This window comes from Calypte anna, chromosome 9, assembly GCF_003957555.1.
Source record: "Calypte anna isolate BGI_N300 chromosome 9, bCalAnn1_v1.p, whole genome shotgun sequence".
Classification (NCBI taxonomy): Eukaryota; Metazoa; Chordata; class Aves; order Apodiformes; family Trochilidae; genus Calypte; species Calypte anna.
Window position 1 is genome coordinate 21,344,256 of NC_044255.1, and position 229,777 is coordinate 21,574,032.

General features: G+C 42.3%; 2 protein-coding genes across 7 annotated transcripts in view; both read left to right on the forward strand.

Annotated features, from left to right (window-relative positions):
- Positions 1-48,570, forward strand: part of LOC103535465 (histone-lysine N-methyltransferase MECOM) — a 143,718-nt gene extending 95,148 nt beyond the window's left edge. Inside the window, exon 2 of the mRNA XM_030455802.1 lies at positions 48,056-48,570. Within this exon, the coding sequence (XP_030311662.1) occupies positions 48,056-48,570 (515 nt within the window). The remainder of the gene's footprint in view (positions 1-48,055) is intronic.
- A 44,112-nt stretch (positions 48,571-92,682) lies between these two features.
- MECOM (MDS1 and EVI1 complex locus) lies at positions 92,683-229,267 on the forward strand. Of its 6 annotated transcripts, none has more exons than XM_030456178.1 (16): positions 92,683-92,808; positions 185,413-185,547; positions 196,015-196,117; positions 198,104-198,320; positions 200,811-200,958; positions 202,031-202,187; positions 206,615-207,977; positions 209,969-210,056; positions 212,692-212,718; positions 219,644-219,810; positions 221,105-221,182; positions 222,897-223,066; positions 224,045-224,189; positions 226,913-227,149; positions 227,742-227,928; positions 228,865-229,267. In XM_030456178.1, exons 3-16 carry the CDS (start codon positions 196,069-196,071, stop codon positions 228,997-228,999), a joined length of 3,168 nt encoding a protein of 1,055 aa, XP_030312038.1. In that variant the 5' UTR covers positions 92,683-92,808; positions 185,413-185,547; positions 196,015-196,068; the 3' UTR covers positions 229,000-229,267. The 6 variants fall into 6 exon arrangements, with proteins under 6 accessions (XP_030312038.1, XP_030312037.1, XP_030312034.1 ...); XM_030456177.1 differs by lacking the exon at positions 92,683-92,808 and adding an exon at positions 183,503-183,709; XM_030456174.1 differs by lacking the exon at positions 92,683-92,808 and having other exon boundaries at positions 185,440-185,547; positions 202,034-202,187.
- The last annotated feature ends 510 nt before the right edge of the window (positions 229,268-229,777 follow it).

Sequence of the window (229,777 nt, forward strand, 5' to 3'; positions counted from 1 at the left end):
GCTCAATTATTCTGACTCAAATACTGTTCCATAACTGAAAAGCAGTTTGGGATGCCCTGTAAAATGTCCACAAATATTGGAAGATTATTTTTGTCAGGATGAGATTTTTAATGGCATGAACCAGGTTCCTATTAAATTAAATGGGAGCTGGGGGCTGACATCCTCCATGTCCCACTAGCCAGGCTGTTCTAAAGCCATTTGGCTTTTAAATACAGAAAACTCATAGCAGTGGAATACATATTGTTGGAGAAGAAATAGAGCATGATTGCTCTGACAGTTGGAAGCTCTTTGATTTCCAGCCTCTTGTACCCTACAGCCAGTCCTCACTGGGTTGTTTTGGTCTCAGCCTTGCTGTTTAGAATAAATAACTTCCTTTTCTCTTGCTTCTCCTCCCAGGCTGTTAGTAGGAGGGTAAATGTATCTCCTTTTAACCTCCAGTTTTGCTGAGCTGACTCTGGAAGGTTGTTTTACTCTCCCTTCCTTGGTTCTCACTTCTCTGGTAGCTCTGGCAGTCCTTCCTCATGCTCCAGCTTCAATTCCTGATTTTCTGAAAAATAATTACCAGAACTCTACCTTGATTTATTTGATAAATTTTTTACCAGTGCCAGGTGCAGTGAGGTGAATCCCCCATGTCCAGAAACATCATTCCTGAGACACCCAAGATGATAATAAAATCATTCATTTAATTTCTTAGGGTTGCTATGATCAACCAAAGGAGGAGAGCTGCCTCCTCTGGTAGTTCCAGCTCTGGAGCTTCAGGTTTTGGGCAGGTTTTCTTGGTTTCATACACAAGAACACATCATTTCATTGGAGTCCCACCACTCCATGCCTCCAAGTCACCAGATTCTCCTGGAATGTGACCCCGATCTTCTCTAAGGGTGATGATGCTCTTCTTTTTCTTATCAGCCATCTTCTTTTTCTTATCAGCTCATTCCTCCTTTTCCTGCCAAATTCTCTGCTGCCACCACCAGTGAGATCTTTGTCTTTTCATGGCCATCTCCTCCTTGCCAATGCTTTACCCACCCAAAAAATCTTTTTGCACCAATCTCCATCTTTATCATCCTAGCTAATAATTTCAGTGCATCTTTGCATCAACTTTTACTGAAATCTAGGTAGAATAGACCTATTTTTGCCTTGCCTTAGCTAGAAAAAATAATTGATTTCTCTCACGCTATTTAACCTCTTCATTCCAGGCTGCACTTCAGTCCTTTTTCTATTTTTTTCTTTAGCTTTGAGTTAGTAACACTCCAAAAAAGATTTTCTGCAGCATTATGTAGTGTTGATCAACATGTGGGTACATGAATAGTATATAAAAAAGAGTTATTTGGACAGATCTTTATTTATGCTGCTGCTTTTGCTACAAGCAAGTGCTGCTCTGATATATCTAAGTGAAATAAGACACACCATTTGGAAAACGGGGCCCAAACTTCTCTTTTGTCTTCAAAATCTACTAAAAATGTGGGGAGTTTTTCAGCAGTCTTGTGGGAAGAGAAGGCAAAGAAGAAGATTTTTTTCCCACAGAAGAGCATTGGTTGGAATTCAACATCTTTTAAAAATTCCTTTCATCTTCCAAATAAGAATATTATCTCTATGGTAAAAAGGATGTTTAATATTTCCCAGCTTTTCCTAGTTTTGTAGTTGCCCATTGGTTTTTCTCAAATTTTCAAATTTTATGCAGGTTTTCAGGCAGGAATAAAATTTTAAGCCAAGTTATAAACACTGAAAGAGAAAGATTGGTACAGCCTTCAGTATAGTAACAGTGCCTCTGTGCCCACTGTTTTGATATCTGTGCTATTAATTTGTATATTTTGAATACTGAGGTAAACATATGCAATAAAAAGTGAAGGAATTTTTCTAATTAAGAAACCATTGCATCCTCCTGGTTGAAAAAGCAGCAGCCACTGGTTTGTTTTATTGCTGAAATCCCAAGAAAAAGTGTTGGGGCTGCTGCTTTCCTCAGTTCCACTGATGTCAGCAGGAAAAAAACCTTCCTGAAGCTGATGGCAAAGGTGTGAGAGATTTAAAATAATCCCTCTTACATCCAGGAAACAAATAATGGGTCCCTCTGAAGACAAGAGGTGCTGTTTCAAGGAGACAAGATCCTGGTACTAAAAAGAAAGAGACACTTTTACAACTTTATTGGAATGACTTAAAAAATTGAGTTAATTATCTGCTCCTTTGAAGCAGCCAGAAGTGTCACTTGCAGTGACACCCAAAGCATTGATGTCAGCAGCTCTGACAGCTGAAGGAGGTGGAGGGCCCAGCACCACTCTCATTTGGATAAGAGGAACCTTCAATTCCTTGATTGGGGACCAATACTGTAATGGAGGGGACATTTCCCTGGGTGGGCACCAGGTAGCTGCCATCAGCTCAGGATGGGATGGGTCATGCTGGAGGGGGTTCCTTGGCAATCAGTGATTAACCTGATCACAGCCACCTGCAGAAGGGCAGAAGGTTTCAAAAATTATCTTGATGAAAGATAACCAGGTTCAGGCTGCATGTGTGTGTTTCTTTGGTCTTTGAACTCTGAAGTTTCTTTTTATTTTCTTTTTTTTTTTTTTTTTTTTGAGTACAGATGATGTTAATATAACATTTAATATAACATTTATATATCTCTGGTTTAAATACCTTGGCATTAAACTTTGGTGCAGCCCGGGCTGTACCCCAGCCTGGTGCATGAAGGCTCAGCCTGCTCGTTGCCATTAAGAGTTTGCAGGTGTTCACATTACAGAGTTCACCAGGTCCAGCTGTGAGAAACAGATATAAAATTGGTTCTTAGGAATTCTTGGCCAGTGTCTGTGTTGCTGGGTGGAGGTTAAAGTTCCTTCTCTGCTTCTCAACCAGGTAGGTTGTCCTGCTGATTTTATTTAGTCTAAATGCTTAAGCTCAGTTGTTGTGCCAAAGTTTTGAATTTCCTCTAAGCTGGGTTTGTGAAATTCTGTAACTTTAAGAGAGTAACAATCTTTCAGCTTCTCATACATTTTCAAAAAGTTCTTCCTCTTTTTCTCTTAAAATGGGAACTGGCCTCAGCCATGTGCTCTTTACTGGTTTTATGGTGCTGCTCTGAAACCAGTGCTCTAAACAAAACAGGAATTTTGATGGCAGTTTTTTCAGTAGTTCTTTGAACAAAATGCCTTCAAGTGTCTTCAAATTTAAATTTTTGTCTTTTTTTTAATATGAATTTTAAAGTGAATTTGATGCAAAATCTTAATCTGTGTGGCTCTGACTGTAGAGGGGGAAGCCTGTACTTGAACTGGGTATCTTGAGCTCACATGTGATGAATTTTCAAAAGAAGGATCCAGCAGGAGGCAAAACCCTCACAGTTCTGTGGGCATTACCCTTCTGTGTTCCCAGGATGGGGAAAACCCAATGACTTTGACTGTTATTGGAGTGGCACAGTTAATATGCTAAGTGGGATGAGTGGGAATGGTGCCTGGGTACCTGAGAACTGGGTTTTCTTAAGGTGACTTTCAATATCTTATTATATCAAAGCACCTAAAGTGCAAGTAATCAGCTCAAAAATTGTGTGCTTAAACATTGAATTTTTTCATCCATTCTGACTGCTTGGACTCTTCCTGTTCTCTGCAGACATCTAAGCCTTTATCATTTGATAGGACTGAGCAGTATCAAGCTACAGGATACTTGGTTAATATGCAGTTGCTTTGTATTTCCACTTTGTTCCCTCTAGTAGCACTGATTATAAGTTTAAATGGTGGAAAAATTGTTTAAGATGACAAAAAATAGTGCTGGACTGAAGGCCAGAGATACAGTTCTAGTCCTGTGAAATTTAATCCCTTGCTTTAGAATAATTGTTAAACATCCTGAGGCTACTGCAAAGGGAAACCTAAATTTCTCTGTCTTGACTTCTAAATTATCAATAACACTTAAAAAGTCAAAATTTACCTGGAGACACTTCAGACATCTCTGCCCTAGTGAGGAAGTGGTGACTTGTCCCCAAAGCAGCATCTGCAAGGATGATCTTTATACCTGTGGTGGAGAACCTGAAGGGAGCAGCTGGAATGAAATGAAACAGCTGCTCTGAGTTTCCCTGATTAGGTTCTGGTCATCCATCAAGATAAAATTCACCTGGAGTGAAATGCTTCTTCTATGTCCCTCCCCAAAACCATGCTCAGAATTTACACTTAGTGTAGGGCTCTGTGAAGGATATTTAGTTAAATACATAAGTTTTGGGTTAGCTGGAGAAAATGTCATCCTGGGGAATTAGGAGATATCTGCTCCCTAAAGAAAGGTGCTGGTGAATCAGAATGGAGCTTTGCTTCCTTCTTGGTATTTGCTTCAGCTGTAGCAGTGTGGTTGGTGCATGGAAAAGTCCCAACTGTCCTGTGGGAATTCCTGGTGGCATGGCTTAAGGAATATTTCCAGCTCTGAGCTGGTAATGAAGCAGTGGTGTGATGGCTGGGGGTTGTCCCTGAGGTACAACTGGGTCACATCTCTCATCTCTAACCACAAATACTTGTTCCTGACTTGTGCTTCAGCAAGAGTTTGGGTGTAGTCTCCATGCTTTGCAGCTTTAAATAAAGCTGTGGATGGGAGGGATGGGCTTGTGATAATAGTGTGGCACTGCTTTGGTTTTTTTAGTTTAGCTGTGAAACTGCTTGTGGTTTCTGAGAGCCCCTCTCTGGTCTGATAGAAATTTGGGACATTGTAGTTGTGTTTTCTCTGCACTTGAATGTGGTCATGTTGTGTCTGTGGGTTGACATGGATGTGTGACTTTTCAAATCTATTTCTAATGCTGATTGTGTTGTAAAGCAGCCAAAAGTTTTGAAATTGGCAGTAAATTCATTTCACTGAGAGGACAGGGTGGCATATTTGATTATTATATATGGTAACTTGACTTTTTAATGGCTTGTTAGGATAATTTCAAATTCAAGGTGGATAGAGTGGTTTCTTGGGAAGCAGGTACTGAGGTGAGATGTCTGTAAAAGCAAATTGCTGGGAAGCTGCTGGTTGCTGCCTGGGTGAAAAGCCAAATCCCACTGGTGTTTGTGTGGATGACTTCACTTCCAATGGAAGGTTCTCCTCAAGGTCCTGGAGAGCCTTTGCTGTTTGACAAAGTCTAATTCTGATAAAGATACAAATGTTGGAGGAGGTTATCTGGAGTTACTGGTAGCTTTTACATTTACCTGCATAGTCCAGTTGTTAATAAAATCTGTAGAAAAAAACAGCCTCTGAGTGTACCAGCTTCTCTCAGGGATCCTTTGGTAAGACAAAAGTCTTACTCACGTTGGAATAAAAATTATTTGGAGCACCTTGTGGGGCAGCACCATAAAATAGCTATAAAATGGAAAAGTTCAGATGCTTCATGCCCCCAGTGTAGAAGCCAGAGAGTGAGCTGGGCTCTGGGCATCCCATGGAGAACACTTCTACACCCCAGCACAAAGAGGGGAAGAGGTTGCTCCTATGCCAGTGAGAACCGCTCCTTTCTGGGCAAGGCTGTTCCTTAGTGTGTGTTGTAGTCCCCTATAAAAGAGCAGTTCTGCTTCCCTGGGTTCAAGTGAGGGACCCCTGTGTGCATGGCACAGAGCTGGGAAATGCTTCAGCTCGGGGATACTTCACAGCAATTTCTCCCCATGTTATGTACTTTCAACCCAGGGTGTCAAGACAGCTTCCACTGCCACACTGGGATGGGAAAGAGGGTGACTGGGCCAAGTTAGTAATCCAGCCCTGTGCCTACATATTAAAAAAAAATCTGGCCACAAAGGCCAGTGTGCTGGAGGGGGACTTTGGCTTGGAAAGGGAACACTTTTCTTCTGCTGGTGTTCCCACATGAGGGAACTTCACTATGTGAAGAGCTGGAGTGCTTTAGGGAGCAGGATAACATGTAATCCACTTCAGGTTTTTAGTGTATAGCCCACTTATTTAAAAAATTTTTATTAAAAAAATAAAATCTTCCCTAATAGATTATTGCTTCTTAATGAGTAGATTCCCTTGTTATAGGACAGCTTAGTGCTGCTAAGGTTTTTCTCTCTTTGGCTTTATTAGGTGCTATCTCCCATGGCTATCTGTAAAGCCAATTAGTGGAGAAAATAACAGCCATATTAATCTCCCAGAGCAGTGTAAGAAAAAGAGTCATAATATCATAGGGAAATTGTTGTAAGTGTGAAAAATTACCCACTTTGTCTATTTCATTTTTCTCAAACTCCAAAATTAATGACTTTCTGAAAAAAAAAGTATATTTATCTCTGTATAAAGGGAGAGATTTGATGAATGCTAAAGAGAAACCAATAGAGCTTTAATAAAAATGTATATGTCCATAATCCTATGAAATCCCACGAATCCCATTCCAGCATGTTAAACTGCTGATTTGTATCTCTGTGTCAAATGTAATTACAGGCAAACAAGAGCTGTGTTATAATATCTATTAATCAAAATTATAATTAGGATTTTAAGAAGCTGCTTGCTGGAGTTAGGAGCTGCTGAACCTTCAGTGTTCAGCACCCTTTGCAGCCTGAGCACAAACCTTAGGGCTTGCCCAGCATCCCATGGAGAGCAAAACCCTTCTGCTGAGAGGAGATGGAAAAGAGGTCACTTTGCAGCCATTCATGCTAAGTCAGCAATAAGTCTTGATTTTTTTGGGGGGGGGTGTTTCATACCATTTATGTGGGTTCCACTTGGTGGTGTTGGGTCTGCTTAAAGACTCCACTGAAGAGCTTTGTAGCTCAGGCTTTTCCAGCACAGAAGGCAGAGAATGATGCACCAGTTTTTATAAAAACAGTTTTGAGCCCTTCTGAGACTTCTGACCTCTGTAAGTGCCATACAAACAAAATAGGGATTGGAAAAGGGATGGGGTTGAAGGGCTTGTTGGCACAAGAGAAGGAACTGCTGAAGGTAAGCTCAGCACTATGTTCAGAAAGCCCAGACCACTGTTAAAAGAGTTGATGATTCAATATTTCAACACATTCAGGACATTTTGCCCTCAAAAGAGTGAGCTTAAATGATTTTTCTTCTCCTCTGACCCCTTTATTTTTTATTTTCTTTAAAAGGCTGCCTAATGCTCATGACTTTGGGAAATTTGGATCATTTGCTTTGTCTGCTTTCTCTCCCTTTTATTATTTTATTTTATTTTATTCTTGTTTGGTTCTCCAGGTGTATTTTCCTCAACCTCTACCAGGTCTAGTTATAACAAGCTGAACATAGCACGAATGTTCCCAGCCTCATTTTAACTAAATTAACTACACTTCCAACCTCGGTGTCAGGGCTCTGAACAATGATGCTGCCACCCAACACATGAAACAAAAATGAAATTAGCCAGTGGTAGGAAACTACAAAGAGCTGAGGCATTCAATTGTTTGCCATTTGAAGGATTAACTTCTAAATCATGTAGAGCTCCCTTGGTAGTACAGCTAGTTGGGCACTCGAGGGTATATAAAAACACACTTTAAAGTAAAAATGTGTTCCTTTACCTATATAAAAAAAAGATTTGCTGGCAGGTTTACTAATACTGGATTTTTCTACCATCATCCATAGTACTTAAACACACTTTCTTTTACTTTCTACATCTGTTTTTCTGTTGGGTTCTCAAGGAAAGACAGTGCAGATGAACTTGGTGTTGGGAGACAGGTGATGGTATTACTTAGAAATATATTTTGCCAGCTGAAGTTTGTAGAGACTTCCCACTGTGAGCAGTTCTTGTATGTGAACAGTTTCCTTCTATAGCTATTTATCCACTAGATATCTAAAATGCTCCTCTGGGGTTTAATATATGTAAGTGGTTTTCATTCTACTAATAATTATAAAGGCTTCTCTATATTCTCACTCTACTGGAAGCTAAGAAATGCCATTGAGTTGACATATCTTTTGTAAAAGTTGGTAAAAGATTTTTAATTCATAGCCAAAGTCACCAAGGGCTTAATCAGAACCACAAGAAAGGGAAGTCCACTTGTGATGGTCACACATTTATTTGAATTTAGCCTGAGGACACTGTCATGGACCTATGGAATTTCATAGCGGAAAAAGTCCCCAACCCTTTGCTTAATGTTTCCTTTGAACAAGACCCTGAAGTCTTCAGACAAGTGTTTATTCAATCAAACCCTTTCAGATTGCACAATTAAGATTGATGAATTTTGTAGGAGTCTTTTTTTTCTTTTTAAATGAATAGCACTAACCAGAGGTGACTTCCTCTCCTAGCCCAGGCTGATAATGAAGCCACTGAATTTACCCATAATATAAATATTTATTTGCCCAGAGATTCTTTTTGCAGTAGAAGTCCAAAGCAAGGAGCTCATTTGGAGGAAAAAAGAAATAACAGCAGCAAAAAACAACACCAAGCTGAAATAAAAGGGGAAAATGTAGAATCACAAAGAAAACCTAAACAAATAAAGTGCAAACAGAGAGTGACAAGTGCACTCAGCCCCTGGATTGGTTATGGATGAGACGACAAGTATATGATGAAATTAATGACCCCCTGTCAACTTTTTAGATCTCACTTTTAAAGAGAATGGACCAAAAATCAATAGCCCCCAAACCACTAGTACTCCAGTGAACCAGTTTATCATTTATCTTACTGCTGGCACTCATATAGAAAGTGCAACCAAGCACAGCACAGGACTTTCATTGGTAGTCATCATTACATACAATGTTTGAGCACTCCAGTTAAAGGTCAAAGGTGTGCAGCACAGCTCCTCTGAGAAGTACCTATTTGAAATTACCAATATCTGTGTATGGCTGATCCATGCTGTGCACCACTCTTTTTCCCTCTGTGCGTTTCCCCTTGCTGAGCTTTACCTGCTGGCTGTAGCCCTGCAGCAGGGGCTCTGCACCCAGGCCTGAGCTTTCTGTTCCCTTCTCCCATTCTCAGTGTTGCATCTTGGTTGTTTCTAGAGGCATCAAGAAGAAATCACTGACGTGAGTTAACACCTCTAAAGAAAAGTGCTCTCTGCTCTCTACCCTCATAAGTTTTAGGATCTTATTTAACATCTGGTTTTTAGATCTTTACTTTAAGAAGTTAAAGAAGACTCAGTTGGATTAAAGGTCTGTGTTGTAAATGATTTTTCTGGTAGTAATCCTTAACCTGGAAGGCTAGCAAGATGTTTTTAAAAAGAAGGAAAAAAGGCATGCAAGAGAGAGAGTGTAAAGATTACTTTTTTTTTTTATTTCTGGTATTCCTCTTATATGGGATGGCAGTGAGCTCAGGATGAGTTGTGCCACTTGCTCTGCACACGCAGTAGTCATTGACTTGAAATCTGCATGGTCTGAAGGGACAAACTGGGACAAAATAGGACAAAAAAATATATTCCCTCACACAGATGGGAAACTCAGGCATCAAGCAGATAAGAGGTGGTTTTCAGAAACACCTGAGTTAGAAACTGTTCCAGTGGGAAATCTAATGAAGTAGAGACATGAATGGAGGCTCCCCAATCTTTCTTCCAGTGCATTGGCCAAGGGTCCCTCTGGGCTGCTGCTGTGTTTGAATCCTGCTGGGGAGCACTCAAGGCAGGACCTTCCCAGGTGCTGTACTGGTGTCACACTGAGGCTGGGGGAGTAGCTCTGTGTTCTGTCCATGTAACTGGCCTGTCTGTGCTGGGGATACTGGGAGTTCAAACCAAAACCAAAATAATTCCTATTAAATAGGAAAATCTAAGGAGAGAACCAAAGTAATATGTAGTATGTAGGTGATCTGAAACTGAAGGCCAAAAGCATCCATGTGACAGCACTTCCAAAGGTTCTGTTTTGTCTTCAGTATTCCTTTGCTGATGGAAAGGGCTCCTGCTTTCTCAGGTTTTAGATGTGATTCCAGCAGTAAAGGGAAGCCACACATCGTTGGAGGGAAGAAGACTGGATTTCTCAAGTTGTGTGTGCATGCAGCTAAGTTTTTCCTGGGACATACTTCAGGTCTGCTGGGCACACATAGTGATATAGGATGCTCTAAGAGTGTCTGCATACACATCTCTGGGATTTTGTGCAACTTCCACTGACATCAATGGAAAAGCTCCCATAGCTGTGAAAGTGGGAGCTGGAGCTTCTGTGGGTCTGTCTTGGAGTTGCAAAGTCAGTAGATAACACCAGAACCACCATCAGTACCTATGAACAAGCAATTTATTCAATATTCAACATTTTTTGCCCTAACATTATAAACCCCATATTTTATCTGTAAGGGTGAATGGACACGATTCCTTGAGTCACACCTATCATATCCTGTTTGCTTGTACAGTAAGTGCCTGATACCAGACCAGTGAGCTCACATTGTGTGTTCCTTTCAAACAGAAAAGACAAGTTTCTTCAAGTAGAACAATTCACACACTAATTGAGACCATTTCAACTTCGCTCCTCCAGCTGGTTTCCCTGAATGAACATGGTAACCTGTTAAGACTTGTAATATGCTGAGATATTTAATACATTTAAAAAAGGTTTCCTTTTTAGTTTCTTTTTTGCTTTACAACTTGAGCAGAGACTTTTCAGTGGAAGAAAGTAGGGAAGTCTTGTTTACTTTAAAATCATGCTGTATGCAATGGGGCAATAACTTGACTCCAGGGATACTTGCTAAGACAGGGCGGTAGAAAGGGATGATCACTGTTACAATCCCATTTTTGGTACAAGTGCTTGAACCAGTTGGCTGCTGCATCCCTCCTTAGAGGGACAGGAACCAGAACACTTGTGGCCTGAGCCAGGTGCACCTCTATTTCAAAACTTTTATGATCCAGGCTTTCAGTTTTTGCCAGTTCACCCTCACTTGGTTGGGTAACAGAAGTGTCTTTTCCTTCCCTTCCTCTATCAGCAGTACCAACATCAAACTTGTGTTTCCCAGTTTCTTCTTTTATGATCTGTGTTTCCAATTCTGAATGTTAAAATTTGGATCAGGACAATGAAAACTCCCAAGCTGTTTTAACAACTGGAGCTTGGAGCTCCTTTTGGAGCAGATATTTTTTTCCTGGTCTGGGCAGCCTGTCCTGTGCTTCCATACCTTGCTCACTGGGGTGTTGTTTCCTGGTGTGGCTGGTGGGGACCATGTGTGTCCCTGCAAGAAGGGAGCACTTTGAGCTGTTGTCTGCCCCAGGGTTTCACAGGACTCAGTGGGTCAGTGGATGTTGATTTTCAGAAAAGGTTTCCCATAGGTCAACTCAGAAGGGTTGTGGCCACTTCTGTGCATATTAACCAGGAATCTTTGTCTTTAAAATCAAGTACCAGACATGTTGTGTGTGTTATAACTTAAAAGCTTCAGCGGAGCTGCATTTTTGAGAGTTGTATTCATTCTGGAACTGTACCACAATTCATCATGTTAAACTTCATTTGTTGGAAGCCTTGCACTGGAATATGGGCTCAGTCTCTAAGGAAGTGCTTCATTTCTGTATTCCTTACCAATAACAGCACAAGGCACTGTCTTTTTATTACTCTGTGGCTAGCACCATTCATATAGTGCATTTCTACATCAGGGCTGGAGAGACCCCCATCCTGCTGAAAAATTTAGATGGCTACAGCAGTAATCAGAAATACCAATAAAGTGTCCCTGGTTCTAGGTGGTGATGTGGGATGGAGGGAGAGAAAGATATAAAAATGAATCATGATGTGAGACAGCATTGCTCTGGCAACTGCTTCAAAACCTGAGTGCAGTGAGACCCTATAAAGGCTTGAGAATATTCCTGTGATCCTAAAGAGACCTGCAAAGACATTGCAAACTCATGAAGCAGCCAGGGCTGTGAGGAGGAGGAGAAATGTTGTTTGGAGTCATTCATTCCCAAACAACAGATGTGCCTTAACTGAGAAATAGGTAATATGGTTTCCCACTGAGGTGAGCTGCTTTGGATAAACTTTGTTAAAAAACAACCATACATTTAACACAGGAAGCTGTCGAAGGTGTAAAGAATTGCTAAGTAAGTGAGTGGGACACCATTAATCTTGGTTTGTTTCAGCACTACATCTCTAGCTGCTGAAGAAAAAAAAAACCCCTTGCTCCTAGCTCATAACCTGAGTGTTAAAACTGATGTCCTCCCCATTAGGGCCTGTAAGCTCATTAGCACATGGCAATTTATCCTCTTTTATTTCTTCTCAATTATCCTATCATCCATTGTATCTGGATCTGATTACCCTTTCCCAGAGTCAAACATTATCTTGTAAATCATTTGCTTTAAGTCTAAGCCTGCCATTGCATTGCCCAGGATTTGCTTAGGCAGGTAATAAATCAATTAGCATTAAACTTGGGGCATCATCAATTTTCTTTCCCTGTGACTGAAAAAAGGAGTACCTGAACTTTACAAAACCGTATCAAATTTCCTTATGCCATCCACACTGAGATTTCTCTCCTCTTCCCTTCTTTCCCCCCACATCTCTATTAATACACTTTGTACTGAACTGGAGGCAAAAGTGGTCAGGGGAACTGCTGCTGACCCAGCTGGAAAGCCCATGGAAAGAATCTTGTTGACTTGGGATCCCTTGGAGCAAGACCTCTGTACCTAAGGGAATTTTTGGTTCTGCTACTTGATAAACGTCAAAACCTGGATGGTGATGATTGCCTTGCATGACAAGCTGGCTACCTCAGGAATGTGGAAATAAGGTGATATTCCTGCCCTTCCAACCCTGAGTGGGATCTGCTGGTGGGGCTGTCTGCACTGGTGATCTCCAGCCCCTCTCTGGGGGGGATGTATGGCACAGGGCTTCTGGCCAAGCTCCTTCCCCAGGGCTGCTGTGGTCAAAGTGTCTCTGCCCAAGGTGCTGCTTTGACACAAATGCAATCCAGAACGGGTGTGGACAGGAGGAGCACAAGGGGCTTTCATCTGCTCCTAAATGCTCTGCTTCCAGATTTGCTCTCCTGACTTTTTGGCGGATCCCCAAGGTCTGATCTGACAGTTACTACAACATTTATTAGCTGTAGGCTGAGCAGATGATGCAAAGGGAAACATTTCTTACACTCTTTGCACATAACCTACCAGGGAAATTGCTGAATCAGCTTTCTTGTGTTGGGATTTTGATGTATGGAGCCCCTACAGCATTATGGCCTTTTTTCCACATAAAGCCTTCAAAATGGAAGATGTAAAATTTGAGTTGATTTGCCATGCTCTAACCACAAACTAACTGCATGTGAGACCTGTGCTGAGCCTTACTCAGTGGAATGCCTGAGATTAAATTTATCCATTTGTCTCACTCGAGACATGTATAAAAAGGTCTAAAGAAGTGACTTAACACATTTTAAAAAAAAGCAGGCTAGTTCAGACACAAACTTACATACTAAGGCTTGGAATGCTAACTCCTGTGGAATATGTATTGCTCCTTAACTGCTAATCCCCCCTGAATCTTCTCTATCTTCCTTAGAGGGAGTTGAGATGTGCCACTGCAGTGGGGGCATCCAGGACTCCTCTCTGGAGTCACACATCCCATCTTTTTGTATTGCTGCTGAACCCAGCTGCTGGAGAGGAGCTTTTTACAAGGAATGTAGGGAATAGGACAAGGGGTAACTGTTTCACATTGAGAGGAGATTTAGATGAGGTATGAGGGAGAAACTTTTCACTCTGAGGGTGGTGAGATGCTGGCCCAGCTGTGGCTGCCTCATTCCTGGGAGCCTGTAAGGCCAGGTTGGATGGGACTTGGAGCACGGGATATATCCCTGCATATTGCAGGGGGCTGGAACTTTAAGGTCCCTTCCAACCCAAACCATTGGATGACTTCTGTTGTTTGCAGTTGTCCTCTCTGAATAATGGAAACTTGTCTTTGCATTTAACCTTGTATCTATGGACTTGCACAGCTGCTGCAACTTCTTCAAATGTTTTATGCTTGGGATGCTTTCCTTAGCCATATGTTACACAATATTTGGTGATTCTGAAGGCAAACTAGCTCTTGCTTTGATCAGCTGCTCACAAGTAGAGGTGTCATAGTATCTGAGCTGCAGAGTGGAATTTCCTGGTGTATTCCTAAACAAATTTGTGGAAGATGTGTCAAAGATGGGCAATATTGTATTTTACAGCTAGTTTCTAACTAGAGAAACTGAGGCAATTGGCAATGAAATGGCAAGGTCATGCAAAAACTCTTTGGTAAAGATAAACCCCAAATCTCAGCTTTGTGGTGTAGCTCCCAAGGCTTGTTGTTTATCTCTCCCTTTCCCTTTGCATCCTCCACTTATAAAATATGCAAGAATAAAAGACAGCTATTCTCTTCTCAAGAGTTAGGATTCACAATGGGAACTTTTTGAAAATATTTTTTTACCCTATATAAGGCCTTTCCTGGGACTCTTAAAGGTCGTTTGTTGAACAGTTTCTTCTGAGCATATATGACAAATTACCCCCTTGGCACGATAAGCAGGATGCAAGCCCTTTAATTATAATACAGCACTCAATATCTTTAGACATTTCAACGTTTCCTATGTATCCTACACATTTCATTACAAGGAAAGGTTGGACAGAATTAAAATGGTGACGTTACCCAAAGATTGATAGTTTACCTGTCCATAAGGGAAAAGTCACAGAACAAGTGAGCACAAAGGAAAGACGGATCCAAAGCAAGTTTTGATGGCAGAGGAGACTGGGATAAAGGAGTTTTTATTATCCACTGCTTTTAGCCTTATTTACCATCAGGCTATCTTGCCACAAGCATGCTTTTTAGTTCTGACAGCTCTGAATTATGACCATTGTGGGATCCTATCTCATTAACTGAAATGGGAGAATAAAACATCAAACAATCATAAAAATAATTTGGCACTGTGAAACCACTTAGGAGCAGCTGTCAAACAGGTTGGAAGATAAAGTTCTAAATAAAAAGAATAGAGAGAGCTGCAATGTCCTGCCATATGCTTCCTCTGCATTATAGACTCCTTAATAATACGAAGTGCCTGTGTTTATGCAGAATAGGCCAGACACTCCATATATGATATTGATTATGCCTTAACCCCAATTTAGTAAAGACATACTCCTCCTTTTCCTAATCAGATATTGCAGAAGCAGTTTTCTGAAAATGTACCTAATGCCAAGACATATTTTATCTCCAAAGGCTGTGGCAGGAGATAGGGCTTTGTCTTGCCTGTTGTCATGGCATGCAGCCCAGTTTTAGGACAGCAAGGCCCCTGTGGGGCTCTTCTCCAGCAGTTTTCATCCAGCAATTCAAAAACATACATCTTTATCAAGCTGTTGTTGTCAGACAACATTAGATAATTAATAGGCCATTTGTCAGCCTGCACAAAACATGTTAAAATCCCAAACACAATCAGGATAAATATAGTTGCCTGTTCTCTGAAGGCTTTTTGTTCTGACATGCAGGCATTGCAGGCAGATATTTACTATTAAACAAGACTCATTATTAATCACATCTAATGTTAATGAATTAACCACCTCTGTGCATTGAGGGCTCTCTGTGACTTTCAATTGTTTTAAGGAGCTAATTGGTAACTTAGCAGTTTGCATGGAAGTTGTTTCTTGTTTGGTTCACATCAACTTTTCCAACTTAATCGTGTTCATTAAAAAATAGAAACAAAACAGGATTTAGCACTGGAAATGAATATTGAAAGGAGCCCACATCTGGGCATTCAGGGAAGGTGCAATGATTTGATTCAAACCATCAGCACTGCTGAGCTAGGGAAGGTGCAAGGGTGCAGAGCTCTGGGGGCTGAAAGCCCATTAGATGGGCTGCAGATGTGTCAGACAAAACCCTTCAGAGCCCAAACAGAGCTGTGCCCAGATGCTGCCCACCTGAAGACACCCCAGTAGCCTTATTGGGCCTGGAGGACCCAAAGACTGGGCTGCTGAGGAGGAGTAATGAGAAATGTTGTTGAAAACCATGCTGTCTTTACAGGTTGCTCTCAGTTCTCCTTGGCTCATCACTGAGCAGTGAAGAACAAGTGCCAGTCTTAAGAGTAAAATGTCACCAAGTCTGCTTTGCATTTTGATTGCTTGGGAAAAGGGGTTTCCCATTTCAAGATGTCCTTCTGAACCCTAATTATTTCTTATATAAGGGGAAAAGAGGCAGAACTTACCATCATAGGTGAGATCAGTGGTCTGTGTGGAAGCCAACAAGGCAATGCAACTCTTCAGGCTGCAGAATTCCTGCTTAACCAAGCTGGGGGCCAGGGGCTTACACACTCCATCATTTGGCCCAAGAGCTGCACCATGCTGTGGGTGCCACTTGATAGCACTGTAAACAAGTATCATTCTTTTCTCTTTGGTTTTTCTTAACTTGCCCATTATATTGTACACCCTGAATGTGCCTTGGATGCTGTGGTGGTTTGTTGTGCCAAATAAGCATGTGGCAACTAAGTATACATGTAAGAAGAATTAGCTTGTGTAACTGTAGGAATGAGAGGGGGAAGTATTGCTTCATTACCTGTTCCTAGAAAATTTTGCTCCTACAAAACTTCCATGGAAATCAGCAGGAGTCCTGCATAGAGAGCTCTCAGCATTAATCCCAAACATAACTTGGGAAAACTGCCTTCCCTTCGTGTTCCCATTGTATAACTTGGGGACATAAGTGTCTGGGCTACAAAAACAATAAATCTTTTAAAATAGTCACTGATTTCATCACCTACTAAATAAAGATGACATTTTTTGTGAATTATTTCATATTGAGACTGTCTGTCCAGCTATGCTCTTGCACTCTCTCCTCTCTGCTGTGTCAATATTTGCATTACCAACCCTGTTTTGGAGGGTTTCTAACTTGATCTTGCATTTATTTTGGCGAAGCAAATGGAACACAATTTCTTCCTCAGAGAATTTGTTTATAGAGATGATGATGGTGGCTTTTGACTTGGAGAGGGGCTGAAGACCCTGTGGAAAATTCAGCCCTCCTGGACCTGGGGGGAGGGATTTGGGTTAGGATTAAGGGGGCTGCCCTAGCCTGTCTGGGAGTGTTTACCTACAACTGACTGGAACCATGGTGGGAAAGATAGATCCATGTCTGAAGGTGCTCCCTCTGCTTCTCATGGGACTCATGTATAGGAATTGGTTTTTTTTGGCACCTTGTGGCTCTGTCAGTCTTGGGTACATGTCCTGTTAGTCTCACCTCCAGTGGGATGTGCAGGGCTTCCCTTGCAGGCAGAGCAACTCAGTCTCTATTGCTTGTTTCCTGAGGCTGTTTATAAGGCAGCCAACCAGCAACTGAGTCCTGCTACATTGCTGCCTCATTGCTCACATCTCAATATTTGAGGTTGATACTTGCATCATGGCTCAATTCTTTTGAGCTTCCAGCCAAAATTTCCCCACATAACTAGGGAAATTGACTTCTGGATGCAAATAAAGTTCCTGAGCAGTTTGACACTGCTGACATTTTGAATTCTAGCCCTTTATTTGCAGATGCATCAAAAAAATGTCAATGTCATGTTGCTGTAACAAAAAATATATTCCTGCACATATGTGTGTGCATAATTGCATACATGCAGGGATAGAGGTTTTACAGACTTATATTTGTTATGTGTGTGTGTGAAGGATTTCCTTGCCCAAAAAGCTCTCCTGCAGAGAAACTGAGGAGTCTGGAGCATTTTATTCCTGGTGAAATGCTCACACGAAATTGTGAGTAAGGAGGAGCTTAGTCCAGGGTGAAAAATGTCCTTTAACTAACAAAGCCTGGTGCTGGGATTAAACTGAAATCAGCGGTAGCATTACTGAAGAAGCCTCCTTGGCTAAACCTGAGTGCTGTCTGAAGCTGCAGAAGATTCTCATATGTCACAGGAATTTATCCTAAGAGGCTGAAGCTGTTGCTCTTGGGAAAGCTGAGTTTTCATTTGTAACTGTGGTTCCAAGTAGAGGGTCTTTGGGCACATTCCAACCCTGTCCCTTTTGGGTACATTTATCCAGGTTTGGCTGTTCAGGTGATGATGCTCAGGTTGTTTGTCACCCACCAGTGGCATTGGTCACGTTCGGTTGTGCACTGGGATTTTGGTGCCTGAGAAAATAAAGTGAGCTCTCCCAGCAGCCTCTTCATCCCATCACACACTGCCTGGTGCTGTGGGCTTGCTGCTGGGTTCCTGAGCTAGCCCATTTGTCTTGCCTGTAGCCCCTGAGGCTCCCAAAACCTTTGCCCACCTGGAGCTTGGCTGGCACAGCTCTGCCCCACATGGCAGCTGCGGTGTTGTCTCAGTGCTGTGTGTGTACAAAAATCTGACAAACTCTGAATTTCCAACACAGCCTTTAAAAGCTGCAGGATTAAGTGGTTTAATAGGTTTAGGCTAGTGTTTCAAGCAAGGCCCACACTTAAGAAATAATATTTGTATTGGCTCTGTGCTAGCAAATATACAATCAAGAGACAAACCAGAAACTTTCTCTCAAGCTGTAATGCTGTTAGGAGGAGGAGGTATTTCATTTCCCAGATAGAAGCAGCAGCTTCCCTCATCCAAACTGTGAGCTGGGATGCACTGTTTCAGGCAGATAAACACCCTAAAAATAAGAATTATTTTTAAAAAAATAACATTTAACTTTCCCTCTAATCTCAGATGAGCAAACTTTCAGGAAAGGAGATGAAAAGTGTGGCACTATCTATGGAGAACACAGGAGTTTGCCATCAGTTTGCATTTCCTCACCCCCTGTTATGGACTGAAGGTTTGCAGCTCTTTTCAGTCCAGGCTACATCTATGCCATCAAAAGCCCCAAAAGCAATTTTATTGAATCATGTATTGATTACCAAGGGGTATTTAAGGCTGACCAACACATTATAACCTAGATTTCCTTATGGACTTTTAAACAAACTTTCTTGGGGTTGGGTAACACACAATTTCAGGTTACCTCCATTCTAAAAATGCAAAGCCATTTCAAAGTAAGAAATAATTCTAAAAAATTTGTATATGCTTGATTGATTCTTATTTTAATCCATATTAAAGCTTTAAGTCTTTAGGTGTGGCTCTTTAGTTCTAACATCTCATAAATTATGGCTATAATGAAGCAGTCATTTATCCAGGGCTGATGATAAATGGCTTGCCCTAGGAGGAACTAAAGAATAGGCAAGTAGATCATTTTCATATTTGGTGAAAACAATATTAAGTACCCAGACCTCAGTGATTGCCCTAATAAATGAATAATCTGAGGTGAGGGGCTTGGCAGTCAGTGTAAAAAATAACCTGAGCTTTCTCTGTCATTTGTCAGGCTTTGCTATGACAGCATGCATTATGGGTAAATGAGCAATCAGCAAGAACTATGTTATGGCTGGGATGTTTTTGAGAAATTTATCATATGCATTGCTTGGTACCTTTAAGACCTTAAGGCTTAATGGCTATAGTGCATGACTGCAAGTGAACACAGTCCTTATTTACCATCCTATGCTTCATTTGCACTGGATCCCCTTTTTTCCATGTATTAGGGGAATGAGCCTCTGCCCTCTGCTAGGGTTGTTTCCCAGACTTATTCTCACTTGTACAGGATATTCCAGCCTGCTCCATATTAGCTGTAAGGCACCATGAGATTTAAGGGATTTTGAGGATACTCTGCCCAGTATGGGAGAGATGTCAATTTCTATTTAATGAGCTGAGGCAGTAACACGTGGATAGGATGTGTAGAAACAAAACCTGGGGGAAATGCAAGGAAACACAATAAAAGTGTTCCTCCAAACATCTGAAGTGCAAGGGGAAATCAGGTTCTGTTAATTAATTAACCATGCAACATTTGGGTAAAGAGTGGGGAGCCCAGTGAAGGGGGTTAGCAGGTGTCTTGGCATGATATAAGCCTATTTTTCCAGACTGCTCCCCAGTGGTGTTCTACATGGTGCAGTGCAGGATGGCTCCTGGGCTTGTGGCAGTCAGCATCCAACCTTCCTGCTCAAAGTGCCCACATTACTCCTTTCTGCTGCTGAGATTTAGCACTTCATCTGACAGCTGTTCTCCAGGTCACTTCACTCAGTGGAAGAGAAAACTCCAGTGGAAGTTGGTTTATATCTCTTGCATGATCTTTTAATGGAAATGGAAGAAAGCATCAAAGGCTGGAGCAGAGCTGGGGGCCCAGATGTGCTGAGGAGCAGCTGAGGCTGCACACGTGGAAGGGGAGTCCCAGGCAGTGTCCACTTCTGGAAATGTTGACACAAGTGATATTCTCAAGTGGGCACAGATGTTGAAATCCAGGGCCTGGATTTCGGTGAGACTTCTGAGTTGTGACTGAAATGGATAGGAATTTCTCTCCCTAAGCAAACACAGATTAGCAGGAAAAGCAGTTAGGTGAAAGAACAAGCAAAGAAATGGGCTCTTTTGCTGAGGCCTGGGGAACAAAGCTTGTCCTGGCATCACACCTACCCCTTCACAGGATGTTACCTCCCTTTGCTTGTCTCTTCATTAAGGTTTTTGGGTGCAAAAGTGATACAGGGACGCAGATAATTTTTTTTGCTATCTGGAAAGCAAATCTGTACACCCCAAGTCATTATGTTTCTCCTTGGCAGCAAAGACTCAAGATGAAACTTTCAGGGAATTTTTATCTACAGCTGTTTTCTGCTCCTAAGGCCTTACCCTATGAGCTGCTGAGGGCACTACCAGCAACAAGACTGTCTTTGCTTACTTTTAAGTTACAATTCTAATTTTAAGTAACTTTTTAACACCACAGGGCACTGTGGTGCTTTAGAAACAATAAAGTCAGATGAGCATTGTTCAGGGGGCTATGAAGTACAAAACTCCACAGCATACTCCAGAATGAAGCCCCCAGAGCTGCCTCTGCCACACTCAAAGTTTGCCCTTCTGGCACACTCAGAGATGTGCCATCCTCCCAGCAATCACAGCTTTGGACTTTATTGGCTTTGTAATGTTTTTACTGTCATAGAAGAAAGGAATGTTAGAAAATGCTCTGATCTGGCTTTTCTGAACATTTAAATGCCAGCCTGCTCCAGCTTTCAATATCTCTTTACCTGCTGCCACTTATACCTTTCACTTCTCATTAAGGAAATGAACCCAGAAGATTAAAGCCCTCCCAATTTAGCTTTCTAAATAGGAAGTGAAAGTTGAAAGCAGAGCAGCTGAGAATAAGCACCACTGAGAACTGCAGCTGATGCTATTAGAAATGAGCCCACTTCTTGCTTCTGATCTGTCATTTAAGGAAGGTTGTTTATGCAGAGGTCTGACACCAGATGAATATGTAGTGACCTTTCTCATCGAGATGAAAGTTTTCCTTTAGACTGATCAGATATCACATCACTAAATACTAAGAGTTTTATAAAAAACTATGGCAACAATCCTGACTAGAAACAAGTCCATCTTTGTGGAGCCCATGAATATCCCAAAGATCTGCCAGAGATTGGAGAGCGTGATTTCCAACCCTCTTGCATGAATTTTGGGAGACTTAATCTGCATTCTGATTTGAGAGCCCAGAGGGTGGAGGGCAAGGAGGGTAGGGGGAGGTAGAAGAGTCCTGATGTGCATCCTTAAAACTTCTGCTTGTTTTTAATATTTGGCTACTGGTTTCCCTATGTCTCTGTATCTGTTCAATGCTGACAAATAGGAACACTCCAGGAAATGTGGATCAGATCCTTAGGGACCATGACTTGGAAGCAGCAACAGAACACACTTAGGAGGAAGGAAATTGCTGCAGGATCACAGATGAGCACAGTAGAGGGTACCAGGAGCTCAGCTGCTCCAGCAGATCCCTTTGTAATGCTTACAGAGGGAGAAAAGAAAAGGTGGAATAAGATGCTCTGCTGGATCAGGGAGTTAAATGGGCTGAGCAAGGGATGGATCCAAGCACAGCAAGACCAGGAAAATTCTGAGCTGATGGGAAGGTACAGAGGGAGCAGCCATGTGCAGGACAGCAGTGAGTTCCTACAGGGCTTCAACCCAAATGTGTCTTTTGAGGTTGAGCTCAGCAGTCCAGGAACAAAGCATTTTTATGCTTTATATATATATATATTTGTCCCTTGATGTCAAGCCTGCTTGAAATGGTGCTGTGAAGGTGGTGGTGGTGGCAGTGTCTTGGACAGCAACATTTGCCAGAAAGAAGTGTTGTCCCTTTGCCTTAGGAACAGTGCTCTAATACTCAAAGAAGACAACTAAAAGTATAATACAAGGCAGCATTTCTAAAGAGACTTTCAGACTCTATTTTTAAGAATAGTTTTTGTACAGATATCTTACTGCAGATAAAAAAGAGAAGATTTTTTCAGACACAGCTCACTAAAGCAGTGCCAATAAGAATGTTTTGTAACTGAGAAAGTTCTAACCTTTCCAATAACCACTTGAGGCTATCTGTTGTATTAATATATTAGTTTTGGGATTTAAACTTTGTGTCTGAATGTCTGATTCATCTGAGCTGGTGTCACCAAATCAAAGACTTCATTTTTTCTGGAATTTATTAAATAGGATACAGTCTCAAAGAGAAAGCATAGAAACAGGGTTCACTGCCTGGTAGTCTCCAAGTGGGATGGGGATGTTGTATCTTTAACCTGAACTGTACTGTGCACTAAGTGATCTCTGTTTATACTGAGAGTATGTTACAAGTATCAGTTTACTCTAAATACAGGTCTTTTAAATAACTCCTGACAAAGAGAAGGAAGGTCTGAACAGAACATGTGTCTTTTGTAGCTTATTAATATAGATTGCTAATAACAATAGGAAAGCAGACTACAGAAAGCACCCTAGTAAAATCTAGGAGCTTGGGTATGGCAGAATTTCTCAGTTTGATGTGACTCCATCTTTGACAGTTCTCCTAAGGTAGGTTATTTTGGAGAAAACATATGTTTCCATTTTCTCTCCCTCGGCTTCCCTTTTAGTCCCCAGGCTCCACTAGGGTCACAGCAACATTAAGGCTTTTGTCACTGTGATTAATAGCTCTTTAGATCATCTTTAATTCACTCACTAATGACTGAGGGTCTTTCTGCTCTCCAAGTAATCGTGTGATGTATGAGCCAATAGTACACCTTGTGGCAGAGGTGAAAATCATTCAGGCAATGCAAATATTGTCACGGGGACAAATGTTTTCCCTGTTAATAAAAATTAATGAATTCTACCCAGGAGCTAGCTAAAGAAGCTCTGATGAGAGAGACCCAAACACAAACACGTTCTTGCTGCTTGGAACCATTAATTCAGTCTTTCTAGATATGCAAGGATAATTATTAGTAGTATTTCTGCATCTGGATAATAGATGAGACAGTGGCAGGTTGATTTAATTATAGAAATGCAGTGCACTGCAGGTAGATCTGTCTTTCAGTTATGCCCATGTGTTGGTCTTGACTTGAGAGTTATTTTGCTTTGCCATGGCCATCCTAAGGGTTTCAAAGCACTGAAGTCTCTGAACAAGTAAATTCCAGTCCCAGGGTGGTGCTTATTCCTGGCCAAGAATGCCTTGCTCAGGATATCAAAACTGTAAAACCACGCAGAATTTTGTGTTTTTCCCTTCCTGGTTACATATCATAAAAGGCTATAAATTAATCATCTGGAAGAATAGGAAATGTTTAATAATTTTACTTATTGCAGACATACAATTACCAACAAAAATGCTCCAACCAGGTCACCTTAAGGGGTGGTCAGTCCCGTTGTGATCCTTTTGCTCAGCTCCGGCACATGGAGTTGTGGGGAAGGTGTGTTCCTTATTTCCTGAGGGAGCTCAAGCCACCTTTAATGCTGTTTTTCTTTTTGTTGCATTTTGATAGTCACCAATTCTTTCTTCTGATGACAAAAAGCCATTGTCTCGGTGGAATAAATATTTCTGAATTACTTCCCAGTCCCAACCCTATCGTTTACATCTTAGAACAAGAAAACAGTAAACTTTTAAAAGACATAATTTTACCTCTTCACAGTGCTTATCTACAAAGGAACATATTACTGAGGGGGGGAAAGAGCTCTAGTTGTTACTATTATTTCTGGTAGACACCCAAGGAGAGTAGCTAATTTGTTCTTCATTAATGCCAAGGACAAATGAAAAAGCAAGGACTGAATTATGCATTTCTTTCCATTGTGCCTCTAACATGGGCTTCCACTCCCCATCATCCTCCAAAAGAATTCCCAAACCTTTGCTGTGCATTTCATGTGGTACCATAGGGTGCCATAATGTGGTTTTAAAAGAAGATGAATTCAGTGGTGAATCTTAATCGAAGGCAGAAAATTACATGTGGCCCCCCTGCTGCAAGGAGGATGGACAGTTGGCTGCAATCAGTGGTTTGTTTTTTTTTTGGTTTTTTTTTTTTTTGTGCTGTAGCTTGATAATAACCTTTTAGCATTAGTTTCATAGTGGCCTGTACATAAACCTTACAATTTGAGCATTTTTTTCAAACCTGGGTGTGATGGCAATTCTTTGAGTTGCACCATTCTGTAATGAGCTGAGCTGAGCTGGTCTTGGAGCTCAGCTTGAATTGTGGGTAACTGGAGATGAAATTCCCAACCTGTCCAGCCCCTTGCAAAATGAAAGTTATATGGAGCTGACCTTTCAATTATTAGCACATGAGTTTATGTACCCAGGTCCTCCTTTTGACAGCTAAATGCCACAGGGCCCAAGCTCAGTCTCTTGGGGTTGAAGGGCATTTTCAAGTGATTCACTGGGCTTTAGATGTGCCCCTTACAAAGGTTTTGCACTTGCATAAACCCCAAAGCACTTGGATTTGAAATTAATAGGTTTTTATGTAAAAATTTCTTTTTTGATTCACTGGAGAACATAGAAGTACTCAATGAAAAGGATTTTTAATTTTTCTCTTAGACAAAATGTTTGACCCTTGTCTCAAAATGCTGTGATATAATATATCGCCTTACCTGCATAATTAATAAAATATTAAAACAACAAATACAAGTCCCAACTAAGATATATAAAATGGCATTCAAAAATACATTGCCATGCTAGAGACAGAGCCAATTTTGTTCCAGCAGAATAACTCTGGAAAGCTAGGAATGATTATCCAGTGTGTTTCTGGAGATGTAACCAGGATGTATTTGGGGAAATAAAAGTCTGGATTTTGCAGCTTGAGTCTAACTTCAGAAAACCAGACTATATCGATTATTTTTTTTTTTTCTCAACAAAATTCAGAAAGATTTCTTACTGCTCACCAAAGATAAATTGCTGCAATGTTTTGCTTTATTATGACCCTGCTACTCCTCTATTACTCAGACCCAGTTAGGCATCTAAATAAGATCCAGATTTGCCAAAGTGCTCAGGAATCAGGAGTTTCCACTGGGACACTTCTTCCTGAACTTCCAGAAGAATTAGGTAATGGAGACAGACTGTTCAGGGTTGCAGGGGGAACCAGTCTTTTTGGCAGCCTTGACCTAAAAGATTTCAGTGCTGTGGGGACGATGCTTCTGCAGTTTCAAACATGTCTGCAGAACACGGTGCAGCTTCTTCTGTGTCTGCTGCTGGAGAGCTCCAGCTTCTGGTGGTGGTTGGGGTGAGAGGGGGCAAAGTGCCTTCAGAAAGCTGCTCCCTATTAAAACACCTGAACTTTGGGTGTTGCTTCACCCATCCCTTTGGGTGGTTGAATGTCAACCACTCTCCTTGACACTGAAATCAGAAGCAGGTAGAGCAGCCACAACTAGAACAATGCTAAAGCTTTGCTGGAGCATAATCTGCTCTCAGAGTAATTTTAATCTTGTTCTGCTGGAAAATTCTAACTCTGTCAAAGCTTGGGCATTACCACATAAAGAAATATGCACATTCTAAAGATCTGCAAGGGAAGAAAATTGCATTAGGACAGCACTTTGTCCAGCCATGGGGTGTTATTTCCCTGTGAAGAACCAAGGCACCCTCTCTCTGTTCCCCCTTCAGGCTTGGTGAGCTGAAGCCCCAAGGTCACTTGTGCCATGGCTTTTGGTGGCTAAAAGCCATCTCATCACCAAGAGAGAAGCTGTCTCTCCATATTCAGGTCAATAGGTAGTGAAGGGGTACAAAAGAGAGAGGGCTTAGAGTTTCATTAAAGCAATGTAAAAAAGAAATAAAAGCAATTGCATCAGAAACTGAAGGGTAAACATTGTATGGGGTGTGAAGGATTTATATCAGATGGTTGTCTAATCTTCCATGTAAGAAATTCTTTGGCCTTGTTTTGAACCTGAAGTAGTAAAGAAGGAAATGAAAGTAAAGGTAAACTTAAAGTATTGTTTTACTCTAAATGCTTTCAGTAAAGGGCCTTGTTATCTAATGATTGGTACGAGCTGGCTGGTATAAATCCTGGTGTTTGTTCCCTGCACTCCTGGTGAAGGGAGGCAGAGGCAAAGGGAAATCAATTGGAACTAGCAGGTAACAAATGACCAGTCTTAGGCAAGCATAGCAGATGGGGAAAATAGAATTGTGGGCATACATTATTAGGAAATGCAGTGGTGACTTTTCCCTGTTATTTAGGAAATGCAGCAAATCAGGAATATTTTTGATGGAGGGGGCAGTTGAAACAATTCAGAATGTGCAGTGTTTCAATATTGAGTCATATTGCCAGTGATTTCTTAGAAGGGATTTTTGCCCTTAAAATTGAATTATCAGTATCAAAAGGGAGAACCAGAAGGTGTGATGGCAGCTCTTGTGGAGACAGGCAAGGCCCATGCTCCCCAGGGAGACTCCTGATGGAACCAGCCTGGCAGCTCCGGAGTTGCCCAGGATATTGTGAAAGAATTTGGCAACTTTTTGCCAGGCTGAACCCTGCAGAGTGGCCACAATATTGTTTGGTCTGCATTCAGATGAGGAGTTCAAGATAAGTTCCAAACTTTCTATTTGGGGATCTCTCTCTTTACTGATACACCTTTATAGTTGTTCAGAAGTTTCATTTCTGTGAAGTACAAAACCACATGAAAATTAGTCAAGAACCAGTTCTGCTACAGGGGCAGAATGGGTGTGGGGTTTTTTTTGTTTGTTTGGGTTTGTTTTTTTTTTTAAGGAGCAGCAGCTCTTTTTACAAGGCTCTAGTGGGCACCTTGACATTGAGGACCAGGGCTGGATCATCCAGAGCATGGACAGCAGTGATTTTTTTATTTTTCTTTTTAAATCTCCTTTGTTTGTCATCTTCCCCAGAAATACCAGTTTTGCATCCCTGGTGCAAGGAAAATTTTGGAAACTGCAGCCTGGTGTAGGAAAACAGTGTCCCATTGTAAGCAGGCACTGGAACCCAGTGAGCTGGGTTAACTCTATTCTGCTTGGCTTTGAAGCTCATCCAGACATTGCCTTGGACTCAGTTTGCACTGTCTGGGGTTGATGCTCAAGTTTTCTTCTGGTCAGCCTGGTCCTGGGTTTTGCCCTCCCTCTGTGCTTGCTGGGCTTCTTTGGGAACCTGAAGATGGGTCTATTAATCTTTCATGAATGTGTAGGTAATGGGGAAAACTTTCCTCTTTTAAATCCTTTTTTTAAATTTCTAAAAAATTTCTCTCAAAGCATCTGACCAATTATATTCTGGATGTTGCCACAGTGTATTAGTTCTGCAAGCAAATCCAAAAGTGCTGCAGAGGGGACACCCTAACACCTTGAAAAGTATCAGAGAAAACTGCTGAGAGCATAAAAATAAATGAATGACAGGGTGAGAAGTAGCATAACAAGTAAATAGGTAGGACATAAAACACCTCAGGAATCTGTGGGATATTTGCAGGTACAAGGGGGTTTCTAAGCCATGGTTCATTTACAATGTCTGGTTCCACTCTCCAGGAAGGATTTCTAATAGATTCATAGAGACTCCAGGATTTTAGTAGGTCTTGGGAGAAGAAAGGCAGCTCTGTAAGGGAGAGAGGTTTGGTTTGTTTATGGAGAAAACACACCAGGCACGTTTCATATTGTGTCCCAGTCAGAAGAACAGCCAAAGGCTTTCACACTGAGGAGGAGATTGGAGTTTCCCTCCCAAAGCAGTGGCTACAAATGGAAATGCCATCTCCTCCATGGTGTGAAAGCCCACCCGGAGATGGGCTGCAGCCTCCTAGGAAGCCCCTGCTCCATCAGGAAAACATTTGTGTTCTACAATTAGATGCTGGGTGGGTTTTTTTGTATTTTTTTTAACTGCCCAGGATCTGTTCCAGCTCGTGGCTGCAGCAGTATCTGAATGGTGGAGTTTTGCCAAAAGTGAACAGCATCGAATACTTTGTTTTACCATAACAAGTGCAGAGGTGAATGAGTGCTGTCAAGAAAGCACCATGAATACTCTTTTCTGTTATTAACTGAATTTATGATTTTGCTGGTAAAAGCAGCAGAAGGTAAATGTTAATTTCACATCTGCATCAACTTGGGCTGGAAATGTTTTAGGGCTCATCAGGTCACTGGGTAGGAGCAAGCTTTGACTGCTCATTGCTAAACAAAACAGCTAAAATCTCAAATATTTCCACTCAGCCATGACTTTAAAAATATCCAGAAATATATTTGAATAGGAGACACATAAAAGAATATTATCTGCTCAAGTTATTATATGAAACAGAAACATGCTGAATAAATTATTACCTCTATTTATTCACCCAGCTCCTGCTGGCCTGACACCATGGGCTTGGTGACACTGATGGTGTAAAACAAGATGGCTGTCCTCAACCAGTTGCACATCAGCCCCAGCAGTAGCCAAGGGGATGGATGAATGGCATTGGTTTTATTTATACTATATCAACAGTTCTGAGAACCTTGCTTGGTTCATAACAGCCAAACATTGAGAAGTTATAGTTGTTGTTTCACTGCTTCAGTTTTGGGTTTTTTTCAGTCAAATCAAAAGTTTAAGAAAATCACTACCCTGCCATGGCTTTCTATACAAAAGAATATTTAATTCACTTTTCTCATAAAGAAGAAAAACAAGTTTTCATCCTGGGAGGATTCAGAGTTGATATTCTCCTGGAAGGGTGGAAGAAGATAAAACCATCCCATTCATCTATTCAAACATCCAAACTTTGAGAGTTAGAAGGGTTTGAAGGAGTTCTTCAGCAGTTCAGAAATTAACCAACCCCAGCTTTGACACAGCTTTAGGACAGGCTCTGCATGAGTCCTCACCCTCCCTAGAAAATTGCCATGGGGTTCTTTGAGTGTTCTGAACCCATCCCTGGCTGTATCAGATAACCCTGGGGTGGTTTGGGCAGGGAGCTGCTAAAAACAAACTGACCCAATATATGATGAAAGGCAAAAAGGGCAGACATGATTATTTCATTAAAATATCTAAGGCAGGATTATTAGTACTAGGAAATAACTTTTGTGGGATGAGAGGTTTGACATGACTGTGTCTTCTCGGCTCTGGCTCATCCTTTTTGGGATGATATTGCCTGGGGAATGTTCAGCAGCCAGAGGTGTTTTTTCTTTATGGAGAAACAGGTTTGCAGTGCTGATTATCTTAATTTATGGGCTGAGTTTTCCTAATGTGGAAAACCATTCATTGAGGATGTGTTTTGGTTTTTTGTTTTTTAATTACAAAAGCAAATAGAAATATTCAAATCAGATCCCACTAATTAGTGAAACTAATTATGTTTTCCCAGCCATCTCTCTTCTTACCTACTTTGCAATGAAAAATCATTTGCTCGTGATGTAAAACAGGAGAAAGGAGATTGCCATGACAATTACCAGTAATTAATGAGAAGCTTTGAATTACTTAGTGTTAACCTCAATATCTATTAGCAGGCAGGGCTTGGATTTGCCTGCTGAGGGGTGCAGGATGCTCAAAGCCCTTCCCTCCCAGAGGGGAGCAGAGAGATGTGGGAATATGACAACAAATTAAGAAGGTTTTACCTACTTTTTAGTGAGTTTTGGAAACAGCTGCACCTGCTGCAGATTCAAATCTGTCATCAGAGATGCCACAGGTAGAATGACAGGGATAAGTGTTTTAATTAAAAGGAATTTTTAACTCTTCAGGACATGTTTAGCTTGGCTTGAATAAAAGCAAAATCACTGCAGCTGCCTGTAAGATGTTACTTATTTTCTACAGAAGCCTGTTATGTTTCACAATTTATTTTTATTTCACACTGGAATGAAAATAAATATTCAGAAAGCTTTTATGAAAGGGAACTCTATCAAAATTAGCATTTTTTTATGTCAGTAAGATAAAATTTCATCAAAGAATGGTCCTGGCAAAGGGAGGTTCCTCTCTGCTCTGATATATAAGTACACAGAAGTATATTTATATGATGGAGTCCACCTGTATTCAGAACTAAACCAAATATTTTGGCTGCAAAGATCTTCAGCAATGATGCATTTCCAAAGATGGTCCCATTTAGGTTAAATAGAAATGATTGAGAGCACTGGGTCAGGCTCATACAACTGCATTTTACAGCTTCTCCCCACACTGCTTCTCACCCCCATCCATGGCACAAGTGAAATTTGTATGACAGAGCCTGAAAATAGTGGCAGGAGAGAGCACAGATGACATCTTGCCCCATGTCATCAATCAGTAGTTTGCCTTTAATGACAGAGAGATCAGGAATCAGGATCAGATTGATATAATTTGGATTGGTCTGTAAAATGCTCCAAAATCTTTTGCACAATTTGAGATCCTGTGTGGCTGATAGGTAAGAGCCACATTTTGGGCTATTTTCCTTTGGAAATATTTAGATAAGAAGTTGTGAGCCACATGGCCAGCTCCTTCCTTAAAAGTGACATGTGAAAGAGCTGAGAAACAGATCCATCTTCTGCACTGCTGCTTCCCTGTAATTGCTTCCTGAGAGCAGCTTGTCCTGGCTGGGATTTCTGCAGCAACAAGGGAGGAAGTCACATTTAACCCACTGAAAGGGGAGATGCTGCTTTCAGTGCTCCTCTTGCCCCTCTTTTCTGATTTAAGGATTAATTGCACACTTGCTCTTGCCACGATGTTGTGTTGTCTCTGTGATGGTGGCTGGGATGATGTCTCCTGTTCTGAGGTTCCTTGGTGTTAGAGTTGCACCATCTCTAATTGAACAGCTGATGATTGATAATTGAATTAAAAAAGAGGGAAAAAATCTTGGCTGGTTTATCTGTGGGAAATAAAGGCTGATGGAGGTCGTGACTGATACTGAAGGTGATAAACACACCCAGCAAACCCTTTCAGCTAAAGGACAGTGCTGGAACAGATACAAATTGGCAATAAAGAATCCATGAATATTCTGAGGCTGGGAATGAGCTTTCTAGCAATAAGAAGGTTAAAAGAGAAGACCAGGTCCTCCATAGGAACAAAGGAGCAAAGACTCCAAGCTAGAGCTATGGGAAAGGTGCCTCCAAACACACATTGTCCTGGTGTAGAACTGAATCCTGTTATGGACCAAACTGCCAGGAGATCCATGTGCTTTTGGTGGATAGCAGGCACAGATCCCCAGGGATGTTTGTAGCAGGGTTTTTTTTGGGTTTGTTTTTTTTTTTTGGGGGGGGGGGGAAAGGAGGAAGGGGGCTGTTGGGTTTTTTTCTGTTTTGATGTGCTTGGAAGGGAACATTCTAAAGGATGAGAAGCTCCCAAGGCAAAAGACAGTAAAGAAACTCAATTTATCATCATTCTGTCACTGCTGGACTTTGTGGATCCCAGGTAGAAAGTGGAAAACTGAGGGGTAGGAAGCTGACCCATTGTAAGATTGAGATATTTGACACAGAGCTGCTGGGGTAGAATAAATGTGGAGAGCCTTTGTCTTAAGGACTTGAATTCCTGAGCATGGCTTTGGTTTACTCCTGTGATGTCTGACTTATTTTGCTACCTTCTCTGCTGAGCTGGGGAAATAATCTGAGACAGGTGCTTTGTGTGAAGATCTGTCATTTTGTCTGAAGCTGGGATGCTGGAGTTTTGGGCTTAATGGTGCTCAGTCCTCAGAGTAATAACTTTGCTTTCAAGAACTGGAGTTTTCAAAAACATTTGTTAGCCTCATTTTTCTTCCACTGACCTGAGCAGCAAACCCCAAAAGCAGAGTTAGCTGAGGAGCTTTGCTTTTGAGAAGCCTTTTTCATGCCCAAGTCCTCTGACTTGCTTTGTGTCAAAAAATGAGTGTTCCTGGAGTTTGAAAGTGCTCCACAGTATTTAATCTAATCAGTGAAAACTTCCTCATCCCATTATTTGGGCAATTTTGGGGGAGGAGTGGTTGTTTTCATTTGGGTTTTATGATTTACAGTTTATTTTTATGACATGTTTGTTCAGGAGGAGGATTTTTCATTACTTTCCTTTGTAGTGATTGTTTGGTACATTCTTGGGACAAAATCAGCTCTTTTGAAGGTTCCCATGCTTACGTGCAAAATATTGGCAGATCTCTGAGGCTGAGGAATGTGGTGGAAACTGTAGTGCATCCTGTGCTTTGATTCCTGCAGATCCCTCTCTGTTGCTCATGGTTATGAAGCAGTTTCTTGCTCCTGGCTCCTCTCAGTCTTAGCTTCTGGGGTCTTTTTCATATCAAGCTTATCAATACCCACTATAAACTGATTCAGTTCTACTCCAGACTGGGTCAAACCAGCCCTGAATCAAGGCTGTAAATGTTGTTGTAAGCAACCCTAGTGGCAATTCCTAATGAAACCAGGAAAACCTCAAGTTTTGTGGTTTGGTTGTCTGCTTTGAGGCAGCTCCATGATTTTTTGGACTCCTACCTTAGGCAGATCATGGCTAGAAAATGAAATAAAAGCTTTCCTCATCCATGTAATATATCCTGGATTTATTTCCTTCAGTAAACAGTAGGACAAGAGTATTTTTGGTGGTTATGTGCCCTGTTTGTCTCTTTGCTCTGGTGTGTTTAACTCACTAAGAATAAAATTGTTTTACTCACATGACTAAAATTGGATTTAAGTGACAAAAAACTCCTCAGCAAGGAGGAAGAATTTATGGTCTGATCCTTGGTTTTCCTGGCAGAACTGAAATATTCTATCAGTGATAATCTGTATCACCCTCCTTGGTGCCTTTAGCAGAGCTGATGCTGCAGCTTGGAAATCTGGGACTCATATTTTATGTGTAGCTTGGAGGCTGGGATCAGAAAGAGAGGACAAGAATACTCAGGAGCTGCATGGGTACCATCTAAGCTGGTTTGCATCTCCAGGTTTACAATTTGAAAACATGCATACTTATAAAATCAAGGAAAATTTACCAAACCCTCTTTTTTAATTATTATTTTTCTGAGAGAGATAATTCAGTGGCAGCATTGGGTTTGTTTTGTTGTTTGGGTTCTCTGGGTTAATTTATCTAAGCTCCTTTCCCTATTTATTTTTATGCTTGCTTTTTCTTTTCTGAGTGTTAATTTCTAAGATTACATCTTGTTTAAATTTCCCCATTGTACAGGCATCTTTAGCTTGTTTTTCTGCCTGTTATTTTTGGGCGAAGTGGAAGGGGAAAAAACAACCCTGCATCACTGAAAATAACACAAACTTTAAGTGTTGTGATGTCTGCTTTGTGTCATCAGGTGGCTTTTTTGCACGGGGAGAATCACAGCATTTGAAGAAAATTAATATCCAGTAGGAACTCTTCCTGGGGTTAATACTTCCCATTTTGCTCTATTTCATCCCTCCTTTCCCTTGGTTTTCTTGCCCAGTGATACATCAGCTTGCAAATTCTGGCAAAGGCACAAGTTTGCACTGGAAACTTATAAATTAAACTCCTCCCCACCCCAAATGGAAACTTTTTAAGGGAATCCCATGGTATTCAACAGTTTTGTGTGCAGCCAACCCATCTCAGTGGGCTGGTGAAGCTGTGTCTGAGTGTCTCTGTCACTGGGGGGGAGGACACTGGGGTTGCTGCATTCAGACATAGGCAGCTTGGTCTCCTCTTCTGTACAAGAAGCCAGAAAAAGACATTTCTCTCTTCCTGCTGCACACTATAGCTGCTTTCTGCTTTCTCAGGCAGTCTCCAGGTTGAACGTTAGCTCCTTTGGGCTGTCAGACTGCTCACACCCCACATTTTTGTGGATTTGTTTTGCTCCAGGAAATAAGTTATGACAACTCTGTAAGCTCCTATTCTTTCCATCACCATCACACATCACTCTGATTGTTTGTGTAAACACCACTCCTTGGGATGCACCAGCATCACAGGCCTACTAATTTGTTGCACTTGGTTTTTTTTAGTAAATATTCTCTTTGTGGATATTAAATAGTAAGCAGATGTCCATCAGAAAATGTGCTTTATAGGCACTCTTGTTTGACAGAGCTTTGAAGAGCGGGTACATATTGCCTCATAGCTTTTATTTTTTTTTAATCTATTCATTTTAACAGATCAGAAATAAAATAATTAAACAGTAAACTTTCCCCAAAATTCTAACTTATATTGAAAGTCATTCTATTAGCCAGTTTTTCTCAGTCCATTATTTAGCTCAGAGTTTAATGCAGTTTCACTATGACCCCCTAAACACACAGATGTACCTGCAGAGCTGTGTGTACAAATGGTGAGTGAGTAGCACATGTGCCTTTGGGCCCTAAAACAATAATTCTAAATAAAATCTGGCTTTAGACACCCAATGGGCTTTTGTCCCCTGATTGCAGTGGGTATGAACCCCATCCTTTTCTGGCTCAAACTCTCTTGATTCTGCTGAGAGCAGGAAGAGTTGCCATTGCCTGAACTGAAGTCTCTTTCACATAACCATCTGATTTTGCCTGGAATTTTTGGTATATATTAATGATCTCTAAATCTGCCAAATGGATTCCTAATCCTCAAAATTACTTTTGCCTCTTTTACTGTTATTTACTAATATTGCAGGATTGCTGCTCTAAAGCTGGGTAGAATTGCAGAGGGAAAACTCTTATCAATGCATTTCTGCAGCAAAAGCTTTATGTGGCACCTCTGGAACCTATAGGGGATTTGTCATTGATTTCAGGAGGAAAACCTCACTTGAAGTATCAGGCAGATCCCCTCCTCTCCATATATTTGACAGATGGCACAGGATGCACAGTTCTCTCCCACGTTTCCCAAGTTTGTAATTTGTGTTTCACCTTAGTGCCACTTTGTGAATTTATTGGCAGCCAGAAGCACTTCATCAAGATTATAGAGTTTTTGCCTACCTTTTGGTAGTTATAACATTTTTTAAAGGAGCTTTTTAGTTATTTTTCACTAAAGTGCCACATGGCTGCCAAGTACCAGCCTGCCACAGGAGCTAAGTCATATTTTTAAGAGCCTAGGAGGATGCATCAAAACTCAGCTAGCACTTCCATGGATGGGGGGATATTTGGTTAAATAGATGTTTATCTGGGAAAGTCATCATCTGGCTAGCAGCACACTGAATGTTTCTAAGCAGCTAACTTATGTATACTAAACAAATTTGGTTTGGCTGCAGCTAGAGCTGCCCTGTGGAAATTCTCAACATACATTTGTTTGATTGAGCTGTCATTTTCAGTTGATCTGCTGATGATCTGTGTCACTTTGTTTAAATGTCCTGGTGAGGTTTTTTTTTTATATACAGTGCAAAGCCAGTCCTCTTTCTGTGATGGATTAAATTGAGGTGAAATTTGAGAGTTACTCCTGTTTTCGATTTCTGTGCTCTGAGACAGGTGGGCTGGAATGACAAAGAACTTCACACACAAACACATTAAAACCAAAATGGAGTGGATGCCCTTATGATTTAAAACATCCGTAGATGTGTCAACTACCAAATGCTCCTGTTCAAAGAAGTTGCTGGGATTTGCACTTTAAACAACAAGTGGTATTTATTTGGTCTATCCCATTCAGCTAAAATACCTGGGAAAAAATGATGCTGAGCTCTTTCTTCTACAAAATTCCCTCTGGATGCTTCAATGCTTGGGGTTTGGCCTCTGGTGAAAGAACATAAGGCTGTCCCAAAATGAAGTCCCTGATGAGCAGCAGGGAATAGAAATGGACTCTCCTGCATAGTGGGAGTCCTCCAAACCAGTCTGGGAGCTGGGCAGCATCTCTGGTGGTCTCAGCCCAGGAGCTTTTCACAGGCACTTTCTAATAGGCCAAAATTCCCTTTGGACTACAGCTCCTGGCTGAGGTTTTCTGGGCTTTGGGAAGGACTTCTCAAGCTTTGAGCTTTCACTTCTTAGTTGGGAGAAGAAACCAACACCCACATTGGTACAACCTCCTTTCAGGAAGTTGTAGAGAGTGAGGTCTCCCCTCAGCCTCCTTTTCTCCAGGCTGAACATCCCCAGTTCCCTCAACTGCTCCTCATGATATTTGCTTTTTATTTCCTCTGCTAAGCTTGGAGTTCTGTGTGGTTCTTACCCATCTTGCTGAATTAAGAGGCACAGGAGTGTGGAGAAGGTCACTGAAGGTGTTAGTTTGATGCCTGAGCTCTATGAAGAGCTGCTTTTATTTGACTTCAGCTCTTAATGAATTAATGAGGGACAGTTAAAAATGCAATTTGTTGCTCTCACTTTGTCTCTGAGAGTAGCAAGCTCAGCCCATGCTGCTCCCGCTCTGCTCTCCTGGCACAGACACTGATGCTCTAGGGAAGGCTTTGGGACAAAAGATTTCCTTCTGGGACCACTCTGGCTCTGCAGTCTGGCTTGAAAGTTTCTGAGCATTTTTGACTACGTTTTGGGAAGAAAGGAAATGAAGTCATTCTCAGAACAACGTCAGGAAAAGACACACTGTTTTCCTCACACACAAATGTGTACTCCTCAAGCTATTTTTAATCAAAGACTCCATCACTTCCATGATTTGGAATGTGTCTCTGGGTGTGTATATATATAATATTATATTACATCCCCATTTTGTATATATACATTCCTGTCATTATAAACAGTGCTTAAATCCATGTCCATAAACATAAATAGATATAGTTAAGTACTCTTTATAACAAAAGATTAGGCTGTAGTGACATAATAAGTAGAATTAAAGTATATAACAACCTCATGTTTGTTTGAGCTTGCAGGGTCCTCTGTGAGTCCTTGGGATGGAGAGCCCTGGGCCAGGGTCTCTGTGGCATGGCATCCTATTACACTGAGCCTGACTTTGCTCCATTAACTTCTATGGTTTTATTTAAGCTGTTGTACAGCAGCCTGCACATGAAAACAATAGAACTCATGAGGGTTGCCAATTTGAGGAGGGGAAAAAAAAAGAAAAGATTATTTTTCAAATTTGTTTCCAAGTTACTGGGATGTTGGGATGAACCAGAAGCTTTCAGAGTGCTGATTTATTGCTCTCCACTAACAGCTCACCAGGAATCCTCTGCTTTTCCAAGATCAACAGTTTCATAGAAAGCGATACAAGGTGTACAGAACAAAGAGTGGAATAAATTGCATTAGCAGTTAACTTTCTTTACAGTTAATATATATCAATAAATATCTACAAAACATCTGAGGCTTTGACCAGGAATCCATGCAAAATAAACTGAAGTCCTACTCTTTTTCTTTCCTTTTTTTTAAAGTCAAAATAGATCTAACTGATGTTAACTGTTTCACAGCAGGGGACTCGTTCTGGTTTCACACTGGTGTCACTGTTGATTTTGGAGGGGGGATGTGATCAGAATAAGGACTGTCACTCCTCCTGCCTTACAACAGGCTACTGGTGCTACAAGAGCACTTGGCATTTCCATACTGTCCTGTTCTGCATCTTCAAAGCACCGGGGAGAGATGAGCTGTGTGCCAAGGGGCTCATCTGAGGCAAATGAGATAATATGATCCCGTGGAAGAAATGGGAAACCCAAGAGGGAATGGGAGAATTCATTGACTGGATGTGTTTGCAAAAGCAACTGCATGTGCAGTTCCTCATTCACTGCAAGCCAAAGCTCTATGGTTTGTGAGAACCCAGGTCTGTCTTCTTAGTCCTGTGTGTGCTGAAATAACTTTTCAATCTTTTTTTAACTAGCTGGTCTTGAAAAATTTGGGTCTTTGTTGCTCAAAACCTCCCCAGTGGTTTCTGTGTCTGTAATATCTCTGTCAAGCTTTGGCTTCAGTGGAAATCTCCAAACATGAGAGAAGAGAACCCTTGGCAGTGGGGCTTCTGGTCCTGAGAGCTGCAGGGGAAAGGTTTTCCCTGCAGATGGATGTAACATATTTTACTCATTTTCCTCCAAAGAATGAGGAAAGGAGGTGAACAGAGCGAGGTGTTACTCTGACCAAATGAAGGGTGTAGCATAGGGTGTTTTTTGGCTGAGGCTGCAAATACTTAAAGAGGGAGCAGGCACCTCCTGGTGTCGGGGTTGGACCACCAGCAAGTGAGAGAAGCAAGAGTGGAAAACTCTTAGATAGTGTTGAAAACCTCAAAGCAGTCACCTTGTAGAGAGCTTACACTTCAGAGACGTGCTGGGTGAAAATACAGCCAGACAAACACCCTCAGCAAAGCTTCTAAATTGCTCGAGGAACAGTTTTATAGGAAAGAGGTGACAACATCCTGGATTTGCCTAATTTCTGCAAACACTTCTCTTTTTAAAAAGAGTCTCCTTATTGCTCAGCAAAAGTCTCAGAGCTGTAATATTTTGATTTTATTATTTTTTTTTTACAGCTCAATATTTTCCTTTTCCATGATTTTTCGGTAACAACGTGGAAAAGAAAATGAAGCAGCTCTGAGAAAAGTGAGAGGAGAAAGAAATGGGAAAGAGTGGAGAGAAAAGAAAAGGTTTTCAAGGGAAAAGCCAACCTCTGTTTCTCAAACACCTTCTTGTGGCAGAGGGTGTAGGCAGGGCATGGGGAGGGAGCTGTGTTTGCTGGCAGTGCAGCATCCCTGGAGTGCACAAAGCCCTCTGGTGATGGAAGGGCTGGGACCTCGTTTTATGTGGGTGGTGTGGTTGCAAAAAGCTCAGCCTATTCCCCTTAAAAAAAGGCCAAGAAAAATAAGTGCTACAAATCCTTGTAGCTCATCACACTCGTGTGCTCTGATTTTTAGGAAAAAATAAACTTAGAATGGCAATGGAGAATTATGTGTGTACTTAACGGGTGTAGTTTTCTTTTGTCTCAATCCTTGCTGTAAGTCCTACTGCCATGAGATACCCCTTAAATTCCAACTTTGTGATAGACCCACCTTTTGAAACGTGTCAAGAGAAACAAATGGATACTATGGAGCATGAGTCTTCTGTGGATATTATTGGGTACTTTTAAAAATGTACAGTGGGACAGGTAGAATATGGTTTGTCAGAACAAACTGGAAGTTTTAACAGAAATGGGCAGTGTCTGGAGCAAAGGGGAACTGGGATCAGTGAGGATAATGTAGATCAGTTCAGAGTGCTTTTTTTTTTCTGGACAAATGAAACAAGATTCTTTTTAAAACCATTTATGTGTTGTGTTGATGAAGATACAGGTTAGAAGGATTTGTCAAAGCTATGTGTGCTAGTCAAGGACCTAGGTTTCACAGAGACAAATGGGAACAAATTGTCATCCATGTCTTGGAAAAAATGCTGTCATGCAGGAGTGTTCTTTCATGTGATGATATAAAACTGTCCCCAAAGGGTTTTTTTTGTAAAAAAAAAATAATTCTGACTTTACTGATCCAAAGAGGTTGTATATAAACAGAGACTAATGCCCTACAGAATGATACAGAATATGCTTGCAAGTGTGACATAAAATATAAGTTGCTCAGAAGATTCATGATTTTCCAATCAGCTAAGTACATCTTGCTTGTTACTGGGTGACCTTGTGGAGATCTCACTACAGCACATGCTGCTGAGAAGTCACTTGCAGGAAAAATTGTGGCCTTGTATCTCCTCAGAAACAAATGCTGGAAACCAGTCCTGCCAGACCTTGAGTTTTTGAAGTGGACAGTGTTGTAGGATTAATGGCTGGATACTTTTCCTGATTAGTGTACTTGTTACATGTACTTCTGTTAGCATCTCAAGGACTTAACTACACTGCATCACAGTGTGGCTCAAATAGAATTAAGACTCTCTCACTTTAATTGCATAATTAAAAAGCTGTCTGGCTGCTGATACAAACCCTTCCAACTCCTCTCTATGGCAGCTCAATTTTCCAGAGGCAACTCTCTGAAACTCAAGCACTCCCTGAAATACTTGGGGACATCCCTGGTGCTCTGCCACCTCCACTGGGCTTCTCCAAGAACCCCTCAGCTCTTGCTCTTTCATTCCCAGCTGCCTTCCTCTTACTGATCTGTGTCCTGGGCTCTTCCCAAATGGGGTCTGGGTAGGGCATCCCTGTGGGGTTCAGGCAGGGCAGGTTCCCTCCCTGATGATTTCCCCAGGACCTTTTTTTCATGACTGGTCATGGATGGGGTGGCTTAACCTTCATAAATTTTCCTTTTTTGTTTTTTTAATTTGTCCTTGCTTAACGAAAGAATTGCTCAGCTTCCCAATGGGATATTTGTAGGCCAGGGCTGAAGTGGCTGCTGACAGGAATGGGTTAAATTCCTTTTTATTTGTAATGTGCTTTTGAAACGGAACTTCATGACCTGGCTTTTTCCCTTCTATTTTTTTTTTTCAACTGATTGCACTTTGCTGCATTATAAGGGAGCAAATGCATTTGTGTCTCAGGACCGTACTCTACCAGATACTGACATGTTCAACATCTCCTGTGGCTTACCAAACACATCAGGGATGTAGACCTCCCTCTGTTTTCTCATTATGCCAAATAATGAAATGTGGAAATAACTCTAATCCTTTCTTCTGGTTGTGCTGTACCTCTGAAAATACGATAAACTCAATCCAATTAAAAGTCATTACCTCTACAAGGCTCAGTCTCTATCTATAACCTTTATTTTATAATTCACTCTGTTATCTGTCTTCATTATAATTTGGTAGAATAGTCATCTTTTATTAGTGCTTTCTTTCAGAAAGAAGCATATGATTTCCACTGCTAATTTGTGACACTTCTTAGTTTAAAACAGTAAAGGTCTACTAATGAGTAAAAAGTTCAGTTACGCTGATTTATTACATTCAGATAAAGTTTCATTTGTGTTGATTATAAGACTGCAGGTTTTAGTAATTGTTTTCATTTTAAAGTGGTTTTTTGCAGCAATAGTTTTTTACAGTGTCAGGGGCTGTTAATGTGTTACCTTTTCTGTCTTACATTTTGTTCCCAGTCAGTATTTTCTATCTAGAAGTGGCTGATCTCACTAATTCACATTTAACCTTCCTGTCCTTAGGTTTCTCCTAAACACACTCACTGGCTTCTCATGCCATGGCACTGTTAGAATATATGTCATGTTTACCACTATGGCAATCAAACAATGAACAAAACCTGGTCCCTCTAATCCATTTTCCTCCCTTAGCAGTGACCAGTGCTCAGGGCTCAAAATTTCAAGGCCAATTCCCCCTCCCTTTCCTTGCATCTACTCCACATAGTCACAAAGAGCATTAGTCAGTAGGTGTTAGCTCCTGCAGCTCTGCTTGGTTGAAATATTTTACTAAGATACAAATTTAAGCTCCGAGTTAGAATTTCAGCATATTTTGGGCTGCCTCCCAGCTTATGTGGATCTCTAGAGGCTCCTTGCTAGCTTCAGATCTGGCCTTCAGTACATCAAACCCTACCCCTGGCATTTCCTTCTCCTCTTACCCCCCTGCTCTGTGTAACCCAGAAAAGATTTCTGAAAGTCAATTATATATATATTCCATTGAGGAAACTTTATCAACCAGCACCAAAGTTTATTGGCACTAGCCAGTGATATAATGGGTAGTTTAAACCCTGCTAACTGCGAATAATTTTTCAGTGGTGTTTATGATTGCTGTAGATTTGAACAGACCAAGAGTACAGATAACATAAATATTTCCACAGGAGATGATTGTACTGGAACTATAAATAAAATTAGCCTCAACTTGTAAATAAATTCAGTGCGTGCCAGCCAACATTTATAATTTTTTTGTTGCTGCATATAATACAATTATTTGTATGGAAAGTGCAAGGGAACGTGAGCAGCCAAATTTTCTTTCCAGCTATGCAGGTGCAACTTCCCCTGACATCAAGGAGAGCAGCTCCTGTGCAAATGAAAGTACAGTTTGACCCCAAGTCTCTGAGTGCTGGACCCTAATTAAAAGCCAGGGTCTGGTCCACATCAGATGCTTTTGACTGTGTTACTCAATTAGACATGAATGACACTAGACAGAGCACCAAATGCTACCAGTTATTGTAGGGGCTGATAGTGAGAATTGCCAGAGATGACAGGCAGGTCCCTATGCAGTTGCTATACCACAACTTTGCTGGTCCAGTACCACCACCTGGCAATGCTGGAATTATCCTCTCTGGAAGTCTTGGTGTTCTTGAGTGTCTGCAACGTGGCTTCTCACTCGCCTGGATGGATTTTTCCCAAGCAGTTGGTGCTCATGCAGCCATGAGGAGCTTCCTCCTGCTCCCACTGTGAGCCTCTTGTTTCAGGGTCACTTTTTACAAAAGGTAATTTCAGAAGAAAACGTTGCTTCTCATGCAAGGCAGGTTTCAAATTTTTCTTGTGAGAGTGGTCTGTGCTGTTACTGATCTCACCATCAGGCACAGACAGAAGCTCCCAGCAGCCCTTTGCAGTTGATCAAAGCAATGATCCCAGCAGCTCAGCTTCTCGTGGATGTCGCAGCACCATGAGGAGTTGGTGTCCTCGGTACTCCAGCCTCATAGCGGGCTGTGCTCAGCCTCTCCCGGGCTGCCTTTTCCTCCTGCCTTTGTCTGCGCAGCTTTTCCTACAACTCCCTCTTCTGCCAGCACAGCAGAAGGGTTCGCTCCGTGCCGGGAGGCTCCTGGGAACACGCGGTGCCAATGCGACCTGCAGCATCACCAGCACCCAGGGGAAGCTGCAATCCTGTTTTTCCCCCTCTCGTTTTGTTCCATTAGCATCAATCCAAAGAAATTCCAGCGATTTTGGCTAACTCCAGGACAGACGCTGCCCTCGTTTATGCTGTGGTGAAAGTCTAAAGTAATTAATGTGGATTTAGCAGTTGTGCAAGAGAAATCAGAATCTGGCTTTGAGGGTGCTTTGGGGCTCTTTGCTCTCATTGCCTGCTCCATGCACGTGGTGGTCCAGGTTGGACCTTTTAGGTGGGTTCAGGGCAGCTTTGGTTTTCTCACACCTGTGCAAGTGCCAAGTAACAGAAGGATGTAAAATACTTGTGCATTTGAAGGCTGATATTTGTGAAACTATTTTTCCTTGGTAATTGAACTTTGTCTCTAAACTCAGGTGTGGAACCAAACTGTCTATTTCTAAGAGTGCTTTTTCTCTCTCCTCTGAGTTTTATGATTTTTACCTAACTGGGAATTACTGGTTCTATTCTGTTTAGAATCTAATCTCACTTATTAGATCTATCTGATGCTTTTCACAATGGGGTCCTGCCTGCCCCCCCACAATACCAATAGTGATAAATGAGCAGCATTAGGACCAGCTCCACACAACAGTTCTGTGACCAGGGAGCAGTACAAACCAGTTTCAGGTATGTTAACTGATAAAATGTGCAAGTAGAGTAATGTAGCTCTTGGCTAGAGTCCCTTCTGAGGCTGGAGATACTAACCCAACCTTTTGTGTTTCTAAAGCCTAAGGATCCTTCTTTTTTTCTCCTCCAGAGGAGGTAAAAGTGCCCCCCTTTGAGTCAGGGTTACCTGGCATGGGACTCTTAGGTGGCTCCCATTTTTCATTCACCACTGGCTAAATGTTCCTTTGGAAGCTCATGGGCTTTCTTTTGATATTCTGCTTTTCCTGACCTCCCATGTTCTAGACTGATGTGGATATATGTTGCAATCAATCAGTCCCTGCCTGTAACAGTTTTTCTTTAATACTCGTTCAAACAGAGATTCAGATAAAGGTGTCCCCTTTGTATGCAGCAGGAAATGCCTGCCTCCTTTGCAGATATCTCTGCAAATACTCCATGCCAGTTTCCTCAGCACTGAATAGAAATGCTAGGTCAAACAAATAGAAACAAATGTTCTCTGGTCTCTCTCAAGGCTCCAGACGAGGGTTTTGTGGTGATCCACCCTTGCTGTACACAGGAGGAGGGTCCAATTCACACTGTCCTGTTGTGCTACCCCAAAGCCCTCACTGATGCATCCTAGCCAAAAGCTCCATATCAGGCATGATCCCCAGAGGTAATGGAGCTCAGAGCTCCTGACATGTGATGGACTTCTCCCAGTTAACAGTGCCAGGTCCTTCCAATGTCTAATCTTTGGATCTTGGGCTCATCTTTCTCACCTTTGGGAAGCTGCAGGCATCAACTTGTGTGAATATTCTTTTGCAAAGAACCACTTCCATATTTATCTCAGCTTTATCTTGCTTGAAGATGGTGACATTAGAAATACTGTTGAAGTAGGCTCTCTGGATGCTTTTGCTTCCAGCCTTGCTCCTCCATCCAGAGCACTTAGCCACTCAGCTTATGTCACTGGTGTCCACGTGCATGACTGCAAGTGCAGAGAACTTTATTCATGTGCTAGAGGGTTTATCAGTCAATAGCTGCTTTGGGAATGTGTCTCCTCAGACACAAATTACCTGAAGAAAGGGAGGATGCAAAGTCTGCATGGATGGATTTGTTTTTTAGGGGTGGCTTTGGGTCTGGAGAGCTGGGTGAAACCTTGATTTTCAGAGGACTTTCAGGAACTTTGAGTTGAAGAACACTCTGAAATGCTGATAAATATATATATATATAATATGCACAACAGGCCAGCACATCCCCTCGTGGTGAGATGCTGTCATGTGGTATTTTGGCTGCAGAAAGACATTGTCACTGAAGGTGTGGCCCAGTGTGTTTCTGAAAAGAGCACCTCCATGTATTTCCAACTGGAAAGTGGTTTGGGTTACGTCCAGCAACCTCTGCCTCTCTTGGTCCTTAGTGCCTCCTAAAGAATTCCTCTTGGAGAGGAAGAGCGTGCTGAACTGCTAAGAAACATGGAAACATGGACATGGAAGGAAGTTCTCTCCTCCTCCCAGCCATGCCCAGGAGACCTCTTGGTCTCCAAAGTGACCCCACGCCCTGGAGTCCTGGTGACAGCTCTGGCACATGGCTTGGGCTCGCCCCTCCTCACCGGGCACGTCCCCAGCAGGCAGCCACGTGGCCTCTTTCCTGCTGGCGTGCAAGGTTGTGTCAAAAGTGCAAATGCAGGTGTCCACCCTGGTCATTTAGTAGCAATTAACCTTTCCTCCTGGGTTTCCTTTGAAGCTTGCTCATGTTTTTATTATAAAATAACAGTGAAGAATTTTATGGAGGTTAGTATCTCAGCTCCCACATTACCTAATCTCATCTGGTCCTTTATCAGGGGGCTCAGTTTTATTTCATCTCATTTTGAGCTGGGATAATTACTGGAGTTTAAAGAAGCCATCTTGAATTTCAAAACTGCAGTGCTGTCTGAATGATTTGCAGTTCACTGGGAAAGTGATGCTTACCAGCACAGTCCTTGGGTCTAATTCTAACCTCCCAAAGATTTTCTATCAGTCAATACCCCACAGTTCTGTTAGAAGTCCCTCTGATCCATGAGGGTGTAAATTTTAAGGAGAATAGTCCCACACTCCTTGAAAATGAAGACTGACTCCTGGTTCATACACATTGATTTTTAATATCTCTTTTCATCACTAATTTCACAAATATATCTTCATGGTCTTCCTGCCTCTTGGTTATTCAGCTTCTTTTTCCTTTTGAGGTTTTAACATATATTTTTTTCTAGAACACATCACTGTTTCAGGCAGAACAGTATTTCTCTTTTACCCACACTCTTAGGGCTTTGGGCCACCATAGGCATATTCCATTTTTCCAGAGCTTTTAAACTGAAATCCCATGTTTAACGACGGCATTGGGTGTGGCTGCTGGAAATCAAAGGAGGCACAATAGACCCAGCAAAAGGACTTGTCTCCCTGCCAGCCTTCCAGAGGCCAATTTATCAGCTGCAGGTTTGACCCTATATGGCTAAAACCGAGCGCAGCCAGAATGACTGAGATAAGTATAACCCAGGCCTCTGAGGCTGCAAGAGAGAAATTAAACTGGACTGTCCCTGGGGGAGAAGAAACATCTGCAAGGCCATGCTTCTGTTAAATCTTTGAGGCTCAGCTTGTGCCTGCTCGTGGGCAATCACTGCTGGAGAGGGGGGTTAAGGAAGGGGTCCTGTGGGAGAAAGGCTCAGAGCAGGTCACTGCTTGCTGTGACTTAGGTGGTTTGTCTGGGGCTGCCCTGTGGAGGAGAGTGAATTGTGGTTAAGGGACACAGGGAGAGCCTTGGCTTTATGGGGCACTGCTTGATGGGGTGGGGACAATGGCAGTGCCTGTGTGAGATGGGCTTTTAAAGGAGGTTGTGTCATGCACTCAGCTGTCATGGAAAATCAGTAGGATTTCAATGCCTGAAGTTTTTAAGCCTCCCCCACCTCCCCTTCCAGTGAGCCATGTGCTTATCATCATCCAGATCACTTTCCTTGTGTGATTTCTCTTCCTGCACCCCATCTGTATACGTGGGTTTGGGTTGGGTTTTTTTTCCTGTTTCAAAACCAGTCCTTTAGACAGCCCTGCAAGCTAAACAGTTGGGGGAAGACATCTGATGGGAAGAGGGCCTTCCATGGCTGGATGCAGCATCCCTGCTGACCTCTGAAGTCAGTGGAGCCACTGGAGCTACTGGGATGCTTGGGAGGCACAGCCCATCCTCTGCCACCACACTGGAGCAGAGCCATGGTTGAGGGCAGCAGCAATGCCCCAGCAGGACAGAGATGGCTGATAACTTGGGTGTTTCAGTGAGATGAAGGGTGGCATCCAGGTGGAGCTGTGTCTCTACTCTTTTCATGACTTCTTTCCTGTCTCTTGGAGTCCAGGTTGAGTTTTGCCATGGGTAGAAAAGTGCAGGCATGGGCTCAGAGGTGCTACACACAGAGCAAGCTCTCTGCACTGGTGCTTTTCACAAGCTCTTGAGCATCTTGGCCAAACTCAGTACCCACTGAGCTATGACAGGCAGGATTTCTAAAGCTTAAGTGATGGAAAATTCCTCTGCATGTCCTTCTCTGCTAACTGGCAGAGTCAGTCGAGAATTTTGACTGCTCAAAGAGCCAGGTATTAGAAAAGTGACAAACTAATCGATATTGGGTCCAGTTGTGAAAGTGCAGGGAGAGTCTGCCAACCCAGAGGCCGAGGCAAAGAGTAGCTGAACTTTCTTGTGACATGTATGAGGTCATAGCCAGTGCCACATAAAAGAAAGAAAAACAGTTCATGGCTGTGAATAAATTGCTCACAGATGAAGAATCCAGTTTGCCAGTCATGTGATGGGAGCAATCTATTCGAATGATTTGTTATGTCCCAGTGTTTGTCTTAGGCAGTACCAGAAGCATGAAAGTACAGATATAAAACTGTGAGATAATATGTAACAAAGATGTGAGAGATAATGGGCTATGACCAGTTTCTAGTGGAAAAGGCATACGGTGCTAATCTACCATGGATAGTTTCTTAAATGAGCAAGAAATTGAAAGAATATTTTAAAGTTTCCTGTTTCTTCACTGAAACGGAGTCATTCTGGGTGCCAAGCTCAGCGTAACACTTTAATTTCTGAGCCAACCATATTATGCAAATATCCTTATGCTCAGATGTTAAATACCTGATCTCAACCTTATTCCTTAGAGAACAGTATTGCACCTCTTATTTAGGTTAGCATGCAGAGGGACAAATGCTGGTGTTTAGGAAAAGTATGGTAACATTAATGAAGTGAAATGAATGTAAACAATTCAGAAGGGTTTGGGGTAGTTTGGCTTTTTGCTTCTTTTGCCTGCATTAATGGGTTGAGTGCTGCATTGCCTGTGCAGCTGAAGCCCCTGCTGAAGTCACTCAGTTGTTTTTTTAACTAAAAGGAATGCACAATCAGCCTTACGTTTTGAGCTGTCAGAAATAGTAAGATTTTTTCTTTTTTTTCTTTTCTTTTTTGTCTGCTGGCTAGGCCCCAGAGATGAAGGAATTTTTTTTTTTTTAATGGGTTTTGGATCTGCCCCAGGTCTTTTGCAACTGTAAAAGGAGAAGGTTCATGCTCTCTTTAAGGTGCTGTTTGGATCCTGAACTTATTTTAGACCATTGAGTTTCTCAGAGGTCAGTGGTAAGACACTGATTTACATCAGCTGAAGCTCTTGCCAAGAGTTGTGTGGTAGGCTGGATCCTTTCTTCCAAAGACTAATTGGAGGCCATCAAACTTAATTTTGGCTACTTTAAGTTCAATCTGTCTCTCTGAAAGACTGGTAAAGCTTTTCTGCTTTTCACTTCACTTAGATTTCAGTTGTAAGGTATAATGCTGCCTTTCAATTTTAATTTCAAAGAGTCTGTGATGCAAAGCGCTACATCCGGACCAGATTGGACAATGGGCTGTGCCCGCCCGGACATCTGTATGCAATTCCCTTGCTTGTGCTCAGTGATGGAAACCACTTTTGATGTCAGGAATATTGAGAAGTTCTGTGTACCCCCAGGCCTATGATAGGAAAGAGGCTCAGCTCCTTCCAGGCTGAGGCTCTGCTGCTGGACTAGTGATTGATGAAGGTTCTGCCCTCCTACCAAACTGTCCTCTCCATTTCGTGGGTGGGCCGAAAGGGCTTCATGTGCAAAAGCTGTCAAGATGTCTCAAATCCTGCTGTTTGGCTTTGTTTTCCAGGTGATGAATGTTTGTATGAAAGTTTTCCTGAACTTCCTTTGGAGGAAGCACCAGAAGCTGATGGAGAGGCTGCAAACATCCAGTGCCCAACCTCCATTGGCATTCAAGAGCCATCTTCTCCAGCAACCTCCAGTGAAGCTTTCACACCAAAGGAGAGCTCTCCTTACAAGGCTCCAATATACATTCCTGATGACATTCCCATTCCTTCTGAGTTTGAACTCCGAGAATCCAACATTCCAGGAGCAGGATTAGGAATATGGACCAAAAGGAAGATCGAAGCAGGGGAAAAGTTTGGCCCTTTTGTAGGAGAGCAGCGACCACACCTTAAAGATCCCAGTTACGGTTGGGAGGTAAGGCACTTCACATTCTTTTGGTCTGTTGAACTCTCTTGTATGTCTATAAACACAGAAATATTTGCAGAATTCGAGCCTTATCCTGCAGCAGCCAGGGGATATTTTTGTGCACTGAGACTGCTTCGTGGCCTTTCGGGTTTTTCTGGCTGGCAAGAAGTGTAGACGAAAAGAAGGGCAGGAATTATTGTTGTGTTTTGTTCATGAAATATGGGTGGATGCTTACAGGTGATGCCTCTTTTGCAGAAGGAAAGAGGAATTTGCATTGATGGAACAGTTCTGTACCATTTTCTCTTGTGAAATCCTGCAGTATGTCTGGGGGTGAGGGATTTGCAAGTGACACTGTGGTCCCCATTTGAAAATGAAATGGATGTTGCCTTCAGGGCTGTGCATTGCCACTTTCCAACAGCAATGGTTAGAGCAGTGCTCAGATCTACTCTTGTTTGGCTAGAATTGCTAGTGCAGAACCTTGTCCTACTTAGGGATTTCAAAAGCTGAGGATTTCATCCTGCTTCCATTTAACTTCATGGAAATTTTGCCATCTATTCAGTGAAAGTACATTTGGATGCTGGGGTCGAGCCTGGGGCACACGGGGATGATATTTTTGTAGGTACTCTCAGAACAGCTGCTTTTCTTGAAGGAGCCCAAGGCCTCCTTTTGTGAGTCCCAGAAGTTGCCTCTTCCTTTCCCTGCCTTTGAGGGCAAAGTGTTTTCCTCACTGCTGTGGCACCATGGAGCTGGCTGAGTTTCAAGTCCATGGTCAGGTCAGGGCTTTAGATCCCAAGCACTGCACATTGCCAGTGGTGTCGTGGTCTAACAAACCTTTCATGGCTTTATTCATAGTTTTAACAATGTGCTGGAGGAGCAGAGTGCAATCTCAGCTTTCCATCTGTGCATTTCCTTTGGTTCCTGATAAGGGAGAAGTGCAGATTTTATATGGCTCTCCAGGGGCATGACTGACCTCTGGAGAGTTGGGAGGTTCATTTTCCCAGGAAAATTGGAGTTTTGCTGCGGAGCAGAGCCTTGCAGATATGGTGGAAAATAGAGATTTGATTTACTCTTAACTGTCCATAAATACTCTGTGAATTCATTCCAAACTTTCCAGTTCTTTAAACTCTGAGACCTGTGACAATATGACCAAATAGTGTCAGGAGAAATTACAGACTTGGCAGCCATTCTATCAAGTTAATAGGCCCTGATGTGATATAATTGCTGGTGAGAAATCTTTATTATTTGAAAAAGGTACCAGGAAGCCATAAAATCTGACTTTTAACCACACCACAATTAGGCTTCGATATTGATAACAGAAATCAGAGCAAAACTGCCCAGACATGTCTGTACTTTCAGGCTTGACATGTACCAAAATTAATGTATTTTATGCTGGTTTCTCAGGTGGTGTAGTGCATGGTAACCCCAATAAATCAAGGGAAAACTCATCTTGATTCTTGCACCCTTAGTTACTGATAATATTTTATGATACTTGAAACCAGTTTTCCTGGTTTGAATACTAAAGAGTTTGGGGTCTAAAAAATCCAGACAAGAAACGCAGGCCTTGAATAGTGCTGGAGGCCCAGCTGGCAGATTGAATCCCTTCAGAGGTGCAGGATTTGTGCCATTTGAACAGTGTGATGTGTTTAGGACAGCTGGGGAGAAGCTCTTGAAAAGAGTTGGAGCAAAATCACACAAAATCAACAGTTGAGTCCCTCTGCAATTTGCCCACTCATCTAGAAGTACTCTGCAGTGCTCAGGGGAGCTTGACACAGAATATTTTCCCAACAAGTGGCTTAAGTACATTTATTGCAATTAAAGGGAGACAAAGAAATTCTGGTTCCCAGAGTTTACACCATGAGTAACATGGCATGTAGTGAAGGTTAAGGGTTAGGATGTGGGGGACCTGGTAGTACTGGAAAAGACCTTCCCAGTACCCATCCCAGCCCAAATGCTCACCATGAAACTACTCTAGAAACCAGCACTACCTTGGCCTTGTGCTTTGGGATAAAAGAGGGAGAAAGATGATGTTAGCAGTGTGTGGGCTGGGGCAGTGGCAAAGGCACCAGGGAAAGGTGAGGGCAAGGGGTTATTTATTGAGGGGTAGGTACAGACTTGAAGATGATCTGTCCTGCTGTCAGTGCCAACAAGTCAGTTGGCAGACAAACATGGGCAGCTGGGTCTGCACTGAGAGCAAGGTGAAAATTCAGTATTGTATTTGGAATGAACTAAAGCTTTTGTATGGTATTGTCTGAATTTAAGTGACTTTAGAGTATAAAGAGGTTTTAAAAACTTTTTTTTTTCCACAATGACACTTGCATGCTGAGTGAACTGCACTGATGTAGTTACTGTCTTTATATTCTTTTATATTGGATTATAGGTATTTTCTAGAATAGTTTGTATTCTGCAGAGGTCAGCTGTGTCTGCTGGCTTCAAAAGGTGAGATCCCTCAACCTGCTGGAACCACTCACTGGTGCCACAGGCCAAAGACAACATTTTCTGTGTCCTGGTTTACACATTTCTTCCCATGTGCATCTCCAGAGAAACACAGAGTGGGGTTGCTGCATTGTTCATGGTTGTGTTCCCATTTAATTCTCTTGAATGGGCTCCATTGCAGCCACAGTGAGGATGATTAAGTGATTGATTTTCCAATCTTTCTCTTTTATCTGCATTTTTTTGAGTTTAAAGTGAAACAGTGAACATACAATGCTGTTTAACTTTTGAAGATGATGATATAAGCATCTCTTTTCAAGTGAATAATTAGAATGAAGCTAGTAAAATACTTCTGGAAGGAAATAATATATCTGGAAAATTAAAATACTTCTGAGCATCTTCCTTGTCTTTTTTCTGATGCTGCCTATATTGGTAATTTTTGCTATGAAATATTAGCTCTTTTTGTGCAATTATTTAGTACTGCTGGGTACCCTAGAGTCTCAAACTGGAAAATTTCAGTAAGAAACCCTATGTGTGAGTTGCAGGAAAGAGTTTATAGCTGCACCCAAATTTGGATGGGACTTTGTTTTTGGGAAGGGCATTTATACAACACCTGCAAATGTTTGCATAGCATTGGGTATTTCCAGCTGTGTGATGCTTCTGATTTCCAACTCTTGTGTCTGATGTCCATCTGAGCTGATACCAGGATTAACCTGAAGTGGTGAGCAGGAAGCTGGAGCAGACACCGCTTTTAATTGTGCAGCCAGGCACTTGATGATGCAGAAAAATTTTCTGGAGAAGGCTGAGGACTTTTATGGGTCCTGTTCCTCCATTTCCCTATAGCAAGACTCCCCAGTGCATTAATGCAGAGTGTTGTCAGAATGAGAACAACAAACCCCAGTCTGTTGTCTCCATTTATATGCTTCAGCCATAAACCACACTCAGGGAAAAAGAGAATTTGTTGTGATATGGTTGTGCTTGGGTTGTGATTAGAGCACTTTAGACTGGTTTAAATGAAAAGCCATAAATTTGAATTTTACCTCATTTTGTGGGTCTAGAGCCCAGCATTATCCAATCAGGTATTGGTTAGCTGGAGTACAAATTGAACAGGGGGTCACTGGACAAGGGGAAAGGTTGAGCTTTTTTGCAGTTTTTCACCAAGGTTTTAGTATTCTCTGGCAGTGGGAATATTTGAGGGGTTGGGAGGCTGTGGCTCAGGGGTTGTTTGCAAAGAGAAAATGGAGTGCTGCTTAATCAACAAAGAAAACAAGCTTTTAGGGGAGGGCAGAAATTTTTTTTTTTTTTTTTTTTAAACAAAAGCAAGAGAACACAAATTTAGCCATTTCATCATGGTTCATGCTCTGCTATGAAAAACAAGTGGGAGAATATTTCAAAGAAAAGCTTGGAATAGGTCAAAGCACATGCACCTATCTTGGCCCAGCTTCTTCTGGAGTGTGTCAGATATTCCAGCTCAGGACTTTTGCTGCTATAACAAACTCGGTGTCATTTGAAGGTGCAATTTCTTTGCAGCTTCTTTTTTACTAAAATTTTATTTCTTTGCTAGGAAGGTAAAACCAGGAGCGATAAACTCTAATAAATCAAACTTGTCACAGAAGTAAAAATATTTTAGAGCTTTATAAAGCAGCATATAATCTGTTTATAGAGCAGAATATATTTTCCTGTCATGACAGTGAGGTTGCAAAACATCTCAGATTTGGTGAAGTATGCTTGAGTTGATGTTATTACGTCTAAATGGAAATTAGGAGGCTGTTTGCCTATTTGTTTCCCTCTCCTCTCATGTTTTTGATGTGGATCTTTGGGGAAGGTTGGACAATTTCTTAAAAATTGTTTTGGAGTAAAAGCTTCTCACTGATCTTTAGGGACTGCAATACCTGGAATTTTAGGTTTCAATACTTTGGCTTTCTTTTGGCATTTTTATAATTTAGGTTTAATTGAGGTTCTAGAGCTGCCACCTATCTTTATGAAGATTGAACAATAACTTAGAAAATGTAAAGGTGTAGGGTTTAGAGCTGGAATCAAATGTATATGCTCCCAAATCCAGTTTGTCACTCCTAAAATGAGAGCTTGGTTTTCTTGCTCCTAGCATCCAAAAACTTCCATTATAAGCAAAGGGAGTTCCTGGCTCTGGGCATCAGTATTATCCCCCACTTATTGGGCCTCCTCTTGGGAAGCCTTTGTCAGAATGTTGAAGGCAGCATCTCTCTCTTTCTAAAACCAGAACAAAAATAACATCTTTTAATAACTGGGCACAGGATTCACACATCTTAAAACTCATGTTAACCTATTTTAAACAAACAGTGATGGTGCTGAGGGAAATATCCCCTTTGTCAGTGAATTCATACTGGGATAGAGCAGTAGATTGTCTTTTGCAAACAGGAAAAATGAAAGGAACAAAGAATTAATCTCTTCTGAAGAGATTTCTTTGGGATTTTCAGTTTTACCCTAATGTTATATAACAAAAAAAACCCCAAACATTAATTTTCTGCTGTTTGACACTTTTCCCACTGCACTGATCTACAGACCAAATCTTGACCCTTATCTTGAATCCCCTTTAAGACCATCAGCATACAAAGCAATTCCACACTGCACCAGGTGGCTGGGAAGTGGGGAGATTCCTTGCCTAGATTTTTTCCTCATGTATGGATTTGAGCTGTATAAGGACTCGAGGAACCTTTGCAAATTTCCTATTGAAGCCAAACCAGGAACAGGAATGTGGATTATTCTGTTACTTCAAATAAAAAAGGAGCAATATAATTTATACTCGGGGGTGGGGGAGAGGAAGTTTTTTGATCAATACAAGACCCAACCCAGTTTTTCAGATTCCAACAGACCATCCAGTTCTTGCAGCTGCAGGTGGGGGGACATCCAGTTTTTCTTTTTCATCCTTACCTTTTCTGCAGTACAGACGTGAGGTTTTATCTCACTTGGAGCTCAGCTTTGCAAGGCATGGAGCACTCTGGCTGAGATCCAATAAAGCACTTAGGCACAGGCTTATCATCAACAGGATTACCCAGGTGTTGGAGTTAAGCATGTGCTTAGCTGCTGTGTTAAGCTCTCTGCTAGGGACATAGTGTTCAGTGCCACATGGGCTGGAGTTCATACCTTGGCTCTCACCTGGGCTCAGGAAGCATGAGGGGGCTCAAGACATCCCCTGGAAAGCTGTGTACGGAAATGGCATTGCTAATGCTACCTGTCTGAATTCCTCTGTTGTCTGCATCTGTGTCTTGTGGTGGGGCTGGGACTGAGATGCTACAGCAGCAACTAAAGTCCTGTAGCAAGGTCAATTGATGCTTCCTGAGGTGTTCCTGGGATTTCAAGGTTGGATGGGACTTGGAGCAACCTAGTCTAGAAGGAGGTGTCCCTGGCCATGGCAGAGGGGTGGAACTAAATGAGCTTTAAGGTGCCTTCCAACCCAAACCAATCTGGGATTCTATGAGCAAAGGGTCACTCCCAAGAAGCCACATCAGTTGTACATCCTAGCCAGCTACCTGGCAGTTAATGCCAGAGTTCTCCCTGCTCAGATGACAGCCAGTTTAATAATAATTACAAATGAGCAAACAACAGGTCCTCAAATAAGATACAAACTGGTGGGCTTATCATCCAGTTTGAACTAAATATATTTGGCAGCAGAAGTGTTCTGTTGGTCCCTTGGGTTGTTTCATGTGCATGGAGGAGTGTTAGGATATGGAGACAACACACCCAGTAGTTCATTGTTGTCTTTCTCTGTTGTTCCTTAATTCTATTCTTTGATTTTCCTAATTCTCTGACTGACACAATCAGTCAGCCTCACACTGTGAGGTCAGTGGGATGTGATGCCCTCTTTCTTGGACAAAGACTCCAAACTTCCTCAGCTTAGGCAAAGCTGGGGAGGGGGGTGAGGAACAAGATCTCCAAAGCTCTGTATTGTAGCTCAGAGGCTTTAGAGATGCCAGGAGGGAGGTCCCACTCACCCCTGTCCTGAGCTGGCTCTGCCACTGGGGCTGTTGCTCCTGAGAAGCCACTGAGCCAATCCAAAGCCAATGGAGCAACAGCATCAGGAAGAGGTCTTTGGCTGGCACAGAAGGTTGAGGGGGTGCTGGGGTGGCACAGCTGTGAAATCTCACATAAAAACAAGGGCAAGGCAGCACCTTTGTCTCAATGCAACCTGAAATGGGTTGTGTAGATGTGTTTCTGGATGCTCCTCTGTGTCCTTGACCTTGAGGGCAGGAAGTCCCTCATTTCATGGCATGGTCAAAAGCCCCAGAAACCTCTCTGTAGATCTGTGGATGTATTCCCCACAAAGCCACTGAGGTTTTAGCTTAATCAGGAGGAGCATTAACTCCTTGAGGGAGGCAGAGTGAAACCATAAGGGTCAAGTGGACTTGGAAGTTGGAGGGGATGAAGGAAATTTTGCTGCCTTCTTCAGAACATAACTGGGGGATGTTTCAGGAGTTTGTATTCCTACACAACTCAAACATGACCCAGGAAGATCTTATTTGAGTTCAGCAGCACTTTGTGCAAGGAGGTAATAACACCAAATAAACAGAGAGAAAAGCTGATACTGGAATAGATCTGTGATATTAGGGAAATATGAAGAAAAATCATTTTGGGATATACCAGATGTCCCTTTGAAAGACAAAAGCTGTAAATTGAATTTAGGCATTAAGAAAGACAACATCAGAAAGAAGAAAGACAGAACTGAAGAGAATAATAATTGCATCTAATAGAACTGACAAACAATCATAATTCTTCCCATTAAATGAATAAGTTATAAAAAATTTATTATGAAATGCCACATTATGCAAGCCAGGATTCAAAGATGAGTTCTTTGCATTAAGTACAGTAGATGCCATTAAGGAAAACAGTCAATATGTCACTAAGCCACAGCCTGTAAAATTAAATTGATTTGGTAAATGTAAGTAAGATAGATCTGTTTGCTTTCATCATCAATTTTGAGTGGGTGAACAGGTGATGTCACCAACCTGGGAGCGATAAAGATGCAGGACCATCTGGAAAGCTTTGTGATGGATGGGCAACTGCTTTTGGATAGTGACAGTGCTGTGGTACTTTGTCACTTGGGATGCAGTACTTAATAACTTTTCAATACCATCATAATAAATTTCACTGCCTTATTAATATAGAAATGGTGAGTTATTACTGTGATGGCTATTGTAAATAACAAGAGATGCAGCTGTCAGAAGCTGATTGTTTGGGCATGTTTCTTTAAGCAACACAGTTGACTTGGGATAATCAACGTATGTCTGTACCAGCAGAGTTTATTGCTCTTGTCAAAAGAAAAAGCTGCATTATTCAAAAATTATATGAAGTCCGTAATAAACAAGTTTAATATATTATCAGACTTTTCCTATAAGTTTTCTAACACAGAACAATAAATCACTTTTAATAATGCTTTTCCTTGTACAATAATATCCTTATGCTGTAATAACGTCCTTTCCTAACTATTCACCAAACAGAGAACTTCTGAAAACCAGAAAGGTATCTCTCACTCATCAGAACACTTACAAAATTAAATCCCTCTATTTCATTAAAAGGCTACTTTTGATATAAAGCTGGTGGACTCTTGCTGTGTCTCTTTTTTATTTTAATTGAACAGATGTAGTTAAAAGTAATCTATGACAAAGAAATACAGACAAAATTATAACCATGTGTCCCTAAATGCTGGCAGGAAAGAGCATCTGTGGGTGTTTTATGAAAGCACAGGACTGCTCCGTGACATTGCTGCTAATGTCATGGGTCTAGAGGGCTGGAGAGAAACAAAATGCAAAGATAGTTGTTAGCAGAAGATGAATTACCAGATCAATCATTTAGCACCATTCAGAGCATTATACCATTGTTCCCTAGGAAGATAATTAAATCAATTACGTCTTTCTTATTTGTGCAAAGAGGCACAAACTTGTAAAGAATATCCAAGGCTCCTCAAACCATATTATTTCTGGAGATTTATTTATTTAGTTAGTTTTAACCCTCCCGACTTTGTCTTTCAGGCTCCAGCTTTGTCCCTCTTTTCAATTATATGTCTCTCCACCATTTCTATGACTGCTGAAAAGAGAGCCAGCAGTCTATTAACAGGCAATAAAGTTCAGGAAGCCTAAGACTAGTTTCTTGGGTCAGAGGTGAAAATTGCATGCTAAATGAAACAAAGGTGTGTCTTGATGGCTCAAGAAGCAGTGGGGAGAGGAGCAGACGTGTGCAGGAGGAGATGGTCACCATTAAACAGAAGCAAATGAGGACAGGGGTTGGTGTACAGCAGAATGCTTATTAACCCAAATGAACACAGGCACTTCAGAGGATATAGCACCCAGGGCTGGCATTTAAACCACACATGATTTAATGGTACCATTGAAATCTGGGCTTTTGGCCTAATAAAGACATCACTAAACTTTCAAAGGAAAGCAACAAAAAAAAAATCCAACCCAAGTCTTGCTACAGCCTGCAGATTGGGATGTATTAGAATGCTACAAATAGACCCATTTGGAAGGGAAGGGTAGAGAACAATAATTAGCTACAAGGGTATTTCCAGCCCAGAGAATATTAATAGAAGGTTTGATTGATGTGCCAGCCCTCTCATTTCCTGGCTGAACGGCAGGTGGCACACACAGGAGTGAAGACATCAGTTGTCATAATCCAGCCTGATTTTGTCATCGTGTGAACTTTGGTGCACAGAATACATGTTCATTTGGAAAAATAAATAAAAAAAATGTTAAGTAGCCCTTCCTTTAAAGTGTAGTCCTAGCACTGAGTGTTAAAAGATGAGAAAGATTCCACAAAAGGCATAACATTTCATCAGGTCAATCCTATGGCATAAAGGGGCTCTGGTGTATAGTGGGTTTCCCAAAATGTTGTTCTCAGTCTCAGCTTGATGAAGTATTGGCAACATGTGAGGAGTGGGCTCGTGTTCTCCTTCAGTGGGTTTCCCCATGTGTTGGAGACCTGGGATGGAGCTGCTCAGGAGTTCTGAGGGCAACTTTCAGTGCTTCCTATATTCCTGAAATGGCCTCAAGTGATAAATGGTGTAACTAATGGTATAATCTAACAGTGTAGCTGTGACTGCATATGTGTTTTGTTCAAGGTTAAATCTGAATATTCATCTTTTCTAAGAGATTTGCAGTTGTGGTATTTCTGTCCTTCTCTGCACCTTATATTCTCCCTTACCTTCTGCATTTTCAGCAGATCACTGATATTCATCTCTGTCACTGACCACATAGGCACTCTGCTAACCAGGCTCTGGTCACTTTTAAGAGCCTGCATATATTTTAATTTTCTGCTGCATCCTTTGCTGTACTTTTCAGTGTCTCTTGGTCCACCCACCAGGCTTGGTGCTTCACCTCTCTCGGGGTCACACCCTTCCCCTACCTACCTCCACACTTCCCTCTTCTTGAAGCATCACCACCATCACCCTTGGCAAAGCAGCTCAACCCATACCAGTACAGGGCCCCACTATTTCACTTCAGAAGTTTATTATCTAAATCATCTCCCAGATTTCATGGTAGTGGTGTGAAAAAGGCAACATCTCAACTTGTGTCCTGAAATCCTGTTCCCTCCCACTGATGTAAGGAGAGCTGAACAAAGTTTTGAGGCATAACTAAGGGTGCCCTCTTTTCACACTAGTTTAAAAAATTTATTTGAAAATTACAACTTGAAGAGAAGCTGCTGCCTACCTAAAGAAACCCTTGTGGCAGGGCTTCAGCTCAGCCCTTGTGACTTGTTTGGCATTTGCATTCAAATACTTTTGTACTTCTGGAATATTTTTAAGACCTGACTGTCTGCTCCCACCACCCATGACAACAATGCACAAGCAGAAGATGAAAATTCTGCTTTTCAGCCCCAGCATTCCTGAATAAAATGTAGCTGATTGTAACAGGATCAATTCAGGTGTGATTTTTTTTTTTTTTTTCCTTTTTCTTTTCTTTTTTTTTTTTTTTTTCAGTGGGTTTGGGTTTGGAATAGGTGCTTGAGCTGCTTTTGTCCCCATGCTAATGTCCCTGGAGCAGTGGGAGTCAGGAGGAGTGAAATGATGACCTGAAATAGCAGACGGCTCCAAACAGAGCTGGATTAATGGGAAATGGGGCCCTGGCCCAGCCAGCCAGGAAAGCTCCAACCAGCCCAGGGGCACCCATACAGTACCCCATCGAAGATTCCCCCAAAGCCACTGAGCCCCTGTCCCTTCTGCAGCAAAAAAATTCCTCCAAGTAGCTCTCGAGCAGACTTGCCAGGACTTTGCCCAATTCCCTGGATTCTGATGAGCTTTGTATAATTTTTCTGTGCACCAGAGGCATTTAATGTGTTTGGAAAATCCAGCAGTAGCATTCCCCCTCCTGTGATGTTGCCAGGCTTGCTCTGTAATGCTGAAGAAGAAAAAAAAAAAAGCCTTAGTGTTGGGAATTATAAATAATTTGATGCAACAGGTTTAAGTTACCATTTTTGTGGTGAAAAGAAAAGCTTAGCATGATCCAGATTTTCCTTGGTTTCCTCCCATTCTGCTGAGAAGCAGAGGTATTCACATCTCTTTGTCTAACAGTTTTATAATGTCTTAAGAGATTAACAGTGAGCATGAATGAGGGGCTGAGGATTAGACGACAAAAAGCCCGGGCTGGCCACTACCTTGTTTGCACATTTTACATTTTTCAGCATTGCCGAGCGAGTATAGAAACTAAGGAAAGATAATAAGGACCAGAGTCCCAAAAGTGTTTAGTGATTCAAAAAAATTCAGATGCCATGTCAGAACTGACAGAATGATGGAGCATTATGTGGCAGGACCCACTTTTTTGTCTTAGGGTAAGCTCTTGCCCTGAGTGAATGCAGATGTTATCGCAGGATCCCAGACAGACAGTCAGTGAAATGTGACAAGCTGTCAGCAAAGTTACACTACGTTGAGTTTGCTAAAATATCCCAAAGCTTTATACATGGTCCTTTTTTTTTTTTTTTTTTTTGTTATATATAGAAAACTCTTTGCTCGATCAATCAGGAATGGGGGAAAAAAAAAACAAAACCCAAAAAGATGGTTACAGTAACTTTTCCAGTCAGGAATCCTTTGAATGGTTCAGACGTGACTGTAAAAGTAGAGGAAAAATTATCATCTGAAGTATTTTGAAGGTTACATTGGTGCTGGTAAAATTTCTGAAAGCAAAGTGTGTGCATGGTAAGGCTGTTAACCACATGTCACCCCACGTCAGTCCCTTCCAAATGATTTGGGTATTTACCCCTCTGAAATGCTTAGTCAAAGGGGTAATAGCAGCCAGCAGAAGTGGATCTTACCAGTACTCAGCTTTCTCTCTTGCAGCTTCAAAAAAAAGGGTTTATAAGCAATCCCTTCACTGATTTTTTTTAATTTTTTTTACTTTTTAACCTCAGAAATAGATGCAAACGAGCTGGGAAAACTGCAAACTGAAGGGCAAAAAAAAAAAGCCCAAAACAAGATGCAAAGTGAAGTGGTTAAAACACACTCAGAAAAATCAAAATATGTTTGGATAAATCGATGCAAATGAGCTGAATTCAGATACTCTGAAGTCATAGTGAATTTCAGAAAATGACTTTTATTTTGAATTTTGGATCTGCAAGAGAGATTTGGTTTGTAAATATTGTAACAAGATACATGCTTTGTAAATCTTGAGTAGAAAAATAAGGATCCCCGTTCTGCATAATCTGAAATGTTGAACTCAAGGAATCTGCAGTGCAGTGATGTTTTTTATGTGCCATCACACTCCCAGGACAGAACTCCACTCAGTGTTTTCTTGTTTTAATAGTTTATTACTTAGAAAATATAAATTTATACCGGGAAACTGGAATATTTTTACACATGCAACTGATTTTCACTTTTGAATTAGGACTGTCAGAAGCAAGCTTTTACATAATTAGAGAACAGGGAGCCTAAAATGCTGATGGTTTCAATTTATCCCCCAGATTTATTTTAAAGGTGTATTTCCTTGTACAGGCAAGTAGATTTTGATTTGAAAATGCCAAAGTAAATTGCATGTCTGTTTTGCAAGTAATTATGTAAATCATTTACAGGAACCCCTTTAATAATTTGTATTCTTGTCTTATTACTGTTAGCTTAAGCCTAAATTTAATGAGAAAGCTGTTTAGAGTGGCACAAACTAATATATTTTGCTAGAATATGAGTTGCTGCACGTTCATTCTCCTTGAAGCAGAGCAGAATAATGCATGTGATTTATAATCAATTTAGGTTTCCTTTTGAATAAGATGATCTTGTATTATTTGTTTCCATACATTGAAAATATTAATTTACTTCTGGGAGCAGGGGAGAAAGGGAAACACATCCAGCCACAATTTAGTGTAATTTGTGCTGTAAAATTACCAAACACAACAATCCCATTCTGAAAAATGGGATTCAAAGAGGCTTAGGAGATAACATCTCATACAACGTTTTGGTTTTTTTTTAAAAAAAAAAAGCAGAACCCCAAACACCCTGAAGTAAACAATCCAACTAAATTATGCATATGGAGGAAATGATTGAGAATCTGTTTAGTGGGTAATCACACTCATGCTGAAGTTTTAAATTTCATCTGTCTGCTCAGATCCATTGTGATCCATTAAGTGGCTTCCTTTTTTTCCGACAAATTGAATGCTGCAACTGCAAGGAGCTCTTTTGTTCTTTTAATTCAGTCAGCATGGAAATGATTTTCTCATTTCAGGCCCTTTTCTGTCCTCTCTTCATTGTGTCAATAAAATAGAGTTGTGCAGAGCTGCTCTAATCAGCTTAGAGTGCTAATTCATTGCACTGGGATGCTATCTGGGTCTGGCTACAGGTGGGCACTATAAGGGGTCAGTCTCCAGGGGAGTCTAATTGTGTCTCTCTTGGGTCTTGTTTGCGGAATAACTGAAATCTCAAACCCTGGCTTAAGAAAGGAAGGGAAATGGCACAAACACAGGAGCCAGCAGGGTCTCAGGGTGCACCACATGGTCTCAAAGTTGTTTCCATTTTGACACCAGGGAAGGGAATGCTTCACTACAAAGACAAAAGATTAAGAAACTCTGTAGATAAATTTTTAAATTTAAAGGACATGAACATTTTGACCTGCAGGTGTGCAAGAAGGGTCATGGCTGCTGTGGTGCTGGTTTGAGAGGTCTGGGGGTAGGCTGGCCTTTAGATTTTGGAGGCTTTCAAAAGACTAATGGTAAACAAAAAAATGTGTTGTTTAGATAACAAATCCTCTCTGCGTGTGCCAGAGGGGGTCTGTGGCCTTTTCACCAGGACAGCAGAGTGTGTTGAGTGCCAGGGAGTCAACCCAGTGTCCCGGATAATCTTGAGCAAAGGAGGCAGAGAGCCAGGGCTGCCCTGGTCTCCCCCTGGTCCCACCTTGGGCTGGAGGGGCTGTGCTAACACAGGAGCTGATACGTTCTCCTGGAGATTCTGGGTCTCATCCTGGCATATCTCAGAAAATTGCTTGAGAAAGATCAAGAGAGGAGGAGTATGAGGGAAACAGAAACCTCATGTTTATCTTCTGCCCCAATATTGTGTGGTTTGGACACAAAACTCTCCCTTACACAGGACAAGCAGGTACAGGCTTTGTGGTTTGCTTTTGCTGTTGGGTTGGTTTTTTGTTTGTTTTTAAATAGGTAAACTTTTTGGTATCACCAACCCCCCCCCCAAAAAAAAAAAAAAGTGGTGATGATGGGGAGATAGGGGACTCCTGGTGATGTCTCTTGACACCTTGTCTCAGGGTGGGGGGTTTTGGAGCATCTGCCCTGGGATGCTTCTGCCAGACATCATCCCCGGGCACTTGGCACCTCTTCCATCAGAGACTGAGCAGCAGAGCCCAAATTTCTCAGACAGACATTGCCAAACTTCTTGCTGATGTAGAGCCAGCACCCCATGGCAGTGCAGCACTTGCTGTGCAAGCCAAGAGAGATGGGCATGGATGTAGTAATTATGGGGCTCCTACCAAAAATCTCAGCACCTTAAAGCTGGCAGAGCATCCCTGGCACAGCTCCTCTCTGGGGAGGAAGGGCATGGCTTGCTGCAGAGCAGCTGGTGGCTCTGGAGAAAGAAAAATGGAGTAAAATTGGTAAAGAAAACTGGGCAAATCCTAAAATTCCTTAACAGTGCAGCAAAACATAAAAGAAAATTTATTGAATAGCTTTTGGTTTAAGTTAATGTGAAGGTCCCACAGAATGTATTTTCTGTGCCTTTCATGCAAACATTTGGCACTCTTTGGAATTACTTTTAAAATCCCAGTCCTGAAAAAAAAACTTTGGGTCCTTCCCAGCCTCTTTGACTCCTGTGTAACTGGTGTTATTGTTTTCTTACATGTAGGAAAAATGGAGTGTAGCCATGGCACACAGCCCTGGGACAGAGGCAGCTCCTCTCCTGGAGCACGGGAGGTTTGGGTAATTGGGGACAAAATCTCCCAAAAGCCCATGTAATTTTTGCAGAGAGGCCAGTGCTGCCTTCAGGAAGGATTTCAAGGCAGTGTGGGCTCTGCAGGGCATCAAAGCCTCATCCTTAGCTGCTTCCGTGGCTGTGGTCCTCCTTCAAATGAACCTGATTGAATTTGGGCAGGACTGTTCCCCATTGGTGGCTTTTCCATAGGAAAGATAAGCTTGTCAGTCAGCTGCCACCATGAAAATTAATTAACATACCTGAAGACACCCCTGAGCAGGAAATCAGAGTGTTGCTCTGTGATTCAGGGGTGAATAGGATCCCTCCATTATCAAAAAGTCCATCAGGGAAGAGGAAATGAAGTTCCTAATTAGACAGTGTCCAAAGGAAGAAGTGAGGCATTGAAGAGATGAAGAAAATTGAGAGGTAGCTGATGCACGTATCGGGCTAATGATAGAAAAGGAAATAGTAGAGCTTGAAAGGTCACTGACCTTATTAGACTGGGAGAAAAGTAGTAGATCTTCAAAAGCTTTCACCTATGATAGGTTGACAATGTGTGAAGTTCTCTAGATGGTCAGAGAGGAAAGACAGCCCAGAAAGAGCATGGGAACAAATTAGGTAGATTACAGTGAACTGCATAAATGCAGCATGAAAAGAGAGGAATTCAGTGTAGAAATAGCCAGAAATAGTTTGTTATTTGATGAGATCTCTTTTCACTACAAGTAGAGGATTTTCTTTCCCACTTAGTCATTTTATTTTTTTTGCTATCAATTAAACTCAATAGTGATCCCTTGCTGGGTATAACGTTTCCCTCATGAAGTATTTACTTTCTTCCAAACTGAAATATTTCAGTGGTAGCCAATTCTGAATATTAACTTCAGTGAGAAGAAGACAGGGCTGCTAATAATAGCTTCAACATTAGGTTTGGAGCATAAGAACCACGTTCTGCATCACTTAGTGAAAGCATTGCAGGTTCCTTAGTGCTAAGAGCCTTTTCCCCTGGAATACCAAACCTGGCCAGCTGCAAGACTTTTAAAGGCTGTTAGAGGCTATTTTCTCAGTAGGTAAAAAGTCCCTGGCTCTTAAAATGAGATATTACAAGAAACAAGTCTATAGAAAGTCAAATGAAATACCCCTAAAGCCTGCCTCTCCCAGCCTCTCTTCCTGCAGCAGTTTTGTGCCTTCCGTGGGTGATTTCTCTGAGCCAGCAAGGACTGATTAAAATCCTCCCTGCTGGTTCCTACACAAGCATGGGGCTGAGTTTAGAGGTAAAGTTGTTTCTCTGTCTTTCTGGTAAATGCTCAAGTTTTCTTGTTCTGACTGTTGGTAGGAAAGGGGGAGAAGGAAGGCAAAGTAGAGGAAATTAAAAATAAAACACTGTATATTTTTTTTGTGCAACCAGAGCAGTCCATTTACAGTGTAACATCACAGCAGTATTGCAATCAAACCGAGTGAGGACAAATTCTCTGCTGGTAAAACAGGATGTAACACCATGACTTTCCTTTAACACAAGCAGAGCATGTTCCACTTCACCTATATAAACCTAATGTAAAGGCAGACCAGAAAACAGCCTGGGTTTTTTTGTTTGTTTGTTTTGGGGTGTTTTTTTGTTTGTTTGTTTTGCAATGAGAAAGTGTAGTGGGTTTTTCTTTTTTTTTCTTTTTTTTTTTTTTTTTCCCCCTAATGCTCTGAATAACAAGGCTGTCTTTAAATAAATATTGTTATATTCTGAAATGGAATAACTCTTTGTGAACAAACACTGCCATCTAACATTTCACCAACAAGGCAAAAGATGCTTCCTGAATCTACCTAGAGGAGCTATGAGCTCTCCCATCAATTGGAAAGGAAACCATGGTGTGCTTAATACACTTTCCTGGTGCTTGTGGACCCATCCTGAAGCAGACCCATGTTGTAGGACCCCAGCATGGAGGTCAGAAGTGGTGCTGAGCCCATGGGCAGATGAGCTGCCCATACCCTCATCCCTGGAAGGGCTCAGCAGAAAGGCTCTGTGGGTACTGACATTGCTGGGAAGGAGCAGGGCTGCCATCCCCCATTAGATGGGGTCTGTAACGGTATCATCCTGTTTTCACTCATCAAGGTAGAACCCCTCTGCTAGGCAAACAAGGCAGAGGGTAATGAGAAACATGCCAGGTTTAGGGGAAAGAGGAGCCAAACCTCCATCCAGGAAACAAATGTGATCAATTACCCCAAGTGTAGAGCTCACAGATACCTTATCTCAAGGCTCCTTAAAATAAGAACTTGATTGTTTCCAAATGCACCTAAGAAGCTCGTGATAGAAATGCATTAATATGAGAGACACGTGAAATTTTATTACCTCCAAAACCTGTCATTATTACCTGCTTCTGAAGATATGGAAGAATCAACACAACTGTCTAACACATGATCATGGCAATAAATCTGTGACTACCTGTGTGCAAGCTGGGCAAGCAGAGGTTTAGCATTACAGACATCCAAACAGTATTTTAAAAAGCCACCACTACTTATCACAGTATAAGTTTATTTTTATTTCACTGGGCTTTTTTGTTATCATTGGACAGGATTTTTTTCTTTGAAACAAGTATTTTAAAGCCATTTTCCTGGTGATTATTCCCCTTGTAGATAGCTACTGAACTGAGGTTGACACTGGAAATGGAGATTGTTAGCTGGAATTTCTGACAAACTGTGTGCTTTCTGAGGATGCATTAGGAGCAGGGAGAAATGTGGAACAGCAAACTCATACTAAGGTATGGCCTTGACCTCAAGTTATGTGCCTGCCAGATTTTTAGTGTAAATCTGCTATGTTTAGGACAGGAATATTTTCCTTTTCATTCAATTGCTACTGTCTGTGGGGATGTCTCCCATGGATGAATTAGCAGGAGAAGGGAAGGCAGTGGGGAAAATTTAACACGCTCTTCCCATGCATCCAAGTCCCTTGGGCATCATCAGGAGTTGTCCATGAGGTCTGGTGGGGATATGGGACCCAAAAGCTCTCAGCTGCAGAAATTGCTGGAGATGTGTGTGGCACAGGGCTGGCACAGGCTGGGACTGTGGCTCTGAAGCCAGGCAGACAGTGGCCACCAGTTTTATCAGGAGTAACACCAGGCTCTTGTGCTCCTCCATGTTTTTGTATTCCCCAGGAAAGCAATTTATCAGCTGGGCACTCAGGACTGATGTATCCATAGATGGAATCAAAATCCAATGTTGGTGGGTTTTGTCAGTGAAGAGTCCAGAGTGGATTTCAAAGCAGTCTGGTCACTCTGTAAACTCACCCCTGAGCCACCTTTGCATAATGAGGACTGAAATGATGCCTGAGACATTTAAATTTTGCTAGACATCTCCTGACATAGGTTTGCTTTACAGAGGGGGTTGTTGCTTCACTCTGCAGTGACACAGTGACAGGCTTGTTTTCTTTAAAACGGGCTTGCCTCTCTCCTAAGGTGACACGTTCAGCAGCATCCTTAATGTGTTATTTTATTTTGAATGATTGCTTTACGTTTGAGATTGCAACTAAGTTGTTTTAATGCCCTTTCACTAATTCCAAAGGCTAAGGTGCTTATTACAAACAGCTATTTAAGTGAAGCCTAAATTCTTCAGATGTGTTTGCTGTAGTGATGCATCGTGTGGTCATTTCAGCAGGCAACACTAAAATGTTTTTAAAAATTAAGTTTCAGGCATTTAGCTGGAATTACATTCAATACTGACCTGTTATGGTTTATTAAAGTTCTGCACTTTAGCCTGGAGACATTTGCCAGTGCAAAAGTAATGGCTGCTTTAACATCCATGTACAAAAGTGGAATTTAAGAGATTAACTTGCATTTGACCTGCTTCAGCTCTACTGGTAATGAGGGGTGCAGGGGCACAGAATTAATTTCTCTCAATTTGTGGCTCTCAGGGGTGCTGCTAAGTTTGAGAGTGCTTGAATTTTAAGAGTCTCCTGGTGTGCTGAGAAGGTTTTGTTGCTGCGTGGAGCTCTGTTAGCAGCAGGGACTGAAGTGCCAGTTTTATCTATTTGATTAATAGCCTGATTGAGTTCTAGTGTATCTTTGAAAGAAAAAAACATGTTTTCTCTCCCACTCGAACAGCATTTTTTCCCACATAGCTGAATCCTCCTCTCCCACCCAGCAACAGCAACTCAGAAGAGCCCATGGACTGGGAAATGTCTGCTGGGCCTAACTTTAAGGCTGCATCTCTTAATTTGGGTTTTACATCTCAGATCCATCTCACCCTCACAGCAATCTGGGATTTATTTGGGATCTGCTGTGTGTGATAGTAATGCTGGTTCTAGCAGGGTATAACTCAGAGTGGTATCATTTGGGCTGCTGAGATTTGAAAAGCCTGCAAAGGGCTGTGCAATTATTCCTCCAGTTCTGTGTCTTTACCACAGTATTAATGCATCTAAAGAGATTTTTAGCAAAGCAAGTTCTACTCTCATGAAACTGTAACTACTGAATGTACCAACACTTCTTTTTTTTCCAACAGTATAAAAGGTCTGGTTTAGTGTTCCTTACTGATACACGTCATCTCTTCTCTTCCTTTTGAAATAACTGCTGCTTGGTGGAAGATTCCTTTGTGCAGAACCAGGAGTGACATGACATGATTTATTCCAAGCTCGCTGCAGTTTATCAAAGAAATAAACAGAGGAAGCAATAATGCATGGAAATACCATCCTGTGTCTAATATCCGTATTGGGCAATAAGATGAGAAAGCTAAAAGATTTCTAAAGTTTTGTAAATAATTTTTTATTGATTCCTCACTTTATCACATAGGAATATTGGCATGTGGGGTTTATCTTTTCTAGAAAATCTCTAAAAGCTCCCTCTGCTTCTTTCAGATACCCAGGTAAACCACAGCATGGAAGAGTGTGGAGCCTGCATGTATATTTATGTTACTATTTACACAATATTTAACATCTTCCATCTTATGGAAAACCACAAATTAACTGTAACAAACCATTATTTTTGTATTTCATGACATGTAAGAAAAAAACAATTGTGCCAGAATCCACATCAACATGTGCAGTGCAGCTCTACAGGAATTCAACTGAATTCAACATAATTGTGGAACATTAACCTATCAAATGAATAGAGACAAATTGTCTTGAGATTCTTTCTGGGACTTCACAATGCCTTTGCCAGGTTTCATTGTCAGCTCCTCCTTTCAAAAACCTGTGATTCCAGGAAAACATAGCTTCCCTTTGGATCTATCATCTCTCAACAGAATGATACTAGCTGCTTATTTTCAGCAGGCCTGGGCTGACCAGTTACCTTAAGGAAATGGAAGATCTTTTTGTTTTCAGGTTAAGGAAGTTAAAACATTTTTTAAAAAGGGAGGTGTTCTATAAAGAGCTCTTCTACAGGGCTTTCTGTAACAGGATGCACACAGGCATCCTTGATGCAGTTTCTGGCATGTAACTGCTGTCACAAAGACCTTAAGGATTTTCCTGGGTTTTAGGAAAAAATTTTAAAAATATTGACTTTTTTTTTTTTTTTTTGCTTGGCTGTTAAAATGCAAAAACATTCCTATGATGCATTCATAAAAATAGTATCAAGGCTGCCCAGTTCAGCTCTGGAGAAAGCAAATCATGCTCTCATAAGTTTTCTTGATTTTTGTGGAAATTTTAAAATATTTCATATTAAGGAAAACTTGAAAACCTTTTATTGTAAATGTTGCTTACTCTTCTTTCATCTGGTGGAAGGCTTTAGTCATTACCAAATATGCTTCAGTGAAAAGCAGCAGCACCCGACCCACTGTACAGAGTTTATATCCCACAATTTTTCCCTGCTCCTGAGAGTCAGAGGCATTTCCAGCTCCACTTTTCCTAGCAGCTGCCAACGTTGTCAGCACTGATCTGTCAGAAAGGATTTTTCCTGGCAAAACTTTGAAGCTCCTTTCTGACATCCCCAACAAACTAATTGTTGTCTCCTGCCTCCGAGAGCCCTCTGAAGTCCCAACGAGTTAGTGTCTTCTCAGGAGATGAGAAAGGGGACTCACAAAATCAATTTATCAGGCTATTACGCATTGTCATCAGCCAAAACAAAAACCTGCTAAAGACAGGAGAAAAAGTAGAAGAAATGGGTCTCTGAGAAAAGGTTACAGAACATCCATCTTCTCTCCTCTTCTGATTGTTTCCTTTCTTTCCCCATTTTCATACCCATTTCCCTCTGCTAAAAGACACTTTATGACAAGCATTGTAATCTCTTTAAACCAGGGGGGAACCTCTTCTTTAGGGCCGAATCTTTGCAAGGAGTGAGTGACAGCGGGAAGGGGTCCAATTGCCACCAAAGACACGAGGCAATAAATCATCCACCCTGGCATCAAGTGCCTGGACTAGTCCCCACTTCCTGATGGCCACCAGTGCCTGGCGGTGACAAAACAGCTATTGTCAACACCCAGCAGCCACATTCCCTCTTCCTCCCTGCAGAGGTTTTAAGTTTACCTAAGGCATAAGAAGCACAGATTATGGCACGAGGAAAAAAAATAATAAAAAAGGCAAGGAAAAAAAAAGAGGGGGGGGGGGAAGTCCACTGTAGGTATAAGGGATGTGGGAGAATGATGCTATCATCACATACTTTTCTCAGTCCAAACAATAGCAGGGCCTGGAGAAGTGCCACTGGGTTTTTAGTGGTAATTACCAAAATATCTTTTGAAATGCTCAGGTCCAGACAGTGATTTTGTTTGCGTGTTTTTAAGGCTTTCCATTTCCAGGTGACCCCTGGTGCTGTGGTTACTCTTTAACCCAGGCAAGGCAGTGCAAGGAGGTGTGCACTGTTAGGAGCACAACAGCTCTTCACCCAACAGAACAATCTTAAGGAGGAAATACTGGATGGAAAAATAAGTGCTTGTCAGCCAGATACAAAGATTGGAGCGTGTTTTGGATTCTTTCGGGCCGAACCCAGAGATCTTTGCATTGTCAAGTTATCACACTAAATACCATCATGAATGTTTTATCATTCAGAACTAAGTTGCCATAAAGGAAGCTTAAAAAAAAATGTATGGGGTTTGTTCCAGCAAGAGGCTTGTGAGCTGCTACTGCATAAAAGACGTTTATAGATAAGTTGTAATCAGCTTGGAGTTACATATTAACTGAGGAATAAAAGACTGTAGTGGGATGAGTCTTTAAATCTGAACCCCTCAGGTCATCAAAGGATAAGAGTAGCAGAATATTTATCACTGCTGCATTTTTATCCTTATTGATTTTCCCTTCAGTGTCACCAGGGTGTTTCCTTTAGACAAACGAGCCAGGGAACAGTAACCATTTATTAATTATTGTTGATGCTGAGAAAAATGACCTGTTCCTCCCTTAACTTTAGTGCACTTGCTAAATGCAGTGCAAGTGAGGAACTTAACTGGAAATTTAAATAGTGAATTAGTTAACGTGCCATTGACTCCTCTGTTCTCTTGTAGTAAATGGAAACCCATGTGCATTTGTTTCCCTGTGTGCTGTGATTCTGGATGTCCACTGCCCCACTTCTCAATTATAAGATCCATTTTGGGGGTATGAGAATGTAATAGGTATTAAAAAAAAAGAAATGTCTGGAGCTCTGTAGTGTCAGGCAGACATGCCTTTCATTATCTTAAGAAATATAGAGATTATATCATCCTTCCAAATATCGACTAGCCCAGGAGTGAATAGTTTTTGTTTGAGTAAAACATCATTAGTTTTTCATGATCACCATGGGAAAAGCTGACAAGTAGATTTTTCTGTTGGCTGGTGTATTTTCCTGACAATTTTGTAAGGCTGTGTTATACAGTTCAGCAAATAATGAAACTCCTTCAGAGTTTAGTAACAAGGAAAAATATTCTTCCCTTTCTTTTTAACTGTAAATTGATCAGGCTGTACTGAACTTGGAAAAGTAACCAGGACTCTGCTTTAACATTCTGAATTATTCAATGAAAAGCCTTTAAGGTCTTTGGATTCCCAATCAAATTGTTACAGAGAGTAAATGAGATGAAGGTTTTTCTAGGCTGTGTGACAGTTCTATCCCATTTCATCATCTTAACTAAAAAATAATCCTATCTAACTTGAAATCCACAGCTGCTGTAAGTAGAAAATAAATCCAACCCGCAGCTCAGACTTGTAACCTAACAGCTATCATAAATAATCAGAACCTATTTGAAGGTGGAAGATGGGACATTAGAAGCTATTTACACTACTAGAGTGATGCCATTGATCAGTAACAGCAACCCGTAGATAAGACTCATATGATGTCATGGTTATTTATGATGGGAATTGACAGTAAAGCTACCAGAGAACTTTCTTCCCGACAGCTTCATTCATTTCTGTTTGTGATGCATTTTGCTGTTAAAGAAGCAATCAATAGCAAAATTGTGGTGATAAAAGTTATTACTGGCTAAATATATGAAAAATGTGCCTCTGTGTGTATACATATATAATGCCAATGATGAGAACATTAAAAAATTAGGTCAGCAGAATTTATTTAATATTTTTTCTTACCAATGTACACTAAAACCATTTTATGCTCTTTGATGGTGAACGTGTACTACATTCCCATTTATTTCTTGATCTCATCAAACTTATTGTGACCATGAGAAATGCAGCGTGGCAAAGGTTTAATATAATGTTAGAGGTTTTCTGCACTAAGCCTACAGCTCACAAGGCATTGGTGCAGGTCAAAGAAGGGGAAAAAACTATTCCCTGGAGAATCTGTTGTGCAGGACAGGTGTGTCCAGCATTAGAGGTTTCCATCCAGAAATTAGGAGGATTTTAGCAACCAGCAAAGACTGATGAAATGTAGAAGAACATGTCCAGTAGATGCAACCAAATGCAAATTTTGTGGACTGTTTAACAAAAAAAAAAAGAGATGAAGGTACAATGAAGGTGAGATCATGGCCAGCCCCATGGCATGAGGTCTTGTTGGTGCCTCTAGTGCCACGGGGTGTCCTGGTGGAGTTGGTGTTTTCCTCCTTGGGCACATGGCAGGAGTCAGATAAAGGGATTGAGGAGAGGTCTTCTAGAAGGACAGAGGTGATTCAGCCAGGGCTGGGTGACACCACACTGCCTGTGGCTTGGTCCATCTGCAGAGCACGTGGGAATTGATGTTTCTATTCTTCCTTCTGTTCTTTCTTCTTCTTCCATGGTTCTACAAATGAAGTTAGAATTAGTTGCTAATTTTATGCAAGCTTTTTATAGCATTTTAATACAAGATATTGGTTAACTGGCTAGCAGAAAAAACCTGTAGAAGAAATAAGAATTGATTGTGTCCTCATTATATGAAGGATCACATGAGCTTCCTTGCTTCCTTAAGTTATCCAAATTTTTAGTGTTTACTTTTTATTAGTTTATACCCTAAATTTATGTTTCATTCATTAATTTTTGCCACAGAAGATTTGCACAAAACTTTGGGCAGGTTCATCACCTGAAAAAGATGTGAAGATGGATCCCTGCTTAAAAATGTCATGGGCCCTGTAATAGTCAACTTGAGTAACCATGGGCACTACAGAAACCACCTCTGTGCACTGAAAACTGAAACTAATACTATGCAAAACCTACAAAAAGTCATGAGAATCACAAAAATACCAAAATTGGCATGAGAGAAGAGAGAATGATTGAAATATTTTTTTTCTTTAGTGTCCCCATAGACTCTAAGCTTATTATTAAAAATGCACTGATGATTTTTAGGGCAGCATTAGCCTAATGCTCTGTTTATTGACAAAATCAGGGTGATCACCAGGCTGACACCCTTCTTTATTCCTTAAGCCAATTTTTTCTGCTAAAACCTGTCAGAATATAAACGTAGCATCATAATTATCCTAATGCTGACTAATTTATAGAATTCTTTACTATGTTTGTCTGTATTTAATCTTCCTTGCTATCAGTCCCATCCTCTAAGGAACTGTCTTTTTCTTTCAAACAATCCAGGCTGTTTGGTGTAGTTGCTTTCTGTGTGATTGTATGTACAGAGCAGGTCAAAGGCAATGCTGCCCAAGACCATTGTTGGCCTGGAACAATAAATATTAGACTTAATTTAAATAGGTCAGAGTTCATTCTCATCCACTGCCCATCCCCATGGCAAAACTGCCTGGTCAGTCAGTTAGTTAAGACAGGAATTGTCAATGTCAACGAGCTGCTAAGGAAAAAATGTGTGTTTGATGGAGCTGCTTCTACGTCATGACAAATCAATGACAAACCTGTATCTGTGTCAGGAAAGAGGAGATTTTTGTTTGTTTGTTATGTATTTTTTGTTTGTTTTGGGGTTTTTTGAGGTTTACACTTTGTACCTAGGACTGTGGTTACCCAGTTAAACAGTGCTGTACCTTTTGGTGGGATTTTTGGTTTTCTTTTTTATGTGATTAAGAATTATTGCCCTCATTAATATTTCACACAAATTTATCAGTAATTTTACCTTGATGACTTCACACTGTTCTTCTCAAGTGGTCCCCAGGTTGGGAAATGCTATTATAAGACTTTCTGTTGGGTTTTTTTGGGTAAGGATGGGTTCTGAAGGGTGATTGCATGGAACTTTCAGCTCCCCTTCCAAGGAGGACAGACAGCTGCTCCCTTGGAGATGTGAATTGTCATCCACTGAGAAACAGCAAACTGCAAAAATAATGTAGGACAACTGGGTGGGCCAGAAACATTATGTAGGGAACAAGGCAAACCTTCACTTTTTGGTAGCTTATAGCTGGCATTGTGTTAAAACCATCCCAGAGAAAACCAGTTCAGGATGGCACAACATGTTTGCCAGAGGCAATTTGCCTAAAATGTCGTGGCTGGGCAAATTGCCTAGAATTTGGAATTTTCTCCTTGGAAAATGCTTTGCTCTTTTCCAGCATCTTCCAGCTGACATTTCCAAGGCTCTTTATGCATATTGGATTTCCTAAGATAAAAAAGTCTTGCATTAGCATTTGCTGGATTTAACTTCATAAATAAGATGGTCTTTTACAGGAAAAGAAAATAGAAGCATAGAGAGATGAAAATGACCATGTTCAACCCCACTACCTAAGGGTTAGGGTTATAAACTCTATTTTTCTGTGTCTAAGCAAGCAGCCCAGTTCTCAGTGCCACTCAGCAGCCTCCATTGACTGCAGAAATTATGGGGTGGATAAGTTGGCTTCTTTTGTTTTCAGTGCTTCAGAATGTGCTCGACTCCAGCTGTGTTAGGTATTTTTTGGGTTATTTATGCCCAACGACAGTCATATGTTAATGACCCATCTGTCCTTTGAAACTGACGTGTCTCTGAGTTGAACTGGATGAAGAAAGAGGCTGCTTGTTGTGATTTGGGATTTTATCATGTTAAATGTTCAGTGATCATGTTAGAAAGAAGCACAGGGATGCTCCTTCATCCAGAGGCTGCTGCTGTTCCTGTGGGTCACAGCCCCTTTGGGGAGGAGCATCCACAGGGCCCTCTTGTCCAAGGACATGGCCAAGCCAAACACCAGATATTTCTAATCCCAAAAACCTTATTCTGACATCCAAGATGTGCTACTTATTATTATTTAATTGCTAGTTTGATTTTCCTGGTCACTAACATGGCAGTCCTGTTGGATGCAACCAAAATCAGTAGATGATGACTCTAGTTATGTGAGGTCAAGTGGATTGTCATAGAGAGGAGCTACCTAAATGTTAAAGGAAAACCAACAACCTGAAGCCCAAAAGTTTATTTGGATTTGTACCAACATTGTGCATAGTTTATGCAAACTCATCCTTATTAGATGAACACTGAACTCCTTCATCCAGATAATCACACCCAAATGAGCTGCTCTTGTGAAGTTGGTTATAAATTGATTTTACAACAGTTTTTAAGAGTAAAACACCCTATTCCCTGGCTCCTTTGCATGTTATTGAATAAGTCCCTTGAGCTCAAGTTTTCAGAAGTTGCCACCAAGTTTTTCCATGTAATCTGTTTTGTAGCACAGCTGAGCTCCTGACTCCTGCAGGGATGTAACTGAGAACTGTTGGGCTCAGGTCTCTGGAAAGGCAGCTCTTGCTGACTAGGGGCAGAAAGCCCTCAAAGGAAGGAAGGTTCCTCTAAAAGTGTGACTCTTGAACTGGTGTTTTTTCATCTGTAATCAAGGGATACATTGCATGCTTGGGCTGTTGGTGTGATTGACTGAACTAATTATGTAGAAATTGATTGGAATGGAAATGTTTAGAGAAAACATGCAATGTAAGAATGGAGATTATTTTTTCCCCTTTGAAGACAAATGTCCCTGAGATTGCTTCAGTTTAAACGAATGCCTTTTTCATCATTTGGTAGGCCCCAGATTTCCAGCAAAGGTGAGCTTGGGAGCTGCTGCATTCAGGACACAGCATCAAGGGGCTCTGGATCCTGCCAGGCATTAAGTATTCTCCTCCATTCATAAAAAAACATCACCTTTGAAAGACAGCAAAACTCTAAAACTCCCAGCATGGGAAAAAGTTGCCCTTTGCCACCATTTATTAGTAGACCATATCTTCTGTTTTATTGTAGTGTGTAGGTTGTGGCTTCTGTTGAGCTCACATCCATCTTTATTCTTGAGTAGGGTTTCTCTAAATTAACATCTCTCTAAATTACTTAGCTGCACTCTGAGCTAAGGGACTCCATGGGATCCTTCCTCCTTTTTTATTCACTTTGGTTTCCCTTCAGCTTTCCTCTCTTGTTTTCCTAACTACATGGATCTTTGATTAGGAGAAATCCATACAGGACACAGATAAACTGAGAACAAAGACTTCTACAGCTTGGGGTATTTGACCCAGAAGCTTTATGTATCTGTGGACATGTCTGTTCATATCTACCTCTCCTACAGTCAGGAATTTGCCCTGGTAAATTGGTGCTAACAAAAGCAGTTGCCCAGGGTGCCCCTTTCACACACACATATGCATTTATCCAGATGTTTGAAACACATTTTTCTTTTAACAGCACATCAGTGAATTATTGAGATGTGTTTTGACATTCTGGGAAAGGGGAATTGTTTCGTCTGTGAAACAATTGGGAGGTAAAAAAAAACCCAAAACAAACCACCTGCTGCCTTCAGGATTCTTTGTCAGCCAGCTACTGCTGGACTTGAGTTTGGGGTTGTTCCATTTATTTCTTGGGACCCACTGCAGAAATGAGTGTGTGTATTTTCTCTGGGCTTCTGGATGTACTTTTCCTTATACCATTCCTTTTTCCTGCCTCAGACTGCCATAACTTCTTATATTTTAGGAGTTCCTCACTTCCAAGATTGATTTTTTTTTTTTCTCATCTTCCCTTCCCCATTTTTCCTAAAAGACAGAAATCTAGAGAGTGGGAAGAATGCAGAAGTCTTCCTATGGAAGAGAAAACTGTAATAAAAATATGGGTTAACTTGGAGTCCTACCAACCTTGGTTGTGTCCTTTTTAGATGCATTTTAAGCCATTCCTAGAGATTGTGTGTATTACACACACAATATGGGCATGCAAATACATTAAATACTCTTTCATAGGTTTGCCTGTCATATCATAAAAGCACCAATAAAATACTGAGAGTATATTATACTTATTAATGTACATTTATAATATGCAATCATTAATCACAAAGTACTAATAACAGGTTTTTTTATAGTGTTGAGGCAAAACTTGCCAGCTTTGACTGTTCTGGCTGACTTTACAGCTACCTGCCTGTCAGCTTTAAACATGGTGGTGGGAATATTTCATGGGGAAAATGCAAGGTCCCTAAAACATCTGGTTATAAACCTGCAGTAGGGTCTGAAGCAACAATAAAGCTTGTGATGGATGTGAAGATGCCTTCACCAAAAAGCTGTTGCATTTTGGGTTTATTCTTCTCTAACTATAGACGTGCAGGACCTGGACAATTGCTGGAGCTTTCCTCTTCTCCTGTGAATGGCAGTGCTGGGCAGTGCTCTGTTATGGGGCATAGGAGATGTCCTGCTTTCCCAGCCCCATGAACAAACAGATGTCCACAGCCCCATGCTCAGTCTATGATCCCTCTCAGCACTGGCAGAGACTCAGACTCCTGCAGGAGCAAAAAGTCCTCCTCCAGCTCCTCCCTCCCTTCCCACCCATGTGGAAAGGGGACCCAAACCTGCCCTACAACTTGGTGGCTGCTGCCCTTGCAAAACATTTTGCATCCTTTTCATTCTTAAGGATGACCGCAGTGCTGGAAGGTGGATGAGGGTTTTCTCTCAGCTGCCACCAAGGCTCTGCTGGCTCTGGGGGGAACAGTCCCCAGGGTTTTGGACTTTGGGTTTGCCTCTGGGATGGTGTAGCTAAACTGCTGATGGGCTACCTTATTAACTCAGATACCACTTCCCTCTGATTTGCCTTTCATTTGTAGGGCATTTTATCCATTTGAGATAATCTTTGAGGTCATAACCATTTGAGATTTGAGCATCAGATTCTGTGACAACAGCTCAAGGAACCCATTTACAGCCAAGTGGAGAGTTTTCCCATAGCCATATGTTTCCTATGTAAATGTATGTGGTGACCTTGGAGCCATCTAAATCCCTGTGCACATCTCACTTGCTCACTGCCACTTTTTTCTTTTTTTTTTTTTTTTTTTTTGGTGAATCAGAAGTAAAATCAAAAGCCTCTTTGAGGATTACTGAAAAGGAATTCCACATGTGTTAGTGTGTGCACACAGGCCATTTATTTTAGAACACAAGCTCACTAAAATCACATGAATATAATCTGAACATGCTTTTAAAAGATTAAAACTCAAAAAGATGAAACTGGAAAGCCTTTTGAGTTTTTATAGGAGACAAATAATTTATCTGGTCCATCACGGGCATTTTCAGACCAGTCTTGTTAGAGCAGATTTTCAGCATCATAGAACTGGGGTTTCAACGTGGACTGTAAACCTCACCAGGCTATTGCAGTCCAAACACTTTTAAAAATGTCTGTTCTCGGTGCCATCCTTCTAGAAGAAAAACAACCCCTTCTTCCCAAAGTCATCTGTCAACAGCCTTTTAACCTTTCATCCTCTTTCTGGGAAGGTGCACATCATCTCTGTGCTCTGACTGCAGCCTGGAGGCTCAGTTCCAGCAGCCTCTCCTCAAAAGAGATGTTTTGGCCTCAAAACTCCGTAAGAGTTTCAGAATGATTTTGCAGGTGAAAGTTCTGCCTAGCTCTCCTGTACAATATGACAGAGAGTACAGATGGAAAAACCCTTTTTTTATTAGAAGAAAAGGTCCTGCCTTTCATCATGGTCTCTGGCTTTATCTTAATACGTCCCCAGGAAATTTAGAAATTGAGGAAAATGGTGACTGTAAAGACTGAGCCCTCTCCTCAGAACAGATATAAATCAAGGTCATGCTCTTCCTCTTGTGCTCTTCCAAAGGTACTTAGTTTGGTTTCCTCTTGTTTGCTTTGAATTGTATCTCCTCTAAGACAAGATAGTCTCCTTCCAGTGCGAATATGCTCCTGAGGTGGATTAAATGGGGCTGACACAGAAAATTAGCAGCATTTCACCCAAAGAGAACATCCAGAATTTTCCATACAAAGCACAAATTCAGGTGCTTTTCAACTTTTCAAAGCACAAATTGCAGAAATTAAAGCTCATGATTTTAGAATCTGCTATATGTAATTCATATGTCATGCCTCTTTCTTTTAGGACAAGGGAAATATTAATGTTATGTAGCTCTCTGTGTCCAGTGGTTTTTATATCTTAAGATCTTAACAGGGGGAACACTAAAAAGCTACGAGCTGTCACACAGCAGATACAGCACCCGCTGCATCCCAAAGCCTGCAACTATGTCTTCCTTTGGGGTTGATTTTATGTTCCCATGCATCCTCTGAGACATAGGTGGTAAATATTTCACAAACTTGTTTGTGTGTGTCTGGAAGTGCTCTTGTTTGTGCCCCTGGATTTCCTCATCTTCCTATGGTTTGGAGCCTGGGCTCTGCAGAGTGGCAGCATCCTAACAGCCTTACTTTTGGTATTACTTTTGGTATTACTTTTGGAAGAGACCTTTAGGATCATTTCCAGGCTCTGTACTTCTGTTTTGGAGGCTCATTAGCTTTCATGGCTTGATTTCAGTGGTGTGTCTAAATGACATTTATTTGCTTTATGAATTGAGGTTTTAATTCACTTATTTTGCTTTTAGCGAGTGAGTGGATCCATGCTGTAAAGTTTTAAGACTTGCTCTTGAAACATTATCTTCTTGGCTAATAAACTGAGATGATGACAAGATCTGTAGTGAATATTCAAATAAATGTGATTACTTCATTTCATGTCAACAGAGGAGGTGAAAAGTGCAGCTCAACTGGCTTGGTAAGATTGGAAGGAGGGGCTGAGAAAAAGCAAGAGACAACAAAGAGATAGTTTGTAAGATTTAGTGGCTTTTTTTCAGCAGGGGTGTTGAGAAGTCAGTGTTGCAAAGTGCAGCAGGGTCAAACTAAGTGCAGAAACTTCCTTGTATTCATTAAGAAAAGCCTGATGCACACTTCCAAAATTCAAATTATAGTAAAATGAATGGACAGATAATGTGCTAGTTTTACCTAGTCTAAACAGGCTGAAGTTAGCACTGAGCATATATTATCCTTTTTATATCAGAAAGCAGAAAGCCTACTGTCTCTCACAAACTACAGCTGTGATAAGACACTCTTCCAGGAAATCATAAAAGACCATTACAGAAGTGGTGGTGTTTCCTGGCTTGAAGATGGACTGACCCAGAAAGACACACTTATCAAAATGAACTTTTCAACCTGCATGGTTGTTAATACTAAAAGAATAATTTTCAAAGGCAGATGGGACAAAACTTTGGGTTATTTGAACTCAGGCAATCAGCTGGACAGTGGTCACATTGAATTTGCTCCTCTGGCACAGCAAATGCAGAGTCACCCCCAGGCAGGTGATGTTCCTGGGCAAGGTAGGCCAATATTTGGTTTATCTGTAGACAGTACACAGTGTTTTCCAACTGAAGTGGTGATGCTGTTAGTGTGGAGCAATCAGACAGTGTTTACACAGAGAAAACCTTTGTCTCAGATGAAAGTGGTAATGTGGGTCTGTTCCATTAACCTTTGCTTTGACTCTGGGGCGTCCTTGGGAGAGTCTCTGTGCAGGTTTCCATATGCTGACTTGTCCTGGGTCATAACCTTGCTTCAATACTTAGCCCAATAAAATCTCTGCAAGCAGCAGTGTTTGTAGTGTCCTGATCTACATGGTTCTGTCCCAGCAACATGGGGTTTTCTGGGTACAGTAATTTCACAGCATTGCTTAGGGATATGGGTTCTCTACTCTGCAAAACAGCTGAGTTGTCACCACTCATTTTTGCCCTTGAAAATCTGCAGTTTGACATCAAGGTGGTTAAAGAGGTGTTTAAAGTGCATTAGAGATTTTGTCCCAGCAAAGATGCCTTGCTCCTGATGCAGTTGGTGGAAATAGTTATGATACCAAAAGTACATCTAGCTGTGGGAAGAAACTACTTTCATTATCAAAAAAGAACATGATATCTATAGATCAGTACTGACACATACAGTTGAAAAGTGCTACTGATCAATACAGTTCAATAGATCAATACTGGTATTAGATCATTACATGGTTTCCCACCAGTAATTTTGGATAATGCAGTTTAACTGAATTAGGGACACTCCTGGAGTTAGAGCACATTAAAATGTGGAAAAAACATTTTGAAATACAATTTTTATCACACCCATTTTTTTCCCATTTGGGGTCTTTCATGTCTTGATTCCTTGGACCACAGACTGCCCATCTGGATGGGTCCTTGCAAAGTCACTCATGCTGGACCTTATGCTGTGGATGTTGTTTTCCAGCCTGCCCTCTGAATTCGTAAAAATTGGGATGGGTGGGATTCATCATGATGAACTTGAAAGGGCTTCTGAGGATAGAAAAGGAGGCTGATTCAAGGACTAATTTCCCTCCTTCCTGCAGGTTCCTGCACTGGTTGGATTTTCAGTGCATCCTAAGGATAATAAATCTTACTGGATGCTGCACTACTAAAATCATTCATGTCTCCACAGAGCTCTGAAATCTTCATTTTCACTGTCCCACTCATGTGCAAAATCTTAATTTTTCTGCTCTCCCACTGAATGAATGTACACAGCCTCACCTTCTAAATCTCCAGCTTAGATCATTTCTTCCAGACACATGATGTAAAGGGTTTTTAAAATACTTGTCCAACCTGCAAATCAGTTGATGAAATTTGTTATCAAATTTATTTGGAAAAATATTTCTCTGGCTTCAGGCTACACATGGAAGGTGTTATCCTGGAAAGAGGCATTGTCAGGAAAGTCATAAGCAAGGGGATATAGAAGCCTGCTGTCAATAAAAGCTGTCATGAAATGCTGGCTGGAGTGGTTGATGGCCAACATAATAAACTCCCCTCTTCTTCCTCACCCAGGGAAAAGCTAATTTGTGGTATGAGAGCTGATGGGATGTGGTGTAATTCTCTCGGAAGCTGCGATGGCCCTGGAGAGGGACACAGCACAGAGGCAGGGAGGCAGCATTTAGGCATTAAACAGCTATAGTTTATGTATAATCTGCTCTGATGGCAGGTGAGAGAGGACTTATCCTTAAAAGACTTTTTATACCATGGTAATTCTGCTTCAGACTTGCCAAGTGGATTTGGAAATGGGTTGATATTAAGTGGGCTGAGAAAAGAGAGCAAGAAAACCTCCTAATCCAGAAACCAGAGAGCTGCCTTGAGTAGAAAAAAAAAAACTTGTAATGTCAAACAAGAGCTTCAAGGGGAAATAAAACTGATGTTTGCTTTACAAAACCTTCCAAGCAACACTGAAGATTCAGGGTAACCATTTTTTTTTCCAGTCTGCTAATTCCACTTCAGAAAGGAGAGACATTGACTAAAAAGGCACTGAACACCAGAGAGGGATTTGCATCACTTCATTTTTTTTCCTTAAAGCAACTAATACCTTTTAATTTACCAAAAAAATTTACTTCAGCATGTGTTAAGATGAGAAGCAGATAATCTGTTATTTAATATATACTTTAATTTAAGACTGGAAGAAACCAGTTTATATTTTTATCTCCACTTGAGAAATTTATTCTTGATTTTTATTATAGTTTTATGTAATTATTTTTTTTTTCTTTTTTGAGGAAAAAGATTTTCTCAAGATCCTTATGGTTTGATTGGAGTGCATCTGTTTCCTCCATATTCTCAATTCTGAAGTCTCTCCCAGGACTTTTATGACTGAGAAACTTGTCTAGGTGATGAATAAGCTTCAAGATTTAGTTTGAGTTTTATTCTGTCAGATCACTAAGAGTATGATTGCCTATCCTGAAACAACATACTGAATCTGTGAGATTACACTGTAAATTGAGTAATGTAGAGAAAGAATTTAATAAATTAATTTGCAACTGAGTCTCTTCTAAGGAATAAGACAATTTTCCCTTTTCTTCTCCTAGTATTTCAGGATTTCTTGGTACCTGTGTGTTAGGTCTCTGATCAGCACTAATATTGAAATAAAAGAAGACGCATAACAGACTTTCTCTTGGGGTTTTTGTACTTCCTGGCCCTATTAGAGCTATTTATACAATTATTTTATAGCATTTGGCACTTTCTGACCAAATCCAAGCTTGAGCTGGAGGTACAAAGCTCCAAGGTTCATGGTCACAGCAGAGGGTTTCTCAGCTGAGGCACTTTATCTGGGACCTGGCACAGCCTGGCCAGGGTGACTCTTTCTGTGCTTTTGCAGAATTTTGCTGAACCTGGATTTTGAGTAGATTCATCCACACCACTTCCAGCATCCAGCCAGAGAGGATGCAAACAGTTCAAATTCAGAACATCAGATGATTTCACTCAAGTGTCTGTGAGAGATCTATGGACCTCAGAGTAGACTGCAGAAAATATCTGTGAGGAAATCCTGAATAACAGAGATGCCTGAATAGGTTTCAGTTTTCTTTGAAGGCTTTAAAGAAGAGGGTGCAGGATGGCCTCCAGCCTCTGCTGGAGCTCTCACCTTTGCAGGTGGCTCCCAAGCTGCTCCTAAAAGGTTGTGTGAGGGCTGTTTGTGCCCAGTAAAAAGTTTGGTTGAATTATTAATATTCCAGAGCTATAACACAATAGCCATAATGCTACTCTAATCCTAGCAGGGAGAAGTCAGCTGAGCAGGTCACTTCATTTTGTCCTCTGACAGATAGCAGCTACTACAGGACCAGCTCTAAAATTCTGCTTTTCACTTACAATTACCACCCTGACTTGGTTCTATTTTAGGAGCCCAGCACAGTGTTGAATCTCACAGCTCTGCATGTTTAGGCTGCTTGAACATCATTCCTTTTGCTTTTGAGTTTGAAAAATCAAAAGGGAAGTTTTTAAATGTTGTGCCTGGCTCCAAGACAGTGATTACTGGGAATTTTTATTGTGGCTATGTACAGAATAAATGCTTTTAAAGCATGGTCTTGTTCTTCCCATTTACAGACAAGCAAAACGAATGATTGTTTTACCAGTATTGAGTAATTCTAAACACATGAGGTGATTATTCCTGCAGTTTATTTTTTCACCACATGGATGTTAAGGGTTAACAGTTCCCCAGCATATAACTGACAGTGGTAATATTCTCCTTAGTCCAAAGCGGAAGAAGAGGGGAGTTGCTTGTTGTTATAAAAGCAGGGAATTTCTGGATCTTAGTAAAATAAACCAGGACTTTGTTTCTTGAAGTAATTATTCTCTGGAGAGAGAATAGGAAAGATGGAGGCAATTAGGAGTGACCTTGCATCACTGACTTGTTGAGAACTTCTGGATCAGTGGCTGATATTTTCATAACTCCATTTAAGCAAAGCTTTTTTAAGCTGTTCTTGCCACCACTAGAGGAAACAGCATTTAATGGCTGGTCCAAAGCCTGCTGATGTTATGGGTCTCACCATGTGTTTGTTCCTGGGTGGGATGAAGCAGGGGGAGAGGAGGAACATGAGGAGGTTGAGATGAGCACAGGAATGGCTCCCAAGGCATGGGGGACACAGGGAGGGGGAGTCTGAGCCCTAGCCCTGGTCCTAGCCCATGTGGACCATGTGGTTTTGGGTGCTTATCCCACCCTGGACTTGCTAAGGTGAAACCATCCAGGTCATTACATCCCTCAGGTGGCCAGGGTCACTACCTTTATTGGAACAGTGAGGAGGAACAAACTTGGGAACACTTTTCTGTAACCTCCATCTAACCCCTTTTAAGCATTCTGGTGGTTTTTTTCTTCTGAAAACTGTCTTTTGAGTGTTATCATTTAGAAAGCGTGTTTAACTTTTATGTGTGAAGTTGGCAATGAATTACTATAAAGCAAATAAAACTGTCCTAGCAGCCTGAGAGTGGTGATATAGCAGATAGCATTCACACCCTCATCTTTGTATTCCCTTCCTTCAAGGATATCAGTAGGCAAACAAGGCTGAGTCTCTAATATGTTTAATGAAGGAGCAATTTCTTAAGTTTCCTGACCCAGCTGTGGGAAAGGTGACACTCGGCCCTGTGCTCTGCTCCAGACTCAGCATGGCCCCTGGGTATGGCAGGATGCAACAGCTCTTGGCTCAAGGTCCCTGAAAGCCAATTTTTGGCTCAGATCTTCTCTCTGGACCACTCATTTGGAAGCTCTCTCCTTTCTCCGGGGCCTGATGAATAAAGACTCCAAAACAATAAGCTCAGTGGTTTGAGCAGCCTCAGCAATAGAGATGTACTTTTCTCCAACGTGTTTCTCAACTACTGTCACTTTTGTAATCTGATATGATCAGAGGCCAGCAGAGTCACATGAAAACTCTCTCCCTGGATGGCATATGCATGTAAGGACCTATCTCCATGTGGCATAGCACTGCAGAGGAGGTTACTCTGAAAAAAAGGCATGCAAATTTTTTTCATAGCTTTCGTGTTGTTTGGTTTGTTTGATGTTCTTCTAGTTCTGGCAGACTGCGTGAAGTTGTTTTCTCTCACAGAGGCCATCACCTTCTGAATGATAGAAAGGAGTTGCTCTGTTCTTCTGAGTTGTTTTTCTGCTATATATTTACTTAACAATTTCATTTGCTGAGTAGTTGTTGAAAGAACAGGAGTTTGTAAATTATACAACACTAAGCAGTGGATACTGTCCATGGCTCTAAGCCCAGACACTGTCAAAAGCTTCTCCAGGTTCTGGCTGGGTTGAGAAAAACATTGTGAATTACAGAAGTATTAACATTTTTTTTTTTTTTAATATTTTGTTTCTTTGCTTTTCCTTAGTATATTCTTACTTGCCTCCATAGCTGGCAACCAGTTTTCAGAAAGGGTTGGAACTGGGTTGTTGCACATATGGAACTGAACATCTGCGGTCTCAATTATTGAAAAATTAGAAAGTTCACAAAATAAAAGTAAAATGAATGTTAGTTCTTCAAACCTCACTCTCTCGCTATTTGTTTTCTTTGTGCATTAGAAGTAAAAATGCCTTCTGTCATAATAATAATTCTCTGGACTATTACCCCGGGATCTCAAATTACTGGATACCCATTAAAGTGTTATGTTTTCTAACATGCTTGCAACGTCTTATCCCCCCTTCCCATTTTCCAGATGGGAACAGTGCTACAGCAATGAACCCACTTAATGCCATACAGACCTTTCCAGAGAAACTGGAAAGAAAACCACTGCCCTCCACTCCTCCCAGTTAACCACAGGACACGGTTTCATCCCTCCCAGCCCCACAACTGGGGACAGGGAGCCCTGGGGAGCACAGGGTCAGGGCTGTGTGGCTCTGGTGTGAAGCTGGGGGACAGGCTCCAGCCCCAGCATGGGATGTGCTGGCAGAAGGATGGCTCTGGGGTTCCTGTGCCACGTTTCCCTCCTGTGGTTCTCCCCCCTTGGACAGCCCCAGCGGCGCAGTCCCCGCGTGTGCCATCTGGAGCATCTTCTAAAATCACTTTGGACATCTCGTTATGAATCAGACCTATATCCTATTACTGCAAACAGAAATCACAAACGTGGGGATTAGGCTGGGTTTTTGTTCTTAGAGCTGGGCTCAGAAAGAGCAGGAACTGGCCCAAGCTGCTTGTGCAGTTCTGTCTGGCCAGCAGAGCTCTGCAACCACGTGCTTTTGACATCCAGCAGATTTGTCCTGGATTATCAGTCTGTGCATCTCTGCATTGTCATTCATGAGAATTAATGGTGTTTCTTTCTGTTTAGGTAAACAGTTTATCCATCGAAGATGGAAGGTTTCTCAGCTTTCCAGTTGGTTTACATATATATAACTTAAGAGTTCCATTATTGAGCTTGTTGCTGCAGACTCTTTTGAACTGAAGCCATTGTATACATATCCTGAGCTCTTCTTTCATTGTATAATGTTATAAACATCCATCATTTGCCTGACAAAGATTTTTTTTTTTTTTACTTTCCTGGGGTAAAGCTGGAAAACTTGCTTGCACTAACTGGCAGTGCTGACCATAATGTCCCTCTGACAAAGCTTGCTGGTGCACATCTCTGTCTATAACCATGTTGTCCTGTAATGATCCTTTCCACCCAACCATTCCAAACCAAGAGCATTAGTAATACACATAACAGTGACAATCATCATTGATAAAGAGATTTTTATATTTTTTTCCTTTAGAATAAATTATGTGTATTTGTAGTTGTGACTTCTACAGATCATAAATTAGTTCACACGTTGACAGAAAAAACATTCTGATCAGTCAGGTGCTTGTTATAACTGTGTTCCACTCAAACAGGAAACTTTTAGCCTTACTCTGAGGAAACTTTTGAGTATGTTCCTTGAAAACCTGCCCTAGTCATAGAGATCAGCACCGAGCCCAGGCTCACCCTCAATGGTCCCATTGACCTGCACTGTTGCCACAGGTACAGTGTTCCTCCAAACTACCAGGCTTCCCTCCAGAAAAATAAATATTTCTAAAGTCCCTTCCTTTAGGACCATGCTGGATGCTGAGCCAGCTGGATGGTCACTCTGGGACAGTGACACCAGTCTCATCTCCCTCCTCCACAGCAGTGCTGTCCACACCCCTGGAAACTGCTGGCCCTGAAAAATAAACCCTTCATTTTTCCCCAGAAAATGTCCCCCAACAGGCACGTCTCCTCTTGATGCACACTGGGAACCCACCTAATACATGTGGGTGGGATAGGGAGGAGGAGCCCCTGGCCCAGGACTGGGGAGAAATGGGGGAAAGTGCAGAGCTCTGACTAACACCCAGGGCTGGGACCTGATTTATGTGCCCCTGATTAATGACACCTCGAGTGTGCCCCAGTCAGGCAGCTCAGCTCTGTCTCCTCTCCTGGCTTGTGGTGCTGAGGAGAACCACCTGCCCTCTTGAGCAACTCCCTAATCACCAGGCCTGGGAGAACTGGCTCAGAGATCCTCAGGAGGAAGCAATCTCACAGATGGGAAGTGTCTTTACTGGTAGCAATAAAACCCTTTTATCATTTCCTCGTGCCAAGTTTGAGACAGGCAGAGCACAAAGTCACACTGGTGTTTTTCTAAGGACTATTGTGGTACAATTTATAACAGCCTCATAAAGATATTCTTCCCCATCCCCACTGCAGTACTTTGCAGAGTAATCATAACCATGCTTGCAGCCCATCCCACTTCACTATCAGGCAGTGGCACAGTAACCTTCAGACTCACTTTCAGTGCTGATGTGATCACAGGTAGCAACACAGCTCATGTTTCACTGCATTTTTCACCAACACAGAAGTTAAGCTCAGGTTTCACTGCATTTTCCAGCCCACACCTAAAATTCTGCAGATCCAATACCCTTTCTCCTTCACCCAAAACATCCTTGGTTCTGGATTTGGGAGGGCAGTGAGGAGATGGTGTAATTTGGTTTAAACCTTATGTGGAATCTTGTTTAGTCCAACAATTTTTGTCTTGCATGCTTGCAGAGCAGAGTTTCAAGGGGATAGCTTCTGTACCTGCTGTTACGAAAGTCAGCAGAAAAATATTGTTCTTGGCTACTGTCCTGATTAACCCAGACATTTTAATGGGTGTTATGATAGGTCATTTGATGGATGGTCCCCTGCACCCTGGGATCAGCTCTGACATGGCCACTGGGGCTAAACTTTAGCAGCTAGGTGTCATATTTTCCCATCTTTTCCTTGATTAATGTTTCCTTTTGTGATCTAAAGGGAAAGTGTCTTTCTGCATCTACCAGCCAGCCTGGATTAGTGGGAAGGGATTGCAGGAGCTGCTCAGTAAAAAAACATAACATGTGAACACTAAAACAGGGGCATTCTTTGGGTGTTGATGTGTTTCCTCCTGGCCTGTAGGCAGTAAACTTTGCCTAGCTGGTGTGCTTGGAACAGCTCTAGTGTGTTCCTTGGCTTTCTATGCACATCCAGATAAAAGCTCCTGTGAATTAAATACCAGATGGTGATGCCATGATACTGTCTGTTTGGAAAAGGGGCTTTGAGTGATCCTCTGGGATTTGAGACCAATTAAATATCTATGCAAAAGTTACATAGAAAGGATATTTCTTGTCTTTTATGTTGCCCTGTATTATTTTCTATAATTTTAGGAGCTCCAAGCATTTTTTCTGGCCCTCTGTTAGGTAACTCCTTCCTGATTTCATTGCTATTGGCTTGTAGAGAACTTTTCCATTCACTTAGGTCAGCACCTGGGGAAGTAATGCAATGTCCTTGGGACACTTTGTTTTAGACCAGGGGACACTGATGCCAACACCTTCAGCAGCACATATTCCTTGCAACATCTTACCTTTAATATTTTCTTAATTTGCACCTGGTAGTAAAAACTACTAATATTTACAAGGTCTCACTGATCACCACATAACAGCACACAACTGAACATCTCTGCAATAAAAGTTATTTTTCAGTTACATGCACAGGGCAGAGTCTTTTGGAACTGCTCCTGCTGCTCTCAGCAGGTGTTTGGGTATCCAGGTAAAAGCCAAACCCTCAAATGCAAATCTTTGATCTCGGGTTAGGAGTTGAAGTTTTCATCCATGTGCACCAGGGATAAAACAAGTCAGATAATGTGGACCAGGAACATCAGGGGTATAAAAAAAAAAAGCCACCCCGAGCATAAATTATGAATGCAAGTTCATTGAGCTTGGCTGGAGGCTTTGAATTTAGATGCCTGAGATAGAGTTAAAAACCAGAGTTGGGTCATTAAAATGAGAAAAAAAAGGAAAAAAATCCCTCTTGTAACAGGTGAGCTGAAACAAGAACAAAAGGTCTATAAAAAGAGCCAGGTGAAGCACTGGAGAGATAAGGAACAATCTTCCTGGGCACTTACTGCCATAACTGAAAGGATAGCTTATAGCTATTTTTTTTTTTTTTTATTCCAATGGGTAGGGCAAGAAATTACACTAAACCCTTTTCCACAAGTGCAGTGCTAAGTATTTGTTCCTGACCCTGGGAGAATCATCTGCTGCTCAGTAGGTTTGGCTTGGGACAAATACTCTTGTAAACCCTTTTAGTTTGTTCATGAGTTTATAGGTCTGTCATAAACATTGCTCCCGAGCTGCTCTTCACCCAGCAAGGTCCTTTCCAATATTGTTTAAGAAGCTGCTGGTATTTTCTAACATCATAAGGATTTGAGGGGTTTTTTTAACCTGTTTCCATTGTGGAGTTGCTGCATGGAGCTGAAGCTCACCCTGCTCTCTGCTCCTCATGTGGATCTGATGCCTTTAGCCCTGGTTGCACAACTCCAGTTGGCTTTCCAGAACAGAGGTGTTCAGCTCTGCAGGTAAGAAAGGTCTTGGTTTTAATTAGAAAAAACACACTCTTTTTGGGTAGAAATACTTGGAAGAGTGTGTGGGAAAAGGCCCTTCCAAAGGCCATTTTCATAGACTGCAGAAAAGCTACAGTTTGATCTCTAGGAGAGTTTTTATTTCCAATTAGTTCCCAGCTTTGGAGATTCAGGTCCCACCAGTGGTGTGGATCTTGTGGGCACACAGCAATGAGGGGTCTGACTGTAGCAGCCAGGGGGAAGCAAGGAAGAAATTCAGGGAGATGGTTACTGGGAGGAGAGTCAGGACTGAAAAACTGATGAAGTTTTATTGGTAGTGAAGCAGAGTTGGTTAGGAAGGGGGATGAAAGAATTCCTGTGATTCATAGGACTTGAATCCAATTGTCTATTCATCTGGTTGCATTATCTGTGCCTTCATCTGGCCATGGGAAGAGGTGTGCTGCAGGGACAGGCTATGTGCCACTGTCCTTGGGCTTTCTCATATCCTCTTGGGTGAGATCTTGTGACAGTTCATGTTACCCTGAGTCATTGTTTCTCTAAACTCATTACTGGCCGGGGCTCACAGTGAGAAATCAAAGCAATGGTTTGATATCTGTGCTTCAGAGAGCCATTAATGTGTGTCACCACTGGTGTGGCATCCAGCAGAAATGTGATTCTGGAGTTTGGGTATGTTCATCCTTTGTGTCCAGCCAGGCTGAAACTCAGCACTGTCAAGTGATGTCTTGGCTTCTCATGTCAGTATTAAAAGGTTTTGGTTTCACTCTAATTTAGGTGTATAATCATGGCAGGAAGGGGAGGGGAAGGAAGGATAGAGGAATGTTCCACAGAAATCAGGTCACATGAGCACCAAATCTTTTCTCACCTGAATCCACCACAGTCATCTCTGTTCTCTTCTTTTTTTTTTCACTTTTATTTCACAGTTCTGGATTACTGGGAAATTAGCATGGATGTCACAAAGCCCAGAACTTCACAGCCCCCCCTTCCTTGCTGGGGATGTTGGGAGCAGAGCTCTGTCAGTGTGGCACTGTCACATGGATGTGGTTAAAAAGGCTCCTCAGCCCTAGCAGGACTGCTGGCTGTCTTTGAGCAGATTACTGACTTTTGCTTCATTTTCTCCTTCCAGCACCTCCTGGCACCCAGTCACTATATAACAAATTACTCATGGGTTATTGTGTTACAATTCTCTGCCTGAATTGGGATTTTCTTAGGCTCCATCCATCAAGCATTTGATTCCTCTGGAGTATAGGCAGAATAAAATTAGTCTGGCATTGCAGAAGAGGGAGTGACTTGCACATTTCTCCTCCAAACATGGTACTTTTTGTAAACTCACACACCTCCATCCCTCCTGTGGCACTGGAGGGATGGGAGCTGCTCAGAATCACCTTGGCACAAGGGTTTGATCAAAGTGAGGTGCAGAGCTGGGCAGCTGCAGGTTGGTTGGGAAAGTTGCAGAGTTGTTGCCTCTTTTTGATGAACTGTAAACTATTTTCACACCTCTGCCTAAGCTTCTTTCACCTTTCTGCCTATGGATTTCTCTGCCTTTTAGCATTATTTATGTCACATGCCTCTGAAAACATCTTGGTCTTCTTGTAATTCTAGAACATTGATAGTTATCATAATATTTATTTTTTTGCAGTCTTTGAATCCCGAGCCAATTTTTTTGTCTTTTCTCTTTTTTAAAGTACTTTTTTTGTTGTGTTTTTGTTTTTTTTTTAAAGTGTGCTGTATGCCTAAAGACAAAGTTCTCCCTGTATTTGCTATCAGAAGAGATAATTCTGGCATAGACTGCCTTTTCCATATTTGCAAAACAGTGTTAAAGATAGAGTAGATAACACATTCATACAGCAGTAACCTTTGCATTTTTGCCTTTATCCTCAACTTATATTTTTTCCATTTGTTGTAGGCATTTTACCTTTTAAAGGAATTAAGGGTGGGAAAACATAATAAGCCTTTTTGGTCACAGTAATGTGATATTTTTCTAGCAGAAACGGGGGGCCTTTTGCTAAACCCTTCAGGTGATTGTTCTGGTGGATTTAGAGGTTTCCTTGGTTTCAGATGGAGTGAGGATATCCAAGTGCTGTTTACAATAACTTCCTTGTTCTGTAATTTTCCTTTGGCATCTGGTTGATACCAGCAAGCTTGTGCATTCCCATCAGCTCTCTGTTGGTTTTATGCAAATCTCTCTCATCCCTCTACAAGTCCTTTCAAGTTAAAATAATGTTTCCTCATGCTCTCTTGTATTACTTGTAATTCCTGCACAGTGACCTGTTAGCCACCCATATATTGGGCACAAAAGACAGAATCTGTGTGAATCAGATATCTCTTATCTCATCCCTGTTTGTGTTCTACCTTTCCCCAAGGCTCATCCCTTCAATGCCCAAATACCTGAGGTCTCTCATGTCTGGCCAACATGCCCTTTCCATTACTCATGGCAAACTGATGAGCTGAGAGATAAAAAGGTAGGTGGTGTGTAGAGTAGTGGCACAGCCAGAAGACAGAACAGGCTCTTTGAGCCCTGTCTTTGTGGTTTTCACTGGGGTTTAGCAGCCAAACTCTCCTTTTCAAGGAGGTTAGACAATGGCAGTGGTTTGTTTAGTGGTATGAGTTTACCATGGCCATAAATTTGCAGTGGTTTAAGATGAAACAACTTTCATGGTATGTGAAACTCTCCCAGCAGGCATAAGGGTGCCTGGAGCCCTCAGAAGGTGGTTTCATATCCCTGCTACACTTGTACATGGGTATGAAACTGAGGTCAGACAAGCTTTACAAAACCAGGACAGGAAGAGCAATGCTTTGGGGAGTCACTGTCACCAGGCTGAAGGAAGAGATGGGAGACAGAAGCAATGGCTCTGTAATAACTGTGCTGTGTTACAGTTACTTCAGCCTTGAAAAAGCTGCTGTCTCCTGGTGTGGTGGGGAACATCCATTCCTCAGAAGAAGAATCTTCCCTGCATCAGCTGTATTCTGAATATAAACCCAGCCCCCCACTGGCAGTGGGAGCTGCTGAACACTTTTCTGTATGAATTTCTACTTTTTACCTCGTGCAAGTTTCCTCAAGGAGATTATTTTCTGGTAAGAATATCTCCTGAGACTTGATTTAGATTTCAATAGTATAATGCTGGTTTGCCTTGAAAAAGTTTAGATGGCCTTGAATGATTGTGTTAAAAATGGTGGCATTCTGGTCTGCACAGACTCTGGAGGCACCAAGGGGAGCAGGGTTTGCTGTTGGATTTATTTACTGAATGTTGGTGTTGGTCTCAGTTCTGCAAACTTTATTCTGTTACTAGGCTCAACGAGCAAGGGTGAAATACCAAAGGTAAAAATAGCTTATTTTTAGTGTAAAACTATTGTTAATTTTATCACTTGATTTTATTAGTTACAAGGTATGAGAATTTAATCAGTGGCATAAAACATGAATAATGCAAATACCTGCAACATATTAAATCAATATTTTTTCTACTTAGATTTCAGAGAAGTATACTTGATATGTTTTGTTACTTTTCTTTTTTTGGATGTTTTTATAAATGTGATTCCTTCAGAGATCATTACTGCTGATGTCAGAAGAAAAGCCATAGGCAGCCCAGGTTGGGTATCAACCCTCCTGGTGCTTAAATTACCAGAAAAAGGAAAAGATAGAAATTTATTTAACTACTGTAGTGCAAAACAAAAGGCAGTCTGCTACTGTGGCAAGTATGCTGTGTGCTCCTCAGTGCCCTGGCTGATCATAAATACAGTTTTAGGCTTCAAAGAGAGGAGAGTTGAAAATACACAACTTTCCATAGGCTTGCTTTCAGAATTTCATTTTGACTTTTGCTAATTGTCAAGAGATCTGGATGTATGCAGGAGCTTATTTCAGGCATCCTTCATGGGTATGGTGCCTCTGAAGTGAATGGCTCTGATTCTTTCTCTTATGATGGTGTAAATTCAAAATACTAAACAGAAATGCAAAAACTGCATTATGCTAATAATAATAATGTCAGGTGAAATTATTATATTGGTCCCTTCTGGTCCTTGCATTGAAGATTCCAACACTGCAATATAAGAGTAAGGAAAGGATGAGAATGATTTAATTTTATTTTCTGTAGCAAGGTTTCAGAATTGCCCTCACTTCTCAGCTATCTCTGTGTTCATGGAGCCATCAGTAAATATGCTCAAGATATATGGACTGCAATTAAAACAGCCTGTAAGAATGTAAGAGCCTAATGGTCTAATTTTTCAGTTATGTCAGAGGCTTTGGGAATTGAGGTTGTGCTTATTATCTTCCAGAAGGCACCTTTCAGACAGCTTGGCCTGAGTCAGACAGGAGTCTGGGTTTGCAAGGAGCAGACTCAACCCCAGAGCCACAGTCAGACACCAGCATCCTAATGTGAGCACTTCCCTGGGGTTGTGCTTTGTCCCACAGTGAAGGGTGACATGGATCATGCACCCAGCACAGGAAAAATCCAGGCTAATCTGCACGCAGAAAATGCACAGATGCATCCCAGTGGTCAGCCCTGAGGTTGGAAGCTCTTGGCCCTTCCCAAAAGGAGATAGCATCCATATTAACCAGGCTAAATTTGTGAGACTCCATGTAGGTGTAAAAAGAGGAGGGTGTTTCAGACACAGAATAAGGCATGGATAGACTGGCCATAAGCCATGTTCAACGGGGTCCCTACCACTTTGCTTCTTACAAGACTCATGGTGCTGGTCAGGTCCCTCTCCATCTCTGTCCTGTGTGTCTCCTCCTAGGGCTTCAGCATCCACTAAGAACATGGAAAGCAGCCCAATGCAGGCTTTGGACAGGGCACACAGCATGGTGTTCTTGTGTTACACGTGGCTGTTATACATCTCCAAGGGGCAGAAGAGCATAGAGAGAGAAGCATTCATCTTGTCCTCATATAGCCTGACTTTTCCAAGACTGTTTCCACTAAAGCTGGTCCCACAGGATTAATGTCAAAGGGGTGTTCAGATGTTCTGGGCTGATAAAAAGTGGTGTGCCAGCATTCAGAGCCCTCAAGTCCGTGTTCAAATTAAAAATAATAATAAAAAAAGAGAGAGCAGCAACATTAAAATAGTTGAGGTTCAAAAAGCAAAAGGAAAAACCTCCTCAGTTCTCTATGATAACACCATTGTTTCCATTTTTTATTATCTTGCTTGTTACACGCCAATGAAAAACAACACAGATCGTCAATAAGGGTTTTAATTGCAAAGATTTCCTGTGACGTGAGTGTTAATGAATGTCAAGGCAATAACACAAAAGACATTACTTGTTTAATGATTGATAGAACAAGAAAAGCACGAGGTCTTTTGCAGGATAAATGACTACTGTTCTGTGTTCCTTTACATTAGCAGTATCAACACTTAGATCACATGGCAGGAGATAATGGTCCAGGAGATAAAGTACAGAATCACAGTCTGTTATACAATAACATAGTAATGATAATTAATGTGCATTTCTTTGGCCATTCTCATGCTTGTCAGCACTGAGCCATGGGGACCATGGCTGTTGACTTAAACATGGAGAGGACAGGACAGGGCACTGGGCTGGTCCAGGAGTCTGACTTGTGTTCTACTGCCAAGATATCAGACCTTAAAAGCTTGCCTTGTCAACTGGTTTAAGTGGACATTCATGTATGCAGATTTTCTGTGTTGTAGTAGCAATATACCTCAGCTGCTCAGAGTAATTTGGCTGAAAAAAGGAAGACTTTTAAACCTATAGTTTGATGGCACACTTCAAAACAAGCCCTTGGGTTTTGGCCAGGAAGGATCAACATCATGACACCCACTTAAAGGCTCATCATCTTTTCAGTAATACAGATGTAATAACTGGGAGCTTCCTCAAAACAAAAAGACCCAAAAGGTAAATTTCCTGGAGAAGAAGTTTGGTCAAAATCTACAGTGTGTAAATACTTTCCGTAGCTGCAAGCTGTCTGAGGAATGCTTCATGGTGTGGGCAACAGCCCCAAACCACCCCCTCACATGGCTTTGGGTATTAAGACCTTGGAAAAGTTGTCCAGTTTGGTTTGGTTTAAATGGGTTTGGACTCACCAGGTTTCACTGAACGATGTGCACTTGGCAACTTTTGACCAGTTTATGCCCTGAGGTTTCAAGTGCCCCTGGAACTCTGCAACAGCCTCCAAAAATGTGCTAAATATGAGAAAGTTTTCATGGTGAAAATTAGTTCATGGTTTGGCAATCTTTGGGGAGTCAGAAAAAAATGTTTGGATGGTTTAATTATTGGCCTTGAACCACAAATTAATGGAGCTGCACACAGCCTTTGGTTTCAAAGTGTAGCACTGGATAGTGTTTCCTCATTTTGGAAAGGTTGGTTTGCAGCTATCTGCCTTGGCATGGGATTGCTGCCTGAAAGCTGTACTGGTAAAATTATAGGTGTTTCCTCTAGAGTAAGTATTTTATTCAAATTAATAATACAATTTTAAATATCTAAAATTAATTTTTTTTAACTAGAGCATCTCTGCTTACTCCAGGCTAAAAAATTCAGAAGTTTTACAAATGCCTTTGTAGCAATTTCAAGTTCCTGGAGGTGTTTGTTAGCTTTGCATTAAATCGTTCAAATATTTTTTTGTCTTCTGAAAGCTCACCAAAGCTGGTTTTGAGCTTTACTTGAATAAAATATGCACAGAATTGTGCCATTTCTCTTCCTTTATAAAAAGCAGCTTTTAAAGAACTGCCAAGAGCCAGTTTGACCAATAAACATGTGTCTTGAGGTGTACCTGGGATGGCAGTCAGAGGCTCTTGGACATCCTGGAGAGGACATGGGGGGTCTTGAATAGGCTGGTTTCAGATTTTGGTCCTGTGGGGTGAGTGTGCATGGTGTGCAAGACCTACTGAGCCTTCCCTCCTCCTCTTGCTAAGCTGGGTTTGGGCAGTGCAGGTGTGCTCCTGTTTTACAGCATTTCACCTTTCCCAGTCCTGGCTGTGCATCCTCCTCCCCATCCCCTGAGTTTTGTATATTCAGAGCTCAGCCCAACTTCAGAGGTGACTAAAGTCTGGCAGGAGCTCGGTGTTGAAGGCAGCAAGCAGAGCAACAATCTAAAGAGGTGTTGAGTGCTTTTTTAATGTTAAATTTCTTCAGTAGTGGTGCCAGGGAGGAGAGGACAGCACAGCACAGCACAGGATGCATGAGCAGGGCCTGAGCAGTGCTCTGCTGCCAGTGTCCTCACCCAGGCATCCTCATCCCTGTGCTGATCCTCTGGGGCAACCACTGAGAGGGTTCCTGTAGCAAATTAGCCTTTAAAGTGTGTTTAATTTAAACATGTTAGTAGTCACTTAAAAAAATTTCCTAGCTCTGTGGTGTGCAACAGCAAGTGCTTACCTGGGACACTTGTGTTCAGCAGAAAAAATCCACAAAAAGGAAAATGTAAAAGAAAGAACTGGGAAAAAAATTGGCTTTCAAGTATTCCATCAAGAATACTTGGATTTAGGCTTTATTTTGGCTCTTGTCTTATGAAGTATTGCAGAGGTAACCCCAAATTGCCTCGTATTCAATCCAACCCCAACCTGCTTTAATCTCCATTCTGCAGACCAAGTGGTTTTGTGGCTCTGTTTCACTCCCAGCCTCAGGACAGGCGGTCAGGGGGTAAGGGAACTTCTACCTGTCATTTCCAATTTTAGGATCAGGACCTAGGCTTGGGAAATCACTTAAGCATGTGCCTGAAGTAAAGCTTTTCTTGTGCAGTGGTGCCCTCCTCCAAAGAGATGTTCTCAAGTATTTAATGCTGGAAACTGGGCTGACCTAGGGAGGTTGCTTTTTTTCCCTGGCACCGTGAAGGACCAAACCCCTGAGTTCCCAAAGACTCAATCCCATTGACCTCCTTGCTGCCCTTCCTAAGGAAAAAAGGTTGGGAGAGCAAGAGCAGCCTCCTGGCATTTCTGTGACTCCCTCAGCAGAACACAGCCCTCCACTCTCCTCGGGGGAGCATGTTAAGACATTAATGAAATTCACAAAGCAAAGAGGCTCATCCATATAAATGGGTGATTTAAATAATGAGGAAGGAGGAAGGATGTGGTTCAGTGTCAGTACTGATTAATTAGGGCATAAAATAAATAACCCTCCTAACAACATTGGCTGCTTCCACTCTAACTTACTCTATTAGCAGGTGATGGAGTTAATACAAGTGACAGTGTAATTACAGGTTAGTTAACCAGCTCATTATGACGTTTGCTTCGTTTCAGGGGATGGACCTATTTACACACCCACATTTTCCTACTGTAAAGAACCTAATGGCAAAGGATTGATAAAAATTGGTTGCTAATCCTGTGGTTTCACCACTTGTCAGGCACAGGTTTTCTGCTCCCCCCTACCCCCTTTGGGAAAGTCAACCACCCCGATGCCAAAAAGCCTGGAATAATTCCCCCATGTGCTTGTTTGATGTCAGAGCTGAGGTCATGGGTAGGTATTGTGCTCTTATGAGTAAGCACGTTTATCTAATGTGTGGCCACACAAAGAAATGATGAACAGATGTTAACAGTGAGGGTTTTTTCACATCTTAGCTCTTTTGTATGGAAGTTTCATTGAAATGTTTTGCCTGTTAACTCTATGAGTGTCAGGCAAAAGAGAGAAAACATATACCTGGATTTATAGGGTTTTTAGAGTGGATTTTTAAAAACACACAGCAAAGAACTGCTGATGCAACAAGCTCTTTACATTTAATACTTCAGTGGCTGCTGGCCAATAGCTCCTGCAGCTTGTGGTCTGGATCACAAATTTCTCATAGAAAGAGAAGAAATGCAGAATCAGTTCTCCTGGATTATAATGCATTGCTACCCAAACTTCACATCACCATCAAACATGACATCAAATCCTCAGTTTGTTTCATGGCTCCATGGAAGTGCTGAAGCTCTTCTGAAATCTTTTTAGCTGTTGGTCAATGGGTTTTATTTTTTTTCCCTGTAGAATGGGAAGAAGGTTGGGAGGAGGAAATCAGACAATTTTCCTACATTGGGGTTTTGTGACAGTGATATTGATACCATATTCCTGAGGTCTCCTTAGGTCACTACAGCTAAAAATAGGATCTGTAAGTGAGAGTTTGCACAACTTTGAGTACAGGTGATTATTGTACAGGGCTTGTTTAAGGTTTATTACTTACTATTCCTTCCCAGAGTTAGTGTATATGTTTTTCTAAGTAATCTGAAACATATTGCAAACTCTCAGTGCCTCAGTTTCTCTACTTCTTATCTACAGGAGATAGAACTTGATTTTGAATTATACAATGCCTTTGAAATATTTTAGAATTTTTGAGTAAAACATCCAAATACTATGAATTGTTACTAAAAGAGCAACAAGATTTGATTCTTTAGAATTCCAGATAAATATCCATATTTCTGTTTCAGTGTAAATTATAACATTATCCTTTTTTGTAGTAAGTCACTTTTTTATATGCTATAGAAAGTCACTTTGAATTCAAATATAAAATGAGGCCATCCATCATGTTAGCAATTTAATTACCTCGGTATATATTTTTTCAGCAAAAAAAAAAAAAAAAATCCCAAACACAGCAAAGCACCTCTGTTATTTGTTGTGTGTGTATATCTTATTACAGATTCATTGCCCGAGGACAGGCAGGGCTGTCAGCAGGGCAGTTCTTGTGGTTAGAAATGCTGAGATGGGGAGCAGATAAGACATGAAGTCCTTGTGCCTTCTGTTCGAGTCCACTCCGCGCCGTGTTTGCTCGGGGCCTTACCTGTTAGATTCCCTGTAATCTTTGTTGCAAGAGTGAAATGGTGCCTTGTAAAGCAATGAAGTGTGACAGGGATATTGAAAGGGTCGAATGAGGTAGAAATGTGATATTTTCTGTCTTCTCTGGGCCCAGGAAATAAGGGTCTGGCTGCTGAACTGGGATTTGGCATTCACCATCACGTTCGTGACAAGAAAGTTGTGAGATTTATTGGTTAGCACTTGCAGAAGAGGCAAAGTAAGCAATGCTCACCATTTATCTAATTGTTTCACCATCTGGTTTCACAGCAACTGAAGATTAAGCATTGAGGAAACTGGGAAACTACAGACAGCAAGGCAGGGCAGGCAGAAGGGCTCTTATTCATTCAAGTTTTGCTAGTAAAATTCACAAAATACTTAGGTATCCTTCAGACATCGAGATAAATGTCATGGTTTCCAATATTCATTTTGAAGGGTTAGATAATTTAATGGCCACTAAAACATGTAGCAATAAACGCTGAGATAATGAGCAGTGTAATGAAATAACTTGGTTTAGGGAATGAGCAGATTCAAGAGGTGGGGTGGAAAAGGAGATCTCTTTCCTGCCCCTATCATGGCACCCAAACCATGTTCTGGTACAAGAAGAGACTAATTGACTGATTTTCCAATATAGCTCTTGAAGCAAACAAGGCAAATCATCTTTGGGGCTTGAAAGAAGCAGGAAAAAGCATGTGGGTGAAATGGTATAAGTGGAAGAGATATGAGGATAATATTTAAGAGGAACACAGCTCAATCTTTTTTATTCTCTTGGATCGAAATCTGTGGAATAAAGGAGACCAGATACTCTTTCATTCCCTCTCTTTTCCTACATCTGTTTTCTTTATGAATTTTGCCCTATTAGGGCCCAAAAATCTCATACCTTTGACTAGTTTCATTTGGACTTCAGTACCAAGCTTGAAAAGCAGTTATTTTGTCTGCACATGTTATTTTTCCATAAGCACATCCTACAAATAAAGTCTTCGGGGAGGTTTAAAATTGGTCTGCAAGAGCAAGAAGAGAGAAACAAGCTGGCTTGTTTTACATAAAAGGCTGTGCAGGTATCGACCCCAGAAAATTTGTCAAGTCAACACCTCATGATGGCTTAGCTGCTGGGCTTGGCCATACAATATTTAAATCAGGCTCTGGTTTTTTACGCCTTGGTTTTTAACATATGGAACCTGAGTGAGTGAGGAGAAACAGAAGCCCCATGTGAGTATTTCTTCTCAGGAGCTGAAGCAGCTCTGCTGAAGTTTGGCCATAAAGTCTTTAAACTCCCCCTTCTCTGGGGAAGGGTTGGGCAAACTTCTCCACATCTGCCAGTGGTTGTGTTTCAAACCAATTCTCCAGAAGCTTGTAAAGCAGCACAGGTGAAGCATCTTTCCAGTAAGGGGATACTGGCTGCATGCAGAAGAGCCTGGGGAACATGGGCAGAGAGGTCCCAGCCATGGGATGGTTGATCTCAGCCTGGGATACTGGGAGAAGCTGCTAAATAGCTGGTTCTGAAGCTGGAGGATCAGGGCTCAGCATGAAACCAGTGCCCAGCCTGGAGCTGTTGGTGATTCCCCTGCTTGGAAAAAAAAATTGATTTATTAGAAAAAACCCAAAAAACCAGATCCATTAAAATCCAAGAGGGTTTCCTGAGAGTTTTCCCCCTGCGTTAAGGCTTCCCTTGGGAAATATTTCTCAGGGTTGGGTCTGGTGGCAAGGGGCACAGAAAATGTCTGCAGAGTGCCAAACCCCAGCCAGGCTGGGCCCAAGAGCAAATGAGTCAATTCAGCCTGGTTGGGTGTCTGACCCAGAGCCCGGTGCTACAGCTGGCTCTTGTCCCAAGGCACATCCTGACCACCACCATCTGAAGATGCTGAGTGTCTGCTTGGGTGTTGGTCTGTTATCTGGAAAAGAAAGAAGGAATAATAAGAAAATATCCAAAATGAAGGATAACCAAGTAAATGAGCAAAGCAGCTTTTCCTTTGCAGCATGTGGCTTCACAGCCACCTTCTGTCACTAGAGATGTGAGGAGCCAAGGTAGTTTCACCCACATGGCAGGTCTTTTAGGTCCTGAGAAACAAAATATCTAGCAGTGTACTGTTTATCTGTCATCTTCTGAAAGAAGGTGAATACCCAGATACCAGGGAACATCTGGCATCTTCATCCATATGAATTCTGAGATATATTGTTTAGCTGTAGGGGAAATGATTGAATGGTCTTCCTTCCACCCGAGCCTCAGTGTTTTGGGGGGAGAGTGTCTATATTTACATACTTTTAATGGAAAAAGTTGAAATAATTTATTTAAAATTTATCATTTGTTTTCAGCTTTCCCATTTTGTTTCTCTAGTGTCAGCTTTTTTCTTGCTTTGAGAGATTTATGTGGCTGAATCGTGTTTCTATTGAATACAACTTTGTAATAAAACACATTTTTTTCTTAACATTTTTAGACTTTAAAAAAAAATAATCTAAGCAAGTTGAAATATAAATGAAATCCTGACTTATGTGTCTAAGTGACTGAATTCAGGATTTTTCCTGAGTGCTTGATTCAAGAGTAGCGTTGACCTTTTAGGTTCCAGTTCTGATTTAGTTGGGTTTTTTTTTTTCCCACACTGATATTTCAGAATTCCCTGAATATTTCAGGTTTCTATGGATCCCTAGCAATTCTATAAACCAGGATTTTCAGGGTATAGAGGAGATGCTGTGGTATAGTTAAAAACTAAATCTAAACTTATCTTAATCTGAATCTGGTGACCTCAACAGAGGGATTTTATTATTTCTTCTCTTTGTGATCAAAGATAGTGCCAAGAGCTGGATGAAAGCTTTTACTGAGTGCAAGAATAGATGCTCAAGCACACTGAAAAGTGTAACTAATGTTGCTTTAATAAAACATAAATTCTGAGTCCTGCTCCCTGCCAGCTTGACGCGGGTGGACTCTATTAAGGCTTTTTCGGCCGCGCTTGCAGGCTGGGAGGTTGGGATGGGAAACCCGTGCTGCCTGGATACAGTCCAGGGAGGAACTCCACACAGAGTACAGCCAACACTGGAGAACTTCTTCTTCCAGGTCCTTTAAAGTCAGAGCAGGGAAATATTCAGCTGAGCTAGAGGGGAAAAGTGAAGACACGGCGAGACAGATTTTGAGGAGCTGCTTGGTGGGCACTTAGGGGGCTTTGGGTGCAGGGAAACATCTGCAGAGGTTCATGCTAAATGAAGGTGATGGACCACTACAGCTAACCCAGTAGGTAATGGGAATGTTCATCATCATTTTAGGGGGTGCTTTTGAGCCAAATTCAGGCTCTTGGGGGTGTCTGGGTAAAATGCAGTAACCTGAGTTATGTAGACAGGAGAGCTGCTGCTGCCCTTTGGGGAATGTAAGAATAAATCTGATTTTATGTAAGTGATTTCAGTTACATATTTGGGTATCCAGTAGCAGATTTTAAGCTGGGCTGGTTGTCAACATCTCTGCCTGATGGGAATGCCCCCCTGGATTAAAATTTGGCAATTGTGATAGTTGGGCAAAATGTGTGGGTGCAATTACAAACACTATTATTTTTTTAATGATAGCCCTTTGAAATGGCATGGGAAGGGAGGATCTATCAGTTGGTTTTCTTTTGGATAATGGCAAAGAGAAACTGCTTTAAGTTGATAACTCACAGGTTTAACATTTGAATCAGACAAATTTCTTTAATATATGTTTTAAATCAAGAAAGTAGGTGGCACCCTAAACCCATTTGGGTAGTGCTCCAAACCCAAATATAGGTTTTTTTCTAGCCAAAAATGAAGACAGGATTTTCCAGCTTGCACTTATCACTGTGTTTCAGATTTGGTTTCAGACAAATGTACCATCCTATTAGTTTGTACAAATTTCAAACCAAAAACAAACAAAAAAGAAAAACTAGTGAATGAGAATGTGAGAATGTAGCGTGGCCTCTCGTGTCCTTTGTGCTTGTAGAGAGCAGAGACAGCCACTGCCTAACTCATCCCTCAGCAGAAACACCACCAGGTACCCCTGTTAGCAAAACGAAGCAGATTTGATATTTGAGTTTAATAACAACTACTTTTAAAAAGACTTTGGGTTCAAAGCAGGAAGTTCACTAATAGGTTTGAAGCAAACGTGTTCCTGATTACACCCCATTAAGAAAGTGGAATGCAGAGAGCAGAGCTTCCCCCGAGGAAGCCCCAGCCCGCATGGGACTTGAGGTCTGCAGCCAGCCCAGAGCTGATGCCAGACCTGCTGACCCTGTGAATTTTGCAGTGTGTTTTCCAAGATAATGTGTCTTTTGGGCTTCAGTGGGAAAGAGGGGAAGAGATACTTCACTTCATGGATTTCGAAAGGGTCTGGAATAAGCTCAGTTTGTTGTGAGTTTTGTTCTCGTACGTGTTTGCTCATCTCTCATAACAGAGGGAAAACACAAAAGTGTCTTCAGCTTTGCTATATTTTGGCACAGTCGCTTGTTCCATGGCTGGCCTGTGTGCATCCAAAGCAATGATGCCTGTTCCAAGTGGTTTCTGGTGAGGCAGAGCTGTACATTGCATTTGAATCATAACATGAGTCTGGTATGAGTCTTGTCATGATGTGTTCTTGTCTGTGGAATATAAAAAATTTCTTTAATATTTTTCATCAGAAAAACCCATGGAAAAAACAAAAAAAGTAGACATGGTGAAACCTTAGAGGATACAATATTCCAGGGACTTTGTACATGCAGGGCCTGCTGGACTGGTCTCTATGCCCAGGGATAGAAATGCTTCAGTGGCTTCTTTGTGATCAAGCATCACTGGAGATGGTTGGGAAACCTGCAAGTGGTGATCAGGAGGTGGAACAAAGTGAAGGAAGGCTCAGGGATCTGATCAGAAATCACAGCACTAATGTCAGCAGTGTTTCTTGGAAGGGCTACATTATAACTCAACTTTATAACTGGGAATTTGTGCATATGCCAGCTATCCCAGACGAGGCAGTTTTAAATGCACACACATTTCATTCTGTGTGACAACACCTTGAAAACGTAGGGTAGTTAAGACAAACCACCGTCAATTAGGTTTATTGGATGATGTCAGTGATGTAGGTGATATATATGTAATCATGGAGTTAGAAAAAGGCCCCCTCTTCTCTGGATCTGCAAACAGTTTGTCAATATGGGGACAAAATTTACAGTGACAGTTGGTGTGATTTTGCAATATGCAAAATGGACTTAATTAGCAGCATGAGAAACCACTGCATCACGTGTAAGGGTTTTGATTTGTGCTTCTGCTGTTTCTTTCAAAAACATTGCAAAGCAAATGGCAGAATTATTTTCAGTCTGTTTCTCTGGATTTACTGGAAAGAGCCCCAACTACTGTCCTTCAGCTGAAGCTGACATGATCCCTAGCAAGGTGCACAGAGAAGCAGCAGTGCCTGCCCTAAGGGACTTTTATCATCAAAGATCAGTGGGTTTCATTTTCCCTGGTGCTCTTTTTGCCACTTGTGATGATAACATTGCTAACAACTGACACTGACTGTTCACACCCTCTTAATTTAATTAGTTGGAAGCTAGGAGTAGTGACAACTAATAGTAAAGGAACAAAACCTTCAGAAATTATCCCTTAATTATGTGTATATAATCAATCCCACAAGATGGGTTTCAAATCCAACATTAATGCATTTTTTTCCCCTCAGGACCATAGGTTGGTTGGTGATTCCTAGGAGCTACTCTTGTAAAGGCTTAACCCACTGTTTGCTTATACAGAGTAAACACTTAAAATAACAGCTTCAGTATATTCTAAATCCCTTCTTACTTTGTTCATACAAACTGAGCACTACCCCACTCTCCTGCAGGCTGATCTCACTGTCCTGGTTGAACATGGAACCTATTTTTGCATTAGATTTTTAAGCCCTGTCCATGTTGCTGGTAAGCCTGACCACCTTTCTGCACTGTGCTACAATTCCTTTACTATTTGTTTTAATGTCCCCTTCCTCAGCTTGATTTACTCAAGTCTGTGATTGGAACTGGCTAATGTAAAATTGATCCAAATGAAATTAAATGGAACAAACCCCATTGCTTCTGAAGAAGGAGCTGTGTAAGTTCAGGTTCTCAAATCCTTGGTTTTTCTTACAATCATCTCCATTACTTAATAATTTTATGAGCTTTTATTTTTTTTTCCCCCCCAATTTTTTTCTTCTTACCTATTGTTCAAACTACATCCTTTTTTCATAGGGCAAAGGTGGTTAATATTACATGTACAATGCTCTTCTTCCATTGGGGCAATTCTAATCTGTGCTGATAACGTCTATTTTTGCACAAAATAATTTTTATTCTTTCACAGACTTTTTTTTTTAAATACTGACAAAGAAAGGAGCTTCTTCAGCTTCTCAGATATGTGTTTTGACATTTGTTTTCTTATGAAGTGATCTGTGTTTCAGAAATAGGTTATACTTGTGGGTCAAGAGCTGTTGCTTTAACTAGTGTTCATGCCTTGTATTCACGAAAGGCTGTAATTGATTCCTGTCTCTTTTATGGAATAGTCCTATTTTCCTGCTGAATAGATGCTTCTGGTTCTTTTAAAGGCAGCATTCATCTCAATCAGCTCACAGTTCCTTTTTCTTTACTGTCACCCAGAAGAAGCCCCCTCAGCCTTCTCCCTTCAAATCATAGCTTTCAAATCACTAATTTTTCCCTCTGATTTGATCTTGAGATTCATCAGAGAGCTTCACCTCAACAACAAGCAACTGGTTTGAGATTTAAGATAAAATACCAAAAGTTGGTAATTCTGCTTGCATGTGTCTTTGTTATAGGTGTAATTCTGGGGGGGAGGAAGTTGCAGCTGAGCTGAGGGGTTTCCAGAGGCTGTTCCTAATAGTAGGGGCTTGTGCAGCCTCAGAGCTTTACATTGTAAAAGTGCAGAATCAAAAGGCAAGGAGAAAAAAGTGCAAATTGGGTACAAATAAGGTGTCAGAGCCCACAGGGGGGGTGCAGCACTGTTACATCTCACAAAGTGAGCACAGCTCCCCAGAGGTGGGGGCCAAACCAAATATCACATCCCACAGTGTGGGTATGGGCAGAATGCCCCATAGTAGGGGTTAACCCAGGGAGATGGAAACTGGACCCCCTTGCTTTTTAAACTCCTTCAGAGAGGAGCCTGGGTGTGGCTGGGCCCAATTTTACTCCTTTAATTAATCTCTTTTAACAAACCCTTTGGTGAGATGAAGTTTGGGAATTCCCCACTACTCTAGGACTAAGATTATTACCCAGGAGGTTTGTATAAAAACACAATTCTACTTAAAGCCAAGTAAGACTTTAAAGCATGCCAGATTACAACCAGCAGAATTAGAAATGATGGTACTTTCAAGCAATGGATTACAAACAGCAGAAATGAAGCAAATTGTCAAACCAACAGGTTACAACCAGCAAAATTTAACAAAGAAACAGGGAGTAAAACTTAAAGTTGGAAACCACGTTACCCTTATGTGCTGAGATAAGGTTAGAAACAGAGACACAGAAGGAGAGAGAGATAAAGAAGAGATAGGAAAGATATCACCACCCTTGGATCCAGCAATGATCTTGGTAGGAAGTTGTGGTCCTTGGATGGTGGGCACACATCCAGTACTTTTAAGTGTGCTCTTTCTTGGCACCTGAGCCCACCTTTTTGGGGGAAGGCTTTGGCATAGCTTGTCCAGCCAGGTGTTCACTTGGGCCCCTCTAGATGGGATGAGTGGGCAATGATCCTTCTTTCTGCACAGAGCTTTACCCAGGGCACACACAGGATGGCACTCTGCTTCTGCAGGGCACAGCTTGCCTGTCCCTGTCCCTTATCAAGCAGGGACAGTGTCCTGCCTGGCAGGGTGGCCATCAGACAGATGCAAGGCCAGTGTTCAGCTTATCAGGATGGCCACTGCAGGAGGGGCTGCTCTGTGACAATAGGGCCCCATTTATCAGGGTGGTTTCCCAAATGAGGGTCTCTCCTTGAGAGGAGATTGTCCAGGTGGCTTATCAAATGAAGTCTCCACCCCAGCACAGTGTCCATTTTGGCAAAGTGGCTGTTTTGAGACAAATATTCTGTTTGGGATTTGACATATAGGAAGATCAGTGTTTGTAACCTGGTGTAAAGAAGGCACTCAGTCTCTCCAAGCTCCTGGTGCATTTTGAAAATGCAGTTATCCAAGCTTTATTCCCACAGAATCCCTAAGTAAATAAAATACGTGGGAAACAAAAACTCCCAGTTCATGCCTAGAAGGTGTGGACTCTCCCTCGATGCAGCACATCCAAGTATTGCAAAAAAGTAATACCTTGGGACTGCTTATTTTTTGTGCATAATATGTTTCAGTTTTGACTGTTTTCTACCAAAGAAAAAATTAAATGTTCCTTTGGCCACCTTTCTCTCCAGTCACCTACTTTGCAGGCCCCTTCTTTGAAGCTTATGGGATAATTTATTGCAATTTATTCAATGAGAAGAGGTGTGGCACAGTATGACATTAAAAAGTCTTTTAGAAAGACAATTGAAAGAGAGAGACAATGTCTCAAGGATTTGTTTTGTCTCATCAGGACATGAAAGACCATGATGGAGAAAGCCAGGACTAAAAGGAATGAGAAGCCAGAGCCCTGCAAAATATTTGCCATGAAACCCAAAGTCCTATGAGAAACCCAAAGTCCAAGCTGCTTGTTGAAGGCAACTGGCTAGGCTTAGGCTTGCAAACTTTTTGTACAAATCTAGGGTCAGTTTCCAGGGTCCTGATTTATCATTTTAATTCAAAGCCAGGTGGGACTGAATGTGGTTTCAGGTGAGATCTGTTGGCCTCCCAAGGGTTTCATTCCCTGAGCAGAAGCAAACTCTGTGATTCAATGCTGGGTTTTTTTCCATAAGTTCCTGCAAATTGACACAGTTTATACAAGGACAAGGTTTTGGAGTGGCTGGAGGGCAAATTTCAGTAGAGCAATGTTGTGTGACAGCAGACTTGATGTTCTCCCACGATGTGGGACCTTAGCTCCAAAACCAGTGTGATAGCCAAGGGCTTGTGTGGTATCCTGGGCAGATAGAATCTGTGCAAGGGCTGCCCAGCAATTAAACACTAACAGTTTTTAAACAGTGTGGATGCCACAGCCCTGTTGCACTTCTTTATTAGCAGGATTATTCACATGGTGTACGTACAGCAGGAAATTAATGCTTTAATGGATTTTTCTTTTTTCCCTTCATATTGTCCTTATGGAGGAATATGTGACTAAAAGTAGTCCAAAATTTATTTGGTATTTCCCAGTTAATTAAGGGGCTGCTCTCAAAGAGCTGCAGCAGGAATGCTGAATCCTCAGGCTCTCACCTGGTCCCTTCCTAAGCTTCTCACTTTCATTAGAGTTTGGCTGGAAGTTTGGACACTGGTGGCCCTGAGTTCTGTCTCTGAGATATTTTTCAAAGTTTTTAGGGCATCTTGTAGCCCCGGTTTTAGTGCAGAGACAAACCAGTGAGCCCTATACTTCTGTATTAAAACAAATTGTCCTGTAGCATGCTATTTGATTTCTCATCAGGGCAGAAAAGTGAAGAGGTGGCACCTGGTTTTTACCTGGTTAGGGAAGAGAGAGAAAATTCAAGTGAGTTGAATTTGTAAAGAGCAAAAATAATTCCCCTACCTGATGGCACAATTTCATCTTCAGATTAGAGTAATTCCCAAGGGACTCAATTCTACCTTCATTTTGCTTACAAGTCTCACCAATGTCATTAAAACATACATTCCAAGGGACAGCTAGGATATATGGGCCAGGCTTTAAAAATCCATAAGGATCATTAAAGAGAGAGGTTAAAATATTCATTTGCCCATGAATGGCACACAAAGACATTAAGCCTTTGATGGCTTTAGGCTTCTCAATAGAGAAACAGGGATTAAAATAGATTTCATAAATAAACATATAAATATTCTCAGTAATGTCTCCACACCAACGTGTCCAGACTCAATTAAATTGGTCTCCATTAGGAACACATATCCTGAAAGAGGCTGATGCTCCAGCAGAAGCTGAATCAGAGTAAACACTTTTTTCAAAGTTTAAATTTTGTCAAAGGAGGAGCATAAGAAATAAATGCTAAACTAAAGCACAATGACTTTATCTTTCCTGTGGTGGGCCACCTCCTGTGGGTGTCCAACCCCGTGGCTCCTGGCAGTGGGAAGCAGCCTGAGCTTCCCTGGGTGCCCATGGTTTTATAGAGCTGATTGCTGCAAAGCTTCCAAGCTCTTCTAAAGACAGAGCTTTACCTTGGTACTGCCCCAGAGGAGGACTGCAAGCTACCTTTAGAAAGCTGATGCTGTTTTTGATTCACTATCTTAGAGTTCCTCTGACATAATTCAGAGACAGGTAATTGTTTTATGGGTTACTTTGCAAATCCAGCTATATTTATTTAGTAAAAATACACCGATAAGTGAGTACTGCTGAGAAGGTAGTGGTGTTCTGGGCATGTCCTCTGCTTGGTGCTTTACTACATAACCTTTGGTATGCTTAAGAAGGATCTCTGACATCATACTGTCTGTTTAAACCAGCACCATGCATCAGTCATTGAATTTCTTAAAAGAATAAGCAGGGTTCAGTTAAGAATTTTAATGAAGATCCTTGAAATTCTAATAATTCAGTAAATAACACTAAATGATGGGATGGGAAACAGCTGCTCAGTTGAGAGAGGATCTGTGTCTGCTCTTGGCATTTGCTTGCTGTAGGTAATGCCTGAAAACTGGATGTACCTTTTCTAGATTTTGATAATACATAAATCTGGTGAGCAAGGTAAGTTCTGACATTAAGCTTTAATCTTTTAGAAGCTGTTGGCTGAAATCTATTTACTTTACCTGCCTTGTTCACCGATAATGTGAGATTTTTAAATTTCCTTTTGTGCATTCCTTAGCTAAAGAAAAACACAGCTGTGTGTGAGACAAATTCTATTTATTTTCTCATTAAGAAAAGTACAAGAAGATAGCATCATTGGAAAACTACTAATAAAGAACTACTAAAGAACCCCCTTCATCTGTTTGCTCTGCCACTTTATGAAGGCTTTCCAAACAATCTTTTCAGATGTATTAGTAAGGAAAGATATCTTAAAAGTCAAAGGAAGACAAAGTTAATGCATTTATAGAAGTACCATTTCAGATAACATTTTCCCTGAGTGTTTAGATTAGTTAAATATTAGAAAGGTAGAGATAATAGCATTGTTTGTATTCATAACTGTGGAAAGTTGCATTTTCAGGGCAGTGAAGTGTAAGGCATAGCAAGGTTTTATCATCCTGGTATGCACAGGGAGCTGGGTGCCCATCTGCAGGGAGGCTGCAAGGTGCTCCCTGAACCCAGACCCAGCCAAGACCACGGGTGCTTTGACTTTTGTTTCTAAAACCCTTTCTCCCCAGTTTTCTATCCATAGATAAATAGATGGAATTAGGACATTTAGTTTGGATCATTCAGGGAATTGCCTGGGCCCTAGGAAACTGCACAAGGACTGGAGCTCTTGTTTGAGGGAGATCCACTGATGCATCAGGGAAAATGAGACTTGTGTCTAGTTTGCTCATTTTTAGGCCCTTTTCTGAATGCCATTTATAGGATAAAACCTTCTCTCCTGTAAAGAATAACAGTACCATTCCTAAAGCACCCTAGAGCCTGGGAAAGGCTCAGCAGGCTCTTCACTAGGTATGGGCAGTCACATTATGTGTCCAGGCATGATCCTGATCATCCAACTATACATGAGATGGAAAAGGCATAGCCAGCACCTGCCTGCTTCCATATGTGCACACAAATGAAGTTGTACACATCTGGCATTCCCATCTTCTCTCTGCTCAGCCCAGACCTGAGAATGAGCCTGCAGACAGACCCAAAAACTCACCTGCAGAAACAGCCAAAGTACAAACCTCTTGCAGAGGGGTGCAGCAACCCTGCCAGCAACCCCAGCCCAGAGTTTCAGTCTCGTTGCCATCCTTGCAGTCAAATTTTCAAAGAGATGTGTAGAAATGAGCTGACAATAATGGCCCTGGTTAAAATATTATGTTGTTTTGACTGAGTGTGGTTTCAGCTGCCATCTGCTGGCTTGTACTTTTCAGGGCCAATATTAAAATGATGTTCCCTCTTACAGTAACCCTCGTTCATATGAAAATCAAGCAGGCTGAGCAATACCTTTCCTTCTGAAATGTGCAGCCAAAAATTGCACCACAGAATACAAGTGTGGCTAAGTGCAAAGGTAAATCCCAGGGCTTTAATGCAGATGCCTCAGGGATGTTTGTGTTCCGTTTACACCTTGAAAAGTTTAGTTGCAAATGCATTTGTGGAGCTTCCCCTGAGGTGAGAGGAGCACACACATGGCAAGCTTTTTTGTGCTTATGAAGGTGGCTTCCTAGAATATTACCCAGGATTTCTGACAGAGCAAGGACCAAATATGGCCCAGCTTGTTCTGTTTAAAGTTACTTAAAAATAATTAAGATTTCATTTTCCTTTCCCAAACTGTGAGAAGAAACTCCCAACTATTTGACTCAAAAATTGGCAGTTTCTTGAGGAGGACACTGGAATACCAGTAGCTGCTTTGAATTGTTTTCCCATTAGTTTTCTTTTAAAGCCTTTGAAATATCAGGGTGTCACTTTTACTCAGAGGCATTGGCAGGGTCCCTGGAGGACATGACTGGTGACAGTGACGTGCAGGGCTGTGTCATGAGCTCCTGCTGCTTGGTCCTAGCAGGAAGGGGACAGGATGCTCAGCTGGAGGGTGGAAGAACTCAGTGACAAGGAACATTGCTCCTTTGTGTCTCTCTGCTCTCCATAAATGGGAAAAAAATTGCTAAGCAGAAAAAGGAAAGGGAAAAAAAATCTTGTATTCATCTTGTTACCACCAGCAAAACTTTCCTCTGCAGTTTTAGGAAAAATTGTGTATTATGAGAAATAGTGAGGGGAGGGATGAGCCAGCATGGGTCAGGTCTGCAAAAAACACTTAGCATCTTATTTGCAGAGTCTTCCACCAAGGCCATGAATATCTCAAAGACCTTGAGACATTTATTTGCAGTGGCACAGTGAAGTCTCAGTGTGGTGGGCCAGCAGAGCTGCACCAGCATCCCCCAGCCTGGTTAATGTTTGTCCCTGGCTGCCATCAGCAAGTGCAAGGTTGTCCCACAGCCCTGACATCCCATACATACCACATGGGCACCTCTGAGGAGCTCAGGCCATGGGGAACCCTCTCCAGGTCCAGCACCACTGGCTTCTCACTTCTTGGTTGACACAAGCTAAGCAAGCCAAGAGGGGATTATAAACCACCTCTCATCTGGGGGATCTCAAGGTGCTGTGCAAATATTAAGTCACTAATTCCCCCTTTGAAGCTGTCAGATATCTTGGGGGAGCAGAAGGGAGAGCGACAGTGTCTGTGTGGTGGTCATGGCAGAGGAAGACAGTGATGACAGTGATGACTTTGGTGACATGGCTAATTTATTCAGCCACCTGAGTTTAGCATGGTAATGAGGATGTATTTGCCATCATCCCATCGTTCATCAGATTTATGAGGCTCTCTCAGCAATGAGCTCTGCTATGACTAAGTTTAGTTTGATGTGTTCAATTAATTCCTCTAAATCATTTTGGACTGAAGAAAACCTCATAAGAATTTTTGGCAGGTCAGAGGAACCCCAGGGTTATAAAACTCTTATGCTTGTCTGCCTGGGTGCATCTATTCTACCTACAGAGAGACCCATGGTGAGGGGTGTCTATGGCTGTGATGTGCATTGAGATTTTATTTTTTACTTTAAATCAATTTACCATCTTTATTTCTCGCTTTTGGCACCAGAAGTGCTGGTGTAGAACATCTAATGTAGACTTTTTCAAGTCAAGGTAGCAGGAAGGTAGAAGGTGGTAGATGGAGGCAGACCTGTGCCTCTTGCTTTGCTGGGCACTGAGGTCATGACCCAGTGTGGTCATAGAAAACAAGGAAAGCTGTGGAGGGTGGATGATGTGGAACATGCTCTTCCTGCTGATCCCTTCATCCTGATGCCTTTTTCCATCCTTTCTTCATTTGTGGTCTCAGGGACAACTAATGCATTAGAGAACATTGATTTCCCAGTGTGACCACAGCCCCCAACAGCCCTTTCCTTCAGCTCTGAGTGTACACTTGGGTATAAGATGATATTGAAGCCAATGGATTGTGAAAATATGTTGGTGTTCAAAGGCTGAATGCACACACACATTTGCTTCTGATATTTAGCCATTTGGACTTCTCAACTGTGTTCAGGACCAGTTTTTCTCTTCTCCCCACCCTCTTTTATTTGCCATTCCCTGGCATTTTTCAGCTCAACATATCCCTGAATACAAAATCTGGTGTTCAGGAGCATTATGGGAACTTAAAACAAGCTTCCAGTGTTGTGATACCCACAACCAATGAGCAGATGGTGCCAAACCATGAATGTCATTTTATTTCAGCTGTAACTAAGAGTACTAATATTGCTCCTTTGTCTCTAGGGTTTTAGGATACTGCCTGGGAAAGAGCAGGGCTTGGTTGTAGGTGTTCCAGGCAGGTGCCAGCACCAGCAGAGTCCAGGTTTGTGTCAGTGCTGGTGGCTGTTGTAATCTGCAGATCCCCAGATCCCCAACCAAAATGAAGGCTCAGCTTGCCAGACACTGTACAGAATCATAGAATCAGACAATGGTTTGGGCTTGAAATGGCCTTAAAGACCATCTGGTTTGATCCTCCCTTCCATGAGCGGGGACACCTTCCACTAGACCTGTTTGGTAATCCCCAGCTGTGCAGTCACCCAGCAGAGACACAGAGCTGGTTTTGTTGGCAAATTTGTTTACAGAGATTCAGGGGAACCCAAAAAAAACCCTGATTCTGGTCAGGGCTCTCCCCACTGCAGCTCAGTGTGGGTTCAACAGCAAATTTCTGCCCTGCTTGTAGCCTTCAGCTGAGGAGGCAGATGGAGCCTGATGAAGAAATCAAATCTCCAAGCCACGCAGGGTGCTCCAGCAGGCAGCCAGCGGTGAGGAGAGAAGGTATAATTTTCACAGATTTAACCAAGAACAACAACACTATTTGCAACCAAGGGGCACAGCCAAAAATTATTTGCCGGAGCGCCAGCACACGTTCCCGAGCGGGTAATTGGAAAATGAGAACAACCTGTCAAAGATTAGTCCAATTTCTAAAGCAAGCACAAGACAGTCTGATTTTGTTTATGAAAAAGGGGCATCTAATTAAAAGACAGCTTTGGGTTTCAAAGTTAGTTATTTAGAGCTTTTGACTTGTGTGTACACACTCATTATGGGTGCGGGGTTGCAGGTCCAGGCGGGGTGGGTTAACCCTGCAACAGCCAAGGGCAGCATCTCCTGGGCTGGTGGCTTCCCCTCCCAAACTGCAACCCTGGCTTCACAGAAAGCAGCTGCTAATGCTCCTAGGTTTGAGGGCTACGGTAAAACCGGTTTTCATTACCATGTTTATTTTATGAGATACATAGTATACTCTGATGAAGGCTTCTGGTAGTAAATCTTAAGGTTTTTGGCTTGGCTCTTCATGTGCTGTGATAAGACTCGGGGAGAAAGTGTGTCCCTGAAGCTTGTGAAGGGATGGGGAAAGAGGAGACAGCCAAGGGAGGGGCTTGGCCCTCCACAGCTTTTGCAATCCAAATCTGTTCTCTCCCAGAGATGTTAACATGGATTTACATCCATAAACCCATGTTGGCAGTGGAATCGTGTGGTTAGGAGCCAAGGAAAAAGGTGATCCTGCCCTGGAAAACCCCTTTTCACCCACTGTTGAGAATGGAGTGTGTCTCTGGAGTGAACTTGCTGTCCTGTGCATCACCTGCCATCACATCAGTTTTGGTGGCTGATGGCAGTATACCTCATGGTGGATCAGCAGAGAAGGATGATGCCTTTGTGCCTCAGAGAATGAAAATACATTATTTTTGTGCTCTCTGATACTCCCTTGGGCATTCAGGATTACAGTGGCTGAACGGTGAGTGTCCCTTGTGTATCTGAAGGGGAACACACCTATTTACACATGATACACCTTTTTTTATCAGAGGCTTGTCAGCACGGAGCTGCATGGAAGATCTGCTCACAAATGCCACTTTACAAGTCACTTTTACCATTTTCTTCACAAACCCTTGTTAAAAGTTAAACAGGTTGATGAAATGGCAGTGAGGAACATCTCTCTTGCCATAGATGTGCTTCTCAGCAGGGTGATGGCAGAAGTCCTCCCTAGTGGTCCAAGTCCTCCCAGGCTCTAAAATTGTTGAGTGAAAAGGAGCTTTTCCTGCAGAACATTTCAACTTCCTCTGCATTTCAGTACAGGGGGCTCAAGAACCCTCAGCAATTGGAGGTGCTGAGTGGGTACTGTCTCTCACCAGCTCTGGGGCAGTAAATAAATCATATCACATGCTTAAAAAATGTTGTGAATAGAAACTGGGTGACCTTAGGTTGGCAGAAGAGTCTCAAACAAGAGAAAGGAGGTTTAGAAATTGATTCTCTTATGGGAACTGATCTAACAGGGAGAAAGAAATGTGTCTCATTTCCATTGAAATTGGAGACCCCATTCAAAAAAGAAAACTGGTGGAGGGATCTTCTTCTATTGTCTAAACCTCAGGTTTCTCCTGATCTTTATACATGGTCCAAATGCCTTACAGTGATTGTAAGTGTAGCAATGATTAAATTGAATTATTTTCTTGGGTGAGGGATGTGAGGGAATGCAAGCTCTGTAAGGGCAGCACTGCTGGAGCCCCGGGAAGGTGGTGACTTGTGACCATAGGAAGCTTGTCCCCAACACTGGAGCTGGCTGTGCCTATGACCATGTTGAACTGTCTGGAAAAAGGGTGAAATATTAGAGGGGAAGAGCTGAATACAAATTCCTCCTCCAGAGCAGCCATTTTTTCCTGCTCCCCCAGCATGTTTTCTGCATGTGGGAGGGGATCCAATGGCTCATGCCCCCATCTGGGGCTGGGTGGGAGATGCCTGTGCCAGCATCCCTGTGCTCAGCTGAGCCAGCACAGCAGACAGGCTGCTCTCTGCAAAGCTAAACCTATTGCCTTGATGAAACATCTCCTCCTGCCAAAGCCAGCACTGCCACTTTGGATCTATGCACTTGTCAGCAGTGTTTTTGTGCCTAACAACAGGATCTGTTGCATCTGCATTACAAGAAACATAAAAAAGCCCTGGCACACATTGCACATTCACTGCATGTAAGTATTTCCAAAAATTCAGTGACTGAAGCCTCCAATCGTATCACAGTGCAGTCTTGTTTACTCCATAACATTATTTTTACTGGGGGATGACTTATTCGTAACCTTGAATTTCAAGTTCAGTAGGACAGACAAAGTATTTGTTTAGAGGGCAGGACAATTAAAAGCATTTTTTTCCCTGTTTGAATTGAATAAAATTGTAATATATCCTTTACATCACAGTAGCACCCAAGTGGTTATCAGATTGCATTAGTTACACGAGTTTTCAGTGAACATTATACAGTATATACTACTTTCAGTAAATAGACCAGTCATGCTTATAGTTACATGGAAAACTCCAGGAAATTTGTGATGACATTCCCTGCAGGTTAGTAACTCTACCCATTATTTATATTGTTTTGATTTGAGCTTTAAAATAATCTAGTGAAATTAGATAAGGCTCAACATTCTGTAAAAACTTTATTTCATACAACTCTAGAAACACTTCAGGCTGAATATTTGGGATTTACCCAATTTTAGCATCAGGAGTTTTCTCCTTATATCTTACACACAACAGATTAAAAAAGAAATAACCACCAAAAAACCTCTTTGTGCAACATATAACTGCTGATTCTTTTTTACATCTTTGTGCATCATTAAAAATAATCTGACTAACTTTAGAGCAAAATCTGTTTTCCAAGTGGGCTGGAAGGCTTGGTTCTTCTCTGGTACCAAATCCCTGCTAATCTTGCACCACGTGCTCTCTTCATCAGCATCACCAGCATAACATGCAGCAACATTTGTGCTGCAGCCCATCCTTAGCAAGCAACCACCTGCTCCAAGTAACCATTACAAATGGTATTAAATAACCACCTCTGCAGCATGACCAGAGACCACCCAGCAGCTTCTCAGCTTCAGATGTTATGGCCCAGGCAGTGGCTGCAAGCATCTCCCAGGGCACCCGTCTGCCTCTGCCCATGGCTATGAGCTGAATTCTGCCCTACTCAGAGCTGGTGCCCAGGCCATGGGCACTTTCCACTGTTCTCTATATTCACCAGAGGTTTTACACAAGGCAACAGTTAAACACCACTGTGCACTTAACACATGTCTGAGCATGTCCATCCTGATTTTGCAGAGCTCTTAAGTATCTGCTTAAATTGATGCATATGCTTAAGCTTATCCCTGTAGAGTTAAGCATGAAAAGCATGTATTTAACCTTAAACATATGCTTAAATGCTTTAGTGAATGGAGACCATAAGGCCTAATCCAGTGATCATTTAAACCAATATCACATTATTTCAGTGGCTGCTGTGTGTGTCCATTCATCCTATGAGTCCTGTACGTAGATGAAAAAAGGAGCAGCTGCATCAGTGCCTGTTGACACAGAGCCTTTCTGTGCAAAGCCCTTTAAATTTTAAGTATTCTGTTAAAGCCATTTTAAATGGACAGGCAGTGTCAAAATATTTTTGCCTATAGTGGTAATATCCTAGTCTCTTTTTTTTCTGTTTTTCTGCTCTCTTCTTACTGCCCGTGTTCCTACACACAGTGTCTGAGCTCCTGATCTGCTCTGTTTAATAAAAAACCTGTCTTGCTGGGGAAGAAACTATTTGTTAGCCCTGTGAATGTCTCATGGTGTGTGCTTTACTGACAACTCTGGCTGAAGCAGGTGACTTTCCAATTGGGAAAAAAAAGAAAAAAAAGAAAAAAAAAAAAAAAAAAAAAGCCTGATGGCCACCTTTGCCTTCTACCTGCCTGGGGGCTGCAGTGGGGCACATGTGGGGATTTCAGTGGGCCAAGGCAGTACCTGTATAAAGACACAAGAAAAAAACTCAGCTCCTGTCCAGCTAAATCCCCACCCATTCCCATATCTCAGGTGACAGCAGTTGCAGAGGAAAATGACTTAGGGATAAGGTGAGGCTGGAGTCACCCCTCCTTTGAGAGACTATTTTGATTCTCAGTGACCCAGGACAGGGTTGATATCTTTCATTTCAGCCCTAGGTTGGACTTTGTGTCTATTAAGTGATCTAATTGTGCCTCTTTACTGATCTCCACTGAAACTGCAGGTTGTGTCCCCCTGTGCCCCAGAGCTGCAAATGCTCATCCTGATTTATTTGCTGCCAGAGGTGCCAGGTCCATCACGGTGCCAGAGCATCAGCAGCTGGGGCAGTGATGCTTATCCCCTCCTTCCAAACCTTCTGTCTTACAGAGTAGAGGGTGAAGCAGCTTCAAGTGGACCTCAGTCTTTTCAGAAAATGTATCTATACCCCTTTCTCAAGCGTTTTTGGACTTGGGGATGAAAGGAGGTTACTGTTTGTTATTGGTTGTTTATTGAACTGATCAGTCAATATTTGGCTACCAACACCCTGTGATTCATGGAACTTGGCTGAAACAAGCAGATGGTTTTAAAAAAAGACCTGAGGGAGGTTGGCAAGATTTCCCATGATCCTCTTGTTAGTGTATGTTTATAATATAAATTTTTAAATTATATATTTCTTCAACAATTTGTAACATGTATGAAGGCTTTAGATAACCAGACAAGAACATACAGTTCTGTATAAGCAGAAGCTCCTGCTAATTTTGCAAATCTCCCAGGATCTTTCCTTTTTTAGGAGATGATAACCCACGTTTTGTTAGTTTGCCAAAGTCACTCCCAGACTGGGAAGATGTATGCCAGCTTCTGCTCTGAAGTGGCTTTTTGTGGCTGACTTGTCCTTTAAAAAGGATTGCAATGGAAATACTGACAAACTGGAGAGTGGCACTATAACATTTTGCAACTTTCTAGGAAGTTTGTAGATAGAGGGGTAGGCTGGCTGGAAATAGGCTTTCAGCAATGCTGGTTCTCATTTCCCTTCAGCTCACTGCAGGTTCAAAGGTAGGAGCAGGAGCTGTGGGGCTGGCCCTGTCCCCAGCCTGCTGCAATCCTCCATGGGGTGACTGCTGCTGGCTGGAACCAGCACCTCTCAGCTGTGCCACTGCTTTGGCTCTTTCCCCTGACCTACAAAATCAGGTTAATATTTCTGTGTCTCTCCCTGGAAAAGCTTAGCAGGGCTCCTATATTCTAGTTTTCCCACCAGATGCCTAAAACTTTCTGATTGTGTTGTTTTCTTTATGAGGTTTCCTTCTATGGCAAAATGCATCTTCATGCTTGATTCCTTCTTCTTCTCTGTTGGATGTATTTTAGCCTGTCTGATACATGTTAACTGTTTTGTGTATGAATTCCCACTTTGGTTTAGAAACCAAAATAAGAGTGTTTAGGTGAGAGCTGGGGCTAATCTACCCAGCCACATAACTAAATACTTTGAGGAGAGGACACCAAGCTGTACAACATGGATATTGCTGGTTAGGGCATGTGCAGCAGGATGCTTTTGCTCTCAGGCACAATCAAGAGCAGGTCTCATGGGTTCCAGTGGAAACAGAGATGAATTTTTAAAATGCCCCATTAAGAGCCCAATCCTGTCCCCTTTGCTCACATGAGAAATCCCATTGGTATCAGGGCCTCTATTTGCCTGATTAAGGACTAATTCTGTGAATAAGGATTTGCAGGAAATGGCCTTATCTCTTCTGCATACCACAGATCCTGCTCTCTAAAATGTGTTTGCTGTAAGTGCTTATCGTTTATGTAAGTGCCCTTCAATGGACATTTATATAATGGGGTAAATATTTAAAAAGTTGTGCAGAGCTTTAGCTATGCAGGGGCGAAAGGACGGGAATGCTCCTGGCTGGAGCATCTGGCACCTTTTCCCCAGGAGGCAGGAGTTATAAAAGGGAAATCAAGGTTTGGGAAAGTCCATGCCATGCAAGAGGGAGCTAGATATTTGCATTTTTAAGTGGTGTTCATTAGGGAATAAATACACCTCTGCTGAAAATGCAATGAAAACCAGCTCAGAAATAATGGAGGTGCTCAATAATAAAGGTTTGCTTCAACTTCACTTTCTGGGGAGCTGTCAAGTGAAACTTCGGTCTTATAAATAATGGTGTTTTGAAAGGATATCGAGAGGGAAAATGTTTGGAGGAGATGGCAATCTCCTGAATAAAAAATCTTTCCCCAGAATATAGAGACACCATTATTTATGAACACTGCCAGAAAAACACGTGCAGTGACCAAGAGGAGTTGAGTGTTGTTTGGTTGTTTAATTCCAATAAACTCTTCTGCATTGTTTGTTAATCAGCAGCACACATTAGAGTTAGGAAATTAATGAAAACCAAGTGATGGTTTTGAAGAATTTTTAAATGAACCTTAACAGCTGCCTATGGCTACTTGCTCAAAGTGGGAAAAAAAAAATTAAATAAATAAAAAAAATTAAGGTGAACTAGCCACTGTTACTAAGAGTCAATTGACAGAAGGCATGGGTCATTAATTTTGTGTCCTTTGTTTTGTCAGTTTGTTTTTGTGAGGGCCTGGTAGAGAAAGTAAAACCAGTCAAGCTGAAAATTGTCTGCTCTGTAGCTGATTTCCCCTCCCAGCACGCCCTGACCCAGGGGAGCGGCTGCGGGGCCACGGCCCTCCTGCCCCTCTGCACACTCCTGGGGATGCATCCCCCACAACAGATCTGGGGTTGCAAGAGGAATGGGTAATTCTGGCCCTGCTCAGCTTTAATCATGTGCAGGTTGTGTATCTGGTGGCAGGAATGAAATGTCTGCCCACGTGCCATAATTTTAGAGAGGGTAAAAACTCCTGCTGTGCTTTTGGCCATAAAGTCAAGTCTGACCAAAAATAAATAAAATAAAAAAAACCCAGAAAAATTGGCCAAAGGGAAAAATAAACACATTGGTAATTTTCAAGCATCCTCACGATTATTCTTGGGCTTTTTTTTCTCCTGTGCATCTTCTCCACCCTCCTTCCTGAGGTGACAGCATGGACCAGACTGAGATCTCAGTCCCCAGTCACTGATCCCCAGCACCTCGGGTGGCATTGCTTCTCCCACCAAAACCCCAGTAAACACCAGTGAGGTTGGACTCTTCATTATTTACATACATCCTGACTCTCTCCACTGAAACAATCATAGCTGGGCCAGGTTTATGCAGGTAGGAGTGTTTTAACCCCCGAATGCAGTGGGATTGGAGGCCCCATAAGGTGGCACAGAGCATGTCTCTACATGGTCCGTGCATGGAGCTATGCACCCTTCTGCTGATAACTTTCTCCTTAAAACACAAAAACAGTCAGTGGGATTCAAAGAAAGCAAATATTACACACTTGCAACCAAATCCCTTAAAATTAGCAATGAAAACACTTTTCTTTCTGTACTAGAGATATGGTAGGTGATAGGCAGACATCAGATACACCAGGGAGATGCTCTTCGGTTTACTTTTCCATACCAACTGCAACCACTCGAGACCCAGATGCCCTCCAACGTGACCACTCATTTCCGTGGCCTCCGAGCTGAACCCACTGAGGCTCTCCCAGAGATTTAAAAGATAAATGTGAACCCTTAGTACAACATTATACCAAACTGACTTGCTCCTCTGAGCCTGTAAAAGTTAGGTGGATCATTGAATTCCTTTTCATTTTTGGTTTGAAATAATCTTTTTCATCATTAGGCTGGTTGCCAGAAGTGGGTGTTTGTGGCCGGGTGTTCCTGCTAGGGCTGAGGGCCAGTGGCTCATAAACAGAGAAGTGACATAATGTCTTTGGTATAATGAGACAGCTTAATGCAAAGCACCACAGGAATTAAGGGACAGGCTTCAAGAATGGCAATAAAGTGTATGGAAAATGTGTGTTTAGTGCTCTGCTAAAAAGACACTAGGAAAAAAACCCTACCTGTTTTGATTAAATGCTCTTGGAATGCGGGTGTGTTACAAAAAATGATTGCTTAACCTCCATTCTCTTAACTGGCATCAGAAATAAATTGGAATTAATTGAGTAGCCTTTGAACCAATAGTTAAAATTGATTTTGACACATGCCAAAACATCACTGTTGGCATTGTCTTTCAGATGCTGGATGTTAGTGGGAATGTGCTAAAGAGGTTTCTCTTCCTGTTGAGAGATCACTAACATTTTTTTGTTGTATAATTTAGTATTGAGGTTGCTTGATATTTGTTTTTAAGGGGCCAAAACAATTTGCTGAATCACTTTCATGGTTCATTAAAGCAAAAGCTGCAGCTTCTGTTCTGACTGCCTAGATAACGTTTTCAGATAAACACAATTTCCTGGAGTTTGTGCTTTTTTTTGGTGCTTTTTTTGTTTTGTTTTCTCCTAGGTCAAGCCCAGAACCTTTACCTTATGAAAGAGATCACGCTTTCAAAAATATTGTATGTTATGTGTGTGTTGTTGCTTGTTATCTATAAATCAGATGCTGAGTCTTAATGCCCAAGAATGTTCTGTTAACTTGAAGGAGAAGTGTTTGGTTTTATATAGGAAAAAACTCTTGGCAGACAAGTTGGAAGTACCAGATGGAATAGGTTGTGCCACATGGATTATAAGATTTACCCCCCTTCTCCCTTCTTATTGATGTCTTAAATTGAACATGTTCCATCTGTCTGCTCTCAATAATGAATAGTTACTTTTTTTTTTTTTTTTTAATGGTAAAGGTAACAAATTCCATATAGAATAAATTAATTCAAGCATGTAATGAAATGTGCTAGGAGGGTGAGTGTGTGGGTTGGAATTATGTGTAAAAATCTAATATAGTTTGTGAAGGCAGCAGGTAAGGCTGGTGGCAGGATTGACAGCCACTCAGGGAAGGGTGGCTAAAATTTGCTATTAAAAGGATGCTGGGAGAAATTTGCAGCAAGAACTCGGGGATCTCATAGGAAAAGAAATTCAGTCATGCCACAAGTGTTTATTCTATTTAATAGTACTTGGATGTAGGGCTTTCAGTCTTGTCAGGTCCCCTTCCAGCATGAAGGGGCTGTAAGTAGGTAGAAATGTGGTTTTTACCTATATCAAGGCCTCTTCATGCTGCTGGAAGGAAACAGACCATAATGTCCATTAGGCTCCAGTTCCCTCTGAATCTTCTGAAGAGGATGAACATCATGCTGTTAGAACAAAAGCATTTTTAATTTTTTTCTTACCTGGAATAATTCCAAAGGATATAAACTTTAAGCAAACTCAAGTGCTTCATACACTGAAGCAAAAACAATGTAACCTTTTAATGCAGTGATGAGCTGCTGGGTTTTAGAGACTGATATGTTTGGGTTGAGATAATTCCCTGCTCCTGCTCCAGAGTGCATTTTACTTTCTTTTCTTTACTCCATAGTGGCTTGAGATAAAGGCATCGTGCCTTTTCTGCACATGTTGCTATAAATAGAGAATTAAACATAGAGGTTTAAATGCTAAAACAGGCAGGATTTGCTGTTAAAAGTTGATTTTATTGTCAAATGAACACAAAAATATATGTATTTTTGTTCTCGTATCGATGGATTTGAAAAGGCTGTCTCTTTAAAGGTTTGGGAACAGTTGGTTTTGATTTTGGATGTAATAATCTCCTCTTTCTGTGACAAGGGTTTTTATCTGGAATTGGAAATTACTCTTTCTTTACTTACAGATAATTGATGCAGACCGAACTTGTTAAAGTCAAAACAAACAACTCGGTTCTTTATTACATGCTTATGTGCTTAGTCACTGACTTTATATTAGATTCTGCAACTGGTACAATTTATGCAGTGACATGTCAGAGAGTTAATGTTGTAATTTTCCTGTTCCTAATGGAGAATTAAGAACCTAGAGAAGCTCGGAGGTTCACATGCGCGGAATCCCTACTGCTCGGGTGCAGAGGTCTCGCAAAAATTTAGTAAGTGAGAAGGAGAACAAAGATCCTTAGTTGGGGAAAAAAAATTGGATAGCCTGTGGCTGAGAAGCTGATTGGGACAGGTAGGCACAGTGGGGCGCGGGCTAATGAGGCACATGGCAAATGTGATGCACAGATGTGAAGCCAACTGTAGCTCTGGTTCCAGGAGCCGCGCATGCCACAGCCCTGAGCCTCGGGGCTATGTCTACACCAGAACATTTGGAGCAGTAAACGACGGGCAACATTAGGTTCAAATTAATCTATTACTCCAGAGCTGTGAAATGTTGGTTGCTTGTTGCGGAATTACATTGCCTCTGGGTGAAATGTTTTAGGGAGATTTTAATGCATGCTCATGGCTCGCAGAGCAGATTAAGAGGAGAAAGGGAAATTAGAAGGGTTAGGAGGGCTGGTGAGGTGCACATTTCTGGTTAAAGTATATGAAAAGGGTATTACATATTTCACAAACAGGCCTCCTCTCCTGTTGCCCACCTGCTGGGACTGAAATATCCTAGGCCATAATGGAGGCAGGTTTGCAGAAACCTTGTAAATAGTTTAGAAAGCAGATAGAGGCAACGTTGGCCTTTCCAGAAAATTTGGGAGCATTTCTTCTGTCCTGCTCCAGGCTCCCTAAAGCCTCATCGAGACAAAGCCAAACTTTGACTCTCAGATATTTACCTCTTCAATTTTGACCATGCTGCTAAATGACAGGTAGTCTCCTAAAGTTTCACAACACGTTATTAGGATTAAGTAACCACATCCAAACTGTTTTCCCCTGGTACCGAAGTGGTCCTGGCAGACCCTGTTAAATAGACCCTGGTCCAAATGGATGTGCATCCCAAGCTGTAAGTAAGATATTCTAAATCCTCATCAATTAATTAAACTTTATTTGATCAGCACAAACTGTTTGGAACTATCTATAAAGAATATATTTCTTTTACTATATTGTTGCTTTTCTTATAAAAAACACTTAATTGAAATGCCTAAGAGCAGCCCAGCACAAAAGTCAATAAAAAGCCTAGAATAGAGTTTATAGGGGTTGTCTATGTACATAATTAAATCCTTCAGGCACATTAAAACTCGGCAAAATAAATGGTTATGCAAGAATGGCCTGCTGAGAGAAGAAATGCTTGTATCAGCTTCAAGCAGCTGCTCTCTGCTCGGTGTTTCTGGGCTGGAATGAGAGAGCTATTTGAAGAGGGGACGACTGCAAACCCTGTACAAATCATCTTTGTTACTGACACTTTGGGGAGTGCTTTACGGTGGCTGTCAAGCCCAGTACAGAACCTGGGCTCTGCCTGCAAAAAGTCAACCGGAGTTATTTAAAAAGGAGAAGGTTGTGACAAAGCCAACATCTATGCCCAAATAATGTTAGGGGCTGGGGTGGAGGGAGTGAGGTGGGAGTTTGGAGGGAGCTGAGGTGGGAGTTTGGAGGGAGCTGAGGTGGGAGTCACTATGGGCTCCGGTGAGGCAGTGCCAGGCGAGCGTGGGGCTGAGGCCTGGGTCTGATGGAATAACAGAGGTTAATTGCTTGCAATGCTCTATTGCTGTAATAGGAGTTAAAGGGGAGGACTGTACTTAGATTTGATTTCACTGTCCTTTAGGGAATACAGATCGAGGAGGTGGGATTGTTATTAGGGGCAAAGGAAGTAGTGCTAAAAAAAGAAGAGTTTAATGAATGTAGCCAATAGAAAAATTGTAGGTTTGTTTCTCCCTCTGGCCCTCAAAGTTATGATAAATGATAGCACAAGGAAAAGATAACCTACCATGAGAGTAGGATCACCAAGGCCAAATACTAAAACTCCCAGCTGACTGCCCCATACACTGCAGCCTCTGTTCGTGTTTATTTTTTCTGCTCACTCTTGGTTTCGTCAATCAGTATGATAGACGATAACTCCTGACTAGAGCAGCCTGTGTCCTGCTCTCTCACGGTGGGTAGCATGTTGTGGTTGGCGCCGTGCAGTCGGAGGATCACCCGCATCAGAAGCATCAGGGGATGAGGTAGGGAGCCGTCTTCCAGCAGCCCAGCTCCTGGGAGAATAGCAGGCAGCGGTGTTATCAGCACGCAGCCCTGCTGCCAAGAAAATGACCACACATTAGTAGCTTTGTTTGGGTAGAGTCTAAGGGGGGGGAGGGACGTCGCTGGCAAAAATTAAAAAAAAAAAATGAAAAAAAATTGAGACGCTCTCGTTCTGTTCAACCGTCCCGGTCGCGAGTGTTAAAAGATAGTTTGTTCAAAAAGAAACCATACGCTGCTGCTTGCCCCAGGCCAGGCTGTGACAAGGCTGGAAGCAGCCAGGAATTTGTCATGCTTTATGTCTCGAGAGGCAGACACACGGCCCTCTGTCTGGGGGCAGCAACAGGTTTGCCGCTCACTTCTGCGCCCAACCGTCTTCTGCCCTGCCCCGGGGCAGCCTTAGCCCGCTTTTCCTTTGCCACTGCCTTTGCCTTTCCTCCTGCCCTTCCAGGAACTCTGTAAAAGAGAAAATCAGCTTTTTGCTGGCCGCTGACATGTGAAAAGCTGCTCATTAAGCCAACAGCTCATCAGATGGTTGGAATTTCCTGCGCTCTATCTGCGGATCGCCAGCGTTGCTTATCTCCTCTCTCAGGGCTGATGCTCATCGTGTGCATTGTGGAGGAAGGTTTTGCTCCTCTTTCGTAAATTAAGGAAAATAGAAAGTGTGTTTACTGTTGCTGAAACCTCAGCTTTTTTCGAAAGGCTTGGTAGGGCCTCTGGGGCTATTTTATTTTTGAGCCGAGCCCACCCTGCCTCCCCCAGCAAAGGAAGTAGCCAATGTGAAATTCTTTTGATATCTTGTGATGTAGCAGTGGTCAAACATTTCCTGTTCAACATTTTTTTCCAATGTATTTGTGGTTCTTTTCCAAGGAACAAATGTTTCAGGATTTTGGGGGACTGGGCTTCAGCAGGCACTTCAGGCAATAAGCTGATAAACCCATCCACCTCCAAGCAGGGCAGCTGATGCGACCGCACTCGCTCTCGGCATCCAAATAGGTTTTTTAGGAAATAGCCCCACGTGTGCTTTCCCCCTCAGTGTAAATTTCTGAAATGAAACACATCTTTCCTCATTCTCACTGGTCTCTCCTTAATAACTGCTGCTCTGTGTTGAGGTGAAATTTAACACTAGAATATTAGTTTTATTCCAGCTAATTATGTTACTGCTCATGAACTCTTGGATTTAGGGCTGGTCTGTTTCTAGTTATCCTGCCAAGTTTTTTACTTGACGGAGGGGGTCTGTTTCATACTACTTGGCCTCCCAACCTTTGTAACCCCTGGTTTCCTCTCTCTTCTGAATCACAAGTTTATGTTCTCCCCTTCTGTGAAAAGATTGAAAGCTTGCTCAAGTACAAACTGACCCAAAAGCAGTAGTAATTTTTAGTAGATCTTTTTTTAGCAAAACATTTTTGCTGAAAAATAAGGTAAACGCAGTCATGACTGCTGATAGAAAGGAATCCAACCATTAATAAAAAGCAGAGAGGGGTTTTGAAACAGGGCTGCCACTGTTACAATGGAGACACTTTCTATTGCTTTATTTAGTGTAACACCTGTGGCTGCTCACATTGCTCGTGGCTGAAATAGTCCAGGTCTACACAGAAAAAAATACTGTGGTTTCATTAACTTATTTGTACTTTATGTCGGTGCTACAGCGAGGGTTGGGCTCATGGAGAGCAGTCTTGAGGGAGGTGGGGTGGAGGGGGAAACAGGAGCAGAGCTGGCATGTGATGGATGGAACCTGGGGAATGGAGACCCATGCTGGGACTGGTTGGAGGATCTGCAGAAGACCCCAAATCCCACATGCCCTGAGCGAGTGATTGCTTGTGGGACCTACACACCATGAGAGGATCCACATGGGTGCTCACTCTGGGCATCCTGATTGGGCCCCCATGGTGGGTGCTTCACTGCATGGGCATACTCAGGACTTGGCTGCCTCCTGGAGCCCTGATGTCCCAGGAAATATCCTCGAATGATTAAACTTCCCTGGCTGAATCATTTTGTGTTCCTGCTTTCAATGAAAGAGATGCTTAGTGTTTTCCAAGTCAGATATTGCTGCTTAAATTGAAGTGAGATGTTATCTGAGTTTTGGCTGCTCCCTCTGTCTGCCTTCTTCCTCAGGACAGCCACAGTACCTCAGCAGGGTGTAAGCAAAAGGATGCATGTGCTAAATATCAGGGTTACTTTCTGCCAACCAACATTCCCATTATATTCTAGTCTCTGGTTTCCCCATGAACATTCATCCAGCCTGCGGCTTTGTCTACTGTGCCTAAAAGCTTTGATTCTCCGTTCTACATGAAGTGCTGCTGAAGAGGATGTAACATCTTCATAGCTGGGAATGGGAGCATTTATGCACCAAGAACTATTCCTTTCTTTTAAATACTGGAAACAAGAGGAATTCAAATGTGTATCATAGCTGGTGGATTCGAATTGTTCTAAGTTTAGGAGGCCCAGCCAGTGGTGCTTTATTTGGGTTTGGATGAGAGTAGATTTTGAGCATATTCAGGAAGTTTTAAAAAGGCAAACATGACTCAGGTACTTGCAGGCTTGAAATGGCCTCCTTGGACTCTCCTCTTGGTTTCCATAAAACTTAACTCCTGAGATTTATCTTGGAAATAGAAGGCTGTGTCTAACAAAATAGCTGACTTTTTGCTTGATAAATATACAGGCACTAAACCATTGCTAAGCTGGTCATTGAAATGAGGGGCAGGAAATGGAATTCCAGAGTTCAGACACCAAAATGAAGGAGCTTCTGAATCCAAAGTGTGGGAAAATGTTGTTTCAGGTCTGTATTACTCTGCTTCAATAGGCAAGGTGATTTTTAGCAAACAGGTTCAACCACATGAAAACAACATGGACTTACTCAAGCTAAATAAAAGCATGTTTTAAAATAATATATATCCAGCACTTAAACGCCATTCATTGTCTTGACCAACATAATTCAGTGATATGCACTTAGCTCATATTTCAATATGAGTTTTATTGGCCTGTTACAGCCCTGTTCAATTCAAACCAGAACGTGCTGGGGCTTTCCCAGCCTTGACTCCTCTGGGTCCAATTCTATTTTTCTTCTTCAAGATCTGATTCTGCTCCCATTGTGTTCTAGGACAAAACCTCTAGTAATATCAGGAAACCAACAGCCTTCATTCCCACTGAGGCTGGTGGGAAGCAGAGCTGGGTAAGAATTGCCAGGTTCTTCTGTTTTCTTAAACTAAACAATCCAGAGTCCTTTGGTTCACTCTCACAGACTGTCTGTCCAAGTAACCCTGTTATGAACCTGTTCCAGTCTGAATTTTATTCAATGTGGGTGACTCAGTTTTGTGTAGTGCCCCTGAGCTCCCAGCCATGGGTTGTGTAACAGAGTGAATAATTCTTGGCTTAATTCACCCAAGGTACACTTTGGCCCTTATCAAGGTGTGCCTCATTGATACCATGTACTCATCCCTAATCACCACTCCACGAGCCTTTCAAGATCCTAAAGGGTGAAGGACAAGTTTCAGGGTTGCAACAGATAACTTGTTATATGTGTTATTAAATGTCAAACCATTTCCACCCTTTTTGCTTACACACCCCTACTTTCTTTGATAAAATTACTAATGAAAGCATTTAACAAGCCTGATGGGAAGACTGCCCTATAGGAAAGTCCAGTAATAGTCTTTTTTTAAACCATCCCACTTACCTTTTCCTTCCAATAACAACTTCTTGACACTTCCAGAAAAGCTGGAAGTGAACTGAAAACCCTGTAAGAGAAGACTTGGAACAAATAAAGATGTTACTTAGTCTTTAGCATTGATTTTCAGAGCCAAGTGTGCAGTAAGCTTATACTGCAAGATTTTATAAGTGAGAAAAGCTCCACCGGACCTGACAGTCTTCCCAAACAAACAAAAAAGCCTCAAGGTTTCCCTGAAGAGGCTAATGAAAAGCCTGCATTGCTGGAAGTGCATCATATACACTTTATTACTTTGCAAAGGGGGTTTATATTAGAAAGTCCTACAAAAAGTCTTCACCTACACACAAGTAGCACTTCTTCGTGCAACAAGACCTTTGTTCCATATAACATGCAGAGTTTCACTTTAAACTTTGAAATTATTTATTATAAGTGAAGGAACACAAAGATTTGACCATCCTCTCTGTCCAGTGGCTTCCTCTGCATAGTCCTTCTTCCCATGAATTTAAAAGAGTTTGCTCCTAAAATGTAAAATCTCAGTGAATGTTAGTGAAGTGACAGCATGCACTGGTTCATTACATTATGTGTCAGAGTAAATCAGTGGTCCCCCAGGTCCTTTTCATTAGAGATCTCCTCAGCAATGGCTTGGTAGACTGGCACCACTTCTGTCCATCTCCCATGTCCCCATGTCACCTTGCTTCCTGCTCATGTACAATTACACTCTACACAAGAGCTGCTTTTCCCACTTGCTCTGGTTTAGGTCCCCCAATACCAAAGAGAAGCTACTTTGCTTTCGAGCCACCAGCTATGGAGGTGTCCTTGAGTCTCATTTACAGTTTTCTTCTGATCACTGTTGTTTCCTCTGCTAAAAAAAAAGAGAGAATGCATCATTTGGGGTTTGCTCTGGGTTAGCATTTTCAGGCTCTGTGCATACAGTGTCTGCATGTTTCATCTGGAGACTGCTGAAAAGCATTAGGAGTGTAAGACAAAACAAATGCCTAGACTACTAAAATATCTGCACACTTTTGGGTTACTTATGCCTGAAGATGGATGTGTGGGAAGTTTCTTTTAAGACCTTACCCACATGTAGAACCATCTAGCTGTGAGATCTCACCTTTGAGTATTTGAGTATTTCTTGTATGAAATTCATTTGTTTGCAAGAATTTGTTAACTCCCTTTGGCTGTGATCTTTGCCACTCTTTCTCCCTTTCAATGTGCAAACCCCACCATGGATTCATTAAAGACAGACCTCTTCACAGCCAAGAACTTTATCTCCCCCAGCTGACTTACCAGAGTTTCCTTATCACTTGCTGTCACGCTGCATTGGAGGCCGAACATTGCTCTGTGCTTGAGACCTTCAGGATTAGCATTGACAAGGAGAAGGGAAAAGGGTTCAGGAGAGGATTGATTCCTCTTGTCATGAGGATCCAATGGCAATAAGCTTCTACTAATTTCAGTGATCTGATTTGATAAAACCCTCCCAGGACTTTTGAGGTCATGGTTTAGTTGCACACCTGTGTGGATGAGGATTTGCTGAGCTGTGTTTTTCCTTCAACGCAAAGGTGGAGGCTGTGGATCCCTTCCCATTGCCACAACACGAGGCAGCAGCACTGATGTATGGTTGTGGCAGAGCACAATGAGCTTCATGCTGATTAGACTTCATTCCTGGCTGGAACAAAGGGATGTGTCCATGGGGTGAGGAGGGATGCCAGGACTGGGCTCCTGCTCCCTGGCCCCTTGGGCTTCATTCAGCAGCAGCGTCTCGCAGCCGCTTTGTTTATTTGTTCCGCGATTACGTGTATGAGCTTCCAGAATTTATGAGATCAGAGGTCAAGTGAAAGGTCACAGTTCAGAGGTCAAGTGAGAGGCTAAAATTTGTGAAACCAAGGAAATGACAGGACAGTGCCAAGTGAAAGGTCAAAAGTCAAGTGAAAGGTTCAGAGTGGATGAAAGTGAGCAGCCTGCGCGCTGGCCAGACCACACACCCAAGAGGGCCCAACCAGTATCCTCAGCATCAAAATGCAGCTGGAATTTCATTCCCTGGCATAGACCTGGGAGAGGAGATGGGCTGAGCAAGCACCACTCAGATCAGGCTCCAGCACTGGCTGTGCTCGTGGAGTTTGAAGTTAATTGGGGTTGATTCAGCCTTGGGATGGAATAAGAATTGAAAGTGATGATTTCTGAGCTTTTCTCACAAAATTTCCATCAGGCTGTGATGAGTCAGAGTCAGATCCTCTCTTCTTACCAATAGTTCTAGTTTTATTTCTCTAGTGAGACTCAGTGTCAGTTTGTCCTGCTCACCTCTTCCACTACCATATTTACATGCAAACCCATTCTTGTACACATGTAGACCAGATCAATCAAGATGAATCTTCTGCATTAGAAACCTGTTGCATCAGAGAACAGTAATTTCCATTTAATTCTCATTTCAGTGTGTTTTCCTAACAGCAACTTGAGCCAGCGGGGTACATGATCACTTTAGGCTCCTGGCTTGTCCTTTGGGGATCTGTAACTGTATGTGCAAGGTTTTCTATCTGTTTTTGTTTGGTTTTCTTTTAATAAATAAAAAACAGAACATAACTCGATGTTGGTCAAGACATTAATTGATCTAAAATAGCTACTTTTAGCCTTGGTGCTGGTTTGAGGTGACTTTCGTCCTGTTTGTGTTTCAAAGAGTTAAGAAATTTGCAGTTTTCTCATGAGCTGAGAGAAAGAAAAAATACAAGGAAAAGTTATGTCACCCTTCCTTTCCTCCAGAAAGACTTCAAACAGAGCAATGAAGTCCAGTTTTTAATGCAGGATACTAACAAATTAGCAGACACAAATTAGTGCTGGGACACCTTGTAATTGTGTAAAAGACACAGTAATTAAGCTCCAAAAAAGAGAAGCCTTCCTTCCCTTCCTAAACTGCTTCCTTGCTCTCCTGGTAAGCCACAGAATCTGGTGTCACGACTCCTGGAATTTGACTCCCAGTTGTTTTCTTTTGTGTCCCTGAACAGGGGACTCATCTCCTGGTCAGAAAAGGCAAGGAAAAACCATCTGCTAAATATGACAGCAGAGGAATCAGTGCTTTAGCTCCTAGAGTTGGTAGTTCTCAATGTTTTATCTTGCCTGCCCTATTGCATCCTTTCTAGACTGAACTTCAGCCTCCCAGTTTCTCTCCAGCTTTCCAGCCCCTCTCAGAAAAAATGTGACATTGTGTGCTTCATCAGAGAGACTGAGACCTTGATGTCAACCCATGTCTACTCACAGTCCTCCTGGAAAATTGCTGATTAAGAGTAAAAAGAGATTCAAAACTGCAAGAGGCCACCAATTGGTCTTTGATTTAAACTCAAGTCCACAGAAGGATTTAGGTGCTGCAGCACTGAGGTCTTTGACATCTAATCATTAAGCATCTGGGTCCAACAACATCTTTTCTGCAGCTATGTAGGAGTAACCTCCCCCAGAGTCTCCCAGGCACCCCAAGTTGGGGTTGGCAAAGCCAATATGTTGTACCCATCTACATTTTACCATCAGGGACTGTATCAACATGTTTGACATCTTAAACCCCTTTCCTTTGCCTCCCAGAACGGCCAGGTTCAAGATGAGAGTGATTTAAAACAATTTCATTTTATTAATTCATGTTTGTTCCATAGAGAACAGAGTCATCTGCTGGCTGGTATTCTTCCCACTCCAAATCACATGGAGTGTTATTTATTCTTTGGAGTGATTGTCTTGTAAAGAATTACAGGGAATCCCATCCCTCTTCTCATTTGCTGCACATTTGTTGTCTGCTTTCCCTGGTTCCCAACAGCATGGGGACAGTTTGTTGAGAAGCATGTTAATACCATTTATTTTTTTAAGCCTAACTAGGGATATAAAATTCTAGTCCAAATTCTGTCACATTCTCTGAGCACTGGTAAATGAGTATCTCCTTACAACTGTTTTCTTTCTAGCAGAAAAGTAGGACTTGGTGTATACACGTGTGGGTATTCAGTGTTCTCTGGAAATGAGACTGACAAAAAAAACCTCTGAAGTCATCTAAGGCCAAATTCCTTCCACAGAAATCTGTATGTATGGGACCCACTGAACTTGCACATGTATATCTGAGGGCAGATTTTGACCCTAGGTAAGGCAAACAGCTACGACCAAAGAATTGTTACTTTCCTAAGTTTTTGCCTTTCCTGGTATTCATATTACTCTCATAAATTTTGTTGAGCTACACTTTCAAAAGTTAAGACTCCAGGCCCCAGAGGATGAATACAGCAGCCCATTACACACAGCCAGAGTCAGGCTCTAGAAGACAGGAGTTTTTGAAAGACATGAACAATATTTAGAGAGCTGGTTAATATTAATTCCTTTGGGAACTATAAGTCTGGTCATTAATAGGCTTAGAGTGATAAAAATGGCAATATGGTGTGCACGCATAGATGGTATTGTCAAAAGAAGCAATTAGTAGCACAGAAAGCATATGCACATATGGTGAGCAGGTTGAAAGGAGAGCTACTGCCAGCACTGTGATAACAGAGTTCACAGCAGAAGAAGAATGAAACAGTAGCACAATCTGTTCCTCACCTAAACAGAGCAAATTTTTTTCATCCAAACAGATTGCTTTCTTATTCTTGTAATAGTAATTCTGCTATTGCTAAGGTCCTGAGTCAGGACATCAGACAAATGCTTCTTGTCTACCTTCCTACATGTGTTTCACTGAGGCTAGAGAATGGATTAATTAGCAGAGGATCTCTCAGAAACTGGGATTGAAAGCCACAGTGAGTCTCTCTGGCATCAGTAGACATAGTGGAAAGTGCATCCCAACCTGAGATGTTGCCCCTTGCCTGGGTCTAACTTGTCAGGTTTGAAATTAGTCAAGTATTATGTTCATGATCAAGTCTTCTAATCTTGGAAGAGAAATATTAAAGTCCAGATTTGCAGACCCAAGTGGCTCTAGGATCATGTTTCAGTGTTGTCTCAAGTAGGTACAAAAGACTGAAGGAGATGCTCAGAGGCTGCATAGGGCCTGTTCTGATGTTGCAGCTAATTGACTGAGTTATCTCCCAAGCCTGTTTAATGCTTTCATCTTTAATCTTATTATGCTCTTTAGGTTAAAAACTTCAAGTTTGCATGGCAGCTAAAATACTTCCATATCCTTGGTTAAAAAAAAAAAAAAAAAGTTATGATAAGCACAGCCTGACAGCCTTTGAGCTGAGCAGGAGTATTTTACATTTTGGCTTTGGCAAGGTATACACCTGTCAGTCTAAAATGGAGCAGATGGGTTACAATCTTATCTGCTCACCCCTAGATTTGTTGTCAGAAGGAAGTGAGGTAAGGCCAAGCAGCAAACCCAGTGCAGTTTATCTGAGCTTTGGGCAATGCTTTTCTCTCAGTGCACTGACTGCAGCAATTGGTGAATGGGAACATTTTGACTTCCCCTGAACGATTGTGTTCCCAGTTCTTATCTTACATTGTTGAACAAATAATTGATATTATAGGAACAAAAGCCTCTGAAAACAAACTGGCCTGTCTTACAGTTTCTTGTAAGCTGAAAAGCTATTTTGATTACTTTTCATGTTCTCACTAGAATGTTTTGGCTTGTTCACTATGCTGACTGCTAGTGAAAAGCCCCAGCATTTGTTAAATAATTCAGCAAGCTTGCTGTCTAATTCTCTTCCTGCTGCTATTCTCTTCTTTTGGATGTATTTCCTGAGAAAAACCCATACAACCTGTGTTATTGCTGTGAATAATGACTTTTTATTGGTATTGAATGTTGCTCTGTCTGATTGCATTACTCTTTCTTTCCTTATTAATGATGTAGAGGTTATTGCACAGACAGTAGCAACTGAATAATATACATATAATATAAGGGAACCTCTACAGCAGATATCTGCTCTGGCTGCTTTTTGCCTCTGGAATTATCTGACTGTGTGTACGGTGTGTGAAAACTTCTTGTGTTTTCCTTCAGATTTTGTCTTCTAAAAATGGCACATGACTTTAGAGATCCAGGTCTGATTATAGGGTCAGCAAAGGAAAGGGTAATCACTCAAGCTTCAGTGGGCCTAATCACTCCCTGTGGAGGGATAATTATTGTCCTTCAGCATGTTTAGACTGCCAGCAGTGTCTGCTCTGTCACATAGCTTTACTTGCTTCCTGCCCTCTATTAGGATATTAAATCCTCCAACTGGCAAACCATTTGGACTCTCTAGAATAGAAAACCATCAAAAAAGATACTGTCCAATGAAGCAGAACACTGAGATTCACACAATAACAGGCAACACCTTATATATCATGTACTGAGGGAAGCAGCAGGAAAGGTTCCAGCGTGAAAAGTACTAAAAGCCATGTCAAATATGGGCATTTATCATTTTGAATTTAGAAAACAGGAAATTATTTGGCCCATCTCATCCGGACTGGAATGTGGAAGACAAATCTGGGACAGCAAAGTGCAATTACTTGCAACTCAGAATATTAAAATCTGCACACCCCTACTGAAAGCAGGCCAGGAAATAGCTAGAATATCAAAATGATCTGAAAAGGAACAAGAGGTGCCAAAAGATTGAGAGCTTGTTAAAAAGTGACGTGTGCTTAAGGGCTTCATAGAAAATCTAGGAAGGATTGGGGTAAATTGGGGGAAGTCAGAGGAAAACATAAAGCCATTTCCTAGTTTGCAGGTTGGAAAAGACTTTAGTAAGCTGGATTTTGTAGTTTTTATCTACTGGAAATATTAGATATCTCTTTGGTGTGTTTATTTTCTAATTTCAGCATGGTAAGAATGGCAGTAGTCTCCTACAAGCTGGGAATGCCAGCATCCTGGAGGTGATGCTGCTCATACCCAAGAATATGCCATCTCTTAGTTTATGGGGCTAATGTAAGGGCCACTGGAGTCAACACGAGTCTTCTAGTGGCATTTGGGTCTAACTCTGCAATTTTGTCTTTACATAACTATAAAACTCCTGTGTTGGGAGCAGTTCAGTTATGGGAGAGCACAAGCCAAGGTTTTCATAAATCCTTTCTCCTGCCTATTAACAGAAGATACTTCTCCTTCCAGTTCTACTTCAAGTGTTTTGCTTCATCCTACAATGTTTAAGTTGTCTGATATCTTCAGGTCATGCAGAATCAGTCTCCCAGCTGCTAGAATTGGCTCCCAAGAAAATGCTTGTTGTGGTTTGCCCATAGCATGCTTTGGAAAGAACTCACAGCAGACTTGAGGACTGCAGCTGCTGTGTTACAAAAATATCAATTACACTTTCCAAAGTTCTTACAGCCATAAAACTGTCCTGTCACGGCACCACAGCAGAAGTGCTTGCTAGGATGCAGATCTGGTTGCTGATACGAAATGCTGGAGTAATCCTGGGGATTTCCATGCCTGAGGCAGGAACTGAAAATTTATGAAAAGGCTCAGGCTGGGCTTCACTCTGGGAAAAAAAGCAACAAGAACTGTAAGGAGATGCACCCAAATTTTACAAATGGATTCCTAAAATTAGTTTCCCACACCTATACTTTGCCTTGTGACTAAGTATGGTCTGATATACAACAAATGCTTACACTGGGGCTCAACATGGCCAGTTACCAACCCTTCCCACTATATTTTAATGAAAAAGTAAAATTTAGAAACTAGCTGATGTCTTCCCAAAGAAGCATCTGTAAGAGAAGGACTCAGCAAGGCAACAGCTCGAGCTGCAAACTGACCTTAGGAATTCACAGACTTACAAGTAAATATTTATTGCCATTAAATGGTTGGCCCCAAAAGCAAGCATTCATATTCTGGCTAACCATGTGGAAACTGAGTTCCTGCACATGTTGTCAGCCCCAGGCCCTGCATCACATCATTAATCTGTGATAAGTATTTGGGAGGAAGAGGCTGGGTGTGGGGAGGCTGAGCACTCGGGCCTGGGGTGCGAAGGGGAAGATTGGGCAGTAACAGAAAAACAGAGTGGGTGTCACAAAAACCAAGCCCCTTACCTCCAGCAGCAGTGAAATTTATAGGAAAGTCTCTCTTCTTTTTCTGCCCTGCTTAAAAGGAATGCTGCAATGAAGAGAAATATGAAGTTTTGTACAAATATCTGCTTTCATGGCACCCACTTTACCACTTTAATTAGGATGGCATCCTCTGAAGGAGCAGAACTGCATCTGCTAAAACTTCATTTATTTCCTCACCTCCTTTTTCATTCACATACTTATGAGGTATTCTTTTAGTTCTGTCATTAATTGAGAAGCTTCATGTAGGTTTTATCGTAGATGTCTTTAAAAGTGTAATTGAGTTTTTGAAGTCATTTCACCCAGCTGTGAGGCTGTTGATTGCCACCTTTTCATGAACAGCTGGATGAGCCAACACCAATGGCAAAAGCAGTGAGTGCAGATTTAAAGAAAAAAAAAAAAAAAGACAAACCCAAAACACTGAGAGAATTGTATTAAAATCACCTTGAACTTCAGGAGTTTCTTTGTAATTTTTAGAAATTTGACTCCAGATCGATTAAATCAGAGGGAACAGTTGTGCAGAAACCAAAAATATATCCCCAAAGTGCTGAATTACCTTTGTTCTGAGTTAAAGCAATTTATTATGTTATCCAGAAAAAAAAAAAAAACAACAACATACCATTTTGGCAGGAGCCTATACAGAGTATGCATTTATTGTTTAAGGGATTTTGATGATGGTGACTGTGGGCTGCAGTCTGAAGAAAATGCAAGAGGACAGTTTTGTATTTCCCTACATGTATCAATACTAAAGTATTTAGGGATTGCAACTTCTGTTGTGTTGGGAGTGTTACAGCTGAAGCCAAGCCAAGGAGTTCATTAAGAATCAAGAGCTGTGCAGAGAAGCAGCTTCCCTGTATGCTGGCCAAAGCTCTTTGGTATTTATGGTAGACTCAGCTGGGTGAATGAGGGATAAATATTAAATTTAAAGTTGATTTTTCCTGCACTGCTATTACTTCTCCTTTTCTGGTTATTAGTGTCAATACTAATTTCCGTGGGTATCTGTTCTCTATCATTAGGAAGTATTTTTGCTGGTTTAAAACCCATTTTCCATGAATTCCTCATCATAATGAGTATTTTAAAATGGATATTTTTTTTTGACCAAAAATCATCATTATTATTTGCTCATAAAAAACCTATTGAGGGATTCCTTAAATGACAGGCTGTTGCTATGAAAAGAAGGTTTTTTCTGAGCTACCCAGCAGAAGTATTTGCACAGTTGTTAATAATCTATTGCTGTGTAGTCTGCCACTTGCAGAGGCTTTTTCTTCCATGTGCCTAAGTTATTAACACTTCTTGTTGGCCAAGGCAAACACTCTTCCAAACACCTCTGGAGTCTAATTCAGGCTTTTCTCATGGCTCTGTTTTGGTTTAGAATTCTAAGTGGTTCAGTCGAACACAAAATAAAAGCTGTGGAAGGGCTTTATTGACAACTAACCCCATACAATAATTATTTCCTAGTTTTCCTAACAAGGGCCTTGCAGATTGCCTCCCATGATCAATACTTTCTACAAAGAATGAGTTCAGGGATGGAAAGTTGCAACATGAGACAATTTGTCGCCGTTGTGATTGGTTGGGGATAAAAGCTTATGGAATACAAAACCCTTCTGAGTCTTAGCTACAATGCTGAACACTGTAATTATTTAAAAAAATACATATCCTGGCTCTGCTTAGAAGCCTGTTTGCTATAATTCACCCCTGTGTTAATAGCCTCCTAACATATATGAATGTATGCTAAAATGGGTTTTAAACTACTAGATTTATGGCTTGGCAGACTGGTAAACGCACAATTATAGTTCATAATAGGTAGGTATCTGCTGTCCATTGATTTTCCTCTTGTTCTACTTCCTTCCAGAGTGATGTCATTAGACATTAAGCAGATGACTAAGAGTCCTAAGGAATGACATTCACGTGCCAGAATGCCACATGGTGGTGTTCCCCTAAGGACTCTGGCACTGGCTGCCCTGCCATGGCAAAGACACCCAATGCATTTCTGCTACAGCAGTTCCTCAGCCTCGCCAAAACTGTGGCAGATCAGCAGCAATTCAGCTAGGGAGAAAAAAAAATAGAAGATGAAACCACAAAAGCTATTTAGGAGCTCTGAATATTTTCTAATCAGATTGCAGGGAGTACGTTTGGACTTGTATCTATTCATTCTGCGGTGACGGAAGTCAAGGAACTATCCAGTGAGCTATCTGGTTTTCCCAGAATTGTTTGTACTGCTGACCTTTATATCTACTCATTTATCCTAATTGTTTTGAGCTGTTTGAGGAAGAATCTCAGATGAGAAAAGCAACCCAATACGTATCAGAGATCCTATCTCCTACAACTTTTGTTTTAATTTAAAGCAGACCCAGCATCGTTTTGTGCGTCAGCTGCGTAGTACCGAAGGCAGGAATTGGTTGTGGGATTTTTTAATAAACTCGTAGGCCCAGGCAGAGATCCCTGGATGTGGGGAGTGTGATCTGGGGGTGGGGTTGCCTTAGACGCCTCTTGTCCAAATGCATTTCCTGACGTTCTCTGGCTGGGGCAGCTTTTGATGTGGTGCTTTCTTGTGGGAGAGTGGGGAGCACCAGTTTAGGGAGGTGGCCAAACTGGCTCCGTCAGCTTTGTCTGAGTCCAAGATAGGAGAAATCCACTGCCAGAGTGTTATAGTGGGAATTCTGACTCTTGACTTCCATAAAACTCCCTCTCCAAGTGGAATTTCCCAGATTAAATGGGAATATTGAGTTTTCTCAGTATCCCTTTTTTGAAATTGGAGTTGAGAAGGCTTCGCTTCTTCCAGGCGATGTATTAGATCTATAATAGTCGTGTTTTTCTTCCTCCTTCCATCAAATTCCAGTCTCTTGGAAGGGAGTGGTTTGTGACATATACAAAGTGTTTGCTGATGGTTAATAGAAAAGAATCTGGGTTATCCAATAAACATGCCCCAAACTTTCGACTCCTAAGGAGCTCAGGTTCAAACAGTAGCTCTGACTACTGCAAAGCAGTTGTGGAGTAAAATAGCAAAGTGATATGCAAAAGCTCACACTGAGTATATCACTTCACTTCAGAATTCCTGCATTTACTGCTAATGCAAGAAATAGCCTTTGAACTCTAATCTGGTGTCTCCGGAGCAGTTCATAACCAAAGGCACTTCTTTCATCGTAACAGGGTGACAGTGATCCAGCCTTGCAGAGCGTTTGGTACAGTCCCAAAGCAAGATAATAAACAAGATAATGCTGTAGGCTTTGCATTTCTGAGCACACCAGCCTTTTACAAAGACCTTTCAGGGATCCTGCCTCACAAGAGCTGTGGATTTAAAGGAGTTTTACTGTCATTGTCTTGCATGAGGAAGCAGGAATATCACTGTCTGGCATACAAGGGCACGTTGCATTTTTGTGACTTTCCCTTGGTTTGTGCACTGAGCTGCCTGCAGAGCTACTTCTTCAGCATTTTTGGAGAGTGCAAGACCAGAGAGCAAAGAGTATATTCCTACACTGCTGCAAAGCATCATCTGCAGAGAATATTTTACCTGTTTAGACTACCAAGTGGCTATTGTCACCAGGAGTGGTCATGAAGTAAGATATTTGTCTTTACCACCTCAGATTTAGAAGAGCTGGATATTACCAATACTTAGTTGAATTTGCCTTGAAGTATCATAAAGTATTATGACACAATTTGGTTTTTCTTTCCATAACAAATACATTTCATCTTCACTTGTAAACTGTTTTTTGCTTCTTTGGGTAGCAGAGATCTCATTTTGCCCCTGGCAATGGTTGGACTCTTTTCTGGATGGTCATGATGGTCACCAGGGTACAGGTTCTGCTACTGCTGTGCATCTGTGCTCAGCTCCACCCTGGCATAACCCTGGTCAATCTGGGAAAAATATTGAGATTTTAAACAAGACCTCAGATTGGTTTTATACAAGACTAGCTGTCTTTTTCTGGACCTTCTAAAGGGGAAATCACCCTTTCTGCTTTCATTTACCAAGTGTTGCAATCTCACTGGTTAGTTGGGTAAGACACAGTTCCTCCATAATAGTATTAATTTTTTATTCAGTTTTTATGTGTCCTCAACTTGATTACGAAGACAATAATTTAATTTGAAAAAATGTCCTTTTTTTTTTTGAGCTTCAGCAGTATTACTAGATGTGGGTATAGATAAATGACCACATGAAAACTTCACAAAATTAGTGTTTACACATAATCTGGCAATGAGCTATAATTCGATTGGTAAAAAAATCATTTTGTGTACCTCTGCCCCTATTGTGCTGGATAATGAAAATTTATATCTATGTTTCAGACATCTGGGGAGGATGTGACAGCTTTGGGGCTGAATGAAAGATTATGTCACAGTGACCCCTGTCAGCATTTCCTCACGGACTGGTTACCCGAAACCCAGGAGCCGTTAGGCTACTTCTTTTTCTTTTTTCCTCTTTCTCTTTCTTTTTCTTTTTCTTTTTTCTTTTTCTTTTCTTTCCTTTTTCTCTTTTCTTTTTCCTCATTTCTTTTTCTTTTTTCTTTTTTTTTTTTCTTTTTCTTTTTTTCTTTCTCTTTCTTCCCCTTCTCTCTTTTCTCTCCCTCTTTTTCCCTTTTATTTATCTCTTTTTCTTCCTACCAGAGCAGGCTCTCATTTTATTTTGGAAGGTTAATGACACTGTAAATCTAATAGGCCATTTTAGTGCCATCATGTGGGTATTAAAGTCACATGACTGGTCAGAATCCCATATGGAGTGTTTTGGGGTTGTCGAGTAGGTATGTCAAGGCTCATGGATGGCTGTAAGAGCTGGGAATGTTTTCAATTACTCTCTAGGACAGAGCTGTTTTGAAATTAATTTAAAATCTTTGCCTATGGTTGTGTTTGCCACCTCTCTCATATTTTCCTTAGTAAATGCTTGTGTATCAAATTCACCTTTGATTCTCTCTAGAGATAATCTGTGCTGTTAAATTTATTTATGCCTCAGGACTATGAACAAAAAGTGTCTTTGTGCTCAAGGCGCAGAAATGGATCAGAAATAGAGGATTTTCCCAAAGACAGTGTATTTCCCTGTCTGTCCCAGTACTGAGGTTTCCCAGTCTCCTTGTGGTCTCTTTTCTGCCTCCCAGACCAGTGTACATCCCATGTACTGCTATGACAACAATCCTAAAAACCTTGATATTTCCCAGTTGAGCTGGAAGAAATGTTGGAGGTCTTCTGAATGGACACAAGCTCTGAAAGCAAGGACAAAATGGACAGCTAGGTGGAAACAAAATATAAAGATGGCATCAGAGGTACTGAGAGCATCCCAAGGAGGGAGAGGAGGTCAGGAGATATCGTAAAGAGTGGAGGTCTGAAAACCCTGCTGGGAACATGCAAACAAGTCCTGGCTTTGGTGCAGGCATAACGCAGACCCAGATTCACTCTCACAGGCATGGTTCAGTTGCATTAAAATACATCCAGATGTTTTCAAAAATGGGATGGGTTTAAATGAGGATTGGGTGCCAAGGGCTTCACTTCAAACATGACGTTTCTCTCCCACCAATGACAAGATATTGAGACCATGGACATTTTTAAATGTGTTATGTCACTTGGTTGATGTGGGTCTGTTCCAAAGTGTAGGTTTTCTTCCCAAATGCTCATTTTTTAAAGATCACTTCGTCTGCCACAAAAGATTTCACTGAGCCCCACCAAAAGTGTTTTACTTTGGGGAAGAGTCTCCTGGAAGCAGAAGGATGATAGAGAAGTTCAAGAATGCGAAGGTGTGTCGTAAAGAGAGAACTCCCTCATGCGTTGTATGTTTGGGATATTTCAAAGCCACTGACTGTATCATTTCCCATGGACACAGCTCCAGGAATGAATAATGTTAAGGAGCAGTCAGAGATGAGCCTACAAGATTCACCCACTTTTTTTTGCTCCTTCCCTTCCCATCCTCTCCCTCCACTTTGTATGTCTTCTCTGAAATATGGGTTTCCATGGGATGATAAAATCATCTGAGGACTGGGAGGCTGGGGAGTAGGATGGTGTCTGAGCCCTTTGAGCACTCCCCCTTCTACTTCACTTTCTGTTGTTTCTATCTGTGGTGGGTTCACAACTTCTGTACTGCAGGTCCAAAGGAGTGCTGGCTGCAGAGCTCAGGCACTCCTCACCCAGGAGTCCCCAAGAAATGTGCCATTTGGTGGATTTAGCAACCATAATGCTTGGAAGAGGGCAATTGATTTTTTTTTTTTTTTTTTTAACTTGCCAAATCTTCACTTGGTCACTTGCAATCTTTTGTGTCCCAAACTGGAGAAAAGGCCCAGGTCTGTTCCAACAGCACATGCTGGGTGCTGCTGGTGAAGCCAGAATAGATGCTTGCTGCTCATGCAACTTGAACTGGCTCAACTTTCAGCTACCAGCAGTGAATGACAAATTCCCTGTCCGTGGTTATCAGGTCTCCAGTGAGGGTGGCCCATGGGCTCCCAGGGGCCCATGAAACCGGATTCCTTTCCAGAAAAAACAAAGGAATGGAGACATGCAACACATCCTGTGTCTTCCCTGATATACTGCAGGAATGACCCACATGGGACATAGCCAGATAGACCCTCAGCAAATGCACACACTCCAAAATAAGAGACCTGAGGGTTCTCTCTGTTGTCATGGAAGAATGGCAACACTCCTGGCTCTACCTCAAGAAGGTTCAAGAGTTCCAGGGGCATGCTGCAATGAACATTCCTATGGAGGTCTAGGTTGTGCTCTTTTCCTTTGATTCTATTCCCTACTATCCTGATTCTGCCAGAACTGGTCCTGAATGACCTGTACTGTGTGCTGTGCTGGGTCTGCACTGCAAGTGCTGCCAACCCTCTCTTTGCTCTGTACCTTGTGGTGTGCGATGCTTCAGTGCTGATCTGTGAGCATGCTCATCCCAGCCTTACTGAACTCAGTCAGAACTTTGACAGTATTTCTGCTGGAAATCTTTGAAATTATTTTGGTTATCCTGTAGGTGATGCTTTACTTCTCCAGTTAGCGTAGAGCATGATCTCTCTTCATTTAGGGGACTTCCTGAAATCTTTTAATGACATAAGCTTTCAGGAGAAAGGAACAAGCAGTGGCAGGAATGGCTGCCTCCCCACAACCACAGTTTTAACCAGAAAAAATTAACATATTTGGTCCTAAAACTGCTGTGTTTGAAATGGCTATTTGTCGTTTCTTTTTAAGCTTTATTCTGTGGACCTCTTTCAGAATTAAATCCTTCACTTTCACAATATCTGCACTATCAGCATTATATCCAGTTTTGGTTTTTTTTTTTTTTTTTAGATACCCAAGTATAAACCATAAAAAGTAGGATTTGTAATGAAAATTCTGATAGCATCTCAACTGTCACTGGCACTGCTATAAACAAGGTTCTGTTTATGTGCATGAGAGCAAACTTGCTGCACTGGGCTTTACCCAGCTTTGGGGACCAGCAGCACACACTTGTGCAACTTATTTGTTTTTCATTGAAAAGATATCTGATTGCAATACTGCATGGCAATCTGGTGATCATTACCTACCTCTCGTGCTGGGGGGGCAAGTGGCTCACTGGATGTCTAAATTGGCAAGTCAATTTGGAAAGCTGTGGATGTTGATTTAATTGCTCTCTTAAACTGCAGAACAATTAATTGTCTGTAAGCAGTGATCTATTCCTCATTTTAATTTCTCAATCAGCTCTGGTGATGGATTTTGCACCAGGAACCTGGCATACTAGGCAGTACTTAGTGTTTTACAAGGCCTGTAAATTTAAATCTGTCATTTTGAACCACTCTGATTGCTAATTGCATGATTGGGGAGAGAGTTTAGAGAGTTGGTGTTCCTCTGTTAAGTTGGTGAGCCTAAGAAATCCTGGGTGCTCCGAAGGTACTTGAAGTCAGCCCCTGCCAAGATCCATAAACATTCCTCAGCTTGTGAGGGAAATTCCATCCACTCCCTGGCAAGAATCCCCCTCCTGCTCAGCAGAAGATGGGGTTATGATGGGCTGAGAGCTAATGTGATGTTCATTCCAGTTTCTCCAGCTGTGCTGGAGCTCTGGGGAATGTTTCCAGAGCAGCCAGTACCATCTCCTGGATGCATATTTTGGGGCAAATACCTCCTGTGGGGAAAGACAAGTGTTGTGTTTGGGTGGCAGCCTAGCCTGAAATGCCAAACCATTTACCAAAAGAGGTCATTGTCACCTAGATCAAATATTAGCAAGAAATTCTTCACTTTGAGGGTGCTGAGCCCCTGGCCCAGGTTGCCCAGGGAAGCTGTGGCTGCCCCGTCCCTGGCAGTTGTCTCAGCCCAGGTTGGATGGGGCTTGGAGCAACTGGGCTGTGGGAGGGTGTCCCTGACCATGCAGGGAGGTTGGGACTGGGTGATCTTTAAGGTCCCTTCCAACCCAAGCCAGTCTGGGATTCCATTGCTTTGTCAGAACTGGCAGGAGGAGGGAGAAATTTTATGGAATCAAATAACCACAGAGACAAAAGGTTTTATTTAACACCCACAAACTGCATGGGGCAACTGAGTCATTCTGCATTCACATCCACTCTGCAGCAATGCTCCGTAATAACAATTTTTTAATTATTCTTATTATTTTTAGCTCTTTAAGTTTTGTTTATGAGAAAGTATGAAACATAAATCACATGGAGCTACTCCTGGCCTTCAGCCTTCAGGATGCATTTGTTTGAAATCAAGAGCCAAATTCCCTGGATCAGAGTAAACTCTTAGGTGCCAACTGGGGCGAAATGCCAGCCTTTGAACTCCTGCACATTATGGCTGATGTGATCCATATGCAAGACTCACATCGTCCTCCAAAGTGGTTTCTTTTAATTGATTTAGCAAATTAACAATATTAGGCCTTCTGTAGGATAGAAGGTACATTACTCACCATGCCCTATATTACCCTGAAAGGAATCTATTGTTCTTTTGTAATGAAATGGTATCACAAGGAAAAAAAAAAAAGTAGTAGTAGCAGGTAAAAGGAATCACATTCAGCTGTCAAGCATGTTTAATGAGGAATTTTAATTATGAGGCTGGAAATCAATGAGCATAACTTTAGCAATGAAGTCTTAAAGGGAAACTAAATTGCTTTCTATCTTGCAAAGTTTACTGAAGCAGTTTGAGTGGCTGCCAACCATCATTGTTCTGAGGAAAGGAACTTGAGGAAATTGCAAGTCACACTGTAGCATTTATTGTAGGCATATTTAACAACAAAAAGGGAGGATTTCCATGGATTCATGTTTAATGGGTTCTTCCTAACTGATTCATCTCTGCCTTATGGTTTGTAACAACCTTTGGTTTCACACACAGTGTAAAATCTGTTCTTGGGGAAGCGTGGATGAAAGGTGATTAGTTGTTCTGAAAACTGAGAGTTTATGAATCATAGGGGATAAATATTATCTTATTCATTTCTGGTGCTTTGAGAACCTGGGCTAAGGAACAGCATGGAATGAATATTCAGTGCAGTGAGAATCTAAACCTCTGAAACCAGAACTAGTCTGAACAAATGATATTCAGGTCTCTGTAACATGTGGCTGTTACCTGACCATCAGCTGTAGCTTCAGAATATGAAGTCACATTGGTGTTTCCAGTGGATTGAAACTTTTGTGGACTTGTAACTGTGCCATAATGGTTCGGTTTTTTGGGTTTTGTTTTGCTTTTCCTTGTAGGTGGTGGTTGGACTCCGAGGTCTTTTCCAACTGTGACGACTCTATGATTATCTAAGTTATAGCACTCCGTGTAAGGCCAAATCCAATGGCTACTTGAAAATGGATATATTACATATTGAGGCCTCAAGCAACCTTATCTAGATGAGAGGCATCCCTGCTCATGGCAGGCAGGTTGGAGTAGATGATCTCTAAAGTCCTTTCCAGCCTAAGCCATCCTATGATACATCTCAGCAGCACCAAGGCTCAGCTGTCCCAGCACAACCCCCAGCTCAACCTTTTCTCTCCCTCTTGCTGGAGAAACTACAAGGCCAGAATTAAGCCAAAATGCTCTGCAGTACCAACAGATGTGCCCATCACAAGAAGTAGTTTTAGAAAGCTGTTTCCATCCCTGTTTTAGGCAGAGCTTGGTTTCTCGTGAAGCTATGAGAGCTGCAGTTTCAGTGAGTTATTGCTCCCACAGCTGGGTGGTGGTGGTGGTGTTTTGGGGTGCTGCCTTGCTCCCCAGTGTTTAAATCAAGTCCCATCACTGCTTCACTCAGTGTCCTTCAGCCCCCTGGCACCACCTGAGCATCCAACTCCCCAGGTGCCCATTCTTGGGGATGGATGCTCTGAATTAGCATCTGGACACAGCAGCAAAGGGTGTGGAACAAACCCAGAATGCAGGCAGGGGAGAAGTAGTTTGGAAACGAAAGGAGCTGCTGTTCCATAGGAAATCCAAGTCATAGATCAGGGTTATTGGACTGTTCAAAGTGGCAGAGCCTGTTAAAGGCTGGCTATTCCCTGGAATATTGAGGTGTTTGAAGCAGCAGTGGAGAGGTATTGGCAGAGGAGCAGAAGCTCTGAGCTCACCTGCCAAGCTCTGCCTTGCTTCTCTGCTATCAGTCCCTCACTTTCATGAGTCTGAAATTCATGCAGCCCCAAAAGAAAGATAAATAAGAACAAGTCAGTTTTTACCCTCCAGACACAGGCCGAGGAAATGATTTGAAATAAAATATATCATCTCAAGCAGGGGCAGGTGAAATAGTTTTCTACTGAAGTTGTTCTCCCCAGTTGACAGAACAAATTATTGAATTTCCTCCACTGGATATGTTAAGTACCTTTTCTAAAATCATAATTACATTCACCTCTTTGGCAAAGATACTTAATTCTGTGTTTGTGGTAATCTGTTTAGCTACGTCTGAAAATTTTTATGGTGAAAGATAAAGGTGGCTTGTGATCTGGCTGCCTTTAAATACTGTGAATCAGATCTTTACCAGATACCTCACTGATTTAATAATGATCTCCATGGCCTCAGTGGAGCTATAGTTGCTGATAGAGGATGAGGCTTCATCAGTGCAGCAAAACCCCTGTGAGCTCAGTGGGAGCAGACCCAAGCCCGCTTTACTACCATCCACTTTATTAAATAAGAAGCAATTTTAAAAGTCCTCTGTAGAATCTATTCCAGAATTGTTCCAAACTGGTTTAAATAATTTCAGGGGAAGAAAGCTCCTATATCTATGCTCCACAAACTTTACAGGTAGCAGCCAACCTGGGATTAAATCATGATGAAGGGAAACTATAAAAGAGCAAAAATGCATTACAATACTTTTGCAAAATTTGAAGATATTCTCTAAAATCAAGTCTACTAAACAGAAAATGTGAGCAGTCTTGTGCAGAGTGGAAAAGCTTTAAGTTTTGTAACTCATGGCTGCTGAGCTTTCCTCTGTCCCTTTTACTTGAAGGCATTTTAGGGTCATGTGTTTATGGTGCACATATCTGGCTCTGTCTCATATGGGAACCACTCACCCTGACTGTCAGTAGATTTTTGATAAAATTGAGGTAGAGATGAAGCAGCCTATATTCTCACCCACTGTATCTATAAATTCTCTCTCTCATCTCCTGTAAGTGTTGAATGAGCCTTCAGGTGTCCAGCACTATTTCTCTTATGGTGCTCCAAGAGCCCACAGGAGATTGAGTGGGGGCTGCAAAGCCCAGGAAATTTTACTATGGTGAAAAATAAAGAAAATCCTGCTTGCCTCTCCCATGCCTTCACCTTTCAAAGGCAAGTGAGTGTTCTCATCAGTGCTGCATTTTTATACTCCTGTATTTATAGTGAATAATAGAAATTCGTGTCACTTCAAAGAAAAGATTTTTCCTTTGAAAAGGCTGACATCAGTTGTTTTCAAGCACATTAATTTTTTTTGGTCATATTGGGCAGGCAAACCACACATCCAAGCAAAATCCAAACCCTTACATGTGGAGGAGCTAGGGACCAAACAAGGAAAGGAAAAGTGAGCTCCTGAGGGTGCTGTAACAGTGGAGATGTATTTTTAAAATATTTTTTTAATTGCTGAAGGGGAATTTGTTGCTAAATATTCACATGCTGAGTGATGTGTAAGTCTGTATGAAGCTCATTTGAAACTCAGCTGTGAGGTCTGTTCCTACATCTTGGCTGGGTCCTTCCATCCTTTGGTGTCATCTGCAGCTGGGGGCTGCTGTGGAAATCTGGTGGTCAGCATGGTGCACTTAAGCAGCCAAATACTAAATCATTGGCTTAAGGACTTGTTATTCTAAAGATTTAGTAACTTTGCTATCTTTACAGAGTTTTTCTGAACCTCATTTTTGCTTGTTTTCTCATAGAAATATGACCATTCTTCCTCAGTGTATTCACTTGCTGACCATCCTGTTCTGTGGCTCTTCTGCCCTTCTTGGCAATTGTGCTGAAATACACAGGATTCCTTCCAGCCCATGCTATTGCTTGAGATTCTCATCAATTTTTCAGTGAATTTCTGATGCTATCAGAGGGTTAATATATGAGATGATCCCAGTGTTGTGTCAGAAGGAAACCTTTTGAGCAGGGGATGGATGTACAGTACAGCACGAGGTATAAATCATTTTCAAATTAGTATTCTGTACATCTGGAGAAGAGTACATTTGTGTGCCTGCATAAATTGCCTGTGAACACATTTCAAAACCCCACGCTTAATCTTAGCAATGAACATTTCAAAAAGTAAATTAATATCTTCAAGGAGAAGAAATACAGTATATTAAGCAGAAGCCCACTGGAAACTGTATAGTTAAGAATCTGTCAGCCTTTCCATTATAAGCCCTGCTTTTTTTTTTTTTTTTTTTGAGGAGTTTATAACTCAGTTATAAAATTTCACACTAGGCTAAAGGTTGGCACGTAGCTTCTCAGTTTGGCAGGGTGACATTTTATTAGCTCTGAAGGAGTTTTGGATCCCATGTCAATGGGATATTATTTTAAACCACAGAAATGAAGTTTAAAGAACTTGGGCTATGACTTAGCTGTAGGAAAGTGAGATGAACAGGACTGAAGGGATGCTGTGGACTTGTGGTAGGGGTTGAGGTCAGGATCTTGCCTCAGCCCCAACACCAAATTTCTTTGCTTTTGTCTACCTCCCTTAATGTTACTTTAATTCACATCTTTATGGCCAAATGTATCTTGTGCTGGGGTTACAGGTCTAGTTGGGGTTTATAAATAAGGTGAATTAACATTACAGTAGTACTCGGTGAGGGTGGAAGTGTGTTTGGGGGTGGATGTGTGTGCTTGCTCCATAGAAGCAGAAACAGGATTAAAGTGTCCGAGGGAATTGCAAATTTATTGTGTAAATAGCTTTATGATTTGTTGTGTGTTTGGATTAATGCAATATATATCCCTTTTAAACATTGATCTTTAAGTGAGTAATGTAATAAATCTGAATATTCCTTCAAATTACTGTTTACACTGGCCATGCTATAGATTAAAAGAGACAGTTGCCTTTATAAATTTCCTTGTAGGATACACGGGTGTGTATAAATACTTCTGCTTCCAGATACACCAAACAAGGATGATAAACTGTTGTGAGTTCCCTGGACAATTGTGCACAACTTGAGTCACATGGAGGGATGGTGCAGGGCAGTGACTGATGGGCACATGGCATGGGGGGATGGAGGGCTATTGTTTGGGCCAGGAAACATCTAAATAGGCACCTAGAATAAAAATTCTATAAATGCATCAAAACAAAGATATAGTTCCTTCCCAGCTGCAATGCTTCTAAAGGGGGAATTGTGTAAACTCATCAAAATGTGGAAATGTGATTGATTGTTTTGTGTCTACAGTAGTTTTAATGGGTTGCAGTAACACGTTCATGAAAATGTATCTGTATGTACTTCTTGGCACTGGGCTGCTTTTGGTTTTCCATATCCCTTCCAGAGCTGCTGATGGTGCTGGTTTTCATGGTCTGTATTATTAAATGGGTTTGATTTGATAGTTGGGATACTGTGTTATCATTGTGACCCCTTAAAAATGAATTTGTGTCAAATACGGTGGCTTTAAGCAGGGAGTGATGACGTGCCAAAGTTCATAGCCAGGGAAATGCACTTAAGGAGATAAATACATGGGCTTAGTTTTAGGATTTCTCTTTAAAAACTGAAACTGGCCACCAAAAGCCCTGTGAATATCTGACCAGCTGCAGCCTTACTGGCCATGGGATGCAATGCCAGTGGCCAAAGTGGCCCATGCTTGTGAAGCAAGTCTCTTCCCAGGAAGGTTTCTTCCCTCCTTGGTTCACTGCACAGCCATTCCTCAGCTGAAGGACATGTCCTCCTGGAGTGTCCTGGTTTGGAGCAGTATGTTTGGAGTGGTACAACTGAGGATGCTGCTTGGTCTTCATGTAGATGTTCTATGGTGATGTCTTAGCACACAGGGTAAGTCAGCTTCCAAACAATGCACCAAAAGAACTAATCCCCTAAAATGTTCCTTCAACAGGCATGGTGAGAACCTGGTTTGTGGCTTTTATAAGGGAAAAAAAAAAAAAAAAAAAAAATTGGCTTTCAGGGGAGTTTACATCTGTCCTCAGTTCAGGAAATGCATGGTTGTGTTGGGCTCTTACACTGAATCTGTCCCTGTGCAAAGAGCTGTCCCCAGTATGATAGGTTGAACTGGTGAGAGCTGGCCAGACTTTAAATTAATTAAATCACATAGTCTTAAAACTCAGGAAGGAGAGATCACAACTGGGCCTTCTTGCTTCTTTTGCCCTCTTTGTTATCCCTCCTTTCAGATGTATTCCTAAGAGCAAGAAAAAACAGTGATTATGATAAATTATAGGAAGCTGGCAGCAGCAGTAATTAACAGGTAATTATCAATAAACAATTTAACCACAAGAACTTGGATCCCACCGACCACTTGTCAACAATAAAGTCATGGAGGCTCCACAGGCTGCTGGACAAACAGTCCACGGGGAGTGTGGCTGGGGCTGCCAGTGCAAATAAACAGCCCTGAGCTGAGAGGCCAAACAAGAGCCCAGCCCAGTGACCGTGGGGAAGCAAAAGCTCCCTCAGCAGGAAAAAAAACTCAACACAAAAAACCCAAGTTACAGCTTGAAGACCCAGCCTCAAACCACTTGCAGTTTATTGCACCCCCAAGTAAGTGTCCCATAAACAGCAGTCAAAGCCCAGCACTTGGTGTCTTAAAAAAAAAAAAATAATTAAAAAAAAAAAAAATTCTCTTTGGAAGAGGAAAAGGGGGAGATAAGGGGGAGTGAGAGAAAACACTGCTACATCAACTGGCGGACTGTAGCAAATGCCTAATCGTGCCATGCCCAATCTGAAATCTCTGATTTGGTGATGCTGTGGCAAAAGGAGATGCTTGTGGCAACCACATGTGCACTCAAAGGTCCCTCAGATGTGTGCCTTGATGTGCTTGGCCAAGCATCCTCCCATCATTGGGAATGAGGAGAGCTTTACTGGTGACTTCCCCTTCTTACCCATGCAAATGGGGTTACTTTTCACTCCCTTTTTTTTCATAAATATGACCTTAATGACCTTGGAGGAGTGACAGCCCTTGTTAATGCTGCTGTACTTCCTAATGATCTTCATCTTGCATTCCTACATTGGGATGAAGGCCAATTTTCTGTGCAAGGGAGTCAGATAAGGACAGAAGAACAAAATAAAAATATGCTGAACACAGAATTAGCTTTTTGTCAGTGATTATATCATTGCAAACTAATGTAGTGAAATTAAAGCCCTTGGATTTGGGCTTCTTAGGAATTACTATCAGAATCTTCTGAAAAAAAAAAAAAAAAGAGTTACATACAGGTTAACTTTTGTGTTTAAGAGTTGATGTGGCTCTTCAGATTTGCACTTTATAAGCCATATGCTGGTATCCTCTTGGAATTTAAATACTTAAAGGGAGTGATGATAGATTCAGTTGAGGTCTTTGTAGTCTGCCAGTCAAAGGAAGCCCCCAGCATGTTTGTCACGACTTAACATCTCATCTGTGATGCCAAGCTTCCTATCAGCTCTACTGCACCTCCCCTAAAGATCTGCTTCCCAGCCATTTCTGAGCCTGCATTAGATGCTGCAATGTCTCTGCCTGCTTTTTCCTTTATATTGTCCATAGCCTGCTGTTTTTTCCTGAGGTTCTTTAGTCACTGCTGCATTTTCTGAGATTTTCTTAATTCCAATTTTTTTTTGGAGAATCCTAGATCTTCTAAGAAACCCTCATGCTGTGTCCCCCAGTACCTTAAAAGTAATTAAGCAAAAAGTAACGATTTTCGACATCTATCATTTAATTTGAAATTACATATGGATTTAATGGAGGGGGAGGAAATAGTGCTTTGAGAGATTAGTTCTTAAATTTTGATTTAAGAACTGAGTTATTAGCTGAAATAATATGAAGCTGGGGCCGCTTTTTTGACCTTTCTAAAGTCTAACCTAGTCAATTATTACAGCAGAGCAGGGAACCAGAGAACAGCTTTGAATCAGTCAGACCCAAACTGATTTAAGTTTGCATGGGGTCGAATAAGACATTAGTTAAAAATAACTAATGTATTCTTTGACCTCTGTAATGAGAAAGGACATTTACAGGTTTTGCACTATACATCTGATCCTGTTTATTTCATTTTGTGATTTTAAGATGGACTGGGTGTTCTCATAGAGGTCTAGATAATATATACATTTAATTTTTTTTTTTAAGTTTTCTGCATTTAACTACCCTTTTACTTCTGCATTTTGCCCATCAGTTTATATCATGACTGTATTTTGAGGCAAGATCTAATAAGAAAAAGACAACCATGGATCCCAGTGTTGGAAGGATCAAGCTCACTAGAGCTCCCACCTCCCTGCAACCTGCTTTAAGAGCAGAAGCCAGTTAAGTGCTGATAAACCTGATTTATCACTGCTTTCCAGGCAGAATTTGGCAGGAACTATGTCTGGAAGAATCTTTCCTCCTGAGATCTTCATTGTCTTGCCATTCTCCTCTGCCTGAGCACTCCTGCATTGAGGTGGGAGAAAAAACGAGCCCGCCACACAGTGAGCTGAGAGACAGCAGCTAAAAGCAGATTAGTTCCATAGGAAGAGAAATGTCTGCAAAATATTGGCTAAAGAGAGAGAAAATAAAGCAGAAAATCAAAGGAGTGTTGGAGACAAATGTGGGAAAAGGAGAAGGAACTGAGAGGAAAAGGAAAAGAACACTGATGGCAAAGCAGACCCAACACTACAGAAAGCTTTATGTTAGTCAAAAAGGTCCCAGCTTTGGCTAGTTCTTCAGGCCCCAGCTCTTCCTAAGGACAAGGCAAGAAAATAGAAGTTGTTTCAGTTTCTTTTCTTCTATCTTTCATTTCTGAACCCAGTTCATTGTCATCATGCTGCCAGCATATGCTCCCCTGGTTTGGTCCTTTGGTGTACAAAGGCTTGGCAGCCCCGATTTCTGCCTCAATGTTTTTCCATCATATAAACTGAGAAGATGCCTTTATAACTATATAATCAGTGCTGTAAAGAAAACATTAGTCTGTCAAGTTTGCAGGGACTTTAAAAGAGGCCAGCTGGCTCCTCAGAGTGTGCAGCTTGAAATGGTCACTTCCATTTTCAACCGAGCAGCGCTGCCGTCAGGAGGAGCCCTGATTAAATTGACCACAGAGAGTTGGGAGAGAGCATAACATGAAATGACTTCTCCCTGGAGCAAGCAGAAGATACATACACATACATACATAGACATACACAGGGATAGAACGTGATCTTTCTCCCCTGTCCTGTATTGCAGTGTTTATTTTAAATACTGTTTCCTTAATAGGATCTACAGAAAGAAGTGTTTGTTTTTACCTTGAGCTTTGTTCTACCATTCAGGTTACATTTCGTTGCTTCACAGATAAATGTTCACAGCAAATGTCCAGTCCATGTTCTCTTAAGCATTCTTGTGCTTTCAGGAATAAAGGCTGCTCACATGAGTAAGGTTTTATAAGATTAACAATTTTCAATCTCTCTCCTGTGAAATAAATTCCTTTCCTGCTTGTTTCTGTTTAAGCAAATAGCTTCCGTGATTTTTATTTTCCTCATCTTCAGTGAATCTTTTCATAGGGGTCTATCCTGGTCAATAAGGACTGTGAAAGAATAGAGGATTTATTTTCAGGTTCTGTTGCTTCCATTGCCTCTGTGAAGCTCCATCGCCTCCATGGCCCCATGCACCAAGGTGTGAGACCTTTCCAGTCCCATGTAAAATTCCTAGGGAATAAAGGGGGTTTGCCACACTAAAAAAAAAACAAAAAACCAAAACAAACCAAAACCATATTAGAAAGGTGTCATCAAGAAAGAAATATTGTAAGTAAGTGTAACAATACACAAGGATTGGGGGAACTCTGTGAGGTAAATGCACTTCAGTGGGCTTCAGGAGCATCCACAGGAATAGAGGACACCCATCAAAAGGAGGAACCATCTGAGGAGCTTTCCTCTTGGTGGTAAAATATTAACACGAGTCACAGAGCTTCCTCCAGCTCTTCAGCAGAGCAAAACTGCTGAGTGAGAAAAGATAGTGGCATCCCAGGTTAGGGAGCATGTCTTCACATTTCCCACTCAATTTGCACCTCAAATAATAGCTCATACTTCCACTTGTCCCCCAGATCCAAGTAATCCATTGTGTTTCTTCCCTTTTAATAGTTTTTTCATTTTGTTTAGTTACATTTGCAAAGCTGTCTTGCAGAAAGAAACCAACTGGCTGGTTTGGAAGCAAAACCCTTAGTACTTTTTGGAGATGCAGCAGTAATCTTTTGTAATCAAAAAGAGGTATAATTGTGTGTCTCTGGCAAGGGAGCTTAAGTGTCAAAGGATTAAGCCACATCCTGATCAATGGAAGTGACTTCCTAGAAAACAGGCAGGGAAAGATTTCCTGTAGTTAACAGCAACAAGGTAGAGGAACTTTAAAAACAACTCTCTATTTGGTAACTACAGAAATCTAGCTAAGTCTCAGGGATTTAGCCAGGGAACATATTGGTTCCAGCAGACTATGGTAAAGTTAATTAAGGATGATTAATGGAGCATTTTCCTTCCAATGATATCTGTGACAGAACAAAGCTGTCTGAGGCTTGTCAAGCAGAATTTGAGTTGAATGAGTATTTATGTGATCAAATCTGAAGGGCTGCCTCTTGACAGAGCAAGGATTCATCAATCAATTGCGCGGGCTTGCGGTGGTGGGAAATTGGTCTATCAGCATAGCTCTGCTCCCATCCCCCATTTTTTCATTCAATCATCCCTGAGGCTACAATGCATCTTTAGCTTTTACCTCTGACCACCTTAAGGGCTATCAGGGAAAAGTAAAAGCAAGAGCTAAAACATCTATTATAGTGGTTATTTCTCAGCTGTACTCATACAATTGATTTCTTTTAAGCAGAGGCCCGGGCACTGTAAAGCGATACAAGCCTGTTCAATGAATTAATTGGTTTTAATACAAGTTTAGCTTTGAGCCTGAAGAATACCTAGTGCTCTCTGGCTAGAAAGTCTCCTATTAGGAAAACCACCTGCACAAAAGGCCCCGATCCTCTCTTAATCCCACTGGCCTCATCATAATCACTTCATTTAAAAAAAGGTGAGATCCTTAATTTAAAGGGAAGGGGCACCAAGTGTGCTTCAGTTTCTGTGGGCATCATCACGTGTCAGTTCCTGGGAGGGGGATATTGGCTGCATGCACTTGGCTCTGGGTTGCCCCTTGCAGCCCTTTGATCACTGGGACACGAGTTGTGCCAGGATTTGGGTAGATGCAGGTGTGAATACACCAATATCTTTGTTTCACCAGTGCCTCGGTTGCTTTCACTTCAGTTGGGATTCAGTGGAACTAAACAAGAATTATGTAAAATGATAGAAAACTCAGAAAACAATTCTTGGCCCTACTCTGAATAAAGTCTGAACACGTATCCTTTTTATTTCAGGAGGTACATCTTTAGCTTCATTCTCTAACCCAGTACACAAATGATTTTTGGTTGAACTGCTTAGTGTTCAAGTTTTGCTCTTCTTGCTCCTCACTGAGCAAAATACACAAGTGGTATTTATATTTGAAACATCAAGGTAGTCATTAAACATCTCCATCTTTAGCCACCCACATAAAATGCCATCCTTAGACACCCAGCCTACATCAGCCATCAATTGTTCAGCCATTTAAACTGATCATCAATTTTAAAAGAGAGGCATCTCTTGGGGGCAATCCACCCATTTTCCTATAAACATCTAGGTGAGGGTGATGAGAGTTGCATTCAGTAAGTCTGATGTCCCTCTAAGGGGAGCTTGGACTCAGTACCTGCCTTCAAAATGTGTAAAGCTTCCAGTAAAAATAAAAGCTGCAAGGAGTGGATTCCTTTCTTTGGTGCAGAAGTAGCTGGGTTGCGTGTCTCCCTCACCGGATTTGCACACTAATCTTCCTTCTTAAGTTACTGGTAGAAATCAGGTTTCTAGGACTTTTGTGAATTGGAAAATTGAAGTTCTGCCTGGTAATAATTTTGAGGTTTGGTACCTACCTCAGCTAGGCCAGCTATAAATTAGGAAGGATAAAGTCAAGGCTTCACTTTTTCCCCCGACTTGTATACTTTACACAAAGAAGTACAGAGGAGAAAACAAGAGGGCTCCAGTGTGCCCTGACCTAAAGGGGGAATAGCTCACTCACAGGTTGTCCTTATATTTTAATGCAGGTTTCCATACTGGACTATTCCCCTGGGAGCAAGTAGCTTCCCTGTGTACATAAATTACATATAAATGCAAATAAGTCCCATGGACATTGTTGGCCCAATATGATTATTGTGGAGAACATTTCTTTCCATCAGTAGAGAATACTATTTCATATGTGCAAGCAAGCTTAGAAACCAAATGTCTAAATATTTAACCAATGTTATTTTAAAGAATTTCATTATTTATCTTCTTTATGATTTATATTATCACATTCTCTGTCTGTAGTTGTGGCTTATCATAAGCAACCCATCTGCTGTAACAGCCAAATTGGAACATTCATATAAGATGCGTTCCGATATCATAAACATGACAAAAGATAGATTACATTTAGTCTTTCTCCATGTTTAACCAGTTTAATTTGTTTCCTATGCAGAAGAGGCTCTAAATTTACTTAATATATGTTAGCACTTAGGAACATGGTTAGGAACATGACTAGGGTCTTAACCTATTCGTAAATAAATGGGAAGCTTCCTGTCTGAGTAAAAGAAAGAGAGAGAATTTATGTCAAACAATCAGGAATTTAATACATGGTGCTCTATTAGGATGTCCAGTTTGTGTACATACTCTTAAGGCATGATTACGAATAACTTCACTTCTTATAAACAATGTGACTGAAGAAATTACTCACAGATACAACAAAAAGGGAAAAAAAGGTAGGAAGTTTTAGCTGCAGCCAATAAAGGAATTACTTTCCCTGAAAAGGTTAAAAACTCACACATTTATTTTTGGTGCCATAATATTTGTCTTTGCAGGTTTAGCTTTCTTAAGAATCCCAAAGAAGATGCTGCGTTGGGAAAGATTTTAGTGACCTGGGTTCAAAGTCATATCATAGATCCAACATTTTCTCCGACAGCTTTGGTTTTAAAGTAACCCTAATGCTGGGCTAAATCTGTGAAGTGACTGTCCATATTTATATCACTCTAGAGAGGGCTTTTAGTGATTACAAGCTTGAGCCAGCAAGCTGTTGAATGCCTTCAACTTCTGTCAGCTCTGGTGGAAGCCCAGAGTTCTCAGTGCATGGCCAGGAGTGCTCAGCACCCTCAGGACCAGGCCCCGTGTGGTTTTTCACATTGAAAGGTCAAGTAGAGGGCTTTTCATTTCAAGCTAAAGAGTCATTCATTTTTCTCTCTTAAGGTAAAAGTCACATGATTAGAGAGTATGTGATTAACTGTTAAGGAAACAATGTCCATAATGATATATAAAGGTGTTGCTTTCAAAAGTTACGGTTGGATTTCTTCGGAGGTGTTAAATATATGGTGGTCTAATACCATGCAATTCATGAATACTAAAAATAAATATAAGCTTATTTCTGTGATGGTGATTTACTACTAAGCAATTTTGAGCAAATATATTCACATTATAGGATATGAATACAAATCAAACATAACTGAGCTGGCCTTTATGAGAATGAAGTGTCAGTACATTTGAAAATATGTGTAACGTCAAACTTTAATCATTTTACCAGCATGTTAATATTGCAATTGATTATTCCCTGCTCCTGAATGTTTAAGGTTTTGCTATTGATTTGTCTGCTACAAGGGCTGAACACCTTCCAGGGCTATCTGGCACTCGGTCGTGTCCAGGCTGGGATATCACTGGTCTGATACAGTTTGATAAAAGAGCTTATCCTGTTGCAAAGACCTTGACACTGAAGAGCATTTACACACCAGGAGTACAGAGAAAGGGAAAAATAATGCTGGAACTAACGAGTTACATGTGTGCCTCGACCAGCATCAGACTGGGTTTCTTTGCACCTCTTCTCTGCTCATGTCATTTTCTCGGAATGCAGTTCCTGAGGTGGAGACTTCATCCTCATGTCTGTACATGGAGTATTTCATACACTGTCGGCACCAGGAAAAGTAATGGATAACACTCTGGGGTCCTTGTTACAACAGCATTACACTTGCTCAGATAGGATGGTGGCACCAGGCCCACTCATGTTAGCTGAGATCATAATCCTCCTATGTGTGCAAATGGTTAATGAAGTCTTTCTTTTCAGTCTCAAAATTATTTGTGGGCTTCACCACAGCAGGACCCAGGAGACCTGTGCAATGGGTAGGGAATAAAGGGCACAGAGATGGTTCTTTAGGACCTTACAGTCAATGAGAGCTTTAATGAAGACATATAAGAGGGGAGGAAACCAAGCCTTGTCATCTTCACAGCAGCTGTAGCATTCCATGAGATTAATCCTTATGAATTCCAAGAGGAATTTGAAGGAGAGTTGGGAGGAGCACAGTAAAATAGCTTTGGGGGCGTTTGCAGGGAAACCCTTCTCCTCCTGGAGGACAGGACTGGGGAACACTCAGCATTTCCCAAGTTGCCTCTGCAGTCTATTACTGGAAAGAGGAGTTGACATTGTGTTTCACCATGATGATGGCTCACTTCATGGGGGGCTAAAGTACAAAGTGCCCTGAAAAAGTGACAATGGCAGTTTGTGTTTGAGGGGATGTGCCGAGGAGAGGCAATGGAAGTTTCAGAGATGCCACAGGGCAAAAAGAAAAGAGCATCAATATTCATCTCTGGTCTTGGGTAGGTTACCTTGCAGTCTGGCTGTAATATAACTTATTAGATTTTTTTTTAAATACTGCATAGCTAAAAAAAAGTTGTGTTGGTCATTAAAATGATAAAGGCAGCACTAAAACCAGTTCCTTCCTATAGGACCTTTTAAAATATAGATGGATTGAAACAAAGTGAGAAGAAAGGAGGAACTATCTAGAGAGGCAGGAGTAAATTGTGACCACAAACCCTTGGCTATCTAGTGCTGTTTATCCCAGCCTTGCTCTGCTTCCCTCACTGATAACACAGCTTAGCATACACCCGGGCATTGTTCTGACACTGAAAGATGAAGAAGCTTTTTACGAGCTGTACCTCTTGGCCATGCTTTCCCTCCCAATACTGAGTGGCTCCCTCTTGTCCCTTGATCCCATTTTTCTTCCCTGAAAACCACTGTGTTTATTGGGAGCAGTGCAATGGAAATTCCACTTACTGTTTATATCTGAGGTTTCTCTTCCCTTCCTATATTTCCCTGGGAATTGGGGCAGTACAGATTCTTGCTCCACACCCATGGCTTTGTCTTGGGCTTTTTTTCTGAATTATTTTCCCCGACTGCATTTCCATGGAGCAGCTGTTTGTGTTTAAAAACCACCTGCACAAGTAGTTCTGTTTGCAGTGAAGGAAAATGTCACTTGTAAAAGGAAAAAGCCCTGAGGTGTTGGAGGTTGCTGGGAGTTTTAATTCGATGCGTATTTTTTCCTACTGATTGATGAATGTTCGAAGCTCAACTTCAGCCCTTGATAACCAATGAAACTGGGTGGTATTAACACTCACCGTCTGGCATGGTGATGTGTAGTTAAACTGACTCCTGGTGAGGAAGGAGATTGGGTTTTGACCCAGCAGGAAAATCCCAGATTCCCTGAGTTCAGCAGAGGAAACAGTAAGAGGCAGAGAAAAAGAGATATATCTCCGTAGGGAGTGAGACTGTGGGGCAAAATGTTGGGTTCTTGCGTGGCTGGGCAAGGATTAAGAAGATGTGACATTTGCAGGACATAAGATTTTCTTTGGAAAGGAGAAGGGACACCAGGGGAAAGCCTCACCCTCATTTAAAGCCTGTGGGAATTTTGGGGACTTTTCCTGAAGGGCTCCTGAAGTGCAGTGGGGAGCGATAACATTATTTCCCAGCCATTGCTAATCTCAAGGAGTTGAGGTTTATATTGCACTCGTGTATTGCTCTGGGGTGTTTGTGAAGCCATCAAGGGTAGCCAGGAGTGGCCCCAACCCTCTCCCAGCTCTGGGGAAACCCTGTTTGATCTCTCCAAGTAGCCCCTTGGCCTTTCTCATGCTGCTCCCAGGGGCCTCTCACCTCCTACTCCTCTTGCATTGACCCCCATGTGGCCCCCCCCCATTGTTTCAATTTAAGTTTTTTCCAAATGGATATTAATTCTTTTATTTTCAAAGAACCATGCAATGAGCACCCAGATCCCCTCCACTCTCCCAGGAAGCCTTGGTGTGCTAGATGTTGCTGTATGGGATGCTCATGGGACAAAAGACCACATCAGACCAATAGTAAATGGCAGCAAATTCCATCTTTCAGCCCCTGTTGAGGCCATTAGATGATGACTTCTTGTTGCAAAGCTGGCATTGAACCTCCTTGGCCCACCAGTGCAGCAGAAGGTCATTTATGACGACACCAGTTGCAGTGAGAGCAGTAGCAAGCTTGGAACTAAATTGTAAATTTTGTAGGCATGTACACCATTATCTATAGATAGACAATTTTTTATTTTTTGGGTGTATTTAGGAATTAATGAGTGTGTGTGTTCATTCTGCCATCAACCCCACCCAAACAGTCTGAAGCAACAGTCAGTAGATCACAACCTGCCTCAGCAGGAGTCAGTGTGTCTCTCCCTGTCCATAGCTTTGTTGCACGGATGGAGGTGGCTGTGTCCTCTGGGTGGGATGGCTGAGCTCCTTCTTTCTCTATGCCAGCTAGACTCAGTTGCAGTAAATTGGAAATCAGAGAGGTCTTGGCATACCATGGCTTGTAAAGGTCTTGTAAATGGCTTGTACAAAAATTTTCCAAATGGAAACAGCACTGTGCCCTGAGTTTAAAGTAGCTTTGATAGGAAAGGGAGGTAAATATATGCATTTCTAACCCTTCGGGTGTCTTGTAAATGCCAGGCAATGGAAAACCAGTAAAGAAAAAGAAAGAAAAAACTTTTGAAAGCAAAGAAAGCACTTGGGATGTTAGACTTGCTTGCCTCTTGCTTTATATTTTGCAGGCTTCTCAGCCACAACTGGGTTTAGCATAAGGGCCACTGCTGGGTGTTGTTTGGGAAACCATTTGATGTTGGGCTCTGGTGGAAGCTCCTCTCACCCAACAAACCCCAGTGCAGTCCCCAGGCACTGGCAGATATCTTCTCTGCCAGCTGAGAAGAGCTTAGTAAAGACAAAATGCTCTCTTCCATTAGGAGTCCGTCTTCCCTGTCTGTAGAAACCAGTGAAGAGTTTGGTGGAAAGCAGCATGACAGTGTCCTGGTCATTGAGAGTCCGGAAAAGTCCCCAAATGGTTTAGGGAAGAGGGGGCCAGGTGTGTCTGGGATGTGTGAGAGGGAAGGGAAAAGGTGGCTGAAGATGAGCTACATTGTGGCAGCAGTGTGATCAGAGAGCAATGCAAGGACCACATCAATTGGGAGAGTTTTTCTCACTCAGCTGCAAAGGCAGTTTTCCCCAGGCCAAGTAAGGTTTGGAACTAGAAACTCCTGTGAGCAGCCTTGGGAGCCCTGCAAGGAGATAGCAAAGTGGGCAGCTGTACCCTGTGGCCAGATGAGTGAGATGAGTGCATGGGGGGTCCACAAGGGCATGTGTTGCCATGTTCCTCCCCCATTCCCCAGGCACAGCTTGTCCTTGCTAGATCAGGCAGAGGAACTCCTGAAAATCAAACTTTAAGTCAATAGTTTCCTGCCAAATTAGCTTCCTGTCCTGGCTTCCCAGAGCTGGAGATAAGCAGTGAGCTGGGCTCATGGAGAGGCTGGGAGTGGGTGGCAGGAACAGAGGTTGGGAGTTGGCCCATGCTGTGGGGCCAGGATGCCACAGACATCTGGGACCTCACACCACACACCTCCTGCCTGACCTCCCAGAGGGCCCAAACAGGTCCCAGGTGATCCCCAGAAGGTGTTGTATCTGCAGGTAAGGAAGAAAAGCAATGTAAACAGGGAAAGCTTCTCTTATCTGGGTGGGGTAGGGTTATATATACTCCGAGTAACCTGGAGAAGAATAAAAACCCAACAATAAAACCAAAAATCCTGAGACCTGGTGGCAGAGCAGCAGAGGGATTCCTAGCTCCAGCTGTGACCATGGAGGGAGGTGGCACTGGTCTTCAAGACTGATGAGGACACTGTTGTCATATTTATACAAAAACACTCAGCTGTAAAACCGGAGCTAAATGTTTGCAGGGTAAAGAAGTGACTTCACTGGGAGGGTGTTGTCCTGGTTTGGACCAGGATAAAGGTGATTTTCTGTCTTGTACTTTTGCTTTTAGCTAAGTTTCTTGTAAGTAGTTGCACTTGCTGAAATTAACAGCAAGTTTCTCAGACAGTGTGTGTTTCTAGGATTGATAACACTTGATGTTTAGAGTTACTGCTAGAGCCTGGTGTGCAGAGCCAAGGACACTGCTCAGCTCTGAGGAAAACATTTTACCGTCCAGAAGGAGTAAAGAGGTCCCACCTGCAGCCTCCTTTGGGGAGGAACAGACAAGATAGATACCAGAATTGACCAAACAGAGTATTCCATCCCATATACGTCACACTCAGTATAATTTGAGGCATCACGAGGGCCGAGCCAGATCTTTTCCTGATTTCCTGCTTCCCTTCCTTCACCCGGCATCCTGGAAGGATCCTGTCCATTCGTCTGCCTGTGGTCCTGATCCGTGCCAGCCCATATCTGTGTGTTCCTGCCTCCAGTTCCCAACTGCTGCCGACTCCAGGAGTCCAGCCTGGACTTTCCCAGGGCTGCCCTACAGCCTCGGTGGTGACCTGAGAGTTATTGGGGGAAAGGGGGAGGAATGTGGTTTCCATTTTCCTGTATATTTGTATAGATTTAGTAATTTTTCCTTTTTATCATTACTGTTTCATTAAAGTTGTGTAGTTTAGTTTCCAACCCATAAGTCTCTCTCCCTTATTCTCTCTCCTTTCCCTATCAAGGAGAGAGAGATTAATAGAGAGCGCCTGTTATTCGGTTTAATCGCCGGGCCAGTGTTAAACCGTGACAGGTGTCCTGAGCAAAGCTGCAAGGAGAGTCAGCAAATCCATCAGTGCTTTTCCTACTTAGCCTTCGTGTGGGTTATCTTTCTTCCAGTACTCTGCTAATCTCCAAGTATCAGAGCTTTGTTTGGATAGATGTTGGTGCTTAAAAAGGCCTGAATACAACTTCAAGGATGATATTAATTTAGAAATGTCACCACTCACAATCATGTAGCAAAGGGAAGTGTTCAGCAAAACCTGCACGACTCAAAGTTAAACAAGTTGGAAGCAGACACAGTGCTGTGGGTTGATTTGCTAAAGGATAGTTATTTGCTGAAGAAATCACCAAGTAATGTTTAATAACAACAAGGGACAGTCTGGTTGCAAACGTATCAAGGAAACAATAGAGAAAGTGCCGCAGACAAGGTTTTTGTTGCTATTTTGGAGCATAAATTCAGCCTGAGACTGCCTGCAAAATTTCTGTTGTCATCTGCTCATGCAGAACTTATCTGCAACACCTCCCCAGGCAGGTGCTCTAAGTGTATATATAAATTCATCTTCGTAGAGGCCACTGGTGCCACAACAAATGTCATTCCAAACAAACTCTGTGCTACAGGCTGTGTTGGAACCCCTCATTTAACACATCATTTAGAGTACATCAGAGTGCATCTCACACAACGAGACCATAATGATTCCCTACTGAAATTATCTTTTTTTTTTTTTTTTAATCCTTTTGGCATTAAGATTAGAACCAAAGTTCCTTAAACATGTGGGTGTTTTGGTTTGGTGCCTAGAATTGGAAAAGGAGGGTTTATAGGACAATGTTTAATTATTATTTTTCATAGGAATTTCACAAAGAAAATCACACGTTATCTGATACTGATACTGCTACTTCTGGAGGCGAGCAGAAATTACATGGACAACCTGTTCATTTGGGCCCAAAAGGGCTCAGAAATTCCCCTCTCTACTCTTCCAGCCTATGTAAGAGAAATCCAGAAGTCAGGATCTCAACCCACTTGCTGACATTTCCCTGGGGTCAGTGTGGCTGTATAACTTTCTTTTTATTATCAGCTTATGGGTCCAATTATCCAATTTATCCAATGGGTCCTTTCAGCTGATTTCCTTCATGTGGTGAAGGTAACAGTGCAGCCACCAAGTGGGGCATGGAACTGGTGCTCCATGTTGTATTTTTGGAAGGGTTCCATGTCTTACTATGAAAATAGAAGGATGCTGGTGAGAGACAGCCCTCCCTTTCAGCTTGCCTCATACTGCAACTTGCAGCTTTCAGCAGTATTTTCAGTCCAGCAGGCTGAGCTGTGACTGTCCTGTGTTTCCAGTCCAGGAGTACAAGGTGGATTTTTTCTATCTTGTCTTGCCCTCTGCTCTCACTCACCCCACAAAGCACTCCAAGGTGTAAAATGGCAGAGCAATAACTCTTTGTAACACCCACTATCCATTTAACCTACATTTTCACTCATCCTTTGCTGCTTGAGATATAAATCAGTAGTTTTGGTTCAGTATGTTCCCATTCCAGATCTTTGGAAAGGGTGTGAACAGTTACATATTTATTCAGACTCCTGCCTTACAAAGTACATGGCTGCAGTGACAAACTCTTCTGGGCTGTTTGTTTTATGGTGCTATTAAAGAGGGTGACACAGGCTAATGCCAGCTGATGAGTTCAACTGCAGAAATGATGGAAACTTGAGCAAAGAAACAGCAGAAGTGAGCAAAATTCAGGATGCTGAGCCAGGAAAGTGGGACTGCCACCACCCTCCAGCTTATGTTCTCCTGCAATATATTTAAAAAAAAAACCCAACACTTTGCCCAATGATTTTCCTGCTGTGAGCAATGGGAGTTCTGTGCAAATATCTGTTTTATAACATGTTTATCACCAAGCAGTGTGGGCTGTACACCACGTAATGTTCCTTTTCTGACTGCTAAATAAACACTTCAATTCTTACCCTTCTGTCTAAAGGCAATCCAGGTTTTTCTATTGTCTTCAGTGGGATCAGGATTTCCCAATGGAAATGTTTTATGCTTTTGTTCTGCACTTTGAGGTTTTTTGTTTGTTTGTTTGGGGGGTTTTTTTTTGGTTGTTGTTTTTTTTTTTTTTTTTTTGTGACTTTACAGTGAATGTCTCTTTCTGTATGATCCTGGTTGTCTTCTTGGGTCAAACTCTGACATCTTCTATGTGCTGGAGGTACCTCCTCTGCTTTCAGAGATTTAACAGATATTTCCCTCAGTAGTTTATTCTTATCATTATTGGCTACCTTTGATTTGGGGTAAAGATATTTCAGAATGGAAACTTATCAAATTTTAGCATATATTCTTCCAAAATGCCCTTTCTTTTCTCTCTTTTAAAAGTGCCATATTCCATACATCAGCTCTCAGTTTCCCCTTGGGAATTTAGCATCAAAATGGAACCTTTGCCTCTGCAGCATCTCAATGCCTCTCCAGGTCATGCCAGGCAGGTTTGGGGAAGGAGAACAAGGTGATGTTGGTTTGGGACCAGCTCTGCAGCCTTCTGGGGAATCTCTGCCCAGAAATAGCTAAATGTATTTTTCCTAATATATGACTTCACCACACCAGCAGCAAGATACCATCTTGCCCTTTGTGTTTTGGGGCTGGATGACATTTTCTTCTTTCCCAAGGGGCGGCCACATGGCCCCATCTGGGCTGGCAGGGAGGAGCCCACTGCTGGCCCCTTGCCCAGATCTCCCCCTGATAAGGAGCTGGGAAAGTCCAGGCTGGTTTTCTGCCTATGCTGGTGGTGTTGGTCTGATGTTCAGGATTTGAGCTTGAAAGGGATTATTTCTGAGTACCAAGTGTACTGTTTATGGAATAGCACTTGGCTTGGCTTTTCTTCCCTGGCAGAGTTGGGGAACAGACAATGAGTATCTGTCAATACTCATTTTTTTACTCATTGTTAAATGTGAGCAAACATTCTGGTGCATGGACACGTACATGTGAGGGGCTTAGATCTACACCTGCATGCTCAGACTGCTGCTAGATTTAGTTGGCTCCTTGGGAGCTGGACATGCTTGAGAAGAGAAGCAGAGGAAGGATGAGGAGCTGGGAGTTAACACCACCTCCCCAGTCCCCCATCTGGGAAGAGTCTGAGAAGGTCACTTCTGTCCCTTCTGAGTGTGCCTCATATCACCAGTTAATTTGGAAGGAGTAACACTTTGGGGATTTGCAAGGTTTCCATTTGCTAGTCTTCAAATCTTCAGTTTTCAGCTGAAACTGAGGCCTGGAGCAAGGTCAGGCTGGATCTCCCGTGTGCAATCTGGGTGGGAAGTTCCCTCATCTCAAGGCTCCATTGGTTGCTTAAATAGTTCATTTTTACAGCAAACATCACAGAATTTAGTGTGTGACTGGAGTCAGCATCTCGTAGCCCTTATATATTGGAGGGTGAAATACCCACTGATTGCAAGCCTCAAAGATTTGATATAGCTTGGCAGCATATTTTTGTGGGTGTTGATAATTAACAAAATTAAACAAATATCTTGTTTATTGTGATGTTCCCCAGCAAAGATGGGGCACAAAATGCCCCAGAGCATTAATTAACACTAAATGCCTATGCAAGGAGCTTGGCTGGCATCTGTACAGAGGCACTGTGAACACTGAAGGCTTGGATCAAGTAATTTATTTTAGATGGAAGTCTTAAGCAGAATCTACCTATTTGTGGGGTTTAAAGAGTTCAGTTCACTTATTTACTTTGGATTTTTGTGTTCGCTTTCATCCCCTTTTGTACATCCTTGGACAAAATCCAAACAGGCAGAGTAACTACAGAAAAGCTGTTCTCACCACAGGGAAATAATGTATTATGCTAATTCCAATTAAAGGAAATTTCTTAAACTGCAAATATAGCCTTCAAGAGAGAAGTGGAAAGTGTGGAAATTAACATTCTTGCCAGATTTCCAGCTCAATTCTGCATACTCAGGGGGTTTGGGTCAGGCTCAGATAAGCATCCAAAATTTGGCTATGTTTATCCAAACCTTATTTCTAAACCTTCTAAGTTCACTCCTGACTAATCATAAAGGAGTTAGTGGTAGCAGGATATGAACATACAACATTTAGCTTAGGAATTGGCAGCTCCTCATCGTTTCACAGTTAGGAGCCTTTGACCAAATATCAACTCTCTTAACCAAAACAAAACAAAATAATGCCTTGACTTGGTCTCCAGCCATACCACCTTGTGCTACAGCCCTGGAACACCTTCCAAGGAGGGCTGGGCCAAGGCAGGCTTTGGCTGAGGTACCTCTGGGGAAAATATTGATGTTGCTGGAAGCATCTCTTGTGATTCAGGAGGTGACACTTTCCCCACCTTGGTGTTGTACCCACGTAATGGTTATGTGTATTGAGGGGTTTTTTTGCAGATTTGGGAAATTTCAGAGGGCTGGGAGGTCATGAAAGATTTTTTCTGAAAGGCTCAGATGTTAACTCTAGATTCACCTGAAACACTACTGCAAATAACCAGCATGGCCAAGGAGTTACCAGCTGGAGGTGGTGCTCCTCATGTCACCATCTCCCCACTCCATCCCCAAGCTCTTTGCCTGTTCAATCATGAAGGCTCTGAGCTCCCTGCAGAATTTAATGTTGTAGGGTGTCTGGAATATATTTTCAATGAAATGAGAGGAAGATTACCAAGATTAACCCCAGGGGAGAGGATTGCATCTTGCTGCCCTGCTCTAGGGACCTCCCAGCTTGTTGTGGACTTGCCCATAATGGAGCAAACCATAATATTAGCTAAGGAGATGCCACAGATGTATCTTCCATGGATAGCAATCTTCAAAACACCACCAGGCTACCCCCAGCCACTCACCTTTTCCCCATACATTATATTTTAGCCAAGGGGTGTGGATCTAAATAGCTGTATCTGGTTTTTTAGTCTGGCTTGAAATTCTTGCCCAGAATAAATCCAAATAAAAGAGAGCCAAAATGTTTGGTGAAACTACACCAGAAACAAATTTGACTCTTTCAGTTTGGATTGCAGATAAATATTCTGGCACCTAAAATCCCTTCAGATTGACTTGTCTCTGAATTACAGATATTAAATCTGCAGGACTGTAATAGAAGACAGCCCATTGAAAGACATTTTTTTTTTTAGAAAAAAACCTGCCAATTGAGAGTAAGAACAGATATCATAAAGACATATTAAGAAACACACAAAATAGATTTGAATATAATCCTTATGGCTACAGAAAACACTAGGATTTTAAAAGTTCAATGATTATTCATTTGAGATATTTTGTGAAATAGATTTTCTAAAAGATAGCTTCAATTCTTACCATTTTCCTTGCATCTTCCACCTGAAATCAGCAGAAATAATTGCCTATGTTTTACCAGACCCTCTATATTCTCCAGTAGTACAGATGTACAACAGGGAAAGATTTTTACAGTAGCAATGTGACAGATTAAACTAAGCACCTGGTTCCCTCTAATGCAGATTTGGCAAGATGCTAGCTTCAATGTAGCTTATGCCATTCAGGTGTCAATTTTTTCTGTATTAGTCCAATATATTAGTGAACTGCACCGTGCTCTAAGATTTCCATCAATCTGCCATCATATTTACTGGTTGGTTTTTTTGTTTGTTTTCATAGCTGCCTTCTCCTTTCAAGGACAATGAGCAACTCTTCATACATTGCTTCTTTCTCCTCCCAATACTAACTGAATTCTTTGGATTTGAAGTGGGCAGGCAGGTTGGAAAATGGATTTTGTGTGTGTGTGCTGTAGCATAGGTGTCCTGTAGCAGTTGCTGCTCTGGAATTTTGGCATCCTGCAGAATGGAAGCTTGTGGGAGGTCACTTTCCAATAAATTCTGTAATTCTTGCTATCGATGTCATCAAGAGTTTGGTAATGATGAGACCAAGGATATTTGGAAGGAGAAAAAATCTGACTTGCCTGATGCTTGTAGAAATAGTTCCTGGGATTCATAGTTGTCACTGGTTTTCTGTTTAGAAAAAGCAGAAGCAGCAGAAGAAAACTGTTGCAAATGGTTGTGAAGACCTGATGGGCTTCTGTGTTTTCAGGGAGCAAAATCACAGAATCCTGGGACATATGGCTGTTGATAACTGCAAGAGGTACAAATGTTTTCCACCACAAAACACATAGTACCATCAGCATTTCCACAGCTCCTATTTAGCCATTAAAAAAGACATTTATTACTATGATTTCTGCTTTGAGCTCTGATCAGCAATGTAGAAAAAGCAAGCAGGAGTGTATGGTTGCTTATCCTTTCTTATTGTTCCCTTTTATTCTCTGCTCCTGAAAGGTCATAAAATAGAGAAATAAAAAAGCCACTGAAGTGTAGATTTGTTAACTTTATCTTCTGAACATTAAACATTGATTCAAATTTCCTACGGTACATAAAATGTTTTGCCTTGCTGTATCATGTATACAGAACTTCAAAAAGTAAATGAGACAGCTCAGAAAATGTAATGGATGTGTAATAACAGCTCTTTAGATCTCCTGGTTTTAGCACAGCATCTTTTTGTTCCTAAAGGTGCTTTTAACATGATCTCTATAGCTATTTATGAAGTCATTTATTTTTGCATGGTGATAGGTCTTAGTTTGTAATTAGCCCATGGGTCTATCTTGCATGAGTCCCCCCCACCCTCCCAAATGTTGTTCAGTCTTCATCAGCCCTTTTTGTTTCCCTTCCAGAAGGCATTAACCCTAACAACTCCCATCCCATGATGCAGGACATCCCAGATCCCTCCAGCACCTTCTGCAAAAACATTTTGAAATGGTTGCATTGGAACAGAGTACAGGGGTGGTGGGGGTTTTTTTGTTGGTTTTTTTTTCTTGTTGTTGGGCATTTTCAACATGAAGTAGTTTTCCTGTTTGCCTGAAATCCATTCATCACACCAATTTCAGCTGATGGCTTTTAACCACTTTTGCTCCACATCCTCTTCCCGCAGGCCACAGGGGTGCTGTGGAAGGGGCTGTTGGCAGGAATACAGCCTTCTAGCAGCAAGCATGGGCATAGAGACAGTGTTTGCCCCATCCAGCTGGAGTTTTAGGCAAAACTGAGTTGCTGCCTTATAATTTGGGAAGGTCTGGGAGATCTTCAGTGCATCCAGACACAGCTTATTCTGCTGCAAGCTCAATGGGAGCAGCGGCCTCGCCGCTGCTCTCTCATCTTCCATCATTTGCATATATGCAGTGCAGTGAAATTAACAGGATTTCCCTGACGTGCTTGCCAGCAGTAGCAGTGGCATTGGTTTCCTCTAACATGTCAAGCAGGTCACTGTTAATCAGTCACTGTCAGGCTTTCTGTGCCAGCGACTCCGCTCCTGCTGCTGCAGCACGTGGGAGCAGCTGCACTGGGAAGGGCTGCAGTGCCAGCATGGGCCCCAAAACCTCCAAGGGTAAAATAGATTTTTTTTAATATCCAATGGGGAAATTTTGCCCACTACATATCCTCCTAAGCCAGCACAGAGGGAAGGTGGAAGGCATGGATGGGTGTGTTGGCTGCAAAGTCTCCTTGGAAAGTTGAGGGCGGCTCTGAATCTAGCGTGGACAGTGGGGTCATGGCATTAACAAGAGGTTGATGGGCTTTACCCTCATGTCTTAAAGACTCTGAGTATCTTCTGGAAGCTCTTTGCACACAAAATTCCTTGAGAGGGACCAAACATACTCTCTGGAACATGTACAAGAGTTAAAGAGGGTAGCTGTGGTGGGACCCTGCTTGAGGAGTACCAGGAAGCTTAGGAAGAGAGGTACAGAGAAGAGCTTGATAAATAACACAATGTGAAACTGAATCACTGCATAAAGATGAATTAAAATTATAAAATCAATAGGTATTGATCTGTATATATCACACAAATAACTGTGCCTGAAGAGGTGCCCAGATTTAACGTGCTGATTATACTGCAGTCAGTAGAAATAACTTGAGATCTGAAGAGCTATAACATTTAGTTGTTCAGTGCTGCAGCTGAAGCTGATAATATTGCAATGAAACCTCTTTTATTTTTTTTCCTGCTTGAAGTTCTTGGTAACAAGGATATTTAATCAACAAACCAAAACAGAAGAACAGATTTTTGGCTTCCAAAATACTCTTGAGCCATCCAAAGCTGGAGTCCAAACACTACAAATCCTTTTAAAAATATATAAATTTCATTTTAACTTCTATTTGCTTTTACTATTGGCTTTACTCATGCAAACCAAGGTCACTGGACTTTAGTTGTGTCCAATGGCCACCTGGTTACTAACAGGATCTGCAGTGTATCACCTGGAACATCACCCATGGTCACTGAAAGCTTTGTGGTCAGAAATCAGGACAAGAAAGTTTTCCTTACAACCCATTCACGTGTGTCCCATTTACATTTTACTCTTTTCATACCTCTTAAACTGGTGGAGCAACACTGTAGCAAAAGGAGAAAGGATATACCAGGGATTTGGGGGTTCTGGTCTGTCTTTGCTTTTGGTGTTAACTTACTCCCTCTTTCCCATCTTTTCCATAACAGGGGAAGGATGCACTTAACTCTCAGAACTGAAATTATCATTGTATTCTTTGTCCCCATGTTTTTTGCCTATTAAACTCAGGATTGGATCAAAAAGCCAACACAAATGGCTAGGGTTGGAAGGGACCTTAGAGATCATCCAGATCCAACCCTCCTTGCATGGGAAGGGACCACTGGTTGCTCAGAGCTCCATCCAATCTGCCCTTGAATCCTGCCAGGGATGGGGCTTCCACTACTCCCCTGGGCAGCCTATTCCAGTGATACATATATATATATTTATATATATATAAAGTCTCTGAACTCTTTCCTGGTGGAAAGATACCTGTTCTTAACACAAAGCCCAGTTGGCTTCCATGGACCCCCAAAATTGCAACTTATTTTGAGCACCTGCCCATGCCTGTGGTTTTTGCAGCCTCTTAGTGAGGTGTAGCAGTGGTTGAGGTTGGGGTTGGGACAGTCCCTCCCTGACTCTGCCTGGTGAGGATCTTGCTCCATGTTCTGCACCTACACACTTGTGAGGTGACTCCTAGCAGCAAGGCTGACATCATGAACTCTGCTTCACATTTCTCCTGAAAAAAGTCAGCAACAGATTTTTATGTACCCTCCCCCAAACTCCCCTATTTATCCACGGGAAGCTGTGAACACCAGTGGGCAGACAGGAGTTTGTCTTCATTGTGCTCAAAGGAATGAAGGAAAAAGCAAAATCTCAGTGAATGAAAGTTATGGGAAAATATTGCATCAGGTTCCTGCCTTTGATTTTCTCCATATTCCATCTGTTAAAACACAATTACGATCTTCCCATCCAGAACACTTTTTATCCCATCCATGCCAACTGTAAGCTTTTCAGGACAGAGACTCATATTTACTATTTTCCTACCCACAAATGGTCCCACTTTCAACTGGGGCCTCTAGGTGCTGCTGTGATACTAATAGTACTAATACTCATAATTCTGCTAGTGTAGTTTAGCCCAACTTAGGCTTAAATAAGTTACTTGGAAAAAATGGTTATAAAACAGTCCCCAACCTCCCTCAAATTCTGCAGGTCATTTTGCATCTGCAATACTCAGTTTATGGATTGATATGCATCTTATATATTGTATCTTGGGAGTGTTTTCCTCCGAACCTCACACAAAATCTGCAGTGTGACTTGTGGATAAAAAAGCCACAGGAAAAAACCATGCCTGAAGCCATACCTCTTACCTCCCTCCTCCTTCACAAGCCCAACTGCTCCCCCCCTCTTCTTGTTTTATCAGTGTGGTGCTAAATTACCAAGTTTGAAATTTCTTCAGCAAAGAAGGGATGCATGCCAGAACACAAGTGCCCCGAGGGATCTAAGTCTTAGGGGAAAAAAACCCCTTAATTTCCAAGTTTATAGGTAGCAGCACTTTCTTGAAATTGGAAAATGTTCAACTCATTTATGGAAGAAATCTGCCACAAGGATACACTGATGTTCACAGCTCTTTCATTAATAACCCATTGTGATCAACACACATTTTTTTGGTTATAGGACAGGTTTATTTTGACACCTGCATCAAATATATTCTGCCCCCTTCCACCCAGAGTTTCCCAGTGAGCAAAACCTCCTTGTTGTGCAAAATCTCTTTAGTGCAAACCAGGTAGCTCTCAGAGTAAGATGTTTGGGGTTTTTTTCCAAATTAATCAGGCACCTTTACCCATGTGTGACTAATTTATGTGGAGCAGCACTTCAAATGCAAGGCCAGGTGGCTGCTGTGCACACACGGGCTGAGTTAAGCATTTACTGCTCCAGTCCCTGCTGTCCCCACCCAAGGTGGGTGCACACCACCAGCTCCGTCCCCCCAGGGTGGGGGACCCAACCCACTCACACGGCACCTGAGGTCCAAATATTTTATGACTTAATCCCAAGGAGATTGCCCAAGCAAAGCATAAGGGTCAGCCTTGCGTGTTCCTCCACCTGAATAACGTAGCATTCCTGAATTTCAGCCCATGGATTTATCTCCCAAGCATGACTTGAACTCTTGATAGAGCATTAACTTATTTAGACTTTTCATAACAAGCCCTTAACAAAGAATTCTCCCTCTCCTACCCACATGTAAATAATACCTAACCCTACTGTCAGGCTTTGCCAAGGGCAGGGATGTTTCCATCCCTGATGGTGGGGATCCTTCAGCAGGTATCTCTCCTGCTTCTGGGCAAGTCCCTTGCAATAGGAGGGGAGGATTAATCGCTGCTATTAGAGGCTTTGCTTTCCTCCACAGCCTGCTTTTCCCAGGGATGATGAGTTAATTCAGCTGGAACAATGTTAGTTCATCAAGTTTTGTGGCTGATCTGAAAATCGAATTGCAGTAATTCCATATGCCAGCTGACTTACTGCCTCTTTAGTTCAGCTTTTAGACAACTCCAGTCAACTATCACAAGGAGTTTAATTCAAGACATAGATGAAACTGTAACAGTTTCAGGCAGGTTTTTCTTCCTCTCTGTGTTATCTGGTTACTTTGGCTGTCTCCATATGTGTTTGTACATGTAAGATGTGTACCCACCTCTTCTGAACCTCTGCTAGAACCATCCACACATGGACGTTTAAAACAGCAAATGCAAACCTGAAAATTTTAAAATGAGTGTTTGACTTTTTATTGGGTGATAAATTGCTTCTTACTCTTATAAAGTCTGCAGGTGTTTATGTCCACTCCTGTATGCCTAGTTAAAACTTTGGCTACAATAAGAATGCTTTGAAAATAGCCAGTCACTCCTAAAATTGATTATTAAAATAGAATTACCTGTTATGTGTCACGTGAATTCTTGTAGTGTAAAGTTCTGTTGCTTAACCCTTCCAGATGCTTCTGGCCTGATATTTTCCCTGCTTTGCTCTTTTCTTTTCCATCTTTTTGCTTTGCAAATTTTGTTGTCAGAATCTGGATAGTGCTGAGACTTGGACTGTGGCCCAGAGTTTGCTGCCACACATCCATCCTGTGCAGCTCTTCCCATTGCCATGATGGGCTCTGAGCTGGAAGAGGTTCTTCCAAAGCAAGCCTTCAGACTATTAAAGTCTGAAAACTGGCAAATTAAAAGGCTTGCAAATTAATAATTTGGAGGAAGTTAAGAGTTACTGAATCTCTGTTGAATTCTTATGAACATACATACAAAAGAAAGTCTGCAAAATCATTTTTCTGGCCCCTCCTCCAGGTGTAGTGCCATCTCAGGGAGTGTTTTTTACAGTTCTTCCATTTTTAGAGCAGCTTCTGCAAACCAGTTGTGATTTTAGGCAGAGAAACATTGGCTACAGCAAGTGGGAGTCTCTGGCCAACCCATGTCCAGTCTCTGCCTGGGGGTCCTTCTGCTTGATCTCTAGGTGAGCAAATTTTGGCAGCAGGAGCAGGCACAAACTTGGTATAGATGCCTTCAGTAGTATTTGAGCAAGGATGAATGAGAGAGAGATGGAAAAAAAATGAAATTGGGCTTTTTTGGGTTATGTTGGTTGGTTTTTGAGGGCTGTGCTCAAGGTCTTTTATCCTTTGGGTACTTAAGAGGGAAAAAAAGCCCTTCCAGGCCTCCCAGCATGAAGGGAGAGCCACAGAATAAGGGCATTGCCAAAGGAGTTTCCCAGATTCTCCAGAATTTTGGCTTGCTTTCAAAACTTGAGAAAGGTAAAGCACAGGAAAACACACAGCTTCTGGGTGGACAGGAGGCCAGTGCCCACATCACTCAGCTGCTGCCTTCAATTGGTGTTAAAATGAGCTGGGGGGTTCTTCCCTGACTTTTATCTTTGCACATTCCTCTGCCAAACTCACCCAGTGGGGACGTTCTTGCCCTGTGGGTACAGTAACCCTGAGTGTGAGAAGGGCCTGGGCTGGATTTGGAGGTTTCCAGACTCTTCTGTAATGGAAGTAATGAACATGATGAAGGAAAAGATCAACAGCCCTCAGCATCCAGTGCCAGAGAATGTGCCTTGGCAGGGAAAGCTGGGGGAAGATTTGGAGGAGGAAAATAGAGGAGATTTCTCATGAAGCATGGACAGGCAGCACCTCAGCATCACATTTTGAGGTTGGCTGTGAGGGCCATGGGTTATTTGGGATAAGCCATGTTATCTTTTCCTGCAGTGGGGAAGGAAAGCTTCAACAGGGTGTCCAAGCCTGTTCCAAGCAAATTCTCTGACCCATTTGTACACTTTCCATATATTGATGGAGAAGGCAAATCTGCTGCTATCTCCTTTATTCTCTTGATACACCCTAAGGCCCAAGATCCAAAAAACCTTTGGGCTCAAATTCCAGCAGCACTGATTGGAAAACTTCCCATTGGGATGCCCTTGTTTAGGAAGTTTTTCCTCATCAATCAGCTGTGACAGCACCCACACCTCCAGGGAGACCCTCACTGGTGGGATGAGAAGGTGCTGATGGGACGGAGCTGGTAGGATATGATGGAGCCAGCAGCACATGCAGGTGCCCACCCTGGTGCTCAGCACTCCAGTGGGTTTTCACACTGGAAAAAGTGGGGCAGGACCTGCTGGGACCTTGCTCACACCAGGATAATGGGAGAAGAGAAAGCAGGGTTGGGCTGTCAAGCTTGTATCAGAGCAAGAAGGAATGTGCTGGTTTAGAGCATGGATTTTAATGGGAGAGAAAAAGAGAAACCTTTCTGCTCCATACTTGGGTAGATATTTGACTTCTGCCAGTAGCAGCATCGTGGCTGCTCCAGATCGAGAGAGGGAATGTGAACAGGGAGCAGAACCCATGGGAATACGAGGATGACTTCACCTACACCAAGCCCTATCAGCCCACCAAGCATCTGCTCTACATGGGTGTCATGCATTTCCTGGGCATATTTATTTATGCCAGCCCTAAAGCTCTGTGCCAGGGGGTCACAGAGCAGGAGGAGGAGAGAAGACCCAACCAGGTGCCGCCTCTGGCCATGGCTGGGTCTGGGGGTGCTCTGCAGCTCCCCAAACACAGTCTCATCCCAACAGCAGTCACAAAGGTCCTTCAACTCCTTTATCTCCTGCACACTCACCACTCTCATTTTCTTGCATGGATATGTGGTTGTTTATTTTGTTTTCCCTGGAGGCAGTCAGTATTTTTGGCTGGGGGTGTGTGCTTTTTCTGCATACTCCTCATTTCAGATCAGGACATGGCCCTTGCTGCCCGGCTATGGAGGGACAGTCTGGCTGGGGAGGGGGGGCCCTTCACAGCATGAAGCTTTGGGCTTTGCCAAAAAGGGGACCCCCTCCACAGGCAGGGTGACCCTCAGGGGTCCCCAGAGCCTGAGCCACAGGGTGCTGGCTGTGGCAGAGCTCTGATCCCCCCGTGTCCTGCAGCCGGGCCCGGGGGGAGGAAACCCACCCTCCAGCAGTGCTGGCGAAGCCAGCCTGACCCGAGCAAATGAAAATAATCAAAAGTAATTAGAAGCGTGCTGGACTGCTCCTCAGAGATCTGTGCAAGAGAATAAACATGCCGGAGCCCTCCGAGCCACTGCAAAGGCCCATGTCTGAGCTGTTAGGTGCCCTGACCTTGTCCACATAAAGATGTGATTTATGAAGTGCAGGGCACAGCAGCAGGGCTTCTGTCTTCTCCAGAAGAACCAAATTACTGAGGTGGAGATTAACATGCTTTCAGTTGGGCCCATTTCCAGACCAAGGGAAATTTTTTATTTACATTTTTTTACCTTTAATTTCCTCCTCCTCTCCCTCACTTAAATACTGCCTTTTGGCTGGGAGGGACGAGCCCAGCAGCGTGTGAGGGCAGGAGGGGCAGCCAGGATGGGGCACTGGGTTTGGGGCTACACCAGGATGCCCACCACCACCACTCCTTGAAATGAGGGCTGGAAGAGGTCTGTCTGTCTTGAAATGAGCAGCCACACTTGTTTTTTTTTGCAGGATTTTAAATTATTTTAAGGTCGATACCCGCAATGCAGGGAGGGAGGAATTAACATGCAGAAATTGTGTCACCTTTCCCGCTTGTTGCTGTTTTCCCGGGTCTGTCCAGAAGCATTTGGGGGTGTTGGAAGGGTGTTGTTTTCTGTGTGCTGATTTTGGTTTGCTTTTCCTTTCTGCCTCCCTGCCTGCTTTGCTCACCCAGTATTTTAAACACTCACCGCAGTGTTAGTCAGGATGCTCAGTGTTGTGTTTAGTCACCTTGAGAAATATAACATTAAACCCCACTTAAAAATGCGGTTATGAAGTGGCTTGCTCTATAAACGTAAGGATAATACCAAGCCTAATATGAACATTTATGATATTTTTTAAAAATCACCAGTGACCTGTCTGATTTTTCACCATTGTCCTCTGCAGTGTTTGTCCACAGGAAGCCCATTAAAAGTGGACAGTGCAATTATTTCATCTGGCTTTGGCTGAGCTGCTTTGCTTTGCTTTAATGATGTGCTGGAATGCACCATGCCCATAGGGTCTCCATTATGAGAACTTTTACTTCTGGGACGACCATGAAGTTAAAGGCTTAAAAGAGGCATCAGTTTACAGCCTGGTGGGAATTACTAGCAGACTCAAGTACTAACTCCTTACTGCCGCCACTAATATAGCGACTGATTTTAAATAAAAAATAGCAAAAGGGACCCTGTGGAAATATTTGGGCCTACCAAACCAGCCAAGGGGAGAGAGAAAAGGCTGTAGATGTGTTTAAAAGATTCTTACTTGAAAGAATAATAATATATATGTGTGTGTGTAGATACAGCATCCCCTTACATGACCAGCAGTGAGGCTCAGCCTCCCCAGTGCCTCTTGCTGAGCCCTGCCACAAACCCCTCTGGTTCAGAGGCATCTGCCTTCCTCCTTTGTCTTCTCCCCCTCCTCCTCCTTCTCTTTCTCCTTATTTTCCTTCTCCTCCTCCTTGCCTTTTTCTTCTTCCTCTCCTTCCTCTTTTGTCTTCTTTTCCTCTACTTCTCTTTTCCCTTTTTCTTCCTTTTTTCTCCTCCTCCCTCTCTTTTTCCTCCTCCCTTCCCTCTCCCCTTTCATCTTCTTTTCCTTTTTTTTTCTCCTTCTCCCTCTTTTTCCTCTTCCCTCTCCCCCTCCTCTTTCATAGTCTCTTTTTCCCTTCTCCCATTCTTACTTTTCCTTCTTTTCTTTCTCCTCCTTTTCCTTCTTCTCGTCCTTCTCCTCCTTTTTCCTCATCCCTCCCTCCTTCCTCTTTTCTTTTTCCTTCTCCTCCTTCTCTTTTCCATCTCCATCTCTTTTTCCTTTTCCTTCTATTCTTTCTCCTCCCTTTCCTTCTTACCCCTCTCCTCCTTCTCCTCTTTTTCCTCCTTCCTCTCCCCCTCCTCTTTCCTCTTCTCTTTTCCCTTCTCATTCTCCTCCTTCTTCTCTTTTTCCTTTTCCTTCTATTCTTTTCTCCTCCTTTTCCTCCTGCTCCTCCTCCTCGGGCCTCACTCCCCTCCTCCTAACCGAGCTACACCCGGCCCTCACCGGGAGCGGTGCCTGAAGGGGCATTTTACCAAACCCGGGTTTTTTCCCCTCAAACCGCTCGGTCCCGCTCCCGGCGCGTGCCCCGGCGGCCAGCGCCACCCAGCGGTCGCGTGAGGCAGCGCATCAGCCCCGGTATCGGCCGGCCCGGCTCCTCCGGTACCGGGAGGCCCTTTTGTTTATCCACCGGCGTTTCCTCCTTTTGTGGCGAAGCGGGGAGGGGGGTGCGGGGGGTTGTCCGGCTCCTATCGGAGCCTCTGATCAGGCCTATGGGCTCGAGCAATCAGTTTCCCAGATTACTTGTATTTAATACACAATGCATCATAAAACAAATCCCTCATCCTGACAGGAAGAAAATAGAACAGCTCATAGCTCGAGCCGGTCCAATTTATGGCTAAATTAAAAAAAAAAAAAAAAGAAAAAAAAAAAAAAAAAAAAAAAAAAAAAAAAAAAAAAGAAAGAAAGAAAAAAAAAAAGAGAGAGAGAGAAAAAATAATAATAAGGAGGGGGAAAAAAAAAGCTCCAACAATGAGGGGAGCGGAGGGAGGGCAGGAAATCAATGGTCCGGCAAAGCGGCCGGGCAGCACGGTTCTCAGGCCCGGCTGCGATGGGAAATCTCCCACGAGGTTTTTTGAGGTAATTGGCGAAGGATTTATTCTTTATTATTATTATTATTATTATTATTTGTTTTTTTTTTTTTCCGGTCCTACCTACCACCACTGCGTGCGGGTTGTTTTTGTTGGTTTGTTGTCGTCCCCCCCTTCTCTCTCCCCTCCCCGCCTCGAACAATGGCTATTATCTGAAATAACAGTTCAATGTCACAGATAACAGGCCGCTGAGACGAATTAATCGTCATCCCTTGTCACCCGGCTTCTCGCCCTCCCCCTGTCCTCCTTCCCCGGCCCCCTCACCGGCCCCCGGGGAAGAAAAGTCGACTTTTAGTCTAAGAAATATATTTGCACTTTAAAAAAAAAAAAAGGTGGCACTTTTGGATCGTGCAATAAAAGATACTGTTCAATCTTTTTTTTTTTTTTTCCTTGCTCTCTTCCCCAAATTATACACATAGCCGTGGATCTTGTCGGAGTTTAGCCCGGACGGTGCCAAACTTTGCGGCTTTGCCTGGCGGTGGGATTTCGGGGCTGTTTGGAGAAGGCGGGGGGAGTCCCGGGGGTTGCGGCTGCCCCGTGGGTGGGAGCGGGCCCGGGCTCGGTCGCTGCTGGCGGGCAGAGCACAGCCTCCCGCCGGCTCCCTTCGTGGCATTCGTTACCGAGTAAAGAAAGGAAAAATATGTTTTAAAAAAATAAATAAATTAAAAATTCGTTTGGGAAGCGCCGCTAAACGGTGGCTCCGCGGTACCAATCGGGGTCGTCGGGAAATTGGCTGGGCAAAATTTAAAAAAAAAAAAAAATTTGGAAGAAAAAAAAAAAAAGTTGCATTTCATTAAAAATTATTATCAATAACCACGGTGACGGCGATGACGAGGGTAACTCGGCTGAGGAACCGGGCTCGCTGCCTGCTGAAGCGCCGGGAGAAGCCGTCGGGGCGAGCGCAGCCCCGGCTTCCCGCTCGCCGCCATCCCGCTGAGGGGGCGAGCGGGGGGCGAGCGGCGGCGGCGGGCGAATAAATAGAGGCGAGCGGCGAGGGCCCGAGGCAGCCCGCACCGCCACGGCAGCCCCCCGCCGGCCCCGGGAGGAGGAAGGGGGGGGGTTGCCTGTGAGCCCCCGCGGCGGGGCCACTGCTCGGCGACCTGGCGGTGACCCCCGGCCGCGGGGCCACTGTCGCTTTAAGCGCGCCGGGAGCTTCGCCGCCGCCGCCGCCGCCGCCCGGGACGGGGAGGGGGGGTGGACGGGAGAGGTGGAGGGGGGGGCGGCCGGCGGCGCGGCCGGGGCTGTCCCGCTTTAAAGAGACAGTGCCCGAAAGGGGAGCGGCGAGCTGGCAGGACCCGACGGGGTGGGCGGGGAGGGGGGGGGGGGGGGGCGGGCAGGGCCGGGCCGGGCGCTGCCCCGGGGGTGCGGCGGGGAAGAAGCGCCGGGGGCAGGCTGCGGGGGTGGGGAGGGGGAGAGCCGCCCGCCCACGCACACTTTTCTCCCATCCCCGGCGGAGAAGTGAAAGAAGTTTGTTTTGTTGAGCAGTGTGCGCTGGGGTTTTGTTGTTTTTTGTTTTGGGGTTTTTTTCCCCCCTTAAACTGTGGGGTTTGGGTTGATTGGGAGTTTTTTAGTGCTTTTTTTTGGTTTGGTTTGGGTTTTTTGTTTGGTTTTGTTTTGTTTTGTTGTTAGGTTGCTTTTGGTTGGTTTCTTTTTTTTCCTTCCCCGTTCTCCCGATAACTTTCTTTGCACACACACGCACCAAGCCAGCCGATAAGACCAGGAGGGACCGAAAGGGGAAGGGTGATGGCAAGCCGGCAGAAACCTTCCGAGCCCCGCAGCTGCTGAGCCCTCCGGGGCCGCCAGCGCCCCCTCCCCACCCGGCTCCCCGCGCCCCCGCCGCCCCCTGACAAATGGTGGAGCGCTCCGCGCCCGCGCAACCCCGGACCCCGACGGCCGCGGCCTCCGCCCGCCTTTGACTCCAAGATGTTGCTTCCAGCCGCCTGAAGGATATTTTTTTTCCTCTCTTTCCCCCCCCTCCCTCCCTCCCCCCCGCCCCGTCCCTGCCCCCGCAGGCTCCCGGCGACACAAGGTAAGAACAGCGAGCGTGGCTGCCTATAGCCCCGCGGGACGGGGCCGCGATGCCCCGTCGGTGCCCGCCGTGCCGCTTGCTCCCGGGCAGACCCTCTGCCACCTCCCCAGGGGGTGGGGGATGAAGTCCTCCACCACCAACCCCCCGTCTCTTTTTCTCGGGGCAGGGCCGGGGTTTGCTTTGAAAAATCAAATTCCCCCTTCCGAAAAAGCCACGAGAGGTGCGGGCGGCGGGGCAGCGTGCGCGGCCGTGGGGGAGGGAACCGGCCTTGTGCTGGGCCCCTCCGGGATTTGGGGTGGCTGGGGGGTAGGGTTTGGGGTTAGCTTTATTCCCCTTTCTTTTTCGGGGGGGTGGTAAAAGGTGTAGGCGAGGAGAGGAGGCAGCCGGCTGTCCCGGGGCAATGCTCGCAGCCGGGGCGGGCAGGCTCGCCCCCCCCATACACACCCGGAATGGGCCCGATCCCGCCCCCCGGGGGGGCGGTGGGGTTGGGGGGCGGTGACCCGGGCAGCCCCCGCCGTTCCTGAGCTGGGCCCGGCTCCCTCGTCGGGGAGAGGAGGTTTCGGCAGGGCTGGGGTGATTACGGAAGGTGAGCGGGCTGGGGCGATGTTGGGCGCCCTCGGTAGGAAGCTTCCCTGGGTGCCCCACAGCCCCGGGGCTCCCGGCCGAACCTCCCGGGGGCTGAAAGTGTTCTGGGGCTGGACGGGGGTATAAACGCTTCCTATCGGGGAAATAACCTCCCTCTCCCATTTATATTCGTTTGGGGTGTGTGTTTTAAGTTTGTTTCCAATAAAATCCGGTGGTTTGCTGCCGGTGCCCAGCCGCTAAAGTTACAAATGTAGCGTTGAGCTCCCTGGGATGCTGGGGAAAGTTTCGGATAGGCCGGTGGTAAAACTTGCTAAGAAATAATGATATTCAGTCGTCTGTAATGATTAGTAATTTGTCATAATATTAGAATAGAACATCCTCTTTAGCTTGTCCACAAGCGATCTCATTATATTTGTTTATTGTCTGCATAATTGGAACCATTTATTGGTATGTATTGAATACTGCCATGTTTTGCATGAGTGTTTACATTGTTTTTCATTTATTTTCTTTAGTTTGGCGTAGGGAGTTCTATTATTTGCATCAATTAAGGGGAATGATTTAAGTGCTGCACTGAAGGGCTGGTTGGGAAGCGTAATACTAAAAGAAGATAAATACCTCTTGCCTAACAAATAAAGTTTGGTTCAGAGCAGCAAATACAAAAAGGCTAAGTGGGTGCTGCAAACGATGTAAATCCTGAAACAAAACACAAACCTCAAATGAAGCCAACACCAGCTATTTTAATAGTTTTTGTTATATTCCCTGGCAGAATCATATTTGCTTAAAATAATAATTTTAAATGTAGTCACTGATGAATGCCAAAAAATCACATCCTTCTTAAATTAATATAAGATTTTTTGGAAATCTTTAGACAACATAACAGTTACACGTAAATATTTGTCAAGACATTTTACAGTATGTGTATTGTGCTTTTATTAACATGTATGTATCCTTACCATTCTTAAAAATTATTTCTCATAAGAGGAGTTTATTTCTGAAACAGCATTCCTGTATTATTATCATTATTATTCTCCTCTTTTTTGTTTACCTGTGATTTATCTTTTGATTAGTATGCCCAGACAGTGACAGAAATATTTACTCTCTCCTATTCTTTCTTTTAGATCTTGGATGAGTTTTGCAATGTGAAGTTCTGCATAGATGCCAGTCAACCAGATGTAGGAAACTGGCTCAAATATATCAAGTTCGCTGGATGCTACAATCAGCACAACCTTGTTGCATGTCAGATAAGTGATCAGGTATGTGGTGTGTTCATTTTCTGGATTTATTTTTTTAAGGAACTTTAAAGTGTCAATGGAAAAATAGTGATAGCAATTCTCGACAGGTTTTGGCCTGTTTGCTGTTATAGCAAAAGATAAAGCAGAGATGTGAAAGGCAGAATAGAATAATTTTGATTATGGGCTATAAATATTAGAAATTTTCATTTTTTCCCCATTGTTTTTTAATTCACGATTCATCATTTATTTATTTATTTTTAACTTATACCTGATAAAAATTGGGACTTCTTTCTTAGGAATACAAAGCCAGTATTTGCTGATTTTTGAATTAGCAGCTTTTTCTGGCTCTTGGTCCAGTCCCTTTGGATTGCCACATTAAACTGTTGAGTTGATCAGAAGCTGTAACACAAAACTAACAGAAAAAGTGGAGGGGGAGACAAAAAACTGATAATGCTGCTAATGTAGTTGCATGGATTGGGCTTTGGCTTTGAATACACACACACATACATGAATATTATGATGCCTTCCCATACACTTTGCTGGAGCTGGTGATACTTGTATGCTGAGCCAGGATCTTGAGTGGTTTTATTTTTCCTTTATTGTGCTTAAATCCACTCTTTGTTGGGCTGAACTGTTGATTATCATTGATTGTTGGAAAAAAGGTTGGGATAGGTAGAGGAAGAACACGGTGACGCATTTTGTTTTCCATTAGGCTGATGAGTTATTAGGTGTTTCTTAAACCAGGGTTTGCTTTAGTTTGTGGATGGTGCAAGCCATTATGAAGTATTTTACTGGGTGAAGTTAGGTTAAGAATGTCATACTTCTTTAAAGTAAAATATCTGAAAGAGCAAAGCAACAACCGATTGTAAATTCTCGTTGCCAATTTAAACTTCACTACCTTCAGCATAGGATTTGATTCATTTAATCAGTGTTTCATTTTTCACCACTTAATTAACTGCATCAGGTGAATGTTAAAGATTATCTTTAGCTGATTTAATTGCCTTGACAGTATTGAAAAAAAGAATCACAATGAGACACAAAGCTTCAATTAGAAATCATTCTTACTAATCAAATTCCTTACATATAGGATATGAATGTGAGGCAGCCTGCTATTTCCAGCACAGTGTTCTGTATTTCACTCATGCAAGATAGTTGATTAGAGCCAGTTTAATTAACTCTTTCAGAAACTATGAAAGCAGATTGTTTAAAAGTTTCAACTTTTTTCAGTTCAGCCTTGGGCAGGCATAGTGCAGAATAAGCCAGCCGACCGAGATATAATTTATTTTTTATATAGCAGCTGGTTTAACTAAAGAAACCATAAAGATTATTAGTAAACACAAAATACAGTTTCCAAGTTAAAATATGCTTTCCCCTGAAAAATGATCTCTCATTGCAAAGGATTTATGGAACAGCAACGCGAAAAGGAAGCTGTGTAGATTAATTGAAACAGCAAATTCAAACATTTTATGTTTAATAAGAGCTGGCATAATAGGAGAGATTAGAAGTGGGATCACATGCATTTGTCAAAGCAGCTTTTACTGTCTTTGCATGGGTACTGGTGAGCTGCAACTGAAAATCCATGGCAGCCTGAAACATCAGCATCCACCTCTGTGCTGCAGACATGTACCCATGTTTTGGGAAGGAAAGTTATGGTGCTTGTAACTTTCTCTTTTCTTTTCGTTTTTCTTTTTTTCTCTTTCTTTTTTCTTTTTTTCTTTTTTTTTTTTTTTTGTGTGTGTGTTTACATTTCTGAGATTTGGTAATGGTGGCTGTACTGCTGCCAATAATTTCTTTCATTCACTAGAGACTCGTTATTTATTTTGCACCATATCATGCTGTTCATAATTCCATAGATTAATAGTTTATTGTTGCCGAGATTTGTAAATTAGGAATTGGTTGCATTTCAAGTAGCATGTTGTGAGGGAGGTGCTGTCAGCAAGAGATTTTTGTTCATTTGGCCCTCTGGAAACGCTGCACATTTACCCACAAAATCGTACGCGCACTCCAGCGTTTTATGACCAGAGCCTAAAAAGTTAATGCTAAAAATATGCTCTTGACTCTTACAGGGAAAAAGCCTTTCTAACAGCTCCTCCTTCTGCTTTCTTCTGGCACAAGCTTGCCAGAGGTAATATAAAATATAATAGGAAGGCAAACAGGGGAATGGACATTACATGGCCAAACGTGTGCGTGTAAAAGCAGTGACAAATGCGAGTCGGGATGCAGTCTGCAGATGTGCCTGTGTATGGGCTGCCTGTGGGTCACTCTGCTGCTGGAGCTCCTAGGAAAAAAAATGGGGGGAGGAAAAAAAAAAAGTGGGGGTTTAAAAAAAACAAAGGAGCTTGGAGAGAAGTGAAGCCCAAATATACGTGTATCAGTGGTTGTTGCAGGTAGAGGTGGGAGGCAGAGGTGATGCGCCCCGGCTGGGACAGGAGGCCCCAGCTCAGCTGCAGCCACAGGTGGGGCTGGGTGCAGGGTGGGGGGACACCCTAGTTTCCTCCAGCTCCCCCAGGTAGAAGAAATACCTCAGTAGCCCCATGGCACAGGGAGCATCCCTGCTGCAGTATTTGCTGCTTGCTCCTGAGACACAGACACTCGATCAGCAGTAATTGTTCACCTCTAATTGCTTCAACTCATCTGTAAAATTCAGAAGCAAACATTGGGCTGTACCTGAGGAGGTAAAAGATCCTGCCAGTGCTCCCAGCCTCATGCTGCCCACAAGTTTATGCTACTAAATTCAAGCTTGACTGACAGGCAGGTATGATTCCCAGACTGCTTGAGGCAGGGTTTAGAGGAATCTCAGGGCGACGTGTAAGCTGGTCGCTTTGCTAAGCTCTACCTTCTGTATTTAACAAAAAAGAGTGAAAGAAAAACATTTTTTTTCTTGTTTTCTCTATTGGAGTTTTTTTCAGAGACATACCACCCCACCCCCAGGCTCACAGCTGAGGTTAGGTTTCATCACTTAGGATCAACTTTACAAAAGGCCTGGGCTCTTTCTTATGACTGTATAAATGAGCCTTGCTAAGATGAACAGCTCGATAATGGTGGGATGCAGTCAAAACATGCACGCTGGATGCAACTCATGTTTCATTTGATTGGAGTTGGAGCAGGGTTTAAAAGCTGCATTTTTTGGTTGTTTTTTTAATTTTTTTATTATTTCAAACGAGAGGGTGAGCTAGGATTTCTTTTTGCTGTCTTCCTATTATCTCCTGTCATACCCAATCTAACCTGAACCCATGTAATTCAAGATGTATATGAATAATAAAATTCCACAAACAGGGCTCTCTCATTTTTTCCTTTCCCCAAGGAGACTACAGTGTATGCAGAGCTGCAAAGGGTCTTGTCACTGGTTTTGCCCTGGAATGCATTTTTTTTCAGCCCCAAGTCAGTTAGGATTCAATACCAGTTTCTGCTAACTTGTATGACTCCTCTCTGTTATCATTAAATGTCTTTTAGTTTAACTTTTTAATGACTTTAGAATGATTAGCCCTCTTAGGCTTTCTGGCAGGGCTGTCATCCCAGCAAAAGCATTGTTATTAAATATATATGTTAATGAAAGTGGAGTTGCAAATCCAGCAGTGACGTGTCAGGGGCTGTCGCACGTTCCAGGGACATTTTCAAGCTGGGATCACAGTGACCTTCAAGCTATAAAATTTAATTTTTTTTTTAAAAGCTGTAGTTGGTAGCAGTCAACGTTAAAACTCCTAAAGATAAAAAATTATCTCACTTATTGCTTGCAGAGCTTTGACAGCCACGTAGTGCTGCAAAACTCCTTTGAGCTTCCAGCTCTCTTCCCCCTCAGCAAAGCAGCTCCCGAAGATTCCCTTTGGCTTATCCGTGCAGAACTCCAAGTAGCTCAAGTTCAGTTTACTGAGGTTTTTTTTTTTAGTTTGCTGTGTGCACTGAAGTAGGTTTACAGGGTTCTTTTTCAGTGTGTGTTTTGTTTCCTTATATTCAACATATGCCATTGCAACAGGAGAAAACCCAGTAGTATTACTCTTTAACAACGTGCCCGATGTCAGTGATATAAACTTTCCAGAGTGAAGCTACTGCTGCAGCTTTCACCAGATCTGATCCCATCTTACACCTTTTTATGAACTTTTTTTTTTTTAAATCTGCAGACGCAGCTTCGTGTTTCAGGTTTTGCTGCCGCTGCCCCCCCTCCACAGAAGGAGGGGAAAGGCTGAGCCTCCTCTGGCAGCCTGAGACACACAACCACCTGCAAAAGTTGTGTATTTAAGGAATAGTTTTGAGGCTTTGTTGTCAGAAGAGTGAAATGAAGTTTTTGGCTGTTGTGGGTCAGCAAGGCGCATGCACACTGAGCTCATCCAGGGCCCTATTCTGCTGTGATTCTTCCTATGAGTTATGAGTTTATTAAGCAAATAAAGCTTAATTCAGCTCCCTCTGAAAATCTGTCTTCAGTGGAGCTGGGGTTGTGCTGATGGTGATTTTCCACTTAGTGCAGTTAGAGCTGAGGCTGTGGGTGACATTCCTGCCTGGTTTTTATGTCCCAGTGCTCTCTGGAGCTTAATGTCCTGGTGGAGGTACCACTTCTGGCATTGACCTGTCCTGACGTGACCTAAAGGAAATTATTCAGAACTAAACCCAGCAACTAATTGTTGCCATTTCTGCCAGGTGAGCTTTTTTTATCGATGATTTGTGTGGGGCACATCATCTCTAAGCAAAACTGCATTTTTTTGTGAGGAGTGCTGTCAAATCACACCCATCTGCTTGCCAGAAAGGGCACAGAGGTTTATGGATGTCCACAGAGCCAGGCCAAGGCTGTAGCTGACTTGACACTTTGTGTGGTTCATGGAGGAAGGTGGGATGTTAGAAGAAAACTGCGTGGTGTGGACACACAAATGTTATGCTATGGTGGTGGTCGTCAGCAATTCTCAAGCAGGGCTGGAGCAGCTTGACTGGATGTGGTAGTCCCTCACCTGGACCTGGGGCTTTCCCAGAGGCCAAAATTCATCTGTGATGGAAGAGTACACAAGTACCATGGGGGAGGTGGTCTGCAGAACATGAGATGCCAGAGAGTGCCTTGTGGATGGATGTCGTGCAGCTCACTCCTGACTTCAGGGGAGTCCAAGGCACCTCTTACCTCAGAAGGTGGAAAAACACAGATTCCTGGTGCCATTTCAGGAGTGTCCTTGCTCCAGCTACTTCTGCTTGATCAGGTTTGGCAGTTTTAGGGCATGTTGGAAAGGAGGAAGGAAAGGGTTTGTAGTCCTTTTACTGTGGTGCTCTCCCACCATATTGCGGGGTGTAGGGGAAGGTCCCTTCCTCCCCACCAGGCTCCCACCTACACCCCTGTCTACCCCTGGGCACTTGCAGAGTTTTTCCTGTGGAATTTTTTTTTTTTTTTTAAAGTTTTTTTGGGCCCAGTACAGCACTGGGGAAGGGCTCCTCCATGTTAGCCCTTGAAAAAAACCTGCAGTTCATTTCAATTTATCATTTGCCTGAGTATGGCAAGAAGAACCTGGCTCAGGTTTCATCATGCAGTTCTCCAGCTGCAGAAGTTGTTCATCACAGAAGCTCAAGTTGAAGCTTTGCTGTTTGGACATTTTTCTTTTCTTCTCCCCCTCCCCCAGTGTTTAATTACTGCTTGTTGTTAGGTTGTGTATATCTGTTCATCCTTCTCATTTTTCTAGTGGTAGTAAATCCAAATTTTGATCTTGCTCCTTGACCATAATGCTAATTATTAGTTTTAGACATCTAATTTGTTTTGCTTTTCAGGCAAGTTCCACTCTTGCTCTGATGCCAGTTGGCATCAGGTGCTTGCTTTCCTGCCCCAGTTTTGGGGTGTGTTCCTCTCCAGCCCACTGCAGCCCTCCAAGGCAGCTGGGAGCTGGGTTTGGTGCCTTGCTCAGGGCAGACGTACCCATTGTGTGTAGAGGCTGGGAGCTTGTTGGGCCCAGGATGGGATGTTGGGGTTCTGATAGGTTTACCAGGCCTTCAGCAGGGTGTATTCCATCACTGGTGTCTTCCCTTCCTTCCCACCATCCCATCCAGTGGTTTCTCCCCTTGGTCCTCCTGCTTGTGGTGCAGGATGAAGTCACTCCTTGCCTTCTCCCATGGCACTAGGTGTAAGCTCAATGTATTGCCTGGTTGGGTCAGAGTCCAACCAGCACCAGCTCTGAGCAGCATCTCTATTCTGCCTTAAAATCTGAATTTCCCAGCCAGCACTGGGCACGTGCAGTGTCCCCCAAAGCTCTCAGATACAGTGGGCCGAAGGGTTCAGTGGGATGTGATGGAACCTAAATCCTCTGTGGGACACAGCACAGCAGATCCACGCAGAGCAGCTGCTTGAAGTGTCACCTTTTCTCCCCAAACTGTCACCCTTTGGTTAAACCTTCCTGGGGGCTGGAGGACACGCTGGATAGGAGTGGGCAGGGGGCTCAGGAGGAGGGTGAGGATCTCCCGGGGGGGGTGGGATGGGTGCCTGGGGCACTTCAAAGAACGGGCGGCAGTGGCCGAGAGCACAGCCCCAGCCCAAGCTCCCAGGGAGTGAGTTTTAGCTATTATTTCAATTATTACAACTTCCTGAATAGGCTGAAGGTCGTTCATAATTCACGCTTCTGTCATCTTTACACATGCCAAATGCAGTCTATTAAGCATAAATAAAATTTCAAGTGCCTGACCAGGAAAAGTAAACTGGGATTCATAACAATGAGGCCTTATTCATCCATTTAAAAGTAAATTGTGTGTGTTCCTTTTTTTTTTTTTTTTCTTTTCCCCCCCCTCCCTGTTCCCTTTACAGCTTTGCAGTTTGGGAGCTTTTATTTCTGCTCAGTAGCATAAATATATGACCTGTGGTGTAGGCAGGCACAGAGGACTGATGAGTTAGGCCTCCCCCAGCTTCTCCCCACCTCAGACCCCCTGAACTTTGAAAGTGTTTCCAGATCTGGATCCGATTTTGCTCTTCCTATATAAACTGCAGTCACACACGGCTGATCCCAGGGCATGTGAAAGGCGCATCTGGACTTTGCTGTTATTTTTTTTCACCCCCTTCTCTGGTTGTTTCTCTACCACGCAGCAGCTCTTCCTAAATTTCAGGAGGCAGACTGGTGTGTGCTTGTGCAGCAGGAGTGCAGGTTAACCTGAAAAGGTCAGGGAATGAAAAAGAGATTGGGAGGCTGAAGGGGTGAAAGTCAGAAAATTAAAACTTTTCTTTGATTACAGTGGCATTTGGGGCTGCAGCCAAGAAATCTTCAAGCTCTGCAATTGAAAAGTTCATTTATTCTGCACTACTGTTTCCTAATAGAAAATTCTGCTAGTGATAGAGGTTGCTGTTGTTACAAAGCAAGGGCAGTCAGGAGGAGACCTGGGGGCTGGGGGGGTAATTTATGAGTTTTCCCATCTGGGGGCTTGGAAGACCCCCACGTCTCTGCCCTGGAGAGGCTGCTGCTGCCTAAAAACTCGAGTAACGTGGTTCATTTCCACGGGTCACAGTTAACTTCTTGTTTTTTCTGAGAAAGGATAATCCCAGGAGGTTTTAGCTGGAAAGAGTGAGAAAAAAGCCTTTCAAGTGAAGGAACAAGGATGGCAATTAAAATCAGAATTTACTTACCTGCATGATCGTTTTGGTTTCCAGTTCAATATATTTTATTTTAGTTTCTCACTAGGACATAATCTGGTATATAAACTGTTATTGTAAATACAGAAATTTTAAAAAATATTTTTACTAATAATTGTAGTTGTAAGCTTAATAATAATAACAACAAAAAAGGTAATCATAATAATGATATCAAATGCCAGTGCTAGAAATCTGTCACTCAAACCTGGGTTTGGAGGTGTTTGTTCTGAGTTGCAAAATAAAGAAACACCAAACAGGGAGTTTTTCTCAATATTCCATTTCATCTCCCTGATGAGGTGCAGAGAGTCTGGCCAGGTAGTTTCTGATGGGTGGCTTCATCATCTCTGAGCTTTTGGAATACCAGCACAGATGGGACAATTGTCTGCAGGGTTTACACCCGGGTTAGGGCTTTGTCCCAGAGCTGCAAGAAAGATGATGTATCATCCTGGGGCTTCTCAAAGAGGAGTGATGCTCCCCAGCACAGTGTCAGGAACAAGACCCTCTTTATGCCCCTGCACAATCCATGTGTCCTTGCTCTGCAAGGAGAGGTGAAAAGGTCTATCAAAATACCTTTGATGGGGCAGCATGAGCAGAGGAGGGAAAATACTTGAACAGGCTTCTCTGTGGTTTTTCTTTGCTCTTTGGTGTGGATGTACTGCTGACCTCAGAGGAACAGCTGAGTTTACCCGAGTGTGACACAAAACCTGGCAGCACGAAGGCAAGACCTGAGCAGAGCTGCCCTGAGCAGAGCAGGAGCTTTGCCAGGGGCCTGTTTGAGTCCATGGAGGTCCCAGCAAGACACAGAGTGAGCATGGTCCTGCTCCCACCCCAAATGGAAGGGCGGTGGTGTTGCAGCAAGGCCTGCAGAGCTCTCTCAGGTGACCTGTGCAAAGCCACAAGTCACCCACATTATTTCTACCCAAAGCCAGCCAGCAGCTAGGCTTATCTTCCACAGATAGGACTGCAGCTTCCCTTTCAGATATGTGGAGACCGTTGTACTTCTGGAAGAAAAAAAGCCAGTTTTCAATACATTTTCCTTGATAAATGGAAAAACAAGCTTTGCTTAAAGCAAATAGTCATTGGATGCAGTGTTGACATCAGATTTATTTGCAGAAGTTAAAAACTGGCTTCACTTAAATGCATTTTGGCCTTTGATCAAATGAGTTTCATTGCCCCAGCCATGTCCCCAGCTCTCACAGCAGCCCCATGTCCTTCAGCACCCATGGGTGGCATCAGCTCCAGGGGAGATTCTGGTCCCAGGTGTTCATCTGGCTTCATGAGCAGACATGCTCCAGACCCTGCCACAGCTTCCTTGGCCCCTTGCACCTTTCAGAATGTTCAGTGGAGTTCAAAGTCCCCTCAGCAAGGAGTGAAAATGGGAATCCCAGGCACACCCAGTGGTGTTTTGACCAGGGTGGTGGAGAAGAGGAGGGAGGTACAACATGGGCTACCCATAAATTCCTTCTCCTGGCTTTTATGGGGGAAATTTTCAGAACTTAGGGGCTGGGGCACAGAAACCTTGTGCCCAGTGTCTTTTGCCCAAACTTTTGGCATCTGGAGAGGGATGAGCAGCAGGGCAGTGGGACGAGCTGGCCCAGCCCAGCAGCCTTCCTCACTGCTCCCCTGGAGCAGTTTTTAGGACAAGGCGAAAACCAGAAAACAAATCCGAGGGTTTGCATCTTATTTTTCGATATTTAGCCCGTCTTGGTGGGTGAAGACCTGTTGTGCAGAAAGGAACGATTAGGCTATACGGCCACCTCCTGGAGGACACGGGTATGTGCTCTGCTGCCGGGGCCACCCGAAGGGGACGGGCCCTGTGCCACCCGGCAAGGAAAATCCTCCGAGATTCGGACCTACCTTGTGTCAGACTTCTCTGGAGAAAAATCTGTTTGACTTTAAACAGTAGAAGGGCTGTTCTGCCTTTTCCCGAGGCACTGTGATGAGTTTTGGGAATTAAGAGAGAAAAAACCTTTAAAATTACATTAGTCTGAGCAAATGCAAAAGAATAATTTTGTTGTTTTGTTTTTTTTTTTTTTAGCATAGGAAATGAAGCTGTCATGTGCTTTTTGTTTAAGAAAGCCTAAGGAAGTTACTAATATTCATCTGAGCTGCTTCATGGTGCTTTTTAGTGCTTTTCACATTTCCTGCTGGAGCAGAAAGCAGCCAGAGAGATTTGGGGAATTTCCTTTTGGCAGAGCCTGAGGGTGCCAGCGTGCACTCAGAGTGGGTACATGGTCCCCAGGGAATGGGACCTCTTTGTCACCCTTCTGTTTCCCTGGCAGGGTCCTTCCTGGAGCCCAGTGTCACCTGTAAAGGGAACCAGGTGCCACTGGCTTGGCTGGGGTCACCACCAGCAGCTTTGGCTACTCATGGGGTTTCTTCACCTAGGACTGATTTTTCCTTGGATCCCTGTTGGAAGCTAAGGAATAATCAGGCACAGTGGTTTGTATAAGCCTCTCACCTCAGAGCTTTTGGGGCCACAGAGATGATTGGAATGGGGAATGGATACATATGGTCTAATCAGCAACATCTTAGGTCAACTTTAAGACCTTGTGCCAGTTCAACAGGAGTTAATCTCCTTCATATGGATCACTCAGGGATACATCTTACAGCTACTTTGTTCCTGGGTTTGGTAAAACTAAATATGCAAGTAGCTGGTGATATTTGCAGTCATCACAGAGCTTATTTTGCAGCAGGAGCTGTTGAAAGCAATGGTCCTTTTCATCCTCATGCCAATGGATTTGAGGCTGGAAGGAAAGCCCTGCTGCAGTCAGGGTCTGTACCTCTCCAGCAAAGAACAACAAGGCCAGGGTCTGGAAACAAAGTTTTGATTGTGTAATACTCACCAGCAATGGATTATGCCTGTTTGCCTGTTGTGGTAGTCACATTGCTTTCTCTTAATTTTTTTTCAGATTTTCTACAGAGTGGTAGCAGATATTGAACCAGGAGAGGAGCTCTTACTGTTCATGAAGAGTGAAGATTATTCCCATGAAACAATGGCTCCAGACATTCATGGTTAGCTGCTTCTTACTATCTAATCTAACAGAAATTATCCATGAAATTAGGCAAAAAAATCAGGGAGGTTTCTCCTCTGTTAGAATCCTTTGAAATCTAGAAAGATTTCCAGGGAGCAGGGAGGAGAGCTGAACCATGGTTGTATTTGTCCATCTTCTGCCCTCCTATTCCTCTGAAAACTGTGCAGTCAATAAATCAGTCTAATATTGTCACAACTCCTTCAGTCCCTCTGAAGAGTGGGTCTGCTCTCAAAAACTATGGCAATGCTGGCACTGAGGTTTCTTTCCAGCCTGGTCCAACCAGGAGTGTAACTTCATTGAGCAGCTCACATGAATGCCACTGTATGGCTCTTCATTCAGCTTTGCTTTTCCACCTCAGAATCTGATGAGTTTTAGTTTGCACATTTGATATTCTCAGCATTGCATCCCTGCAGCTCCCAGTGTTCAGGTTTTACCCTCACTTGCTCAAACCTCCCTGGCAGAAACAAGGGTCTGCAGAGGTAACTGAGAGCAGTAATAAGGCTTCAAGATTGAAAATTGATCATTTTGTAAAAGAAGACCCAAGAGTCTGGGTCTTTATCTCTAGGCTGTGCAACTCCTGCAGGACCTGTATGGACTCTGGTTATAGGTTATTTTTTTGTCAATTAGACAAGCAAAGGTTATTCAGTCCTCTTGAGAAGAGAAAATCTCAGATTGTTAATGCTGCTGTCACTTGTGAGAACATTCTTCCTATTTTTTTCTCATTTGTAACTCAACCTGCACAGATTCTGGGTCTGAAGCTCCTGAGCTGCTGCCCAGATTTGTCCCCTACCTCCAAAAGCTCCTTTTTCTCTGCTGCCCATGGGTATGGCTGAAAGGTATCTATCTGCTGCTCATTAGGTTATGGTTTATGGCAATGTGGACATTTTTCAGATTCTCAAGGATTCAGGGGTACACAGTGGTTTTCTCAGGGCAGAAGGTATCAAAGGCCACGTGTTCTGATAACTCCCTGTACATTTAGAGAAGTATCTTTGGGTCTCTTAGGAAAAAGGTGGGGATTATTAATTCTTATTTGTTTTGAGTTTTGTCCCATAAGTAGCTTTGTTTAGTTACTGCTAAAGATGTTCCCCTTTTTCAAACATTGTGTTTTCCATGCCTAGTCCCAGCTGTCAAGTAGCTATTGTAGGAATGACAGCAGAGGAAATGTCTGCAGTAACATCCAGGAATAATGTCCCACAGGGCTACTTTACAGGCAGACTGAAGCAAAGCATTGCTTGTGAACATTGGACAGCAGAGCCCTGTGGTGCTCTCTCCACATCAGCCCATAGAGTTGAGATTTTAGCCAGACTCCTGGAACCAAACCAGGGCATCTGTCTCCTTGTATGGACCACCAGTAGAAAAATCCAGCAGAAAAAATACTCTGGGATATGCTGTTCTCCAAGTTTCCTTCTTTTTTTGGATTTTCTTCAGCTAATGTCTTCTTCTTTTTTCAGATTTACTAGTGAATGAAATAACATATGCACTCCAAAGTGACAATGTAGTGTCTTCTACACTTATTTGCAGTAAGAAACACGTTGTGACCAGTTTTATGGAATTTAAAGCAAGGGCCCTGTCTCCATTACCCTAACTTCATGTGTCCTTGAACACCCCTTTGGCTATTTCAGATGCTGAAGTTCTTGTCTAAGTCAATCTTCTTCACTTGGAACTGCAGAGACTGGATGTCCACCTTAGACCCTGTATATCCCCATTTAGGGCAGTACATAAACAGACTGACTTTTTTCCCAAGCCAGTATTAAGACACCCACAATCCCTATGGGATGTCATCAGGTACTTAACAGGCAGTATTGCACTACATTCTGTAGAATTAAACCATAATTATAAAGTATTCTCTTTTTTACTGAATAGCCATTTATTTAACACCATCATCATTGAATTCCTGATGGGGCAGTAGTTAAAAATGAGTGAAAAGTGCTGTGGTCTCCATGTCCCCAACCTCTCTGTGTTCCAGAGGAGCGGCAGTATCGCTGTGAGGACTGCGATCAGCTCTTTGAGTCCAAGGCTGAACTTGTTGACCACCAGAAGTTCCCCTGCAGCACACCTCACCCTGCCTTCTCCATGGTGGAGGAGGACTTCCAGAAAAAGCTTGAGAATGAGAATGACCTTCAGGATGTGCATGAAATCCAGGAGTGTAAAGAGTGTGATCAAGTCTTTCCAGACTTACAAAGGTAGGGGTGGAGGTTTTAAAAGTGATTGAATGAGGTAAAGTCTGTGGTGGTTTCAGTCAGAGCAGCCAGGGCAGAATCTGATAAGAAGATGAAGATGACTTCTGTGCTGATTGGTGGCTTATGGAACAGAAAGCAATGGAGTCTCAATAAATTAATAATAAATTAATAAATAATAAATTAAAATTTTAGTCCTCGTACTGAAGTCCTTAGTGGGGACCTTAAATTGAGAACTGGATCTTCTGATAACCAGACCTGGGCCAATATCTCTTGCTTTTTCAGCCACAGTCTGTAGCACAGCTCCCACACTCCCAGTGTCTTCTTTCCTCTCCACAACGTGTGGGCACAGTCTCAGTGACTATCAACTGCCCTTTTAGGGACAGCAGTGTATTTATTTATATTGCTTAATTTAGAATGTTTTGTGGGTTCATATTTTTCACAGAAGTCTTTATAAGTCCATGATTCAGGATGTTGTGGTGTCTGTCAGAGATTAGCAGGGATCTGTGCATACCCAGGTTTAACCTTTTTTAGCAGACAACTGCTCCTGGATGCTCCAGTTCTGGTTCTGCAAGTTGGAGCCCTCTCTCCCAAAACACAGATGCTTCATAGCTTCTCTTGACATAGTGGGGAGGGTCTCAAATCAGCATATTTTATGACCTGATCCTTACACTTCCACAAAATGAACACCAAAATTCAAACATTATGGGCCAAACATTGGACCCCACCTCCTAGGTTAACCCTGCTGAGTGGGAATGTGTGCAGGCACAAGATCTTACTCACTGACTGGTGTTGAGCAAGATTCTGCTCCATGTGTCTCATTTTCAGTCTCAGGTCTTGATTCAAAAGGGTTGATGTAGGTAGATCAGGTTGAAAATGTTTACAGGAGTGTGGGGAAGGCAGGAGTCTGGACTGTAACATTTTTCCACGTTGTGAGTTATTTGGTGTTAAGAGTTCTTTTCTGCCTGCAAGCCTGAGGACGCTCTCTAACCTGTGGGAATCATTGTGGAAATGTAAATTTAGCTTAAAATATTAAATATTGAAGAGGAAGGGCAGAAAACAAGGAACAAGTCATCATAAATAGATGGGCAGTACTGTGAGAAAGAATGAAAAATGAGAGGGAATGCGGTCATTCCCTGAACTCTTGAATTATTGAAAGACTAATACACCACAAAGACAGTTCGCAGCAAAAAAGCACCAAAGTGTGCTATATTCAGACTGTATAAAACTAAAGACTTGAATGAGCCATGCTTGAGGGTGTTTGTAATTAAATGGAGCCAAGAGCAGAGCAGGAAGATGGAGATCTGGGGGCCAGGACTGCCTGGTGCTGCTGGCAGATCATGTGGCCACATCCAGGAGCTGATGCCAGAGTTGGGGACAAAAGTCTCTCTGGGTCTTATGGCAAATTTGTTTCACCAGTGTGTGACAGAGTCAAAAGAAGCATAGGATTATTTTTTCCCTCAAAGGAAGGAGACTGAGAGGGGTAAAAGTAAAGAGCACCCGCAGGGTGAAAGCATTTTCTTCACCTGTGGCTGAGAATGGAGGTGGCTGTTTTGGGCTGCACAACCCATGCAGGACTGTAAACCCAGCAGGTTTTGTCCACTCATCAGATCAGTGGGAAAGATCTATCTGGTTTGGCATCCCAGGCTGAAAATGTCCAGTTCCCAATGGCTTTTCTGTTAATACATTCTTACCTTATGTAGTTATCTTTCCTCAAGCAGCAGTGTGAGTTACAACTCTGTGTGTGACCAAGAAATACAGGTGTTTAAAAATATATATTTGTTACAAATAAATAATAAATAGGTATTCATCAAATTCTGAGGATAAAAAGCATCCAAAGATGTGCAAGAGAAATTAAGTGGAGATTGAATACCTTACTGAGAGATTGAACAAACTGCTAAGAAATGAATGCATAAACAGTTATGTAGTTGAATGCAGTTAATAATAATCAAGTATAACTTCAGTCATAGTATTCTGTATTCAGGGTGTTCTTATGCTGTCCTGCCCTACTCCAGAGGAGTTATTGCTCCTCTCTTCCTGCTGTAAAAAAAAAATAAATTGACACTCATCAAAGGAGAGGAGTTAGGCCAGGCAGTGGGATCCAAGGTGTGTTTAGAGAGAAAGTGGTAAGGTAGAAATAATTCAGGCTGCAGGGAAGGATGACCAGAGTGAAATGCTGAGAGGTGCATGAAATAATCTTCTAGGAGATCATTCACTCCGGGGAGTGATGGCAGCAGCATCTCCTGGAGCACTTGCAAGTGGCCTGGCAACACACAAGAGGATGTGTTAATGTTATTCTGGGAGGGAGGAGGCTGCTCTGCCTCCCAGCCTGGTACTCAAAGCATCTGGGTTTGCCAAGACTGGGGTTTTGGGGTTGGTTTTTTGTTTGTTTTTTTCTCTGTAATTATATGCTAGAGATTTACTCCTCTTCCTATAAACTGCTGATAAACCTATGTGCAGAGGGGACCTCACTGATCCCTGTTCCTCTTTCCACAGCCTGGAGAAGCACATGCTGTCACACAGCGAGGAGCGGGAGTACAAATGTGACCAGTGCCCCAAAGCTTTTAACTGGAAATCCAACTTGATACGTCACCAAATGTCACACGACAGCGGGAAGCACTACGAGTGTGAAAACTGTGCCAAGGTACAGTGAATTTGTAGGCTGCCTGGAGCTTCTTGGGCTGCTGGATGCACCAGAGCATGGAAGTGGGGATGCCCAGGGCTGGGATGGAAGAGGGTGTCAGGCTTCTGCCATGATCCAGACAGTTTCTCAAGGGTTTAACACTACTTCATAAATGTGTTATCATCCTACCCCCTTTTGTTTTGGAAATGGTTGTGAAGTCTGAACCAAGCACTGATGTGGGATGCTGAGCATCCCTGAGCTCAGGGCTCAGCTCCTTGTAAGGACTGGTGGGGTGTAAGAGGGTCACCAAGGGGCAAGAAACCCCAGGGGAATGCAGGGTGGATGGGTTCCAAGGGTGTGTGCTGGCCATTGGGACCAGAAACTTCAGGACACCACTGCAATAGAAATCAAAATAAGAAATAGCAATGCACTAAGGAAATGCAACTGTCACGTCTCCCAAGCACCTCTATTCTGAGTTTGCTGTGCAGATTATTTGTATAACCTGTGGTGCTCTGCATTTTAATCTGCTTTTAATCAGATTCCCAAAGCTTGGGCCTTTTGCATGAGTACTTTCTCATTTTTAAGTAGGTTTGCTGCAGTAATGGGAATTTTGTAGTGAGCTGGCACTTGTAAGATGCAACCAAGCCCTGAGTGCTAGGATTCTGTCATGTACAGGATTTCTTGTTGTCACCCACTCAGTTACTGCTATGAAGTGTTCCTATTGCAATAATGTTTAAAAGTTTCAAGCAGCCAAATTTTTACTCATTTCTGTTAAGTCCTTGACCTCAAAAGCACAGTTTCTAATGGCAGGGTCACATGCATCTGCTGCAGCAGCTGCAAAGGGGTTAAGAGAACATAAATACTTGTTCTTAAAATACAGTTGGTGTTTAGGAACACTAAATCACCAAATACTTGGCTGATCCTGGGAAACTGAGGCTCTGTCCTGCGGGCACAGCTCCCACAGAATCCCATTAGCGAGGTTTTAATCTTAAATACTCCCCAATAGCTCCAAGGTTTGAATTTTAAGAGCCTGTTGTAATAACTGACTTCTTCCACAGTCAAGTTTCTTGGTTAATCAGTACTCATTTCCTAGCAGGTTTTCACGGACCCCAGCAACCTTCAGAGGCACATTCGTTCCCAGCATGTTGGGGCTCGTGCTCATGCTTGTCCAGAGTGTGGCAAAACCTTTGCCACTTCTTCAGGCCTCAAACAGCATAAACACATCCACAGCAGTGTCAAACCTTTTATATGTAAGTCTACAACTAAACGTCTTTGGTTAAGTGTTGTTTCTTTGGTTGTAAAGCAGCATAATCCGGAAGCAGGAGGTTGTGTTCTGCTCCCTTTGAAATCCTCAAAAGGTTTTACGGGGGTTGTGAGTTATTAAATGAGTTCTGGGTAATTCTTGGTCCAATGCAAAGAGTTATTTTCACATGATTTTCCTTTTCAGATAGACACTTTATGCTGTAGAACTACCTGTTGTCCCTGGGATATTTTTCCATGCACAGATGCAAAGAGAAAGTGTGGAGTGAGATTTAGCAAGAAGGAGTCAGGCTTGGTGCTTGCAGCCATGACTTCTGCTGGAGGTGGAAAATAAACCTTAGAGGCAGTGAATTTCAGTTGGAGGAGCTTGCTGCTCTCCTCAAGGCCCCTTTGCATGCCCCAGATTGAAGTATTGAGTATATAGTTCTGTGTCCTGGGCTATAAATTGGATGCTCAAAATTTTACAGGTCGAGAGGCTGCAATTCCTCAAGAGAAGCATTGGCTTGAAAGTCTCATTTGTGCAAAAACTGCACACCTACCATTGGGTTAGATAAAACTTCTGGTTTGGGCTTCTTCAATGAGAAAATGTATAACTAGATTCAATAATAAATATCACTAATATTTTTTAAACCTGATCACAGGTTAAATAATTACACTTAAAGCCTATAATTATTAGAAAACAGTAACTTCTGGCTAGGTAGGGAGTCTTCAGGTGGTCCTGTTGCAATGCCCTGCATAAAAGTCTGTAAGTGGCACCTCTCATAAATGAAACAGTCTCTCAAATGCTCTTTGTTACTGTTTATTCTGACAAATCAAAACAGCAACCAATATTCTTCATATTTACAGTGTGAGGGATGAAAACCTGTTGAGCAACCTACTGTTAACAGCCATGTAATTGCAGAACAAAAGGGTTTGGAGACCACATGTTTGGGAGGCTTGGCAGAGTGATGGGAGGGAGGTAGGGTCACCTAAAGGAGATATCTGTTTCCCACCAGAAGGCCACACACCACGATTTACTTGTACCACTCTGTTTATGGCAACTGTCTCTTATTACAATACACCACCCAAGCCTGAGTGAAAACTCACCAACACCAAGGTAATTACTCACTGCCTTCACAAAAACTCCAGCCTCTCCAAATAGAAACCACATGCGATAATAGACTGAACATATTCAAAATAGTACTTAGAGTAATTTTTTATAATAAGCAGAAAATATGCATACTTAACTGCTGGCTAATTTGGGGTCCGTTGGCAATCCTGGTACAGAGGCAGGAGATGAACTTTTTGCAGTTTGGAAGATAGATTGGGAGTCTGTGTTAAACTTGGGTTCTATGGAGCAATAAAAGCTGCAAGGAGAGAAGCTTCCCTTACAAGATAGTTGCTTAAAAGTATGGTGCTGGGATTTAAAGGGTGTAATAATGTATAATAGGAGAAATCAAACCCAGCTTCTGTTGTTTTGATATGTGGAAGGAATTCAATTTGATAACTGTCCCCCATCTACCAAAGTTTAAGCATAGGTTTTCTTGGAAATAAAAGTCATCTGATGAAAATGAAATGGGTTTTACAAAATTAACTTATCTGGGGAGTCCTGGCTCCTGGGAATATCCATGGAGGTAGAGGTGGCACAATGGATTTGGACACAGAGTCTCCTCCAAAGTCACTGAGGTGTCTGGGGTATTCTCCACTGGTGCTCTCACACCCAAGCTGCAGGTGACAGTCCCCAAGACTAGGACTGCTTCAGAACTGAGCCCAAAATTTCCTTTCTAGCTTTGAGAGCCCATTGTGTAGGCTGCCAGTTCCATGCAAGAAACACCTTAAACAAGCAGCACCTCATTAAATAGTTTTGAATAACTTTGATTCCTCAAAAGGTAAAGTCTTCAGTACAGCTGTTAATTGCTTGATTGAGATGATAATAATAAATATTTACATATTTTATTGGTATTGCCAGTATTGGGTTTATTTAGCTTTCAGACTGGTATAAAGTATATTTAGTGGAATGATTAATTTCCATGTCCTTGAAAAGTTTGTAAGGATCTCTCTCAATGGTAAGTGTGCACTTCTGCATTGTGCTCTGAAGTCTGCCTGTCTTCTGGGGAAGCAGAAACCCTTATTCCTGGGATTAGGCTAGAAATAGGAGAAAAAACAGAGTTTGATAGTGCAACAAATAAACAACAAACAGCTCTATATTAAATAAAAACAGGCAAATAAAATACTTTCCAAAAAATAAACAGAAAGTATTAATCAGGAAGAAATGAAGCATTTTCAAGGAACTAGAATATCCTCTCCCTTTTCCCCTCCCTTTCCCCTTTTCCCCTCTAATTTTTCTCTTCCCTCTTGTCCCTCTTGCTTCTGTGCTGTCTTTTCCATCGTTTTTCTTCTTTTTAATTTCGTTTTGTTTCCTCTCATTTCTTTCTTGTCTTTCCCTGTGAATGAAGATTCCCAGCAGGAACAGTAACTGATACAGAGCAACAAAGATTCTTCCTGAATTACCACATTGCAAATTTCCTGTGTTTGGGCCCAATTCTGCACCCTTTACCCCACGAATTGTCCTCGGGATGTCAAGGGGACAATGAGCTGGGAAAACGGGTGGCTCAGGCAGGATCAGGCCCTGGGTGCATTGTTGCTGAGCTATGAAGCAGCTTGCTGAAGAGGTAAACAGTTAGGAGATGACAACAAGTGGTCAGGTTTCTCAAGGGCAGAGATTTAGAGGAGCAGGAAGGTTGGTGTGGGTCCCAGTGAGAGGACGTGATTGCAGTTCATGGGAACCAAGGGTGCAGGATGGGATACATTCAATTCAGTTTCCTTTGCAGGCTTAAAATAGAGCCATTGTAAATTATGTCAGTCTGTCTCAAATCATGAAAATGATTGTTAAAAAGGCCTCAGAATACACAATGTGCATTGTTGTGTGGCTTTGATGTGTGAAAGATGAGAGCTTATGATATAACACGAATTAAATAAAAATAAAGTGGCCACATGCTTTTTCCTGCCTGGGAAAAAAAAAAAAAAAGGATTTATTACAGAAGATAACACTGCTTACTGATAGTGCTGGTGCTTGGTTTTTAAACAAGGCTGGAGCTGGTACTGCTAGAGGCAAGGCAGTGCTGAGGCACAGACAAATTTTAGCATAATGAAGAGCACAAGGCATAGTACAGCCTTGGGACTTCCCCACTGTCCCTGCTTATCCAAAGGGGACACAAAAGGCACTGGTGAAAGCTGAACATTCTCCTTTGCCAAACCACATTTGAACTTAGAGACCTTTAACTTGCTTGCTACCCCAGTTTGCTCTCTAAGATTTGTAGCTGCCAGGGAATCCCTACAAAATCTCATTTGCTCCAAGATGATTTACCCTTCATAGCATCTCTCTCTGCATCATCAGGACCTCTTTCAGCCTCCTGCTCCTGACAGAGGTTGCTGGAAGTTGTGCCAAGTGCTGTGAGCTGAGTTTGAGGTAGATCTCCTTCCCTCTGGGGTTTCAGGCTTTCTCCAAGTGCTGTTTTCATGAGGCTGATGCTGTTCTCACCCCTGAGGAGTGTGGAAGGAAATCCATTGAGTTGTTATGAACATCAGACATGCAGATAAATACAGCTCCATTCTTAAAGGAAATTGTTGAAATGTAGGGTATTTATTCATGTGTAAGGGACAAAAAAGCACAGTTAAGACAAATAATGTTATTAAGGTGTAGAATTTAGAGTTACAGCATCCCAGGCACCTGTAGGGACTGTATACATTATACAAATTGAAATGCATTGGATATATGAGACAAGTAGGCTGAGATTACTCAGGCTCTAGCCCAGATTTTTTCATGAGATTTAATTCTTAATTGTAAGTGAAAAAAAAAATGCTTGTTAATAAGATTATTCACTTGGAGTTATCTGGTTGCCTCCTTCACCTCTTTCCTACCCTTGTGGTCTTGCAGACTAAAAGCTCTGTGAGGCAGCTCTGTCTTCTGTCTGGTCCTGCAAATATTTGTTTAAGTGGCTAAATTTTCCTGTGGGAATAGTGACATAAATGGATGTCACTTGAAGACATGAGTGGTGGCTCATGCAGGAGCTCTGTGGGTTCATGTGGTGTTACAGCACTGAGCTGTGGGTCTTGGTGGGGCTCTGGGGGTCAATGCAACATGGAATGATGGTACCAAGCATGCAACACTGTGCCATGCAAAGAACAACCAAGGAAACTTTATCTTTTAGTGATTTCAGACCTTTTGTGGTTTGTTGGAGAGGGTTTTGGTGCCACCTTTAGACATTTGGATGCTTGGATGCTTTGCTTTGGAAGACTACAAAAGCTTTTTGTGTATTTGTGCACCCAGACTTCTTGCAGCTGGCGGGTAAAGAAAATGGTGTTATTTGCAAAGTTTTGAGGGTGGGGGCAATTATCATAAAGCCTGAGATGTGTTGTTGTTGTTGTTTACATACAGGTGAGGTCTGCCATAAATCCTATACTCAGTTTTCAAACCTTTGTCGTCATAAGCGCATGCATGCTGATTGCAGAACCCAAATCAAGTGCAAAGACTGTGGACAAATGTTCAGCACTACGTCTTCCTTAAATAAACACAGGAGATTTTGTGAGGGCAAGAACCATTTTGCAGCAGGAGGATTTTTTGGCCAAGGCATTTCACTTCCTGGAACCCCAGCTATGGATAAAACGTCCATGGTTAATATGAATCATGCAAATCCGGGCCTTGCTGACTATTTTGGAGCCAATAGGCATCCTGCTGGTCTTACCTTTCCAACAGCTCCTGGATTTTCTTTTAGCTTCCCTGGTCTGTTTCCTTCAGGCTTGTACCACAGGCCACCTTTGCTACCTACTAGTTCTCCTGTTAAAGGACTACCGAGCACAGATCAGACAAACAAAAGTCAAAGTCCCCTCATGACCAATCCTCAGATACTGCCAGCCACCCAGGATATTTTGAAGGCACTAAATAAGCAACCATCACTAGGGGAGAATAAGCCAGTGGAGCTTCAACCAGAGAGGTCCTCTGAAGAGAGGCCGCATGAGAAACTCAGTGACCAGTCAGAGAGTAGTGACCTTGACCTTGACGATGTCAGTACCCCCAGTGGCAGTGACCTGGAAACCACCTCGGGCTCTGATCTGGAAAGTGACATTGAAAGTGAGAAAGAGAAATTTAAAGAAAATGGTAAAATGTACAAAGACAAAGTAAGCTCTCTGCAGAGCCTGGCTTCAATAAATAATAAGAAAGACCACAGCAATCATTCCATTTTCTCACCATCCTTAGAGGAGCAGACTGCGGTGTCAGGAGCGGTGAATGATTCTATAAAGGCTATTGCTTCTATTGCTGAAAAGTACTTTGGTTCAACAGGACTTGTGGGGCTGCAAGACAAAAAAGTTGGAGCCTTACCTTACCCTTCCATGTTTCCCCTCCCGTTTTTTCCAGCATTCTCTCAATCAATGTATCCATTTCCTGATAGAGACTTGAGACCGTTACCCTTGAAAGTGGAGCCCCAATCACCCAGTGAAATAAAGAAGATCCCAAAGGGAAGCTCTGAGTCTCCCTTTGACCTCACCATAAAGCGTAAGGAGGAGAAGCCACTTACCCCCATACCCTCAAAGCCAGCAGCCCCCTCTGCAGCAAGCCAGGACCAGCCTCTAGATCTCAGCATGGGCAGCAGAAGTCGAGCCAGCAGCACAAAACAACCCGAGCCTCGGAAAAACCACGTTTTTGGGGAGAAGAAAGGAGGCGACCTCGAGCAAAGGAAAGTTTCAGAGTCCTCCTTGCAGCACGCCAGGCCCACCCCCTTCTTTATGGATCCCATTTACAGGTAATGGATTATCTGCTGCTTTTCAGCATCCTTTGTTGCAGGCATCCTTTGTTCCACTCACCTGGAGGTGCAGGACAATCCCTTTTCCATCCCATCGTCCCTGGAGGTGTCATGGGGGAGCTCTGCTGACCCATGCACCCCATCTCAAATCTGAGCTCCTTGGAGCAAACCCTGGGTCAACCCTAATTGCAGACATGCTGTAATTAGCAATTCCTCATGCATCCCTTCCTTGCAGCAAATCATTCATTTCACCTGTGCAGCTTGAGATGCAGAAGCTGAATATATTCTCTTACCCAGAAACAGATGGGCAGCAGTGTTTGGTGTGTGTATATTTACTGTGGAGTAATACTCCTTACCACTACTGCTTTGCCCCAAATTCCTCTTCTGCCCTTCCCCTGAAAACCAAATGGGGGTCTCACCAGGGTGTCAGCTGTACAACCCATTTTTTGTTCCTCCTGAGTTAAGGAGTATCTCATAACTAAAATAAAGAAGCAGTCATGCTCAATTTACATGCCTTTTATACTTTATGACTTCATAGCTTTACACTTTGTGTTAAAAGTATGGATGTTGAGCATGATTCTGCCTTTTTTTTTTTTTTTTTTTTTCCTCCAACTGATTTAAGCAATGGGTTGATTTATTTGGCCCTTTCATTACTATAATTGAAAGCTCAGTGTCCTCCTGTGTACAAAGCCCAAGCAGTGGGCTAGTTAATTTACTATATGAGATCACAGGAGCCTTGTCATTGGCTTCCACAGGTGCTACCTGTCAGTGAGCTGAGGTTTTAAAAACTAATGGTGAAATCCTGCCCCCTCTCTGTTTCCCAATAGCACCAAGATGGATCTCAGTGGGATCTGGATTTCACCCCTGCGTGTCAGTCCCTCTGCCCTCCACCCTTCAGCTGGCATATCTCTAACCAGCCAAAGTCATGCTTCTAATTAGTTTAGAGAAATATTAGCCATAAAAATATTTGTCTGTAATATGAATGATTGATTTTACAGCCTATTGTTAAAAAGAAAAAAAAATGTTACTGCCAGGTGAATTATGTTAATTTATTACTTTATCTGAAAAAGAAATGCTGTGGGCAAAGTTTGTCTTATGCTTTTGCCTAAGACAAGAGGTATGCTTTATGAAGAAACAGGATATGCTGCTATTTACTGAGATGGTTTTATTCATGCCAGATTGATATCTGTATCAGCCCATAGGCTTTCTTTGCATCGTATCCATTTTATGTGCCTGGAGCAGCAGAAATAATGATCCATGGTTTATGATCCCACATTGCAAACTAATGTAATCTGTACAAATTCTGGCAGCATAGCTTGGGGCTGGTTGTTCCAGAGCCTTCCTTTGCCATGAGTTACATCTACATATGGAGAGCAGGGTCTGTCCCTCAGACCATAGGAATCAGGAAGAGAAAAAGGAAAAAAGCCCAAATTTCCACACTTCTGAGTTATCCACACTGCATTTTGCAGCCCCCTGAGTTGATTGCAGACTTTGTTGCTGGTGTGGCAGGTTTGGTGTGTTCCTACCAGCTGCCTTTCTCACCCAGCCTGTGCATGGCCATGCACGAGGAGAGGTTCCGAGGACAGGGGCTGCAAAGTCTCACATGGACAGGCAAGAAGGGACCCATTAATCGAGGCTCCTGTTGCTCTGAATTCCTCTCTTCTGGGTGGAGAGCACCCTCAGTTGCCTTATTTCTTCATAAAAGGGCTCAGTAGTCAGTCGCTGGGTCTTCTTATAATTATTTTAATTTATTTGAGATAGGATTAGTTCCTATGTAAATGGTTTAATCTCCCTTTAATGGGGATTCCCAGCCTGCAGTAATGAGTCAGGTTCAGGGATGGAGAGTTGTCTGTACTTCCTTCTCTTTGACCATTATCTCTAAGAAACTAATTACTTGATGCATAATTGACTATTTTAAACGTGAGTAGCTGTATAATTATTAATACTTGAGACTGATTCATCACAAGCAAATCTAATTTTAATGTTTACAGAGTAGAAAAAAGAAAATTAACTGACCCACTGGAAGCTTTAAAAGAGAAGTACTTGAGACCTTCCCCAGGATTCTTGTTTCATCCACAAGTAAGTATTTTGGGAATTTTGATGTTGTAAACAAGGCTGTTGATGCTTCAAAGCAGGTGCAGAGAAATGAATGCAGTCTTAGTCATTTTTGGATTTCCTAAAACACACAGTTTTTGCTGTACCATTGTGGGGGAAAAGCGTAAGCATTGTTCTGGGCTTCTTGATGTTTTGCAGATGAAACAACATGTTTTGATTATAGAGGAAGCCAAAGGCAAACTACATGTATGTTTTAGAACAACATTCCTCAAAAAACCATAGCCTAGCTACCAACACTTGGATCTACCCCTGTCTTCTTCAGCACTCATCCCATGCCCTGGGAAGTTGCAGTGGAGTCAATATTGACTGGAAGGAGACAATGGAGATTCCAAGTCAGGCCAGCAAAGCTGAACATCCCACTTTTCAATATTTAAGGACCCCCAAAAGAGAAATAAAACCTTCCAACTAATGCTTACGTCTTGTAGTGCAAATGCTCCATTGTTTTTTAGGCAGCTGTTGTGGGCTGTAGTGTGTGCAATGACTTTGTAGGATCCCTGCTCCTCCAAACCTGAGCACGTGCAATATAAGAGGGCTGCTGCCTGCTGCTTATTTGCTTAATAACAAAAATTTAGGAGAATGTCACCCAAAATGGTGTGTAGTGTAGGAAGAGGACCTGTGTGCAATCTATACATCACTGTACCCCCATCTTGTTTTCCTCCTTGCTCAAGAAGATTTTGCTAAAAATTTGGATTAAATGTTATGCCTCAAATGAAATGCTCTGGAGTTTTTGCAAATTTGAACCCTTTTTTGACTATGAGCTGTTTCATCCTAATAATGACACCACATAGGTTTTGGGTTGCTGTTTGGGTTTTTTTCCTATGAAGTCAATGATTGCTATATCCAAAATTGCATGCCATATATTTCAAAATATGGGACTTCTGCAGAAGTGGGAAGAGCAGCTGATGGCAAATATAGCTGCAGATGCACAAACATAATGCCATTGCATGGGGGGAGAGCACAGATAATCCCAGTTCCTGTGCCTGAAGGAAGTGATAGTTCTATTAAGTATTAAAATTTCTGAGAATTTATGTACAGGATTTAATAGCAGCTCAGCACCTTTTGCTCAGTAGCTTCGTTTGCCCAAGTTGCAAAGTAAGAAGTGAAAATTCCCATTTCACAGCAGGTGATACTAATGCAGAAATACCCAAAGAGGAGCCCAGTCCCTGGGTGTAAAACCAGGCTGGTTCCTCCTGATCAGGTGATTAACAGCAAAGGGGTGTAAATTTATAGTAAATGGATTAAAGGAGGGCATTTGATGTGCTGGATTGATGGAAGAAGCAATATGGGTTTGCTTAGTGCTTCCTGGGTTTTCAGAGGGTGGAAACAATGGTGTTCAGTGCACTTGGATTCAAGGAACTCTGAGGATTTTGATGTCTCTGATGATGGTGGTGGGCAGCGTGGTCAGGGGGTAGGCAAGGAGGCAGTCTGGGTAAAATACACCCTGAGGAGTTGGATGGTCTTCTACACAGTGTTGTATGTCTCTGAGTCATGGAGGAAAGTGGAGGGGATGGTGAACAGGAGTTAGGAGAAGATGCTGTAGATGTGCAGGTGAGCTGGAGACATTGGGCACTTTGCCACTTTTCCCCCTTGGTGTTTTTTCACAGAGATTTGGTTAAATCTTTCCTTGGTGCCCAAGGAAGGTCCCTGAGTGGTCTCCAAGGCCACCAGTGTGAGCAGGAGGTGTCAGATGCCACCTCACTGCTGTGGTGTCAGCTGAGGTGGGGGCAGAGCCAGCACCTTCTGCCAGGAGGAAGGGCTGGTTCTGCTGAACACATGGACAAACACATCCATTACACCTTTCTTGCCCATTCCTCCATATTTATCACTGTGCAATAGGAAAAAAAAATCATGGTAAGGACTGTGGCTTTATCACTGACCTGGCTGCCAGGGATAACATCTTTAACTTGGTGTGAGTTGGCTGGATACAAAGGTCATGAATGTAACGTGCACTCTTAATACATCATAAAAATCCCCTAAACCACCATCACGTGTCCTGTCAAAAGAGTAAATGCCAAAATCTGCTTCCTTGCTGACTTTAATAGGAAGGAGTCTCCTGTTTGCAAAGGCAGAGTTTGGCTCAGTGTTTATAGAGGACTGGGGAACAGCTTGCAGAAAAGCTGTTTTTCCTTTATAGTCCTGTTCACCCCTGTAAAAGTACAGGTGTGGAGTGCACTGCAAGTTTTCATATTCTGCTGGCAGGAATTATCTATGTAAAATATCAAGAAATTTATTGTTTGTGTCCTACGAGTTTGTGTTTCTGTAGGTGAATTTATTTCTGATGCTTGTTATCAGATGAAGCAAAACTTTATTTTTTAATAATATGAGAGCTTACTGATGGATCTTTAAAATAGGTTTCTGAAATAGAGATGAAAGACATGAATCCTGAAGTCCTTACCCTGTCCCTGCCTGGGCAAAATTCCTCCCAGTGGCAGCAGCCCAAGCAGTGTGAAAATTAGACCATTTAACATATACCTGGATGCAACAAATCATTCAGCATTTTAATTAGTATCTTTAAATAAAATCTTAATTAGTAGATTGATTGCAATGAGGGTTCCAACTCAGGAATAATGTGTTGTTTTTGTTTCAATTTTGCTCCCAGTTCCAATTGCCTGATCAAAGAATTTGGGTAAGTTCATTGCTTATATTTTTGATTTAATCATTGTGAAATAAATTGCATAAGAAAAATACAGTATGAAAGATAACTTACCACTCAATTATGGAGCATGCTGTGCTTTCCTAGGGTGTTGTAAGGTGGTGTAGCTGCAGCAGTTAAATATCCTCTTATGTCAAATTGGCTTTGTTTTACCTACCTAATCCTGCTGGTTTTATTTGGTGAAGGCAATGGGAGCTTTACCTGAGTGAGGGTTTCAGGGTGCAGTCTTTGTTGATATTTAACTGAAATTGTTCCAAGCCATTTCCTTCCGAGATTGCAGTGAAATTTTCAGGCTGAAATCTTGTTAGATTGCAATAGTTATAAATATTTAATCTGCATTTGAGGCATTAAAATACAGAGCCTCAGAGGACTTCACATTTCTATTTCTATTCGATGGGAGTTAGTCCCTTTCATAGCTTTGAAGTTTTGAGCTTAATTGCTCATTGCTGTACTTAAAGCAGAAATAAAATACCCATTTATTTGCTGCACTTGGGTCAAATTTGCCCTGGGTGAATATTTATGTTGTCCCCCTTATGCAAAAAAGAATTGTGCTTTTAGTACTATGGGATAAACTTGAGCTTGCTCTTCTCTTTTTAAAAACCATTTTTAAGATGTCTAAATTGTTCATGACAAACAGAAAAAAAGAAGATGCACAGCAACAGCTTTTGCAGATGCAGCTCAGATAATGCTGTGTTTTGCTCTTGTGTTGCTGGCTCCTCAGCTGCAGCACTAAACCCATAAATACTTGTCCCAGATTTTTCCCAACCTTGGGGCTTTGGAGGGAAGAGTTGGAGCCAGCCAGCTGGGGCTCAGCTCCTGGCTCCCTCTCACTCATCCCTCGCACTGAGACGTGGACTCATTTCACAAGGAAAAGCCAGAATTTAGGAAACTGAGACCTGAGCTCTTCATGTACTCTGCAAGGGGCAGGAGGCACCAAAGGACCCTGTGAGCACCCCCAGCCACTGAGTGAGCTCAAGGGGTTGGAAGCAGGGATAGATTCCAGGCTTGGGAGAGCACAAGAGGTGGTTCCCAGCCATGTTCTTTGCAGTGGAGGTAACTCAGGGGACCACATGAAGATGACCTGGTGGGATTTATGATTTGGCCCAGGCACCCTGAGTCCTCTGCTCTCTGAAATGTGGCTCTGTTTGGGTATATTTGGGAAGGTGAAAAAAACATTTTCTTCTGACCACTTTCCTTGTCATTGGCTTGGTCCTCAAATTTCCATCCTCCTCCTCTTTTTCTTGTTACCACCCATCTGGCCATGCCAGTGCTCTGAAGAACTGCAGCAGAAATAGATGTTTAAAGCACCAAGTGCCTAGAGCAGGATGCTGATCCATGGATGAGTCTTCAGCTTGAGAAATCTGAATATGTCACATGAGCCTTTCCATCTCAATTCACACTTGCATGTGCCATGTATTTCAAGAGTATTTCAGATTGTTTTTCACTGGCAGGAACCCTATAGTGCAAATCAATGGGCAACATCCTCTCTTGAGTGGGTCATGATTTATTTAATCTGTAGGTTCTTGCATCCCCTTCTGGTCCCATCAAGAGAAGGTTGCTATGAACAGATTCAGACTTCACTTGCAATAGCTTGATGGAGAATTGTTGCCAACACGTAAAATAATTTTACAAATAAATATAATTTGATGAGTGCATTAAAAAGGCTTTTATTTTACTGAGCTTATTTTAGGATTTGTTAGATCAGTTAAATAGCCACCCACCACATTGATAGAAATTGAATTATTCTGGAACTGTAGTGCAGTTCCCACTACTGCTTCATGAAGCTCAGCTGTGTGTGATAGTTCTCTTGAATGTGAGTACAGCTCAGCCAAGTTCCCTGGCTGGATGTCCAAATACATTCAAGACAACAAATTCACAAGTCAGGGTTATTAGAGAAAGCATTACGACTTGAACTGGGAAGGAAGAAACCCTGAGCTTCAGTAGTGAGGTTGTCAAGATTTCTCTAAATAACATTAGTAAAAATAGAAAGCAAATATTTGAACCATTTTTTTTTGCCTTGAGTTGCAGCCACCAAGCCAGTTGTTTTTGTGATAACAGCAATGGAGGAGTCACATTTGTAAAACATGAGGTCATGTAATCTGTGACATTGTCTGCTGGATTATTTCATGCCATCAGCTTAGTCTGCAGGAGCCACAACAACAACCCTTGTGCTTTATTTGTGCCCCTTATTCTTCTATTGGTTAATAATTTGTTACGGCAGATATCCAGGGCCCCTGTTGATGATATCTTGCCTGTTGAAATGTTTATAAATACTTGTTTTGGCCGATTATGGTAATGTCTGCATTTCTGAGCTGGAGCTGGGGAATTGGGAGTGCATCTGAGTTTGCGTCAGTAGGAGGTTAATGGCCTCTCAGGGAGCAGGAGGGAGGGGGGGAGGCTGCTTCCTTTTCCAAACATCTGGACACAGATAGAATCAACAGCTCTTATATATGTAAATCAAAAGTTACTGTTCTATATAAAATACTGTCATTCACTGATGTGAGATTAGGAGCAGACATGACTGGTCCAAAAGGCTGGATGTGAAATATGTAATAGGATCTTCTTGCTCTCCTACCTCCTCCCAGAGCTCTCTCTGTGGACATGGCAATTACACTAATCCCAGCCTTAGGGTCAAACTGTGCCTTCTTCCTCAGGCCCTGATCAGGGATTGCTGTGGTCACTGGGCTCTCAGCTGGGCTCCAGACCCCTCCTGAAAGTGCTGCTGGGTGGCTCCAGCCACTTGCTTGCCTCCTGATGGTCTCCAGGGACCATCTTCAGAGAGATGAGTCTGCCACAAGCATCCACCTCCCTCCCTCCCAAGACAGATTCTATTACGAACACTTTGCTCCAGGATTTTGGTGACTTGCTAACCAGTATCATCTCCATGGTCAGCTTCTGGAGGCTTTTGCTTTGTATTTAACCATAATGGTGTTTTGAAGGAGGAAGAGGTACCTGGGTTGTCTTTCAGCTGAAAGAGGGAGTTTCACAGTGGAAGAGGGAAAGTCATTCTCTGGGTTAATAACTGGTTTACTGGTTTATATAGAGCTAATTTACTGGGGCTTATACTGGTTAATAACTAGTCCAAACAAAACAAAAAAACAAATAACAAAAACCTTGAAAAAATAGCTTGAAAAAAAAGGGTAAGGAAAAAATCAGTGATTTTTATAATTATTGAAGGTTATCAGGGAGTCCACCCAGCAATGTCACAGGGTTCTGAGATGTGGCATGGGGCTGCAAATGATACAGGGAGAAGGAAGATGAGGCAAAGAGAAAATTTGCAACTATTTATTAAGAACAGCTAAAGCCAAAGCTGACTCTGAAGATTTTTGCAGAAGATTCACAGCAAGCTGAGTCAACAGGGATTAAAATAGCAGCAAAACTCAGTGTCAGTAAGTACCCAGTAATACTGAGGGGAAAGTGTGACTCTTAATTTGTGTCATTCAGGAAAAAGATCTTGAAGTTTATAGTTTTATCAAAATATCATTTGAATGCTGAGCAGAAAGGAATGGTGAATATCATTATGTTATACTGCCTTCAGGTCTTGAATACAGCTGAAGCCCCTCTCCAAAATGACATAGGAGAATTAGAAAAGACACAGAAAAGTGCAACAATGATGATCAGAGGTACAGAACAGCTTCCATACAAAAAGAGACTTAAGTAGATTTTGATTTTTTCAGCTTGGAAAAGAAATGCCTGAGGGAGCTGTGCCCCAGCTCTATGAGACCATGAATGGTGAGAGGAACCTGAATGAGAGATGGTTATTCATTAGTTTTAACAATAAAATTTAGGACAAAAGGCTTAGAAGCCAGGATCTTTTTATATGCACCTAATTAAATTGGTGAACTCTCCTTGAAAAAAATATAAATTAATTCAAAGAGGGTTTAGCCAAGCAAATGGGAGCAGCAGCCACCAATGACTGCTCAATACCCTCCAATTAAGGCTTCTGCCCCTCTCAGTGCTGCTGCATGGCAGAAGATGCTGGGGAGAAGGTCTGTCCCTTCCCTGCCCTCCTGCTCATCCCCTGGGGTCACTGCTCCAAGCCAGAGCATTGGCTTCCCAGAAGTGCACATCAGACTCATCAGTCCTGCTTGGGTTTGATGCCTGGATCAGTGTGACAAACCCTGGATTTCATGTTCCTTACTTAATATTTGGAAGTGACCTGATGAGCAGGGGATGTCTTCCTGCATATAAAGGGACTGAGAGCTTGGTGTGGGGCTGGGCTGGCAGGGTTATGCAGGCTGTAACATCTCACAAGAGGGAACTGCATCCTGAAGGTCCTGAGCACCAGCATGCTCCAGACTTCTTAAGCCCCAACTTTGCTTCTTGGGAGCCCTCTCTCCAGCAGGCAGTAACATCCATAATTATCCTGACAGCACTGGAGTGACATTGCCTTATAGCAGCAAAGGCTCAGGGCCCAGCACTTCCTGTTGTTGCTGGCACACTTCTTGAAAAATATAAATTATGCAAGGTAAGGCCATAGATCTGTCTTTAAAAAATAAAATAAATAAGTAAGACACAATAGTAATTTCTATGGTGAGAAACATATTTTTTGAAAGTGAGTAATACTTCAAAATAATTGGAAGAGCTCATGTTTCCTCTGAATGAGGGATTTAAGATTAAATGCTGATTTCATACCTATTTTGGGACTGATGTCATCCTGGAAGCAGGAGGAAGGGCTGCTCTGCATTGCTCTGCATTGGAGAATCAGTCTCAGTTTCTCCTCTGCAAAATCCTGGAAATAAGAACTAAAAAAAATAAGCATGACTAAGCCATTTTAAATATAAAGTTGCCTTAATATATTCCTGTAGGGGACTGTGTACATGAGAAATGGTGATCCAAAAATGATTTAAACCCAGCAGATAATGAAACTGACTTGAATATTAAATATACATAAATAAAACATTTATTATACCTCTCAATGCCCTTATTATTCTTCACCATAAATATGTGCTATCATAACCCATGCACTATCTTGTCACTGCTAATCAGCCTGAAGGCCAAGGGTCATTTTTCATCCAAACCATTTCTTTTCTGCAACTGCAAAATAAGCAAATGAATTCTTGCAGGGAACAATTAGAAGGAATTAAAGGCAGTGGAAAGACCATTGTAAAAGCTTTAAGAATCAATTTCTGACTACAGAAAAAGATGAAGTCATATAAAAAGAAATATATGGTAATGTTGAGTTTTGTGGGTTGATAATGACATCTTGGTGCTGAGATAGAATTACCTCCTCTCCCAGCAGCATCATCATTACATATCTCACGCCTGTGATCAGTACATGTCAGAATCCTTCATATTGACAAATGTGCTGTCCACTTGCATCTGTGGAGAATGTTTTAGCAGCTGAGTGATTATGAATCAAACCCCAGAGCTTACAGCCCCTACTGCCTCACAGTGCTTTCACATTTGTTGCCTGACAAGTAAATGTATCTTGACTTCCCTCTGAGATTTTTTTTCTTCTTTTTTTTTTTTTTTTTTTTTTCACCGTGTTTGATGAAAGACATTTGGCAAATTGGCAGTGGTACCCTGTACATTGCAATTTGTACTTGGCATTAGGAATCTGAGCATGAAATGAGAGGGCAGGCTACAGGCTAAAGGGAAGAAAAAAAACCAAAAACAAAACACCCAGCCCAAAGCTGGAGCTAACCAGACTTGAATAGTCATTCCAGGAGACAAACGTGCAATTCTTCCCATTAAAATAAAATCTAAAAATTCCAACAATGGTGGAGAAATCCCTTATGGATTTTGAAAAACAAGCTAGAAAGGTGTTCTGAGCTGAGGAGCCTTCAGCATCTTGTCTTTCACATAATTTTTTCTTTCATTACAAGCAAAGTATTGAACAGGGCTCATGCAGTGCTTTTTATTCTCTCTAGCTGAGATCATGGGTTTCTTTTGTGTGTGTGTTTGTGGTATTATGAGGAGCCAGATGGTTACTCTCACCTGTCAGTAGGCTGAGTAGCAGTCTTGAGCTCTCAAAGTGACAATGTTTGAAGTTTTGGACCAGTTTTTTATGGTTAGTTCCAGACACTTTAAAGGAAACCTTTCCCCAGGAATTATTTAATTCTCACACCCTGAAAATGAAAGAGAGCAAACCAGGAGTGGAGACATCCCAAAGTACATTGGGTTCATAATGTAGGTAGAACAGGAATATTAAGAGGTTGCAGAAAACCAGGACAGGCATCTCGCAGGTAATGTAAACACACAGGATCAAACCCACCAAAGCTGCTTTTCTCATGGTCTTTGATGGGTGAGAATTGGACTGAATGGTTGGATGTGGATGGGACATTGATGGAGTCTCTCTGGATGTGACTTGTCACAGACCTTGGTTGAGCTGGAGTGTTCATAAGGTTTCCTCTGGAATATTTGTCTTCATCAAGTCCTTTAAAAACAAACAAATGAACAAAACCACAGAAACAATGTAGGAATGCAATTACTATTGGATCTCTATTTCATCTGTTGATTTTGTAAAAAATGGCCAATGATTTCAGGAGATGGGATGCATAGACTCCCAGGCACACATCCACAGAGCATAAACTGGAATTTTACAGAAGGTGAGGCTTTGAAAGAAGCAGAAAGGAGAACTGGATAGTTTAGATCTTGTATGGAAGCAGCTTTCCAGTATAGTGATCAGGATGGGGGTTCTGCTGCATGCTGGCATTGCAGGGAACTAGCACCCTGCTGGAGCAGTTTTGGGCCTCTTTACAAGTGGGACAACATCACGACCACCACCTATGTGCCCCATAATTTTTGAGATTGCAACTCCAATTTGGTTTGGAATTTTCCCCCCTCTTCTTCTTTTTTTCTCTCGGCAGCGTATGTAATGTTTGCGTTCCAGGCTTTCCCCAGGGTCACAAGGGGGTACACACCATGACAGGTTCTGTCCTATCTTCTGTTGCAGATGTCAGCTATAGAAAACATGGCTGAAAAGCTGGAGAGCTTTAGTGCCCTGAAACCAGAAGCCAATGAACTGATCCAGTCGGTGCCGTCCATGTTCAACTTCCGCGCCCCGCCGAGCGCCCTGCCCGAGACCCTGCTGAGGAAGGGCAAGGAGCGTTACACCTGCAGGTAGCCCCTGGCCACCCCCTGTCCCCACCGGGCCCCCAAACCCTTCCCACTCAGCTGGTTGATGGGGACTGTGCCAGGTCTTTCAGGGCTTGTACTGGTTTGATAAATGAGGTGGAAAATATTGTATAAACAATTCTTTTTTCCCCCAAATGTTCTCATCACTTTCATACGCCCAAGCGTGCTTTCATTATTGATTTTTTTGATCATAAACTACAGATGTGTTTTTTCTCAGGCTTCCAGTTTTAATATCCAAAGGGATCAGTGATAAAATACATGACTTATTAGGACTTATGTGTACAGACTTAAAAAAATACAATGAAGATAGTCATTGTACATGCAACCAACGTGAATGGGAGCTTTGTAGAGGAGAGTGGAATTAGCTGTGTGGGTATTTTGAAGGCTTATACATCATATTGTGAAAACAATAAATGGGAAGTTAAAAGTGAAGGGAGGCAATCTTCAAAGTCATCATGTGGAGCAACCAACACCCTCATTCACTTAAGGGTGAATGACACAGGGTGCTGTGTGTGCTTTGGCCCCATGCAAAGATGGGCTGAACGTCATTAGCAGATCCGAGCCAATTAGAAACTGAATATTAATGTTACTTGAACACAGAGGGGAGGGCCCATGATAAATTTACATTTCTTTTGCCATTATTTTTCCTTTGACATATTATCGAGTTTGGAGAACGCTTTTTAAATTGCTTTATTTAGGTCTCTATATCATCTCCAGAAGGCGCAGGCGTTTGACACTGGCATATCAGTTTATCTGATCTTTTTGAAAACATGTCACCTTCCTTCAAGATACGTTGTTATAGAAACATACCTTGATGGATTAGGTCTTTGAGTCTTGTCTGCTCTGATCCTATTCAGTGCACAGAGTGATGTCACATTTGCTGACATGTAGAATTGGTTGAAAGGTTGGAAATTTGCTTACACGGAGGCAGAAATCCAAGGCTTTAATAACAGATTCTCTTGATTCTAAATTTGAATGTGACCAATAATCACCCAGCAAGCTTAGAAATCTGGAGTGGGCTTTAAACCTGATATGTTTTCAATATATCCCTTGTGTATGCACAAGAAAAGGCAGTCAGTGCCAGCAGTTCCAGCTCCATTTTTGTGTGTGTGTCTCAATCACATTTGCTGAATGCTTTTATCAAAACGTTGTTACACCAAAGCAATGCCAACAGTTCCATATATTAATGATTGAACTTGAGCTCTGCATCCAGTGCAGCTCAAGTTGGGATGCAGCCACTGAAGGTTGCATTGTCTTATCAAACCCTTTCTTATCACAGATACTGCGGCAAGATTTTCCCGAGATCTGCAAACCTAACCCGGCACCTGAGGACACACACTGGAGAGCAGCCCTATAGGTACCACAATCTCTTACCTCTCTCTGGGGTGTGACTGAATGACTAAAACAAAGGAACAAGGCTCTGCCAGCTCCAGCACTTGTTTCTTCAGACTGGTGACACACCATTGGGTTTGGGTCTCTAACAGGATTTTTGCACTCCATGCTGATATTCAGAGTTGGAGCTGTGGAGCTGGGGAGGGTTTTTTTGGTCCTGGTTAGTGAAATTCTTTTGACTCAAGCAGCCACCCAGCTGGAAGTCCTTGTGGGATAGGTGGCACATCCCAACCAGTGTTGTTGAAGTGATTTTCAATAGGGCTCATATTTTCCCCTGCAAAAAAAATGTTTTGCTGTAAGAGGTCAGGTGTTATTTCCAGCCTAAAGTTGGGTGCTTTGTTAACCATCTGCTGTCTGAAAGGTCCCTGCTGTAAAGGTATTACTGTATTTATTTATTTCCTTCTTAATCTGGATCCTTTCTGAGATGTGGTTAACACAAACCCTTGGGCTTATTCTCTTTGTTGATAAGAATATGTAGGTGATGCTGTATCCAGGACAGTCACAGGTATAGAAGCTTCGCCTTATTGAAAGGGAAAGACTAATTTACATCAACTGGAAAAAAACCAGTTCATGTTCCAGTAAAACAAATGCACCAATTTCTTCATTTTATGAGCTGTAAAGAGCAGAGTAAGCCCATTGTTTGTGAGGCAACAATGTTTTTTTGCCTTTAGTCTTTTTGGGAATGAGATTCATATCTAATTTTATTGAAGAAAGGTCTTGATGCATGTCATGCACATCCACCACATAAAAGCCACAAGCAATTAGTAGCATAATGGACGATTTCAGCACTAAAAAAAAAAAATAGACATCACTGACAGGCATAAGAGAAGCACAGGAAAAGTAAAAGATTGAAAAAACTGAAGTGGTGAAGACTGTTGGATAGTTGCCAGCCAGAGAATTTGGAATAGTTATAGTATGACTTAGTAATGGCTTAAAGAGCAATACAGTAAAGGCTTTGGGGACTCCAAATCACTACAGAGTATGAAAATTGATGCCTCTGGTACCAGAGTGATAGACTAAACTACTCACATTGGCACAGTATTAAAGGTTGGGATTGTTTATTGCTGGTTTTTGCAAGATAACCAAATTTCCTCTGGGATTAGCAATCGAGCAAGCTAATTCCTCAAGAAAAGATTTAATCGTGCAGTATAATTTAGAATAGGAAAAGAAATAGCCCTTTTTTTACCTTATTTGAGCCTTAGAAGAGATCTGTTTCATGTTTTTTCCAAAAGTGTTTAATTGTATTGTATTGGCAATGCATGAAACAATAGAGTTATTGCTCTACTCTTTTCAAACTTCCTAACTTTGCATGCAACAGTTTTTAAAACATGGGAATCAATTACCCCGGCTAATTTGATGCCATTAACTCTGAAATATTATGCTTATTCCTAAAGGCAGTATTTAAACTACTATAAAGCTTAATGTGAATGAAGGCTAAAAAATTCAGCTTAGCAGTGATGCCTCCATTCCAAGGGCACAGATCTCCAGGTATTCAGTCAAAACTTGTTTTGAGAAGGTTTATTTCAGGCATGGTTTGGCCTCAATAGAAACCAAGGAACTGCAGTTGGGTGCTGAGGCTGAGCCAAGAAGGTGCTCCATGTCTCTTAGGACAAATCTTACTTTTCCAGCTACCAACAAATTTTTTTCTAACCACTTGTTTTTGTTTGTTTGTTTTTTAGATGCAAATACTGTGACAGATCCTTTAGCATATCTTCTAACCTGCAGAGACACGTCCGTAACATCCACAATAAAGAGAAGCCATTCAAGTGTCACTTGTGTGACAGGTGTTTTGGTCAACAAACCAATCTTGACAGACATCTAAAAAAGCATGAGAATGGGAACATGTCTGGTATGTATGTCTTTTCCTTCCCCATGTGCCCCAGGTACCACCACCCCTCACGTGTCAGTAGGCACACGCTGCTCTGCACCATCTGCTCCTGTGAGGGGGGTTTTGGGAAATCTGTTTAGTGCCTAAGCTCTGCTGACATGTAAAGTGCTTTGAAAATCCCAGCATCAACTCCACCCCTGTAGAACTTAATACCACTGGATGATGGTCTTTCATTTGGTTTTAATTAAGCCAACCATAGCACTTTGAGATCAGACTGGGAAAATTGGTTTAAATCTCATCTCCGCAATCACTCGGCTCTCAATAGGACTCTTAGATTTAGAGTCTCAGGGGGCATTCTAAAAGACTTTCTTGCCCCCCTCTAAAATGTTCCCACTGTTAGCAGCTGAGATTCAGTAGCTATTACAGAGCTGATGATGCCTCCCAAGCCCCAGAGCAGCTCGGTCACTGCACAGCAGCAGGAAAGGCAGTGGCAGGGAGGGGATCTCATCAGTCTGGTTTAGGTATCTGCAGGTTTTTATAAAACCCTCCTTGCAGTCTCTGCAGCCTTCACTTTGCTCTGCTGGAAATAACCAGGTAGGAACCTGGGTGATTCTGTCAAGGGCTGCTCTGTATTTCAAGCAAATCCACAGGATGAATAGCTAAAAGGAAGCTCTGTTTGCTCACTGGTCTGGCACACTTATTGACTGGTGGTCTTGGAGTCACAAGGGAGCAGGAGGGACATGATGAAATAGATCCCTGGCCACAGCAATTATCAGCCAGGGGAATGGCACCCAGCGTGCAAGCAGTTGTTTTGGCTGGAAACCACCTTTGTCCATTAATAAGAATACTTAATTTTTAATTACTGGTTTTACAGCAGAGATCATTCTGACCAACGTTTCTGGACCTCACTCATTTTAACCGTCATTTCAATTCGATTTAAATGCTTAAATGTAGAAAATGTAAAGAGGCAACAACTGAAGTCCTCTGTTTTGATTTAAGGTACTGCAACATCTTCACCTCACTCAGAACTGGAAAGCACAGGGGCAATCCTAGATGACAAGGAAGACTCTTACTTCACAGAAATTAGGAATTTTATTGGAAACAGCAACCACAACAATCAATCCCCCCGAAACTCAGAGGAGAGGTAAGTTGTGACTGATCTGCCTTCCAAACGTGGCACTCTTCCTTCTCCAGATTAAACCTGATTTTTTACTTTTGACAACTTATTTTAGCAATCTGTTTGCTTCATTGTTCACCTCAGTGTCCTACGAAAGGAAACTATTTGATCCTCTCCCCATGATGCATGAGCAGATGTGGGACAGAAGGTTGAGTCATTGCACACTTTTCTCCTCATCTATCAAGAACATTCAGTTCCCATCACTGATCTAAGAATGTTGTAAAATTCTCTTATTTTACATTCAGGACAGGACAGGTGAACTGCCCCATGTGGGTACATGTAGAGAGCCTTGTGATTTCAATGCAATTTAAATGTGCAATTAATAACGTAGTCTTTACTACTTGGATAGTAGTAAATTCTACTAAATTCTTGGATAATATGAAAGGTTGTAACTGAAAGTCCTTTCCCTTAAGTAGCTCAATCCCAAGAAAGAACAAAAAGCCCATGAAGCTGTGGGTAGGTGCTGGTATCCTCAATGCTCCAGCATGTGAAAGCCTTTTTCCCACTAAGATTTATTCAGTATCTGGGTGTTTCAGTTCTTCTGAGCTGACAGATGAGAAACCACTCCTTAATCTTTTCAGCTAATTAAAATACAGCTAGGCAGAAAAGACTGGAGCATGGACACACACACACCAGCTATATGTGTTTCTTTGGGATTGGTGTTGCATTATGCATTATTTGCACTTTGGAGCTGGCATTACATTATCAGCATCCAAAATTTCTTACTGCTGGTGACAAACTTCATTGTCTTCTCAATTTCCAGACACTTTTGTGAAGGGATAAGAATGGTGGACATAACAATTTCCACCAAAGTATTGGATTAAGTGATTACATGCATATTCAAATTTCATTCCATCTTGATTGGCAAGGGGGGCTTGGGATTTTTTCCCTTCCACATCTGGTCTCAACATGTCCTCCAGAAGGAAGTCAGCAAAGTGAAAAGGTTGCTGGGTTGTGCAGTGTTTCCTTTCTAAATTTGGCACTTCTGACTGCTCTTGATGGATATTTTATCCCTGGCAAATTGCTGTATTTGAAAGCATAATTAGAGAATCTGTTTTCTTAATCACATGGGTTTTGTTACTTTGGTTGTAGTCCATCTCCTTTTCATTTCTAGCAGCTTCAATTGAGCATAGCAGGCAACTTGGCAGCCCAAATGGGGCTCAGCTATTTCTTATTTCTGCCTGTTTAAATCAAAGATGATAAAGAGATACTGCTCTGATTATCTTAGAGAGGAGTGGCTGCTTCAGCTCCCCTGAAGCTGTACAGCCTCAGTTTTTTGGTACTGTGATAGAAACAGAGCATTTCACAGCTTTTTTTTTCTTTTTTAATGCAAGCTCTAAACTCATGGAAGTCAACTACAGTTTCTTCAGAATACAGATGAAACTCTACTATGTTTAGAAAGTTGATGCTATTGAATATGAATCCAGCTTTTGCTTGTGTACACACCATAAGGAAGAACAGCTCTTACAACAGCCAGTGGAACACTCAAATCCCAAATCTGTTGCTAGGGGCTCATCCTTATCTTGCTCAGACCTGGAGTACATTTGATATTGTCCTGCACAGTTTGAAGCACACGGAGTCTCGAGCAAACTGCCAGTGGACAATAAGGTTTCCATTTTTATAACTGTATTCCTGGAAGAGTAAGGACCTTTTGCACAATGAGAACAATAGATGAATCAAGGCCTCTATGCTACGTAACCCAGCAGAGCACGAGTGTGTGTGGTTCCACCAAGTTCAGCCCTTCCACACCATTACTGCCTCTGGCCCTGCATTTGTTGGTGTGAATCGTGCCCAATTTTTATTTCTTCTTCTCATTTAATGCATCAGACACGATGCAGCTGGGGATGCTCAGAATCCTAGAGCTGAGGCTGTTAGAAACTGAGCCCCTACTTCAGTCTGGGTATTATGTCCTTGATAAAATCCTGTAGGAAGTAGTTAAGGGAAGTCATTGTCTGAAAGCAAAGGGCAAAGTAATAACATAGGGTAGACCAAATGGTTTTCCATGTGCGTAGTGCTATAATGACTCATTTAATAAGAATAAATGCACTTAAAATGCTCTATGACCTTTCTTTTCATTACTTCTTAGCCCTCAAATCAGTCAATAATGTAGTTCAGCGTGGAGGTAATATTGCAGCCCGCTCTTTAGGTCTTCAGCTGAAGTCCTTTAGGTTCCCCTGTATGTAATCCATATGTTCACTGAAGCAGTGTGGCTTCCAAATGGGTGGTAGTGTACAAAATTAATTATGCATGTAATTTTGACTTAAAAACTCTTGAATGCAGTATTGGGTGTCAGTTTTGAAAACGCCGGATCTGATTTGCAGAGTTTCTTGGTCCCTGTGGTTTCTGTTAAAAGGCAATGGGTTGTTTTGCCCAGACTACACACATGATTGGAAACATGAGATGAAATAATGCATGAAAAAATTTGGAATGGATATCTGCACGTACCTCTGCTTGAACAGTAGTTTTAGCAAGACAGCAGGAAAAATCCCATGATGATGGTACTGTAACTTCCCACTGATTTTTGAGTGGAATTTTTTCCAGTACTGCCTGAATGTCTAGAGCTAAACAAGATATAAAATACAGAATTCACTTTATTCTATGGGGACAGATCCTTTCAGATCTGCCTCCAACAGCCTGCTGGTGAGGAACCTTCAGAACTGATTTGTGATGATTGCTTTTGGTACTTTCAGAATGAATGGTAGCCACTTTAAGGATGAAAAAGCCATGGTAGCCAGCCAGAACTCGGATTTACTGGATGATGAAGAGGCAGAAGATGAAGTAATGATGGACGAAGAGGACGAAGAGAGTGAAATTGCAGGGAAAGCAGTCAAAGAGCCTGCTCCAAGTGACATGCACGAGGGGACCCCAGAGGAGGACTACGAGGAAACAAGTACTTTGGACATGAACTGCAAAGCTTCCCCTGGCAGGTTGGTTCCTTCCGAGTATTGGTGCAGCCGATACGTGAGATAAAAACAATGAAGCCATAGAGCAGTGCCAGCACCAAACTGCGTGTGGTGGGAACCAGTCTGGGGTGGCCAACTTCCCAGTTACAATAGCAACGTGCGTCTGTGTTTGGGTCAATCCCAGCCCTGTTTTCAGTCCTTCATGCAATCTGTAGCCCTTAAGAGGAAAAATAGCTGTGCTTGGGGAGCTATTGTCAGGTTCTGGGTGAGACAGGAAATGTTCATGGGAGAGACGTTATCTGCTCCATGGCCCAACCTGAATCTCCTGGAATGGTCCCATGAAAAGTTTTGGGGACAGCTTTGGGGACAGTTTTGGGGAGAGGGGCAGCTTTTCCCTCCCCTGCTCCCACTGCCCACCCTTTCCTCATTAGGGAAAAAAAAGAAAAAAAGGGGGGGCATTTATTTTATTGCAGGATTCTGGTTTCATGGAGCTGAGTGTTTTATGAATGTAAAAAGGTAAAAAGGAGAAATTGCACAGATGGGTAAATCTAAGAGGACAAGGGAGCAGGGAGAGGATCCTTTAATTGCCATTGAAACTTCTGTGGTGTATTTGTAGGTATAAAGAGGAGGAGTACAATAAGACTGGACTTTCGGCTTTGGACCATATAAGGCACTTCACAGATAGCCTCAAAATGAGGAAAATGGAAGAAAATCAATATACTGAAGCTGAATTGGCAGCTTTCAATACTTCCCAGCTGCCAGAGGACCTGAAACAACCGTTGTACAGGAAATCCAAATCCCAGGTAAAAGCTTCCCTCAGTTAAAATGTTTTTGTTACCCAATACCTGAAGGATTAAACTCTTAGTGTGTGGCAGCTTCATCAGACAGGGCTCTGCTCCACATCCACAAACCTCAGCCAGCCCTGACCTCCCCCTGCCCTCCCACTGTGCCCAGGAGACAGTGCAGGGTGCTCTGCTTCCTAAAATCAGGGGATTTTCTTATTTTTTCCTATTTTTGTTCCTCTCTTCCACATGCAGAAAGGCCACGATGCAAACCATTCCCACTCTGCTTTTAGTCAGCAAGGGTGGCCCTGCTGATGCTGTGGAGCTCAGCTGCAGCCTTGCAGGGATGTGACTCAATCTTCTGGTTTTTTTGGTATTTTTTTGATAGTATGCAGGAAGTTATCACCTCTAGATCCTCAGCATGTTATTAAAACAGCAGGAACTAAACTGATGTGCCAGTGCTATTTATCGATTGTTTGGTTTTTTTTTTTTTTTTAAATATTAATTAAAATGGGTCTTTTTAGCATTAAAAGATTCCTGATTTAAAAACTGCAGAAAATGCCTGTGGAGAAGGTCAGCAAAGTAGACTTTGGTATTTGGTGAAATCCAGGACCAGCCAAGGGATAATGTGATTCCTCAGGCTCTTGAAAAGAGCCTCTTGTGCCAAGAAGCTGAAGGCAAAGGAGACTCTGGGACCTTGTCTACTCTTAAAGGTTTCTCAGAGCTTCGTGAAGCCAGATGAAAGCAGAAATTGTTATTGCTATTAGCGAGTCAAAAGTGCCAGTGAAAAAGCTGACAGCAGTTTTTACCTAACACGCTGTGAGATGTTTTAAAGCAGTTGAGAAGAGCAGCTGTAGCCTAAACGCTGCCCTAACCATGGAAGGGTGGCACAGGTCCAACCTCAGACACGTGCTGCAGGATCATGACCTCTCTTTCCTTCTTTTTTCCCCCCTCCAGGCGTATGCAATGATGCTCTCTCTCTCTGACAAGGACTCCCTTCACTCCACCTCCCACAATTCTCCCAACATGTGGCACAGTATGGCGAGAGCTGCTGCAGAATCCAGTGCCATCCAATCCATCAGTCACGTATGACATTGTGAAGTCTTACCAAGAATTGGGACCAAGTCCAAACCAGTAGCATGGCTCTTTCCTATAGGACTATTTAAAAGACTGCTGAGCAGAATGCCTTATAAATCTGCAGGGTCACTCATTTAAAGTCCGGTGACCTTAAACGGAATAATTTTAAAAAAGAAAAAAAAAAAAAAAAGAAACTATTTATTCTCAATATTTTGTTTTGCACAGCAAAGGCAGCTGCTGACTTCTGGAGGATCAATGCGACTTAAAAAGAAAAAAAAAGAAAGAAAAAAAAAAGGAAAAAAAAAAAAAGGATTATTATTTCAGTGGATTATGTAAACTGGGGCTGGGAAAAAGTGTCTTCCAGTTCACCCGGCTTTGAGGGGCAGGGGCAAAAGGGTTAAGACTGCATTGATACACACATGGGCACTCCTTTAAAGTAGGAACTGAATTGATTTTCTTTTTGTATAAGATAGTTGGACACAGGATTGGGAACAGTTGCTTTTATGTACAAATCTCTTCATTAAAAGCTTTATGCATTTTAGCCCTTCAAGGAAAGAAAATAGTTCTATCAGATGCACAGTATCCATCGTAAATGTAGAAAGAAGTAACAGGGAATATTTTGTTCTCTCCGTAATTCTTTTGCCTTCTCAACTGCATCGTTTATAAAAAAGGAAAAAACAAGGAAAAAAAATAAATAAAGGAAAAAAAAAAAAAAGAACTCTGAGAAACAATACATAAGAGGCTTGTGTATATTGTAAACTATGAATGTTCACTGCTCCAAGAAGCTAAATCA

What these genes read in the sequence shown, in the direction of transcription:
- MECOM (XM_030456178.1), top strand. Translation starts at nt 196,069, where the DNA reads ATGAAGAGTGAAGATTATTCCCATGAAACAATGGCTCCAGACATTCAT. An exon ending in TGCCTGATCAAAGAATTTGG is followed by an intron (nt 212,719 to 219,643) that starts GTAAGTTCATTG and finishes CTTCTGTTGCAG; the next exon opens with ATGTCAGCTATAGAAAACAT. An exon ending in AAGGAGCGTTACACCTGCAG is followed by an intron (nt 219,811 to 221,104) that starts GTAGCCCCTGGC and finishes TTCTTATCACAG; the next exon opens with ATACTGCGGCAAGATTTTCC.